This window comes from Pelophylax lessonae (assembly GCF_965119305.1).
Source record: "Pelophylax lessonae genome assembly, chromosome: 4".
Lineage (NCBI taxonomy): Eukaryota > Metazoa > Chordata > Amphibia > Anura > Ranidae > Pelophylax > Pelophylax lessonae.
The window spans coordinates 296,507,399-296,795,756 of NC_138771.1; the positions used below are offsets into that span (position 1 = coordinate 296,507,399).

At 41.1% G+C, this 288,358-nt stretch overlaps 1 long non-coding RNA gene across 1 annotated transcript; it reads right to left on the reverse strand.

The window, feature by feature from the left end:
- Window positions 1-3,174: 3,174 nt before the first annotated feature.
- LOC309553509 lies at window positions 3,175-138,317 on the reverse strand. The gene is made up of 3 exons (XR_014225175.1): window positions 138,198-138,317; window positions 98,526-98,617; window positions 3,175-3,249 (listed from the first exon to the last, which is right to left on the reverse strand). It is a non-coding gene; the product is annotated as an uncharacterized lncRNA (long non-coding RNA).
- Window positions 138,318-288,358: the final 150,041 nt, after the last annotated feature.

Genomic DNA, 288,358 nt, shown 5'->3' on the forward strand with positions numbered 1-288,358 from the left:
AGGTTTAGAGTAATATTTTAATACCCTTTCTGTATGCAAAAGCCAGCAAGGATCATTAAAGGAGTCTGTTTGGGAATACCTTTCGGGCATTAGAAACCATTAAGAAAAATGTGCTTGCAAGATCACAAGATTGTCAGGTTTGGAAGGAAACTGAAGTCCTGAGTAGCTAGGACATGTCCCCTAAATGCACCTCAGAGTTTAATTTCTGCATTGCAGTGTACCTTCAAATGTTTTCCATGCTACAATTTTAAGAACTTAAAAGATTATATGCATATTAATGTCCCACAATCTTTAAAAGACCAAAAATTGATGCAAAGAGTTTTTTTGTTTTCTCTGCAAGCCAAAACTCACTTCTCTGCAGTAAAAAATTCTGTGATCATAACAGGCAGCACAGGTTAGAGGAGCTGTTGTTAAATTAGGCTGGCATGGAATACCCTACCCGTGTAGCAATACTCATTAAATTGGCCATGGGAGAAATGGAAAAAATGGATCTGACTTTAGATTAACTTCTGGAAATGTTGATTATACTTCAATGCTGACTGTGTCCAGGAACAAGTTTGTAAATAAGGAAAGTCAGAACTCTATTTCGCATTATTTTTCCAGGTGGGTGACTTAAAGCATTAAAACAGGAGAGTAAGCAGAACTGCCAGGTAAGTAGGACTTTTTAAAGGAGAGGTAAGGAATGAGAAAAAGGAAATAAAAACCAGACGGAGCTCAACCCCAATGTAAAAAATATATATACAGTTTTATTCTTAGATAGATGTGTTAGTAGTGAAATAGCCTGACGCATTTAACAATATAGAAAACAACTTTAACACCAATAACTTAAGCAATACAAAACCCACTATCCAAAAATAAAACCATATCTGGCCAATTATTAAAAACACAAATACGGCAGCTGCAGGGTAGTTATGTAAACCTCCACCACCCCTTCCCATAAAAAAGAGGGAGAAAAAATTGAGTATTAATGCGTATTCATAAGTGTATGGTCCACAATGGGGGGCACAGTCCACATAGACCAGATCAAAAACAAAGTCATCTCCTCTCCATTGTGATATTATTATTTGTAGCTTATGCCTATAACTTGATGCTTTGGGGGTTTCTTAGAAAGAGATCCTTTGGTAGAATATATTCCAAGACTGGTTTAAAGTTGAATTTTCATCCATTAGAAGATCTTCCCATGTGTGTACAGAGATCTAAACGCCATATGGAAAAATCGCCCCCATATGGCCAGTAGTAGTATAATTCTTTTGGGTTGTAGGATGAAATCAACACACATATATGTGGGCAACTACATTTGGTTAATACTTCTTCTAATGGACTTGGATTAACATTCAACTTTAAACCAGTCCTGGAATATATTTTACCAAAAGATCCCTTTCTAGAAATCCCCAAAAACATCAAAGTTATAAGTTACAAATTAGAATTTTGCAATAACGAGGAGATAACTTTGTTTTTGATCTGGTCTATGTAGACTGTGCCCCCCCCCCCCCCCATTGGGGCTCATACACTTATGAATACATATTAATACTCCATTTTTTTCTCCCTCTTTTATTTTTTTATTTTTTTTTGGGGGGGGGGGGGGTGTTTACTGAACATCCCTGCAGCTGCCATAGTTTTGTTTTTAATAATTGGCCAATTATGATTTTATTTTTTGGTAGTAGGTTTTGTATTGCTTAGATTATTGGTGTTAAATAAAGTTGTTTTCTATATTGTTACATGTGTCAAACTACTTCACCGAGTCCCCTTATAACACATCTATCTAAAGACACATTGCTTATATATTTTTTTACAATGAGGATGAGTTCAGTCTGTTTTCTCATATTTGAATGCATGACAATTCCCTTACAATATAATTAAATTTAAGTTCGCCCTTAAATTGTTTCCTCCCCCCTCCCTTTTCTGTCCCGAGGACATTTTATCCCTTTTTTTTTCTTAATAAGTAGTCAGGAATGGCTGCCCTCGTATTTTTCTAAAAAAAAAAAAGAAGATTTCTATAATAATCCAATGATGAAACTGAAAGCTGTGAGGTGACACAGAAAGTTGCAAAGCTGCAGGTTGTGAAAATGGCAAAATCTGCCATTATAATCAACTACAGGCAACTTTTTTCAAAATGCACAGCGCAATGAACAGAATTGCAAATATCTTGCCAGGTAAAACAGTACAAATATGTGTAGATGTTGGTTGAAGTTCTGCTTTAACCTCTTATATCAAATAGATATTGACATCCATTTCTGGTATTTTGTTTTTTCATTGACATTAAATATCCAGTTATACCTTGTTAACCATACAACTAGTAACAATCTGAGAGGTCAGTTGAGAAACTAGCTTCTATTTGATTATGTTCGTAGCTAAATAAAACAGTATAATTTCCTAAGACTTTCATTTGAGGAGTTAAAATAATTGTACATGGTAGGAACATTTCTAGATCTGATATACACAATAGAATTACTATGCAGGCTTCAAACTTGTGTGTTGCAGTAATGCAATCTAAAACTTACATTTTGACCTCACCTTACTGGAACACTTATTAAGGCATGGAACTAGGTTTGCTGCGGGGCCATTCATTTAGAAAGGTACCTTAAAGTGGAAGTAAACCCATCAATTTAATAGTTTCAAAAAACAGTTACATTCCTGACATGCCGGAAATGCTAACTGTCACATTGGTTGTGCTCTCAACCAAACTGTCAAACCATCCAATGACTGGTGCTATAACATGTGTAGCATCATGGCAGTTGAAGATTAAACAGAGGCCAAGATGGCAGCTTCCTTGGCTAAAAAAGAGAGGGGGGTTTACTTCCACTTTAATACACACATACGGCAGCTGCCAACATACCCTTGCTACAGCACACAAAAAAACATGTATACTGTGAATTATGATGCACTGCATTGCCAAAAATACAACAGGTGTGTTTTTGTGCATTGAGCCATGGTTAGCCTATTCAAAATTAATTGACAAAGTGCTTCTCAAAAGTTATCTGCAACAAAGCAACTTTTTCAGTGTTATCTACAAGGTTGGGATGTCAGTTTGAAGGGAAGTTTCTGCACAGTGCTGGAGACTGCTAGAGTGATTCAGAGGAAGGATTTGTTCCCGCTTCAACCTTATTTAAAGTCAAACCAAAAGCATGCATCTATATGAATGAAATATATCAACAGATAGAAAATGGTATACCATTGTTTCGATGCTTGTACACTGATTGAGTCGAGAAGTCTCTGGCTGCGGGACTGTAGTTGTTCGCAATGGAATCACTGCAACAAATGAACAAAAAATAAACATATATATATCTGTTAAGCAGTGTTTGTCTGAAAAACATTGTATCTGGGCACTTGTTTTTATTCTTTTAGCCCAGGTTTTAAAGAATGAAGAATTAAACCTTCTTGGATTTGTAATGTATACATTATGTTCTGGTAAAGCTGAATTACACACAGACAAAATATATACAATGTGATGCAGCTCTGCTTTCTTTATTTTAGGCTTAAATATATGTGTTTTAAATGAAAGCACTATAAATACCTGAAACCTTGCACAGCAGAGCTCATACTGGGAGAGAATGCTATGCTGTGTGTGCTATGCAGATAGTAGGATAGGGTGGAGTGGCAGAGAGATGTGCTCATTCTGCTGGTTCTACTTTTACAGCCATTAAGAGTTTATAAATCTCAGGGCTGGGTGGTCAGCAATACAAATGATTTGGCAGATAAATTAGCTCCTGTATGAGTAATAAATCTACATAGGTTTGCTATTGCTTGGAGTTCAGCTTCAAACACAATTTCTAGGGGGGGAAAAAAAACCTGAAAATTGTTCTTCATTTTTACAGCAGTTTTCCTTTCCTGATGAGCTCCAAGGCAGCACACACCTGGGGGTAGACTCCGCCACCCCCTGCACTAATTAGGACCATAAATCATAAAAAATCACCCCACTCCAGCCTGGTGTTCTGTAACTAGTTCCTTCCATTCTGGGTGGCAATTTGTACTGCTATGGAGCTTGTCAGGAAAGGAAAATTGTGTATGAAGAACAATTTTCTATTTTCCCTGATGGCTCCATGTCAGCACACACCTGGAAAATACCTAGCTATACCAATGTCAGATAATGCAGAAAAAATATTATTCATGGACAGAATTCATGGCAATAATCTTTCTACCAAATTTAGCCTTTGTCATTGCTGCCGATTCTACACAATAATGAGAAATAAATGTTTGTATGTTTCAGCCCTGCATATCATCTCTGGCGAGATTTGACAAGCTGCCACCAATAAAGTTGAAATACTACTTGTAGAGTGTGCCGTTATTCAAACAGGGACTGCCAGCCCATTGGATTTTTAAGCTATTGTGATGACCTTTACTAGCCAGGACACTATGGGGGAAATGTACTAAAACTGGTGGTTCTAACTTCAGTTTGCTCAATTAAGCTTTGACACAAAAGCTGATTAGTTTCTTTGCAGAGCTGGACAAGATTTTGCACCATGCATTTTTAGGAAATAACCCCCTATGGTTCTGCTCGAAGCTTTGCCTTGTTTGCTTGCTCCAAATGGGATCACAAATAGATGATCAGATGATCTGATACTGGATGCAGCATTAATGTAAGCATGCAGAGTCTTCCCCATGTCTAGTGGACTGACTGTGGGAAGATTTATCTTTTGTCTCATATGAAACATCGAGGCTATCTTTAGAATGAGATTAAACACACTGGCACAAGGATTACCCAGTATGCCAGAAAGGTTGTAAACGGTTCTTTAAAACCCAAGGAAAGTCAGCTTTCAAAGTGATATCACATAGAAAAAGCTCTTGATGATACTTAGGCTTAGCAAGAAACTAAGACTATTGGACAATCTCATTTGGGGAACAAAATTACTTTTTGAGGCATTAGCTTTACCACAGCCTTGAAAAACTGGATTACTAGACTGCTAGCTGCCCAGTGAACTCATGTGAAGGCTGATATTGCTGATACTTGCATTAAGCCCATGTCCAGATCCTGAAATTCAAAAATATTTTCCAGAAATGTCTGTCTCCATCCTATCCACTATTCTTGTGAGATTGTACGAGGGTACTTTGGCTGAACAACCAAGATCGTAAAATCTCTGCCTCTCAAGACCCATGCCATCAGATTGAGATTATCTGGTGCTGGATGAAATATGGGCTCCTGAAAGGGTAAAAAAATAGATCCAGCCTCCCTAGTAAAGGCAGAGGGGCTTGCATGCTCAGCTGAAGGAGGAGCATGGCTACTTCAGCCAATTGGGGAGCACTGCCAAGGCCAACTTATATTTTCCTTTGACAGTCTCTTCAAGAAGCTGAGGTTCAGCGGGATCGGATGGAAGGCATAAGTTGTCTGAAAGGGCCATTTCAAGCTCAGCACAATAGTTTGGACTGCCTATCAGTGATGGTAAAACTTGGGAAGTTTCTTATTGCATAGGTGCATAGGGAAGTTAACAGGTCCACCTCTGGGAGGAAGACCCAAGCTGTCAGATCTTGAAAAATTTGAGGTAGAATGGACATTTTCTTGTTGTTGTTGCTGAAAGATGAGGAAGATTGTTTTGATCCAATTCCATTATCGACATTACTTTTCTCAATGGGGAACAAGTCTGAGTGCCCCGCTGTTACTTGACATAGGTCACTGCCATTGTATTGTCCATTCTTAAAAGAATCAAGCCACCCCAAATATGATGACTGAAGACCAGAAGGGCTTGGAGGGCTGCTCTCAATTCCAAAATGTTAGCAACAATCTCCGTCGGCTGGAACGGTCCTGACTCCTGAGCCTAATGTGCATGAAACACATCTCCCTAGTCCATCTCGCTGGTATTGGACATGACTACCAGTCAAGTAATGAGCACAAGTGAATAGCAATGCCAAAGATTTCTGGTTTCAGCCCACAATTCCAGACTTTGCCTCATGGAAAGAGAGCATTTTCTTCTGACAGAGATTTTTCAAGCACTGTGACCTATGATTTGTTTAACGTGCAGCTCAGGCTCCATCACTATGGGGAGTGGTGTGGGTGATGCTGCATCCACTGCAGGAGTGCCAGCAAGGGATGGAGCTCATCCCAACTCCTGTAGTCACTGGAAGGAAGAGAGGAGAGATCCCAGGTGCCGCACATCCATGGAGTCCTATAGTGGTATGAGAGAGACAACCTCAGCCTGGGCTCCTGCCAGGCCACGCCCCAAAGAGTTTCACTCCGTCTCCCGGAGCTTAGTCATGGGGATCTTTCAAGCACCGCTGGGCTAGAAACCCGTACTGGAATAAAAAATAATTCAATTGGGCCTATTTCACTATTGGAATCCCTTTCGTCATGGAGCCCAAAAGCTGTAGATACAGCCACTTGGCTTTTTGCATGTCTTCTACTTTACTTATCGTGGGGGGGAAACTTCCCAGATAGTAAGGAGAGATGGTTTTCAGCTACATATTGAATTATACTCCCAGGTAGAAAAGACGTTGTGTGGGGGGGGGGGCTGACTTTTTTAAAAATTGATAATTCACTCAACCAAATCGCGATGTGCCAAGAGCTCTTTGTCATCTTGACTCAACAGCAGGATCACCTTGAACATAGTGATAGAAATGTGCTTTTGAAGAACAGCGATCACAGCAAGAAGCTCCTTGGTAAAGACTCTCAGGGATGTTGTCAGACCGAAGGAAAGGAAAACAAACTGTTCGTGTAACTGGCCAACTGCAAAGAGTAGGAATCTTTGGAAATGCAGGGTGATCGGTAAATTAAAATAGGCGTCTTTTAGATTGACAGATAGTATCCAGTTTTCTAGGTGGACCACTTTTAGGATTGTTTTCAAGGGCTCCATTTTAAATGGTCTTGATACACTGTACCTGTTCAGAACCTTCAGGTCTATTACAGGCCTGGAACAGAGGTAAATATATCCTGGAGAAACGCTCAAAATACAGCAACACCCCTATTGCCTTCTGCTACAGCAGAATGTTCACATATGTAAGAAGGACTTCTCTCCCTAGGCTGCAGAGAGTTATCCTTATCCTTTTAACCTGTACCTCATATGACCATTAGAACCAGCAATGGGGATCTTGATGTCCACAGCATTTAATGGGTACTGCAGGGGCTGCATCCAGTAGCCATCAGCCTCCCCTGGACAGACTGACAGACTCTTAACCCAGCCAGGTAGGGAAACTATGTTTGATCCCGAGTACACTGAGGAAAGAGAAGGAACACCAGGCTGGAGTGGGAGTGAATTTTTATGAGTTATGGTCCTAATCAATGCAGGGGGGGGGAGCAGAGCCTGCCCCAGATGTGTGCCAACATGGAGCCATCAGGGAAAATATATACTTCTCTGATCCATGTAGCAGACACCCTCTAAGGTCTTTTGATACCTTCCCAGTTCCTGAATGACACACCAAACAATGATTTTGCCCTGCAGAAGAGAATCCCTATAAACCCAGTGTGTAGGGCACATATGCACACTACCACTGCCTTTGCATAATTTAGTGATCAGTGTTCAATGAATGAAACTTAGGGGAAACAGAGTGCTAGTACATACCCATATGGCACAGTTGGTATTCACATAGGTTCGTGGCAGAGATTGCACCAAGGGTTATGGAAACATGATAGTACAAAAACAAGGCATTTGTGCTCACAAAGATCTCTGGACTAACAATAAAATAAAATATCATTTATAAATAAGGAATTACTGAAAGCATGATATATAGCATACACTTAGCATATTTTGCCTCTCCAAAATACTGTAAGGGCCCTTTCACACGGGCGCTCCGTATGTCCTCAAATCATCTTATTTTTTTGCGGATGATTTGTGGACATAATGTAAGTCTATGGCATTGCGGATGTCAGCGGAATACCATCGGCTGACATCCGATTTTCTTCCTGTCAGTTCTGTTCCGTTTTTTGGAACTGAACAAAACCCTATTTTTGTTCCGTTCAAAAAACGGAAAGGAAGGAAAATCGGATGTCAGCGGTGTCATCCGCTGACATCCGCAAACCCCCATAGACTTACATTATGTCCGCATATCATCCGCAAACGGATGGGATGATATGCGGGCATACGGAGCGGATGACAGAAATGTCATCCGCTCCGTGAAAAAAAAAAAAAGGACTGCAGCGGAGCTCTCACACGGAGTGGCCGTGTGAAAGACCCCTAAGTAGGTATGTCTAGAACATGTTTATTTGTATTATATATTAAATGTCAGTTTCTATTTGTTGCCTTTAGCCAGGACAATGTAGCATTCCCTAACATTTTATCCTAAGAGAAAATAGCCTCAAGAACATTCAATTCGAAGAATTAAGGAACATTCAACCAATAGAGAAATTAGTATAACACTATAGGCTTAGAACATTTGACCACAGGAGGAAACAATGAGGGGAACCTTTGCACTGTAAGCTAAGTATGGAGATTCCTGTTCTCCCTCCTAACAGTGTCAATAAATCAGCTATTTCTGTTATACAGAATTGATACAATGTTGCAGAGACAGAACTCCACTTGTTTTTTTTTTATCTTAGGAGTTCTCTTGCTTTTTTTCTTCATCTCAATTCAGGACATGGGCATTCTGGTGCATTTTGTATGTAGTTTGCCGTATTCCAGATGTGCTCCATACAGAAAAAATGCAGCATGTTCTACTTTTGCTGAATACACTGGAATGCACTGAACTGGTGTGAGCTAGGGTCATTGGGATGCATGGAAAACACTGTGCATGTGTTTTTGACGCAGGTTAAAAATGCACTGGACTGCATCTAATGTAAACCGACCCTAATGCTGGCCATACACGTATAGATTTTTGGACGAGAATGTTTGTAGAACATTTGTACGAAAATTCTTTGAACATTCGATGTATGGACAAATGTCATTCGAAAATTGTCTTAAGCTTTTAACATTCAATTTTAAAATGAATGTAATTTTTGTTTAATTTGTTTACCGGGCGCTCGGGTTTGGCACATCGCGGATCGGGTGGACAGATTATTGGGTGGGGCTGGGGAACCCCAGCTGTCATGGTACACGTGGGTAACAATGACATAGGCAGAGGAAGATGGAGAGTCCTAAACGATTTCAGGGACTTAGGAGCTAAGTTGAGGAGTTGGATCTCCAAGGTAGTATTTTCAGAAATACTACCTGTACCTCGAGCCACACCAGAGAGGCAGCGGGAGACTAGGGAAGTTAACAAGTGGCTTAGGAGCTGGTGTAGTAAGGAGGGTTTCGGGTTCCTGAAGAACTGGGCCGACTTCTCAGTCGGCCACCGGCTATTTGGTAGGGACGGATTGCACCTAAATGGGGAGGGTGCAGCCGTACTGGGTGAGAAGATGGCCGAAAAGTTAGAGGGGCTTTTAAACTAGGTGACGGGGGGAGGGTACAGATGTAGAATTAGCCAATGGAAAGCAAGATTCAGAGGGCACAAATGGGGGCATTAGCAGTAGGGTGTTCGGAGCTCCTAAACCCAGGGTGCAGCCTAAAAACATCAAATGAGGATATATGTAACCGGTCAAAATTAAGAGGTTTGTATACCAATGCCAGAAGCCTGGCCAACAAGATGGGAGAGCTGGAGCTGCTGATGTTTGAGGAGGACTTAGATTTTGTGGGGATAGCAGAGACTTGGTTTGACAGCTCTCATGACTGGATGGCGACCATTTAGGGGTATTTCCTTTATCGCAGAGATAGAGAAGGTAAAAAAGGGGGAGGGGAGGGGGCGAAGCCGGCAGCCAGAGCGGATGGCCGTGTGATACCGTCGCTCTGTGTCAGCGGGCTGAATTAAGCAATCCACAGCGATCTATCAGCTCCTCCACCCTGCCAGATCCCTTCCCGAGACTCCGGTGAACAAGATGTCTCAGGCTGGCAAACGAAAACAAAGAGATCAGCCGAAAAAACTAACGGAATTCTTCTCCCCAGCCGCAGGCCGCAACACCAAAGATGGCGCCGGTGCTTGGTCCCGCGCTGCCTCATCGGCAAGTACAGCTGCCGACCGGACCTCGCTGACATCGGAGGAGGTAGGAGAGAACCACATCCTCACCCAGCAGGCTCAACCATCCCCTTTCACAAGCCCTGTGAAGCAGCGTAGAAAGCTGACAGGGGATGGGGACGAGCCAGATCAGGAGGATTCCTTTCATGAGGAGGGGGAGGCTATGGAGCAGACTGTGTCATACGGGCAGCAGCTTGACTCATATCCCACTACTGGCCAAGCCATCACAGACACAGCCATGAAGGAGATGATGAGGACACTCAGGGGGGCACTTCAGCAGGATATGTCTGCTTTCATGAAGAACACTAACAGACAAATGGATAAGCTGGGGGACAGAGTAGATTATACTGAGCGCAAAATGGGAGAATTTACAGGGGCGCATAACGATCTGGTGGATGCACACTTTGAGTTAGAGGAGGAACTTAAACAATTTAAATTGAAAGTAGCGGACATTGAGGACAGGTCCCGCAGAAACAACGTGAAATTCAGGGGGATCCCAGAATCGGTTAAGCCTGTGGAACTATCTTCCTACCTGCAGCAACTTATGCAAACGGTACTTCCCGCCCTGACTCCATCAGATCTCATCATCGACAGAGCACACAGACTGCCCAAACCGTCTTACATACCAGAAGCGGTCCCTAGAGATGTGATAGCCCGCATCCACTTTTTCCACGTGAAAGACCAGCTTATGCGCTTTTCAAGGCAACACCCAGCTCTCCCAGACCTGTTCGCGGGCATTTCCCTGTTCACGGATCTGTCTCAAGCTACCCTGGCGGCCAGACACACCTTAGTGCCTATCACAAAAATCCTCAGAAACCATAAAGTCCTTTATAAATGGCGCTTCCCAGCCAAGATCACAGTGACAATCGATAATGTATCTCACTCCATTTCCTCCCTCCCTAAAGGATTGGAACTCCTCCGACAATGGGGTTACCTTCCCCGAGAAGATGACCCACAAGCTCTACCTCAACGTAGCCCTTCAAGCAGACAAGCTACTTCCCGTGCTGCAGCCAAATAACAAGCCCCCATATGGGGTACCTAACCACTCATCTTTATCTTTCGGTGACACCCACTTGCTCTTACATCTTACTTCCGGATTCACCCACTGGCCCACACTCACTTTCTGGCAGGATCACTGCACGCCCGTTGTGCGGTTCATTGGCTTTGTTCCCTCCCTTGGAAATGGTGCGGGATGCCCCGCATATGTGTTGGAACTTTTCAGTTTTTGTTCCTTTTTGTTTTTCCTTTTGTTTGGCCCCCTTTTGGGCCCTTGCAGTCTCTCTACAATAGACCTCCCAGGCCCAGCACAGCTTCCTTAAGTATGCTTCATGACACTGGACCCGGTCTTGGTCTACTAATCCTCTTGGTTGCTTCCCCTTCCCTCACCTCCCCCTGCACTGCCACTACCTTGTACTCCAGCATCTTCTACCACCGCCATGTCCATTAGATTGATGTCTCTAAATGTTAGAGGACTCAACAGCGCCTTCAAGAGGAAGTCTCTCTGGAAAACGGCCTTGGAACACAAGTGTGACATCATTTGTGTTCAGGAAACCCACTTTGCGAAAGGCAAAGCTCCGAACTGCTCCCATCGGAAATTCCCACATGTGTTTTCTGGGAACCATACTGCTAAAAGAAACGGGGTTTTGATAGCAATTAGAGATACTGTTTCTTTTAAGCTGCTCGACTCAGCAGAGGACTCTGTGGGTAGAACGCTACTATTGATTGCTGAGGTGAATGGTAAAGTATATACTATAGTAAATATCTATGCTCCAAACAAACATCCCCTGAAATTTGTGCGGAAAACCATCACCTGGGCAAGGAAGCTAGCTAAAGGGAATTTGATGATTTGTGGGGATTTCAACGCTGTCATGAATGTTGATATGGATTGCTCCTCAGCGGGACGGAGATGTAGACCTAGCATGGGCCCCCTCTGTATTGAGGAGAGGCTGTATGATCCCTGGCGTTCTCTCCGCACCTCTGAAAGGGACTACTCCTTTTATTCTGCCATGCATAATAGTTATTCTAGGATTGATATGTTTCTGACTGACAAATTTCTCTTGCAAAAGATTCCCAGAGCGGACATCCACTCCATCACGTGGTCGGATCATGCTCCGGTCACGATTGATGTGGTGCATGGTCCGGTTAGAAGCTGTGCTCCGGTGTGGCGTAATGACACCTTTGTCCTGGCCCATCCGGAATATAGTGAGGAACTCAAGGTGAAAATTGCAGAGTATTTCAATCTTAATGCCAATGGTTCTACATCCCCTGAAATCACATGGTGCGCTCATAAAGCGGTGGCAAGGGGTCTATTGATCCAGCAGAAGGCTAGAGATCGAAAGAGGAAAACTACTCACATAACCCACCTACAATCCCAAATAGCACAGCTGGAACAGCAGCATAAAAAAGATGTATCTCCACAAACAGATATCCTAAAGCGACTCACAGACCTTAGAAATGACTTAAAAACTACCCTTCTACGTGACTACGATACATATTTTAAAAGACTGAAAGTGTCTTGGTACTCACAAAGCAATAGAGCAGGCAAACTCTTAGCTTCTCAACTTAAAAAGCAACGTCTCAAGTCGCACATCCCAATCATTAAGCATCACAGAACGGGCGCAACTTTCTGTAACCCGAAAGATGTGGCCAATGTCTTTAAAGATTACTATAGCTCCTTATATAATCTGAGCGACGACCCTGACACCTACAATCCGACACCTACTGATATTGACTCCTTTCTACAAGCCCTGAAACTCCCCTCCATTGACGAAGACTCTTTACAAAAACTGAACGCCCCCATTTCCCCAGAGGAAGTTCTGGAGGTCATAAAATCTCTTCCTCTACATAAATCCCCAGGCACAGATGGATTCTCCTCGGAATACTACCAGTTGCTGGCCCCCATCCTCACCCCTCACTTAGTTCAACTGTTCAATGACGCTCCCAAATTAGGTAAATTCCCAAAAGAAATGCTGCAGGCGACAGTGGTCACTATACCCAAACCTGGGAAAGCGACGGACTCCCCCCTAAATTTTAGGCCTATCTCTCTACTTAATGTAGATTTAAAGATATATGCAAAAATATTGGCAAATAGGCTCCTGTACTGCACATCCTATCTCTTGGGTCTGGATCAAGTCGGGTTCGTGAAGGGCCGACAAGCCCCTGACGGAACCCGTCGTATGATAAATCTACTGACTGCTGCTGAAGTGACAGGAACCCCAACGGTTTTCTTAGCTTTGGACGCTGAGAAGGCCTTTGACAGGGTCCATTGGGGATACCTTGATAAGACCCTGACTACATTTGGATTTAGAGGCTTTATCCACTCTGCAATTATGGCACTATATTCTAATCCCTCGGCGAAAGTACTAACAGATGGTATTCTATCTGACTCTTTCGACCTCTCAAACGGCACTCGCCAAGGTTGCCCGTTATCCCCGATCATTTTCTTCCTTGTAATTGAACCGCTGGCAGAGGCAATTAGGAGTAACCCTATCCTCCAAGGCCTAAAAGTAAGCCCAACTGAGCATAAACTAGGATTATTAGCAGACGACATAATTATCACTATGACGAATCCCTTTGCATCTCTGAAAGAGCTTCAGTCCCTTATTCAATGGTTTGGATGTGTATCCTATTATAAGGTCAACACAAGCAAATGTTTTGCTCTTCCGATCTCGATCCTGGCTTCCGAGGTGTTTAAGCTTAAATCTGTTTTTCCGTGTAATTGGGAAGCACCTTCTATCATGTATTTGGGTATTCAATTTACCTCTCCGGTATCTAGGCTGTATGAATGCAATATGCTACCCCTCTTGTCTAAGATAGAAGAAGAGTTCTCCCACATTAGGAAAGTGCACCTCTCCTGGTTAGGGAGAATCGCTGCATATAGAATGCAGATTCTCCTGAAGCTTTTGTATTATTTCAGAACCCTTCCAATCCCACAAATCTTTTTCAATAAACTAGCCTCCTCACTACGAAAGTTCATTTGGAATGGCAAACCACCTAGAACAGCCCTGTCTACGTTATATAAACCTCGACAACTTGGTGGAGTAGGTCTTCCAAACGCTCAAGCCTACTACAATGCAGCATTAATATCCCAGACACGCTACTGGCTGACGGCACAAGAGGATAATTTATGGAACCACATAGAGCGTAAATTCACCCCAGGTCATGATCTATACGCCTTACTGTGCGCAGCTGCCATGCGCAACAATGTAAAAGTTCCTGCCTCCCCTACTGTTCAGGCTACCATCTTGGCATGGACAGGACTTCTAAAAACTAATTTTACTGAAGAAGATTGTGCGAATATTACCACTCCTCTAGCAGCATATGATCTCCTGATACCAGGAGTTTCGACCCTCAATTGGAGAAAGCGTGGCTTCCACTTTAACAGCAGCTCCATCCACCCCAAGTCAGCTATTGACCTATAGACCGAGTACCAAATAGCTGCTTTTGACCGCTCCCGCAAATCTCTGAGTATCCTTATCCCGAAAAAACTATGGCATTTTCTCTTAAATAAAGGGAGTTGCAGAGCGAGAGGGATCTCGATCTGATACCGCTTTTGCAACTACCAACAACCTTTCCGTAAATCCCCTACTGTTCTGAAATGGGAGGATGCCCTGCAACAATCCTTCTCGGCGGCACAGTAGCTGAGGGCTTTTAAAACCAATTATGCATCCTCGGCATGTGTGGATCACTGGGACAACTCGCAGAAACTTCTACATAGGTACTATATGACACCTACTAGGCTACATGCCATCGACCCAAAGTGCTCTCCCCTTTGCTGGCGTGCATGCCAGAACAGGGGAAACCTAATGCATATTTTCTGGAGCTGCCCAGTGGTCCAACCATTTTGGAATGAGGTCTTCCGTTGGACATCTCAGCTGTTGGGAGTTACCCTCTCTCCCTCCCCGGCCCTCGCACTTTTCAGCCTTGGTTGAGAGGGCTATCCTCCCAGCTCCAGAAAAGTTCTGGCGCATATCTTATTTGCAACTAGAATTGTAATTGCTGCTAACTGGCGCTCTACTACCCCTCCTCATTTAACAGCAATTAAAAACAGAGTGTCCACCCAATGTGAGATGGAAAAATTGTTGGCGTTTAAGAACGGCAAAGCGGTCACCTTCCTGAAACACTGGCAGGTCTGGTTAAATCAATCCTCTAACATATTATAGCTACCCTGGAAACCTTGACAACTGTAATGATATGCCCAAAACAGTGATTTTTACCTAAGCGTATTGGCAGTGCCCCCCCCTCCCACCTGTTCCTTCCCCTACCCTCCCCTACCCTCCCCCCCTCGGCCCCCACCTATGCTCCACTTCTTAACTCCTTGGCCCTGGGTCTCTTGTATAGGTAGTGGCGACACCTGTACTACTGTACAATATAAGTCTGGTCTAATCCCTCACAGTTTGCACCCGTTAGGGGTGAGGGCTTTGGACGTTTAAATGCACTCAGCTAGACCCTCTCTGAGGAAGTCATTATGAGCTGTAGTTCCTATATATGGAATACGGGTTATATGTTTTACTATCTTCTAATCGCAGGGCAACATTTAGTGCCTTTACTACATGTCCATGTTATGTGTTTACATGAAGTCGCATTGTACCCATCTATGGTATCCAAGTTACTGCTGGAATCTTCTTGCATAATTGATGGTGTTCTGTATGGACGTCCTGCTATACCTGTTATGCCTGCAGCGACTTACTGTTATCCTATGTACATTGTTATCCTATGTATATGGATCTACTGTTGTATGTTTATACATGCCTTTTTTTAACTTCAATAAAAAATCTATTGAAACAAAAAAAAAAAAAGGGGGGAGGGGTATGTCTGTATATTAAGAACAGTGTACAGGTAAATATGAGGGATGATATTAATAATGGAGCTATGGACGAGGCAGAATCCCTATGGGTAGAGCTTCAAAGGGAAGGCACGGTGGGGAAGGTAATATTGGGCGTATGCTATAGGCCCCCCAACCAGAGGGAGGAGGGGGAGGCAGACCTCATTTTACAGATAGGATTGGCAGCAAGGATGGGAAATGTCATTATAATGGGGGACTTTAATTATCCAAATATAGACTGGGCAGAAGGAACCGCACACTCAGCCAAGGCTCGGCAGTTCCTAAATGTTCTGCAGAACAATTTCATGGGTCAGATGGTGAATGCACCGACAAGAAACAATGTGGTACTTGACCCACTGATTACCAACAATACAGACCTGCTCACGGATATAGAAATACGGGGGAACTTAGGAAACAGTGACCATAGGTCAATAAGTTTCAGTATTAATTACAGTAATAGGAAACACAGGGGTAATATAAGGACACTGAATTTCAAAAGAGCCAATTTCCCAAAACTGCACTCGCTGCTGGAAAATATCAAATGGGATAGAACCCTGGGAACAAAGAACACGAAGGAAAAATGGGAGTGCTTCAAGAGCATACTTAACAAGGGGATTGGCCAGTGCATTCCAAAGGGAAATAAATTTAAAAGAGCTAAACTAAACCCTGGGTGGCTAAACTCCAACATAAAAATGCATATTAGTGCTAAAGAAAAGGCCTTCAAAAAATACAAGACTGAGGGGTCATTGGCAGCATTCAAGCATTACAAAGAGTGCAATAAGAAATGTAAAGACGAAATCAGGGCGGCTAAAATAGAACACGAGAGACATATAGCGGAGGAGAGTAAAAAGAACCCCAAGAAATTCTTTAAGTATATAAACAGTAAAAAAGCGAGGCCAGAACACATTGGCCCCATAAAAGATGACAAAGGAAATATGGCCACTGAGGACAGAGAAAAAGCAGAAGTGTTAAATAATTTCTTCTCTTCAGTCTTTACAAAAGAATCGGGGGGGCTACACTAACCCAGCTTGTAAGGCCAAACTAAACAACACACCTCAGGAAGTGCCGCCATGGCTAACAGAAGATAGACTTAGAACTAAACTAGAGAAACTTAACATAAATAAATCACCGGGACCGGATGGCTTGCACCAGAGGGTTCTTAAAGAGCTCAGCCAGGTGATTGCCAGACCATATTCTTGATCTTTAAGGATAGTTTACAGATGGGTATGGTGCCAGCTGATTGGAAAAAAGCCAACGTGGTACCAATATTTAAAAAGGGGCCGAGATATATCCCGGGTAACTATAGGCCGGTCAGCCTAACATCTGTAGTCTGCAAGATTTTGGAGGGGATGTTAAGGGACCACATACAAGACTTTAGTAATGAAAATTTTATTATTAGTAGTAATCAGCATGAATTCATGAAAAATCGTTCTTGCCAAACCAATCTATTAACCTTCTACGATGAAGTGAGCTGCCACCTAGATAAAGGAAAGCCTGTGGATGTGGTGTATCTGGACTTTGCAAAGGCCTTTGACACTCTTCTCCACAAACACATACTGTTCAAACTAAGGAAGGTAGGTATGGACCATAACGTTGAGTACCTGGATAGAGAACTAGCTCCAGGGGAGAGTCCAGAGGGTGATGATTAATGGGGAGTACTCATATTGGGCGGGTATGGAAAGTGGGGTCCCCCAGGGTTCTGTCCTTGGACCAATCCTGTTTAATTTACTCATAAATGATCTAGAGAAGGGGATATCTAGTACAATCTCAGTATTTGCAGATGATACTAAACTAAGCATGCCAATATCTTCTATGCAGGATGTGGAAACCTTACAAGCGGACCTGAACAAAATAATGGGGTGGGCAACTACATGGCAGATGAGGTTTAATGTTGAAAAATGTAAAGTAATGCACTTGGGTGCCAGAAACCAGAAAGCAAGCTACTCACTAGGGGGGGGGGGGACCTCTGGGTGAGTCTAGGATGGAAAAGGACCTGGGGGTACTGGTAGACAACAGGCTTGGCAGTGGCATGCAATGCCAAGCCGCTGCAAGCAAAGCCAACAGAATACTGGGATGCATAAAAAAGGGGATTCACTCCAGAAATAAAGAGATTATTCTCCCACTCTACAAGACTCTGGTCCGGCCACATCTGTCCAGTTCTGGGCACCGGTCCTCAGGAAGGATGTGCTGGAACTGGAAAGAGTCCAGAGAAGGGCAACAAAAATAATTAGGGGAATGGAGGACATCAGCTATGAGGAAAGACTACAAGCACTGAACTTATTCTCTCTGGAGAAGAGACGATTGAGGGGGGATATGATATCAATGTACAAATATTGTACTGGCGACCCTAGCATAAGGAACAAACTATTCAGAGAAAGGGAATACAATAAGACACGTGGCCACTCACTAAATCTAGAGGAAAGGCAGTTTAACCTTAAAGTACGTAAGGGGTTCTTCACTGTAAGAGCGGTAAGGATGTGGAATTCTGTTCCACAAGCAGTGGTATCAGCAGGGAGCATCGATAGTTTCAAAAAACTATTAGATGGGCACCTTAAAGACCACAACATACAGGGGTATACAATGTACGGTTAACAGCAAACACACACACACATCATAGGTTGAACTGGATGGACTGATGTCTTTTTTCAACCTCACTATGTAACTATACAAAGAAGTTGCTAGGAATTTCTGAGCGATAACCACATACACTGCCTGAAAATATTTTGATTGAGAAAAGTTTTTCTTCCTGCCCCTTTGAATTTTCCCATCACTGCAGTCAAAAACAGACATCGATTTGACCCCACTAACGATTAGAAAATCAAACAAATTTTCCTAAAACGAAAATTTCCAAATGAAAATCTATACATGTATGGTCAGCATTAGTCTAGTTGAATATAGCAATTTACTCACTGCCATGGCCAATTAATTTCACTGTTGGTGGTGAGCAATGGACTCTTCATACACTGAAATGTAGCTCTATCTAGTGGCCAAATGAAATATGTTATGTTTTATATTGATAATTTATATTTGAACAGCACTAAATATAGACTATTTACATTCGATCTATTTATGCAGAACAAAAGTACATGAAGCTAACGGAGCAAATAGCTATGTGAATTGTTTATAAAATCAGCCCTTTAGTTGCAGTGCAGAGGCCTCCTTCATATTTTCCGCATTGGTCAAGTTTTTTTAAAGCAATTTCTTTCTTAGGATCAAATGTTCGAGAATGTTACATTTGCCCCCGCAAGGACCACAAAAAGAAACTGACATTTTACACATACAGTATAACAAACATTATGGATATTATCTGTGACCTTTGCGTAAATGCTGAGATAGTCGGGCAACATTTTTTTTTATAAAAAAAATCCCCCATGTCATATGTTATTAGATCCAGGCAATCAACAAAGCTCAGGCACCTAGAACTTAGTTTTTGCCTAATTCAAGTCATCCAGTTTTTACTCTGTATAAACAAGCCAAGTGCACGTTTGCCTTGGTGCTTCAGAACACATAATTATCCAGGATCTAAGGAAGAATTTTCATTTCATTCATCAAACCAGCTATCTAATGCAGCTGATATTGCACAACAGTGATTTTCAAGACAACAAAATGCAAAAGCTTTGCTTTTCTTAATAGCTAAACCTACCCAAAAGTTACATTTTCCATTTTGGGTAGAAGACAGGGGTGAAATTAACCAGCAGATTGTATCTCCCTCTGAGCATCCAGCTATAAGATCTGTCAGTTATAATTATTATCATCCACTTGCTCCCTTACCCTTACTGCATGCCTCACTATCTCAGCTTGGCTTGAGGTTGACCAAGCTCTTCACACTCTTCCTTGCCATTAACTCCATAGCCATTATAAAAACATAATTCCACCACATATCTACAGTAACTCAGGGATGCCAGTTCTGCAGCTTTAACATATTTTAATGTATTACCTACATGTGACTTAGTAACTACCAAAAAGGAAAATCAGAATTTAATCCTCTGCTAAATATGATAAACAATTACAACAAAACATAGTACAAAAGTCTATTTTAATCAAGCGCTCCACAGAAAAGAGAACTTAAAAAGCCAAGTCCTTGAACAGTAATTTGTAACTGTGGAGTGGCAAAATGTGCTTGGTGGTTAAATAAGGGTGTCATATTCATGCTATAATTTCACATCCAACAGATCATTTTCTGTGTCCGCATCCTTGCAAATGAAGCAAATAATATGGAATGTGAAAGAATGATTTGTGCTATCAATGACATCTGGAGCTTTGGTGCTGCAGTTATTAGCTGATATTTTTTCACCCGGCAGCAGAGACTAAAATCAATCATTGTGATAACGAAGCATGGCATAAGTCGTCTGCACTGTCATTTCAATCTGATTAATCACACATCCACAGACCTTTACCTTAAAGAAGCAATTGTTCCCATTTAATCAAAAAGAAACATTCATGCTAATATGATACATTAATAAATGTAATTGAAACTTTAAATGTTAAATGAAATATGGGATTGCAGACACCTGCCAACCATATTGTGTTCTTCAGTATACAATGTGGAAGAAAAAAATTAACACATTTTGTTTTTGGTATTTTTATGTTATTTTTACTAACTCACAATGGAAACCTTTGCCAGTTTTCAAATGATAATTGCATTCTAAATACAACATATGTTATCTAGGGTATATTATATTTGAAAGTGAGTTTTCTAATACTGTAAATTACATTGTGGGATTCTTTTCAAAAAGAGTTACCTTTTCCAAGAGTTTCATTATTAGTCACTGAAATGAAGGCCCACATATATGGCTCAAAGTTGGGCTGTTTGTTGTTGAAATTAATGTGGAAGAAATATGAATTTTTAGGCACATCTATCTATGTGACCAAATGACTAATGAAGCATATGGTTACAACTCAATTTATAAAGCATACAGATAGAAGTTACAGATGTTGCTCAGCCAAAAATAGTCAAGATGATGTGTAATCTATGAAACTGCCCTTGGAATTATCTTTATAGGGAAATGTTGTGTTTGCATTCATATATTTTTACCCTTGTACTTACTCCTTTAAAGTCCTCCTTCCATGAAGTGAGGACTCGAAGGTAACATTGTGAAAGTACAGAAATCTTTAAAGCAGTACAGGTTCTTTAGTAAGGTTATTGTTACTTTCAAAAACATACATTGGATACAAAGTGCACCTACAGTAGTATACTTAGTTTGAAACATCTGTTTCGCTTTCTAATAACGCCGCTCTGAATGCAAATGCATTTAATGTCTTCCTGTCTAACTTACTAATTCAGACAGATCCATCTCTGCAAGCAGAAAGAAGAGTTTTTTTCCTCCTGCGAGTCATTTAGCTTTATGTTTGTAAACTGATCATTTGTAATAAAGGTCCATTGACTACATCAGCTATCAAGACTATTTACAACATAGCAGTAAACTAGCCTTTAAGCTCACATCTATTGGCTGCAAGTGATACATATATAATATTTATATTTACCTGACTAAAAAAGTTAACATTTAAAAAAAATGTATTTCTAAATGTAAACATAGTGCAGAAATAAATAAAACAATATATAAAAATTCCTTTTGTTTGGGAAATCCACAGAAATTCAAGTAAAATCTCCCTTCAACAATGGTGTAAAATACATCAAACATTAAATAGAATGTGCTGTAGCAGGAGACACAGTATGCCACTCCTACAGGTAAAATGAAACTATGTTGGTTGTGAGATCACAAACATTGAATGAATGGAGGCTGCTATGTGCAGATGATGGGGTCAGACTTTGGCATGCACAGAATGAATGAGTGGGCTTAAAGTGGTTGTAACCCTAAAACCAAAACAAAGTTCCTTTAAGCCATGCTGTATAGCACAGTGCTCATGCTATGTCATTTTTACCTTCCTATCCTGTAAAAAACCTCGTTGATCCTGCCATTTCCTGTGTCCCCTGTCTTTGCTGCCCATGGTAATCATGGCTGCTGATCCATGATTACCGCGGTCAGTTTATGTGACTCTGTCATCCTCTGCTCTCCACTGACAGTTCTTCCTTCTCCCCCTCCCTAGACAAGTATCCCTTCCTGATTATCCTGCCAATAACTACTGTCTATTTGTTTTTGTTTTTATGAAAAGGCTAAATACATTTTCTCACACTGCAGCTATGTGGTCATGCAATCCCCCTGTGCCTGGGGGCCCCAATCTATGGAGAGAAGTGTGATCCTCCTGTGCTGGCCAGCTGATGTCACAGGGGAATCGTGGCCCCTCCTGCTTCTCTCCATTGATCTGGGCCCGCCAGCACAGGGGGATCACGTGACAGAGCAGCTATGGTGTTAGAAAAGGTATTTAACCTTTTTATTAAAAAAAATAAATAGACAGTAGTTAATGGCAGAATAACTGGAGGGGATACATGTAAAGTCACATAGTGACTTTACAATCACTTTAACCTGGAGGTTTACAACATGTACAGTATGTGTGACCAACAACTCTACAGGACCTTCAGAATCCTTCAAGTCAGCATGAACCAAAATCTTCAAAGTACGGTATGTATCACCTTGCTAAACTGATCACAAAAAATAAAATGTAGACTGCCCTAAATATGAAAGGAAGCCCAACCGAATACTAAAGAGGTGACTTTGAAAAAGTGCAAATTTAATAGATTTGGAATAAATGTACGGTGCATTTATTTTACATAGTTACATAGTTAGTGAGGTTGAAAAAAGACATCAGTCCATCCAGTTCAACCTATGATGGGTGTGTGTGTTTGCTGTTCACCGTACATTGTATACCCCTGTATGTTGTGGTCTTTAAGGTGCCCAGCTAATAGTTTTTTGAAACTATCAATGCTCCCTGCTGATACGACTGTTTGCGGAAGAGAATTCCACATCCTTACTGCTCTGACAGTGAAGAACCACCTGCGTATTTTAAGGTTAAACCGCCTTTCCTCTAGTTTTAGTGAGTGGCCACGTGTCTTATTGTATTTCCTTTCTCTGAATAGGTTTTTCCATATGCTAGGGTTGCCAGTACAGTATTTGTACATTGATATCATATCCCCCCTCAATCGTCTCTTCTCCAGAGAGAATAGGTTCAGTGCTTGTAGTCTTTCCTCATAGCTGATGTCCTCCATTCCCCTAATTATTTTTGTTGCCCTTCTCTGGACTTTCTCCAGTTCCAGAACATCCTTCCTGAGGACCGGTGCCCAGAACTGGACAGCATTTTAATTATCGTTCCCACCAAGTTTTATCCCTATCCTTATTTTTCTGAGGTCATCCTTCCGAGGAGCAAGAATAGGTAAATGTAACACTTAAAGGGTTGCTGAGGGAGAAGGTCATTTTAAGGATAACTTTTCTAAAGGTACAGCTATCCTTTGATGCAAATAGGTATACTGTACTTTTATGTACTTATACATTCATATTTTAAAATATCAACATTTTTTCCTGCTTTAAATGTACTGAATAAGGGCACTTTACTGGATTTTCATAGAATCATAGACCATGGCAAGCATTGCTTTCTAAACAAAAGAAAAATAGGGAACAATCCTCTAATTTACATTTTGAATACTAGAAAAGGTTATGTTGAATGTTCCCTTGGATGGTGAGAATAGCACTAAGGGATTTATATATAAATGTTTTCACACAAGAATACTGCAACTTTCACCCATGATTTAAATATCATTTTACAAATTGGATGCAGTTGGGAAATTTGTGAATGCTGGGTAAATGTGTAAAAAAATAATATCAGGCCCCTAAGTAGGGTGGTTGAAAGAGCACATTATATATTTTAACAGCAGACACTTGTAAAATAACATTTTCAAATCAGATTTTTTTTGGATGGATTGGATTGAAGGTTAACAACAGAGACTCCTTAGCTGTTAGCACCTGTGCAGCATATTACAAAAAGAGCTGAGGACAATGATGTGGGCTTTTCTTTCGCAATGATGTTGTTGAATTTTTAAAGCTATAAGAATGGATAGGATGTACCCAGAATATACAGTGTACAATGTATGGATTGCAAGTTCCCATTTGTGCTACAAGAAGAGGAAGGAAAGGAAGAGGCTGGGATACTGATTGAGTTCAGATGTGAAAAGCAAGGGAGAAATCTCTGGTTAGTTGCATTTCACTCCACCCTATTTAATCAAAGGGAGAGTGAAGAGTGGTTAGGGTCAAGATTTTAACTGTTTTTGAACCAAGGAGACCATATTTTCATGAATTTTGAGTGGGTATCATTTAGCATAGCAGAACGTTTTACATGAACCATGGGACCCATAACCTGCTGCTTCACCTCTATGAAGTTCAAAGTCAGCTGTCTCCAGGCTCTGGCAATAGTTTGACTTGTGGCTAAGAAAAAGATGTTTATTTCTGCTTAAACTTGGTGAGATTAGACATGGGCCTGTGAAGTAACGTTTCACATGGGTAGCAAAATGCATTTTAATGAGGATTGTTAGCATCAAATTGTATACTTATCTACAGTTTATAGACCTTGGGGCACTGCCACCAAATATGGTACAGAATTGCTGGGGCCCCACACCCATTAAAGCAGAGACAAGAGATTAAAGGAGTAAATTTTGCTATTCCCTCTGGGGTCACAAAGGGGGAATTTCAATCATTTTAAAATGTATCCAAACAACTAAACTTTTTTTTAATACTAAAGCCTGCTAGCACTTACATTGGGTGGATGCATTTTTTTTTCAGGTTTTTTTCCCCTTTAATTGCACTTGGTAATCCTGCAAACACATGTTCTCCTCCCTGGGTAGCTACTCACTGCTCACTCTTTCACTGTATCTATTAAAGTACCATGGATGTTACCCAGGCTGGGCTTTAAACATTATATGAAGGATCATGGGATTAGTAGCTTAACCACATTAAGACCGGAGGATTTTCCTGCTTAACGTCCAGACCCCTTTTTTCAACTTGGCACTGCACTGACAATTGCGCAGTCATGCAACGCTGTACCCAAGCAAAATTTACTTCCTTTTTTTCCCACAAACAGAGCTTTCTTTTGGTGGTATTTGATCACCTCTGCGCTTTCTTTTTTTGCAAAAATTTTGCGAAATATATATATATATATATATATTTTTTTTTAAATTGTCGCTCTTTTTTTTAAAAAATAAAAATCACACAGGTGATCAAATACCACAAAAAGAAAGCTCTATTTGTGGGGAAAAAAAGGACATAAATTTAATTTGGGTACAGCGTCACATGACCACGCAATTGTCCGTTAAAGTAACGCAGTGCTGAATCGCAAAATATGGCCTGGTCAGGAATGGGGTAAAATATTCTGGTCTTAAAGTGGTTAAAAATACACTAATTGAGAATTTTTTTGTCAAAGACATGTAGCTAAATACATTTTGGCCTAAATATATGACAACAATTGAATATATTGGATATTTTTTAACTGTCAAAGTGGAAAATGTAAATTTTTCACATTCTGATATACAAGATTCCCCCAAAAAAATTTACAAATCAAAATTTTTTAACATTTGAGGCTTATTTGTTTTCTGCTACATATTTTTGGTAAAAAAAAACACGATAAGCGTATTTTCATTGGTTTGCGCAAAAGTTATCGCGTTTACTAACTATGGGAAAGATTTGTCTTTTTTATTGTTTATTTTTTTTTACTAGTAATGGAGGCGATCTGCAATTTTTTTGCGGGACTGCGACATTGTGGCCGACAGATCGGACCCCTAACTGACATTTTTGACACTTTTGGGGGGACCAGTGGCATTACTACAGTAATCAGTGCTATAACTATGCACTGTTACTGTAATAATGACACTGGCAGGGAATGGGGTTAACACTGTTGGTGATCAAGGGGTTAAATGTGTGCCTCATGCTTACTTGCGGGGGAGGGGGTTGTGTGACACAGACACATATCGCCGGTTCAGCAATGCTGAATCCTGTGATCTGTCCCTGCCTGTCACAGAGGAGATCCGCCCGCTTGTGTAAACTCAGTCTTTCCCAGACGATCGGGGAAGAGAGGCGGTGATCACGCCTCTCCTCCCCTGTCCCTACTCCTGCTGTGTCTAAACACAGTGGGAGCTAGCCTCCGGCGGCGCTGAGAGAGGGAGGTTTCTGGCGACGTAGGTTTACGTCGTCAGACCCAGGGTGGCCGCTCTGCTGCAGTAGCAGCAATGTGAGCGGTCGGCAAGTGGTTAAAGAACAAAAAGATAGAGTTGTTTTGCTTTCTTAACAACTCACAGGAAGTGACAAAAACACTGCATTTTTAGATCAACAGGTACATTTCTGTACTTGCTGAAAATGGTCTTAGCCTAAAAACAAAAATGAATGCAGCCACCACATCTAAGAACTGGTAAACTGCAATATATTACATTTTTGTTCTTGGTTTTTATTATCCTATAATGCCTTTCCTGCCCCTTCCCTTAATTTGCTCCTGAAAGCAAAGAATTCCTTAGCACAAGCTGCAATATAATGGATGCATCTTTTTAAAAAGGTACCAACATCTATTTAAATTTTTTGGACTGGCTGCAGAGATAACAAAAACTGAAGAATCGGTCCTGAAAGTACAGCTATCCTGTAAAGAGGAACTCTGGGAAGCCCTGGTTTTATCTAATTTGTTCCTTTTTCAAATCCCTTTTCAATTTCCAAAAGCAACCACCCACTCCAGAAACACTTCCCCCACAACTAATGACATAGAGAAAGATTACAAACTCAAGCGTTTATGTGTATCATGTCTGCCAATCTGATTCTTACAGGAAACAAAATGAAATATGCATTCTAGTCTAAATAAAATGACTGTGCTTGTCCATTTTAGCCACAAGATGGTGCTATGTCTAACTACCTTCCTTACTCTCCCATGGTCTGCTGTGAAATGCAAGTTCCAATTGTTGAGGTCATCAGAATTTCCAGGGGAATACACTCTATTCAGTTCATAGATAGATCCTAGGTCCAAAAAAAGTATTTCTGCTGTATATTTGCACATATTTGTAGCGAGGTCACACAAATGTCTATCAGGCTTTTGACTTAATTGGAAATATTTATTTAAATGAAATAAATAATAGAACATTATTGGCAGTTTTAGGCTTCATTCACACTGGCATTGACAAGACCATGAATATATGTGTTTTAGAATATTTCTAAATTGGTATAAATGCATGTATTAATTTTCAAAGGGATCATGTGCACTGAAGGTCAAGTCAGATTCAAGCTCAGATAGCAATAATATTTTGAATCGTGTTGTAAATTATAATCATGGCACTATTCAGGAGTGTTTGGGCATAATCTTTTAAACTTGTTATGAATTGTTGCACAAAACATGACAAACAGCTCCAGATGGTCCAAGGGTTGGTCTGGGACAGGAACATTCTGCCACCAAGTACAAGGAGGTCTGTTCAAAGACAGGCTCTATAGGGAGCAAGTACCAATGGCAGAATCCTGGTTATATTGGAGAGTCGGGTGCTTAAAATACCTGTCTTAGTTAGTTTGAAGGCTCTGGAGAGAGCTGTATGGATGGCCGCATTGCTGATCATTCCACTTGTTCTGCTGGACTCGCCTCTGCTTTGGAAAAACTTCTGTTTTGTTAAGTTCTGTTTTTTGGAATAAATAACTGTGGATGGACAGCCCTAAAACTAACAATTTGTGAGTGGGCAATGTAATACTAAACCTTCACGTTAAATAAATATATATCTTATATGGTAAATGTTAATCATGTAAGATTTTTTTTTTTTTTTTACTTTTACATAAGTATAATCTATACAGGAATAGTATAAAAAAAATGAAAAAAAAAAGAACAAAACTATTTTCTCAGACAAAACATTTTTGTGATAACTTTAATCTGTAGACAGGAAGAAATTGAAAATGCATTTTTAGATGCAGTCCTAAGTGAGCCGGAAACCAACTTATAATTGACATATGTGTCACTGGAACAGCTGCTTTTTAGATTGACCATTCTTCCTTTATTAACTGTTGCTTTCAGAGGTTACCATCCTGCACACATGCCTTTTTTTGTTGTGCAAGGCAATAACATTTGAAAGACAAGTTCCAATATTGAATCAGAAACATGACAAAACTTTGCAGAAAGCCAAGCAGAAAGCACATCAAGGTGACTGACTAGTATCAAAACATGCATCTCCAGAGATGTTCGCATCAGATGACAAGTGGTGTCAAACAGAAATCAGAGAATGTGGTAGAATAATTCATATGAATTATGTTGGTGTTATATGAAGCAAATAAGGAGTTTTATACAGAAAATGCTAGATTACAAAGTGAAAAAACACCAAACTAAATGGACTCATTCATCATACGTGGCAAAACCACTTACATGTGCCCTGTTTTTACCTAATTGGGCAAAATGGAAATAATATCAAAGACAGACAAGTAAAGAGGGGGTTATTGTGAAGCCATCTCTGAAAACTGATAGAAGTTAGTAAAATCTCAAGTCATAGACTACATTCAAGTTCAACCATTTCCATGTCCACCATTTCCATGTCCACTCATATCAAAGAACTACAAGTTCTTACTGAACATTTTGTGTATGTGTGGGTAGATTGTTGGTATTTTAGTATACGTTCGGACAGTGGAGACACTAACCAGATGTGTTAGAAATGGGTCCAAAATCAAAAGACAGCGAGCTTTTAAAATGCGGTGTATAAAGGTTATTACATAACTTCAGCAATAATAAAAGTTCTCATAGTAGCACTACAGCAATGCTACCACTTACAGAAACAGAGTCATGCTAACAATCTAAGTTCAAAATAGGATAAATGTCTTGTTACATAAAATAGTATTTGTACATGCTAATTGTCAAAACTAGAGAGGAGTGAATTTGTCTACGTTCAGTTCAAAACTTGCAAACAAAAATCTGGACCCCATTGAAGTCTATGACAGACAAAACTTGAAAATCTAATAAAATATAATAATCCCCATGCTACTCCCAATGCACTGGATAATGAAACTAAAAAAAAAAAAAAAAAAAAAAACGTGAATCAAAAATAATGTGTAGATCTAATATAGAAACCTGTGTAGGAATCTATACTAAGTTGCCGCTACTCACTGACTTGCGTTTCGGCACCAAAAATAAGCGTTAAACAACAAAGTGTAGCACACAACAATTCAAAATATATATATGAAAAATATTAATACTATCAACACATAAAATGTAAACATAAAACTTTCTGTGTCATAAATGTGATAATTCCCCTCAAAACATTGATGGAACATAAAAATATGGTCACAAATACTCACAATTTACACACACATAATGACAAGTCCACAATCTCCTTCTTATAGAAGTATATTCATTTATATCATGCGTTAAATTGCATGTGTGCTCCAAATATGATGTGCCAAACCAATTAAATTAAAAAAGGTGCTCCACCGCTGAGTGCCAACCACTAGGGATGGGCCGAACGACTTCCTGTTCGGTTTGCATCCGAACATTGAAAATTTCGTTAACCGAATAATGAACCCTATTAAAGTTTATGGGATCCGAACTGTAAAAATCAAAAGTTCCCATTTTGAACGCTTATATGCAATTAACTGGGCATACAATGGTTATGGGGGTCCGGGTACTGCCCTCATCAATGAAAAAAAGTTTGTAAAAACCTTCATTTTTAAATAAGCAGTGGTTTACTGATGCTTAAAGTGAAAGCATAAAAATGAGAAATCACAAAAATTCTAAATTCCTTTCAATATAGTGCCTGGAGGGTCCCCTTAGTCTCCCTGCACAGTGGTACATCTGTACTGAGTATAGAAGCTGCTGCAGTAATAATTAAAATTAAAAAAGCAAAAAAATTACATTTTCCCTGCAAGCTTTCTTTATTTTGTAAACAGCAGCTTGGGAAACTAATCTTTATGATGAGGCCACAATGTAGTGCACTGGGAACAAGATTAGAGATTTTGTGGATACATTCTGGTGTCTCTTCCACAGATTTTGGATAGGTGTGGAAAAATCAGTCTTTGGGTGTCGGAGGTGCCGTCACTCCATGACCCTATAGAGGTACTCTTGATGAAAGCAAGCATTGTCCTTGCTGTCAAAAATTTAAATGATATGCACCTGTCAAACAGGTGCGAAAAAAATGGTCTTTGGGTGCTAATTGTGCCCATGAAACTAACACCCAAAAATTTCTTCCAGATGAAAACACCTACAATGCTAGGCAGCCTAGATGTCTTGCAGAGATTCCACATCCCAAAAACACTTAATCAGCGACATCAGCATCAGGGGCTTCAAAGATGAAGAAAGGAAAGACACTGCTCCAGGTGTATAGTGTGTGGTGATTGCCAGGAGATAGGATATCCAGTAGAGTGCTGGCCCCGGCCCGCCTCCGTGGGAACACTTGTAGGAAAAGAATAGCTGCACATCCAGGGATTCCAATAGGTTTCAAATACCTTTATTTCCAAAAGTTGCAAATGATGACACCAAAGACACCAGCATGAAGTCTCGTAGATGCGTTTCACACATACATCTTGTGCTTAATCATTATCAGTAATGATTAAGCACAAGATGTATGTGTGAAACGCATCTACGAGACTTCATGCTGGTGTCTTTGGTGTCATCATTTGCAACTTTTGGAAATAAAGGTATTTGAAACCTATTGGAATCCCTGGATGTGCGGCTATTCTTTTCCTACAGGGGCTTCAAAGCTGCTGGTAATCCAGGACTGATTCATTTTGATAAATGTCAGCCACATCACGGAGTCTGTGGACAGACGCCCTTTATTATCAGTAACAAAACCTCCGGTAGTACTGAATGTCGTTCAGAAAGCACACTGGATGCAGGGCAGCCCAGCAGCTCAATTGCATACTGGGCAAGTTCTGGCCAGTGGTCTATTCTCAGGACCCAGTATCCCAGTGGATCGTCAACTGGAAAGCTCTCTATGTCTGTTTTCGTCCCTGAGTAATTGTCCACCATATTTTTCAGATGCTGCCAATGGGATATGGAAGCTGACAGCCCTGGGCGCTGAGGACTAAAAAATTGTGAAATGCATCACTTAGGCAGCTCCCTTCTCCACCACTCCTCTCTTGACCAACAGAAGCCTCAAAATGATGTTTTCCATGGCACTGTAACCTACCAGAGTCGGGAAAAGCATTAGATAAACTCCTCTTTAAGGCGTCCTCAAGAGATTTCATCTTCTGCTACCTTTGTGGGGATGGGATGAGTTCTGAAACTTTTCCCTTGTAAATGTTGTTAAAGAGGGTTGCCAATCAATCGTGATTCTTCTTGGGTCCTTTCACAGGCTTTGAGCAAGAGAGCCCATGCATCGTAAGTTTGCGGAGGCATTATAAGCAGATTCTTCAGGGTCACCGAGGATTACAGTATCTGAAACGGCCTCCTCTCAGCCATGTACTATTCCCCAGAGTCCTGGGGATGGAAAACCATTTCTTAAGGTTTAACGTATGTCTTTCTCTGCTTCAATGCCTCAAACTGACAGAATCCTCCTCCCCCCCCCCCCCCTCTCCTCTTGTGTACTCTCTGGGGCAAAGGAAGAATGGTGTCTGCAGGTCTTTATAGGAAAGGAAGTCCTCCTCTTCCACCCACTGCTTTGCCATAAGTTCTCTGTCCAGAATGCCACGCAGAGTCTGCTCCAGCAGGAACACAACAGGGATTGTTTCACTGATGCACGCATTGTCATGGCTTACCATCTTTGTGGCCTCCTCAAATAGTGACAGTACAGTGCATGAATCCTTTATCAGCAGCCATTGGCATGGGGAAAAAAAGCAGAGCCAGCTGAAGCATGTCGTTGTGTCATACTCACATAGGTACTCGTTAACGGCCCCCTGCTGCATGTGCAGCCACTGCAGCACTGCCAAAGTTGAGTTCCGCCTGGTGGGCATATCATTGAATTTCAGCCAGCCGAGCACTGGCTGTGTATGACTGCCTGAAATGGCTACAGTCTCTTCTGGCCTGCTTTAGCAGATCTTCCAACCCATGGTACCTATTTAGGTAAGGCACATGTGTCAAATTTACCTGTCTAAGGGCAGATAGGAGGTCTGTGCCATTATCCCACACCACCATTCCTGGCTCCAGCTGGCGTGGCATGAACTAACTCTGAGCCTGCCCCTGCAGAGCAGCAAGAATCTCTTCTCCGGTGTGGTTCCTGTCCCCTAGACACACCAGCTAAAGCACTGCATGGCACCTTTTAGCCTGACTCAATGAATAGCTCCTTGAACGCTTAGGGGGTACTTGTGGTGCAAAGGACAATTCAGCAAAGAAGAGAGAGGAGGAGGGGGTAGAGCTGACAAATCTTGCATCCTTACTGTATGGAGATGTGGTGGCATAACAAGCTGCAGCACTGAGCCCTATCCTGCATCCTTCTGAGTTACAAGCAGAGTTACCCAGTGTGCTGTGAACTAAATATATCATCCCTGACCATCCTGGCTGGATCACGTGTCAGCAGTAATGTGGACTTTGCGGCTGACTGCCTTGCCCAATGAAGCCACAACATTGCCTTCCATGTGATGGTACAGGTCCTGAAATAACCTTACATGAAAAGAAAAAGTGCCTTAAACATGCAGTAACCCACAGAAATATACTGCGTTAAATGGCACGTAATGCACAAAAATATACTGCGTTAAATGGCACCTAACGTACAGCAATATACTGCGTTAAACGTGCAGTAACGCATGGAAATTTACAGCATTAAACGTGCAGCGATGCACAGAAATTCCTTGTGTTAAACAAGCACGTTAATGCATTGCGTTAAACGCAATAAAATATACTGTGGTAAATGGCACCTAATGCACTAAAATATACTGCAAAAAAAAAAAAACCGCACTTACGCATTGAAATATATTGCATTAAACATGCAGTAATGCAAAGAAATATACTGCGTTAAATGAGTAGTAATGCACTGAACTATACTGCAGTAAACCTGCCCTGACAAAATAAACTGACACTAATGTAAAAATGAATGGCCACTAGACTTTTAATGACTGAACTATCACTATATTCACACTAAACTGATACTCTACACTGACAATAGAACCACACTATAGCACACTAACTCTCTAGTAGAACTGAACAGAGCCCTGTTCTATCTCTCCACACCAATATCACACTGCACATTGCCGCTTTTGATAGAATACTTTTATAGCGTGGGGTGTGACTAAGAGCAATGAGCTATGATTGGATAGAGTCATCATGACCGCATCCAATTATGGCTCTGACAGTGCTATGTGCCCTAATTGGGCAAAGCTTTCATTGCTTCAGCCAATCAGGGCTTCCAATGCACTGTGGTCATTTGTCGGCCCAAACAAAGGGTCGAACGCCCCAATAATTCGGGTGTTTGTCGAATGGGCGAACAGCCAATGTTTGGCCTGAACTCATGCTCAGGCCGAACCATTCGCCCATCCCTACCCACCAACTATATCTGCTGCCTCTTACCTCAATCAACTTACACTATAGTAAGGTCATCTGAAGCTGTCCCAGACACTTGGGTGTATATTACTGCAGTAGTGCCTCAGGAAGGGTTCCACTCAGCAGGAAAAATAAAGCAAAAAGCCCTCCATATTGTTGTGTGAACCAATAAAAAAAATGTATTCAGCAAAAGCTAAAAATGTACTGTTAAATCAAGTGCACAAGATGTAATTGCCTCTATCATTACATATTTATTGCCCCCTTAAACATGGGCATCACGGATCATGTATAAATGGCCACTTCGCAACTTCTGGGTGTGATGACATCTTGTGGCTCCACCCCTGAAAAATGACTTCCTCATAGGCAAACTGCCCAGTAGGCAAAGGACCCTACTGGCCCCTCAACAGCAGGAAGTCCTCCTTTTCCTGCAGGTGCTGTGCTTCCAAGGGACTAGTCCATTTTACAATACAGGGTGTTTCTCTACTGTAACACAATAGGGATAATGTCACTAATCTCCATCTTACCATTTATAATATTGCGATGAAAAAGACCCCAGCTTCCCAGGGCCCCTCTTAGTCCCATAGTTGCACAGATACTCGTTGATGGTCCACAGTTGATGCAGCTACTTTTTTAAGGCCAACATCAAGTTTCAGCATGTGGGGGAATATCAAGCAGATAGCAGACAGCTTGTGTTTCTTGCATTTCATCCAGGTGAAAACTTACTCGGTATGACCTCCTAAAGTTCCCCTACATTCTTCTGGCCTGCTATAGAAAGCCAGGTTACCTAGCTAGGAATTGCTGCACCAGCAGGTTTAAGATTTGTGCAATGCAAGGAAAGTGTGTGAACTTTCTCTGCCAAAAGAGGGCTATAAGGATGCCATACACAGCCATGCTTGGCACAAGATGATGTAGGGTCAGCCATCTTTTTATTTTCCCTATAAAGAGCTGACAGAATGCTTGGTCCTTCTCAGCGTGTTCCTATGATGACCCTCTTCCCTGCTTGTGCCATATAGATGCAGATGGAGAATGTTGGGAAGTGGGGGAGAAGTGAAAATTGAGGAACAAGGAAGATGAGGAGTGTGGACCTTTTTTTCAGACTAATATCATTGAGGTGCTACTCCCATCAATCTTGTGGTGCAGACTCACGTGTCTCTTTACGCATGTGGTGCTCAAATCACTGGTATACTTACTGTAACTGATACTCAGCAAAATCAGGATGCAAACACTAATGCACCTGTTGGCAGATGTGTAAAAAAGCCCCAGGCTGCTAAACTGTGTGGGGTGGCCCTAGGAATAGCAGTGGTCTGTGCACATAGAGGTAGTGGCAGCTGGTTGAATAGGACAGCTGCTTTCGCCCCAAATGAAATTCGACCTTACTGTTTTTCTGCCTCTCCCTCACTTTATTCCTCTACTGTTACTTGCACCCAGGTATAGGCTGCTACCTAATCACCCCCTCCCTCCTGATCACTTAAGCTGCAGAAACATCACAGCTCTCTATGCTCCTGGTGCCCCCTTCCTCAATATTTATTAATATTCTGCTTCAACAAGTTATTAGGTGTGCTGGAATAATACAGCCAGCTCCTCCATGCCAGTTAGTGAGGGTACAACTGTTTAGCAGTAGAGTAGGGTGAAGAAGAGGGTGCATTTGCAGCTGTTTAAAAAACTTGGCTTTACTGTGCCTGAGAGGAGGAAGCTGAGGAAGACTTGGTGCCCTGTAGCAGGAATGGGGGAGCAGCAGCTAAACAGCAACTGAAGTTGTTGCTGACACACACAAATAGGCAGTCCTAAAAGGACTGAGCCAAAGCACAGTGAATACAGGAGGGTACACAGTGATATTTAGCCCACCACGCTGAAAATAACAGTAACATAGCACAATACAGTGCTGTTTGTAGCACTGTAAAAGTACTGTGCATCATGGTACATACTGTATCATTAAATAGCAATGTATAGCAAAAGCTACACTGTATTACCTAAAGTATTGGGATACCTGCCTTTACACGCATATTAACTTTAATGGCATCTCAGTCTTAGTTCGTAGGGTTCCATATTGAGTTGTCCCACCCTTTGCAGCTAAACCAACTTCAATTCTTCTGGGTTCACAAGGTTTAGGAGTGTGTCTATGGGAATATTTGATCAATTTTCCAAAAGCACATTTGTAAGGTGAGGCACCGATGTTGGAGAAAAGGCCTAGCTAGCAGTCTGCGCTCGAATTCATCCAAAAAGGTGTTCTATTGGGTTGAGGTCAGGATTCTGTGCAGGCCAGTCAAGTTTCTCCACCCCAAACTTGCTCATTTATTGTCTTTGCTTTGTGCACTGGTGTGCAGTCTTGTTGAAAAGGAGCCAAGCCCAACCCCTGAAAAACAACCCCACACTTGGAACCTTAGTTCAAGTGAAGGGAATTCCTAAGGCGGAAGCATAGCAAGACATTTTTGACAATTCCATGCTCCCCACTTTGTGGGAACAGTTTAAGGATGGCCTCTTCTTGTTCCAACATGACTGCGCACCACTTTAAAAAAACAAGGTCCATAAAGACATGGATGAGCGAGTTTGGTGTGGAAGAACTTGACTGGCCTGCACAGAGTCCTGACCTCAACCCAATAGAACACCTTTGGGATGAATTAGAGCGCAGACTGTGCACTAAGCATTCTCTCCAAAAGAAGGCCTGACCTCACAAATGCGCTTCTGGTCAAACATTATCATAAACACACTCAAACCTTGTAGACAGCCTTCCGAGAAGATTTGAAGCTGTTATAGCTGCAAAGAGTGGGCCAACTCAATATTGAACCCCATAGGCTAAGACTTGGATGCCATTAAAGTTCATGTGCATGTAAAGACAGGCGTCCCATTACTTTTGGTAATAAAGTGCTATTTCTCTGCAGATACACTGTCAGCTACACCTCCAGGTCTACAGGACACACTGATAAGAGACTGCTAATAACCCTGATTTTTATAGCAATTTTGTTGACACATAAGAAAATCTACATTATTGACCCTTCTAAGCGAGCTGACCACAGTTTAGGGCCCAGGAAGTACATAATTTATAATTGGTTGCTTTACCAGAGTATGACTGCATTAGCTCAACATTTTTCTGCACTATGAATGAGTTGGGTTCAATTTGAACTCATGCTTGACCAGAACTCAAAGTTCATACTTAGCCAAAGCATTCGCTATTGCCTGTATACTCTTATTGTGTTGAGGCGCATGTCCCATGCTGTCAAAACATCCCTATTGCCTTTGCACCCCTACTGTGTGAGAGAACATGCTGGCTGTTCAGTGCTGAATGGAGACCTGTTTTACCTAAAGTCAGCCCTGCTGCCTCTTCATAGGATGGTTGATCTCCTCTTTCCTTCATATACAACTGTTACAACCAGATACAGCCAAAATGTTTCGACATACCCCTCTTCAGGGTTTGAAAAATTAACTATGATAAAATGATACAGGGAACCTGAAACTGAGGTTTTCTTGAAGCCAGTGTGTCTTATTAGCAATGTAAATAGATCCAGCTGGCCATCTACATTATAGTTGAGACAGGCCAGCTTCTATCTTGCCTAATTTTGCCTAATTTTCAGGTTCCCTATTAAATTTCATCCTGATGGTTTTACCAATCATTGTTGAAGTCCCCAGAATGAGAAATCCTAATCCCAGCCTCCCCCACCCCCCTCAAAAAAAAAAAAAAACTGTTGGCTGTATATGATGCTCTTAACATAAATATTTTAAATAAATGAGCACTGTGCAAGTTTGTACCAGGCACTCCTAGCCAATCAAAAATGTTTTGTGTGTTGTGCGATTTGATTATTGTGATAAGAGAGGCAGCAACCTAGTCCCAGAACTGACATGAATATACTGTATCACTAGCACACCATTTATGCCTAAAGTTAAATTATATTTTTGTTGTAAAAAAAATCCCCTATGGGTGCTCTATGCCAATTGTAAGGATTTTAACAGGTTCCTGTGTTTTTCAACTCCCGAAGAAATAGCTGTTTGTTTCATCATGTCCTTTGCAAACCAATTTTAAATGGGAGAATATGATTCATTATAATCACCTAGTGCAGTGTCCTAATGAGAAAAGCTACAGTATTTGCATCTTTTTATTAGTATTTAACTCTTGGAGAGTATTCTACCAAAATGGAGGCTCCTATTGCAGGAGGTGTCTAAAATGCTACTTGTACCTTAATGCAGACTTGACAGAAAATCAGTAAGCCAATCACACAAGCAGTAAATTACATTTCTGGAAATGTTCCGTACACCATTGACGTACAGAATTCCTCCAGGTGGCCATATTGCATTACATTTTACAGAAAATTACAACGGCGGCAGATTGAAAAGGAAAGGAAATTTTTAATAACATTAAAAATAACATTATGACTTTTCTACCAATTGTGTATGCTATATTTTTTATTTGCTGTCAGTGCAACATTTCAAGGCCACACAGAACTTCTTCATCAGGTATGTAATATCATAATCACAAGCCTGATGAATGGGGTCTTGCACAGCCTCAAAGCCTTTTATTAACAACGTTTGTGAGGTGATCACTTCAATAAATGTTGTACAATATGTTACAGATCCAAGGTGTGCTGGCTACATAAGTTCACATCTATGTTAATGCTGGTTAACCAGCTGGAGGCACCCCACCCCAGGGTTCTTCAAGGAATGTGTGCAGTGTGCATATATTACGTGATGGGCCCTCAACTGGGTGCTTACTTTTACCAGAAGCTTAACCACCACCGACCTTAATCTTAAAGTTTTTTCCTGGGCATAGAAGGAGATAGTGGATTTATGGGTGAAATGAAAAGAGGTGCGCCAATCTATCCAGATGTGCAGACCATCGCCCAGTATAGGTAGGAGGGTGGGGGTGCAGTAATGCCTGCAACAATTTGTAGATGTGAGAGAGTAGATGTCTAGGCATTTCGGAGAGGGAGCACAGTCATTTATACTCGGTTAGGGGTCTATTAACATGAGATGAGGCAAACAAAGAGCCGCAGAAGGAGGAGAGATGTAGCGAGGTAAGCCAATTGCCACCACCCACAGGGACAATGGGCCTACCATCAATAGGATGGACACAAGTACTGTATATGCCATAGGCCAGGAGCTGCGAGAAAAGGACCCTACCAAGGCAGAATCCATACCCTAGAGGGAAAAGAGGATTATCAAACAAGGTTGTAAGGGGGGATGGGTCAGACGATAGTAAAGAGCCTAAGCCTTTTCTGTACCATAAATGTAATGCAGCATGGGTCAGGGGGGATGAAGAAGTGACCTTATGAAAAAATCATGACCATGACCCCATAGAAGAGCTTGGAGATCCAGCGGCGAGATGCCCTGCTCAGCAATGGTGGATGCCTTCGAGAAAGGACAAGGAAACCACTCTAGTATACGGGCCGCCGTCGTAGCTTTAGGGTATAATTCATAATCGGGTAAGCCCACACCACCTTGTAGCTTAGGTTGTGCATCATCTTTTGAACAGGCTTCCTTCTGAGATTGCAGCCATGCAGATGAATTTGATGCAGTGTATTGTCTGAGCACTGACAGCTGTCACCCCCCCCCCCCCCCCCCTTTAACCTCAGCAGTCATGCTGGCAGCACTCAGACATCTATTTCCCAAAGACAACCTCTGGATATGACGCTGAGCATGTGCACTCAGCTTCTTTGGTCGACCATGGGGAGGCCTGTTCTGAGTGGAACCTGTCCTGTTAAACCACTGTATGGTCTTGGCCATCGTGCTGCAGCTCAGTTTTAGGGTCCTGGCAATCTTATTATAACATTTGACCATCTTTATGTAGAGCAACAATTATTTTTTTCAGATACTCAGAGAATTCTTTGCCATGAGGTGCCATGTTTAACTTTCAGTGACCAGTATGAGAGAGTGAGAGCGATAACACCAAATTTAACACACCTGCCCCCCATTCCCACCTGAGTCCTTGTAACACTAACCAGTCACATGACACCAGTGAGGGAAAATTTCTAGTTGGGCCCAATTTGGACATTTTCAATTAGGGGTGTACTCACTTTTGTTGCCAATGGTTTAGACGTTAATGGCTGTGTGTTAAGTTATTTTGAGGGCACAGCAAATGTACACTGTTATACAAGCTGTACACTCACTACTTTATATTGTAGCAAAGTGTCATTACAAAAATGTGAGGATTGTACTCACTTTTGTGAGATACTGTATAGATTTAAAAAACAAATTGTATTATATTGTGTTAATTATTTTTAGTGTATTCTTTTTTTTTTTACTGAAAATATCTGTCTGATATACAGCTGCCAAAATATCGAGCAATATACTACAGTTTTATTCCACCACTTCTGCTTTCAGAAAATAAATGTTTGTGGGGGGTGTTTGAGAAAGTAATTTCTATAAAAAAAATACTGATTTGCAAAGAATAAAATTACCCCAGTAGGGAAGTCGTTAACTTTAGCAAGGAAAACACATTTAATTCTATATTCATTAAAATCATTTTATACTCTCATGGGTCCAGTACTAACACACATCTACCAGACCATTAATTAAAGAAGGGAAGAACACTGCCTCCAGAAGGCCAGCACCTTTAACTTTACTCCCTCATCCTCCCATTACTGTAAGCTCACAATAGAGTCAGCTGCCATTACAATTAGCATTAGTAAGAACATAGCAGTTCTTGTAGATTTTATCCAGATAAGAATTTTATCAGTGATAAGCCTGTACTGAATCTGACAGAAATAACTAACAAACTAAACAAAATACAGACAAAAAGGTTTTGCAAAAAGACTGATATACGAGTTTGTCTTGAAGTTTTTCAGTGTTGCAGCACTAGGAATGGGAATCCATATTCATCAAATATCATAGTTACATACACAGTCAGGTTGAAACAAAGACAAGTCCATATGGCTCATCCAATTAGAAACAAAAAAACAGTAAAGAAAACTCAACCATACAATCCCATATACACAATCCTATACCCGCAGTTGATCCAGAGGAAGGAGAGAAAAACCCCAGCAAAGCATGATCCAATTTGTTACAGCAGGGGAAAAAATCCTTCCTGATCACCAGAGAGGCAATCAGATATTCCCTGGATCAACTTTACCTATAAATATTAGTACCCATTTATAATATGTACACCCAGGAAAGAATCCAGGCCTTTTTTAAAGCAATCTAGTGAGCTAGCCAGAACCACCTCTGGAGGGAGTCTATTCCACGTTTTCATATCTCTTACGGTGAAGAAACTTTTCCATATTTGGAGACAAAATCTGTTTTCCTCTAGATATAAAGAGTGAGCCCTTGTGCTCCGTGTTAACCTAAAAGTGAACAACTCAACACCAAGTTCACTATATGGACCCCTTATGTATTTATACATGTTTATCATATCCCCCTTAATCTTCTCTTCTCAGGAGAGAATAAATTCAGTTCCTCTAATCTTTCCTTATAGCTGGGCTCCTCCATGCCTCTTATCAGTTTGGTTGCCCTTCTCTGCACTTTCTCCAGTTCCCCAATATCCTTTTTGAGAACTGGTACTCAAAACTGAACTGCATATTCCAGATGTGTTCTTACTAATTTGTATAGGGGCAAAATGATATTGTTCTCTGGAGTCTATGCCTCTGTTAATACAAGAAAGGACTTTGCTTGCTTTGGAAACCGCAGCTTGGTATTGCAAGCTATTATTAAGCTTAGGATCTAAAAGAACACCCAGATCCTTCTCCGCTATGGATTCCTCCAGTTCTACTCCCCTAGTATGTATGATGCATACATATTCTTAGCCCCCAAGTGCATAACTTTACATAGTGTTATACAAGTATCCACTTCAGCTCAAGAGAAAAGGGGAACTCACTAAACCAACAGTGTGTGAGAGTAATCCAAATAGCTGTAATGCTTCAGAAGAAGTGAAATTTCACCGAGATGTGAGTCAAGTCACTACCAACAAAAATGAATGGCCACTCACCATATGGAAGGAACCTAGATGATTAGAGGTCAATACACTGTAAGCTTTTATCTAATAAATACAATCTCAGGTTATCCAAAAAGTATGATAAACAAATTAATAGTTGTCATCCATCGGATTTTCTATTTGGACCAAATGCAAAGGATAACCCTCAGATGTCACCAGAAGAAAACAATATGAAAATCAAATCGTACAGATAGTACCAAACATTGTTTATTTATTTTTTTAAATGGAGACTTGACATAAAACGAAATGCTACAATTCACATGGACACAGGTGAAGTGACAATGTCAGCGCCCAGAAGCTCTGGCTTACATGTTTCATCTACACAGACATCCTCAGGGGATATGGACACTAACAATGGATTATTTTAACTATAATGGAGGAATAAGTTCCTCCCTTCAGGATGTTCAACCACTTGCCCGTTTGGTGGAAATCATCTGGGAAACCTAGCAGGGGACTTCTTTTCTTAAAAACCTATATGCTAATTTATATACAGGAGTATGAGGAAATGGGCCCTTAAATCCAGTAATATTGCTTCCAGGTTCGCTTATAAATATACTGGTTATTATTAGGCATGTGTGCACCAATTACCAAAATATTACCCTGGTGGCATGGTTATTGTTTCTCAATTGCCTTCCTCCATTGCCATTTTTCCCCTTGAGGTGTTCTAAGTAAAAATGAAATGTTGTTATTCCCACCCTATTTTTGGGAGGGGTGAGAAAAAATGTGCAGTGTTATTTAAATGTATTTTCCTGTTTATAGGGCTAGAGGACATTAGGTAATTTTCAACAATTAATCAAAAATATTACTTATATAAACATTTAAAAAGATTACATAAACATTTATTTGAAATAGGTTTTGATTAACAGATGGCCCAGATTTATGCTCCATAACAACGTTCCCATCAGACAAATGCCCCACCTGCAAGACAGCCAGTTAGGGACTCCTCCCTATAGTACAGGATCTCAACATAACACATGCCAGGTTGAGTTGTGTCTTTGCTGTTTTATTTGCCAAGTACACATTGACTTAATTCATGTTTGTAATGCCCTTCAAATGCCTAGCATTTCTGGACAAAATTCAATGGTTAATTGTAATCATTGTAATAACTGTAAACATGAAAAGTGCAAAAGGTTAGTCCAACCTATCTTGATACCAAAATTCTTGTTAGACAAGTAGCAAGTGGTTGTCATGTGGAGCATGAGAAGGCTTCTCATTGCCAAAACTACACTGGGATGGTTATGGATATTCATAGAGCTAATTGGAAGCATATGTATGTCAGCATTTAACACACAGGGACTTCAAGTGTATGCATAATGACATCAGTGAATTATTTAAAGAAAAATATATTTTTTACAGTAGAGGTAGTCAGCTGGGTATTTTCAAGAGTAGATCATTCAAACCTGGATCTGTCTTTTGAAGCCTGGGAGATGTGGCAGCTATATCAAAGTCTACACAATTTTAACTGAATATTTGTTTTTAAATATTACTGTACTACTTCATCTAATGACTATACTTTAATGATATATAAAAGACTATACTTTTTTAAATTTCTATTTTTAAATTTTTATTTTTAGCACTTTTTACACATACAAACTTATACAGGAACACAAGGTAAAAAGAAGTCACAGACATGCATGCTCATAAGAGATAAACTCAGATGGGGGAAACCTATTAGGTAGGTAAACTCTCTACAGAATATATCCATAAAAGAAGGGAACAATTGAATTCTGAACCTCAAAACAAACTAGAACCTCTTGTAACATTATCAAATACCTCACTCACCTTAAAAACAGTATTCATTTGGTCATGTACTAGTAAAGAGCATTAACACAGTATAAGTAAAACATCAGGGTATCAATCAATCTCAGATCATAGCCATTTGCAGTGGAGGCCACTGAAAGGGCAATGGAGGGGAGGGGGCACTGATTTTAAAGGGAAGGGTGACACCCTAAAAGGAGAGGACTAGGAACCCCCACGTTTGGATGTGATGGTGATGATGGCAGTTCAGCAGGCACAGGTTTAAAAACCAAAGGTGAGGTGGGGATGGGCAGCACAAGTGATGGTGATGGCACCAGGAGGTGGGTAGTTACTTGATGACCCCAGATCCTAGCCCCCAACATGAGCCCCATGGAGCAGTGTCACAGGGTGCCCAGGGATCAGGTGAGTGAGTGAGGCGCTGGGTTCTGAGAAGTCATAGGAAAAGTTTGGGGCAGCATTGTCTCTACTGCAAACAGCCAGTGCCTGAGTCTTCTCCTCCTTCCATCCCAGGCCTCAAGCAGCAGCAAGCCAGCACTCTACATCAGTGGGGTCCCAGCCTGTCCCAGATCCTCCTCACTGCAGGCCCTGCCTCTGCTAAGCCATTATCCCCCACTCAGAATCACATCACAGTGGGCAGCACTTACTTGCGGAAATGCCTGAAATGTCTGCCAGTGCTATGCTAAATGTGGCATCTCTGACATTCCCCAGACATGTCAGGGATGCTGGGTTTGCATAGCACCAGCGGTAATGGCATCAGGAGAGCTTATGCCGGCGCCAGCCCTGATGGTGTCGCCCCTCTGACCACTGCAAGTGTATTCAACCACTTTGGCCACATTTTCTTGAATTTGTTGTGAAACCCCACTGTTGGCAAATAAGCTTTTCTAGTATAAAATAAGTACTTACCTCTTCTATCCATATTTCAATAATAGAGGGATGAGGATGATAACTATTGAAGTTTCCTGGCTAAGAATAAAAGTTGGCTTACCTTTAAAATAAATAGAGTACTATCATCTGGTACCTTACAAAGTCCCAAATCACAGGTTAGGGAATGTTATGAATGTGTGTACTGTAGACATTATTAATGAGGTCCAGAAAATAATGACATTATTTAAAAAAAGGTTGGGGGGGAGTGTAATAACATGAGTTGCAGATCACCTGTATCCCTATTACATCTAGGGCACTAGGCGGATCCTCTGTGCCCAAATTATTGACACACCCCTTGAGGGATCCTGTAAGCCTAATGCAGATTATCTAATTGCATGAGCCTCCTGAAAGTAGAAATGAAGACTAGATGGATTTGTGTCTTTTTTTAACCTGACTATGTAACTATGTAACAAGGGGAGAATTTTGAAGAGTAGTATTCCATTGTTCTGAGGATTTTTGACCCACATCTTGTTCCCATTTAGGTTTACAGATAAGAGTAGCAGATGCCACTTGTGAGTTAAGTAAACAGAGATACATATTTAATACAATTCTCCTCCTAGCTTTACAATTACCCAAAGTTTTTACTAATTCAGCTTTATGAAAACAAGGGGGCTGCTTTTTTGCTGGTAAAAAAATATTTCAGGAATTTGGAAGTCTTTATGCAGTTGTTGAAAAGAATAAAGTGTTGTTGCTAAAGATTTTGGTGAACATGAGTAATCCTCATGGTCCATTGTTCAAACTCTCCCGGCTTGAAGATTTCTACCAGACTGGCATTTCCCCATATGGAGGTGTATATGGTATATCCTGTACTATAGTAAAGTTTTTAACTGTGTTTCAAATTTTTTGTAATAGTACTAGGGTAGAGAAAGATTGTAGGTTCAATAGACGATCTCCCTCAATATTCACTATTGGCTAGTCCTGTTAAATGCAGTAGCTGGGCTGCAGTAAAAAAAAACTCATATTGGGAAGTGACAAACTCCCTACCTCATCAAGAGGCCATTGCAGAATGTGGAGCCTAATTCTAGTGTGACCACTCTTTCACACAAGTTAACAAAACAGGATATCAATGGTTTTAAACCAAAGTTCAGGTACACAAATTGAGGCAATATGTAATATATACAGTATTTGTGTTAGCTAGATCATGTATTTAAATTAACTCAACCCACCATTGATAGTGGAAAGCACCAGCACTTATCCATACATAGTCTGCCAATTAAAAGGTAATACATTCAAATCAATTTAGTCTTTGGGTCAAGATGATCCAGTAACCCCCCAAGGAATGAATGGTATGGTAGTAAGCACTTAGGAGGCTGCAATTCAGGTAGCAGATCAAAGAGAGCAAATTAGATTTGTCCCAAAAAATCTCCAGACCTAAAAATAGAGAATGAAATTAAAGTATTAACTTTTGGAAAGTGAGGTAGTAGCACCCCTTTTAAATAGCAAATTGTCCTCAGCATATGGAATATCTTCTTCATTTTTCCCCTCCTAAATACAACAATCCCAGGGGATTCCATAATCAAAATTACCATTGGTTTCACAGCAAGTTTCGTAGAGGTGACAGGGGGCTCCCCTATCAGATACCTCTGGTAGAATATGTTGGGGGCTATCTTTCCCCATTTAAATTCAGCTGTTTATTTTCTATTATGCAATACCCACATTTAATAGGATTCCACTCTTTATAGAATGGAGGGTGATTAAGATAATGATAGATGAAGTGATTGTTTGGGGTCGGGAATCAATAACGCCCCAATCTTAAGACAAAGAGGTTCATATTTTTTCTTTTTTTATGTATTGATTGTAAATTATATTGCTAGTAACATGCAGGTTTATATCTTTTCACGTATGGGTGTCATGTTATGGTTTGATCTATCCATGTGCACTTTAAGAGTTGTGATGACTCCAACTTATCTTGATAATAATATCTTTGTTGGACAAGTAGCAAGTGGTTGTCATGTGGTGCATGAGAAGGCTTTTTATTACCAAAACTACACTGGGATGGGTATAGATATTGATAAGAGCTTATTGCAAGCAGCAATGTGAAAAGTCTACTAGGATTTAAAGTGAAATAATGTTGATGCACTTTTGTCCCGTTGGAAAGGTGTGTTCTAGAGCTGCAGAATCGCATCAGTGTGAAAGGGCCCTAAAGCTGGATAACAGCTATGAAAGTCTTTCAAGCTGTCCATGGTGGCATGACAGCTTTCACTTGTACGGACTTATAATGACCCATATGGGTTAAGATTGGACAAATTTGTGTCTTTCTGCTTAAGTGACTGCCTGCAGGAGTTCAGTTTATCACTGCCTAGTATTTGTTTTGATGGAAGACAATTCTCTAATAAGCAGTTCTCACAGGAAGACTTTAAGAGCATCCCAGACAACATTTAGTGGATCACTAGTAGTCATAGTTCAGTTTTCTATTGCAATATTGAGACAGAAGTGTAAGCCAGAAGAGATTAGGGCACAAGCATATATTTTAAGCTAAATTATCAAATATAGTTAGCACAAACAAGAGGGAATAATTAGAGAGGATCCTATACAGTAGAGTAAAATTGTGAACAGTCAAAGAAAATCTGTTAACCAACGCAAGGTCAGTACTGGACAGGTGCGTCTTAAAAATGCATGAGTACTGGTACTCTGCAGGGTGATACAACCTCCGCTGCTCTATCATTTGCAGCTCAGTAACTAATTTGACCAAGATGGTAGTGTGATTGGGCTTTGTAGCTTCATTGCTAGAGAATTTACCATCATCAGTCAGAAATGTAGGAAGATGTTTATCTAGTCAGAATTGAATAAAACAGTTAAATACATCAGGAAAATATGGTGGAGGTACATAAACATTTGGAATAGTACAAAGAATATTTTTAATTGAGGAATACAGGAATATGAATTTGCTTTGAGATGATGCTTGCAGGAGAAGATGCTAACATTCCCGGAATGAGACGTGTGGGAAGAGTGATATGTATGTTTATATTAGAAACTGTTTATAAGATGAAAGGTTTCTTTAGTCAGGTAAGACTCTTGCAAACATATCACTGTAGCAGTGTACCTAGCCAGAGAATAGAAAAGTACCTTGTGTTTATCCAAACCCCAGTGGGGACTAAACCCCTGCAGGTCTCAAATTGTCACAAGAAATTACTGAGGGGTATTCCCAGTGGCCATAAATCCCTCTGGGGTGAAGCGCAAAAAACGGTCAGCAGAAACCAAGAAATTCCCATTGTAAATTATAATTATATAATAGCTGTCCCATTGTTAGATGTGAATCATGACAGCTTAATTTGACTGCACAATAGGAGTAGGAGATCTCAGAAAAATTGGCAATTATGTGTAGAATTAGAAGATTTAACTTTTTTATCTAAAATCTAAACACACAGTGGCCAATGCTGCATCAAGGAAGTTTTTTGAAGGAATCAAGGAATTTTCACAGTTCATCCCAGCATCCCAGTCACAGAGGAGGAATTATTGGTTGTGTGCAGATTTACTGCTCATGAGATTTCAGCAGGGGGATTACTGTTTGATTTAGGCTGGTTCTTTTTTGCTGGGACAGGAGTAAAGTGATTCAAGTTTTATCAGTTTCATCTTGGGCCTTGCCGTGTATTCCTGCTGTGTCCTACTTATTCAAGGTTAACCAGGTGATTTGAGGTACAGGTGGTTGCAGGAGGATAAACCATAATTGGTCATAATTTGGTCATTTTATATGATGCTGCTTAGGTAACCGTGTTTAAAGCTGAACATTAGGCAGATACAGACACAAATAAATGCAACTCTGTGTTTGTTAATCATCAGATTTATGTTAATACAAGTAGAGCAAGTACCTGAGTTTGATTTGCCACAAGTCTCTTGCAATCTTTGTTCAACAGGACAGGAGTGCGAGAGGAAGAAGCAGTACAAGGAGTCAATCCGTTCATGTGCTAACAAGAAGGAAAGCATGACAGAGATGAGCACATCACTGTACTATAACCCTGCTCAAAGGAAGTAGGTGGAATGATGCTGACTATGAGATTGAGGGCAACTTCTAGCATAAAAGTAATACTGTGGAAGTGCCCTGGATTGAAATTTAATATGGTAACAAAAGCTTCTTTTATAGGTTGTTTTGTCCCAAAGAATAATTACTCACAGAGCAAAATTTTGATCCAGGAAACTCAGTCAACTGATATTGGAATGTCATGAAAGAGTTGTGCTTTCCACCCCTGTAGCAAACTGGCAACAGTTGCACAAATTAATTTGTTTTGTCTTCATCTGAGCCAGAGCTGCAAAGGTTAAAAATGTCCATGGTAGACCCAACATGAAGACTGCAGAGCATGTGTCCAGCAATGTCCAGGCTCACAGGAAGAGAGGTAGCACCTAATTATCAAGCAGGCCGAGAAGAGGAACAGAGTGGTGTGAAATAGTAAATATTGACTACCAAGCTTCCGATATGGTGACATTAGGTAAAAAATATAACATATTGTGGCAGGTCGAGGCCATGCCACTGTGTGATAAAGCAATTTAGGCAAGATTTTGAAGGAAACAAGTACAGTAATGATGCAAGTGTGTGCTGCCTTCATATTAGAGCCAGGAACAGAGCTCAGTGGCCCCATCCTTTCAAGGGGGTCAGTGTGTGTTGGGATCAGAGAGAAAGATGCACATCTGCACCTTGCTTTTCAGATCAGGGCAGACAAACACTGGAGCCTGAGTGAGAAAGACAGTCTATGAGAGACAAATTATCTAGAAGGCTGCAGGAGAGACACAGAGGTGAGGCAAAGCATATGTGCACAAGCATGAGGATGTGCTTGATGGCCATGCGGACTAGAAGGTACTAATCTGAACAGTAAAGCTGCCAAGAAAGCCAGAAGGCTCAGCATTATGTTTTGTTGTATTGGTGGTGGAAACCCCTTGCATGGGAAGCTCTTCATTTTGTGAACTTTTACTTTCTTTTAAATAAAAGTTGGCAGGAAAAGCCCAGAAAACAACTTCTGGCGTAGAGTAAAACTCACTGTTTTGGCACTACCAATGAACTATAAAACCCCAGCTTGACACAGTATATTAAATATATTGAAGCTCATGTTGAGCTTCATTCTTGTTGGAAAATATTAGTTTAACTACCACCATCAACTACACTATAGATCACAATTTAGAAAATGCATTCCTTATGACTATACCTGCAGAAAGATGCATTCCTGATACAATGTTAGCCCACCCTGACAAGAGAGTAACAGGTATGCTTCCCATCAAAACTGAGGCTGTAAAAGGAAGGTAATAAGCCAAATGATCAGACACAGAATAACTGTAAAGTGTAGTTTTCTAAACAAGTCCAAAGTTAGAATCAATAATGCAAAACAGGGTCAAAAAGGCAGAGTATGCATACACTGCAGAATAATACAAAACAGATTATGAAATTTGCACAAACAGGTAAGATTCACAGCAGTGTCTCTTTGGCACATTCTTAAAACTCTAAGCAATATAGAGTCTATTAAGAATCCCTACTTTATTAAAATAGTTCAGAACATAAACAATTACCTGCACATATCCTCATGAACTGCATTCCTCTCAAAGCAGTCTAGGGTAACTCTGGTAACAAAAGCAAACAGCTGGGGGGATCCAGGGCCTATTGACATAAGGAAGCCCCCTCTCAGCAGAGTACTCTGGCAGCAATTGGGGGGATACTCTCCACAGTAGCTGTATCATCCAAAAACGCTTCATGCTATTAGGCTTTTTTCTTGGTGCCCATATAGTGGACCTGACAGTGGAGGCCTTTCTGACCCGAAGGAGGGAAACAGAGAAACGTATGTTCCCTTGGCGTATTGAGGAACACATAAAGCTCTGGGGAAAAGAGTTAAATGGGGCCTGCACTTGCATTTGCAAGTAAATGGGCACTCACCTACAAAGCTTCAGAGTGACTATCTATCCAGAAGAGCAACATGCAGGTCCACCTCAAACAAACTAGGATAATCTAACTAGTTACAGCCCCCTTTTTTTTTTTTTTTTTTGCTGCATGTTCGTACAAGTATTGTCTGAGAGATCCACATAATTTTGCCATCATCTACTGGTAAAATATATATTTGGCAGGCCATAAAACACAAAGGCTGGAATTAAAGCTGAACATTTTTTGGTCTTGCATCATGCCCAAACTATGTTCAGGAAGTAGATAATAGTTAAATTTTATTTCAAGATAAGGACATTTGCTTCCTTATATAATGTAAATTGTGCAAAGCTGACAGATTAACTTGCTGTGCAGAATAGGGGATAGCAGCTGGAGCCATAATGAAATTGCAAGCCTCAACCAAGTCTACCTATTGCAAGGAGCAGCCCCGCTAAATGATATCAGCAGATGAGTCATAATAGAATAATTTCATGTTTGAAATGTCATATTTATGTTAGAAAATGTTCTTTAATTGCACCTTGGCAAAGTACACACAAAAAAACACATTGATTTTCGAAGTTGTATGTCTATGTCTATCTCTTAACATAAAGAAAAAAAAAAAAATCTGAAGTCACAGTTCCAGGCAAACATGTTTTTTCATTTGCAGAAAAAAAAATACACTAAAATTCTAATTTCCTACTTGCCTAGTGGAAAAATGTAACCACTTGATTACTGGGCACTTTTCAGCTTTCAGAGCTGTTTCACTTTGAATGACAATTGCGCGGTCATGTAACACTGCACCCAAATGAAATTTTGTCCATTTTTTCACACAAATAGAGCTTTCTTTGGGTGGTATTTAATTACTGCTTGTTTTTTTTATTTTTTTGCTAAAGAAACAAAACAAGACTGAAAATGTTGAAAAAAAAAAAACAAAACATTTTTAATAGTTTGTTATAAAATGTGGCAAAAATGTTTCTCCTTTACTGATGTACACAGATGAGGCTGCACTGATGGGCACTGATGAGGTGGCACTGGTGCGCACTGATGAGGCGGCACTGGTGGGCGCTGATAGATGGCACTAATAGGTGTCACTGACGGGCACTGATAGGCGGCACTAATAGGCACTGGTAGGTGGCACTGATGGGCACTGACAGCTTGCACTAGTGGGCACTGATTGGCAGCATTGATGGGCATTGATAGGTGGCACTGGTGGGCACTGATAGGTGGCAACAGTTGGCACTGATTAGCAGCACTGGCTGGCACAGATCGGGACTGATGTCATGTAACAGAAGCGGGTTACCAGCTTTCTTCTATTCTCACGCTGATTGTGAGGAGAAAAACAAAGCAGATAACAGGCTTCTGTTTACTTCCGTGATCAGCTGTCATTGGATGACAGCTGATGTGGTAAAGGGCCGCTGTGATTGGCCTTTACCCTGTTCTGTGATCAGCTGATTCTACCCCCTGCAGAGCATTTTTAATGAGAGAATTAGCCAAAATGTACCAGAGAGGCAGAGACAGATGCCTGTACAGAGGCCTATACTGTACAGGCAGGTGTTTAACTAAAACAATCAATAGAGAATCAAGGTACTGCAGTGGATTCAGCAGTGTGAAATTGTCAAGCAGTAGGACAGTTTTAATAAGGGATTATAGGCTTAACTTATACAGTATCTTACAAAAGTGAGTACACCCCCCCCCCCCCATTTTTGTAAATCTTTTAATATATCTTTTCATGTGACAACACTGAAGAAATGACACTTTGCTACAATGTAAAGTAGTGAGTGTACAGCTTGTATAATAGTGTAAATTTGCTGTCCCCTCAAAATAACTCAACACACAGCAATTATTGTCAAAACCTCTGGCAACAAAAGTGAGTACACCCCCTAAGTTGAATTGTCCAAATTGGGCCCAAAGTGTCAATATTTTGTGTGGCCACCATTATTTTCCAACACCCCCTTAATCCTCCTGGGCTTGAAGTTCACCAGAGCTTCACAGTTTGCCACTGGAGTCCTCTTCCACTCCTCTAGGACGACATCACAGAGCTGGTGGATGTTGGAGACCTTGTGGTCGTCCACCTTCCATTTGAGGATGCCCCACAGATGCTCAATAGGGTTTAGGTCTGGAGACATGCTTTGCCAGTCCTTCACCTTTACCCTTAGCTTCTTTAGCAAGACAGTGGTTGTGTTAGAGGTCGTTATGTTAGAATATTGCCCTGCAGCCCAGTCTCCAAAGGGAGGGGATCATGCTCTGCTTCAGTATGTCACAGTACATGTTGGCATCCATGGTTCTCTCAATGAACTGTAGCTCCACAGTGCCAACAGCACTCATGCAGCCCCAGACCATGACACTCCCACCACCATGCTTGACTGTAAGCAAGACACACTTGTCTTTGTTCTCCTCACCTCGTTGCCGCCACACATGCTTGACACCATCTGAACCAAATAGGTTTATATTGGTCTCATCAGACCCCAGGACATGGTTCCAGTAATTCAGTAATTCGTGTCCTTAGTCTGCTTGTCTTCAGCAAACTGTTTGCGAGCTTTCTTGTGCCTCATCTTTAGAAGAGGCTTCCTTCTGGGACGACAGCCATGCAGACCAATTTGATGCAGTGTATGTACTAAGCACTGACAGGCTGGCAGCAATACTTGCTGTACTCAGACGTCTATTTCCCAAAGACAACCTCTGAATATGACCCTGAGCACGTGCACTCAATTTCTTTGGTTGACCATGGCGAGGCCTGTTCTGAGTGGAACCTGTCCTGTTACCGCTGTATGGTCTTGGCCACCATGATGCAGCCCAGTTTCTGGGTCTTTGCAACCTTCCTGTAGCCTAGGCCATTTTTATGTAGAGCAACAATTCTTTTTTTCAGATCCTCAGAGAGTTTTTTGCCATGAGGTGCCATGGTAAACTTCCAGTGACCAGTATGAGAGAGTGAGAGCGATAACACCAAATTTAACACACCTGCTCCCCATTCACACCTGAGACCTTGCAACACTAATGAGTCACATGACACCGGGGAGGGAAAATGGCTAATTGGGCTCAATTTGACATTGTCACTTAGGGGTGTACTCACTTTTATTGCCAGCAGTTTAGACATTAATGGCTGTGTGTTGAGTTATTTTGAGGGGGGACATCAAATGTACACTGTTATACAAGCTGTACACTCACTACTTTACATTGTAGTAAAGTGTCATTTTTTCAGTGTGGACACATGAAAATATATAATAAAATATTTACAAAAAAGTGAGGGGTGTACTCACTTTTGTGAGATACTGTATGTGTATGACAAACTTTTATTTTTTACTAATAGGATGGTGGGAAGGTTGTTTTACTTTTATTTCAAACTATGGAGCTGCATGCTGCAAACTAAACCAAGCTCCAAGAACACGTGAGTGCTACACCTGAGCTCCCCAAACTTTTAAAAATGCCCTATCAATATAAAATAAAAATCATTAAACTCCAAAAGAAATGAAAACACCAGATATATCAACCATTGTAACAGCTGCCTCAAGAAAGCTTGAAACATCACTGCAACAATCATAATCCATAAACACAGTAGCATCAAATTTAGTTGGAGCCAATTTACCTACTAGTATGTTTTTTTCCTGTGATAGAAAACGGAAAGAAAGACCCGTCTACAGGGATTTCACATCCTCTCCATAGATAATAGTTTTGTATTTTTTACTGCATATAAACCAGGGGAGGGGGAAGAAGGATAACCCCCATTAGCTGTTTAAGGATCCCAGCACAAGGTGGTATCAATGGATCTTCATGACAAAATTGACAGTTTCTTAAGGTAAGCTGCTAAATTCTACAGTGTACACTAAAAGCAAAATCATAGTTTAACATGGTAAACTGTTTTCCGCACTGAAATTTATGTATACGTATGACAATTATCCAAAGTCAAAGAAAACAGGAGGGGAAATGTCAGTGTACAATGGCTGAGAGGAAGCACATATTCATATCAGGAACTATAGGAATTGGTGTTTAAAATTTTAAGAATCTCTAGCCTGGAAATAATAAAGTTGAAGATCCAGAAAAGTAGTTTCTCTGCAGTGGCCATAAACTGAAGTACAAATTGCTCTATCAGCATTTTTTAAGTAGCATTTATTGTTAGAAATAAATATAAGCAGGCATAAATGTTAAATTAAACAGATTAAACCATATAAAATTTTCTTAGCCATGCAGTGTATGGATTCATCTCCTCACAGCAAATTTAAGACATTATATGAATAAGAAGCCATTGGATTTTCTTATTTTAGATTTCCTAACTAGGGTTGAGCGGACACCTAGATGTCCGTGTTCGACGGGTTCGGCCGAACTTTAAAAAAAAGTCCGGGTCCGTGTCCCGGACTTTTACCGAACTTTTCCCGGACACCGAACCCCATTGAAGTCAATGGGGACCCGAACTTTAAGGCACTAAAATGGCTCTAAAACACCAAAGGAAAGGGCTAGAGTGCTGCAAATGGCAGCAAAACGTAATTAAGAGCATGGCAAGTGCTCTGCAAACAAATGTGGATAGGGAAATAACTTAAAACAACAAAAAAAAACAGAAAAATAAAACAATGTTCTTCTTCATCTCTGAAGGACGAGGCCCATATGGAGTAGGAGGGAGGTTGAGGTGGTGGTGGATGTGGCGGTGACATAGGCGTGCGCACAGGGTGTGCTGGGTGTGCCTGGGCACACCCTAATCACCTAGGGCACATAGCATTGCCAGTGAGGAGATGGGAAAGATCTCCCTGGGACCTGCTCTGCTCTATTTCTCCTTGCCTACAGGTACATGGCCCCGATACATTACTCTCCCTGCTGGCAAACACATGCATGTGTATTTCAACTTTGGGGTGCACACCTTAATGCAATAGGCTGCGCACACCTATGGGCGGTGTAGGTGGAAGCGGCGGTGGAGGAGGACCAGGGCCGGATTAACAGCATCATGGGCTTGGTGCTGAGGATTTTGAAGGGCCTTAAGGGCCGTGCCTTGCCATGCACCCAGAGGAGGAAGGGTGCAGCCATGCATGCCTAATTCAACATGGGATGCTGTCTCTGAAGCCCATAAACACATCCATGCATCGCCAACTGTCCCTCCTTGTCCGGCCTTCACGCTGTGTGGGGAGGTTCTGAGGGTGCTGCCTGGGGAAGCGAGCATAGAAGCCAGACTTCTGTGTTTACAAGTGACAGAAGAGCGGTAACAGTGAATATGGCCAACCCGGGGCCTATATAAAAGGTAGGGGCCTGGAGCTGCAGCTCCAATAGCCCCTACATTAATCTGGCCCTGAGGAGGAGGACGAGGTAGCCAACACTGCTTCTTTTCAAAAATTTTAAATGAGGGTACACCCCAAAAGAGTGAGAAAGAGCAAAAATGGAACAATGGGTGGGTAAGGTCGGTATCCATTGCTATTCTGCATAAGGTACGGAAAAGTCCCGTGGGATCCATGCCTGGTTCATTTTAATGAACGTGAGCTTGTCCACATTGTCTCTGGACAGGCGGCTGCGCTTGTCTGTTATAACGCCCCCAGCCGTGCTAAATACCCGTTCAGATAATACACTGGCTGCAGGGCACGCCAGCACCTCCAAGGCGTAAAGGGCAAGCTCAGGCCATGTGCCCAATTTGGAGACCCAGAAGTTGAAGGGGGCAGACCCGTCATTCACTACATGTAGGCGTGTGCACACATACTGCTCCACCATGTTGGTAAAATGCTGCCTCCTGCTAAGACGTTCCATCTGAGCTGCTGGTGCTGCTGTTTGTTGTGGCGTGCTGACAAAGCTTTTCCACATTTCGGCCATGCTAACCCTGCCTTCTGAGGTGCTGGCGGTGCCCTGGTTGCGTTGGCGACCTCCTCCTCCTCCTCCTCTGCCTTGTGCTTCCACTGTGGCCCCGCTGTCAGATGGGAATGCCAGCAGCATGGCGTCTACCAGCGTGCGCTTGTACTCGCGCATCTTGCGATCGCGCTCCAGTGAGTGAATTAAGGACGGTACGTTGTCCTTGTAACGGGGATCCAGCAGCGTGGCCACCCAGTAATCAGCACAAGTTAGAATGTGGGCAACTCGGCGGTCGTTGTGGAGACACTGCAGCATGTAATCGCTCATGTGTGCCAGGCTGCCCAGAGGCAACGAAAGGCTGTCCTCTGTGGGAGGTGTATCGTCCGTGTCCTCTGTATCCCCCCAGCCACGCACCAGTGATGGCCATGAGCTGGCCTGGGTGCCACCCTGCTGTGAACATGGTTCCATCTCCTCCTCCAGCTCCTCCTCCTCCTCATCCTCCTCATCCTCCAGAACTGTGCCCCTGCTGGACAATTGCGTCCCTGGCGTTTGCGTGTGCAGGAACCCACCCTCGGAGCCCCTTGCGAATGACTGCCCTGAAAGCCTTGGAAATGTTACCTCTTCATCCTCCTCCTCCTCCTCATCCTGTGCCACATCCTCTTCCATCATCGCCCGAATTGTTTTTTCAAGGAGGCATAGAAGTGGGATAGTTAAGCTGAGAACGGCGTCATTGCCACTGGCCATGTTGGTGGAGTACTCAAAACAGCGCAACAAGGCACACAGGTCTCGCATGGAGGCCCAGTTATTGGTGGTGAAGTGGTGCTGTTCCGCAGAGCGACTCACGCGTGCGTGCTGCAGCTGAAACTCCACTATGGCCTGCTGCTGCTCGCACAGTCTTTCCAGCATGTGCAAGGTGGAGTTCCACCTTGTGGGCACGTCACATATGAGGCGGTGAGCGGGAAGGCCGAAGTTACGCTGCAGCGCTGCCAGGCGAGCAGCAGCAGGGTGAGAACGCCGAAAGTGCGCACAAACGGCCCGCACTTTCTGCAGCAGCTCTGACATATCGGGGTAGTTTTTAAGGAACCTCTGCACCACCAAATTCAGCACATGCGCCAGGCAAGGGATGTGCGTCAAACCGGCTAGGCCCAGAGCTGCTATGAGATTTCGCCCGTTATCGCACACCACCAGGCCGGGCTTGAGGCTCGCTGGCAGCAACCACTCATTTGTCTGCTGTTCCATGCTCCTCCACAACTCCTGTGCGGTGTGTGGTTTGTCCCCCAAACAGGCAAGTTGTAAAACTGCCTGCTGTCGTTTACCCCTGGCCGTGCTGAAGTTGGTGGTGAAGGTGTTACGCTGTCCGAAAGAGGAGGCGGTAGAGGATGAGGAAGCGGAGTAGGAGGAGTTAGGAACAGGAGGCAAACTGAAGCGCCCTGCAATCCTCGGTGGTGGAAGGACATGCGCCAAATTGCTATCCGCCTCAGGCCCATCCGCCACTGCATTTACCCAGTGTGCCGTTAGGGAGATATAACGCCCCTGACCGTGCTTACTGGTCCACGTATCCGTAGTTAGGTGGACCTTGGCACAGATGGCGTTGCGCAGTGCACACCTGATATTTTCCCCCACTTGGTTGTGCAGGGAAGGGATGGCTTGCCTGGAAAAGTAGTGGCGGCTGGGCACGACGTACTGTGGGACAGCCACCGACATAAGGTTTTTAAAACTGTGCGTCTCCACCAGACGGAATGACAGCATTTCAAAGGCCAATAATTTTGAAATGCTGGCATTCAGGGCCAGGGATCGCGGGTGGGTAGGGGGGTACTTCCTCTTCCTCTCAAGTGTTTGGGAGATGGAAAGCTGAACGCTTCCACGGGACATTGTGGAGATGGTTGTTGGTGACCCAGGTGGTGGTGTTGCTGACAGATCGTCTGTTTGCGGGGTGGCAGGTGCCGGTATCACTACAGATGTGGCTGGAGCGGCCGAGACTGCAGCAGAAGAGGAAGCAGGATGAGCCAGAGACGTTTCTTGGTTTTGAAGGTGTGTACTCCACTGCAGCTCGTGCTTTGCACTTAGATGCCTGATCATGCAGGTTGTGCTCAGGTTGAGAAGGTTTATGCCTCGCTTCAAGCTCTGATTGCACAGGGTGCAAACCACTCGTGTCCTGTCATCAGCACATTTTCTAAAGAACTTCCACGCTAGAGAACTCCTTTGAGCTGACTTTGGTGCGCTCGTTCCCTTGCTGCGTTGGGCAGTAGCGGGCGTAGTGTCTAGGGCACGGCCGCTCCGCTTCTGCACCCTGCTCCCTCTTCTGCTGTGCTGGTGGCTCTGTGCGACCACCGCCTCTTCCTCCAAACTACTCAGGTCACCTGCATGACGTTCATTCCATGTGGGGTCGAGGACCTCATCGTCCTCCACATCATCTTCCACCCAGTCTTCACCCCTGCCCTCCTTGTCGGTCTCCACAATGCTGAACGCCGCAGCAGTTGGCACCTGCGTTTCGTCATCATCGGAGACGTGCTGCGATGATCCTTGCATGTACTCATCTTGAGAAATAAGTGGTTGGGCATCGCTGCACTCAATCTCTTCCACTTCTGGGGCAGGGCTAGGTGGATGGCCCTGGGAAACCCTGCTGACAGAGTCCTCAAAAAGAATAAGAGACTGCTGTATGGCTTGGGGCTCAGACTGCTGGCCTGATTTGCAAGGGGGTGAGGTGAAAGACGGTTGGACATTGGCTGCAGGTGCCAACTCTGACCTTTCTGCAGTAGACTGGGTGGGAGACAATGTGAAGGAACTGGAGGCACTGTCAGCAGCAAACCAATCTACTATCGCCTCAACTTGTTCTGGCCTCATCACTTCTAGGGGCGTTTGATGCCCTACCAAATACTGATGCAGGTTCTGTCGCCTACTCACACTTGAGGAAGGTGTTTCACTTGTGCGTGTAGCTGGCACAGATCGACCACGTCCTCTCCTTGCAACAGGAGCTCTACCAGCAGCACCACGACCCAGGCCACGGCCCTTATTTGACGGTCTCCTCATATTTCTGTAATTTAAGATCTTGCCCTAGAAAGGTTTTTATTGAATAGCGGAATAGGAAATATGATCCAAAAAAGTGTATGTATCTCGCACGTACAAAACCACACTAGGCCCCAATTACTATTGTTTCTACCCCTAAAAGGATGGATGAGGAGTAGGAGGAGTATGGAACAGACAGCACCCTCAAATCTTCAGAAGTATGAGATGAACCCCAAAAACTTGGAAAGGTGGATCTCACACGTACCGACACAGACTATCCCGCAATTCAATTGATCCTCAAAGGTTTTTATTGAATAGCGGAATAGGAAATATGATCAAAAAAAGTGTATGTATCTCGCACGTACACAACCACACTAGGCCCCAATTACTATTGTTTGTACCCCTAAAAGGATGGATGAGGAGTAGGAGGAGTATGGAACAGGCAGCACCCTCAAACCTTCAGAAGTATGAGATGAACCCCAACAACTTGGAAAGGTGGATCTCTCTCACACGTACCAACACAGACTATCCCCCAATTTAACTGATCCCCAAAGGTTTTTGATTAAATAGCGGAATAGAAAATATGATCCAAAAAAAGTGTATGTATATCACACGTACACAACCACACTGGGCCCCAATTACTATTGTTTGTACCCCTAAAAGGCTAGATGAGGAGTAGGGGGAGTATGGAACAGGCAGCACCCTCAAACCTTCAGAAGTATGAGATGAACCCCAACAACTTGGAAAGGTGGATCTCTCTCACACGTACCAACACAGACTATCCCCCAATTTAACTGATCCCCAAAGGTTTTTGATTAAATAGCGGAATAGAAAATATGATCCAAAAAAAGTGTATGTATATCACACGTACACAACCACACTAGGCCCCAATTACTATTGTTTGTACCCCTAAAAGGCTAGGAGTAGGGGGAGTATGGAACAGGCAGCACCCTCAAACCTTCAGAAGTATGAGATGAACCCCAACAACTTGGAAAGGTGGATCTCTCTCACACGTACCAACACAGACTATACCCCAATTTAACTGATCCCCAAAGGTTTTTGATTAAATAGCGGAATAGAAAATATGATCCAAAAAAAGTGTATGTATATCACACGTACACAACCACACTAGGCCCCAATTACTATTGTTTGTACCCCTAAAAGGCTAGATGAGGAGTAGGGGGGGTATGGAACAGGCAGCACCCTCAAACCTTCAGAAGTATGAGATGAACCCCAACAACTTGGAAAGGTGGATCTCTCTCACACGTACCAACACAGACTATCCCCCAATTTAACTGATCCCCAAAGGTTTTTGATTAAATAGCGGAATAGAAAATATGATCCAAAAAAAGTGTATGTATATCACACGTACACAACCACACTAGGCCCCAATTACTATTGTTTGTACCCCTAAAAGGCTAGATGAGGAGTAGGGGGGGTATGGAACAGGCAGCACCCTCAAACCTTCAGAAGTATGAGATGAACCCCAACAACTTGGAAAGGTGGATCTCTCTCACACGTACCAACACAGACTATCCCCCAATTTAACTGATCCCCAAAGGTTTTTGATTAAATAGCGGAATAGAAAATATGATCCAAAAAAAGTGTATGTATATCACACGTACACAACCACACTAGGCCCCAATTACTATTGTTTGTACCCCTAAAAGGCTAGGAGTAGGGGGAGTATGGAACAGGCAGCACCCTCAAACCTTCAGAAGTATGAGATGAACCCCAACAACTTGGAAAGGTGGATCTCTCTCACACGTACCAACACAGACTATCCCCCAATTTAACTGATCCCCAAAGGTTTTTGATTAAATAGCGGAATAGAAAATATGATCCAAAAAAAGTGTATGTATATCACACGTACACAACCACACTAGGCCCCAATTACTATTGTTTGTACCCCTAAAAGGCTAGGAGTAGGGGGAGTATGGAACAGGCAGCACCCTCAAACCTTCAGAAGTATGAGATGAACCCCAACAACTTGGAAAGGTGGATCTCTCTCACACGTACCAACACAGACTATCCCCCAATTTAACTGATCCCCAAAGGTTTTTGATTAAATAGCGGAATAGAAAATATGATCCAAAAAAAGTGTATGTATATCACACGTACACAACCACACTAGGCCCCAATTACTATTGTTTGTACCCCTAAAAGGCTAGATGAGGAGTAGGGGGAGTATGGAACAGGCAGCACCCTCAAATCTTCAGAAGTATGAGATTGTGTTCACTGTACCCCACAAAGATTGAGTTCACTGCACCCCACAATGATTGTGTTCACTGCACCCCACAAAGATTGTGTTCACTGCACCTCACAAAGATTGTGTTCACTGTACCCCCCAAAGATTGTGTTCACTGCACCCCACAAAGATTCTGTTCACTGTACCCCACAAAGATTGTGTTCACTGCACCCTAAAAGGATGTTGTTCACTGCACCCCACAAAGATTGTGTTCACTGCACCCTAAAAGGATGTTGTTCACTGCACCCCAAAAAGATTGTGTTCACTGTACCCCCCCAAAGATTGTGTTCACTGCACCCCACAAAGATTGTGTTCACTGCACCCCAAAAAGATTGTGTTCACTGTACCCCCCAAAGATTGTGTTCACTGCACCCCAAAAAGATTGTGTTCACTGTACCCCCCAAAGATTGTGTTCACTGCACCCCACAAAGATTCTGTTCACTGTACCCCACAAAGATTGTGTTCACTGCACCCCAAAAAGATTGTGTTCACTGTACCCCCCCAAAGATTGTGTTCACTGCACCCCACAAAGATTCTGTTCACTGCACCCCACAAAGGATTTTGTTCACTGCACCCCAAAAAGATTGTGTTCACTGCACCCCAAAAAGGATTTTGATCACTGCACCCCAAAAAGGATGTTGTTCACTGCACCCCAAAAATGATTTTGTTCACTCCACCCCAAAAAGATTGTGTTCACTGCACCCCACAAAGATTGTGTTCACTGCACCCCAAAAAGATTGTGTTCACTGTACCCCCCAAAGATTGTGTTCACTGCACCCCACAAAGATTCTGTTCACTGTACCCCACAAAGATTGTGTTCACTGCACCCCAAAAAGATTGTGTTCACTGCACCCCAAAAAGGATGTTGTTCACTGCACCCCAAAAAGGATGTTGTTCACTCCACCCCACAAAGATTGTGTTCACTGCACCCCAAAAAGATTGTGTTCACTGCACCCCAAAAATGATTTTGTTCACTGCACCCCAAAAAGGATTTTGTTCACTGCACCCCAAAAAGGATGTTGTTCACTCCACCCCAAAAAGATTGTGTTCACTGCACCCCAAAAAGATTGTGTTCACTGCACCCCACAAAGGATTTTGTTCACTGCACCCCAAAAAGATTGTGTTCACTGCACCCCAAAAAGGATGTTGTTCACTGCACCCCAAAAAGGATTTTGTTCACTGCACCCCAAAAAGATTGTGTTCACTGCACCCCACAAAGGATTTTGTTCACTGCACCCCACAAAGATTGTGTTCACTGCACACCAAAAAGGATTGTGTTCACTGCACCCCAAAAAGATTTTGTTCACTGCACCCCAAAAAGATTGTGTTCACTGCAGCCCAAAAAGATTGTGTTCACTGCAGCCCAAAAAGATTGTGTTCACTGCAGCTCACACACAGAAAAATGGATGTGGATCACTGACACCTGCCTATCTCCAATCCCACACCACACAGCAATATCGATTGTAGTTTGTAGAACACAGTTTCCCTAAAATTCAGCAGACTCTGTCCCTAACAGGATTGAGAAGAGATCGTAGATCAGGATTGAGTGCAGATTCACCCCACCCCCCACACAGCAATATCGATTGTAGTTTGTAGAAGACACTGACCCTATAATTCAGCAGACTCTATCCCTAAAATGCCTACAACTCGCCCTGCCTAAACACTCCGACCTGTCCCTCAATTCTATCCGGACACAAATGGTTTTTTCCTGCCTATCTTTCCCTAATCAGCAGCCAGCACATTGATGTGTGCTCTGTCCCTTAGCTAAGCAGCAGAATGACGCTGCTGCGGCGGCTGCCTCGAACTTATAAAGACTTGGTCACATGCTTCAGACGGCCAATCACAGCTACTAAGACATTTGCAGGCATGGCTGGGATGGCTTAAGGCACACCAGTTAAACGATTGTTGATTGGCTGTTGAAAGCCCGCCATGAAAAGAGCGCCAAAGCATGCAAAACCCGGAAATAAAACGACCGAACACGGATTTTTACCCGAACATACAGTAAAGTGTCCGTGTCCGTGTTCGGGTAAAAAAAAAATCCAATTATTCGGTACGAACACGAATAATACAGTCCGTGTTCGCTCAACACTATTCCTAACCAATTTAAATTTGGAAGCTGCTCCAGATCCCAGCATGAAGAGATCTCCCCTGATAGCATACTGTATGTCAAGGGAAAATAAAATAACATATGCAGTACATCTTTTGCATACATTTCCCATTTTTTAATCCTTTAAAGACCCTGCAAGTACAGCTTAATATTCGTTGAACTGCCAGAAACCACTAAGCTTCTTATTTCCTTCCAAAACCTGACAACACAAAACTATATACTGAAATGGCAAGAAATACTGTCAGGCCTGCTCAGTTGTCTCTTAAACTACTAAATCCTTTCCACTCTTCTCATCTCCACAATATAGATGCTAAGGCAGGCAGGTTGCAGGAAAGAAAATCTCTTGTTTCCCCCATCACCACAGTCAGTGTTGATGGGAACATCCCTCCCGCAGTACTATTGTGTTCTGCCAGTCAGGAGAACACAATGATTTCTGCTTGTCAGGAGAACACAATGATTACTGCCAGTAGCTATAGCCGCTGGCAGTAATCGCATGCCAAAAATCGAACAGGCTGGTTGTATTGAAGTTGATTGGTGGATCTACTTCTGTACAACTAGCCTGTCCATACATAGATCGAATCCCTGGATAGTCCCTGCTAAACTGGACAAAATTTGATCCCCCTATGGCCGGCTTAATTCTTCTGTAGTCTTTGAGGGCTCCTTTAGGTAACACAGGAAGTGTGCACAAGATAGCTCTAAATTTCTGACACAATCATTGGGTATTTTTTGCATTTCTTGAACCAATACAAGAACATGCTTTCAATGGTATACAGAATCTAACAGACGTAAAGGAGGCAAAGAAGACTACTAAAAACCACACCCACAAAATTAAGACATTTGAACAGCAATCATTTTGCACTTTTAGGTGGAGCTATAGGGGAAGTGTTAACACAGTTATTGATTTTAGGGTCAATTCAGTAAGATGTAGGAGTTATTTAGTTGTGTTCTTTATCTTCCCTAAACATGCATGAATATTGCATAGGTGGTTAATGCTAATTTTTTCACAATAAAAGAATATATAAATCAAGATATATAATTATTACAAGATTGCCTTTTCATAAAATTGTTGGGTGGGTAGTGGTATTTTTATCACAATAAATGGATATATATTTCTATATACTGTACAAGCCCTTTTTCATCACAATGAAGGAAAATAAAGAAAAGAAAACAAATGTAACCACCACATCTAAAACACTAGAAAGCTGAAATATAGAATATTGTTCCTAGGTTTAGATTTGATACAGAATCTCCAACCTCTCAGAACGGCCAGAATAAAGCTCACTGCACACAAAAATGAGCACGATGCTCTTTAGATCTATTATGTAGCATATGTGATGTGTAGCAAGCACTTTCCTGCTGTGCTCAGAAAATAGTAAATCCCAATGAAGAGTTATACTACAAGCTAAGAAATAGGTGCAGCGTTTTGTAAGTATTACTAGAAACCAACAACAGTGCCTCTATGTACTGTATATTACCCATCACCAAGGAGTGGGGTCCATATAACACATTAGATTGATACTTTCTCTCACATCCTAGGTAGAGCATTTATACATACATAAAACATAGACACCTAATAGAATAAAACACAATATATACATGTGCAAACTAATATATATAAAATAAACATCTTAAACAGAAGTTCAAGGAAATGATGCATGAATTGAATAATTAAACCAGTTTGCCACTGCTTAAACCCTAAGTTTAGGTAAAACTTAAAGCATAATGTTATAATTGAAATCCTCTGTCCTCTGGCACCTCCCATACCCAGCACCTGTAATCTTTTGGTGGTGTAGGGGTTATTAGAGCCAAGGGAGCTGTCACAGTCACAAGTTAAAGTGCTACTAAACCCACAACAGTAAAATCAGTGTGTATATGCAGCAAACCATGCTTGTTATACTCTAAGGGGTTAATCCTCTGCATTGTGTAAAAAGGCTGTTTGAATCTGTATGCACAGATCCTCCTCTTCTTGCATTGTCCCCATAACATGTCCAGATAAGACAGGGTTACTCCAATCAGGCTGCACATGCTCAGTTTTCTTCTTGGGGCGGTGCATATGATCAGCACAGAGGGTCAGGGGTCTTGCATCCTGATAGGACAGCCAGCGCAGTATGAAAACTCCTACAAGCTTTAAAGATGCACTGATAGAAGTCACAAGACTGCTATACACTGCTGATGAGAAAATGTATTTTGCAGTTTAGTTTCACTAAAATGATTGCATTTCCATGTTCTGTGTACTATGGGAGACCAGATTTAGTAAATGCAGGGTCCTGGGTTTAGTAACACTTTAAGAGTTCTGGCTTTATCTGCCCTTTCTGCCCCATTCTCTCTTTAGAAGCTGTACTATAGCTTTCATGAATGAAAAGCCATAAATGTAGGGTGGGTGAATAAAAGGTTGGTCCTCCTCCTCCATTCATAAAGCTCTTATCATTCATGCCCAACAGTGACAGTTTAACTTGGAATTTATGTAATCCACATCTCTTCTGGGCACTTGGTAGATGGAGGGTCCCCCTCCCCTCTTCTGCATCAGCCACAATGCACCTCCCAGGCCCAGAGGTGGCATCACGTAGCTTGGAAAACATAGTGGAGGTGCACACAGGGACAGGGTGAATGTACTGGCGTGCGTGGAAGTGATTGAGCCAGCTATTCAATCATCTGAACACTTCCATCTGACAGCCAACAACCATAAAACCCCCAATTGCTGACAATCTATGGCATATGTCGATGGTAATGAAAGGGTTAAACTGGGTTTATGACACATATTCTGTTCCTTAAGAGAAAGGTAACATATCAAGCATTACTAATCAGAAACATTTTACTCAATGCCAACTCCATGACAAAACAGAACAGCATTCTTATATTCTTTACCAGGTTTATGTTGGATAGTAAATTCACAGGGATGGAGTGCTAAACACCACTTGGTTACTTTAGCATTTTTATCTGTCATTGAGGTAAACCACAGACGTAGACCGTGATCTGTTACCAGTACAAACTTCTGTCTCAAAAGGTAGGATCTTAGAGACTTCAAGGCCCACTTTATAGCCAGACATTCTTTTTGTAAGACAGCATATCTAGTCTCTCCGGGAAACAATTTACTGCTTATATAGAGCACTGGGTGCTTGTTCCCATCAAATTCCTGGCTTAGAATGACTCCTAAACCAATTTCAGAAGCATCTGTTTGGACAATAAAAGGCTAAGAAAAAGTGGACTTTTAAAAATTGAATCCCCACAGAGAATGTCTTTAAATTTAGTTAAAGATTGTTCACATTCTGTACTGCACAATACTAGATTGCTTTTCGCTTTTTTGGTTAACTAAGTAAGTGGTGCTTCAATTTTGGAAAAATCAGGAATAATCCTTCTGTAGTATCTGACTAGACCTAGAAAATAAACTTATTTTTTGTGGCAGGTTTAAAGAACTTTAATCAAGATACTATCCCAATAATATAAATTTAAGTAAAGGCAAATGCACACTTTGAGGAGTTGAAAGTGTACCCTAAGGATTTAACAAAGGACAGCGATGACATCCAGATGTTTCATGTGTTCTTCCTAAGTGGAACTCAACACTACCACATCATCAAGATATACAGCAGCATACTCTGTATACCCCTCCAAAAGATCATTCACTAGGTGCTGAAATTCTGCTGGTGTCCCATAAAGTCCTATTGATATAATAACACAATGCTTTCCCTGTACTGAAACAGTCTCTTCTTTGGACTTGAATGTGTTAAACATTTGTTAAATTCAAAGCACAAATGAAATTTCCTACTCAATCAATTATATCATCATTGATGGGCATCCTGTATGCATCAGACTTAGAAATTGAGCTGAACTTACAGAAATCTGAAAGAGCGTACTCGTTTTGATTTTTTTTTTTTTTTTTTTTTAGGAACTAGTTCAATTGTTGAACACTTTTCACTGTGTAAAGATTCTTTAAAACCATGTTCTAACATTTTAGTGACCTCTTGGTCAACTATGCATTTCAGAAATTTGGTAAACAGTTTTTTTGCATCTATCTGGCATTCCAACCTCGTAATTGACAGTGTCTACCTGACAAGTAATTTCAAAAAGACCCTGCCACTTTTTTTTGCCACTATTAGTTTGCTTTTCTTAGTAAGCGACAACACCACCACAAACACTATCTTCTCACCTAGGTGAAAGCTATGTTGCTTTGACTTACAGTCATACTATCATTATTGTTTATGTTCTGCTTTCTGTATGTACATTTGCCTAGATGTCATCGCTTATTCTTAACAATTTATGATGCATATACATAAGTTATCACATATTGTCTCTCTCAATTACGATCAATCTAATACCTCCAGACATGGTTGCCTACCATACAGTATTTCAAAAGCTGAAACCCCCGTTGACATCTTTGAAACTTCTCTGTAGGCAAAGTATGGCAGCCATTATTCCAGTTATGTTTCATCTGCAACAAGCATCTGAAGCATCCACTTCAAAGTTTGATTCCTCCTTTTAACAACTATCTGTCTGGGTTTGATATGGGCTTGTTTTCACTGTTTCAACTGCAAAATAATTGTACAGCTCTTTTAGCAAAGCAGAAGTGAAGTTAGTGCCTTCTTCAGTCACACAGTTTAGGAATGCACACTTTATTAAATATTTTACTTCTTCTTCTGCCACTCTTCTTGCAGTAATTCTGTGCAAAGGAATAGCTTCTGGGTACCAAAAAAAGTAGTCACATGCAACCAAAATATATTTAATATCTTCACTGCATTTTTTTTTAAAGGTTCCACAACATCCATGGCAACTTTCGTTACCATGAAATTGATATTGCCAACCATAGGGGTAGCTTTCAGCGGCGCTCTGGGGCCTTATTTAATGGGTATAGTCATTTGGCAAGTGGCAGCATCATATAATTTAACATCTTTATGTACCACAGGCCAAAAAAAATAAAAAATTCTGTGAATGATTTGGAATAGGGGTTTATCTCTACCCATATGACCTGCCAAATGATTCAAATGCACCAACTTAAGAATTGGGACTTTCTTGGCACCACAGGTTGCTCAACTTTAACACCAAGTTTTTAGAACTTGCATACTCTTTCCAGTATTCTCTGTTTACAAAATAAACTCTGGTACATGTACATTCACAAAATCGTTGTCAGACACTTTTCTAAAGTACGAGTGTTTAATTTTTAGACAATATTAGCATTCCAATTAAGGGAAGGTGCCCTTTTTACAAGGTGCTGTGTCTGCTTTCTTCTTTTAACCAGTTGCAGACTCTGGGTGTAGACATGCCCAATAAAATGTAATCATTGTACACAGGGCATGTCCAATACATCCAGTCCTTCTGCCCTGCTGCCAGAATCCCCCGTAACAGTACACGGCAGTTCAGTTCTGATTTATCACAGCTGCATTGCCGAGTACACAGAGAAGATCAGGGCAGCAGGAGCTGTAAAAAAAAAAAGCAGTCTGGCAAGGTTTATCTCAGCCGTGAACACAGAATGCTTTGTTTCATTTTGTAACTGTTTTTTTCATCTACAGACCAAATGGGATGTACTTCGATCTGCAGATGAAGTCAGTTAAAGCAACCAAAAGTATTTTATTTAATAAATGTTCCTCTATTGAACCCCTTAATAACACTTAGTTTACTCTAATCAGTCCTAATTATTTACTTATTCTCCTTCTCCATTCAAATATAATTTTCCTGGTGACTTTTTTTCTATTTTATTACCTAATATTTAAACTTTTTTCTGTTTTTTGTTTGCTTTGTTCATTAAAATTTTTACACCTTTTACATAGATTTACACATATTATGCTAAAAAAAAAGTGCAAAATTAAAAAAAAACTACTTGTAAATATAGTTGCAATGTTTTGTACTAAAATTATAATTTTAGTGTTCTTTTAAACAGGACAAATGACAGAATAAAATGCACACTTTTTATGTGCAGTAACACTATTTTTAAACTAACACTGCTCAAAAAAAGAATAAGTCCCTTCTGTTTAGTTTTATTACGTTTAATTGTCTAAGAGTTGCTAAAAAAATGATTGTTGCAGGACCATATTCACAAAAAGAAAGCCTTGATTGTCTTTTAAAAAAAAAAAACACAATATGTATAGTACATTATCTTAAGTAATGACAAAATTATCGCTGAATAAATGGGTATATAGCAGACATTTGAAAATTGGTCTGGTCCATAAAGAGTTAACAGGTTTGAGAGCCTAAGTGGTTAATCTCCTTTTTTACTTTTGGTCTTTTTGCATTTAACACCACCTTGAAAAGTTTTTTTCAAAAGGAAAGAGCTGACGTAGTGACTCATTCGTTTTTGGTTTCAGAGTGTGCGCTCTGTTGGTAACTACAACAATTTTTCCTGTTGCTTCAACAAGCAACAATCTAAAAAAACATTTCTACCCAATATAACTAAATAAGGAAGTTTATTAACAATAGTAACTCTAACTGTTTCTGATTAGTATCTGAAACCAATGGTGACCTGTGTTTTAGTGCAACATTTTGAATAACCATGGACAAATTTTTTGACCATTTGGCCCACATGTTTCACATAAAAGTTCTTATTCAATACAGTCTGTTGATGATCAGTGTCTATCAGAGTAAGAACAGTTTGTCCTTTCATTTTACAGTCCATCCCCAGTGTCTGATTTAACAACAGTACTGAGATCGGAAAATTTGTTGTTTTTGTGCTCTTTGCATGTAAAGTTATAATAAAAAGGTGGTACCTACATCCTAAATTACAATTTTGAATACAGAAAAAAGGGGCAAGAGGGGCTAAAGGATTTTCTTGGTACCAATAGACACATATCAGACCATAAAAAAACCAATATAGTTGTATTACAATTAGGACAATATAACAAAAAAGTGTTTGTACAAAAAAGGAATGTACATTAAAAAGTTACACCCATTTCAATGACTCAACGGTGCTTATTCTATTGTGTCCAATCAGTATAAGGTCGTAGTATATACCAATAGGAGCACAGCTGGTCAATGCTTGACATGTTTTGCGGTTGCCCGCTTCTTCAGGAGTTTCAAGGGTGAAACAAAAGACATTTTTCTAGAATAAGAAATATATAGTCATCAGTATGGGAACAAGTAAACATTTGCAAAAAGATATACAATTGAAGGTAAGCTGCAAAAAAAAAAAAAGAAAAAGACACTTGGGCACTTACCCCTGGGTGTGTGAGCCAGACAGTGTATGGGCCAGAAGCAAAGGGTGCCAGTACCACTCCCCCGAGCGGGTGTGAAAGCAGACAGGGGCTACAACTACAAATCTTTATGTGTATAATCCATATATTTCCCATATATTTACAGCTTACCTTCAACTGTATTACTTTTTGCATATATTTACTTGTTCCAATACTGAGGACTATATATTTCTTATTATATAAAAATGTCTTTTGTCTCACCCTTGAAACTCCTGAAGAAGCGGGTGACTGCAAAACATGTCAAGTATTGACCAGCTGTGCTCCTATTGGTATATAATACCACCTTTTACTGACTGGAAATAATAGACTAAGCACAGTTGAGTCGTTGTAATGGGTGTAACTTTTTAATATACATTCTTATTTTGTACAAACACTTTTTTTATGGTGCTATTTTTGTAGTAAAACTATATTGATTTCATGTGGTCTGATATGGGTCTATTGGTACCAAGAAAATCCTTCAGCCCCTCGTCCCCTTTTTTCAGTACTGAGATTTGGACTTGCTGGCAAAAATGGAAAATATGGACAATTTTCCCAAATTCAAGCAATCTTTCTGGTCTATGCAGGTCTTCTACACTCTTGAAAAATTTAGCCTAGTAGAAACAGGTTTAACAGACCTTACCACTTGTCTTGCCCCTGGTTTAATCCATTTAACCACTTGCCGACCGCCGCACGACTATCTACGTCGGCGGTCAGCCCCTCACAGGCAAAGTGACGTAGGGCTACGTCACTAGCATGTGAGGGTCTAGGGAGCGAGCGCGCGCCGCCAGAGGCGCGCTCCCGCCGGAGGCGCGCTCCCGCGTGGTCACGTACCCCCCCCCGCGCGTGTGACCGGCGGACCCGATGTCCGCCGGTCACTCTGCGATCGGCGGGGGAGAGGGAGAAAGTCAGGCGGCTTGTGTAAACAAGCTGCCTGTCATTCTCCCCTGTGTATGAAGAATGATCATCCGGTTCTACTATGTAGAACCGTTGATCACTCTTCATACATCTGAAGCCACAGCCAATCACAGTAGAAAGCATGCCCCTAGGGACACACATAGCCCCTCCCAAAAAAGTTAACCCCTTCACTGCCAGTGTATTTTTACTGTAACAGTGCATATGTATAGCACTGATTACTGTAGAAATGTCACTGGTAACCCCAAAAGTGGCAAAAATGTCAGTCAAGGGTCCGATCTGTCTGCCGCAATGTCGCAGTACCGCAAAAAAATCGCAGATCGCCGCCATTACACGTTAAAAAAAAACAACAAAAATTACAAAAATCTTTCCCTTTGTTAGTAAACGCGATAACTTTTGCGCAAACCAATCAAAATACGCTTTTTGCGATTTTTTTACCAAACATAGGTAGCATAAAACAAATTGGCCGAAAATGTTAAAAAATTTGGATTTTTACATTTTTTTTGGGGGGGGGGGGTTCATATAAAAAAATGTGAAAAATATTGCTATTTTTGCAAAATTTACGCTCTTTTTTTGTTTATAGCGCGTGATCAAAAAATCGCACAGGTGATCAAATAACACCAAAAGAAAGCTCTGTTTGTGGGAAAAAAAGGACGCCAAATTCGTTTAGATACAGCGTCGCACGACCGCGCAATTGTCCGTTAAAATCACGCAGTGCCGAATCGCAAAATACCCCCTGGTCAGGAAGGGGGTAAAATCTTTCGGGGCTTAAGTGGTTAAGGTGCAGCTCCTTCAGATTTTGATAGGCTTCATGGGGTCAATCTGCATTGCTATATCAATAACAAAGGAATCTTGTTCAAAATATCTGAGTTGATGGCATACTGCCTCTTTTACAGCATCATGAATGGGAGCATCTGCAATATTCAGGAAGCTAAATACTTTTTGTGCCTTTCCAGTCAAATTTGGAGTCAAGCATATTACCTATTGACCTTGTTGTCAATTACTGGAATTAGTCACATGCTCAAAAGTAGTGAAGTAGGATTCAATATCTTCATGGCCATTGTCTATTATTAGCATTAACTTGGATATTTCTCACCAAGAGAAGTTTCATTGGTTGTAAATGTGTTGTTAATGTTTTAAGCAAGGATTCCAGTTGCTTTTTTGTTGCTCATGAATCATAGCCCTCTCTGCCTGATGTTGGCAACTTTAGTCATGCTCTCCTTTCCAGTTCAAGGTGGAGATCTCTCTTCTAAGCAAGTTGGTATTCCTCAAGTTTTTTCTTCCTCTTTTATTTTGGAATCAGCATTGATTATTGCAAAACTATTCATTTATTCAAAGTTGCAATATTAGGTGGTTCAGCAGATACAGGTTTTATCTCCAGTTTAGAAGTTCCATTAAGCAGATAAGGCCTCACGTCAGGTTAACAGGCAATACTTCTTTTAGCAGAGAGGGTGCAGTAACAGTCTCACTGTCAGGAACTTTGCTAGTTAAACATAGCTGAAGCCTCATCTAGCTTTGCTACCTCAGCAGACATTGTTCCTGGTTACCTCTGTCTCTAGCAGATTATTTTTTTGTACAACAAAGTTCTGTGAGGTATGGCAAAATCCTTTACTTGGAGGTGCTTTTACTGCATACTCCAGAATCAGTATTCACTCATGCTTGAATCAGCCATGATGGATCCCACTTCTGACACCATATGTGATAAGGTTATTTAAATGGATGCAAGCTGAAGCACTAACATCAAATTTGTTAGTTTTGAAAAGCACACATCAAACCACCATAGTTCACCTCCACATCATAAGAGGAGCATTTATACATTGATTATTGCAAAACTATTCATTTATTCAAAGTTGCAATATTAGGTGGTTCAGCAGATACATGTTTTATCTCCAGTTTAGAAGTTCCAGGAAGCAGATCAGGCCTCACGTCAGGTTAACAGGCAATACTTCTTTTAGCAGGGAGGGTGCAGTAACAGTCTCACTATCAGGAACTTTGCTAGTTAAACATAGCTGAAGCCTCATCTAGCTTTGCTACCTCAGCAGACATTGTTCCTGGTTACCTCTGTCTCTAACAGATTATTTTTTTGTACAGCAAAGTTCTGTGAGGTATGGCAAAATCTTTTAGTTGGAGGTGCTTTTACTGCATACTCCAGAATCAGTATTCACTCATGCTTAAATCAGCCATGATAGATCCCACTTCTGACACCATATGTGATAAGGGTATTTAAATGGATGCAAGCTGAAGCACTAACATCAAGTTTGTTAGTTTTGAAAAGCACACATCAAACCACCATGGTTCCCCTCCACATCCTAAGAGGAGCATTTATACATTCATATATAGCAACATAAAATATGAACTCCTAATAGAATGCAACACTAAATGTATAATATAGCTGTCAGTTTAGACATGCTGCTGGGGGGGGGGGGGGTGAGATGGGGGGGGGGTGAGATGAGATCAACACAGCAGCTACAAAGTAACCACTTTGGATGGCATGCCTGATTCAAGCCTCCATTTGGGAGTGTAACTTTTCACATTGTTTTAATTTGTTTTGTTAAATTAGGTAACTACACTATAAGCCTGTGTGCTCTCTCTATTTTGTTCTATTTGAAGTTGATTGGCTACCATGCATAGCTGCACCAGATTCAGAGTTCACCAGTTTTAGTAAATCTCGCCCTATGTTACTTAACATATTTTTTTTTTAATTAAAAGGAGTGCTATGCCATACATTCTGGATAGAGCTACCTCGGGACTTAATGGGAAGCAAAAATTACAGGAGGGCTAGAATTGAAAAAACTAATAAGGATATAAAAATGTCCATCCAACTATACAATCACAGAGCTTAATTTAAACTCTGGGCAGATTTAAAAGAAACACGATTTATGTAATGGTGTTGTGTAGTCATTTTAAAAGATGTACAGCAAAACATTGTTTTTCCTATTTAGAGCAAAGCAATAGGTTTGATATAATCTCCAATCCCAAGCAACATACTTCCCTGGCTTTCACTTTCCACTGCTCTGTTGAGCAAATGACTAACTTCATGTGACAATGCTGGGCCAATCAGCACTGTCAATCAGGAAGTCCATAGCCATCTACCACTTGGTGACTCTTAGCTTACATAGGGCTGCCCTTTTACTCCTTCCTTTAGCCAGTGAATACATAAAACAGCAAGGGAGCAAGGTAAGCAAGATGCCTCTGAGGAAATCTGCATCAATGTGAAGGGGTGGCCGGCTCAGGCCCTCTGCTGGCCCTCTGCTGCTCGCTGAGAGACTGAGCTGGGTGTCGGTCCAGGCACCTGGCAGATCCTGACTCCATGGTTGCGATGACGTGGTGTCTGGACCGACATCTGTGACATCAGCAGAGAGCCAACTTCAGACCATTCTGCTGAAAATGGGTCACAGGAGTGTAGAACAAACTGCACTCCTGTGATCCATAGGAGATATACAGTCAAACGAGCTTTGGCTGTATATCTCCCTTAGAGCACTCCCATTTTTCCTCAGTGTTTTTTGTTCCTTGGAGTCTATCACATTTAATATTGTCTAGCAAAGAGCGCAGTTTAGGGAAGTTGGCTCTTTTGAAATTCAGTGTCCTTGTATTACCCTTGTGTTTCCTATTTTTGTGCTTTATACTGAAACTATTTGAACTACGGTCACTGTTTCCTAAGTTGCCCTGTATTTCTACATCCGTGATCAGGTCTGAATTGTTAGTAATCAGTAGATCTAGTAACGCATTGTTTCTCGTTGGTGCCTTCACCATCTGACCCATGAAGTGTCCTGCAAAACATTAAGGAAATGGCGAGCCTTAGACAAATGCACGGTTCTTTCTGCCCAGTCTATATTTGGATAATTAAAATCCCCCTTAATGACGACATTTCCCATCCTTGTTGCCATTCTAAGCTGTGATAGGAGGTCCACCTCCCTCTGGTTGGGGGGGCCTATAGCATTCCCCATAGTACCTTCCCTTTGAAGCCCTACCCATAAGGATTCCACCTCCTCCCTAGCTCCATTTTTGATATTGTCCCTCATATTCACTTGCACATCTTTCTTGATATACAGGCATACCCCTCCCCCTTTTTTACCTCCCATTTCTCTGCGATAAAGGGAATACCCCTGAATGGTTCCCAGCCAATCATGAGAGCAGTCAAACCAAGTCTCTGAAATTCCCACAAAATCCTCCTCATACTAACAGCTTCAGTTCTCCCATCTTGTTGGCCAGACTTCTAGCATTGGCATACAAACCTCGTAATTTTGTCTGATTGCATACTATATCCTTGTTAGCTGTTATGACTTACCTACCTTGGGTTTTGGATCTCTGGTCACCCTACCGCTAATGCCCCTGATATTGACCGCTGAACCTTGCTCCCTGCTGGCTAGCTCTACGTCCGAACCCCCCCCCCCCCATCACCTAGTTTAAAAGCTCCTCTAACTTTTTGGCCATCTTCTCTCCCAGTAGGGCTGCACCCTCCCCATTTAGGTGCAGTGCAGTCCGTGCCTACTAAAGAGCAGGTAGCTGACTGAGAAATCGGTCCAGTGCTCCAGGAACCCAAACCCCTCCTTTCTACACCAGCTCCTCAGCCTCATGTTAATTTCCCTAATCTCCCGCTCGAGGTACAGGTAGTATTTCTTAGAATACTGCCTTGGAGGTCCTACTCTTCAATTTAGCTCCTAAGTCCCTGAAATAGTTCAGAGGACTCCACCAGATCCATGATGTGCTGAACCCAGGAGCCTAGTATACAACATACAGTTCGGCGCTTACGGTCTTTGTGACAGATTGCCCTCTCTGTCCTTCTAATAGAGTCCCCTAACACCAGAATCTGTCTATCCTTACCCTTGGCCTCGCTCCCGCCCTCACTGGAGGAGTTCATCCCCTGGCAGCTAGGTGCATTGCTCTGCTCTAGCAATGCTGGTACCTGACTGGTTTCTCCAACATCACGCAACAGGGCGTATTTATTGGGATTTTCCAGCCCAGGACCGGCCTCCTTGACACTTTCCCCTCTATCCTTCCTAACTATCACCCAACTATTCTGTTCTGGTGCCTGCACCCTTGTATCTCCACCCGCCTCTGTGCTGACTTTTCACTTTGCAAGAGAAGTTAAACTGTGTGTGTGTGTGTATGTGAGTTTGCCCCAGGGCTTAGTGAATACATTGAAGTAGCATTCACTAAGCACTGGGAAAAATTCCTTTGCAAAGTGTAATGTCCCTTGCAAAGTGAAAAGCCTATTTGCCTTTGTAAATCAACCCTTATGTGTTGCTGCTAGCCAATGCTCCAATCAACAACCTGGGGGCTGGGAAGCACTATATTTTTTTAATTCTAACACTGAAATAATCTTCCTGGCTCTGCTGACTACCAAAGGTATGTGAATCACAAATGTAACTGACCAGAATTATAAATAGTTTGGCAGCCAAGACTAATCACATATGTGTATTTTAAGTGTGTATTAAGACCGATTATGTTTAATTCAACTATTTATTAAACTGTTTAACTACACTTCATCTTTACTTGTATCTAAACCAAAGAACAAAATGTAATATAGTGCACATTTTTTCAGGCTTTATTTATTTTTTATTATCACTTGGTGATCCAGCCACATGTTCTGCTTTTAGGTAGCTATGTTCATTCTTTTGATATATCTATGAAGTAGCAGTGGGTACCCTTGAATAGCAAGCATTGTCAATCTGTGAAAAGGGTTGTGTTAGAACAACTAGTAGACCTATGGATTTTACATAGGTGATCAATAAGTCAAAGTCCAACTTAAGCTAACTCGTTTTAACTACTTTTCGGCTGCTCCATAGCACATTTACTGCTACAGTGCAGCTGTGCTGCGCAGAAGAACGCATGTATATGCGATTATCCACTTCCGGGTATTGAGCTTGGGTGTGTGTTGCTGGTGGCTTGCTCCCACTGATTTTACACAGTGGGTCCCACAGATCTGATGTCTGCCTGGACCTGCCGATCGTTTGGTACACTGACAGAATGGCAGTCTACCTATGTAAACAAGGCAGATTGCCATTCTGTCAATACAAGGTATAGAGCCTGTGTTTCTGTAAAGCAGAAACACTGATCCATGCCTTCCACTAGTAAAAACACCTCCCCCACAACGCTAAAACAATAACAAGGCATGCCATTAACCCTTTAATTGCCCCAATGTTAACCCTTTCCCTGCCAGTGTCATTAGTACAATGATGGGGCATATTTTTAGCACATATCACTGCATTAGTGTCACTGGTTCCCGCAAATTCGATTGGAAAGCAGACTGATTGGTAAGTTGAGCTGGAAATTTTCTTTGGTTTAGTCTTGCCTCAGATGACCCTGCACACAGGCAGTGCACATCCAGGATAGGCACTTCTGTGTAGTTTTTGCTGCACACAAACTGGGCGCAGCTATTTAGCTAAACTGCCATGTGAATGTAGGTGTTTGTTTTTTTTTAGAAAGCAGGCACACCAAGTTGAAAAGTTTGACATCAACTAACATGCTGCAGAGAAAAAGCCTCGGTTCGTATGGAAGAAGGGTTCTCTGTGTGAAGGTCTAAAATGGTTCCTTCTGGTATGAGAGCTAAAGCTAATCAAAGATCATATTTCCTTGCTGTTTGAAAGCTCTAGCTCTGACTTAAAGCAGTACTAGATCCATCAATTTTAACAGCTTAAAAAAAAACTGTTACTTTTGTGTGGGGAATGCTAATTGTCACATTTGCTGCGGTTCTCAATCTGTGCAGTACCACAGAAGTTGCAGATCAAACTTAGGTGAAGATGACAGATTCATTGGCTAAAAAGGATAGGAGGGTTTAGTTCCACTTTAACAGGAGGGGTCTTGGTCCTCTGCACAGAGATCACTGCTTCTACACAGAAAGCTAGAATCATTTTTGCAGCTTTTTGGTAGGGAACAAGCTTTTCTACTCAGAGTGTGGCTGCTTTCTTAACTAAAGGAACTTTATGACTTTGAATACCTTTTATTTTGATGGACCCAAATGCTTTGAGCTGATATAAAACTAAAAGTACAAATGGGCTTTAAACCCATAGGACAATGCCAGTGCCCCTAATGAGATCAAAAAACACTTTTATTTTGATTTTAAATTACATTTTAAAAGTGTTCTGTGTAGCAGTGAAAATGTAATGACTGATTCTACAAGGACGTAGAAAACGATATTATGTCTAAACCTGCATAAAAGTACAATTTAACAGATACATCTTAGGCAGCAGGATTTTATGTTCTTCTGCTAATAGATATATTATTTAAAGCAATGGCAACCGTTTCAAAGATTCTTAACGAGTGATAGGCCAGCGGGAAAAATCTCAGCAATATCAAAATGTAATTGTTTTGTAACTATGCATGTATCACTTACCAGGAGAAAGGATGCAGAAATTTGCATTTTAACCAACTTAAGTTGTGATAAATAACTAAAATTTAGCTGTTTGTCTCCATTAGTAATTAAGAAAGCCCTGAAACAATGTTCTCTGCTGGCGTTTTTTTCATCAGATTTTAGTGTAGCCTCCAGTCTGTTTGTAATTGCACTGTACTGTAGGCAGCTCGCCTCAAAGCACAGAGCATATGGCATCCTCACAGGACTGGATATCATTTTTTTCAACGATGTGCAAGTCAGTTGGTCACTGTCTGTCTCTTCGGAATAATTGAAACAGCTGATCTAATCCATTTTGGAGGTGAGAAATTCTCTTTTGTCTTTGTCCTGAACCTTTTGCTGAATATTGTGGAGGAATGTGAATGTAGAGAATATCAAGTGGAAACAAATGAGACGTTTGTTTTGCCTTTAAACACGTATTGTACAACATACAATGCAAAAGTAAACTGGAGTGTGGTTTCTTCTAATTAAAATATCCCAAATGACTCAGTTAATGGCGTTCAAGGAGCCCTAAGTATTAATGCCACACAGATGCTTATCTAAAACATTTGAAGTTTCACTTAGAAAGCGCATTTGATCTTTTTATATACAATTTTAGCCTTCAATGCTCCGAGACCGTACATTTTTAATGAAGAAAAATTAAAGATTCAGGTAATATTCACATAAGAGATTATCTGGATTAGGGAGGAAGGAAAAAGTTTAAGTACAATTTATTTATTAAAAATAAATAAGTTACATACTGAAACCTAGCCCAGGGCATTTGGTGCATTTTGCAAGGACTTTTTTTTTTTAAGAGAATTTATTTGCCAATTGAATTTAACCAAAGGCATTCTTATTTATGAAACCCGCCACTTAGCAGAGATTCTATTTTTGGGTTCATTGTCTTAACTTACAGATGTGAACCTGCTAAACAATATGACTTGGCTATGTTGCATTAATTTGGTTGAAATTAAAACCCAATTTAGAATTCTCCTCTACTGTAGCAAAGACTTTTGTCCAGTCTGCACAAATAATCTCTATGGCAACTGTTCCTGTGGCACAGGAATTGTTTCATTAGGTATGTATTGCCTTTCTTTTTCATAAAATCAATAAGGAGAGTATCCCACAACATTCCAAGAGAAATGAGAACATCGTCAGCATTGTCTCACAGTATAAGTTTTAATTAAGGTCTAATTAAGAATATGAAGGAATGGCAAAATTAATTGCAAATGTAGATTTATGTAAAGTAATAGGAATAAAGTTAGATTTTAAACCGCTTGGTTATGCCATCTCAGGTCATACACTGCAAAATAGAAGCATATTCATTTGTCTTGTGGCTTTGTTTGTTTCTTCTAAAGCGAGAATTATTAATCTTCTGGAGCTATGTCACAACCTTTTGATCGCATACCGAGTTTATGAGCTTGGAGAAAAGCCAAACCGCTACTGCAGCTTGTGTTGAAAGAAACTTTCAATTCATGGTACACTAGACACTTGGATTTAGTTTCTAACACAAAACATTGTGTGAACGTACTAATACAATCATGCAGGACCCTAAAGGAAATCTAGACAGTAATTTCTCAAACCTCTCTTCCAGTCTCAGGTTTCTTAGCTAATTGCCCTAAACTATTCTTATGAAAATGTGGTGGCATTCACTGGGCAACCAAGAATCCTAGTATGTGGTTTGTCAGTAGAGACCTGCTAACCATTGATACGGGTTAATTCTCTCAGGTATGTTAACCTCTTTGTCAGTCTAAACAAGTCAACAAACCTCAAACCTTTACACTTTATCTGAACTGTAACAGTAGATCAATATTAACATCTGTCACCCACAGTTACAAATTTATCACAGTGCATTAAATGAATAATCACATGTGGAAGTAGAAACTAAACTAAAAAAAAAAAAAAAAAATCTTTGTTTGCCATTAATGCTAATAAAGAAAATATATTAAAGCTGTATGGCTAACTCTTTAAATTGCCAGAAAAATTAGTCTGGCACAAATACATTTGACACCACTGTACATCTAACATCTGATGCTTTTACAATACAAAGTTTTGTAATCCTCCAATTAGATTGTTACACAATCAAAAAAGCTTTGGTACAGTTAAAGCTGAAAATACAAAATTCAGCCAAGCGCTCACTCCGAAGGGGAAGACTGGCGTGCTGCTCTCCTCAGGCAGGGAACTCCAACATGGGTACATAGAAAAAGAGAGAAAGGAGGCGCAAACACCTAGTGCATTACCCGTGGTCACTGTTTGCAAAATTTTAATAAAATGCCAAATGCATACTCACAGACATGAAGATAATAAAATCGTGTTACAAGAATCCACCATGTATGAACTGGAACATGTCCTTCAAATCAGGACCGCTAACGCGTTTCGTGGGGTCAAGCCCCCTTCCTCAGAGCTCGGAGGAAGGGGGATTGACCCCCGAAACACATTAGCGGTCCTGATTTGAAGGACATGTTACAGTTAAAGCTGAACTCCAGGCACCTAGAAAGCACAGACTTAATGCAACTTTGTCATCATTAATACATCATTAAAAGCTCAACTCCAGGAAAAAAAAAATAAATGTAAATAGCGCATTGTTCATTAATTACCTTACACCTCAATTTTGATCCAAACACCTCTTTCTAAGCCATCCTGCAGCGGCATGAATCAAAGTTACAGTTTCTGATATCAGTCAAGTTAACTTCCTGCCTGGGGGACCAGGCATTTTTCTCTGCTTGCAGTTGCTTTGAGCACTGGACCCCATACCACCATTATAAGTTCTCCTGCCTCTGGAGAGAGGACCCAGACAATAAAAGTGTCACCTCCACCAATAGCAAATGTCCAAATCTTCTTTGGACACCCAAAGAAGACCCCCAGAGAGTAAAGAGAAGAGAGAAGGATCATCATGTGACCATGACTTTAGAGAAGTAAAATGGACTTTTGCAAATTCATTGATAGATAATCTGTATGCATATTACCCAACAGACAGCATCATTATATCAGCATTCTCAGTATGCAGAAATGTCCTTGTAATTGTTTTTATGTAGGAAAGACCAAACAAACATTCTGGGAGCGCATACACGATCATGTCAATGATATTCAAGGTGGTGATTTAGTAAGTCTGGTGGCAAGACATTTTGCCAGGTTTCACTATTCTAGTTCGAAGGGGCTAAGTTTTTTAGCCTTGGAGAGAATTCACCCCCATCCCCATAGGGGAGAATTTGATAAAATGATTCTACAGAGGGAACGTCGTTGGATATTGCCATTGTGTTATACATTCCCTGGTTGGAGGTGTTTCTGTAAGTCTTTGTATGGTTTTTGTTTTTCTTCCCTTTCTAGAGGTCTGTCCGGAAGCGGCGGGTTCTAGCTTCCTTTTTCCATCATAGCAAACCCAGTCTCTTCCGGCTTTAGGTCACATCCACTGCAGGATGTGTCGCCGTCCTTGCAGAAGGCCCCCCCCCCCTCCAAAGTCCCCATGACTTGCTTTGTTTATATGATTTGTTAATATGGCTGGGATATATTGTTTATTAATTGTATCCTAATATATACAGCTCACTTGCTTCTGTTTGCTGGCGCAGATTCTGATAAAGCAATATTAGCCAAGTGCTTTGATCCTGTACGCCTGCCTTCCATTACATCTTAACAGAAGCAAACAATATGGTTTATATTGTAACATCTCTTTAAACTGTCAGATGATATATTACATATGGCTCCACACATGATGTTTTTGGATGTTTCTATGCTTTCACTGATCTTAGTAATAAAGACGTACCATAGATTTTTGTTATCATTTGTTTTTTCCTTTGGTTACAGCACAGTTAAAGTCCCTCTTATTCCCTTTTTCTATTCTTGATGGGGGGGGGGGGGGAGTGTTTTTTTTTGCTTCTGTGTATTCTTTCAGGGATGGTGCCTGAATTCTACTCCATCCCGATTAGTAATTCAAAAATGGGCATTTGACTATTTTTTTCTTCATACCAGTGGTAAAAGGGGTGTGAGGGGGTGGAGTGTGGTTTTAATTAATCACATTTTATAAGTGCAAGTATGTGAATTTCCCCTGGCATGTACCTCTTTCAGCCTACTGCATAGTTTGTACAGCTAAATTCAGAGATGGAGAAGCATCACAAGGAACCAATCATGTGTGCTTCAAGATGATAGGAGAAAAGAGAAAAGTGCGAGAGCTTCTTCTTTAACTGTCCATTCACAGGGTGGGGAGGAGACCTGTATGTAAAACTGCAACAGAGAAAGATTAGGACTGTTCTACTGCTAGACAGATCTGTGCTGAGGGGGAAGATCTGTGTAGATTTCAGGACTGGACAGAAATACAAATCTTTTGGCGAGCACAACATCTCTCTTATGGTATACAGTGGTGTACAATGGGAAAGAAATGAGAGCATGCAAAATCTGGCGAAACTCTGTATAGAAACCAGTCAGCTTCCAGATTTTTATTGTCACAGCTTAACTGAACAAGCTGAAGTTAGAAGCTGATTTTACTATATAAATCATTAAAAATTAAATATTTTTGTGTTTTCCATAGCTCTTGCTACAGTGCCTTGCGAAAGTATTCGGCCCCCTTGAACTTTTCTATCTTTTGCCACATTTCAGGCTTCAAACATAAAGATATAAAACTGTAATTTTTTGTGAAGAATCAACAACAAGTGGGACACAATCATGAAGTGGAACAAAATTTATTGGATATTTCAAACTTTGTTAACAAATAAAAAACTGAAAAATTGGGCGTGCAAAATTATTCAGCCCCTTTGCTTTCAGTGCAGCAAACTCTCTCCAGAAGTTCATTGAGGATCTCTGAATGATCCAATGTTGACCTAAATGACTAATGATGATAAATAGAATCCACCTGTGTGTAATCAAGTCTCCGTATAAATGCACCTGCACTGTGATAGTCTCAGAAGTTTGTTTAAAGCTCGGAGAGCATCATGAAGAGCAAGGAATACACCAGGCAGGTCCGAGATACTGTTGTGGAGAAGTTTAAAGCCGGATTTGGATACAAAAAGATTTCCCAAGCTTTAAACATCCCAAGGAGCACTGTGCAAGCGATAATATTGAAATGGAAGGAGTATCAGACCACTGCAAATCTACGAAGACCTGGCCGTCCCACTAAACTTTCAGCTCATACAAGAGAAGACTGATCAGAGATGCAGCCAAGAGGCCCATGATCACTCTGGATGAACTGCAGAGATCTACAGCTGAGGTGGGAGACTCTGTCCATAGGACAACAATCAGTCGTATACTGCACAAATCTGGCCTTTATGGAAGAGTGGCAAGAAGATAGCCATTTCTTAAAGATATCCATAAAAAGTGTCATTTAAAGTTTGCCATAAGCCACGTGGGAGACACCAAACATGTGGAAGAAGGTGCTCTGCTCAGATGAAACCAAAATCTAACTTTTTGGCAACAATGCAAAACGTTATGTTTGGCGTGAAAGCAATACAGCTCATCACCCTGAACACACCATCCCCACTGTAAAACATGGTGGTGGCAGTATCATGGTTTGGGCCTGATTTTCTTCAGCAGGGACAGGGAAGATGGTTAAAATTGATGGGAAGATGGATGGAGCAAAATACAGGACCATTCTGGAAGAAAACCTGATGGAGTCTGCAAAAGACCTGAGACTGGGATGGAGATTTGTCTTCCAACAAGACAATGATCCAAAACATATAGCAAAATCTACACTGGAATGGTTCACAAATAAACATATCCAGGTGTTAGAATGGCCAAGTCAAAGTCCAGACCTGAATCCAATCGAGAATCTGTGGAAAGAACTGAAAACTGCTGTTCACAAACGCTCTCCATCCAACCTCACTGAGCTCAAGCTGTTTTGCAAGGAGGAATGGGTAAAAAATTCAGTCTCTCGATGTGCAAAACTGATAGAGACATACACCAAGCGACTTACAGCTGTAATCGCAGCAAAAGGTGGCGCTACAAAGTATTAACTTAAGAGGGCTGAATAATTTTGCAATTATTCAGTTTTTTATTTGTTAAAAAAGTTTAAAATATCCAATAAATTTCGTTCCACTTCATGATTGTGTCCCACTTGTTGTTGATTCTTCACAAAAAATTACAGTTTTATATCTTTATGTTTGAAGCCTGAAATGTGGCAAAAGGTCAAAAAGTTCAAGGGGGCTGAATACTTTCGCAAGGCACTGTATGTCTCTCAGTATCTTTTATGTGTTTAAATAAGTTTCTATTGTTTTAAAAGTGTGTTTAAAGACCTTAAAATGCTTTTACATGTACAGTGACAGTAAAAAAAAACATGCCTACAATGCATTTTAATAGGGTTTTTCTATTTCGCAGGTTTTCACTTTTCGCGGCTGGGTCCGGAATGTAACCCCCGCAATGGAGGGGGGTTTACTGTACTTCTGGAAACAGAGGGTTCTTTTTTGTAAAAGCTGTAAATATGTGGAATAGACTTCCCCAGTAACTGCTTCCAAGTGCTTTTCTAAGTACACAAAGTTTAAATCACTACAAATATTTGTAAGAAACAACATTATGGTATGATTCGGGAAGGTAAATAATTGCTTTTAGGGATTAAGAAGGTTTTTTGCATGTTTAAACTAACTGGACCATGCATTATAAGTTTTTTTCACATTCCACTGGATCAACTGCAGAGTTTTTCAAACTCAATCATTAAAGTGTTTTTAAACTGCCCAATTTTTTTTTTTAATCCAAAAATGTAATTTCTTGCCATTTACCAATCCTTAAATATCATGCTGCATTAGTTTCCTTTCTTAGGTTTTTTTTTTTTCACCTGGTGATCCAGTCAGTATCCTTCAGGAGAGATTTAAAGCCTATTGCTCCCTTAGAAGGCATCTAAAGTCACGGGCTTTAGTGCATTTCACCAAAATGGCTAGATTTCACCAAAATATTTTGATTTCCACCAAACATTTTGCAGAAAAGAAAACTCAATTTGGCTAATCTCTATTTTCAACATAAATTATTCTTTTAACAGTGAGATTAATTTTAAATGAAGTATTAAAGTGTAACTCTACTTTTGTTGAGAAAAAAAAAAAAAAAGCATTCCCCTCTGGGTGATCTATGTACATTGCAGGAATTTTAACAAACTTTGATGCAGATTCCTATTATTTGTTATTCTGAAGAAATCCCTGTGTGTTTGTGTCCATGTGGGAAAGTGGGTCTAATGGGAGTGGTTTCATAATTGTTAACCAGCTGCTAATGAGGAAAGCTGCTGAGCCCACATCCCTTTAGATGTGATTTCTTATTATTGGGAATATCTCAACAAAAATTACATCTTTGTTGCAGGGGACGCCTAAAATCTGACTTGGATCTTAGTGTAGACTTCTGGGAAAAAAGTGTGCCAATTACACAAGCAGGAATTTATATTTCTGGGGGGGGGGGGGGGGTTCTGTACACAGAACACCTTCAGGTAGCCATATAGCCAGCATTGCACTTTCAGAAAATTACAGAACTGCAGATTGAAAAAGAAAGGTAATTTTTAATAACATTTAATTAGAATATGAGCAGTTGTATACACTATACTGTTTTTTCTTTATTTGCTATTTTCTCCCCCCAAAAGTGGAGTTACCTTTTAAAGTTTTGGACTCAAATAGTGTGGATGCAGTAAAAAAAAAAATAAAAAAAAATAAAAATATATATATATATATATATATATATATATATATATATAGCTTTTTAAGTCATACTTCCCTGTAAAATCAATTTCTTGAAGTACATCACAGGACACAGAGCCATAATCATAGCATATGGGTTATATAGGCCACCTATAGGTGGGTGAAGGACACTAGCAACCAATCAGAATTGATGACCCCCTATATAACCCCTCCCACACAGTACCTACATTTTGTAGCAAGCAATAAAAGACCCCATAGAAGAGGGGAGGGACCTCTGTGTTCCGTTAAGTAATTCAAGAAATTGATTTTACAGGTAAGTATGTATTAAAAATCAATTTTTCTTTTCATATGTAGCAGGGTTTCCAGGCATCGGGCCTGATGTGGGTCTGCCATTGTTACCGGTTACCTATCCAGCCCCATGTGAGCTGCGACCCAGGGTGTGAGAACTGACACATTGACAACTCCGGCATCTTTGTTTGGTTGTTTTATGTAATTTTAGGGGATGGGAGAAGGGAATGAGTGGGATACTCTTTTGGCTCGACTATATACAATTCTGGGACTGTTGAAGAAAAATGCCCTTTAGCCCTGTCTTGACACCAGCTGAAGCTAGCCAACACTGACTGACACTTGAAACACACTGTAACTTGGAAAGCTGTGCTGGAACTTCGGCTTAAGTCCAAAAGATCCAGGACTGTAGCATAAGGGACTTCTGACACTGCTTGCACTCAAAAGTCACTGACTACCCCCTCCTGCCTTGCACTGGCTTGAGGTAGCTTGTTGTGAAATCCTGTATGGCTGCAACTCTCAATAGGTGCACTCACACTCTGCACTTTCTCTTCAGGGCCCAAACTGCAGGCGCCCCCTTTAACCCTTCAGGGTCCTCAACCTAGGTACCCCCTCTATCACTTCAGGGTCCTCTGACTAGGTACCCCCTTTATCACTAGCTGACACTTGGATCCTAGAACCTCCTCCGGAGTGGTCCCCATTGACACAAGGCAGACCCCCAGGGGCAATCCTCAGTACTCACGACCTGTGTAGGCTTTCCTGGGACTGAACCCCTCTCGCTCTCCACTGGTTCTCGGCACACCAGATCCCCCTCAGCTCGACTCAGCACTCTCTGGATTCTCAGGCAGCCCCCGAGACATCAGCTTCCTCTCACAGGACTCTGCTTCCCGCCAAAGACAATGAGTCATGTACCCCCCTCAGACTTATACCCACTCACAGAATCCTTTGCTGTAGAATCTGCCTTCTGGGGAAGTTACAAGCCTGAATGAGTCCCTGATTGGGTTTCCTCCACTGCCGTGTGAGAAGCCTCTCACAGAGCCAGTGGGGAGACTCCCCTCTCAGCAAACACACATGGAAACCATGACACCCTACCAAAAATAAATCATGGCCCTGCTGTTAGGCAGACAAGGCCCACTATGCTTTACCTAGCACCTACCTGTAGGGTGCTACACATACATCATGGGAAACAGAGTCATAATCATAACATATGGGACGTCCCAAAGCAATGCATTTGAGGGGAGGGGGGACACCAAAAAAATTCCGCCATCTGACCCTTAACAGAAGGATTACACCGCTGCCTGCAGTACACTGTGGCCAAAAGCAGACTCCTCCTGGGTCCCAACATCCACTCTATTGAAACAAGTGAACGTATACACCGACGACCAGGTCGCAGCCTTGCAAATCTGAGCCATAGAGGCTTGATGGCGATGTGCCCAAGAGGCACCTACTCCTCTGGTAGAATGTGCCTTTACAGGAAAAGGTGGAACCTTTCCTACTAAACCATGTGCCTGGGTAATAAGCTGGCAAATCCAACAGGAAATCATAGATTTAGATGCTGCCAACCCCTTTCTGGGGCCTTCTGGCAGCACAAACAAGCTCTCGGTCTTACGAATATGCGCTATTTCCTGTACATAAAATTTAAGTGCACGCATTACATCAAGGGAATACAATAACTTTTCCTCCTCCGAGTGAGGATCTGGAAAAAAATTAGGTAGTATAATGTCCCGATTTAAATGAAAGGCGTACACTACCTTGGGCAAAAAATCTGGGTGAGGACCTAAAATCAACCTATCTTGATAAAATATCAAGAATGGCTCTTCACAAGAAAGAGCAGCTAGTTCTGATACTCTTCTAGCCAAAGTGATCGCAATCAAAAAGACCAGTTTCTTGGTCAAAAGAACCAGGGGAACCTGCCCCAGAGGTTCAAAAGGCTGTTTTTTCAAAGCTGCCAACACAAAATTTAAGTCACAAGGACACAAGGGTGGCTTCACTTGAGGAAGCAAATGCAATATTCCCCTGGACGAAGGTTTGAACAAATGAATGGGAAGCGATCGGTTCCTGGGAAAAAAAACGATAAAGCTGAAATCTGCCCTTTAATTGTGCTCAGGGCTAGTTTCATATCTACCCCTGCTTGCAGGAAGGATAGAATTCTCCCGATGACATATGTGCGGGGATGCCATTTCCTGGCTTCCCACCAGGCAAAGTAAGATTTCCAGACCCTGTAATAAATATTTCTAGAGACTGGCTTCCTGGCATTTATCAGTGTATGAACTGCTGGGCCAGACAAACCCTTCTCTTCTAGAATAAGGGTCAAATTTAGAGACTGTATAGCAGGGTGGAATATTGGACCTTGAGAGAGCAATTCCGGACGCAGTGGAAGGACCCAGGGCCTCGTCACTGCCAACCTCTGGATTTGTGCATACTAAATCCTCCTCGACCAAGCCGGAGCTACCAGAATTACTGGGTTCCCCCCTAGCTGGATCCTTTGGACTGGCTTGGTTGCCTCTTAACAAAACTGGAGTTCAACACATCTATGATTTTCATCTCAAGAACATTTCTTTGCTGATTTCACTTATGGATTTTTTTTTATTTTAATTCCCATTCACTGATTAATGTGCATATTCAAATGATCGTGTTATTCTTTTATACACACATTTTTTCAATATTGTAATTCTGATATAAGTCACTTAATACCACTAAATGCAGGGTGGCACATTCTAACCTTTTCTGAAGTTAGATTGTTTTTGGAACCACCCAAAGTAGAGTGAAAAACCAGCCTCAGCCTACATGTCTCCATCAAACCACACACTCTGATGCATTTAGCCCTACCCACCGGAGCATCAGGGTGTGTGGTTTGGTGGAGACATGTAAGCTGAGGCCGATCTTTATCGTTCATTCACCTGGGCTAGTCGGGAGTAGCGGTGATCCTTTCCTCTTTACCAACTGAAGTTAGAATCTGATTTGCTACCATGCACAGATTCTGAGATTCTATTTTTAGTAAATCTCAACTTACAGTATTCTATTGACAATTATCTAAGGGGGTAATTTACCATTACTGTAGAGAGGTTTATCTTTTTACTTCATGTTGTATTTATAAGGCTGAAGTAAAATCCATCCAGTGGGACCCCAACAAAAACTTGACAGGGGGTTTTACATTCCCAAGTGGATTTATATACTGTATACAAATAATTTTTCTGCTCATGAAAGCTTTTTTTGCCCTGAACAAATTAGGGAATAATTGAAAGTAATTTTTGCCTTTTTTTATTTAACTGCCTGTGTCTCTTTGGGGAATTGTTTTCCTTCACTTCCTTGTATTCCAATTTTGTTTTCCAAAATTCTAGTTTAAGTTCTAGTGACACCAGTCATCATAAAAATAGTGAAATCATAACTCCCTAGCAGAAATACAGACAACAATAAAAGCCTGACAGAGGTCCAAATTTTCCGTACTTTATCCAAAGTGAAAATTTTAATGTTCAACTTTAGAGAATTTTAGAAGTCGCTAAGATGTTCAGAACGTATAAAGGGTAGGTCTACAGAGGGTCAAGTTTCTCTTTGAGTTCAGTAATTTACACAACTACATGTAAGATTTATTGAAGCGTATGAAGAGTGTTTTGGCAGTTTATGCAAGTGATCATCAGTCTTTGCTTTTTCATTGTGAACGCTTCACGCACACTGCCAGCATGTTATCCTTGGATTTCAACAATATGCAATGCTGTGGTGAATAGCCATCAACACAAACGCATAATAAGGCACAGCTTGATAGTTCACAAGGCCATAGGTCACATCTTTTATTTTTTTCAGGTCTTTACATGAAATGATTAGCGAAACACTGTCCTTGTAATGACAGTTGTAGTTTTCACATTATGACAAGACTGCTCATAAAAATCACATTAGTCTATCACATTTTTTTGTCAAAAAGCTTTAGTTAGTGAATATGCAGTTGTCAGGTCACAGTGTAATGTAACTTAGACTATTGAAAGTGCGTGCTTCAACTGGTTTACACATCTGTATTTTGTGTTAAAGGGCAACTCTAGGCAACAAGTAAAATCAGTTACTGAACTTCTATCCAGAAAGAATGACAACAGAGCTTAAAAGGAACAAATCAAAAGAGAAATATGGGAGCTGCCATTGCTGGGACAACTAGAGGAACAGAGGTCATCTGAAGTCTGTTGCTGGGACAATAAGAGGAACAGAGGTCACCTAAAGTCTGGTAGTTGCTGCTTACTAGAGATGGGACGAACACCCACCTGTTTGGTTCACACCAGAACTCCCGAACAAGGAAAAAGTTCAGCCCTGTGTTGCAAACTCTTTTAAGGTCTATGGGACCGCAACGTGAAAAATCTAAAGTCCCCATTTTGAAGGGTTATATGCAAGTTATTGACCATAAAAAGGGTATGGGGGCCCTGGGGGAACATGTATCAATGCAATTCAAAAATAAAAAACACAATCGTTTTTAAAAGAGAAGTGATTTTATTGATGTTTAAAGTGAAACAATTAAAATGAAAAATTCCTTTAAATATAGTGCCTGGGGGGGTCCCATTAGTCTGCCTGTAAAGTGGCTTTTATGCAAAAAAAAAAAAAAAAAAAACAATGCCCGTGATGTAGATTCATCATCCAGCATGACAGCCACCGCACTTCCGAAAAGAAAAAAAAAAAACACTCCACCTGCAAGGAAGGCTGACCACTAAATGCCATCTCTGCTGGGTGAAAAAAAAAAAACACCACGCCAAAGTTTTTATAAAAACAGCATGGGGTTCCCCTTAAAATCCATACCAGAAACAAAAGGGCTGTTTTTTTGCCACCAATTATTTTTGTTACTTTCAGCTGTCAGCGAGGAAGCCTGCTGACAGCTGATAAAACATTTGTTGTTTAGGCCAGCTTCCCAACCCCACTCCTTAAACACATATTGACTGTGGGCTCTGTAGGCACACATGCCACTGAGCACACAGAAAACAGGTTATGTTCTGGCAGAACTTTTGCTCGAAGTGTTCGCCCAATACTACTGCTTACATTGTCTGATCATAAACATATAATCTCATGTTCTAAGTTTGCAGCTTATAGGATTCATTAAACACAGAAGAGTAAGGACAGAAAAAAAGATTCAAAGAGTAACTCTACTAAGTTACTCTACTTTAATAAGAGAAAAACAATCCTCTCTAGGTGATGTGCATTGCAAGATTTTTTACAAACTTTGTAGCTTTGTAACTTTAGGAGTAACTTTAAGCAGCTTGTTCTACTATGTCCTAGGGCTAGGATATCTGGTTCCAGAGTGTCTGTCCAATCGAATCAACTGTTGCACATGCATTCTTCTAGTGAGGAAAATTGCAGTGTCTGAATCCCTTTAGAATTAAATAATCCTAAAAGAGTATCTGACCAAAATATAACTCCTATTGCAGAGAATGACTAAAATTTGACTCACATTTTAGTGCAGGCTTCTGGGAAAATCAGTGGGCTAATCACCACAATCAGGAACTGATATTTCTGGGGAAGTTAAGTACATCAGCTGTCTACATAAGGCCTGCAGGTTGCCATATTGCATTGGATTTTACAGAAAATTGCAGTGACTGCAGATTGAAAAATAAATGCAATTCTTCAAGCGTAACTTCTCATTTCCCCCTGGGTGATCTATGTACATTGCAAGGATTATAACACATTTTGTTGCAGATTCCTACCTTTTGTTATTCTAAAGACATCCCTGTTTGTTCCTCTGTGCCGAGTGAGTCTAATGGGAGTGGTTTCATAATTATTAACCAGCTGTGGCAGCTGCAGAGCACGAATGAGGAAATCTGCTGGGCCTGCATCCCTTCAGGCCCCTTTTACACTAACTGTGACCTAAAAGCCGTGTAATTTTACCGCAATTTTGACTGGACTTGAAGCAATGCCTATGTCTATGGACCTCAAAACGCATTCAAATCAGCACAAAGTTGTGCAGGGACTACTTTGAAGTCATACAGATATGAACGGAAATCATGAAGTACAACTTGTCATGCAACTTTGCAGTCCCAAATCGCAGGACAAGTCGCACAAGTGTGAAAGGGGCCTTAGACGTGATCCTATTGGGAGTATCTCACCAAAAAATACATTTTTGTTCCAGGGGATACCTGAAATCTGACTTGTATCTTAGGCAGACTTCTGAGAAAATTGGTAAGCCAATCACACAAGCAGGAAATTATGTTTCTGGGGTGTGGTCAGTACACGTTCTGTGTACAGAACATCTCCAGGTAGCCATATTGCATTGCATTTTCAGAGAATTATAGCAGCTGTAGATTGAAAAGGAAAGGTCATTTTAATAACATTCAATTACAATATATCTGGTGTCACAATTCTATACGCTATATTAGTTTTTCTTTATTTGCTATTTTTTCCCTCATGAAGGTAGAGTTACCCTTTAATAACATCAAATTACAATATGGTTTGTATACCAATTATATATGCATTATTTTTCTTTTTTTTTTTTTGCTATTTTTTTTTTTTTCATGAAATTGGAGTTAGCCTTTAAGCTCACATGTACAACCTCTTTTAGAGCTACCAACAGCTATGTAGTGCAAGGTCCTACCTGACTCAATACAGATTTGGGTAGTTTAGGCAGGTCCCCATACTACATTGTTTTGGTAAACCGATTTTACAGTCATGTTTTAATAGAGCAGTGTTTCAGAACCTTTTTTCAGTCAAGGCATTCTTTAAAATTATAAACAATCTCAAGGCACCCTTTAAAACTATAGACAGTCTTGAGGCACCCTATTCTAAAATGTAAAAAACTATTCTAAAAGCTTTACACAATGCAGCAACATCCACACATAGGACACCCAATGTTAGAGGTGATTTATTCTTCCAAAGAAAACACACTTTTGCACACTGGTACTGACTAGCATTCCAATGTTTCTCTTCTCCCTCAATTTTGCTCCATCAGTCAGCTAAAGCCAACCTAGTGCTGATAGAGGGGAACAGGAGGGTCAAACAGGGAAGGTAACAGACATCCTCCTTATTAACTGATGACATCATTGGTTGTAAGGATGTCAGTGTCTAGAAAGTCGTAATCGTGCATAATAAAAACTCGTAGCTTTGTGTAACTAGATGGCAGGCTTGATCCACCTGCTGGCTTTTCCACAATTTTTGATCGATTTTTAGGCATTTTGTCAAGGCACCCCTTGACCAGGCATTCTGGTTGATAAAGGCTGCACTTTAGGACCGCTCACTGTGCTGCTACTACGGCACAACCGCTCCCCTGGGTCACCAGACTCCTAGTGGTTTCAGCGGCGCGTGCGCACCGCCGGAGGCTCGCTCCCGCTGTGTTTAGACAAAGTGTGTATAAAGAAAGCAGGTGGATCTTCTCTGTGACAGACAGGGAGAGATCACAGGATTCAGCATAGCTAAACCTGCGATCTGTGTCTGTGTCACAGAACCCCCTCTCCCCACACAAGTCAGTAAGCATGAGGCATACATTTAACCCCTTGATCACCAACAGTGTTAACTCCTTCTCTGCCAGTGTCATTATTACAGTGAATATTTATAGCACTGATTACTGTAGTAATGTCACTGGTCCCCCCAAAAGTGTAAAAAATGTCAGTTAGGGGTCCAATCTGTCCACCGCAATGTCACAGTCCCGCAAAAAAATCACAAATCGCCGCCATTACTAGTAAAAAACAATAAAAATGACAAATCTTTCCCGTAGTTAGTAAACACGATATTAGTAAACACGAAACCAATCGAGATATGCTTATTGCATTTTTTTTACCAAAAATATGTAGCAGAAAATAAATTGGCCTAAAATGTTAAAAATTTAGATTTTTTTTGGGGAATGTTATATAGCAAAATGTGAAAAAAACATTTTTTTCAAAATTGTTGCTCTGTTCTTCAAAAATTAAAAAAAAAAAAAAAAAAAAAAAAAATCGCACAGGTGATCAAATACCACCAAAAGAAAGCTCTATTTGTGGGGGGGGGGGAAGGACGTAAATTTCATTTGGCTACAACGTTGCGCGACCGTGCAATTGTCCGTTAAAGTAACACAGTGCCGAATCTCAAAATATGGCCTGGTCAGGAAGGGGGTAAAATCTTCCGGTCTTAAAGTGGATAAAAATACGCTCATTGAGAATTTTTTTGTCAAAGACATGTAGCTAAATACATTTTGGCCTAAATATATGACAAAAATGTAATATATTGGATATTTTTTAACAGTCAAATTAGAAAATGTAAATTTTTCGCAGAATTTTTGCTCTTTTTTTATTAATATCGCAAAAAATAAAAAGCACAGAGGTAATCAAATACCACCAAAAGAAAGCTCTGTTTGTAGGAAAAAAAGGACATAAATTTTGTTTAGATACAGCATTGCATGACCGCGCAATTGTCAGTTAAAGTCACGCAATGCCAAATTGAAAAAAAGTGGCCTGGTCATTGAGCAGCAAAATCTTCCGGGGCTAAAGTGGTTAAACAAAAGGGATATCTACCTATATGTCACTATTCCCATACAGTCACCCAGTGACCTGCAATAAATAGGAAATACATTGTTCCCTATCAATCCATGTTATCAATCCTTGTTAAAAAACATGAGGCCTTTTATTGCGACATACATTCTAATTCTTATGCTTTTGTTTCTAACATAACATTAAAAAGGCTGTAAGTACTACAGGCCTAAAGACAATAAGTCTTGATTGTAATGCATTAATATATGTTTTACCTGTCTTAAAATTGCAGACATAATTATTGTGTTTATGTTGACTAGAAGAAAGGAAACCTTGCCAAACCTAAACCACTGTTCCGAAACACAACACCAGCTTAAGACATGAAATACTGTGTCGTAGCCAGGGCTATCAAGAAGAACAAAAAAATATCCTTTTGCAGGAAATTTTGATTACAGCAAGACTTAAAAATAAAATTGCTTTGGTAAACATCCAACTTCATATGCCAGACCCTGTATAACAGCAGTTACATATGCTGCTAAAATGTATTCATAATGTATATAAATGTATATACAGTAGTTCGATATATACAGGGGTGTGAATAGAAATCACAGGGCCCCAGAGGTATATTTCTATGGAGTACCCTCACCAAAGAAAAAAAAAAAACTTTGACAACTACTAAATGCATATGGCACATGCCTTGAGCTTAAATATGAACATTTCTACCAGAACACATTTGTTTTTAATGACTTCTCCTAGAAACTATATGGCCAGTAGGCTGAATAAAAAAAGAGGAAGAATGCTCTCTAAGTCATCAGTGGATGGGAGAATGCCCCCTTATCATAGTGTTCAGAATGAAGCATTACCCCTTACATTGGTGGTTAGAAGGCAGAAGAATGCCCTCTTACGTTAGTGGTCAATAGGAGGAAGATTGTTCCCTTATGTTGGTGATCAGTAAAGGGGAGAATGTCCCATTATGTTTGTGGTCAACAGTGTAGGCTGAGGAAAGCCCCTTAAGTTGGTGGAGTGTGAAAAGAGGAATGTCCTCTTAAGTTGGTGGTCAGTTGGAGAAATAATGCCCCTTATCTTGGTGATCAGTGGGTAAAAGAATACCGCTACTCTAGTGGTCAGTGGGAAGAAGTATGTCCCTTTATATAGGTGGTCAGTGGGGTAGAAGAATGTCCATGTACATTTTATTCAGTTAAAGTGATTGTATAGTCTTACAAACATGTTCTACTTATTTCCTCTGTGCAATGGTTTTGCACAGGGCAGCCTGGATCCTACTCTTCTCGGGTACCCGGCTGGAGCTCCTGGCCCCTCCCTCCTGTCGAGTGCCCCCACAGCAAAAAGCTTGCTATGGGGGGCACCTGAGCCGAGCTGCAGCTCTGTGTGTCCATTCAGACACTGAGCTGCTGTTCGGCCCCACCCCCTCTCTCTCTCCAGATTGGCTAACTGATGCCAGAGGGAGCCAATGGTGCTGCTGCTGTGTCTCAGCCAATTGGGAGAGAGAGCCCCGGACGGCCGAGGGACTCAAGGACATTGCTGGATAGGGATGGGGCTCAGGAAAGTATTTGGTGGTGCTGGGGCAGCTGCTACACACAGAAGGCTTTTTATTGTACTGCATGGAATGCATTAAAGCGGAGTTCCACCCAGGATTTGTTTTTTTTTTTTTAATACCCCCGGGACAGTCAGGGCTAGTGCATTCCACAATGGCTAGCCTCTGATCTGTCCCGGGTTGCACTTACCTGCAAGACGAAATACTTACCTTGCAAACGTCTTGTCCAGCGCTGCCATCTCAGATGTGGGCAGCTTGAAGCCAGCGCGTCCTCTTCGGCGTCTTCTTCCGCCTTCTGTGGTCCCACGATGCTCTGCGCCGGCCCCGACGTCACTTCCGGGTCGCGCGCGTCACCCCTCCACAGCTTCTGGGCATGCCCAGAAGCTGTTTAGAAGGGGATGACGCGCGCGACCCGGAACTGACGTCGGGGCCGGTGCAGGCGCAATGATTCCTGGGAGCTATGACGTTCAGCTCCCAGGAATCATTGCAGAGCCAGGAAGTGACGACGGGCCGCGGCCGAGGAAGGAGGAAGAAGGAAGTAAGGTAAGTATATTTTCTTCGCTACGAGGTAAGTAAAAAAAAAAAAAATATGCGATTATCCATTTATTTTTCAGGTGACCCGGAGCGAGAAGATGAAGGTAAGTATAAAAATAGGGTGGAACTCCACTTTAAGATAAAAAAAAAACCTTCTGCCTTTACAGCTCCTTTAAGTAAAAAATTATTTTTCTTTCTGTTAATCACTATATTAGAGGAGCATTTCCTGCACTGACTCCTGATGCGAGGAAGTATTCTTCTCTCTACTTACTAACAACTTAAGGAGGTTGGTGATAAGTGGGATTAAAAATCACACATTGCTTGTTAGGGGGCTTCAGGATAAAAGCCCCTGCTTGTACTGGTAGTTGTGGGAGTCATGTTGTATTATTGTCAATGGGACTTAAGTGGGGTACACACTAAGAAAATCATGCGAACGATCGTCCGATTTTCCTCGTTCTTTCCCAGCAAATCGAAACTGATAAACAAAAATTAGTACGAAAATTCTCATACGACAAAGGTATTTTTTTGTTATTTATGGTTTCTGTTTTTTCTTGTATGAAAATCGTACGAAAATGGTACACATTAAACAAAAATAGTTTGTTCTGTTCCAGTACGAGAAAAATTTTGGAGTTTTTCTCTTCGGGAATTTTCTTACGAAAAGTTGGAATCGGCTGTCGAAAATTGTGTACGCCCTATAGGAAAATCGCACGAAAATTCTCGCCTGATTTTCTTATAGCGTGTACAAGCCTTAAGAAAGATAGTTCTCTTCAGAGTTACAATCAGTATCACTAACGCACATGCACAAATACACTGTTTACTCTAGTAATCCCACAGGATCAACGGGTAAAGCTGAGTAAATACTCACCTGTCTCCATGCATTATTGCATCATCAGCCAGATTAGTGACAAGTGACATTTTTCATTGCTTCACTCAGTTACTAAGCAGCAAAGAATGATGCATGGACACAGGTAAGTATTCTCCTGATTTGTATAGAGGTCCTGTCCCTGGCAGATTCTGTCAGTGACTAAATCACTACTGTGATAAGTCCCTAGCATACATAATTTGCAGCAAACACATGTATATCTTAAAACAAAAGGGAATCGTTTACACAACTATGCTCCCTGAAGAGCAATTAGTATCCAGAATTCTCTTCAGAGAGCATTTAAATGGCTGTGAGAAGGTGTTTTATTGCCTACTCAACACATGCCTTAACCTCTTGAACCTCACGGTAGCATGTCATAACCGGGTGCATTGCATACCGCTGTGGGGCACCTGACAAGGGGGCCCATTCAATTGAATAGGTCACAATCAGTGGGTGCTATGCACACTAAAAACATCAGGGGGTAGATATCCTGCCACACCCCTGAAGCAAGGTGTAGGGTAATGGGTTTCACCACCCAACAACTGCTAATGCAAATAAGCCCTAACACTCCACAGACTATCTGCATCCAGGGCCAATCATTTGCTGGGTCTCCCACATGTAGTCACTAATGGCCCCATTTGCAAGTATGAATAGAGCTCCACATACTCAAGAGCAGGGCAAGTTTACTTTTTGCCATGAGATACTTTGCACATTATTTTCCATATTAACTATCTACACATAATTGCAAAAACAATAAATACAGTTATGACCTTAAAGTGCAGCTATGCAAGTTCCATTTTAGGAATATTAAACACAGATGTAAATGAGTGTGTTGACTATCACTAACATGTTGCTGGCAGGCTTTATCAGTCTATCAACACGCTTCAACCAGTTTTTGACATCCTCAAACTGGATCTAAAGGTTCCTCTAAAAGCTTTAACAAAGCTGCCCAAATCTTCTGCAAGGGTTTTAAATACTTTGTAAAAACTTGCCTTAAACACTGCTCACAAGCAGAGTAGACTCCTAATAGAGCTTGGCATCCTACAGTACAACGCATGCAACTGGTCACTGAGGCACATGCATTGTGATATTAGAATGCCAGAGTGTTTGACCGATCTTGATTTGAAGCTCAAAGGAGTATGCCAAGTCAGGGGCTAGCAAACTACTAAAAAAGCACTAGTTCCCGCTAGAGGTACATGAAATTTCACTTAGACAGCAGCAGACGGTGCTACTAGCTGTTTTTTTTTTTTAACCAATAGGTGGTCCTTTAATAAAATATATTAATATTGAAAAGTTCTTGAAGTACGTGTTTATGAGGTTCGCCCCTACCTCACGTGCCGGTGGAATTTCTTCTCCTTGATTGGTACAGCTTGAGTGAAGGCTCCATGTTGTAAAAGTTTTGGTTTTCCATGGTGTCCCGTCTAAAATTAAAAGGAAATGTATTTGAAAACGAACAGATACCTCACGGCTGTAAATTAAAAGGACTTAAAAATTGCCTCAAGAATCTGTCCAAATAGATACAACCATCAAAATGAACTCATTTGAAAAAAGGAACACTTTACTTACACTAAGACACTGATCTTTTTTAAACAGACTCCATAGATTAATGACCAAAGAGAAAAAATCTGCATTGATTGCAGAAAGAAATGGGTTCAAAAGGGATAGGGGTAAAAGTACGTAAACTACTAGCATTTAAAATAATACAATACATATATACAAATAAATTATATATATATATATATATATATATATATATATGTATATATATATATATACATACACACAATAATAATATTATATACAATACAATATTTATATATATATATATATATATACATATATATATATATTGTAAGGGATTAGCTCGGTGGTAGGCGTGGATAACCCCTTGGGGGGTGCGTTTTCACAGGGAAACAACCGATAAGTGCTTGAAAACAACAGTTTTATTTATTAGGTCAATTTTCTTCATACCAGTGCCAGCATCAAAAACAGCAAAATAAAATAAAAGACAAAATAAATCCTTGCCTCTGTGGGCGGCTACCTTCTCACAGCTGGAACCTGCCTAATAAGTCTTTCCAACCTACTGTTGGGCCGACACTGCTGATCCTACAGCAGACACTCAAATGTCCATTTGTTTGCTTTTCACACAGCACAAACATTGTCCATTGAACATGTCCCTTTGTTTTCTTTCACACAGCACATGTTCATTTATAACAGGATCCTTTACTCTTCAGATTCTTCACATTGAACATAGTTCATTTAACAGGTCCCTTTACTCTTCACACTCTTCACATGGAACACTTCTCTTCACACTCTTCACATGGAACACTTTGTCTTCTCACCTTTGAGACGTCTTCACTCGTGGTTACCCTCCTTAGCTTCACATCGCTGTAGGGGGTCTTCTCCCATGCTCACCAGCTTGTCGGGAGGCACACATCCGACTGTCCCCCTCTCCCAGCCCACACGGCGACAGGAGGCAGCAGTCCTTCTCCCATGCCCACACGGCGTCGGGAGGTACACGTATGTCTGCCTTCCTCTCCCAGCCCACACGGCGACAGGAGGCAGCACTCAATAGATTTTCTCTGGACAAATTATAGAGTCCTTGATCTCCTCATTCTGAACAGCTGAATGGTTTTCAACTTCCTGCTGGCTCTCTCTGCAGCCAACACCCTATAGTATCAGTGAACTTTCAAAGCAGGTGGGAATGTGTCTCCTCTCAGTGACTACATTCCCAGATTTACCTGACTTCCTGTCACATACCCCCCCCTCTTGTTTCAACCCTAGGGTTGGGACACATATTTCCAGGCACGCATGTGTCAGGCACTGCTGACTCACTGATAAGCCTCCTATTATCCTCAAGCTTCCGGATGAAACTGTTTTGTCATCTTCATTGACAGATTTCTCATAAATGCCACACAGTTTGTCTCTCATCTCATATACACATTCTTCAACTGCATTTTTGGCATCATTTTGCTCCTTCTCGTTTCTGTCATCTTCATTGACAGCTTTCTCATAAATGTCAGACAGCTTGTCCCTCATAACCGTCTGTCCAATCCACCATGGAGGTCCGTGATCCATAGGCAACTCAATTTTGCTAGTCTTAAAGTCTTCAACATTCTTAAGACGCCTCTCTCTGCAATCAACAAATGATTTCCACAACACTTTGAGAACCTCTGCTTCACTTAGCTTTGTTCCAGGAAACGTCTGTACTTTATCAACTTTCCTTCCATCATCATATGGGTCAAAGGCAACAACACAGTTGAACCCAGCGATCTGGGTGGTATCCATTATAGACCTCCTCTCTGCATCAGTGAAGAAGCATGGAACTGCAACACATTCTTTTACCAGTTCCATTTTGGAAACACTCCCTGAAAGGCACTTATTCATTTGCTTCACGTTTTCACCAACAGCCTTAGTTTTCCCCACTAGGTTTTCAGCCTGAACTGAGAAATCATCACATTTCTTACTCAGCTCCTTTGTTTGCTGAAGTTCTAATGATACATTTTCCAATGCTTGAAGTTTTTGAAGGAACGGTTTATTCCAAAGGGGTGATTCAAGCCACATGTCATCACATTTCTGAGGCTCACTCAGGACAGACCCCAAAACACTGATCCTTTTAAAAACTGCATCAGGCACACTATCCCCTCTTTGGGACAGATCCTCTGTTGCCTGGAATTCCTCTTCCAGTTCCTGCAACGGAATCTTCATCTCTTCTACTTGCTGTTCTAAAGCTCGTTTAGACTTTTCTAGCTCCTGAACGCTTTTCACAACATCATCCTTGGAGCTGACCAATTCTTCAATTTCTGTACACAGCTGTTTGTTAACACTTTCTAGTTCAGCCTTACACTCTAGAGCTTCCTCCAAAGAGCGAGCCAAGAACAGGGCTTTGCTCTCGTTATCACGCACCTCCGTTTCTGCACGGGCGCGTTCTTCTGCATATTTTGCAGACACAGTCTTCTCTTCACCAAGCATCTGATCAAACTTCTTTTTCACATCTTCAACACACTGTAATGAACCAACGCTTTCTTCCATGCGTTTTTTCATATCCGCTATCTGAGCTTGCAATGTTGCGACTTGCTCTGATAGGTTTTTCTTTGCTTCCGCCTCCTCTTTTAATTGTTCCAGGAAGCCATTTTTCTCATCTTCCATTTGTTTGAGCTTTGTGCTAAAACTCAGCCTTTGACACCTCTCTTCCTGTAAGAGTTCCTGCGTGTCTTGCAGCTGCGATTCCAAGATAGAAAAATCTTCCGCAATTTCTCTAGATTTTCTGTCTGCTTGAGAAAGCCGATTTGTGACACTGTCCAACTCAACCTGCAATCGGTTTGCCTTCTCTGACAGCTTAGCACACAATCGGTCACCTTCTGACACCTTGACTTGCGATTCCAGAAGCTGTGCCTCTACTTTTTCCCTCTTATGTTCACAATCTCCTTTTCCCTGCATAAGAGCCTTCACCTCATTGGCTAGTTTCTGGGAATGAGACTGTAATTCTGCCACACAGGCTTCTTTCTCCTTTAACTGCTGCTGGAAACGTTGGGCTTCATCTTTCCAACTTTCACAGTCTGCACGTAATTCATCTACCACATTGCTCAAAGTGGTGAGCTCATACACAGTACTCAGTAATTTAGCCTCTCTTTCACTTTTCTCGTTGTCGCTGAGAGACAATGTCGTTTTCAGAGCGACATTCTGTTCCTGCGACTCCTGCAGGTCTATTTTTGTAACTTCCAAACACTGAAGACTTTTTTCCAGCTGATTACGCAACTCCAACATTTCACACATGCTTTGCTTCTGCAAAGTCTGAATTTCAATGTCCTTTTCCATGAGGATGGTATCTTTCTCCATTATAGTCTCTCTGCGTTTTTGCAACTCGACCAAAAGAAAAGCAGTGGATTCTTCCCACTGTAACACATGAGACTTGAGTAGTTCATTCGTTTCCTGCAAGTTTCTATGCTCCATTTTAAGCAATTCCAAGGCTTGTTCCTTTTCTTCCATTTTCCGTTGCAAGGCATCCAACTCAGCCCTGCACACATACTCGGTTTCTTCCAAACCGATGGCCTCCATTGGCTGCTGGCGTCTCTGTTTCCAGCCTGCCATGCTCTCTTGGTGATCCTTTTGTTGAGCTGCAAAGCTCCGTTGTTTCAGCATCTCCCCCATTTTGAGCTTACTTTTCATCTGAGCACACTGCGTCTCCATAGCAGTTTCATCAGTGTTGCTAGGGACAACAACCTTCCTCTTTAGTAGACTCTCTTTAGGCATGGATGGGGCTGGTTCAAATGGTAGCATCCCCTCCATCCATAGAATTCGGTCTCTCATTTCACCTATCTTTGCATTTTTCAGGCGTTTGGATCGCCCCATCTTCAATAACTCCACAAACAAATTTTTCACAGTCCAGCAAAAAAATTTTCAGACCACTGTCTCTTTAACACATGTAGTTGTTCTCTCTCTTGCAAGATCTCTTTTCCTGCGCACACAGTTTGTGCAGTCACTTGCACCAGACACAACAAAGTTCATCAAATAATTTTGAGACCGCTGTCTCTTTAAAACACTTTTTTTTTTTTTCTGTCAGGATCTTCTCTCCTGCACACATAGATTGTGCAATCTCATGCACCAGATAAAGTTCATCAAACATTTGCACTTCCTTGCAGGGATCTCTGCTTATGCCCACTGCATACCTCCACCATATGTAAGGGATTAGCTCGGTGGTAGGCGTGGATGACCCCTTGGGGGGTGCGTTTTCACAGGGAAACAACCGATAAGTGCTTGAAAACAACAGTTTTATTTATTAGGTCAATTTTCTTCATACCAGTGCCAGCATCAAAAACAGCAAAATAAAATAAAAGACAAAATAAATCCTTGCCTCTGTGGGCGGCTACCTTCTCACAGCTGGAACTTGCCTAATAAGTCTTTCCAACCTACTGTTGGGCCGACACTGCTGATCCTACAGCAGACACTCAAATGTCCATTTGTTTGCTTTTCACACAGCACAAACATTGTCCATTGAACATGTCCCTTTGTTTTCTTTCACACAGCACATGTTCATTTATAACAGGATCCTTTACTCTTCAGATTCTTCACATTGAACATAGTTCATTTAACAGGTCCCTTTACTCTTCACACTCTTCACATGGAACACTTCTCTTCACACTCTTCACATGGAACACTTTGTCTTCTCACCTTTGAGACGTCTTCACTCGTGGTTACCCTCCTTAGCTTCACATCGCTGTAGGGGGTCTTCTCCCATGCTCACCAGCTTGTCGGGAGGCACACATCCGACTGTCCCCCTCTCCCAGCCCACACGGCGACAGGAGGCAGCAGTCCTTCTCCCATGCCCACACGGCGTCGGGAGGTACACGTATGTCTGCCTTCCTCTCCCAGCCCACACGGCGACAGGAGGCAGCACTCAATAGATTTTCTCTGGACAAATTATAGAGTCCTTGATCTCCTCATTCTGAACAGCTGAATGGTTTTCAACTTCCTGCTGGCTCTCTCTGCAGCCAACACCCTATAGTATCAGTGAACTTTCAAAGCAGGTGGGAATGTGTCTCCTCTCAGTGACTACATTCCCAGATTTACCTGACTTCCTGTCACAATATATATAAAATAGTATATTATTATTGAATATATATATATATATATATATATATTATATTATATTATATTATATTATATTATATTTGATTCACTTACCTGGAACAAGTATGAAGGACTTCTGATTTTTCTCTGACTTACTTTTTTTATGCATACTTGTTCTAGGTCAGTAACTCAAAAAGCAGTAGGTCAGCATAACAGCTAGGTAAAACAGGCAACAGCAGATCCTACATTTCTACTATGAAAGGTTTACTTAAAAATGGACGAACAATTTAACAAACACTGCTTGCCAGTTCTATGCAACAAAGACCAGCATTGATCACAAATGCAAAGGTCTTCAAGGATCTTTTTATACTGGCCTTCAACTATGTTGCCAGTCTTCAGGCTTAGCACACTGTGGTACAATACAAGAGGATGTGATTTTACCCAAGCGCAAAAACCCTTAAAGCAAAACTCCAGCCCAAACTGTTTTCCAGTTTATTATAGGGTGGGAAGGGGTTAAAATTTCAGTTAGGTTTTTATTAATGTCTATAACTCTGTTGGAGATTTCTCTTCACTTGTTTCCCTAATGAAAACGTTGTCCCTTGGATATGAATTAAAGGGAACACTTCTCAGAAGTGCCACAGACCTTTATAAAATCCAAGAGAGGTTTAAGCTTTTCCCATGCTGTCCAAACCTAAAAAAAAAAAAAAATTAAAAGGTTTTTGCTAGAAGTAACAGAACTCCATAGAGTATTGCTCAATAGTACTTAGTTCACCCCACTGACTAATTGCCTTCTGTAGGAAAAATGGCCAAAAAAAGCAATTTGTGCAGGTAACCATTTTCAAATCTGCAAACAAGAATGCCATCATTTGAGTTACATGTGAGGGATACCGTTACAGTCAAGCTTATATCAGCTACCAGTTATATCATACATGAGAATATTATAAACTATATATTTTAAACTGGGAGGCATAGAAAAAACATTTTATTTAGTTGGTATGTTTGGAACAGAAACACTCCAGCTGGTTAGACTAGCAGCTCAGTGTGGAATGGAGAACACTCATATAGTGTAGGCTAAGGGGAATAGACATGTAAATATCTGGGGATATGAGACTTATCCAACTTTGAAGAGCAGACTGAGGAGCAGGCATTTAGGGAATGTTTCTTTGCTGATTAAACGTGTAAGCTCTGGAGAACGAGATGCTCCATATACACCAAAGGCTGAGAAGTACACAGCGACTGAGCAGGATTATGAAATTTATACTGAACTGTATAGGGATTCAAGCTGCAGAAACCAGCCAAGACTAATTCTCCTTGGATAGATTCACTATCCATTCCATTCTTTTTACATATGTATACTGACACAATAGGTGAATGCATCATTTCTCTAGATGTTTCTAACTATTATGAAGCCTTCAAAAAGAACTGCGTACACTAAAGAACACTTTTCTCTGAAAAAAACATTGTCAATAATGCAAAGGCTCTGGGTGATCTGCTCACTACATAGGTCTAAGCCCAGCAATTTGCTGTTAAATTTCGCTGGATAAGGTATTTTGCTTATAAAAAATATCATATTCACTTTTATGTCTCGCTGACCTTTGTGTGTAACCAAAGATTTGCGCTCTTTGGAACTGCAGCAGAGTTATAGCACTTAAATCCCTAGTGCTTTCAAAAGGGACTTTCATGTACAGTGCCATCAGCTCTGGCGCATATAGAATATGCCTAGAAATCAAAACAATACTTGTGCTCTGTAGTTTGCTTATGCCTTCAGAAAATCCACCACAGGGCAAAATAGGTCATGTGGTGTGTTGAAAATAATAATTTTAGAGTCATTTTAATGCTTCCAAGTTTCATGAAACATAAAATCACAAGGTATATCAAAATGTGGCTTAAAACTTATCGGACAAAAAATTCAGCTTTGCTGTTAGATTTTACATAAAGTCAACTTAAAATAGTTCCCTTTCAATAGTTATTTTGAGATGAAATTGTTCTTTATAAAATATTCAGGTGATATGCCAGTGCCAAGTGTTATGTTCACTTTACAGTGATGCTTTAAACTGGGCTATAGATGTTTTTAGACTTACCAGGTAAATGAAGTAGAATTTTAATACATTTAGTTAAATTATATTTTAACAAAATATTGTTCATCATGTGTTTTTTTCTACAAACTTATAAAGCATTGAATAGCTTCCTGGCATAATGGAAAAAATGGACAAATAGGTCATATTTTCATGCAAAAAATGCAATACTTTTGGATAAAAAAAAAATGCAAACAAAAATACTAAGCTAGAATGAGCCTTTGCAGGCATTGTTCATCATGTGCATTACACCACATTTATTAGGAATTTAATGGCTTCCTTGCATAATGGAAAAACTGGACAAATAGACCATATTTTCAAACAAAAATGCCATACTTTTGGTAAAAAAAATAAAAAAAAAATAGGCCAAACAAAAATACCGAGCTAGAATAAGCTTTTACAGACATACTAAAGACAGAGGAAAAGCGGGTATTATTAGTAATTATTTTTACTTTCCTTAAAAAACACACACACTTTGTTCTCACAGTTCTCAAAGGGCATAAGGGCACTTTTAGGTGTGTGAAAGAAAAAAGATTTTAATGTTCACATAGGAAATGTTTTTTTTTTTTTTTACAATAAGAGCTTTAAAACTAAAGCAAGTGAGTGCCTGCTTTATGCAGGTTTTTCTTCCCTTTTCTCACTGGAACAACAGCATTTTTAAAGGTTCTGAATTTTTTTCTTTTTTTTTTTGATTAAACAAAGAACAATTGAACACGGTCAACTATGTAGCTATTTAACATATTTCAATAAGAGAAGGTCTAAAATCATTGGAACCCAGCAAATGTTGACCTGGAAAAGGAAAATCTATTATATTTGCCTGGTGAAGAATTTTTTATAGGACAAAAAAAAAAAAGGCATACAAGAATAAATGTTAACTTAAAAATGGTGTAAACAGCTATTTAAATCAGTTATAAATAAGCTTGACTTGGAAAATATCCAACCAAATTTCAGTGACTCAGAGCAGGTAGAGTACTGATGATGTCCATTAAAATATTTAGGTTTTTGTAACAAGTTGTAAATAACCTAAAACCTATCTCTATAGAGCGAAACATGCTCCCTTGAAGTGGGGCTACCCACCGCAAGGGTTAATTGCTCAATGGACTATCCCCTAGTGTACTAATGTCCAGTGCAAGGATACGGGCCCTGCATTGTACTTGAAGATGTCAGAGTACTTGCAACTGCTGCAGGGACCAATCTAGAAACATGGAGTGTTTACAGGAGCAGATAATAGGGGAAGTAATGCTGCGTGTGTTCATACCCTGAACCTATATGTGCAAGTGAGGATTTTTGTTTTTTCTTGAGTATAAGTTTAAAATAAGCCCCTACTGACCCCTGTACCTGCAGGTACTGTGGCGCAATTTATCCTCAAAATTTGCAGCCAGAACTTTTTAATTTTACTTTAGTTTTGTCTCAGTAGCTCAGCTTCCCTATGCTAGCAATGAGTTGGCAGCCTGCCACCCTTTTAATTCTTAACTACTTGCCGACCGCTGCACGACTATTTACCGGCAGTCAGCCCCTACTGGGCAAAGTGACGTAGTACTACGTCGCTCGCCCACGAGCCTCTAGGGGGCGAGCGCCCGCTCGGTCACTAACATCCCCGCGTGAGTGACCGGCGGCTCCGATGTCCACCGGCCACTCGTGATCTCCCGAGTGGCTATGTAGGATTGTAGGTCTCTGTGGTTACATCACAAGCCACGCCCCCCCCCCCACCGTTAGAATCATGCCCCTAGGGATACATGTAACCCACCGATCACCAATAAAGTTAACCCCTTCCCTGCCAGTGTCATTTTTACAGTAACAGTACATATTTATAGCATTGATTACTGTAGTAATGTCACTGGTACCCCCAAAAGTGTCAAAAATGTCAGTCAAGGGTCCGATCTGTCCACCGCAATGTCGCATTCCCGCAAAAAAAAAAATTTGCAGATCGCTGCCATTACTAGTTAAAAAAACAAACAAACAATAAAAATGATATAAATCTTTCCTGTAGTTAGTAAACGCAATATCTTTTGCGCAAACCAATCAAAATACGCTTATTGCTAATTTTTTTACCAAAAGTATGTAGCAGAAAACAAATTGGCCTAAAATGTTAAAAAATTTGGATTTTTACATTTTTTTGGGGGGAATTTCATATAAAAAAATGTAAAAAAATGTTGTTATTTTTTTTAAATTGTTGATCTTCTTTTGTTTATAGCGCAAAAAGTAAAAATCGCACAGGTGATCAATTACCACCAAAAGAAAGCTCTGTTTGTGGGAAAAAAAGGACGTCAATTTAATTTGGGTACCGCATCGCACGACCGCGCAATTGTCCGTTGAAATCACGCAGTGCCGAATCACAAAATAGGCCCTGGTCTTTGAGCAGCCAAATCTTCCGGGGCTTAAGTGGTTAATGTTAGCACTAAGCAGATGCACTGAAATAGGGGGAGAGAGAAAAGTGTCGAAAACCAGCAAAAGTTAACTGTCTCAATTAACGTTAACTATTTTTCATGCAAACAAAAATACTAAAACTGTTAGCATTAGTAAATACTGTATATAATATTTACTTAATTTAAGCTTCTTCTTTTTTTTTTTTACTACATTTCTTCAGTTGCTTTCTGGTTTCTGGCCTAGGCTAAATAGATGTCATACATTTCAGGAGTCTTCATGGGCAATTTTTCCTTTCATCTGGTAGAGGGTTTTTTAACTAAGCACACCCTTCTGATGAATGAGCTAAGGACAGATGGATTCCAGGAGGTAAATGCTTCATTAATCATTTGCCCTTACTCAAGATGGTCACAGCTAGAAATGCTAGGGGTGTGTTTTTCAAAGTGATTTCTCAACAAAATAAAGCATGGAGGTATGGATGGATAGGTGAGTTTTCTCTAAAGTATAAAGCTGAATTAAACATTTTCAGTTTGTGGTGCAGATACAGTTAAGTTCTGTTTTAAAGGAATACTTACTCTACAGTGGCTGCAGGTACATTGGTCGGTTAACCACTTGCTGAGCAGCTGCCATAGTTTTACTGCGGCAGGTCGGCTCTGTTACGCGAAATGACGTACACGTATGTCGTTTAGTGTAACAGTGTGGTCAGGTGCGCTGCCAAAGGCATGCATATGCGCATGTGCCAGAAAGCTAGAAGGGGAGCCAATCAGCAGATCCAATGGGCGTGATGTCTGCCGGGCACTCACAATCGCTCCCCATGGAGACAGAACGACAATATGCCTATGTAAATGCAGCAGAGCGCTGTTCTGTGAGTGATGAACATAGGGATCATGTGTTCCTCCTATTTAGGAACACTGGTCTATATTCATCCAATTAGCCCATCCCCCACACAGTTAGAAAGCCCCCCCTAGACACACATTTAACCCTTTGATTGCCCCTGGTGTTAACTCCTTCCCTGCCAGTGTCATTAGTACAGTAACAGTGCAAATTTTTAGCACTGATCACTGTAGTAATGTCACTGTTTCCCCAAAAGTGCCAAAAATGTCAGTTAGGTGTCCAATCTGTCCGCCGCAATGTCGCAGTCCCACTGAAAATTGCTGATCGCCGCCATTACTAGTAAAAATAAAAATGACAAATCTTTCCCCTAGTTTGTAGATGGGATAACTTTTGCGCAAATCAATCAATATACACTTATTGGGATTTTTTTACCAAAAATATGTAACAGAATACATATTGGTCTAAAATTATGAAAAATTAGATTTTTAATTGTTTTTATTGGGAATGTTTTTATTGGGAATGTTTTATAGCAGAAAGTAAAAAAAAAATATATATATTTTTTTTTTCAGAAATGTCGCTTTTTTTATAGCGCAAAAAAAAAAAAAAAAATTACAGAGGTGATCAAATACTACTAAAAGAAAGCTCTATTTGTGGGAAAAAAAGGGACATCAATTTTATTTGGGTACAGCGTTGCACGACCGCGCAATTCTCAGTAAACAGTAACGCAGTGCCGTATCACAAAAAATGGCCTGGTTATTAAGTGGTTAAGCACAGCTTATTCTAAGCTTATTAACTGCTTAAGGAAATGAAAATATGTAAATGTCTATAGCCATTACACAGTCATACTTTAAGCTGGATAGATATAACTTAGCTTACTTCATCCAAATTGTGTGGCATATTTATCTGTTTTATTAGCAATATCCTGCATGGATATCTGAAGAAGGACCTCTTTCTCTGCTGGAAAGACAACAGAAGACTCAGAAGCCCCAGCATCACATTACCCAACCAAGAGAGATGCTGTTTGGAGCCACAGCCATCTTGCTACACCTAGAAGTAGCTGTTGCCTATGTTCCAGCCTATAGCCTGACAACTGTACTTCCACCAAGAACTCAGCGAGCCGCTTACCTGCAGAGCTCTGCAGCCTCACAATGATCCTGTTGAGGTCTATATGGTTTTATGACAAGCCTTGATCTACTTTCAACTAGTGAGTGCATTTTTACTGTCTTTTATTCTTTTTAATAAATCGCTACACCTGTACCTAGATGGAGTCGCCCTCTTGGGTTTGTTTTATATATGTGCATTAGGATCTCAAAACCTAACCTTAGAGGAGCTGCATCCACTTCACCTGGTGTTCCCTACCACTCTCCGGGCCCTATTATGTGCCCTGATAAATGCCGGTTAGAGAGTCTAGTCAGCACAAAAACTTATTAAATTTCTCTGGAGCCCAAGCATCATATAACCATGTATTTAAGTTCATTTTAAGAATTCAAAACAGTAGTAGAGAGTTAAAACAAACAAAAAAAAAATAGTCAAGATGGGAAAATGGCTCAACATTTGGCTAAAACTATAGTCAGAACCCCCTGATGGTTTATTCAGCACCTACACGATAAGTCTCCACCCAGTCTGCCAGTCAAGCTGTGCTGAGACCAACATTTGTTGCCTTACTATTAGGTTTATTTCCTAGCCCCAGTCCAGGTCATTTCCTGCATTCTTGTTTCTCCATTTAACAACTTCATGTATCTGCCTATGGTTGTTCACCTCCTGCCCAGATCTTTTGCCTGTACCTGTTTCTCATATTGCTTTTCGACTATGTACCACAATAAGGTTCTATTCCTGTTAAGCTGCAATCTGTCCAAGCATGTTTAAGAGACGCAACCTGCTACATCCACCACTAAAATCCATCACACCTTTCAGGGTGCTGATATGAACTCTTGAGGAGGAGGAAAATGGCACATTAGCAGGCCACATAACAATGCACCTACTCTAGTGCTCGCATACTGTCCTTGTGCCAGTCAATTTCTATCAAACACCTGAAGTCTATATTTTGATTTTTGAAGAATAACTGGGATACAGGGAATTTGGTGTTGTGACTTGGAATTATGTTTGTGCATTCTGCTTTGACATTTATATTAAACCTGTTACACAATGTAGTGGGGTACTATGAAAAAAATATAAAAACTATACTTATAAACTGTTGTGCCATTGGCCAACGTGTACAATTTAGAAGGCTATAGCTTTATTTTTTAAGAGTACACTTTCCTATAGCTTTTAAATCTGTTGTGGCTGTTACTTTCACCAGTCAATTCAAGTCTATTACCACTGGATATAAAAAGAAAGAAAAATAAGATGTTGCATCCGAAACTACCTAAAAAGCTTTGTTATTACATTAAATCAGTTTGTAGTGGTGCTGCTCCATTTAAGTTAGCTAATAAATTAAAACAGATGTTTCCAAAATATGGTGTCACTAGCACTGTCCATGACAATGGTACTGTTACCTAACACCACATACAGCATCTCCTAAGCATGTAATGCAAAGGATGTGTGTTTTCCCATGTCACATTAAAAGCAGGACCTTCTACCTACTATACATTTTGTTTTTTTTGCATTGGTACATATCCCTCATGACCATACCCAGCTCCCCATGCCCTTTGTTTCACAAACCCTGGTCAATTAACCTTGAAAATGCTCAGACTTTATTTTCAAGTTTCCACCCCCATTGATTTTGAATTGAGGTTTGCAATTTTCAGACTTTACAATGGGTTTAATGCCCCATGAACCAAACCCAAACACTCTCACCCATCCCTAACTGGGTAGAGTGAAAATAGGAGAAGCACCCAGAGTTCAGCTTTAAGGGTTTTAGGGAGACCATGGGGAGAGCCCTGCACCATGATTCAAACCTTACGGACCCAAATATACAAATTAGTTATACCTTTTAAGGATGCAATGGACAATTAAATAGGTCTGTGATGGTTTAGAATTTTGATAGTTAAATTAATCACCAGCCCTACTGTAAATGGCTTTTTTTGTAGAAAATTTTATTACATTATACATATATGCAAAAATTATAAACACCAAAAACTGTATGTATATTTTGGATTTTTGCCCACATTAGTATCATTTTGGTTTGGGTAAATGGGTGTCGAAACACAAGGAAATCAAACACAGCAATATATGCACTTACAAGAAAAATGGCTTGTGTTTTAGATCAGTTTTGATTTGCTTTGGAGTTTCTTCGGACCTGTTCACTTTAAAGTGTTAAGATGAGCAAATATAGCATGCTTTCAGGTCCATTTAGAATCAGTTTACGACTATTCTGAATTCTTTCACAATTCTTCTGACTTGTAGCTGACCTCCTAAGCGGCATCAAGCTGCTTAAGGCAGCCCTTATATCCCAATTGACTTGCATGGGGATAAAATAAGTTCTGTTGCAGGCAAAAGGCTTTGTACACGTCTGCTTTGCATGGTGGGGGAAGAAATTCACATCCAGCAGAACAGAATATGTGTCAACCTTCAAACATGTTACCAAACTGATTTTAAAACACGTTTCCAAAGCAATAAAATGGGAGAACATACAAGCTCCAACATACATTTCCTAGACAGCAATGCCTAAAGTCCCCTCTTTGCCATACAACTAATGTTTTGTACATTTTTCTACAACATTGCTTTCGTAAATCATAATAGTTATGATTTTTGACAGGGAGGAGACTTTCGCTAATTTCCTGTCCCTGTGACAGGGGTTGTCACAGGGCAGGAAGGTATAGGTAGCAAATTAGCATTACTGTTTAAAAAAAGCTATATCAATGTAAGTATGCACAAAATATAATTCCTGGAGTTATGTATTAACCATTTTTATGTTTTCATCTGTAGCACCCTCCTAGGTAGGTGCTAGTGAGAAAGTATAGTTTTGAGCCTTGTCTGCTTACCAGAGGGGCTACAGGTAAATCTATATTGTTCTGTGCTTACCAGAGAGCAGGATCTGGGAGTGAGATCTGCTCATTGTGGTTAATATTCAATTCATTGTGTCTAGAGAGTTTTACACTGGTCCAATAGGAAGGCATATTGGACAGTGGGAGGGAATCTGATAAATGGATGCATAGGCTTTGATACAGTCCTGGTGATTGGCAGAGGGCAGGTCACCTCAGTGCATTCTGGGATACTGTAAAAAAAAGCCAGAAGCACAAGTGCTGTGGGGTCTTTGGCTGGAGAGAGGAGTCCCGGAGGGGGGGGGGCGGCTGCCTCCTCCTCTGTAGCAGTGGCATGTGGTTGCAGGAGGTCGTCCTGAGGACTGGAGGAAAGAATGACAGGAGCTGAACCCAGAAGGCCAGGAGAACTGACTGTGGGTGAGAAACTGGAGACTCTGGGACCACAGTATCGTGAGTACAGGGACTCGTGTTTAGGGGCCTGAACCTGAAGGGGGCCACCCTACTTGTAGGATAGTCAGTGGATGGGTGTAGGCGGTGGATAGAAAGAGGATGCTAGAGAAAGTATCCTGAAGATAATTACAAGCTCACCAAGTCATCTTAGTAAAGAGACAATTACCAAATTCACCTATAGTGGCAGGGTGAATTAACAGAGGTCCTCTAATATTGTGCATAGTTAATTTGGAGTATCCCACTATTCCCTTCTCCCATCCCTAATTTATAATAAAACACAAAACAACCAAATACCCCTGGACTGGTTATTGGAGTGGGCCAAAGAGGAGAAGCGGAAAACTGTTCATGTCAAGGTTGCTGCTGGTAACTCAGGAGGACCCCAATAGTGTGAAATCTGGCAGTCCTTACGGGGGCAGTCTTACACATTCCAATTTTTTTTTTTTTGGGAGCTGTTAAAAATAATATACAAAAATAGAAAATTATTTCCTTTGTGAGAACATATTTCTGCTTTTTTAGAAGCATAATGTTAGCATTTTGTAAAATGGCATAAATCACAGAATAAAATTTTATGTTGTACCTACACTTTGTTTTACCTATAAGAAAAAAAATATAAAAAGATGCTTTCTTCGCCCTAAAACATAGGTAGCAAAATATTTTGGGGGAAATCCTCATGGCAGCAGAAAACTGTATAACATAAGCAAAAACACAATGGAAAGTAAATACAGGACAGAGAGGATAGAGCAGGGCTGTGAATGACGGAGACACGTACCATGACCACAGTGTCAGGGCTCAGTAGCCATGATACACCATGGTGGTCAGTGTACAGGGGGAGGGTAGAAACTAGCAGGATCAGCCAGGTTTTAAAGGTGTTACAGGGGGCCAAATGACACAGCACAAGCACTGTGCTGTATAACATGCTTTAGGGGAACAGGATCTTTTTTTTTTTTGTTTAGGGTAACAAACTCCTTAATGGGCTGAAACGTACAGAAATATATGTGAAAATGGAGCAGGCTGCGTTTTATTGCAGTGCAACACACAGGATATCATGCATGTTACAAAGTACATGAATTTTGAAGGTGCGTTGGGAGTCCAATTCCCAATAAATGGCACCACAGCACACCGATGGATTTAAAGTGCTTTGCCATGCACATGTTATAGCTAGGCAATAGTGAGAATGAGCCTTTAGCCTTAAAATCCTAGTTTGCAGCAGATGATGGTGGGGGCCCTTTAAAGGAAGGGAGGGGCAGATCACTGAATCATTTATTAATTCACTCTCTTTAATCACTTAAGCTCCAGAAAGTTTATCCCCTTAATGACCAGGTCATTCTTTGCGATTCAGCACTGCGTTATTTTAACGGACAATTGCGCAGTCGTGCGATGCTGTACTCACATACAATTAATGTGCTTTTTTCCCCATAAATATGGCTTTTTTTTGGTGGTATTTGATCACCTCTGTAGTTTTTAGATTTTGCGCTATAAACTAAAAAAGAGCGACGATTTTGAAAAAAAACACAATTTTTTTTATTTTCTGCTATAAAACATTCCCAATAAAAAAAAATTAAAAATACATTTTTTTTTTATCAGTTTAGGCCAATTTGTATTCTGCTACACATTTTTGGTACAAAAAAATTCTAAAAAATGGATTTTTGTAAAATCTTACCGTAAAATCCTTTTCTCTTAAGCTCATTGACAGACGTAGTCCTCCTTGATTAATATCAACTTGGGTTATACTGCCCTCTACAGGAGTAGGACTAGACAGGAAAGAAAACATTCTGGCCACACCCTAGGGGCAGTCCCAGAGGGTATATCCTCTCACTTCCTGCTACAGCAAATCAGTTATGTCACAAAGCAGTGTTTAGAGAATTTAACCCAACCCAACTCAAAAACAGAGGGGCGGGTACTACATCTGTCAATGAGCTTAAGAGAAAAGGATTTTACGGTAAGATTTTACAAAAATCCATTTTTCTCTGTCGCTCATTGACAGACGTAGTCCTCCTTGATTAATATCAACTCGGGACGTCCCAAAGCAGTGCCACAAATGAGGGGTGGGAAAATGGAAATCAAAATCCAATCTAGAAGGCCCGGTGCCAACTAGAAGTTTAAAAGGCTCATCAATCAAAAGATGAGACTCAACAGAAATTCCAACGGAAAAAAACCCTCGAGGTAGACCACCGGTCTCCTCAAATTGCGGTCTGCAAAACCTTGCGGCCAAATGAGGCATCCACTGATGCCATCACATCAACTTTATAAAATTTTGTAAAGGTATGCACCGACTACTAGGTAGCCGCCTTGCACACCTGGACCACTGACGCCTGATGGCGGTAGGCCCAGGAAGTACTGAGCGCTCGAGTGGAGTGCGCCTTAACAGGGAACAGAGGATTCTGACCCTTAATAGAATAAGCCTGTACCACCGTCTGTCTAATCCATCTGGAGATAGTCGCGGCAGATGCAGGCTACCCCTTTCTGGGGCCATCCGTGATCACAAAAAGTGAATCCGTCTTACGGAATGATTCCGTAGTCTTCAGGTATACCCTGATTGCCCACACCACATCCAAGGAATGCAACGCACATTCCCGAGGATGACTGGGCTTAGGACACAAGGAAGGTAGCACAATATCTTCATTCAGATGAAAATCTGAAACCACCTTAGAAAGAAAGGATGGCTTCGGATGAAGAACTACCTTATCCCTATGAACCACTAGATATGGGGAATGGCATGATAATGCAGCCAGTTCTGGGATAACGTAAGCAAGGGAATCTCCCTGATATTTTCAAAGGGAGGTTTCTGAAGAACCGACAACACCAAATTAAGATCCCAGGGTGGTAAGGGCGCGCGCACTGGCGAAGCCAAGTGCTGCACCCCCTGGATGAAATTCCGCCCCAAGGAATGAGTAGCCAGAGGCTTCTGGAAGAAGATTGCTAACGCTGAAACCTGACCCTTGATAGTACTCAAGGATAGTTTCTGCTCAACCCCCTTTTGGAGAAAAAAACAAGATTCGGGTCACCGAAAAGGTACGTGGGGAAAAACTCCTACGATTCACACCACGCAATATAAGCCTTCCATGTGCGATAATAGACTTTGCTGGAAGTCGCTTTCCTTGCTTTAATTCGAGTAGGAATAACTGAAGCTGACAATTCCTTGTCCTTCAGTACCTGGGTCTCAATGGCCAGGCCATTAAAGCCAGCGACTGTAAAGCACGATGAAAGATCGGTCCTTGAGACCGCAGATCCTCCCTGAGAAGAAGTCTCCAAGGAGCGTCCGCGACTAGTCTTGCCCAAGTCGGCGTACCCGGCTTGACGAGGCTAGCCCGCAATACCAGGATAACTGGAGTTCCCTCCACCTCTATCCTGCGGAGAAATCTCAGCAGTAACTTGAGAAGGGGGAAGACATACAGTAGCTGATACTTCCCCTACGGGGCACTCAGCGCGTCTGCTGCGTCCGCTAGAGGATCGCGGGCGCGAGCCCTGTTGAGCCAACCTGCCAACAGATCCATATCCGGGGTGCCCCAATGAAGGGACAGATGGTGAAATACCTCTGGATGAAGAGACTATTCCTCTTGATCCAGAATCTGACGGCTGAAATAATCTGCCTGTCCACCCCCGTGATAAATATCGCGGAGAGAACTGGAACAACTGTTCCCCCATTAGGAATGTTTGCCACTTCTATGGCCTCCAGGGCACTCTTGGTGCCCCTTGGTGATCGACATAAGTCATGACCGAGGCATAGTCCGATTGGATCCGAACCGGGCTGCCCTGGAGCTGCTCGGTCCAGTAAATCAGACAAAGTCTGATCGCTCTCAGTTCAAACACATTTATCGGTAACCTGGAATTTATCAGAAGAAATGACTTCCCCTGGCTGAGCATCGGAGACCGAAGCCACCAGATCAGAGCCTCCCTGGTCCGCTCGCTCAATCGGATCCGATTGTCCAGGGAATCGGGATTCCGATTCCATATGAGAAGAATCTCCTCTTTGGAAAATTCGGGTATGAGACTGGGCAAACGGTACTGCCTCTAAAGAGGCGACCATCAATCCCAGCCAGTTGATGGACAGCAACATCCGAATCATTGACTGAATCTTCTGGAGTTTCTCCACATGGAGAAACACTCTTGCCAAGGATGTATCCAAAATTAGGCCCAGATAGTTCAGTCTCCTGGTGGGAACCAGGGATGATCTTTGGGAAAAGCAACAAAACGCTGATGTCCTGCGAAGATGGGGATATGAAGATAGGCATCCTAAATGTCTATGGACGCCAGGAAATCCCCCTGATGCAGGGAGGCCACCACTGTATGGATGGACTCCATCTCTTCCAAGACCAGAATTGGACGCACCTAGCCCTTTTTCCTGGGCATTGTGAACAGGTTCGACTAGAACTCCTCCAAGGAATGGGAACTACCACTGCTTGTTGCTTCAAGCTGTCCCCCGCCAAGCTTTTTAAGCGACCCGGGGATGTCGAATATTGGAAGGGAAGAATCGCACCGGTGGAAGTGATCGAAACTCGATCTTGTATCCCGACCATATGACCTTGCGAACCCCTTTATCCGGGATTCTGGAAAGCCCTGGATCCGGAAACCGGTGAAGACGTCCCCCCACCCTAGAGATGGGTGGGGCCCATTCTGTCAATCCAACGGGATAACAGTGGCTTTATTTAGTCTGGAAATCGGTGAGTCCACTATTGGTGGTACCGTCCATCTTTGTAATGAGGGATTCCTCAAAATGATAGCGCCTAGCAATGCGTTTGAAAATAGCAGGGGCTCGTTTGAGCAAGGGAAACCTTCATCATTTTGGTAGGCTTGCTAGTACCAAAAAAAAAGGAATATGAGTCTCCGCTACCTCTGCCGGTGTAACCTCAAGATTTAAGGTTTCCCGGACAGACACAACTAGTGTGGTGTCGCGGGAGTTGCGGGCGATGTGCGCACCGCCGCCGGGGCGGGAGGCTGTGGGCGCGGGGCCGGGACCCCCTCGGGCGACCTTCCACCAACGCTTCTTGTGCTATGGCGGAGGCAGAAGTGTCCTCCTCACTGTCTGAGGAGACCGTACCTGAGACAACAACCCCAGAAAAGGGGCTGCAATGACCAGCTCAGAATCCGTATCTGAATTATCAGATGACATAGGGGTAGGCGGGGGTCGCTCTTCTTGACCCCCGTCCCTGACAGGCTACCTCCACCCGGGATACCAAAGACTCCAAAACTGCTGATAATGCATCATCACAAATGGGGTACTGGAGGGTCCTGCGGCCACCCCGAGGGGATCAGGTGGGGATACATGTGTGGCAGGGTTCATGTAACAAGAAACTGGCCAGCAAACACAAAAAAATTAATTGCAAGAAAAAAAAAAACATTTTTCTTTTTTTTTTTTTTTTTAACTTAGTCCCCCAGCGCAATAGCGCCCCTCAGTCTACCTGCTTGGACCCCTCAGAAAGAGAGAGAGAGAGAGAGAGAGACCCCAAGGCTCACCTGATGCACAGAAGTTTCTTATCAACTTGCTTCCAGCACTGTCTGTTACAGACAGGAAGTCTTTGGCTTGCTTTCCCTGGGCCAAGGAGGCGGCTCCGCCCCTTTACACGCCTTCCGGCGCCTCCCAATTACTCCACGAGGTGTTTGGTCACCTCAAACATGGTCGCCCCCATGCTGGAGACACGAGGCTACGCAAATATGGCGGCCTCGTGCGATCTTCAAGAAAAAATGGCGGCGGTCTGTATAGGATAACGGCGGCTTGCAAGCTAGCAGCGGCCTGCGGGAGGTGTGCATTCGGCCTGTGCAGCCTACGGGAATGCCTCGGCCTGCGGGAGGTGTCCTCGGCCTGCGGGAGGCTGTGCGGCCTGTGGAAGTGACCGGCTTTCTGGAGGGATAGCGATCTGTGGCTGCAGTACTCAGGCATAGGCATCGGCCTGTGTACACACTATGACAGGTAGGATACCTCTATCTTCATGGTAATGCCTTTTAGTAGTCTGCCACTGACTTCAGTCACCCTTACAGTCATATAGTGACTTTAGATCGTCAGCTCCCAAACCAAGCCTCCTGGTTTCTATTCACAAAATCACACTCAAAATTGGGGGATCTGTGACCTGTTATAGTATAGAGGGGAGACCCAGAAACTGAGTGTCCGACCATCCCAGAGAGGGGCCCGCGTCCACCAACAAACCCGACAGGGGGAGAGGGGGAACATTCTACTCACCATACCGGAACCAGGCGGGCGCCAACTCCTGACAGAACCCCTCTCCACTGGGGTGGGGGGGCTGTCGACCAATACGGACGCCGTGACTCTGCTGGTCATTGGCGTCCAGGCGAGACGTTTAACTCGCAGGGTCAGTCCCCGTCCAGTGGGACTATGTCGCGGCCGACCCAGCGGTGGAGCTATGGCCTGCACGCGCTCGTAGGCTGAACTGGGGTGACCACTGGATCTCAACATCCAGCCCGTCGCCCAGTTTCAGCGTACTTGCTTGAAGATCTCACAGGAACACTGGAGAAAAAAAGCTGTCTAAAAAAAGTATTTCTAAACAAATCCTGCCAGGGCCGAAGATCCTAGCAAGGGATCTAGGTCCTTACTCCTAACTAGACAGAAAAAAACTGATTTGCTGTAGCAGGAAGTGAGAGGATATACCCTCTGGGACTGCCCCTAGGGTGTGGCCAGAATGTTTTCTTTCCTGTCTAGTCCTACTCCTGTAGAGGGCAGTATAACCCGGGTTGATATTAATCAAGGAGGACTACGTCTGTCAATGAGCGACAGAGAAAAAGCATATTTTAATTGGTTTGAGCAAAAGTTATCGCGTTTACAAACTATGGGATAGATTTTTGGGCTTTTTTTTTTTTTTATTAGTAATGGCGGCGATCAGTGGTTTTTAGCGGGACTGCAACATTGCTGTGGACAGATCCGACCTCTGACATTTTTGACACTTTTTGGGGACCAGTGACATTAATAGAGTAATCAGTGCTAAATAATATGACCTGTTACTGTATAAATGACACTGGCAGGGAAGGGGTTAATACTGGGGGTAATCAAAGGGTTAAATGTATGCCCAATTGTGCTTACTAACTGTGGGGGGACAGGCTCCCGCTGTGTCCAATCACAGCAGGAGCGTGCCGTCGAGGCTGCATGCACATAATCATGTAAATCTACTTGATTATGCGCAGCCAAGCCGCCCTGCCACAGTAAATCTGCGTGGGGCGGTCGGCAAGTGGTTAAGCTGTGAATACTGAGCTGAGCTGGTGGTGAATGTTTTTATAACTATTTCAAATGATCTAATAGTTAAATGGGGAGCAAACAATGTTCCTTAACCTCTACCTGCTCGCTCTGACATCCCTTTAAACAATTATGTTTAGCACACACTAAGAAGTTGTCTTTGACAGCTCAGTCTTTTTGGACCTTGCTTCGTGCACTGGTGCACAATCATGTTGGGACAGGAAGGTACCATCCCCAAACTGTTCTCACAAAGTTGGGAGCATGAAATTGTTCAAAATATCTTGGTATGCTGACGCCTTAAGAATTCCCTTCACTGGAAATAGGGGGCCAAGCCCAACACCTGAAAGACAACCCCACACCATAATCCCCCCCTCCACCAAATGATTTGGACCAGTGCACAAAGCAAGGTCCATAAAGACATGGATGCGTGAGTTTGGGTTGGAGGAACTTGACTGGCCTACACAGAGTCCTGACTTTAACTCGATAGAACACCTTTGGGATGAATTAGAGTGCATACTGCAAGCTAGGCCTTCTCTCCAAAATCAGTGCCTAACCCCCCAAATCTGCTTCTGGAAGAATGGTCAAACATTCCCATAGAAACTCCTAATCCTTGTGGACAGCCTTCCCAGAAGAGTTGAATTTAGTATAGCTGTAAAGGGTGAGCCAACTCAATATTAAACCCTACGGACTAAGACTAGGATACCATTAAAGTTCATGTGCGTGTACAAGCAGGCATCCCAATACTTTTGGTAATATAGTGTATGTGTGCCGTGTGGTTGTTAAAGTGCAACCTTTTGCCCCCACACGTATGTGTTGGCCGTAAAGGGGTTAGGTTTGGCTATTGTTTTTATTTTTTTGCTCCAAAGCTTTACAAAGGTAACTTACCTGTAATGAAGTATGCCCCCACATCATTCAGGCTGCTGGATCCAGGAGAAATCTTTACTGCCAAGATGCCTCTTTTTTCCTGTCTCTGAACTTCTAGTGCTGCAGGGGTTAACCGATTTAGGCTCTGGGCTGAACTGATGTATAAAAAGGCCACAAATTGGGCCCGTCCCCTCCTACCTCCTCAAATGAGTGCCACCTAAAGATTAACAGTTATGCTACCTAAACTTCAGCTTTAAACAAGCTTTCTAAGCAACGTGGATTACTTATCTCCACTTCCCTACAATTGGGTGAAAGAGACCCTAAAGTGGTTGTAAAGTCTTGTTTGTTAAAAAAAAATGTTATACTTACCTCCTCTTCTCGGGTCCCTCTTCACTGCTCCTGGCCCCTCCACCCTGTTGAGTGCCCCCAGAGCAAGCAGCTTGCTTTGGGGGCACCCGAGCCAAGTCACAGCTCCTTGTGTCCATTGAGACATGAAGCCAAGACCCGGCCATGCCCCCTCTCTCTCCTGATAGGCTGACTGACTTTGATTGACAACAGTGGCAACTGTCTCAGCCAATGAGGAGGGGAGTACAGTGCAGCTGAGAAACTCCCGCAACATTGTTGCATAAATATGGGCTCAGGTAAGTATTAGGGGGGTTGAGGAGGGCTGCTGTACACAGGTGTTTTTTTCTATCTTAAAATGTTACCAAACCCACCACAGTAAAATCTGTCTGTAGATGCAGAATGCCATGCTTGTTATACTCACTGTGTAACTTAAGTGATTAATCCTCTGCATTGTGTAAAAAGGCCGAGTGATCCTGTATGCACAGATGCTCACTCTCCTGCACGTTCTTTCTGGACAAGTCCAGATAAGCACAGTAAATGTAGTTCAGCTGCACATGCTCAGTTTGGTCTCTCTTTGGTTTTGGTGGAGAATACATTTCCTCCTGGTTTAAGCTGAATTATTCTGGTCACATGGTATTAACATCACACATGGTGGGATATCACATCTTGATCGATGGATGCTCCGCCTCCCATAAAATCATAAGGACACAGGCTATAGGATTTCAAGAGGCAGTGATTCCAGTTCTTTTTTGACTACTCAATAGCATCAGTTACAGCCTGCAGATGTGCATATTGAGGTCATATATATTTCTAAACTTTTAAGAATACATTTCCCAATTTCTAAATTATAAATAATACAGATCATGGCAAAAATGTGTTACGTTTTGCTTTTTTCATATTTGTGATCCTTCCTTCTCTATTTCTGTGCCTTTCTTTTTTTTCTCTCACTCTCTCCTGTCATCCTCATCCCACCTGCCACCTAACACCCCACCCCCTGTCAGACTCATCTTCATTACACCTGGTAACCCACTAATACCTTGCTAACACCCCACCCCCTGTCATCCTCATCTTTATTGGCAACCCATTGGTACCTCAATAATACCCTACCCCCTGTCTTCATCCTCCTCATCTTCAACACACCTGGCAACCCACTGCAACCTTGAAAACATTCCACCCCCTGTCATCCTCATCACACCTGGCACCCCACTGCAACCCTTCTAAAACCCCAACCACTGTCATCCTCATGTTCATGTTCATGTTCCTCATGTTCATCATAGCTGGACCCCCACTGATACCTTACTAACACCCCACCCCCTGTCATCCTCATCTTCATCCCACCTGGCAACCCACTGATACCTTACTAACAACCCACCCCCTGTCATCCTCATCTTCATCACACCTGGCCACCCACTGATACCTCACTAACACCAACCCCCTGCCATCACCCTCCTCATCACACCTGGCACCCCACTGCAAACTTGCAATCCCCCCACCCCTGTCATCCTCACCCCACCTGGAACCCAACTGCAACCTTGCTAAAACCCCAACCACTGCCATACTTATGGTAATCACACCTGGCACCCCACTGCATCCTTCCTAATACCCCACCCCTGTCATCCTCATCTTCAGCACACCTGGTACCCCACTGCAACCTAACACCCCACCCCCTATCATCCTGATCTTCATGACACCCAACAACCCACTGATGCCTTACTAACATCCCCTGTCATCCTCACCCTACCTGGCAACCCACTGATACCTTCCTAATACACTACCCCCTGTCATCCTCATCCCCCCCTATAACCCACTGCCAGCTTCAAAACACCTGCATTGAGAAAGCAGCTTATCCAAATATTGAGAGGACAAGGATCTCTTTCCCACAAATGTGTGGTGGTGGGTAATGTGGTCTGTAGGTGGGTAATGGGGTCTGTGGGTGGGGGCATATTGAAATATGGAACACTATGTTAACAATAAAGATGCCACCCCAGGTGAATGATTATGTGTTACTAAACCGACAACAGTAAAAGCATGCTTGTTACACCCCTTAGTGTGGATCCTAAGGGGTTATTTATCTGCATTGTGTAAAAATGTTGTTCGATTATGTATGCTCTGATCATCTCCTCCTGCCACAGACTCAAAAAAAACTAATATTTACAGAGTCTATAGAGTCAGGCTGCTCAGTTTTCTTTGTTTCTTTTTTTGTGTATTGCTAGACAGTTTTTTTTTTCTTTGGAGGATACATGTGATCAGCACAGGGCCAATCAGCACCGTCCAGACATGTTGAGACAGAGAATCAAGGGTCTTGAAGCCTGATAGGACAATCATGGGAGAAATGAAAACTCCTCCTACAAGCTATCAGCACCCACTGATACAAGTCACAAGATTCCTCTAATTGCTATATACAGCTGATGAGAAAATTTATTTATTGGTTTATATTTACTAAAATAATTACATTTCCATGTTCTGTGTACTGTGGGAGACAAGATATAGTGAATTCAGGATCTGGGTTTAGTAACACTTTAATGCAAAGAATGAATTAAGATAAAAAAAAACCTTCTGCCATTACAATTCCTTTAAGCTGTGTACACACAGGCCAAATATCGGGAGACTTTTGCCTGTTAAAAAAAAAAAAAAAAAACGTCCAACATTTGGTTAGTGTGTATGCCAGTCTGTTCAACAGAAGCCAGACGTTTGGCATGCTTCTGTTGGACAAGCATGCTGGAAAACCAGCAGCTGACCGACTTCTGATCAGTGCTCTTAGCCAATGGCAGAGAGTAGATTGGAGTGTTTTGGGGGAGGGTGCCCCCCTGTCAGAACACAACAGCTTACCAGGGTAGATCGCTGTACTTACTTGGCATAGTGAGTACAGTGGCTCCAACCGGAGCGGACATTTTTTTTTTGTTCAACCTACTGGGTTGAACAGAAAAAAACATATAGTGTGTACCAGGCTTTAGTGACGTCAGCAATCAGTTAATGCCAATGGACAGGGTTTATGTTGCTCATCTATCAATGCATGTATAAGTTTCATTGCAGACGTATGAGTATTTAGTTAAGGAACAAAACTACTGTACGTTATTTCCAGCACCTTTAAAACATCACCTCTATAAGTAAGTTATATTCAAGAAGATCGAACATGAAGATTCCTCACAACAAAAATTAAGGAAGATAAAAGGATGGGAGGTGCAAAATAGACAGATGTTTTGTGCCACTTTACATTTTGTCAAGATTAAATTCCTCTGCTTCCGATCGGTTAGATAGGAACAAGCAGACCTTTGGAATCTACCACTCTAGGTCCCCACCTAGTGGCTTATGTGGCTTTTTTCTTTGATGTGGCTCCCAGCAGCTTCCCAGCAGGTGCTCAGTACCCGCCTGTTTCAACACCTGCTACAGACTTTTCATTCCACTTGGCACTTTATCAAAACTGATAAGGGCTGTCAGCTTCTAAGAACCTGCGTCCTTCATCTTCCCCATTTGCGGTTGTGAGTAATCCTTCAAATTTTGTTTCATTGCCTATAAGTCTGTAGACTTTCAGCTTTGCAAACAGCAGTTTCTAAGGATTTCGAAATAACGTTTGATAATTGAAGGCGAATCACCAAGGAAAAAAATAAAAAAATCTTTAGACAAATGGCAATTTACGAATTAGATAAAGTAACATACTACTGAGTTTATCTGTGTACAGATGTTAGAACAAAATAAAAAAGCCACTAAATGAAAAAGTTTTGTAAATGTAAACTCTACAGTTCATTTTGAATTATTTTCAGTGCCCATAGCTCTCAACTCTATCCAGCTTTCTTTTCAAAAGGAATTCAATTTAAATAAAAGGAGCTGCTATTGATAAATTCTCACTGCTCGTCAATGGCATCATGGCTTAAAATAGAAAACGTGATCTCTACACTGTTTTAATGTGTTCTACAAAACTGCAGTCTTGCTTCACATGTGACAGACCTGTTTTTTTAAGCAAATTACATTGATTGACCAACAATTTCTTCTTATGCTTGAGTTACATGGGTGATTTTAAATACCGGTAGCTTAATCAGTATACTAACATTGCTACTGATTAATCACTAGCAATAAAGACCGATTTCTAAACAAATGGGGCAAATAGTTCTCTATTGTGTAGACTACATATAGTAGTGATTATTCTTGTATGGTGACACAGTGCTCTAATTATTGTGTGTGATATCTACATAGATGTTACTTGTGTAATTTACATTATAGGAAACCATTTGTAGTGACAGGTTGCTACAATTAGTGGTAAATCAATATTGGTTTCAGTAGCATGATCAACATTTAAAAAATTGCCTTTGTAATTCTAAAGTTGAGTAGTTCTCAAGCCCTATACCTTTACATTCACATTTATATATGCCATCAGTAGTTTTCATATTGTGTAGTGTGTAGGCTTCTTAGTAAAGAAAAAAAAAAAAAAACATTATGCTGAGCAAATATAAACTGAATTAAAAAAAAAAAAAAAGAAAAAAAGTCCCCAGTTAGGACTGAGGAAGATGTAAGTTGAACTCATTGTTCAGCAAAACAGCAGTCTATTTTATTTAGCATTCTTCTTCTTTTTTTTCATTTGTCATCTGAAAATAAGACTGACTGGCTTAGCAAAGCATGCTCTTGTAAAGCAAATGCTAAGAACACTGTGTGATAGTAAAACTTTGTTATTGCTCTGAAACCATTGTTTCCCAGTTCTTACAGAGAATCGTGACCTTTTTGACTGTACCTCTCGGCAAGATTATCTGGACACATACAACAGAAGAACAGCAGGAATCAAGTTCTTATATGTCTATACTTCCATTATTGCTTAAATGACAGTCTTTGTTGTCCCTCTCCCCTTCTATCATCCCTCATTCTTAGATTTTTCTTTACTCTAGTCCCCTTACTTTTATGGCAGCCTGTGAGTGGTCACCTTTTATGCTTGTGTTATTACAGAACAATTAGGATGACACAAGAGGAAAGTGTCTTTCTTAAATGCACATTTTATTTCAAAGACATACATTTGTATAAACACAAAAGCATTCTTTGCTCTCAGGTCATGCTCTCCATAGCTACAGTAAATACATCAAATTAGTGGCCCAAGGCCATGTCTATGTGCTTTCGGCCACTGAGTTTTCATATTTGCTATGTGTATACATGTAATTAATATATCTGTATATGCTCATGTAACACCAAAGCTTTGGATTGATCATGTAAGAACATTCAAACCCTAGGTAGATACCATTTTTTTTCCCCAACATGCAGTCATTGATCTGTAGGTATTAGTTTACCTAAAATTGTTGCCAATAGGGATTTGAGGCCACCTGTGGCTTTTGATGTGGGTTGCTGCAGTTACTCCATACCAACATTTAAAACATAGATGTGTTAATTTAACCACTTTACCACTAGAGGATTTTGCTGTCTTACGTCTGGGCCACTTTTTGCAATTTGGCGCTGTGCGACATTAACTGACAATTGCGCGGTCGTGCGACGCCATACCCAAACGAAATTTACGTACTTTTTTTCCCACAAACAGAGATTTCTTTTGGAGGTATTTGATCACCTGTGCGATTTTTACTTTTTGCGCTATAAACAAAAAAAGAGCGTAAATTTTGAAAAAACAACAATATTTTTCACATTTTTTTTATATGAAATTCCCCCCAAAAAAATGTAAAAATCTAATTTTTTTTAAATTTTTGGCCAATTTGTTTTCTGCTACCTATGTTTGGTAAAAAAAATCACAATAAGCTTATTTTGATTGGTTTGTGCAAAAGTTATTGCGTTTACTAACTAAGGGAAAGATTTCTGTCATTTTTGGTGGGTTTTTTTTTAATGAGTAATGGCGGCGATCTGCGATTTTTTTTGCGGGACTGCGACATTGCGGCGGACAGATCGGACCCTTGACTGACATTTTTGACACTTTTGGGGGTACCAGTGACATTACTGCAGTAATCAGTGCTATATATATGCACTGTAACTGTAAAAATGACACTGGCAGGGAAGGGGTTAATTTTATTGGAGAGGGAGGGGTTAATGTATGCCTGGTGCTTACTGACGTGTGTGGGGGGAGGTGACTGTGTGACACAAGGACAGATCCAGGGTTCAGCTATGCTGAACCCTGCAATCTGACCCTGTCTGTCACTTAGGAGATCCGCCCGCTTGTGTTTACACAAGCACGCGGATCTCCACACTAGATCCCCGACGATCGGGGAAGAGCAGCGGCGATCGCCGCTGCTCCTCCCCTGGCCCGGCTCCCGCTGTGACTGAATAAAGGGGAGTGTGACGACGTAGTGTGACGACTTTGCCGCAGTAGTGTCAACGTAAGCAGACGGCAAGTAGTTAAACTTGTCCTAAAAGATACAGGGCTGCTATTAAAGTGGTTCTAAAATCTAAGCATTTTTTACCTTAATGCATTCTATTAAAAAAACCCACTACCTGTCTCCCCTACCTGTTCTCAAACACTTACTGGATTTCTCCACCAATCTATCTGCTGTCAGTCATATCCTGTGAGGAGGGAGCAAGGGTGTGGCTTAGCTGCGCTGTGTATCCATTGATGGACACAGCCTGGCTCTGGAGCAAGCCCACATGACTGCCCCCTCAGCACAGCCCCTTAGCTTGCTAACAGTGCACTCTAAGGTAGAAGCAGAGAACATCCGCAAAGGATTCCAGATGAGGATGAAAGGGACCATTCTGTGCAATACAATTGAATAGAGTTTTCCTATAAGCCTGGTACACACTATTTTTTTTCCCATATAATAATACCACAGAACAACCACTCAAATAGGCTAATGTGATCCTCTGCACTTACGGGATGTTAAAATAGAAATCAATGTAGTGCTGCTACTTCAAAATGAAATCATACTTAATATAAAATTCATCACAGAAAAGCATCAAAATATTTCTATAGAATTTCAGTAGCGCAAGGATGGCGTTACCCTCCTGTCATAAAGTGCAAAAAAAGTGTAAAAAAGTGCATAAATAGCATACACATAAATACAATAATATATAATATGTATCAATACAGCAATTAAAAGGTCCTTCAAACAAGTCCTTTGTTAAGTGCCAGAGTAATGCAAAGTCTCTCAATGAGGGGTCTTTTTGGTGCCAATTACAGGAATCACCATAAGATGTCACCACCACCAGTGCTGGGAGAATTAGCCACAACGCAGACTCACCAGAGATCCATGCCTAACCACTCTCATGGAATAGGCACAACCAGCATGAATAAATCACAAGCTTCCTCCCGGTATCTGCGGCTGCTGCACACTTTCTCCTCTCATACATAGTATGTGGGCGACAAAACAAAGAACACCTCCATACCGTGATACCGTTTCAACACAAATTTATTTGAAGAAAACAATACACATCACATTCACTTGTTAAACTTGTAAAGCATATATCAATGGACTGGATCCGGATCCGATAGCCCAAATGTGCGGTTCGCGGCTCGCGCTGCTTACATAGGACTCCAGAGCACCTTCACCGTCATCAAACACTCTCTAGAGAACGCCGTATAGGGGCGTGGCTATACAGCATCCACTAAAGAGTGTTTGATGAAAAACTGTCAGCTCCTGTCGGAGCCCCTGCACTAATGATCTGACATTAGTACAGCGATCTCCCGAACTGAGCTTTTGTATTCTGACAGAGGGATGGCCCGTCCACCAGAGTACCCTGATCAGGGCTCTTAGCCAATGGCTGGGAGCGCTGATCAGGAGCCAGTTGGCTGCTGATTTTTATTGAACCGGCCTGTGTTAGCCAGCATTCGGCCCGTGTGTACGGTGCTATAGTCTGTTTCAATGGGAGGGATTTCATATCACTTCCTGTTCCTACAGAAATAATGGAGACATATCATGTGGAAACAGACTGCAAATAAAAGTGGTTTTCAGCATTCCCCACTCTGTATGAAGCTTATAAACATTTGGCTTGAGCTAAGCTCTAAAGCCTAAAAGTTTAGTCACAAGAGATGGTACTTACAATAAATATTAAGAGTCCCTTGTGCTGTTGGGTAAGGCTCTAGTTTAAGCCCTTTGTCCTCTGATGCCCCCCTACCCATGTAGCTGTAAACCTCTGTAAACCAAGAGACCTTGCATTTTTACTTGTCAAGAGTGCTGACTAGGTCTACGCCCCCCTCATATTAGCATTCGTAGAAGCCATAATCTTGCTTCTGTTAATCAAAAGATCTCTATGAAGGGAGGACGGGTAGATGAATAAAAGGTCCACCTCCTCATAGGTTATTTCTTATTCATGGATGCTATAGTAAGACTTCCAGGAGTGGAAGAAGGGGGTGGAAAGGAAGGACATACTCTTGACTACTGCATATGACTGGTACCTTGGCTCTTTTAACCCCCAAAAAACTGGTAGGGGATCAGGAGACAGACAATGTTAACTGCAACTGCACTGTGCATTGAATGTAGTTATTCCTTGCACTAATTATTTTTTTATATTTTTTACTAAACTTTTTTTTTTTTTTTTTTTAGAGGACATAGCACATGCAAGAATTCCAGCACAGGTTGCCTTATTTCTTATTGTTTGCCGAGTGCTATTTTTTAATACCAAACTCCTTTAAATGTTTTTATACTAAACATTGCTCTCCATTACTTGTCTGATGTAAATTTGGTTTCCATGCTGGTAAAAAACAGCGATCTCTGCCATAGATACTGTCATATTTCTGCACACTCAGGAAAGGACTTTAGGGAATTGAACTGCACTTTCCAAATAGCTCAGGTGATGTTCTGACCTTATCTTTAGCAGGAACTGTCACAATGTACAGCTGTGCTGAAATCTTCCTTGTGTAATAATTGAACACTGTTTAAGGGTAGGTTTAAAAAGAAATCCCAGATGCAGAGCTCATCTGGACCACAGTAGGCATGCTAAACATGCAGTCACCATAGAGATTTATTTAGACGCAGAAAATATCCTTCACAGTATCCTCCTTAACTGAAAAAATGCAGACGTATAGGGATAAGCATGTTATTAGCTTTTTTTGATAAATAGCTTTTGTTGACCTGCTATATATTTATACAACACTATGACCCTCTTTAAACGAATAGGCTTATTTTTAATACACATTTCCCATATGGAAAGCTATAAGTCACACTGTGTTAATAGTATGATCAGGATTTATAAGGCTCTCTTGTGGAAAGAATAGCATTCATCCTCATTTTGTTAGCAGGACTGGCATATTGTGGATCTACTTTACTGAACGCTGTGACTAGCAACAATGAATTGGCCTGCTTCAGTCAGCCATTGTGCTGTGTAGATTTTAGCAACCAAGCACACCATGTTATATCAAAATAAATTACTGCGGCGCAGGTGATGGCAAGGGGCACATCTGTAAAAGATCAGCCAATCTGAAAACCTGATTATGGTGTGTACTAGGCTGTATTATTCCCAGGCCACTTGCAGCACAAAATAGAAGGATGATCTTTTTTTTTTTTTCCTGCAGCCATTGTTAGATTTTATATGTGAAGGAGACCATATGAATACTGATAAATGTAGCCACACAGACGTACACTTTACACATACTTTTTATATATTCTTACATGTATACCATGTGAACTTTTATATGTTTATGTATATAATGATGGATAGATACACAGAACCTGTCTACAGGGTTTACTTTCAAATGGCAAACAGAGATCCTTATATAAATAGCCCAGTCACATGAACAAACAGATAGGTCCAAACAAATTTGGGATCAGTTTCTTTTTTCTTACCCAGGCAGAAAGTCCTAGCATTAACCACATAAGCCCCGGAAGATTTTACCCCCTTCCTGACCAGGGCCTATTTTGCGATTCGGCACTGCGTGACTTTAACGGACAATTGCGCGGTTGTGCGACGCTGTACCTAAACAAATTTGACGTCCTTTTTTTCCCACAAACAGAGCTTTATTTTGGTGGTATTTGATCACCTGTGCGATTTTTTGATCATGCGCTATAAACAAAAAAAGAGCGTCAATTTTGCAAAAATAACAATATTTTTTCACATTTTTTTATATGAAATTCCCCCCAAAAAAATGTACAAATCAAACTTTTTTAACATTTCCGGCCAATTTGTTTTATGCTACATATGTTTGGTAAAAAAAAAAAAAAAATCGCAAAAGGCATATTTTGATTGGTTTGCACAAAAGTTATTGCGTTTACTAACAAATGGAAAGATTTTTGTCATTTTTGTTGTTTTTTTTTTTAACGTGCAATGGTGGCGATCTGCGATTTTTTTTGCGGTACTGCGACATTGCGGCGGACAGATCGGACCCTTGACTGACATTTTTGGCACTTTTGGGGTTACCAGTGACATTACTACAGTGATCAGTGCTATAAATATGCACTGTTACTGTAAAATTACACCGGCAGTGAAGGGGTTAACTTTATTTGAGAAGGAGGGGGTTATGTGTGTCCCTAGGGGCGTGATTCTAACTGAGATTGGCTATGGCTTGAGGTGTAGGAACAGTGATCAACGGTCCTACATAGTAGAACTGTATGATCACTATTCCTACACAGGGGAGAATAACAGGCGGCGTGTTTACATTAGCCACCTGCCTTTCTCCCTCTCCACCGATGATCGCGAGTGACCGGCGGACGATCAGGTCCGCCGGTCACACGCGCGGGGGGGTCCATGACCACGCGGGAGCGTGCCTCCGGCGGCTCCGGCTCGCTCCCGAGACCCTCACAGGCTAGCGACGTAGTACTACGTCGCTTTGCCTGTGAGGGGCTGACCGCCGCAGTAAATAGTCGTGCGGCGGTCAGCAAGTGGTTAAAGTGTAAATCCACTTTTGTTGAGAAAAAAAAACATTCCCCTCTGGGTGATCTCTGTACATTTCAAGGATTATAACAACCTTTGTTGCAGATTCCTACCTTTTGTTTGTTCCTCTGTGCGAAGTGGGTCTAATGGGAAGGTTTTCATAATGATCAGCCAGCTGTGAAGCTGCAGAGCACTAATAAGGTAAATCTGCTGGGCCCTGCATCCCTTTAGACGTGTTCCTATTGGTGGGAGTATCTCAGCAAAAATTCAATTTTTGTTCCAGGGGATGCCTTAAATTGGACTTGTATTTTAGGCAGACTTCTGGGAAAATCAGTGAGCCAATCACACACGCAGGAAATTATGTTTCTGGGGTGTGGTCAGTACACATTCTGTGTACAGAACACCTCTAGGTAGCCATATTGTGTTGCATTTAAAAAAAAATTACAGCAGCTGCAGATTGAAAAGGAAAGGTAATTTTTAAATAACATTCAATTACAATATGACTTGTATACGCTATATTATTTTTTCTTAATTTGCTATTTTTTCCCCCAGGAAAGTGGAGTTGCCCTTTAAGTCTTCCAACACATAGGTACATAAGACAGAAGATAAAAACTTACTGTTTCCTGGCCAACAGTTCCAAAATTTTTTTTTTGAATTTCACAAAGCCGTTTATAAACCACCCATGGCTTTAACCTGCTGGAAAACCAGGTTTGGCATAGTGTTTGATACTTGGGGAATCTCCCCAAGCGATCCTTTAGGCTGATTTCAAAAAGACAAGGTGTGAATGACAAAATCGCATAATGCACATTTGAGATGCCATTCATTTGAATAGCACCTAATATTGCAGTGCGGTTCTGCCATGACTGGTGCGCGATAAATTGTGCTGCAAATGCGACAAATCACATCGTGAAGCTTGTTGCCCAAAAAAGTTCCGAAACTTCTTTTGGGAGACAAGCTTCTCGCGATGCAGGTTGCCACGATTGCAGCTTAATTTATCGCTTGACAATCACTGCAGAACCGCATCGTGATTTTAGGTGCCATTCAAATGAATGGCATCTCAAGTGTGTGTTCTGCGATTCAACATTCACACCTGGGCGTTTTGAAATAGCGGGCCAAATCGCGGCAAATCTGTCCACAATTTAAAACGCTGAGGTGTAAATGCAGTTTTAGCCAGAATCTAGAGCCTTAATAAACAAGATTGTAGTTTTCTGTCACACTGACTGTCTCCATCCCGACTAGTGATGAGCTTTGGCATGTGCAGACTAGGATCCAAACCCAAGTGTGTGAGCCTGACAGGAATCTGTCACCTGTGGCCAGGGCATTGCCCAACCCTGCAGCTGCACTTGCTCAAATGGCATGTATAGGTGTGGCTGTGGTTTGGGTAATGTCCTAGCCCACAGAATATTGGCCTATACAGGTGACAGATTCCTGGTGGTCTCACACACATGGGTTCAGATGCTAATCTGAACATACCCGAGCTCATCACTGTTCCAGACCCTTAGGTTAGAGTGACTACATTTCTTTTGCGTCTAGGAGATTTAACATGTCTGTCTGGGCACAAATCAGCAGAACGCTGCAATAAATGCATAATTCCCAATGTTTTATTTTTTTTAAAAACAAAGCAGCTACAGAAAAATACCTGCTGATCTGTCAGAAATCCAGCGGGTCCCTATTGCCCTGTTAACAACACTGTGAGGGTTTATTCACTAAAGGCAAATAGACTGTGCACCTCACAAGTGCAGTTGCACTGATTTTCCCAAGAGCTTAGCAAATGTGGCAAAGCTGTGCTGATTTGCATTATCTAGTCATGTGCAAGCAAAAATGCTGTTTTTTTCCCCCTTGCATCTTGATGCATATTCTTTACAAAGTGATGCTTTACCACATTTATTAAGCTCTGGGAAAAATGAGTGCAACTGCATTTGCAAAGACTGTACTGTCTTTAGTAAATCAACCCCAGTGCTCCTGCTGCACTAATGATAAATGGGGATGATCGAACTTTTGAAAAGTTCGGTTCGACCAGAACACCCGAACTTCCCAAAAGTTTGGGTTCAGATTCCAGAACCCCATTGAAATCAATGGCCCCGAACTTCGGTAATCAAAAAACACCATTTGAAGCCCTAAAACCCAATAAATGCCCCTAAAAAGTGCCTAGGGTTCTGGGTCATGCCCCAGGGACTATTAATCACACACAAAAAAGTTCTTAAAAATTGTCGTTTTTAAAGGAGAGACAATTATTGAAAAAATTATTGAAAAAAAAAATGAGATTTCTTTGGATTTAGTGTCTGGGGGGTCTAAAAAGTGTACCTGTGAAGTTTCAGCTCTGTAGCATGTCCAGAACCAGAAAACAAAAAAAGATTGTTTGTCACAAAAAAAGTTCTTAAAAATTGTCGTTTTTGATAGAGAGCCAATTATTGAAAAAATTATTGAAAAAAAAAATTAGATTTCTTTGGATTTAGTGTCTGGGGGGTCTAAAAAGTGTACCTGTGAAGTTTCAGCTCTGTAGCATGTCCAGAACCAGAAAACAAAAAAAAGATTGTTTGTCTTAGAATTGCAGTAGAGCAGGGATAGGGCTCCGTTACTTTCACACCTGGCCGTTTTTGTTGCAGGCGTTTATTGGGCTTTTTTGTGGACGTCTTTGGAGGCAGGCATAACATCTGAACTTCTGTGTAGGGGTATATACACACACACACACATGTATGTATATATACACATACACACATAGGTGTGAAAGTAGCGGAACCCTATGCCTGCGCTAATGAAATTATTTGCAGGCATGTGGCTCCGCTCCTATCACACCTATATGTGTGTATGTGTATATATACATATATGTGTGTGTGTATATATATATATATATATATATATACCCCTATACAGAAGTTCAGATGTTATGCCTGCCTCCAAAGACGCCCAAAAATGCCCAAAAAAACACCTGCAACAAAAACGCCCAGTTGTGTTTTTAAATGACACTTTTGAAGCAGGAGTAACAGAACTGCTTCCACTCTCTCCCACAGCCCCTGTATTACAGTGCTAGAGATTTGGCGGGGCTATGTTATATACTGGGGGGCATATTCACTACTGATTGGCCTCTGGACCCCCTAGTCACTCCAATCACATTCCTAGCATCCTCCTGCCCCCTCAATTGGCTTTTACTAATGTTTCTGGTCCAATCAAGGGCTTTTAAAGCCCAGTTCCTGTCCCATTGCATTTTGGTCTGTTCTGGTTGCCGAATTCCGAACTTTTTCCGCAAGTTCAGTCAATGTTCGGGTCGAACCGATGGTCGACCCGAACCGTTCGATCATCTCTAATGATAAAATGATCAGAAACAAATAACAAAAATGCCTTTATCGTACGGGAATTGTCATACATTATTTCCTTACTCAGTTCCGACTTGCAGTGAAACAAGGAAAATCAAACAATCGTTCGGATAAGTTTCTTAAAGTGTGTACCCCACTTTAAGCTGGAGTTGATCTTTAAAGACGAATAGACTTGGGGGTTTGTGCTTTGAATCTGACCTGCGTTCTGCATTGGGTTAACTCTTAAATGGATCATATCAGATAGTGCAAAGTTGTGTTTATGGTCATCTTGTATTACATTTCTTTTATTCAATGGATTTTAAAAATGTATTTGATTAAAAAAAAAAGGAAACAAAAACTGAGTTTTTTGATAATAGTCAGAATTAGTGTTGGGTGAATGGTCTGGCCCGAATGTTGGCTGTTCGCTCTGTTCGGCACCTAAATTTGCAGGGTATTCCCTGCGTGGAATGCCCTGCAATGCACTATGTATCCTGCACCCTGACTGGGCAAAGTAAAAGCTGGTTATTAAGGAGCAGGGCCAGGACGTTCACCAGTGTCCTTAACAACTAATGAGTTGTCAGCTGTCAATGGGCTTACCCGCTGACAGCTAAATAAAAAAATAAAAAAACAACATTTGCCGATAAAAATTGTTTGGTATAGAATAAAGTTTTCATTTTTTGTTTCACTTCATCATTAAAATCACTGCTCCTGAAAAAATTATAGTTTTTTTGCATTACTACATGCCCCCAGGGCAGTACAGGAACCCCCATATTCCTTTTATGGCCAATTACTTGCATATAAGCCTTCAAAATGGGCACTTTTAATTCATGTTTGGCAGCCATAGACTTCAATGGAATTCGTGGTTCAGGGCATACATTTTCCCCTGTTCAGGAGTTCTGCTGCAAACCGAACAGAGGGGGTTGTTCGGCCCATCTCTAGTCAGAATTTACTTTTTATTCTTTTGCAAATTGAAACAAGGAACCTAATTGATCAGTTTGCGCAAGAACTCCTTTTTGTACCAATTCAACCCCAAAACTGACCTTAAATTGATCCCAAATGTAATTTTAATCTTAACCCTATAAACAAATTAGCTGTATACTTTGCAAGGAAAATTGAACTTGGCAAGTAAACCTTACTCAGAGCCTCGTGCATGTGGTGTAATTTCATTTTGGGAAAACTACCCAGTCACATGCAAATAAAATAAAAAAAAAACACATATTTGCTTGCCCATGATTAAATAAACCCCATAGATTCAAACATAAATCTAATTTTTATCAATTGTAAATAACTATCCCTCGAGTGTAAGCAATGCCGTAACTATATAGTTTGCATCACTCACATTTTACTCAATTGATATATACAAATAATGCCACACCTATAGAATATCTAAGCTGACTGATAAAGGAGTGACGTACACAAAGACATTTGACAGAAAGTCATACAAAGAAAAAAAAAAAAAGAGTAATATTTCGGTGATAGGGTTTTTTTTTTTTTTTCTTGTAACCATGCAAAAAAGAAGTGTTTTATACATAATCACATTCATTTGGCTCAATGAGGATTAGTTATTCAATTAGAATTAACTTTGTTACTAGGAAATGGACCTATCGAGTATACAATTATTGAATGTGGGCTCATTTTTCCAGTCACCTGGAAACTAATTAGCACGACATAATCACATACTTGCTGTCTGGTAAACATACAAGTCCCAAAGGACCAAATGACTTGAATCGTGAATCACTAGCCACTGCTTATATGTAATTATCATATAAATGAGGTGCTTTGCATTGGCCTTTGATACCCAAATTCTCATCAGAGGCAGAGGATATGATACAGTTTATGCAGAACTGTAAGAATGTGAGATTTTGAATGTCAAATAAATGCAAAACAGAATTTACCTAAATGCAAAAGTTGCAGGGTTAAAAAGCAAAAAGTCAAATGGGTTCTGTTAATGTCATTCAAGATCATTTATACATGTGACGTTACTTCAAGCGGGTACAGTTACTCCTATTGGCAGCTGGCAAGAGGTATGTATGGAAGTAAACAAAATTCTAATAGGGAAATGTTCTATGCATTTGTGGTAAGAATGAAATAAAAGATGCCCGATTACATTTTTTATAAGAATAATAACTTCAGCTGTCAACAGGCTTACTCTCGATTCACCAAGCTGTATACAGATTATAGTAACTGCCTTGGCATTGCACAGAATGTAGCATCTTATCTTACCAATAAAAGAATTGAACTGACACCTTTTACTGTTTAACAGGCAATTAAAACTGCAAGCTTGAACATAGGCCCCTTCTGTTAGACAAAGTATAACAGCATCTTCAGTTTCTCATGATTTATGTATATCAATATAAAAAAATACATCCTAAATAAAATACACATACCTTGCTCGATTCACGGAACTCATCCATCTCCGCTAAAGTTTCATCTGAAGCTTGTAGAACAAAAGCACTAGAGTCCCAATCTAAACTATCAGCTGAATGCACGTACTGCAAACAACTGAGCAGCAAACTACTGGGCAGTAAACCTAACAACCCAATTTATACACTGTTATTTGTTACACAGGAGCTTGCTCAACCGTAACAGTGCACTATTTTGCCAAGGTGTGGCTGCTTTACAAGTACATTACAGCACAAACTTTGAAAAGTAATATCCTTTATTTAACAAGAGTTAAATCTTTATATAAAGGGTTTTTATTAGATTTGACAGGCTAAAACGTTGCATTTATTTGTATCCATTTTACAATGCACAACAACATTTTAAGTAGTATTTTTAATGCAAGCCATCTGAAGCAAAAAAAATATATAAAATCAGGTCATGTAACTATTGCTTTCACAGATGCCAGTTAGTTTACTTAGACGCAGTACACAAGTTAAGGAAAAGGAAATATAGTAATGCAGTTTTCTCTTAAAGCCTTCTTCCTTAATTGTTAATAAAATCAAGCTTTACCAAAATTAGAATAAAGTAACCGGTAAAAAAAATATATAAAACCTTCGTTTTGTAGATCATTTATTTAAAATGTGATTTAGTGTTTTATATTTAATTTGCTTAGTTATGTTATCATTTAATTGTGTGTATCACAAAACTGCAGACCTTTCTGAAACATTTTGCCTGTTGGCTATTCCTAGGATACATGACTCCTGCAAGAAATCACTATTTCAATATTTAAAATTAACAATTAGAGAAGTATAGAGATTGTGTGTGTTGCCAAGAGCAGAGCCTTCCATGGTAACCAGTCTGTCAAGGGACCAGCTGAAGATGTCCTGTGCTGAATTGTTTCATAAGCCACCCATGGCGGTAATTTCTGCATAGAAAGCATTTTAAAAGTAGATCATTTAATAACAGAGCAAAGAGCAGTGGACCGTTGTAAGCTATAGATACCAACAAAATGTATTACATTACGAATCATATTAGCTAATTGATTATTGTCTATGGATTACATAATATTTTTCTCAAGATTATTTAACAGTTTGAAATCATTTTTGAAATTGTGTTTAACCACTTGCCGACCAGCCTCCGCAGATATACGGCGGCAGGTCCCCTTGAATCGCTGTACCTGTACAGTGTTTTGCGGGAGCAATAGTGCGCGCTCCAATTCATCAGCTAAGAAGCTGATCCGGCGGCCACGATTCACTGAAGGTGACTCCAGGTGAGGACAATCCAACCCTCAGGCAACTAAGTGCAAGTCCATTCCGTGGTCTGGATCCACTCAATATAAACTAAAAGAGGTTTGACTAGGAATGAGCTTCGAGTTCGAGTCGAAGAGGAACGTGTTTGGGGCAGGGAGAGAATAGTTTTTTCGCAGTCCGTCAGACAGTGCAGTGAGACATTGCTAGCAGTTAGGCAGGGAGAGAGATTTGTGCTTTTTTACAAGTTAAGAGATCAGATAGTGAAGTATACTCCAGTAGTGCATACTATAGACCATATACCATACATAGATCTAAATCTATATATAGGGCTTTTGATTAGATCATATCAGGTCATTGAGTATCTATCGGTCGGTTGCGTATACCCTATATCGATCTCTATCCACATCATGTCCGAAAGGCTGTCAAGGAGAGGCAGACGCTCACAGGCCACAAAAAGAGGGCAAGCAACCTCTGTGTCCACAGTGAAAAGTGGTGGTCACAGTCGACATGGTGCATCCTCTACAGGTGGGGCACGCCAATCCTTTATTTCTGGTGCTGCCCATCTTATTCAGCTACAACATGTAGAAGAGTTGGTGGAGTGGATAAATAAGCCGTCCTCATCCTCCTTGTCCTCTGACACCGACGCTCACAGTAGTTTGCCTTCCATCACAGCTGCCAAAGCGGCCCATTCCACAGGCTCCTTCTCCATAGCTACTCCTTCTGTCGCCCCACCATCATGCACCGAGGAGTCACCTGAACTATTCGATCATAATGTCAGTGACATGCTGCTGGAGGATGCGCAGCAATTTGAAAGCTGTGATGTTGGTTCCCAGGTTGATGAAGTGAATAACATGAGCCTAGAGAGAGGGGGTGACAATGACGGACAGGAAACCAGCAGTCATGTTCCCACAGCTGCAGCATACTGCCAAGTTTGCTCCAGTGATGGGGAGGGAGGGGATGATGAGGTCACTGACTGTACTTGGGTGCCTGACCGGATAGGAGGAGGAAAGTAAAGGGGAGGAGGAGGAGGCACAACAACAAAAGAGGTAGGGTGTGCTCCAGAGGCCGCCATAGGAGTAGCCAACCTATTGCATCACAGTACAGAGCTCCACAGGTGCAGGGTGCTGCAAACTTCCTGCGGACTCCCAAAAGTTTATTAGTGTGGGCTTTTTCAGCAACAGTGTAGTAGACCGCAGCGTTGCTGTATGCAACATCTGTCTGAAGTGGATCAAGCATGGCCAGAACACCAGCCACTTGGGCACCACATGCTTGACAAGGCATATGACGACCTGCCATGCAGTCCATTGGCAACTGCACCTGAAAGAGCCACAAGATCAAAACAAGCATACTGCACCTTGCTCCTCATCTGGGATCTCTAACCCTATACCTCATGTCTTCTCAAATACCTGCATTGAGAGGGATGATGGTATAGCAATGAGCGCCACAGAGACTTGCACTCAATCTGCTAGCAGTACACCACCACTTGATTTGAGCAGCAGTATGCCCTGATGATGCGGGACACAATCTAGCCATACCAGTGAAAGATGTGCTTTATGTTCCTAATCTAGAAGGAGGACTCCTATCTGTGAAGCGTCTGACAGCCAGAGGACTCACTGTAACATTCCAAGGTGACAAGTGTTCAATCCTAAACGGCAACCAGACAGTAGCAAGTGCCAAGCTGGATGATCATCTATATCACCTCGACACAGTGAAGGAAAAGGTGAGACTATGTACACACAAGCACAATGACTGTATACATATATGGCACAGACGTCTAGGTCACAGACACCCAGAATGCATACAGGAACTACAGAGGAGGAATCTGACAAGGGATCTAACAATATCCCCTTGTCCAGTTACTGTTAAGTGTATATGTTGCATTAAATCCAAAGCTACAAGAGCAACACTTCCCAAAGTCAGTCAGAAGAAAGCTTCAAGACTTGACTTAGTTCACAGTGACGTGTGTGGTCCCCTAAACCCACCCACACCTGGAGGCAAAAGGTACATAGTGACTTTCATAGACGACTATTCAAGATACACAGTCACCTACCTAATACAACACAAGAGTGAAGTTTTTGACAAATTACAAGACTATACAATAAAGACCAGTAACAAGTTTCAGAGGAAGCCTCTCATACTACTACGGAGTGACAATGGAGGTGAATTCACAGGATATAAGATACAAGAGTACTTAAAACAGAATGGAATAGAACATCAAAAGACAGTCCCATATACACCAGAACAAAATGGAGTAGCTGAAAGAAAGAACAGAACTCTGACTGAAATGATCAGATGTATGCTGACAGACTCTGGACTACCACAAAAATACTGGGGTGAAGCAGCTATGACAGCTACATATTTGCAGAACAGACTTCTTTCCAGAACAATAGAGAAAACTCCATATGAACTTTGGCACAATGAGAAGCCAAATGTAAAACACCTAAGAGTTTTTGGATGCAAAGCATTCATCTACATACCTAAAGAAAAACGCACCAAACTCAAAAACAGAGCTTTTGAAGGTATCTTCGTTGGATACAGTGACAATGTCAAAGGTTACAGAATCTTAAATCCCAAAACAGACAAGGTTACCATTAGCAACAGCATAACTTTTGTTGAAGATTTCAGAGACAATGTAATGACTACAGTAGAAGGAAAAATAGAAGAGAAAACTGACATTGACCATGACCAGCCCATCTCTGTAACTTCTGAACAAACAGTTGAAGTGAATGCAGATTCTACCAGTACTGAAGAGCAGACACAAGAAGGCTCAGACACAAAACTGAGACGTTCAACAAGAGAAAACAGAGGTAAACCACCTGTACGTCTCTCATACAAAGCAAGTACTGCCAGTATCAACGAACCTGCAACCTGGGAAGAAATATCTCAGCTTTCAGAACAAGAAGCAAGTAAATGGATAAAGGCTGCTGATGAAGAGATAAAATCCATGCATGACACTAAAACATGGACACTTACAGAGCTACCACCCGGAAGGAAAGCCATAGTCTGTAAATGGACTTTTAAAGTGAAATACAATGCAGATGGCACAATTGAGCGATACAAAGCAAGACTAGTAGCCAAGGGCTATTCTCAAAAATATGGAGAGGACTATGATGAGACATTTGCACCAGTAGTCAAGCACACTACAATACGGACTTTACTAACAGTAGCCATCACAAGGAAAATGCAAGTGAAACATTTTGATGTGAAAACCGCTTTTTTACATGGCGAGCTAACAGAAGAAATTTACATGGAACAGCCGCCAGGGTTCAAAGATGAACAAAGGGCACACCTAGTATGCAAACTTCGCAGGAGTATATATGGATTAAAGCAAGCAGCCAGAGCGTGGAATATAAAAATAAATGAAGTGCTTACACATCAAAACTTTCTGAGGAGTAAAGCAGACCCCTGCTTATAAACAAAGAAATTGGCAGACAGATGGGTCTATATGCTTATTTATGTGGATGATATCCTGATCAGAACTTCAACACCAAAGATCTTGGCAGCATAAAGAATTACCTCTGCATCCAGATCGAAAGAGAGGAAGATGGCAGCTTTCTTCTGAACCAAAGACACAAAATACAAGAAATAATTGAAACATTTGGAATGGAAGACGCCAAACCAGTAAAGTCTCCTATGGAAACCAACTACCTAAAGGAGATGAATTGCCAAGATATCCCATTACCTATTAATACTCAATACAGGAAGGCAATAGGGAAATTGCTGTATCTTACCACTGCTACAAGGCTGGACATTGCAGCAACTGTTGGAATCCTATGCAGAAAGGTTTCAATGCCAAGTCAAAAGGACTGGAATGCTGTAAAGCGAATCATTTGCTATCTTAAAGGGACTTTGCCCTACAAGCTAAAGTTACCAGCAAGTGATGAAAGCACCTTAACAGGATATGTGGATGCTGATTGGGCAGGAGACACCCGCGACAGGAAATCTACCAGTGGATACTTCTTTTTTCTGTCAGGAGGTGCCATCAGTTGGAATGGTAAAAAGCAACTCTCTGTTTCACTGTCATCTACTGAAGCAGAATACGTTGCTGCAGCGCAAGCAAGCCAAGAAGTTATATGGCTGAGACAGCTATTATTAGATTTGGGTCTACCACAGTTGGGACCAACAGAAATCTATGAGGACAATCGAGGATGCCTCGCACTTGCGCGCATGGAAGGAGTTAATTCAAGAACCAAGCACATTGATGTGAAGTTCCACTTTCTAAGGGATCTTCAAGAGCAAGGTCTTCTTGAGTTACTTTATTGCCCAATTGAGGATATGACAGCAGATATACTTGCAAAGCCTCTGACCGCTGAAAGACACTCAAGGCTTACGAAGAAGATGGGTTTAATAGACTAAGCCTTAGCTGTTGAGAAGGGCTGTTGGAGATACAACAGCTTTTAGCTTATCCGATAAACTGCAGTTCACAAATAGGACAGTAGATGTCGCTAATGCTAAGTGATATGCTATGCATTTTCTATGATGTGTATTTCCTGTACACTGCACTGTACTTGTTGGTTATCTCTTCCTGTCTGTGTTTTATTACAAGAAAGTGACATCTTTGCTATCTGTGGTTATGTTCCAATAAAGAAGCCAGTTCCTGTTTACTCCACAATGTCTGATCTGAATGGACTCCGCTGCACCCAGTGATCGCACTCTGCAACACTTTTGGGCCTCTCTATGGGCTAGGCTGTGAAAAAGTCTCATGCAGACTAAATAATACACACTGATTTGGGATATTTTCACCCAAAAAAAAATATAGCAGTATAAAATGTAGTCAAAATTAATGAAGAACATTTACTTATTTGCAGAATTTTAGAACAGAAAGAAAGCCATGTTTTTTTTTGTTTTTTTTTTTTTTTATAAATTTGTCAGTCTTTGTTAAGTGTTTGGCACCACTAAAAGAAAGCTTTGTCTAAAAAAAAATTAGAAAGTGATAAAAATGTAATTTACGTGCAGGGTTTCATGACTGAGTAATTGTCATTCAATGTGTGACAGCACTGAAAACATAAAAATTTCCTGGGCAGAAAGGGGAGGAAATTGTCTGGTATTGAGGTGGGTAAATGGCTGTTGTGTATCATAAGTGAAGTATTATTTGTTGCTAGTTCACTATTCTAGTTTAATGTTATCTATTATTATTATTATACAGGATTTATATAGCGCCAACAGCTTGTGCAGCGCTTAACAAAATGAAGGCAGACATTACAGTTGCAATACAATTTGGAACAAGAGGAATCGGAGGGCCCTGCTCGTTAGAGCTTACAGTCTAAAAGGGAGGGTCAGTCAATACAAAAAGGTAATAGCTGTGGAGGATGAGCTGATGGAGAAAGTGAAACAGTGTATTAGTTAGTAGCCGGATAGGCTTCTTTAAGGAGAAGGGTTTTCAGGGTTCGTCTAAAGATGGATAGATTAGGGGACAGTCGGACAGATTGGGGGTAGAGAGTTCCTAAGAATGGGAGAAGCTCTGGAGAAATCCTGGAGGCGAGCATGGGAAGAGGTGACAAGGGAGCTAGAGAGGAGGAGGTCTTGGGAGGACCGAACAGAGCGGCTTGGTTGATATTTTGAGATCAGGTTAGTGATGTAGCTGGGGGCAGAGTTGTGGATGGCATTGTAAACTATTGTTAGCACTTTGAATTTTATTCCTTGGGTGAGTGGAATCCAGTGAAAGGATTGGCAGAGAGGGGTGGGGGACACTGAGTGGTTGGTAAGGTGGATAAGTCTTGCAGCAGCATTCATTATGGATTGAAGGGGGGATAATCTATGTAAAGGTAATCCAATGAGGAGGGAGTTGCAGTAGTCGAGGTGAGAGAACCAGGGCGTGAATTAAAAGCTTGGTGGTGTCGTTGGTTAAAAAGGGCCATATTCTAGCAATGTTGCGGAGGTTAAGGCGGCATGATTTGGACAGGGATTGGAGGTGAGCCTGAAAGGACATTGCAGAGTCCAGGGTTACCCCTAGCACCCTGGCATGTGTGGAAGGACTGATAGGTATTCCATTGATCTTGACAGAGAAATCAGGGGAAGGGGCACGTGGAGGAGGAAATATTATGAGCTTGTGTTTTAGATAGATTCAGTTTGAGGAAGTGGTGTGACATCCAGGCTTATATGTCTGTTTGTAGATCAATGATGAGGGAGGAGACTGAAGGGGTGAGCTGAGGGGTAGAGAGGTAGATTTGGTTGTCATCAGAATTGAAATGGTAGTGGAAGCCATGGGAGGCTATTAGCTGACCCAGGGAGGAGGTATAGATTGAGAATAGTAGCAGTCCAAGGACAGAACCTTGGGGGACCCCAACGGTAAGAGGAGTTGCAGGAGTACGTGGAATTGTAAGTGACACTGAAGGTGCAGGGAGATTCGCCCCAATGGAGAGCACAGTCACGGAGACCGAGCAAACTGGGTACTATGTATTGTACAGGTATGCCTAATTATTGTTTCTTAAATACATTTTTTTTAGCATGCAATATCTAATAAATGTATTTTATCTATTTTAGTTGTTTTTGATACATTCCTGATGACCTTTGCACCCTAAAAGTCCCAAAATGCTTTTATTTTTGTGTCTTTTCAGATTTCCTTTTAAACTTACACAACTCACTTTCAGAGTACACAGGTCAGCCTAATCGGTCCATTATACTTTTCTTCTTCTGCACATACTTTGACTACACATAAATAAGTGTACAGCGTCACAAAGGATAGTGTTTTACAGTTTACATTTTGAACATACTTTTATCTAGTAAAAAACTAAACATACAACCCTAGCTTTCAAGGCAAATAGGTCCACATAATGGATTAATGTTTAATCTGGTAAGCAAATAGGGACAGCAATGTATCACAGAGTAGCTGTCATCTTTGACAAGTAGATATTTTCAGATATATAATTTCAAACAACTAAGACCCCAGAAGTATTGTGTTTTATTAGCATTAGGTAACAGAATTATAGGCGTATCAGATTAAGAATCTAGAACAGTCATTAAACCATTCAGTACAATGCTTGGGCAGTATGAACTTAAGAAGGAAGCAGCACAGTATACCGAGTTTTACATTGCTTTAAAGCTGAGCTCCAGAGAAACAGCTACATAAACAATTAACTAAAAAAGAAAAAAAAGAAAAAAAAATATATATATATATATATATATATATATATATATATATATATATATATATATATACACACACATACACTGTATAGTGGCTGTTTTACCTGCCAAAGCATCTGAATTTCTGCCTGACAAGTCCCAAAATTTACACAGCCACCTAGTAGAGCCAGTCAGATGCAGTTTTCTCTACTGCAGTTAAGCAGCTTTCATTGATCTTTCCCAATATGAAGATTCAGATAATAAGAAAAAAGTTTGGTTTACTCAACTATCATTGACCATAAAAAAAATGTCTATTCATCAGAGGAGCCTGTAGAAAATTGCATCCATGATCAGTAGATCTCAGGTTCAACATCCAGTTCCTGCAAACACTGCCTCCAGCTTTCCTGTCTGTACCTCCAAACAGGCAGATAGTTACTAAGCTAGAGGAGATGTCAATGAAGTATAAGGGTGCTAATCAGCGCCCTCAGAGTTCATTGAGAACTTAAAGCTGTCTGTAGCAGTAGAAGGTGGGACTTGTAGTTTTATCATTTACAGACTGCACATCCATGCCCTTTTAAAAATGTGACAGCAAGTATGGGGAGAAGAGCCTTGCCCGCTGTCACAGGTTTAGGAAAATGAAGAGTGCGAGGGGCAGACCCGGAGCATGTTACATGTTATACCCTAAACATGATTGTAACATGCTCATAACTGTATACTTAGCCTTTAAGTATGAGGCTACATTGGTCTTATACCTGTGAACCAGTTGCTGCTGGAGCTACGCATAAATGCAGTCTCTTGATGAGTGGACTTTAACCATTCGCCCAGGCCAAAATGTCGTTACCAAAATTCATAGGGTAACACCACTATTCTACACTCCCACACCAATTTTCAAAAATCTTTGCTTGCATTTGTTAGAAATTGGGATTGGGGGGGGGGGGATAGAGATAATGTGCATAATGACTGACCCACACCCCACTAAGGCTGTGGTTTGAAAAATTGTTTGCAGGAAAAGTCTTGCATTTTGACCCTCAAAAGGTTATATATCTTCTTCTAGCTCCTTATAAACCTCACGTTAGACTTATGATTCCTAATGTTAATCTAGGTATTGTTATGATTTAGATGGAAAGGAAGCTTCCTGCTAACCCTTACCATAAATGTATGTGTATTTTTTTCCGTTGCTGCCTTTTTGGATTTAGTATTAATTTTGTCTGTTTTGCTTATCCTGCATTCAAACTTTTGATGGTGTTTTCCTAAAATGTTTGTCATGGTTCTTCTTAGCCTTATTTTCATTCCTGTTTTATAATGTGAATGTTAAGATGTGTGCAATTATTTGTGTCTTACCCTTGTAGTTTGTAAGCGCTTTTGAGTTGGACCCTTCTAACCATATTGTAAAATGCTGTTACATAATTTCCATGTTTTTTTTTTGGCCAAGTACATTAATGTACCAAATGTTGATATTAATGTTCTAATAAATTGTTATTTTATTGCATTATGTTTGATGTTTGCAGACTAGAAATGAATGTTGGAGAAGTGTAAACTATTTACACCCCTTCAAAGTGGTAAAAAATCGAATTGCATACCTAATCAATTTATTTTTCCCATGTGCAAGTCATTTTAATAAAAGTAGAGCGAATGTAATATGTGGGTGGGGTATAAATGCAAATATTTACAAAAAACAAAACAAAAAAGCACTGCTACAGTGCTGGATTCATGCATGGCTCAATTACTTTTTTGTTGGCCTAGGTAAACCATGAAAGATGTCAATTAAGGCCTCATGTACACTGCTACTTGTAAACGGACGTTTAGGAGCAGTTGGGGATTTTTTTCAGAAGTCCCTGAACCCTCCTCTATGTTATCTTATCTGTCCATGTACACTGAGTCGTTTACAGTCATTTAGAGGCAGTTGAGTTCAGTGTCGTTTTTTGGAAAGCAATTATTTGCGTTCAGGATGTTCAGAATGTGTGTTTACCGGCGTTTCAAATGCAAAACGTGACCGAACGCGACCACCCGCGTTTAGTGCTTGTGTTTTTACTGTTTAAAAGGGGAATGATTTTTTGACCTCTAAAAACAGGTCTGAGCGCAAACGCCCGCTAAACGCGGCTGCAAACACGACACAACGGATGTTTTAAACATCCTTTACATAGCTGTTAAATTCCAGCGTTCAAAGAACTTTTTAAAATATCCCATGTACATGTAGCCTAAGTCTTAATTCTCTCTGAAAAGCAACAAAAAAAAAAGACAAAAAGATTTTTGCTATAACATAATCGCGCACTTGCGAACATATGTTCACTATGGCGCATATACATTCTTCTGGGCCGACCCAGAAATTCATTACCATGAAATTGGGTGCACATGCCCCCGGAAGTGTACTGCTGCTCGGCGCCGTAAGCTTGATTTTGTATTTGAGGAGAATATAGATTCTTTTGATCTATGTTCAAGTCTGCCATATATATAATAGAGATAAGTCTTCCATTAATTAGAAACATAAATATTAGCAAAACAAGTCACAGCTACAAATTGTTTACAATTTTACACTGATCTTTCATTTGAGGAAAATATATTTTTGACATTTAAATTACTCAAGCATGGTACTACTTACTAACTATTCTAAGTATAATTGTGCTCAGCTCAATGGTTTAGTGGTTAGCACTCCTATCTATAGACACTCAAACCATGGGTTCAAATCCCAGGCATGCCATCATCTACTTAAATTTTAGTCAGCTGCTAATGCTAAAACTAGGCGCATGCCAATTTGCCACAGCCACATCAGCATGATTGTGAACAGAATTTGAATGCTTCAAATGTATGCAATGGTATTTTATGTGACAAGAATGTCATAATCTGTAAAATTTAAACAATCACACAGTATTGAATACACTTTACTGTGCAGTGTGTTGATTTGCAATCACTGTGTTGATTTGTACAATCGCTCCTGCGCTGCAACATTCACCAGAGCTACATTTAGATGGCTGGTAGCATGAATGGGATTTTAACTTATGACATAAGTGCTACTAACTAACAGTGAGTGCACACCATTGTCACTGTGCGGAATACAATTAGACCTATAATATAAAGAAGTACCAGGATTACAAAATGAACAGATAAAACTCAACATTTTCCAAAAATAGAAATTAGACATTCCCAGAGTCTGCCATATATATATAATAGAGATATAACTCTTACAATAAACGAGAAACAAATGCATATCAGCAAAACAAGTCACAGCTAAAAATTGTTGACAATTTAGCACTAATCTTGCATGTGAGCACAGTGCTTTAGTGGTTAGCACTCCATTCTATCCATAAACACTCACACCACGAGTTCAAATCCCAGGTATACCATTTACCTACTTACAGCATAACTCCACTTTTGTTGAGAAAAAAACATTCCCCTCTGGGTGATCTATGTACATTACAAGGATTTTAAACTTTGTTGCAGATTCTTACCTTTTGTTATTCTGAAGAAAACCTTGTTTGTTCCTCTGTGCTGATGGGTTTAATGGGAATGGTTTCTTAATTATCTGTCAGCTGTGGCAGCTGCAGGGCTCTAATGAGGAAAACTGCTGGGCCTGCGTCCCTTTAGATGTGTTCCTATTGGAAGTATCTCACCAAAAATGACATTTTTGTTGCAGGGGATGCCAGAAATCTGACTTGTATCTTATGGGCCATACACACTATACAATTGTCTTTAGATTTTTTCCTTTAGATTTACCAAAACCATATAATATGAGGTCAAATCTAAACACTTTCAATTTGTATGAATGTAAAGCTGGATACACACTATCCAACTTTTGTGGTTAGATTTCCTTCAGATTTACCTTTTCTATGTAGTGCAAGGGCCTGCCAGATTGCATACAAATTGAAAGTGTTTAGGTTTGACCTCATATTATATAGTTTTGGTAAAGCTAAAGGAAAAAGTCTTCAGAAAATCTTATAGTGTGTATGGCCCTTTAATCTAAAGGAAATCTAACAACAAAAGTTGTATAGTGTGTATACAGCTTTAGGCAGACTTCTGGGAAAATTGGTGAGCCAATCACACAAGCAGGAAATTATGTTTCTGGGGTGTGGTCAGTAAACATTCTGTGTACAGAATACATCTAGGTAGCCATATTGCATTTCCAGAAAATTACAGCTGCAGATTGAAAAGGAAAGGCAATTTTCATAATATTCAATTACAATATGATTTGTGTCAAAATTGTATATGCTATATTGTTTTTTCTTTATTTGCCATTTTTTTCCCCACAAAAGTGGAGTTACTCTTTTAATTTTAGTCAGCTGTGAATGCTGAAACTAGGTGAATGCCTAATTGCCACTGTCATATCTGCAGGGATGTTTCCCTAATATGCATGCTCATGTGCATGCAAGTGTATGTGATTTAGCAAAAGTATTACTATGTGGAAATAAAATAATCACACACCAGCAAACACGCAGGGTGTTAGCATGGTTGGGTTTAGAACTCATGACCCAAGTAGTCTTTGTCCACGAGAGCAGACTACTACGCCAATGAGCTGAGTACAATTAGTTTAGTATGATTAAAGAATGACATTGATAATTAGAGTCTAATAGGAAATCTAAAAGTTAAAACACATAACAGATACATAACTATACATAAAAAATACATGTAAATACATGTAACCTTATGGAATAGCTGACACTACACTAATAATCAGAAGAGCATGTGTTAGCAAAAGAAGAAAAACTATACACAATAATTTTAATAAAAACAAATAGCCACAAACGAGATAGAGTGCATTCCATATAACAATGGTTTTTTGGCATACATATACACAAATAATTATAGCTGAATAGGAATTGCTAGTTATGAAACCGTGACTCAAGACTATGCCGATTTGGAATTCACAATTGTATCTGAACGTACTTCTACGTCCTTTCTCCATTCACACATTTGCCTAGTTGAGGTCCTAATTACTCTACATGGGAGTAATTAAATTGAGAGCGATAATTTCTTCTCCTTCTTAGTGAAATAGGCCCCTAGTCTCAATCCTATGCATATCCAACATAATGAAAACCATGAATGTCTGCTAATAGTGAATCTATAATTGGGTTTCTAAGTCCAACTTTTCTCATGGAAAATACAATTGGCTGTAATTTGTGAAATGTAAACAATGCCTCATTCTTAAAAAAGGTGCGTATAAGAGCCACAGCCCACATAAACACTAGCAGCACTAAAAAACAGCCTCTAACGAGGTTAAGTGTATATGGCAAAATATAATGAGTCTATCAAAACAGTGGATGTTATAAAGCCAAAAGTTCATAAGTCCATGGTACTCTCAGGGTGAAGTCACACGAAAGATTGGGTGCATAGGAAACTTGTTGTGTAGTAAAAAAACAAGACTTCTTTGCTGGTCACTCTGCATCCACCATATCCTTCACCTCACCACTGTGCTCCCCCCCTTGAGAGTGAACACGTACCCTTAACGCTAGGGTATAGCGCTTTATTTAACAGGTGATCCTCCACTCCCGGATGGCGATCCCCTCAGGATTCCACTCCAACTGGTAGAGATATGAACAGCACCTCCTCCTCTCCTCTAACATAAAAGGGGAACAATAGGGACCCATAGCGTAATATGTACATACAAGGCTTTATTAAAAAGTTAAAATCACACTCACATGGAATCGGATGTAGTTAAGCAAACAACATATCCAAGGCACAAGACCCGGTCCTCCCGCTGCTAACATTGTCCCCACTGAGCCACACGGTACGGGTGATCCAGCCACCTGATCGCGTTGTTGCCCGGACTCAATTGGCGTTATAGCTAGGGATCCTCTGGGATGTCCCTGGTGTAAACAGAATGGCCGCGTGCTCACGCCCTGAAGCGTTTCGTCGGCAATGAACTTCTACTGAGGGCGTGAGCATGCGGCATCATCACCTCATTTTTATACCCTTTTGGGAGGGGGGGTGGTGTTAAACACTAGGGGGGGTCCTCCCCCACGTGGGCGGCCAGAAGCTAATCCGCCGCCAATAAGCGTACCACCTGCGTTGGCGGCCGGAAGCTACTCCGCCGCTGGTCTCCAAGTCCGCTCATCCGGACATTGAAGACACCGGAAACGACGTTGCAAACTCCGCCTTTCCCTGTGTCCGCCTATCCGGAAATCAGAGAAACCAGAAATGGCGTCACGCATCCCGCCCTGCCCTCGAGGCAGGAAACAGGAAGTGGAGCTTGCAGCCACCTTGTTCTCGAGGCCGGAAACTGGAAGTGGAGCTCGCAGCCACCCCGTCCGACCCCACACACACACCGGAACGACGTCACACCCCAAATGTATACAATGCGAACACCTAAATGAATTAGGCCACATCTAGGTCCCGCCTCCGCCACAACCAAAACACTCGATAAGGCCGGCTTCATGACCGTCCCTGCGGCCAGTGGGGACATCGCCTCTATACATATATTCCCTCATTCAATCCCCAACATTGAATATAATTAACACATGCTTATATTGCACACATCAGATATCACATAACAGATACCAAACTAAAAGAATATGAATATAATTAACACATGCTTAAAATACACACATCAGATATCCCATAACAGATACGTAACTAAAAGAATGGTTACACCCACTGATTCCCACCAAGAACCTGCTATTACCCGTCAGGCTTTACCACATGGGTGTTATATATAAATCAGTGTAGGGATAGTATATAGATAGAACTGGTCCTAAAATTCCCTTTGTTACTTCTCTCAATAGTTTCCTAATAACTGATCAATGCATGAAACGATATTATATACTATACCCCATATAATGGGGATATCGCCTCAGCTATCGCCTTATATAGGTGCTCCCCTAGGGAGCACCAATCAGACCGCATGTGCCAATATCAAAAACAGGGCTCACTGACTAAAGTTACAAAATTTGAGTAATTGATGTATCAGACCAACTAGGTCCTATTGTCACCTATCATTCTCGATTTATAAGACTCCACATGTGGTGGCGCACTATAAATAAACGAACTAAAAACAGCCATCCAAGTGGCCAGACTGACCAATGTTTAAAACTTCATAACCAGATAAAATGGATAAAACCATATAGAACAACTGGCAGCAACTTGATAAAGGCGTATATCGTTCAATGCTACAACTATAGAAGCTCAAATGGGACCTACCCTTCAGGTACCCATGAGCTATTGGACATACAGTACTGATAAAACCAAGAGATAATAATACCAGGAGATAATAATAATACTTTTAGGGACAAAAAAAGTTCTGATTACAAGATGTCTAGTACTGATCCTTCTGGGCTAGTAATCGCTGATGAAGCAGTTGATATCCAACTCCACGTTCATACCATTAGGGGCTAATGCGTTGGTTTGGTAGATCCAGAAGGCTTCTCTTTTAGAGAGCTCCTTGACTCTATTGGAGCCCCTCCATACCTGTTCCACCTTCTCGATTCCCCAAAAACGCAACCCCAAAGGGTCCTAATTATGATGGTACTTGAAATGTAGGGGAACACTGTGGTATTTGTAACCCTTTCGAATGTTCCCTATATGTTCTGAGACCCTTTTGCCCAGAGTTCTCTTTGTCCGACCGATATAGATCAGCCCGCAAGGACACTGCAGGCCATATACCACATGCGTGGATCTGCAGGTGATCAGGTCTTGAATCTCAAAGGAACGTCAGTTAGTAGATGATGTAAAGGACGTATACCCCCTCAGATGAACATTGACCTGCCTACAGGCCTTACAATGTCTACAGGCATAAAACCCAACTCTGTTATCCCAAAAAAACTTTGGTTTTACAGGTGGGTCGAGAACTTTTTTAACCAGTCTATCACCGAAACTTGGAGCCTTCCGGTAGATGAAGAATGGTTTCTCGGGGATCATTCTACCTATAAACTTATCCATTTACAAGATGTTCCAATTTTTTCGGAAAATTTGCTCCACCTCTTTATGCTGGATGTTGAAATCTGTTATAAACTCCCACTGATGTCTCTCATTGGGCATTTTTGTTTTGTCACTTAAACACTCGCTTTGTGGAATTTTGCCGATCTCGTTCATTGTTTGTTTGAGATCTTTTGTTTGATAACCCTTTTCACAAAAGCGTTTCTTGATCACTATTGCTTGTTGTTGGTAATCTGAGTCAGCAGTACAGTTCCTTCTCACACGAAGGAACTGTCCTTTGGGGATATTCCTTAACCATGTGCTATGATGTCCACTGTGCACAGGTAAATAACCATTCCGGTCCGTTGGCTTAAAATTAGCCAACGATACTAGACTGGAGCCCTGAATCATGATTTCATCATCTAGATAATGGATCTTTATCCTACTCCAGTTAAACTCTAGCTTAATATTGTTCTCATTGGTATTGAGATCATTCGCAAACGATATCAAGGAGGCTTCGCTACCCGCCCATACAAAAAACAGATCATCGATGTATCTCTTGTATAGGACGAGCTCGTCCCTAGCGGCGGCATAAATGTAGCGATCCTCCCATTCCCCCATAAAGAGATTCGCTAGGCTCGGGGCATACTTAGCCCCCATGGCAACACCCTTCCGCTGAGAGAAGAACGTGCCCCCATACCAGAAATAGTTATGGGACACGCAGAATTGCAGTATCGAGCCTAGGAATCTCCTCTGGGGGAATGGGATATCCGGTCGTTTGCACAGGGCCCAATTTAAGGCTAGCAGGGCGTCATCATGTTGAATGACCGTATAGAGCGAGGCCACGTCCGCCGTGACCACGTACACCTCTCCCTGCGGTAATTCAACCCTTCTGATCATAGTAAGAAAATCTTTTGTATCTCTCAGATAAGATCTGAGAGATTGGACGCTGTCCTGCAAAAAATGATCGAGGTACTGCCCAATTCTGGAGGTGACCGAATTAATGCTGTTCACTATCGGTCTAGGTGGAGGATTTGTATCACTTTTAGCCTCCAGAATTGGGCAGTACCTCGATCATTTTTTGCAGGACAGCATCCAATCTCTCAGATCTTATCTGAGAGATACAAAAGATTTTCTTACTATGATCAGAGGGGTTGAATTACCGCAGGGAGAGGTGTACGTGGTCACGGCGGACGTGGCCTCGCTCTTTACGGTCATTCAACATGATGACGCCCTGCTAGCGTTAAATTGGGCCCTGTGCAAACGACCGGATATCTCATTCCCCCAGAGGAGATTCCTAGGCTCGATACTGCAATTCTGCATGTCCCATAACTATTTCTGGTATGGGGGCACGTTCTTCTCTCAGCGGAAGGGCGTTGCCATGGGGGCTAAGTATGCCCCGAGCCTAGCGAATCTCTTTATGGGGGAATGGGAGGATCGCTACATTTATGCCGCCGCTAGGGACGAGCTCGTCCTATACAAGAGAGACATCAATGATCTCTTTTTTGTATGGGCGGGTAGCGAAGCCTCCTTGATATCGTTTGCGAATTATCTCAATACCAATGAGAACAATATTAAGCTAAAGTTTAACTGGAGTAGGATAAAGATCCATTATCTAGATGTTGAAATCATGATTCAGGGCTCCAGTCTAGTATCGTTGGCTTATTTTAAGCCAACGGACTGGAATGGTTATTTACCTGTGCACAGTGGACATCATAGCACATGGTTAAGGAATATCCCCAAAGGACAGTTCCTTCGTGTGAGAAGGAACTGTACTGCTGACTCAAATTACCAACAACAAGCAATAGTGATCAAGAAACGCTTTTTTGAAAAGGGTTATCAAACAAAAGATCTCGAACAAACAATGAACGAGATCGGCAAAATTCCACAAAGCGAGTGTTTAAGTGACAAAACAAAAACGCCCAATGAGAGACATCAGTGGGGGTTTATAACAGATTTCAACATCCAGCATAAAGAGGTGGAGCAAATTTTCCGAAAAAATTGGAACATCTTGCAAATGGATAAGTTTATAGGTAGAATGATCCCCGAGAAACCATTCTTCATCTACCGGAAGGCTCCAAGTTTCGGTGATAGACTGGTTAAAAAAGTTCTCGACCCACCTGTAAAACCAAAGTTTTTTTGGGATAACAGAGTTGGATTTTATGCCTGTAGACATTGTAAGGCCTGTAGGCAGGTCAATGTTCATCTGAGGGGGTATACGTCCTTTACATCATCTGCTAACGGACGTTCCTTTGAGATTCAAGACCTGATCACCTGCAGATCCACGCATGTGGTATATGGCCTGCAGTGTCCTTGCGGGCTGATCTATATCGGTCGGACAAAGAGAACTCTGGGCAAAAGGGTCTCAGAACATATAAGGAACATTCAAAAGGGTTACAAATACCACAGTGTTCCCCTACATTTCAAGTACCATCATAATAAGGACCCTTCGGGGTTGCGTTTTTGGGGAATCGAGAAGGTGGAACAGGTATGGAGGGGCTCCAATAGAGTCAGTGAGCTCTCTAAAAGAGAAACCTTCTGGATCTACCAAACCAACGCATTAGCCCCTAATGGTATGAACGTGGAGTTGGATATCAACTGCTTCATCAGTGATTACTAGCCCAGAAGGATCAGTACTAGACATCTTGTAATCAGAACTTTTTTTGTCCCTAAAAGTATTATTTTTATCTCCTGGTATTATTATCTCCTGGTTTTATCAGTACTGTATGTCCAATAGCTCATGGGTACCTGAAGGGTAGGTCCCATTTGAGCTTCTATAGTTGTAGCATTGAACAATATACGCCTTTATCAAGTTGCTGCCAGTTGTTCTATATGGTTTTATCCATTTTATCTGGTTATGAAGTTTTAAACATTTTTTCAGTCTGGCCACTTGGATGGCCGTTTTTAGTTTGTTTATTTATAGTGCGCCACCACATGTGGAGTCTTATAAATCGAGAATGATAGGTGACAATAGGACCTAGTTGGTCTGATACATCAATTACTCAAATTTTGTAACTTTAGTCAGTGAGCCCTGTTTTTGATATTGGAACATGCGGTCTGATTGGTGCTCCCTAGGGGAGCACCTATATAAGGTGATAGCTGAGGCGATATCCCCAGTATATGGGGTATAGTATATAATATCGTTTCATGCATTGATCAGTTATTAGGAAACTATTGAGAGAAGTAACAAAGGGAATTTTAGGACCAGTTCTATCTATATACTATCCCTACACTGATTTATATATAACACCCATGTGGTAAAGCCTGATGGGTAATAGCAGGTTCTTGGTGGGAATCAGTGGGTGTAACCATTCTTTTAGTTTCGTATCTGTTATGGGATATCTGATGTGTGTATTTTAAGCATGTGTTAAATATATTCTTTTAGTTTCGTATCTGTTATGGGATATCTGATGTGTGTATTTTAAGCATGTGTTAATTATATTCATATTCTTTTAGTTTGGTATCTGTTATGTGATATCTGATGTGTGCAATATAAGCATGTGTTAATTATATTCAATGTTGGGGATTGAATGAGGGAATATATGTATACAGGCGATGTCCCCACTGGCCGCAGGGACGGTCATGAAGCCAGCCTTATCGAGTGTTTTGGTTGTGGCGGAGGCGGGACCTAGATGTGGCCTAATTCATTTAGGTGTTCGCATTGTAAACATGCGGGGTGTGACGTCGTTCCAGTGTGTGTGTGGGGTCAGACGGGGTGGCTGCGAGCTCCACTTCCGGTTTCCGGCCTCGAGAACAAGGTGGCTGCAAGCTCCACTTCCTGTTTCCTGCCTCGAGGGCAGGATGGGATGCGTGACGCCATTTCTGGTTTCTCTGATGTCCGGATAGGCGGACACAGGGAAAGGCGGAGTTTGCAACGTCGTTTCCGGTGTCTCCAATGTCCGGATGAGCGGACTTGGAGACCAGCGGCGGAGTAGCTTCCGCCCGCCAACGCAGGTGGTACGCTTATTGGCGGCGGATTAGCTTCCGGCCGCCCACGTGGGGGAGGACCCCCCTAGTGTTTAACACCACCCCCCCTCCCAAAAGGGTATAAAAATGAGGTGATGATGCCGCGTGCTCACGCCCTCAGTAGAAGTCCATTGCAGACGAAACGCATCAGGGCGTGAGCACGCAGCCATTCTGTTTACACCAGGGACATCCCAGAGGATCCCTAGCTATAACGCCAATTGAATCCGGGCAACAACGCGATCAGGTGGCTGGATCACCCGTACCGTGTGGCTCAGTGGGGACAACGTTAGCAGCGGGAGGACCGGGTGTTGTGCCTTGGATATGTTGTTTGCTTAACTACATCCGATTCCATGTGAGTGTGATTTTAACTTTTTAATAAAGCCTTGTATGTACATATTACGCTATGGGTCCCTATTGTTCCCCTTTTATGTGAGAGGAGAGGAGGAGGTGCTGTTCATATCTCTACCAGTTGGAGTGGAATCCTGAGGGGATCGCCATCCGGGAGTGGAGGATCACCTGTTGAATAAAGCGCTATACCCTAGCGTTAAGGGTACGTGTTCACTCTCAAGGGGGGGAGCACAGTGGTGAGGTGAAGGATATGGTGGTTGCAGAGTGACCAGCAAAGAAGTCTTGTTTTTTTACTACACAACAAGTTTCCTATGCACCCAATCTTTAGTGTGACTTCACCCTGAGAGTACCATGGACTTATGAACTTTTGGCTTTATAACATCCACTGTTTTGATAGACTCATTATATTTTGCTATATACCCTTAACCTCGTTAGAGGCTGTTTTTTAGCACTGCTAGTGTTTATGTGGGCTGTGGCTCTTATACGCACCTTTTTTATGTTATGACCTGAGTTATAGCGGCTGCTTTATTGGGAATATAGGCATATGAGAATTTACATCTTGCTGATTTGCTAGTTGTATACGTTTGATCCTTTGAGCATTGCATATACATAAGCGCTGAGTGGGTGGGATAAGGAAATATCGTTTCTTTCTTGCTCCTTTTGTGAATGCCTCATTCTTAAAATAAAAAATAATTAGGCGAGTCCTTACAGAAGACCCTTTTTCATATAACCTTTTTGAATAGGATAGGTTGGTTCCCTGTATAATGGGAACTTAATTCACTACCTGTATTATTTATCCCCTCCCAATTTACAGCAAGTTTTCTATGTAAATTGTAAGTTCACCTTTTGAGAAAAAGGAAAAAGGTATACTAACACTGTTCCTCCACCCCACCCTACCAAGGAGGCATGCCAATAACCAATAAGTAAAATTCAGTGCCTTGTAAAAATATCACCCTACCTGTAATCAAAAATAGTTTTTAGGGCTTTGTATAATGGGATGCACACAAAATGCCTACGAATTTGAAAGTGCAAAATATTTTTAGTGTGACACAAATAATAATAATCAAGACAAAAAAAACTGAAATCTTGATTGTGCATAAGTATTCACACACTTTGCTATGAAAACTCTAAAAATAATGTGGTCTAATCAAGAAACTAAAGAAGTCCAATAATTAGAGGATTACATTAGGTCCACCGGTATGTCACATGATGTCAATACAAATGCAACACCTGTGCAAACCACTTCTGTTAGAAGATGGTCCTGCACATGGCACACAGCCAAAAGGAAGAGTTTGTTCAGTCAGGGAAGACAAAAAATGTTTGATTAGTATAGGAGGTTGTGTTTAGGCTGTCATACAGGAGTAGATGTACTTATACAAAAATAAATATGCAATGAATGCGCTTGGCTAAAGCAGAGCCATAGAACACTACAGATGATATTCTACTCTCCAATTAGCCAGGTGCCCTGGGAAGAGGAAGCATGTTCTTACGCATACCTGCTTTAGGCTGATGGAAATGATTGGCAAAATAAAGGTTACGTCAATATACAAACAGATTTTGATAGATTATTTTCAAAATGTGTATTTTACCCTAAAAACAGGCCATGATATCTCTAAGGGAACAAGCAAAAAGTACTGGAAGACTGATTCCTCTACATAATAATTTAGTTTTTTTGGCAACAGATCACCATAATAGAAAGCTATGCATACTAGGCAAAAATCCCACTTAGACAACAGCTATGCAGATTAATTTATAGTGGAGGCGAGTCTACCCTTGGTATTTTTGACAAATTTGAAATAGGTCATTTATAAAAAAATGTGGAAACTCAGTTATAGGAACAAAAACTTAGACTCCCCCTAATATTCAATCCCAGCATCAAATCCCTTTAATATTAGCCTTTTCTTATAATGGAATATTATCTGGCAGCCAATATAAAATCTATATCAATTTCTCCCGTCCATTTATGACAGGTTTCTGCCTATTGTTTCCAGAACAGATGTTATTTACTTGGTAATGCCCTCTATTTTGTCGCCCTTCTGCTTGAATGATTCCAACTGTTCAGGGAGATGTGCGGAGGTATCCAAGCATATGTGCTAGCATCTGATAACCTGTTAGAGCTTGATGGCTAAGTGTAAGAGTTAAAAGTTTGTGGTCCACTGGGCTTATTTAATAAGGTATTGCAAATAAGAGTGGTGATGTACAAAGTGCAAGAACCCACAGCAATCAGATTACTTACTTTTAGGAGTTAGATCAGAGAAAGGCAACTGGTTGCTCCAGGTTATAACATATTTTTCTGTGTCTAATTACATAGGGATGATTGTATAAGCATTTTTTTTCTCTCTCATGTTATTTGACTTTTCTTTACTAAGAATGACTAATATGCAGAATATAATAACCCACTACAGCAGAGATCTTTTTTTTTTTATGGTTTCACAAAAGTTCTAATAACTAATCTGTGATTGGTTGCTATAAACTATTTATACCTAAAATAAGAAAATATGTACAGTTTGACCATATTCAATTAAACAGCACAAATTGAAAAGTGTTTAGCAAAAATCACATTACCTATGGTAACCAATTATAACCATATTGGAAATATTCTGAATTTTCCCTGCCCTTAGCCTAGGTCCTAACGGGTGGTGACACTACCTTAAAGACATGGCACTTATGGCACAAGTGTCATGATTGTGCTAAATTACTCTGCACAATTTATCCAGCTCAGTTTCATCCAAATTAGCTTTTTAATTTGATATGTGTATCTCAATGCAGAGCTCATTTTCATGTTGTGATTTTCAAAATCAGGCAGATTAAAAAGAAATCCAGACTAATCTACAGGAGGGAATTTTCCTGGGGCAGTGGTAATGGCTGGATGACTCTTTCCATGAATTAAATTACATAATTTGAACTATAATAAATATATCAGTGACATATTGGGAGGCTGTTCTAATAGAACACATTAATAATAAATGAACATAAGTGCTGTTACTGCATATAAAATAGGGTCTCAAGGATATACCAGTGTCAGAGAGAGGGCCAGCTCTAGAATTTGTTACTTACTTCTTTTTAGATTACTAATTTGTATGTCTACTGCATAATTTCCAGTGTTTTTGCACTGAGAACATTGAACTATTTGCATTAGTGCAATTTAAGGGGCTATCACAAATTTACACATGCACAAATACCATGGGGCCAAGTTGGTGGAAGCAAATTAAAGTATCATTATGCTTTTGGGTTGTAGGAGAAAACAGGAGCAAGTGGAAGAAATGCACGGAAGGACATATAAAACACCATACAGATAACATATTGGGGTTATAACCAGAGCCCTGGAGCTCTAGGGCAAAAAAGTTGACCGTTTTTTTCACCATACTGCTTAGTTGAAGCATTTAGGGTTTTCGTAACATATCCTAACCTGGCTTATAGTTCTACAAGGAGTATATTGCAGAGAGTATTTAGACCATTTTTCTAGCACTTGAGGCTGCAGTAAGGAAGATCACATGTTACTGCTGTTATATTTTAGTAGTTTGTTCAAACTACCTTTTTTTTTTACTCAATGCTTATATCAATAAATCAATCACTAGCACTATGTTCCTTCTTTTATGCTTGAGAAATATGTAAGCACCATTGCTGATTATCTGACAGGTATAGTTGATTAGCTGTTATGCTGACCCTATTTCAGTTCTGAACCAAAAATCTATATAAGGAAAAATCAAAGAAGAATCGGAAGTTTTAACCAACATACTTGTATATGTAATGCAATAAGGCTATATAAGGGATACAATGTTACTAGTACCAAAAAAGTAAATCTTGTGCAAATTAGCAAAATAAGGTGCATACAAAATATAAACAAAATAAGGTGCAAAGAGTGAACAGCTTTAAGCATGGGATGGTAATCTACGGGGGTGACTTCAATTGTGTGGTGGACTCCCATATGGACTGCTCCCCTAAACATCAATGCCTTAGATCAGAGCTCCGTCCACTTCTCCATGCTTCTGGACTGTATGACCTGTGGCCCTGTTTCAATCCCACAGGCCGGGATATTATTCTGCACCCCACAGGTCATACTCCAGGATAGATTTTTTTCTGTCTGATGTTCACCTTGTTCCGCATGTGCTTTCTTTTATGATACATTCTGTAACTTGGTATGACCATGCACCGGTCTCTCTGCAATTAGATGAAAGTGTTAATACTATACCAGTCCATCTTTGGCATAATAACACGTCTATTCTACAAATCTGAGTTGAAGGACCGTCTGCATCACCAGCTAGAGGAATATTTTTCTCTTAATAATTTACCTGACACAGATATATTCTCCTTGTAGAATGCCCACAAAGCTTATAGCTGGGGGCTATTGCTCCAGATGGCTGCTAGGGAAAAGAGGTGCAAGCTCCAAACCCTGAAAGCATTGCTGATCAAACTCAGAGAACTAGAACAGCAACATAAATTGGACCCAACCCTTGCTAACACGTCTGCGCTTTTGAAATGCAGACAGGACCTTAGGTTACATTTGACCTCTGAACACCTACACCACCTTAAAAAGACCAAAGCTACTAACTACTCACAAGGAAATAAAGCCGCTAATAACCTTCGCAAAAGACAAGTGAGCTTGAGCCTGGCCAATATTAAAGACCCTTCCACGAACGTTTCAGTGTGCCATCCTAAAGAAATTGGTAATGTATTTAGTAAATATTACCAAGGACTGTACAACTTGCAATCCGACCCTAACACTATCCAACCCACTGACTGTTCCATCTCAGAGTTTCTGGGTCCCTTACATTTACCCACTGTCAAGGAAGAGGTTTTGCAGGGATTGAATGAGCCTGTCACTGTGGAGGAGATTTCCGCAGTGATTCGCTCATTGCCTATGCACAAGTCACCAGGAGCAGACGGATTTTCTGCTGAATATTACAAAACGTTTGAACCTATTTTAGTTCCACACATGCTCACTATGTTTAATAAGGCTCTTTCTTCAATCACATTTCCTGATGAGATGCGTGAGGCAGTTATAGTTGCCCTACCGAAGCCGGGTAAGAAACCAGACTCCCCCCTCAAACTTCCATCCCATCTCGTTGCTTAACAGTGACATAAAAATATACGCTAAAATCCTCGCCAATAGACTAGCTCTTATTACCCCTAGTTTGATCAACCCGGACCAAGTTGGCTTTGTGAAGGGATGTCAGGCACCTAACGGAACCCATAGAATGTATCATTTTCTCAGAATTGCCAAACAGAAGAGGACGCCGACTGCCTTTTTGACGTTAGACGCCGAAAAGGCTTTTGATCGCATCCACTGGGGTTATCTTCAGGCGACGCTCAGGAAGTTTGGATTCTCGGGTCCTATACTTTCGGCGGTCTTGGCTCTTTATACTGCACCCTCGGCATATGTCTACACATCTAGTGCCATGTCACAGAAATTTTATATCACGAATGGCACCTGCCAGGGGTGTCCTCTTTCTCCTATCATCTTTACTTTGATAAAGGAACCCCTGGCGGAGGCCATCAGACAACAACGGGACATCATAGGCATTAAGGTGGGAGAAAGGGAGCACAAGCTAGGTCTATTTGCTGATGATATCATTCTCACACTCACTTCACCCGCCACCTCTCTCAGGGCCACCTGCAAACTTTTAGACTCCTTTGGACGCATATCTTTTTACAAACTGAACGTGTCAAAATCCTCATGCTTGCCCATACACATATCACCCCCTACCTTAGTAGACTTAAGAGCTCAGTTAACGTTTAACTGGGTAAAGAGAACATTACTGTACCTAGGGATCACTCTTACTTTCCCTTCGAAAAATACCTTTAAATATACCTACCTTACACTACTCGCAACAATTAAACAAGACTTAGACCACATTGCCACCCATAAAATCAGCTGGCTAGGAAAAGTAGCGGCCTTTAAAATGAATGTTCTCTCTAAACTTCTTTACTACTTCCGCACAGTCCCTATCCAAGTCCCGCACTCTTACTTCACTACGATTGATAGCATGCTCCGGCGCCTCCGGTGGGGAGGGAAGATGGCCCAATTGCCATTCTCTGTGCTACTCAGACCAAAGACCGGGGGGGCCCTGGACTCCCCAATTTATGTAATTACTATTATGTAGCACTTCTAGACCAAATACAAGCATGGTTTGACCCCCACACGGATAAATTGTGGGTTTCTATTGATTAAACTGTTCTATCCATCCTTTCCGTCTATAGATGCCACATTGGAGGCATGGGGGCCATCTCATCTACCCTCCCTCGTCACATTCCCACACACCAAGAGGAACTATCCTTGGCCACATATGAATTCCTTATACTATGTCTAAAACTACCTCCTGGAGTAAGTGCTAGGGATTCTACCTACAAACTATACCTTACCCACTACAAGTTGCATAATTACTATACCACTGCCCTTCGATACTTCAACCTCAGATTCCCAGACAATACTTGCACCTTACCATCTGACGTATGGACTTACTTGACTAAAAAGACTCGGAAACGGAAAGGTATATCATGGTTTTATTCATATCTGCATTCTAATATTGTACATACCAAAACTACGTGTATGTTAAATTGGGAAAAGGATCTCCAAACTACTTATTCCCTTAAAGAGTGAGGGTCAGCTACACTTTTGATCCTTTAATTTTCTTATTGTACAAACCATTGGGATCTGGCTATGATACTTCTTCATAGGAGCCATTGGACACCTGTGCGCATAGCACACCTCTTCAGACAGCCCTCTGGACTGTGCTGGAGGGCCTGCGAATCTTTAGGTACCTTGCTACATGGCATGTGGGGGTGAAGATGCCTCCGTAGTTTTTGGAATTCCATATCCTACCTGATAGCAAAGATTACAGGTATGATATTTTCCCTTAAAGCAGACCTGGCGATATTGGGTCTGGGTATCGACCAATTCCCTAAACAATATAGAGTGATTATTACTCATATTTTGATAGCTGCATGGTTGGCTATTACTTCTGAATAGAAATCATTAGACACGCCAAATATTACAGATGTTGTCCACAGAGTGAATTCTCATTGCTCCTGTAAGAAATTTTTTGCTTTCCATATAGGCTCCTTTACACGATTCTCTAATATGTGGTCTGTATGGCTCACACACTTTCCAGGATCGGTACCCTAAATAGGACATAGCTAAGGATGCTAATTTCTTGATGACAAATTGTTTCCGCTCTTCTGGTGGTCACTTAGTTTTGTTTAAGTTCCTTTAATTATGTTATTATACGGTTTTGTTTTTCTTTTAGTTCATCCTCTACATGACTAACTCTTTGGCCTATACCAACACACGGCAGTCACCATTAGTGGCTCCTTTTCCCCTCGAGCACTACTTTATGGTCAATGGGTGAGTGGCTGTTTCGGACACAGTTATAGTTCCCATTTGGGGTGTCTGGGTCCGGGGTGCGCCCTGAGTCGAGTACAGGGGAGATTCCAGTATAGTGATATATACTATATATATATACTGTATAGTGATATAGCGTAATTTCAAGGCTTTATGACTGTATCACATTATGTTGTTATTAGAGATTTTGTGCTGTCTATATTGTTGGTGCTAAACTTTTATCCCTACCAGTACCCATACATTGTCATGCTTGTAACTTTTTTGTTATTGTCCTACCCATGGACCCTTTGACTGTCTTGTATACCTTTTTTTGAAAACTCAATAAAAACGAATAAAACAGAAACATCGTTAAAAAGTACATTCCTGTTTTACATGGTGACAAGGACTTGAATATGGTACTCGCTAAAGGATGCAGGTTTTCTAGCAATCGTGCTAGAACCCTGGGCAGCTATTTATCTCTTAGCTTGTGCCAGTTACTGACTAGAACAGGAAACTGGCTCAGCACTTCTGGCTCCTATGCCTGTTGGCTTAGCACATGCCGCTACTGCGACAAACATAATAAAGAACACGCACTTGTTACCTCTTATGAGAATGGTAAAAAATGTCCTATCAGAGATTTCATTAATTGCAGTACCAGGAATGTGGTTTATGTGATTGAATGTAGCATCTGTAAGTTAAAGTATGTGCTGCACTACTAAACCTCAACGTACTAGGATTAGTGAGCATTACAATGGGGCATCACTAATAAAAATAATTTGTCAAATGTATTTAAACATTTTAAAATGATACATAGTGGAAATAATTATTTTTCTTTCTCTGCAGCCCAGAGAGTGAAACAATCTATACCTTGTGGGGACTTGTGCCGAAAATTACTGGAACATAAAGTCTGGTGGATTTTCTCCTTGGGGACTAGGATTCCAACTGGCCTTAACTTTAGGTGGGATATGGACCTTTTCCTCAAATGATTAAATGACATAGTGCAAAACAACAATATAAACCAATTTATTTCTAATGATATCTCTGCACAGACATTTTCCCCAGACATGTACCAATTTATGCTGTATTTTTACTCGAATATATATATATTTGTATGTATTCAAACACTTGTTTTTATATATATTTTTTTTTTTTTTTTTGTTAAGCAACCATCTTGATGGCACTATCAATTACCTTAACACCTTTAGGAACCAGTGTTTTGTATCTGTTTCTATATAAATATTTTTAATATTTCATTGTGCACTTGCTATAACTCACACTGAAACGCGTCAGTTATTTGCTTTTGATGCTCAAATTTAGCCAATACATTTTTGCATTAAGGACTTTGGAGTTGCTGCCTCTTCTCTCTAATATATAAGTAGAGTTTGTAGCATTTGTTTATTTTGTCAGGTTGTAACAAACAAGAAGTTGTATACATTTTTTTAGGTCATACAGGTATTGTTTACTGGGACTTTAGTAAAATTGCTGACATTAACAATTGTTTTCAGCCTATTTGGCCAAATATACAATAGTCTGACCATTATTTAGTATTTATTTTCATCACCTATCTAGCAAGAAAGAGAACTTAGGAGGCTATGAATTATACAATTTGAAATTGTGTTTCTTTGGTTTTTGAATGCTTATAAACCATCTGGCTATGAAATATAAAAATGTATTGTTAGCTGTGTTAATAGTCACTCTCATTCTAATTAGATCAATGATTAAGATAAAACCACCATTTGTTAACTAGCATTAACAGGACAAAGTCTGGAATACATGCAAAACAAAAAACGTACAACACAGCACCTTGGGTTACTTGTGGTTTAATACTGTTGTGACTTATACTACTTCATGCTGAAAACCCATTTTTGTGAAAGTCACAGTAGATGCAAGTACCTACCGGTAGCCTATATTGTCCACTGTTTGAATATAATATAATTTTGGTGACTTTTAGTGCCTGTATGGAACGTGGTATGTAAGTAACATTACTCACAATGAAAGCCCACATAATAGTGATCAGAAAAGTGTCATCTGTATCCTCTAGTCACAGGTAACTCCTATGGAGCTGGATACCATGGGTCACAGATTCAGTTAAATGTACAATGTAGCAAACAGGATTGGTTTGACTGATTCAAGCATTGGATTTATTTTTTTTGTCCTGCTGAATGCTCCTGCTCCTAAAGATACCCAAGTATAGGATGGCAGCTAGCCTGGAAAGTTTTTTTGTGTGTCCGTGCCTTCCCATTTTTAGTTGATACAGTCAACTGTGTTTTTAAATCCAATTTGGGTTTGGAAATTCCAAGCAATCCTTTGTTTATATTTAAAATGGAGCAAAAACAATTATCCACTATTTATAGGTTAGTGCCCATATAACAAGAAAGCAGTGAACATATTGCCCCACCTGCTATTCTAATATTGATCAATATGAGCTGTAGCACCAAGCAAACACTTATAAAGAAAAAGAAAAGATGGCCCACTCTCAAAATATCGGTTAAATATGGATAGGAAGTTCCTCCACCATTTATATAAGTTGCTAGGCCTCTTCTCCAGTAAACTGGTAAAAGTGTCCTACTGAATCCTTACTTATTTTCCATGATACATTTGTAGAAAAAAAAAGAAGTGCATAAAACAATCCACTTCTTAAAATAGTTAAAAATCAAGTGGTCATTTTGTATTGCGATTACCTATTGCAGAGTTCTTCATTGAAACTATTTATTTAGTTTTAAAATTGCTCACTGACATCTTTACTCTGAGGCTTTTACTGATTATGTTCTTTCATCTTTCTTGTGTTTGAACAGATGAGGGACCCAAAGAACCAGATTCATGAAAGAGAATAAAGCCAAACAGAGCATTTACTCCTTTTACTTTTTATGTCAAGTCTGTTTAACTGCATTTGGTTTGTGTGTTATTATATAGTTATGTGAATTTTAGAATGTTTTGTATAATGTTTTTGTCCTACTTTTTATATTTTCTCGGTACACCTCTCTGTATGTTTTTTTGTAACGCTAACCTTATTTGCAAAGCAGAACTTTAGATGTTCAACTTTTCATCTTATTATATCTGATGTGCTTTGGTAAAGCACATTTTTAGTATTCCCCCTAGCCTTTTTTCTGCAGCTCTTGTTTTGTTGTTGTGCAGCTTTTGATTTTTATTTATATGTTTCTTCCCTGCTGTTGACCTGATGTTATAGAATGTTCTCTTCCAACAAAATACTGACAGTAGAAAAGTGCATGAGTGGAAATACACCTGAAGATTTAGCAGACCATTTAGATCTCAGAATGATGTACCCCAGGAAAGTTGCCTTTTGAGTCTGGTTTCCAAGCTAGTTTACAATTCAGCCTTTGTGCAGTTAAGATACCTGTTAAAAACCTATTGGAACATTATAATCTGTATTACATGAAGGTTTGCCATATTAGTACATGTTAGAAAAAGGATCAAAGTTACATTTGTGCACAAATAAAATAGTGGATAGAAGCCAAAAGTTGAAAACCCTTTAAAAAAAAAAAAAAGAAAACTTTGCCAAGCTGTGTATTTTATATTTTATGAATTTATTACATTTATTCTGTACATTATATTATACATAATCTATTGTGTAATTGAATTGTTCATTTTTGCTATAAATATTTGTATTGTAATGTACAGTGTAGTGTAATGTACAGTGGCTTTAGTTCTCCAAAAGTTGACAACCACAAGGCAGTGCATAGGAGTCCAAAGCCTCGTACACACGATCGGATTCGTTTTCGTCCATTTTTTGTTGCATGCTAGTCCAAAGCCTCGTACACACGATCGGATTCGTTTTCGTCCATTTTTTGTTGCATGCTAGTCCAAAGCCTCGTACACATGATCGGATTCGTTTTCGTCCATTTTTTGTTGCATGCTAGTCCAAAGCCTCGTACACACGATCGGATTCGTTTTCGTCCATTTTTTGTTGCATGCTAGTCTCATATCGAAAGTTAAGATGTCACTTTCATACGAAAATTCTCATATGACAGAATTGAACTACAGAAGTGATTTAATGTGTTGAATTGTTTTGTGTGTATAGTTTAGTTTCCGAGCATGTGTAGTCTTGCTCTTACGTTTTTTTTTTCGGATGAAAACTGTACCAATTAAACGAAAATCGGAAGTTGTGTTCACGTACAATAAAAATTCATAAGGCGAAACGCGTTGAATAAATGGGCACCTGTCTAATATTCATCTAATGTGATATGTATTGTACATGTGCACACATATGTTTCTATTATTTTAACATGGTATTTTTGTAATAAATTATTGAATTTTATCTCTGTGCTTACCTTATTACTAACGTATGTATCCATTCCTACAAAGTCCCATATCTTAACCAAACCTAGACTGGATGCTGTGACCAGTCGGTCTGTTCTCTAAACTTTACAATTCGTAACCAGTTGTCGAAAGCACTATACTAAGGATCCGAAAATCGGCAGATCGTTTATCGGAAGAAGTTTTACTACCGATTCACGCAGACTTTGTATCTGATAGCAGCTAAACACCAGTAATCTGCGCTTGAAAAAATTGAAATATTTTCTACAGATAGTGGTGGTTTGTAAATTTATTTAGCTGCATTTGTTTGTGTTTCAGGTGTGTCAGCATTTTCAGGCTTTTTTTTTTCTCAATAACCCATTCTTAGGATGTTATACACCAGGCACCTCCTCTTCTACATTGTTGATAGTTTTCTGAACAAGGAGATAGAGCTGTGTACTTTAAATTGAGCGGAAAGCAAAGCTGGTGAATACCATTGTATGCCTGCTTGAGAGGAGAAGATTGATGGCTGGTTTACACACAGGGCACCACTTTTAAAAAGGCACTACTATAAATTGCGCAGTGCCTGCAAATGCACTGTGTTGAGATCTCCATTTCAATTAATTAGCAGCCGTATGCAGATCGTAAGGGCAGTGTAAGAAAAAAGGAGGAGAAGTGGTTGGCGCTGCCTGGTGGGGTATTGGGAATACAATTTATGGTTGCTAGCCTCCCGAATTAAGTTATGTATAAAAATTCTATGTACTGTGATTTAGGGTGTATAAAACAACATGGACAAAATAGTAAAACTGGGTCAATCTATGCATAGAATCAATAGTGTTCCATGTGTAAATCAAAACATCAAAAAATCTTAAAAATTATAAAAATTAGATCAGCATATACATACAATGTGTGCAATCGGTGGGTATAAAGTGCAAAAAAGGGGTGCAATAGTGAATATCAGGAGTGGAATGATAATAAATTAGTTAAAATATCCAATCATAAATAAGCAACCATATCATCACAATCAATAAATATAACAATAAAAATTCTAATAAATATAAGTGCAAAAAAAAGTGCATATATATATAGCTGCCAGAAAAATACGTGCAAAAGTGCAAAAAAAGTGAAAATGATCCAAAAGATCTTTCTGCTATACAGCTGTGCAAAAGAGACGGCAGCACAGAAAATTGAAGTGTCCTTATAAATTATGAAGCAAATAGATCACAACACATGTGCAATCTCGGTGATTTGACAGATCCAGAGAAGTCCTAAATTGTGTAGTCCATATATAGTGATTATGGTGCTCTTTTCTCTATGCCCAGAGTGTGGTGAATGGGCAGAAGGAAGAAGTGTTCCCCTGAGCCTGGGGTCCTGCGCTTACCAGATTCCCTTACCCCTACAGGGGTAAACAGCGGGTCGATAATAAGGGATCGCTCCCATACACTGGCAATCAGGATGTCCCCAGACCTCGATCTCTCTCCTTTAATAGTGTTCAGGTGTCAGCTCAGTAGGTATAATGAACTCCAATTCAGTACCCGGGTATGTAGAAGAAAAGGGAAGGAGCCTCCGATAGTGTAATATCGTTTTTAAAAAGACACTTTATTGTTAAAAAAGGACATGTACTCACATAAAAGTGTAACCTATCGTGTGCCCGTCTGGCATAGGAACCGCAACCTCCTCACTTGCGGTGCACGCTAGGGGATGGCGTGCGCGTTAACCGCTGGACCACGTCATTTCCATTTTCCGAACCCGAGGCCTGGAACGCACATCCGGCGGTTGACGCGCACGCCATCCCCTAGCGTGCACCGCAAGTGAGGAGGTTGCGGTTCCTATGCCAGATGGGCACACGATAGGTTACACTTTTATGTGAGTACATGTCCTTTTTTAACAATAAAGTGTCTTTTTAAAAACGATATTACACTATCGGAGGCTCCTTCCCTTTTCTTCTACATACCCGGGTACTGAATTGGAGTTCATTATACCTACTGAGCTGACACCTGAACACTATTAAAGGAGAGAGATCGAGGTCTGGGGACATCCTGATTGCCAGTGTATGGGAGCGATCCCTTATTATCGACCCGCTGTTTACCCCTGTAGGGGTAAGGGAATCTGGTAAGCGCAGGACCCCAGGCTCAGGGGAACACTTCTTCCTTCTGCCCATTCACCACACTCTGGGCATAGAGAAAAGAGCACCATAATCACTATATATGGACTACACAATTTAGGACTTCTCTGGATCTGTCAAATCACCGAGATTGCACATGTGTTGTGATCTATTTGCTTCATAATTTATAAGGACACTTCAATTTTCTGTGCTGCCTTCTCTTTTGCACAGCTGTATAGCAGAAAGATCTTTTGGATCATTTTCACTTTTTTTGCACTTTTGCACGTATTTTTCTGGCAGCTATATATATATGCACTTTTTTTTGCACTTATATTTATTAGAATTTTTATGGTTATATTTATTGATTGTGATGATATGGTTGCTTATTTATGATTGGATATTTTAACTAATTTATTATCATTCCACTCCTGATATTCACTATTGCACCCCTTTTTTGCACTTTATACCCACCGATTGCACACATTGTATGTATATGCTGATCTAATTTTTATAATTTTTAAGATTTTTTGATGTTTTGATTTACACATGGAACACTATTGATTCTACGCATAGATTGACCCAGTTTTACTATTTTGTGCATGTTGTTTTATACACCGTAAATCACAGTACATAGAATTTTTATACATAACTTAATTCGGGAGGCTAGCAACCATAAATTGTATTCCCAATACCCCACCAGGCAGCGCCAACCACTTCTCCTCCTTTTTTCTTATTCATTCAAATGCCCCCCTTTCAGGGTTGCATTTTTTGAAGTGGGCAGCAGCCAGGTGTGGTGTCATATTTTTCCATATATACCCCCTATCCTAAGCGCGGAACCACATAAATCCTTTCGTAAGGGCAGTGTGGTCACCTGCAGCGTGGGAAACTCACATAGAACATTCCTTTCCCAGACCATGTTTTGGTGAGAACTGACCCTGAGGCAGAGAGAGAGAGAGAGAGAGACTAATGAAGCAAAATAGCTACATCCACAATGCCCCAGCATTGAAATAGAGGGGGCTATTTTGTCCTGATGTATGAGGAAATCAGAACCAATACCAAATTATTTTACAACTTTACAAGAATGTCAGTGCCCACCTTTGATAGACTAATAACTATTGTTAGACCATGTCTGCTAAGCATGAATGCCAACATAAGGATGTTTGAGAACTCACATGAGAAACAATACCAACATTTTAGGAACAAAAGGGGAATTGTGCCATTTTTTGCTGCTAAAAGCTCTGCAATGCAATGCAATGCACCTTTAGCTGCAGATAGACGACCCTGAACACAGTACTTTCCTTTTCCTAAGTGCAGCTGAACTGTCTGCAACTAAATGCTGCTAATTGTTATGTATGAATAACACAATTACTTTGCATTATGCAAGTTCAACTGCTTTTAGAAAAGTTATCTAAACGCAGCTAGACTCTGAAATTTAGAAATCTGGGATAGTTGGGAGCTATGGTCTGAGGCTCCTACAATTGGAAAAATATTTCAAGCACAATATGAAATGATACAGTACCAGACCTTGCATTATTTGGGACAGTCTCAGCACAGATACAAAGAGTGAGCTCACTGACTCAGATTCTTGGACAACAGGCTAAAGGGCATATAACTGGGCACTGGAAGTTGAGATAGATAGGTGTAGTTAACCACTTGCTGACCGTGCTATAGCTGAATGATGGCTACAGCATGGCAGGCTGGTTCTGGGAGGCCATCATACGATGGCCTCCCATGCTCTGGTTTCTCGTGCGCCCCCTGGGGCAGCCATGATTGTTGTCCATGGTTCGGAATACAGGGCCAATCACAGCTTCACTTTGTAAATGAATCAGGGTCATGCCGGTTCAGCTCTCTCCTCATCTTATACCGATACAGCGTGTGAGAAGAGGAGACAAACATTGCAGCAGCTTGAGTTTGCAGATTGATTCTGTGCGCCTTACAATGCTCATCAGTGTCACTACAGTGACAGTACAGTGCCAATCGGTGCCCTACTGTGCCACTACAGTGCTCATCAGTGCTCTACAGTCCCATCAGTGAAAGTATTAGCGCTCATCAATGTTCATTAGTGGCACTACAGTGCCTTATCAGTGCTCATCAGTGCTCATCAGTGCCACTACAATGCCCTATGAGTGCTCATCAGTGCCCAATGGTCCACATCGGTGCCCACCAGTGAGTGCTCATCAGTGCCACCTTATCGGTGGATTTTCATCAGCGCCCGTCAGTGCTGCATCATCAGTGCACATTAGCACCAGCTAATCAGCGCAGCCTCAGTGCAGTGCATTAGTACACATCAGTGCAACCTCATCAGTGCACAGTACACCTCGGTGCAACCTCATCAGTGCACAGAAGTGCACCCTCATTTCGAAATGCGGTCATTTTGTTGGCATTTTTCATTGTCCTGGTGCTCCAGGCCCTTCAAACGTGTGATAGGTAGTCAGGAAATTAGATGTGTAATTTATGCCCCTAGAACACCTGACAGTGCTCCCTGAATGTTGGGCCTCTGTATGTGGCCAGGCTGTGTAAAAGTCTCACACATGTGGTATAGCCATACTCAGGAGGAGTAGCAGAATGTATTTTGGTATGTACATGCTGTCTGTTAGAAATAAACTTCTAAATGGACAACTTTATGTAAAACAAAAAAAATATGTTTTCATTTTCTTTCCACATTTTTCAAAAACTTGTGGAAAAAAATGACATGCTCAAAAGACTCATTATGCCTCATAGAATGTACATTGACGTTTTGCTTTTCAAAATGGAGTCATTTTGTGAATGGTAGTCAAGAAATTAGATGTGCAATTTATGTCCCTAGAACACCTGACAGTGCTCCCTGCATTAAACAATAAATTGTAGTACATGTACAAGATTTCCCCACAGGGGTTTATTTAATACAACTGAAGAGTGCAAAATTTGGTGCAACTCTGCATAGAAGCCAATCAGCTTCAAGTTTATTTGGTCAAAGCTAAATTGAACATGCTGAAGTTAGAAGCTGATTGACTATCATGCACAGCTGCACCAGATTTTGTAATCTCCAGTTTTAGTAAATGAACCCCACAGTTCCTCTATTTAGGCAAACTCTCAGCTACAAACACCATATACATATATATTAGAAATGGGAGGAGATCCAGACTAAAGTACAGTATTTAACAAATATTAATACACATGGATACATACCAGGAAAAAAATTGTCTTCATGCCGACTGAACCTCAGGATCAGGTAGAGGTGGTATTCACAATGTTTCAAAGTAAAAACACCTTTGTCAAATGAGATCAAAGTGAGGTGGATCTCTTAGAACTTGAACTTTAGAACTCTAATGTTACTTGAACTTTTCTCCTGCTAGTTTGAATCATCAATAATGTCACTTATTGATACATTTAGGTCTTTAGTTGCACTAATAATTAACGGGGATACAATATATCCACCTTGTTATCTAATGACTCACTAACTTAAAACCTACCTTAATGTGCGTGCTACATTAAAGAAGTAGATATAAATGCCTAAGTATCACATACTTAGGCATCCATACCACTACAGACTCTAAAAGATATTTAAAATTGAATCTCACTCCACTATTTTCAAAAAGGTAGATCCTACATAGCTCTACCTTCTATTGATCCTACATAAATCTCCTATCTGAATCTCAGGTAAATGGTTACCCAAAATCAATTCTCTTTTTTAGAGATCCTTTTTAGAACTGTGAATGGTTTTAAATTATTTGTACTTGCATTTTTATTTGTCCTTGGTTTGATTGCCCAACAAATTTGCAGTCAGTGGGCATTTGGAAAATGTTTTTCTTTTATCTGTAATGATAAATTACCTAATAACACTTTGAACAAAAATATTTTTTTGGAAAGTTCAACAGTTAAAAGAGAAAACTTCAAAACAGGTTGCTTGCAGATAGAATGCATTTGTGATTTACTACACGAAACTCAGAATGTCAGGTTTTATACAATAAACATTCCCATTCCCCCCACCAATAAAAAAGTGCCATTCCTTAAAGAGGAGCGAGGGAGGAAGCCCTAAAGCAGAACCTCCCCTTTTGGGTGAAACTCCGCTTTAAGGACTTCTGACTTTACTCCAACTTTCCTGATCTGCATGCTAGTGTTTGACTCATGGCATGATAGCCAAGGAACTCGCACTTTCAAAAGGTGGACAGCATTGGCAGCTTCACAGTTTTTCTCAGGAATGTTTTACTTTGTGTCTTGCCTACTGATGTGAGGCCAATGCTGTGGTAACCACCAACTATAGTGAGCTACTAAATTTCTGTTTTAACCACTTAAGCCCCGGAAGATTTTACCCCCTTCCTGACCAGGGGGTATTTTGCGATTCGGCACTGCGTGACTTTAACGGACAATTGCATGGTCGTGCGACGCTGTACCTAAACAAATTTGACGTCCTTTTTTTCCCACAAACAGAGCTTTCTTTTGGTGGTATTTGATCACCTGTGCGATTTTTTGATCACGCGCTATAAACAAAAAAAGAGCGTCAATTTTGCAAAAATAACAATATTTTTCACATTTTTTTATATGAAATTCCCCCCAAAAAAAAAGTAAAAATCAAAATTTTTTAAAATTTTCGGCCAATTTGTTTTATGCTACATATGTTTGGTAAAAAAAATCGCAAAAAGCGTATTTTGATTGGTTTGCGCAAAAGTTATCGCGTTTACTATCAAAGGGAAAGATTTTTGTCATTTTTGTTGTTTTTTTTTTTAACGCATAATGGCGGCAATCTGCGATTTTTTTTGCGGTACTGCGACAGTGGGGCGGACAGATCGGACCCTTGACTGACATTTGTGACACTTTTGGGGTTACCAGTGACATTTCTACAGTAATCAGTGCTATACATATGCACTGTTACTGTAAAAATACACTGGTTGTGAAGGGGTTAACTTTATTTGGGAGGGAGGGGCTGTGTGTATCCCTAGGGGCGTGCTTTCTACTGTGATTGGCTGTGGCTTGAGCTGTAAGGACACTGATCAACGGATCTACATACTAGATCCGTTTGATCAGTGTCTTTACAGCGAGGAGAATGACAGGTGGCTTGTTTACACAAGCTGCCTGACATTCTCCCTCTCCCCCGCCGATCGCCGAGTGACCGGCGGACATCGGGTCCGCTGGTCACACGCGCGGGGGGGTCCGTGACCACGCGGGAGCGCGCCTCCGGGGGCGCGCGCTCGCTCCCTAGACCCTCACAAGCTAGTGACGTAGCCCTACGTCACTTTGCCTGTGAGGAGCTGACTGCCGACGTAGATCGGCGTTAGGCAGTCGGCAAGTGGTTAAGTCACTGGTACACATTACACTACTGTCAGTATTTTTTATACTGTACCAAACATCAATACTTTCTTTTTTATTTTAAGAGCTATTATTTTTAAAATACTCAATATTAACACATCAGCCCAAAATCTCTCCTGTAGGAGAAAATTAATTGTCACACCAAAATTTACTGCATAAATGTCAACATTATTTGAAGTCTGGCAATATCATAATGAATAGTAAAACAGAAAAAGTAGTCATCTGAAAAGTTTGGAAAAATGTAACACTCATTAATAATTGGGAGGTTTTTCCATTTACACAGACAAGTGGTAACAATTTGAGTGTCAAATATAATATTTTTTGCATCTCATTTTAAGTTTCCAGGGAATACGTCTGTCAAAACAAAGAATAGATGTTGTCAGACTAATGCAGAGAGGCTTGACTGACAAAGTTTTCTTGAGTTATACGTGTATTTTATTCACTGTATTCCCATTGCCATCAAATGATGAAGTATAAGAACAGGAAAAGGGAGTTTTATGGTTGTGACTCAATCAGATTTTTCATCAAAACACATTTTAAGCAGTTCCTGTGATGTAGATAGTAAACCTGAATAACTGTTCTATATAAAGACATAATAATTAAGCAAATATTTTTACTTTTTTCTGTTTTTTTTTTTTTTTTAAGTTTGACATCACTCAAAAGCAAACTGCTTCTTTGAGAAGAAAAGAGCCTGGTTCAATTCCCCCTACCAAATTGTTAAAGCATATGTATATTGAAATCGTATGTTTTAGTTTTAGGTTAGGAAAGAGTTAAAATCCTCAACAGGAAGAAAGAGGAAATCTCTCCAAAGTTTACAGGTGCCCCCAGTGGAGGATTTCACCTCTTTCTCTACAATTTTGAATTTCCCATCACTTTCTGTTTCTGCGATAGTGGTAACAAGGACTAATAGGGAAGGTAAATCTCCCCAGCGCATATATAGACCAGTGTTTCTCAACTCTGGTCCTCAGGGCACACTAACAGGCCAGGTTTGCAAGAAAACTGAAATACATCACAGGTGATATCATTTGCTGCTCAGTGATTGCAGTATTCTTGTCTGCATCTCCCGAAGGTAATACTTAAAATCTGGCCTGTTAGTATGCCCTGAGGACCGGAGTTGAGAAACACTGATATAGACAATAAAATCTTGACAAGGGTTCTAATCCTTCTACAGTCTAAAGAAAACAAAAAATAAAGTTTTTTTGACAAAGTCGGATGTGACGAAATACGTGTCAGGGCGCGGCTACACGACATACCAGAAGATATTGATCAGGTGAGCAGAAGTACTTTCCGAAGGTCCGTTGCGCCATCGTGGAGGTGGTAAGGACTGAAGGAATACCTGGGACCCTCTAGATAACTATATGCACTAATATTGTTTTATCCTATGTGAGTGCAATTATATTGGGATTGATTTTAATTAATAAAAGGTCAAACTGTATTGCACTAGTGGACTGTTTTTCTCCTTACATATACATCTGAGAGAGGAAGAGGTGACATGCAGGAACAGTCTGAGGAGGATTCCTTGATTTTGCTACATTGATTTATTATGCGCATTGGGCCCTAACCATGAAGATGGTGGGCATTAGTATGGGGTGAGTTGCCTAGTTGAAGGGTGTGGATTCACAACTGTGGATTTTGAGGTGACCCATTACTCAGCACGGGACTCTAACACCAAAGATCTCTTAATTCCCTGATTACACTGTGGACTTTTTGGCACTAAGTAATTGATTTATTGTAGTGCACGTTTTTGGACTTTTGTTCATTTATACATAGTTATACGTTTATGACACTGATTAATTTATATTTTAATGTGTTTGTTTTGGCTTAATGCACAGCTTGGGGGAATATAATTTCACTTTAATTACCGGTAACTGTTGATCTGGTTTAAAGTAGCAGCACTGTATGTGTGTTTAGAATATTTGAGCACCATTTTTTGGAGTACATTTTTTTCTCACTGTGGTGTACTCATAATTATTAGAGCTAGAGTTTTCCTTTATATTTAAAAATAAAGTTTTGACTATGCAAACACTGTTAGTCTTTTTCCTTCCCCAGCTCTAGATAACCTATCATAGACATATTAATTGTGTATATATACTGGATGCATGTACGTATCAGGCATGGATGTGTCTCAGTCCCTGCATAAATGCTCAAATACAATCCAAAAGTGCCCACGGGACTTTAGGGGACACAAACCACAAACCATAGTTGTTTAAAAAAAAGTTAGCTTATTATTCAAATACAAAATATGAAAACATTTTTGCAGTCACATTGAGAGGTCTAAGGGCATATTTGCCACATAGATACACATAAAAATAAAGTAACCATATTTACAGAAATCATGATGAGACTGGTGATCCAAGAAACAGGTGTTTGTAAATCGAATCTCAATGCGATTCGTGAAATAGCCCTCTCTTCCCCAGGAGAAATATAGCTAAATAACTGAAAGCAGACACTAGGTGGTTAGACAGAAAAAAAAAAATAAACACCCACACGTGTTTTAAACATGGTAAAAAGATACTTACAATTGAGATACAATATTTAATTTGAATCCATACTAGGTCAAAAGGATTTCTTCTGCATGGGGTATTTTTTGTAGCATAACCCTTACAGATGTGTGTGTAAACACAGCAAGAACAGGGCCATTGGGCAATACTTCCTGTTCTTGCTGTGTTTGCACCCACATCTGTGAGGCTTATACTACAAAAATACCCCATGCAGAAGAAATCCTTTTGACCTAGTATGGATTCAAATTAAATATTGTGTCTCAATTGTAAGTATCTTTATACCATGTTTGCCTAATTGTCTAACACATTTGTGGGTGTTTTTTTTTTTTTCTGTCTTCTAAAAACCTGGTCTCTGCTTTCAGTTATTTAGCTATATTTCTCCTGAGTAAGCGAGTGTTATCTCGCGAAACGCATCACAATTCAATTTACAAACCCCTGTTTCTTGGATCACCAGTCAGTTCATGATTTCTGTAACTATGGTTACTTTATTTATATGTGTATCTATGTGAAAAATATGTCCTTAGACCTCTCGATGTGACAGAAAAAATGTTTTTTGATTTTGTCTTTGAATAATAAACTAACTTTTTTTAAAACAAATATGGTTTGTTTCTCCTAAAGTTCCGTGGGCACTTTTGGATTGTATTTTAACAGACATATTGCCTCCAATAATTACTATGGGGTTGATTTACTAAAGGCAAATGGGCTGTGCACTTTTGCAAGTGCAGTTGCTCCAGAGCTTAGTAAATAAGGTCACTTCACAAAGAACATGCAATCAAATGCAAGGAAAATAAATGAAAAAAAATAAAAAAAAAAAATAAAAAAAACAGCATTTTTGCTTGTACGGGATTGGATGATGAAAGTCAGCAGAGCTTTGCCTCATTTACTAAGCTCTGGAACAACTGCACTTGCAAAATTGTACAGTCTATTATATTAGCCTTTAGTAAATCCACCCCTATATCTTAATAAGCCATAAACTCCAGCTGACTCGATCTCCAAGCTTTCTGTGAAAAACCTCAAAAGGGCCCTTTCACAAGGGCTTTCCGATCAGGTCCACCTGTCAGTTTTTCAGGCGGACCGGATCAGATGCTCCATGCACCTCTATGGAGCAGCGGATGTCAGCTGTGACATCTCCGCTGACACCCACTGCTATCCAATCCAATCCTATCCGTAAAAACTCCAGATGGATGGAAACCCTATTTTCCATCTATCTAGAGGATCGGTTTGGATAAAAAACGGACATGGAACCTGGAGTTACTGTTTTCTACCACTTATTTCCCAAGGAAGAGTTTTCTCTATTGCTACAGGTTTTCCCTAACAGGAAACAAGCTGACAGGCAGTCGCAGTAACATTTGAATTGTGAGGCAAAAGCAACGTCTATAAAGAGATAGGGGTCAAAGTAGGTGTTCTGCACACTGTCAGGGCAACTGATAAAAAATATGCTACGTTTGGAACCAGAATAGCAGCCTAGGCTACTATGTATGTATGTATGTAGGTATGTATGCATGTATGCATGTATGTATGAGCATCGTGATAGATGATGGATTTACATCGAGGGAGACTTTTTTTTTTTCTTTTTAATAAAGTGGTTTTTATTTTTTACATTTTTTTGGTGAATGGGTATGGGTATGATTTACCCAATACCCATTCTCAAAAGGGGGGGCAGGATCAGGGGGTGCTTTTCAAGGGGGGCTTCCAGATTCCTATAAACCCCCCTGCCCAAAGACCCCTATAACCACCGGCCAGGGTTGTGGGGAAGAGGCCCTTGTCCCCATCAACATGGGAACAAGGTGCTTTGGGGTTGGTTAGTAGAGCCCTCCCTGCCCCAAAACATCCCCCATGTTGAGAGCATGTGGCCTGGTATGGTTCTGGAGGGGGGGTACTCGCTCCTCCCTTCCCTTCCCTGACTTTCCAGGCTGCATGCTTGGATAAGGGTCTGGTATGGATTTTGGAGTGGACTTCATGCCATTTTTCAAAAAATTTTGGCGTGGGGTTCCCCTCAAAATCCATATCAGGCCTGAGGGCACCCCATGCCATTTTTTCCAGTTTTTTTTTTATTGCTGGCAATTCTTTTTTTAAATTCAGCTGACAGCTGATGACTCTTCAGTTGTTAAGAACGAGATGGCTGGCTTCCCAGCCCAGTTCCTAACAACCAGCTATTCAGTTTGTTAAAGAGAAAAAAAAATAAAAAAAAACGCATGAAAACTACATACAAAAACGCATAAAAAACACAGACTTAAAAATGAAAACACAGCAGTAAAACACATTCGCATAGATGTGAACCCAGGGTCAGTCAATACCCCAGTGCATTTATTCAGCTTTAAAGAGGAAACATGTATTGTGGAACTGTAGAGCCCACCATTGCTGACCTTCTTTTGAAAATATAGTAGCCATTTTTTTCTGCTGGCTCATGGCTTCAGTCAGTGACTGGGGATAATTTATGAAATTAGTTCTGATTTCACCTTTACCTTTCTGATATGCATTCTTGTTCCAGGCCAGCGTTTTAAATGTTAAAAGTCATAATATAGCCAGGCAATCAACATGTTCATAAGACGTTCAGCAAGGACTTTGCATCTCTTTTAGTAAAGATATCCTTTAAGTTTACAGTTTTAATTATATTGCTTATACACTATATCCTGCCTTTATTCATTATATTCATTAGTATCTATTATATATCTATAAGTATCTCTCTCTATTATATACAGTGGGGATCGAAAGTTTGGGCACCCCAGGTAAAAATTTGTATTAAAATGTTCATAAAGGAAAGAAGGAAAAATAGAAAAATCTCCAAAAAGGCATAAAATTACAGATTAGACATTCTTATAATATGTCAACAAAAGTTAGATTTTATTTCCATCATTTACACTTTCAAAATAACAGAAAACAAAAAAATGGCATCTGCAAAAGTTTGGGCACCCTGCAGAGTTAATATCTTGTACTGCCCCCTTTGGTGAGTATCACAGCTTGTAAATGCTTTTTGTAGCCAGCCAAGAGTCTTTCAATTCTTGTTTGAGGTATCTTTGCCCATTCTTCCTTACAAAAGTTTTCCAGTTCTTTGAGATTTCTGGGCTGTCTGTCACGCACTGCTCTTTTAAGGTCTATCCATAGATTTTCAATTATGTTGAGGTCAGAAGATTGTGAAGGCCATGGCAAAACCTTCAGTTTACGCCTCTTGATGTAATCCCCCGTGGATTTCGAGGTGTGTTTAGGATCATTATCCATTTGTAGAAGCCATCCTCTCTTTAACTTCAGATTTTTCACAGATGGCATCAAGTTACCATCCAAAATTTGTTGAAATTTTATTGAATTCATTTCTCCTTCTACTCGTGAGATGTTCCCTGTGCCACTGGCTGCAATACAACCCCAAAGCAGGATTGATCCACCCCCATGCTTAACAGTTGGGACAGAAGTTCTTTTCATTAAATTCTGTGCCCCTTCTTCTCCAAAACATACCTTTGCTCATTCTGGCCAAAAAGTTAAATTTTAACCTCATCGGTCCACAGAACTTGTTTCCAAAATGCATCAGGCTTGTCTATATGTTCATTTGCAAAGTTCAAGTGCTGATTTTTGTGGTGCGGACATAGAAGAGGTTTTCTTCTGATGACTCTTCCATGAATACCATATTTGTACAAGTATCTCTTTATAGTGGAATAGTGTACCACAACTCCAGTGTCTGCCAGATCTTTCTGGAGGGATCGTGCATTCAAACGTGGGTTTTGAATTGTTTTTCTCACAATCCTGCGAGCTGTTCTGTCTGATATTTTTCTTGGTCTTCCAGATCTTGCTTTAACTTCCACTGTTCCTGATGACTGCCATTTCTTAATTACATTCCGAACAGAGGATATTGACATCTGAAAAAGCTTTGCTATCTTCTTATAGCCTTCTCCAGCTTTGTGAGCGTCAACTATTTTCAGTTTCAGTTTTCTAGACAACTGCTTAGAAGATCCCATGGTGCTGATTGTTGGGGCAAAATCAGATGAGTCTGGGCATTTAAAACCTTTGAGATTGACATCACCTGGTCTTCCCAGACAATGATTGAGAACAATCCATGACACTATCAGGTCTCAGCCTTGCAAAGGGGGCAGTGCATGCTAAAAATTCTGTAGGGTGCCCAAACTTTTGCAGACACCATATTTTCGTTTTTTGTAATTTTGAAAGTGTCAATGATGGAAATAAAATCTAACTTTTGTTGACATATTATAAGAATGTCTAATCTGTAATTCAATGCAGTTTGGAGATTTTTCCATCTTTCCTTGGCTTCTTTATGCACATTAATACAAATTTTTACCTGGGGTGCCCAAACTTTCGATCCCCACTGTAACAGATGGCTCAGGCACAAGCCTAGTAGCAGCACAGCCTTATTAGGGGAGAGAATGTCAACATGGGATCCAGCCATTTCGACAGTTTGCGAAAGGAAAGGACTAGGAGCTGTCCCAGGGGGAAAATGGCCATTGTAACTACCCCCTGCTGAATTCCTGTAATATATATATATATATTTATTAGAAATACAAAGTAACTGCTGCTCAGCCTAAATGCTGTGCAGCAGCTGACTGAGAGGTTTTCATACAAAGCAATCAAAGCCGGACCCAGGCAATCCACAATTAAATGATTTGTTTTCTGAAGAGTTTCCCATTAACTAGCAAAATATAAAAATTATACAAGTCAGTAGGTAGTAGAAAATGTGTTTGTTTTGTCCTATTTTGCAAAGAAAATAAAAAAAAAAAATTACAGAATGTAGATACATTAGGTGCAATGATCAAAGCACAGCTCATTATAACAGATACAGGTATGTATGAGCCAAAAATTTTTTTTAAAATGTAATGTAAAGCAGTTTTATGCCAAGTGCTTCCATTTTCTGAATATTTTAAATTTCCATACTAAATTCTAAAATATGAATAGTCTAAACAAAGTGACAAATGCTTTATGTTGTGGCCTTGGCTACTGCTGGAATACTTGGTATTGCAATTGAAAAAGAATACAGGGAACCAACAATTATACATTTATCAGATAATGCACACAGTTGACAAATGTAATAGCACTCACACACAGTAGTTATATAGTTCGCCAGGTTTAAAAAAAAAAAAAATGTATTAAATTCAATCAATATTTTAAAGAAAACCTGAACTGAGAGAGTTATGCAAGTTAACATTGCTGATTTTCTTCAGAAAATTCTGGTTGATTGTCATATGGAACAATTCAATCTTACCACTTGTTGGGTCACTTTCTGTGTCAGTACAGGAGAAGTATAGCCAAAGCTCATTTGGCTGTACTTCTCCTATGGAACACAGGAGTGCAATGCGTTTTGCACTCCTGTGACCCATTTTCAGCAGAGAGCGGGGTTAAGTCCGCTCTCTGCTGACGTCACAGAAGTCGAACCAGGCTCCGCGTCATTCTGACAATGGAGTCAGGATCCACCAGGTGCCTGGACCGACACCCGCCTCAGCCTCTCAGCATACTGCTGGGAGGCTGAGCCAGCCACTCCACACTCCCTCCACAGCCCTGCTCTCCAATGAGCAAGGAGGGGGCAGAGCAGAGAGCTGATGAATAACAGTCAGCCGCTCTCATTTCGGGGAGCTGTCAGAACCAAGCGATCGGCGTTGTTCAATTGCTCGGTTCTCAGTGTAGCAGTACCAGGGGACCGATGCTGCATTTAACCAAGGTAAGTATAATAATCTAAGAAAAAAAGGCCAAACCTATACTTCTCTTTTAATTGAGTTGAAATCACGCAACTGGAATTTTCAGGACTCATTCAGCAATAGCAGAAAAGTGTATAAAATAAAGTAATTTAGCAGTTAGGCAGCTATTTGAATTTTATTGTAGTAAACTGTATTTATTGCTTTTTCTATGACTGTTTTTGAATAACGCCGGTATTAGATTTGCTGTGATTTTAGAGGTTGCTCTGCAAACATTTAGATTAGTTAGAGAAATATTGGATCATTAGTTACAATGGGGCCTTTAGCTGCAACAATAGATTTGGGACGCTTTGGGTCCATGTACGCTGGCTTCAAAAACAAATAGTTTTATAGAACTTTTGTGTTTTGACTGTAGAAGCAGCCTAATGTTATCCTATGTGTCCATGCACATTAGGACGTTTAGAGGCATGTTTCAAGTTTAGCGTTTAGAGGCAGAAAAAAAAAGCCTTCTAGCAAACATTTTGTAGCAGAAAAAAAACACACATTTTGTAGCAGAAAAAAAACACACATTTTGTAGCAGAAAAAAAAAATGCTAAACACTCCTATGTGAGCCTAAAACATGTGTACAAGGGAACTGGCATTTTTTTGGCCCTGTATGATTGGAGCATTTAATGCACACCTAAACTCAGATTATAAACATTCAAACATTTTCATGTTCCTAACCAGCAGTAAAGTTTGCTTTAAAATGAATACTCAATCACATGTAAAGAAGATTTTTTTTACCAAGTGCTTTTTCTTGCACATGATTGGAAGATGGAAGTCAGCAAAGCTTCATTTCATTCACTATGGTTAGGCAAAGTGAAAATTCCTAGTGCAAAATGAACAGTCTACTTGCTGTTAGTAACTCAACCTCATAGTGCCCAATAGAAGTCCATGTTATAGGGCAGCAACCTGTTTTTTATATCACAGGTTGTTATAAAAAGCAAATTACATATATAATGGCTACACATGCCATTTTTATATAATGTTATTTTAAAAATACATTTTTATTTTACTCTACACAAACTATGTTTTTTTTTCTGTAGATGAATAGAGTATACCTGATCAACTTTGTCTGTCTTCTCATTCACAGCTGGTGTTCAAAAGGTCTCCTATCTGTCTTTATATCCAGGCAAAATACTAAATTGGCCCTGTGCACTGCCTTGATTTCCAAAACCTTATTCTAATGAAGGCATAATAGCTAAAAAGGACAGTCTTTAAAATGTGTCCTTTTTACCAGTTTACTTATTAAGACCATAGAATTTAAGGCTGTGTGCAGGAGCAATTTACTACTATGCTTTCTGTAGCTGCAAAAATGTATTTTGCTTGCATCCATTACAACTGTAATGTTTGAAGACAGGATTCTTGAACTCCACCACCCTGCTCTTGTAATTTGCCCACTGCTTTCCCTTTATTACATGCAATCTTTTGCATGGAATACAGTATCCCAGTGACATACACTAGTCACTGACATATGTTTGAAGATTAACATCTCAATGAGATCCCTGGGCTGATTGCAAGTACAGAATCCTTGCAATACACAGTTGATCTGGTGGATATACAGGTGCATCTCATAAAATTAGAAGATCAAAAGTTAATTTTAGTAATTTGATTCAAAACGTGAAACTCATATTTTATATAGATGTGTTACACATGGCATGGAGGCAATCAGCCTGTGGCACTGCTGAGGTGTTTTTGAAGCCCAGGTTGCTTTGATAGTGGCCTTCAGCTCTTCTGCATTGTTGGGTCAGTGTGGGCAAGTGCCAAGTCCTGCTGGAAAATGAAATCAGCATCTCAATAAAGCTGGTCAGCAGAAGGGAAGTATGAAGTGCTCTAGAATTTTCTGGTGGAGGACTGTGCTGACTTAAAAACTTGATAAAACAAAGTGGACAAACATCAGCAGATGACATGGCTCCTTAAATCATCACTGACTGTGGAAACTTCATATTGGGCCTCATGCAACTGGGATTCTTTGCCTCTTCCCCCACACTCTGGGACCTTGATTTCCAAATGAAATGCAACATTTACCACAGTCTGTGATGATTTGGGGAGTCATGTCATCGGCTGGTGTTTGTCTACAGTTTTTTTATCAAGTCCAAAGTCAGAGCAGCCCTCTAGCAGGGGAGCACTTCATGCTTCCCTCTGCTGACCAACTTTATGGAGATGCCGATTTCCTTTTCCAGCAGGACTTGGCACTTGTGGCCACACTGCCAAAAGTACCAATACCTGGTTTAATGATCATGTAGCACTGTATTGACCAGCAGACTCGCCTGCCATAAACACTATAGATAATCTTTAGGGTATTGTCAAGAGGAAGATGACAGACACCAGGCCCAGCATTGCAGGTGAGCTTAAGGCCACTATCAAAGCAACCTGGGCTTCCACAGCACCTCAGCAGTGCCACAGGCTGATCGCCTCCATGCCACGCCGTATTGATGCAGTAATTCATGCAAAATGAGCTCCGACCAAGTATTGAGTGTATACTAAACTGTATGTGGTCATACTTTTTAGTAAGCCAACATTTCTGTCTTAAAAATCTTTTTTTTTTTTTTTAATTGGTCTTGTAATATTCTAATTTTCTTAGATGCTGAATTTTGGGTTTTTACTAGCTGTAAGCCATAATCATCAAAATTAAAAGAAAGAAATGCTTGAAATATATCGCTCTGTGTGTAACACTTATATAAAAAATATAGGAGTTTTACTTTTTGAATTGAATTACTGAAATAAATTAACTTTTTTGATGATATATACCTGAAGGTTTCTTTTAAAATAGTTTTAAATATTTCAAAGTCATTGTGTGTTTACAGAACAGAAAGGAGGAAATTGTCTTTGTTGTCTAAGGCCTCATTCTCATCATTCTCATCAAAAATGGTGTCTGTTTAGCATGAACATGCTGTTTTTTGCAGCATCTGTAATTTCCAGGCATCATATTGAAGTCTATTAGGAAGCACAACTGCAAAGACACAGCCTCTCACCCTAATTCAGGGCAACTCCCCCACATCTACATGACTGTCATGCTAAGATGAGTGGCTGTGTCCATGCAGCTGAGTGCCCTAATAGACTTTAATGGGCTGCCTACACACAACAGCTGGGAGAAACAGATTCTGCAAAAAGCTCCCTATTCATGATATACACTCAGCACCTGTGTGCTGTGTGAACAAAGCCTAAATGGAAAGTCAGTAAATGCTTGTGAACGAAAACACTTCCTGCAATTATATATCATTTGACAACCTACCCTGGCAGCAAATTTTCTAATGTCAACAAAGCAGGGACTTCCAGGACCCAAAAGAGATATCATGCAAAATCGCCTGTAGAAACCTTTAGAACATTTTTTTCTTAAATATATAGGCTGTTAAAATACATTTTTCATGCAGTAACCTTTATTTTCAGAGTGTATCTAAAAAGCTATTTTTTGCGTAGTATGTGGAAAGGTAAGGTAGGGACCCCTGAGGATGTCACATGACGAAACGCGTCATGTCTAGCTACGCACACATGCTACTACGCATGCCCGGTTGAGGTCGGCCATTTTAATTATTGGAAAGATGGATATATCTATTACATGCTTCTCCACAGGCCAATTATGGTTCAATAGGGGGGGTGCAGTAGGGGAGGTGCTCGCTAGTTCCTCCTCCTTCCCTGACCTGCCAGGCTGCATGCCCAGATAAGGGTCTGGTATGGATTTTGAAAAAGTGGCCCCAACGGCTTTTTTTTTTTTTTAATTTTTGATGTGGGCTTTCCCTCCAAATTCATACCATGCCATTTTTTTCTTTACTGGCTTTTTTTTTTTTTTTTATTGTTCAGCTCTTAGCAAGGAAACCTATTGACAGCTCATGACTCATTCGGTTGTCACGGACGTTGCGGCCGGCTTCCCACCCCCTCTCCTTAACAACCAGCTTACACTGCGCCCTGATTGGGCAAAGTTTTTTGTCAGGTCTAGCACCTGGCAAACATCCTGAAAATTTGGCTGAACAGGCAAATGTTCGGCCTGAATTCATGCTCGATCTAAAACGTTTGCCATCCCTAGTCCACTAAACAAAAAAAAGATAGATATTTTCATGTTTCTTATCCACTTGCCTACTTGGCACTTTCATCCGTTTCCTACCCAGGATAATTTTCAACTTTCAGCGCTGTTACACTTTGAATGCTGTAGTATCCAAATGAATTTTTTTTTTTTCCCACAAATAGAGTTTTCTTTTGGTGGTATTTATTCACCACTGTTTTTTTTTTTTTGTTTTTTTTTTTAGCAAAAAATTGAAAAAATCCCAAAAAAAAAGGAAAAAGGAAAAAAAAGACTGAAAATTTTGAAGAGAAACAATTATTTTTCTTAGTTTCTCAGAAAATTATGTTAATAAGTAATTTTTCTTCTTCATTGATGTGCGCTGATGAGGCTGCACTGATAGGCACTGATAGGCGGCACTGATATGCAGCATTGATGAGCATTGATAGGCGGCACTGATGTGCAGTGATAGGTGGCACTGATGGGCAGTGATAGGCGGCACTGATGGGCAGCACTAACCCGCATCACTGATGGGTACAGAATGGTCTCACTGATGGTCACAAATTGGTGCCACTGATGGGCACAGATTGGTGCCACTTATGGGCACAGATTTGTGTCACTGATGGGCACTGTTGGGGCTGCACTGATAATCAGGGTACTGAAAATCAGTGCCCTGAGAAGTAAAGGTCTCCCCTGTGAGGAAGTACCGCTGATCGTCTCTCCTCTCCTCACACAGTCAGTGTAAGGCCAGGAGAGCTGTTTAACGGCACTTCCATGTTTACATGTGATTGACTATGATTGGACACAGACGATCACATAGGTAAAGAGCCATGTCATTGGCTGTTTTCTGAGATCAATATCCTGATGTGTCCCAGGGATACATTCTGCGCACCCCTGGGGGCACACGATCGCGGTGAGACTGGGCAATGTCATATGATGTTGGCCCAGAATGAGAGTGCATCCCACCCCCCTTTATTTGTTTATATGGAGGGCGGGAGGTAGGTAAACAATAAAGAGCCTATAAAAATCCTCAGCACCTTCTTCCCCTACATTCTTTTGATGAATGTAGGCGGAAGTGTCTACAGGTGGAAAAAAAGAGCAAATCACATCAGACCACATCAAAAATTATTACAATGTGTACATTTGTACATTTTAAGAATGCTGCAGGCAACCCTAAGCTTGTGGCTCTAGGCACTAACCCATGTATGTGTGTCATTATGGATAATACAGCTCTGGTGACACTGCTGTTGTCAGTGGCATGATTGTGAATAAAATGCGAGTAACTGAAATGGAGGTAAATGTTAGTGCAATTAGTCTTCTGTTATTCTTCCTAATGTGAGTGGTCTGCAAGGAGTGACAGAAGATCTAATGAATTAAGTGGTGAAGCACTAAGAATGACCATAAAGCCGTTCTCCCAGCCTATCTAGGGGATCTAAGAAATATTCAAAAATCTGATCAATGAATTGGTAAAAGACCAATTATTTACAGCACAAGCTTGCAAAACAAGTGATGGTAGATGAAACCTTTTATGTTTACTTTTTAGTACAGTGTAAGACTAAAGGGTGGTAGTCTCAAGTTGACAGAAGGTTGGTTTCTAAATGAAGAGTAAGGATTCATCTATGCACTGATTGATGTTTAGAGTGTGGAGCTAGTTACTAGTGATAAGCAACATACTGTAGTCAGCACAAAGCATAAAAACTGGTACAGACTGATACAGGCCTGGGAACCCAGGTGAGCGTTTGAATACCAGCTCTGTACTGGCCAACACAGCACACTTCGAGGATGTGTGACTGCCTGTAATTTAGTATGTTACAAAGTAATCTTGCTTTTATACTTGCTCTTTATTAGGAGAGCTAAAGAGCTGGATCTTAGTTTATGTTTTCATTGGTACATGTTTTTTCTATGTGAGATATCTACTGAAATTAAAAGACATGTCAAATGTCAGTTAAATTTCTTCTACGATTTGATATTTTCATTTAAACTGGCTGGATTGAGGAAAGCCTGAGATCGGAGAAATATGTAGGTTGCCATTGCTGACTTCTGGAAATGCTAGCTGTCTGGCTTCAGTAGTTTCTGGACCACTGGCCAAGAACAGGCATGCAGATTGAAAAGTCAAAGTGAAGTCAGTCATCAGTGAGGATGTACTGAAACCATTGGAAAAGCAAGAGAGATCAATATTATTGTTATAAGAAGTGGGACAATAACGGCTTCAATTTTTTTCTCAACACAGGCTTTGTTTAACCACTTCTGGACTGGAAGGTTTTCCCCCTTAATGACCAGGCCATTTTTTGTGATTCGGCACTGCGTTATTTTAACTGACAATTCTGCAGTCGTGTGACGCTGTACCCGTATAAAATGTATGTCCTTGTTTTCCCACAAATAAAGATTGCTTTTGGTGGTATTTGTATACTTCTGCAATTTTTATTTTTTGAGCTGTAAACAAAATGAGAGCGACAATTAAAAAAACAAAAAAAAACAATATATATATATTTTTTTTATCATTTTAGGCCAATATGTATTTAGCTACATAAAATCCCAATAAGTGTATATTGATTGGTTTGTGCAAAAGTTATTGCATCTACAAACTAGGAAAGATTTGTGACATTTTTATTACATTTTTTTTTAACTAGCAATGGCGGCGTTTAGCCATTTTTAGCGGGACTGCAACATTGTGGCGAACAGATGGGACCCCTGACATTTTTTACACTTTTGGGGGTACCAGTGACATTACTACAGTAGTCACTGCTAAAAATATGCACTGTTACTGTTATAACAACACTGGCAGGGAAGGGGTTAACACCAGAAGAGATAAAAGGGTTAAATGTGTCCCTAGGGGGTGCTTTCTAACTGTGGGGGGATGGGCTTGCAGAATGAACACAGAGACCTGTGTTTCTAAATAAGAGGAACACAGGATCCCTGTGTTCATTACTGACAGAACATCGGCCTGCCTTGTTTACAACGGCAGACCGCCATTCGGTCTCCTCGGGGAGCAATCGCAGGTGCCCGGTGGCAACCGCAGCCACCGGACCCACTGATTGGTTCAATCTGTAGCCAATCAGCATGTGTGCACGTCTCCAGCAGTGCGTGCGAGCCCCCACTAGCGGTTCCATGAAACCACGAACAGTTATGTCGTTTCGAGGGACAGAGCCGACTTGCCGCAGTATATGTACTGCTGGCAGTCGGCAAGTGGTTAAGGTCATATTGTAGTTTGATTGCAGATATAAACCAAATACAATGAACTAAAAACTTTGAAGAGTATTCCCAATATGTGTATGCTGTGCCAAGTACTTGTGTTCAGAAGTATCACTCTCTTAGTATTGCTTGCTTTGTGTGAAATACCAGGTGATCCTGGCAGCCCCCCTGCTTTCCTATTTAAAACTGATCACGCTAGAAATGAAAGCACATCCATCCCAGCATGGTCAGTTTGCAGGCTGTGCTGAGAGCAGACTGCCTGTCCTCCAATGGTCAGACTTGTTCTGACACGCCCCCTTCACTGAGAAGATCACTATGCTGCTGTTTCTCTGACCCTTGCTGACATGCCCCACTGTAGTTTCCATCCCCAGGTTCCTTATGTAGCTGAGAACAGGGATTATGTTATTACGTATTTTTTAAAAAAAAAAAAGGTATTTTAAGAGTTTGTGTGCGGCCAGGAGTGAATGCTAGAGAGAATCAGTAGAATCTTGCAGGTAGTTGTAAATGCTATTACACATACTGTGTGTACACAGCTGCAGGCATGAGGTTTGTACTCTATATAACTCAATGGCAGGTGTCATTGCTGTGTGGAGGTAACACCGCATTCAAGTGGTTACATGCAAATACAGACGCTGGCACAGGACAGCTGGTTGACATTTCTCCTGCAGGTAATTGGCCAGTTTGTATGTAGTCATAGCACAGAGTGCTGCTGCCTCTAGAGGCGCCATTAAGCTGTCTCTAAATGCAGAAAACTATCTTCACATGTGAACTCCCATGTAAATGTAGCCTAAGAGAAGCCTGACGTTGGCAAAATGGACTGTTGGGCCCCGAAAGCCTGCATAACTTTCACGGATATAACCAAAGGTGGCCCATGTTATTGATTGGTGCATATCCACTGTGGAGATCCGCAACTCAGTTATTGAAAATAAAATATTGAAAAAACACCACAACCACAAAAGGTTCCTATACATGTAATCATTTAGTTTCACAGAGAAATCCCTGAATTGAACTCTTCCTTTGCTGTCATACAGCTATGGATTTGTGCTCCCTTATACCATTCACCACTTCTTGAATTATCATACTAAACTGTTACTTGCTGGGTCACCTCTCCTAGTAGACCCTAGTCAAACACTCCTTTAAGGAAAACCGCCTGGACCTTTGCCTCCCTTAGTGTAAATTCACAATACGAATATTCAAAAGGTAATCTTTTTACTTAAAATATCTAGTCTCTAACCATTGCCTGTAGATATATTTGAGGTTTTTGAGAGGTCTGTTGAGGAGCACAGGAAATTGAGCCTTTTGAGTTTAAGATAAAGTCCAGATTCATAAGAAGCAGAGGCTTCAATAGTTAACAGTTTTTCCAAAGAAAATACTAATTCCACACTCAAAAAGCAAATCATGTTTTTAAATTAAACATTGTAATGAGAAAATTAGTAAAGTAAAAAAAATGCAGTTAAAATATACTCATGCAACTTAGTGATTGTGTATTTTTAAATTAATACCTTATTCTGAATTTTAACCTGTCTGTAAACCCTAATTTAAGAGTAACAACTGTGGGTATGGAAGGTGCCAGCTAAAAACTAAGTAGGCTCTGTTAATGTGTCTGGTAATGATAATGAGCGTCTGACAGATGTAATCTAGCCTCATAACCACCTAATATAAAAACTGTTGAACTTTAAAATATTGATGACTGGGACCCACCACTATGTATTAAAATATCACACTAACATTTACATATATTTTTGCATTTATGGTTTGTGCATATTACAGCTAACCATATGGTGACATTTCTTCTTATTATTGATATCCTCCTGTTCCTTCATTGTACACATTAGAAAATGATTATCGTATTTCACAGGTGCTTGCTTTGTGCACTTATCATCATTAGCAATAAAACACACTTATTTTTAGATTCTACATCCGTTTTTTTTTTTGTGTGAATTTTACAGGTAATAAAAAAAAAAATCCCTTGACATAAGATAAGACTCCATACCAATATAACATCAAACTTTTCACTTCAGTGGGTGAACACTTTGACATTATGAACTGGACGGTGAATATTTTATACTTTTTGTTTAAATGACAAAAACTAAATGGAAAGCAGAAAAGTTGAAGTATAAACATAATAAAACCCACAGAGCATGAGACAAGGACAAGCCATAATTTTTATAAAATGCCAGATACAGCTGTTAAGCTATCCTCTACGAGAACAGAAGGACGCGTCTGCAGAAGCATAAAAATCATATTAACAGTTCCAGACATAGCCAAGATTTTCCTCTTAAATTATCGACCTTACAGTTTTTATGCAGAAAGGTCTTCAAATGAGCCAACAAAAGGTTGCTTGCTGTTCATTTGCTTGCAATGTTTTTCCTCCTCAACGAGTTGTTTGTGTAAAATATAATTTTAAAGAATTAAGTATATACAAGCTTCAGGAGTTAAAAAAATAGATAAATGTAAACAGTTGCTTTCTTGTAATTAAAATCATTTTTAAGTAAAAATATTTTAGAACTGATTAGAACACTTGTACTGGTTTTTGCTTTCTGTATCCCTGCTCTAAGCATGTGGTGCAATTGCCACATTATCAGCATCTGTGAGAAGCTGGAGCGAGGATTTGTATGGCTGTTGTGATGTTGCATCTGTAAACTCCCAGAAACTATCATTACACAGATCATAGTACAAGATTTCATTAACCACTTAAGCCCCGGAAGATTTTACCCCCTTCCTGACCAGGGGGTATTTTGTGATTCGGCACTGCGTGACTTTAACGGACAATTGCGCGGTCGTGCGACGCTGTACCCAAATTAATTTGACGTCCTTTTTTTCCCACAAACAGAGCTTTCTTTTGGTGGTATTTGATCACCTGTGCGATTTTTTGATCATGCGCTATAAACAAAAAAAGAGCGACAATTTTGCAAAAATAACAATATTTTTCACATTTTTTTTATATGAAATCCCCCCCAAAAAATATAAAAATCAAACTTTTTTAACATTTTAGGGCAATTTGTTTTCTGCTACATATGTTTGGTAAAAAAAAAAAAAAAAAAAAAAAATCGCAAAAAGCGCATTTTGATTGGTTTGCGCAAAAGATATTGCGTTTACTAACTAAGGGAAAGATTTTTGTCATTTTTATTGTTTTTTTTTTTTTTAACGAGTAATGGCGGCGATCTGCGATTTTTTTTTGCGGGACTGCGACATTGTAGCAGACAGATTGGACCCTTGACTGACATTTTTGACACTTTTGGGGGTACCAGTGACATTACTACAGTAATCAGTGCTATACATATGCACTTTTACTGTAAAAATGACACTGGGAGGGAAGGGGTAAACTTTATTGGAGAGGGAGGGGTTAAGTCTGTCCATAGGGGCGTGTTTCTTACTGTCATTGGATGTGGCTGTGTGTTTAACAGCACAGTTCAACGGTCCTACATAGCAGGACCGAGTGATCTGTGCTTTTACACAGGGGAGAGTGACAGGCGGCTTTGTTTACATTACATTTGTACCGGTACATCACTTTGTCTGGGAGGGGCTGACCACCGCTGTATATATATTAAAAAAGAATAGCGCGCAAATGCAAAAGAAATAACTACCAAATCTGAAGACAATCCATAAATAAAAATGGGGGTTTGGTCCCACCATATGGCCATATCGTGCTCAAGCCCACTACTGCATCAAAGTACCCCATTATCAGTGGGTCCTACACTATCCATGAAAAAGAGATGAATCCAGCCTTTCTAACCCTTGGAGATAATACTCCTTGCTGGGAAGGATGTGCAAATGCACTACAGGGGACTCCTCCTATATCCACTTGATGGTGGACACTGATTGAGTACAGGTGTGTGTGGGGGGGTGGGGAGGGTTGCTCAACCTCGATAGTCTGGTCAGACTGAATACACCATCAAGTGGATATAGGAGGAGTCCCCTGTAGTGCATTTGCACATCCTTCCCAGCAAGGAGTATTATCTCCAAGGGTTAGAAAGGCTGGATTCATCTCTTTTTCATGGATAGTGTAGGACCCACTGATAATGGGGTACTTTGACGCAGTAGTGGGCTTGAGCACGATATGGCCATATGGTGGGACCAAATCCCCATTTTTATTTATGGATTGTCTTCAGATTTGGTAGTTATTTCTTTTGCATTTGCGCGCTATTCTTTTTTAATATACATGTCTTTTGGTTCATAGCTGCAGCAGCTTTAGAAATACATGGGTATGCTCCCCCAAATTTTTTGCCTGTTTATTATGTATTCAGTCTGACCAGACTATCGAGGTTGAGCAACCCTCCCCACCCCCCCACACACACCTGTACTCAATCAGTGTCCACCATCAAGTGGATATAGGAGGAGTCCCCTGTAGTGCATTTGCACATCCTTCCCAGCAAGGAGTATTATCTCCAAGGGTTAGAAAGGCTGGATTCATCTCTTTTTCATGGATAGTGTAGGACCCACTGATAATGGGGTACTTTGACGCAGTAGTGGGCTTGAGCACGATATGGCCATATGGTGGGACCAAATCCCCATTTTTATTTATGGATTGTCTTCAGATTTGGTAGTTATTTCTTTTGCATTTGCGCGCTATTCTTTTTTAATATACATGTCTTTTGGTTCATAGCTGCAGCAGCTTTAGAAATACATGGGTATGCTCCCCCAAATTTTTTGCCTGTTTATTATGTATTCAGTCTGACCAGACTATCGAGGTTGAGCAACCCTCCCCACCCCCCCACACACACCTGTACTCAATCAGTGTCCACCATCAAGTGGATATAGGAGGAGTCCCCTGTAGTGCATTTGCACATCCTTCCCAGCAAGGAGTATTATCTCCAAGGGTTAGAAAGGCTGGATTCATCTCTTTTTCATGGATAGTGTAGGACCCACTGATAATGGGGTACTTTGACGCAGTAGTGGGCTTGAGCACGATATGGCCATATGGTGGGACCAAACCCCCATTTTTATTTATGGATTGTCTTCAGATTTGGTAGTTATTTCTTTTGCATTTGCGCGCTATTCTTTTTTAATATACATGTCTTTTGGTTCATAGCTGCAGCAGCTTTAGAAATACATGGGTATGCTCCCCCAAATTTTTTGCCACCGCTGTATATAGTCGGGCGGCGGTCGGCAAGTGGTTAAAGGTTTGCTTTGGGCTTCCAGTCCTATGACTTCTTCCCAGACGAGGACCCAGATAAGTACTCTACAAGATCCAAGATGTTTCTATCTTCTAGTGTAGAAATAGCTTGAATAGCTTGTAGAAATAGATTCTAGTGAAGAAACAGCTTAAACAAAAGGAGTGGCTGTGGACGTAGTATATTTGGATTTTGCAAAAGTGTTGGACACAGTTCCCACACATAGCCAATGTGGAAGGTCAAGTCTACAGGCCTGAAAAAATCAGTTTGTAAATGAATAGAAAACTGGCTAAAAGACCATTTTCAGAGAATAGTGGTTAATGATTCACACTCACAATGGTATAGGGCAGTGATGGCGAACCTTGGAACCCCAGATGTTTTGGAACTACATTTCCCACGATTCTCAACTCCACTGCAGAGTGCAGGACCATCATGGAAAATGTATTTCCAAAACATCTAAGGGTGCCAAGGTTCACCATCACAGGTCTAGGGTAATTAGTGGTGTACCCCAAGGTTCAGTGTTGGGACCCTTACTTTTTAATATATTTATAACTGATATAGGGTCTGGGATTTAACCATTTCAGTCTTTGCAGACGACACCAAGGTATGCAGTGGAATAAGATTCTTATAGGATGTCTCCAACTTACAAGCTGACCTCAATGCATTGTTTCATTGGACAACTATTTGGCAAATGAGGTTTATTGTTAAGAAAATGTAAAGTTATGCACTTGAGGGCTAAGAATATGCATGCATCATACAAACTGGGGGGGGGGGGAGTACAACTGGGGTAATTAATGGTGGAGAAGGCATTCTGGTAGATAATAAGCTTAATAATGACACAAAATGCCAAGCAGCAGCTTCCAAAGTGAGCAAAATCCTTTCTTGTATTGAGAGGCATGGACTGCAGAGAGATATATAATATTGCATTATACAAAATACAAAAAACGATAAACACACCCTATTGAGTTGCCTCTACAACAGTTTATTAGCATGTATAATGCAAAAAATGATATTCATCAGAACCCAAACCACCCCCCCCCCCTCCCCCAACACTTAGATATCTTTTTGCCCCTGTACAAACCATTAGAAAGACCTCATCCGGAATATGCAGTTCAGTTTTGGGCACCAGTTCACAAAAACGATAAAATCAGGGGAACTGGAGAAAGTGCAGAGAAGGTCAACCAAACCAATAGGAGGCATGGGTGAGCTCAGCTATGAGTAAAGATTAGATGGACATAATTTATTCCCTCTTAAGAGGAGATTATGGAGGGATATGATCAACATGTATAAATACAGTGGTTCATATAGTGAACTTGGTGTTGAGTGTTTCCTTTGAAGGTCATCATAGAGAACAAGGGGGCACTCTTTATTACTGCAACATGTATGGACAAGTTATCTCATGCCAGAATAAAAGGTGGTAAGAGATCTGCAATAATGATAATCTTCAAGAAAGAACACATGTTCTCTTATTACCTAAATAATTAGTCAGAGTTTTAATGGCGAATTAAGGAATCTCAGTGTCACATCATAAAAACAATGCTTATGCATGAAAATGTTCATTAGGATTACCCCCCACATAACACGATCTTTTCAAGAGATGCTCGATCTCTTCCCCCACCTGCTATTGTTGTATTGCATGGCCATCCAATGTCCACCCTTGTCAGGATGACTGGCATTGATAATAGATATGGAAGCCATGCAATTATTGAGAGTAGGGATCACGGTAATATGAAATGTTTCATTTAGAATACCACCACCCTGCTGTTTGACCTGCTAAGCCGTAATACTATTCAAGAGGCAACATATCACCAGATAGAAACATCAATTGTGATTGACCAGCAAGGTTATGAAATTCACAACAACAATGAAAGATATTAAACGTAAGAAAAATGTATTTCTTGTTCTAGCTTTTGTTATTTTGAAGTGGTTTCTGTAGTGTTTGCTGGTTACATTATGTTTACTCTCCACAAACCAACATGGCAGAGAAGCTACTTGTTGCTCTTTTGTAAAAATCAATGAGAACTATTTACAGCCAGTGACAGGTAAGCAGCCTGCGAAGGGTTGAATTTGACACGGTCTGCTTATTCCAGATCATTGTTAATGGCTCTTAAAGACAAAATAACTATACCTTGTCAAATTACTGTTCACATAAGCTTTTAGAGATCTGTACTTCAACTGAAGTGAAGCCATGGTCATACATTACCTGAAAGTGCACAGGAAGGAGCTTTCTTTAGTATGCATATTCATAACATTTTCAAAGATTGTTTTTTCAAATCAATAAATACCTCACGTTTTACTGCAGAGTGTGTGGTGGCTTGTTTACCTAAAGCCCAAGTCTAAAAAGATTTTATTGGATAGATATGAAAAGAACAGTCATGGACCAATCAATCTGTAAAAAGGAGGCTAGTCCGTTCATCTTCAACTGACCAGATAGTATATATGGAAAATATATACAAAGTCCTGTCCAACTCTTATGATTATATGGCCCACCTCTCTTTGTTCAATGTACGATATGGTGGAGGGTCTTTTGCCATAGACTTTTCTTATGTTTTTATGAGGTGAATTGCCAGATCTTTTCTCAACCATCCTGGTTGTTTGGGACTTGAGACCAGCACATAGAATGTGATAATATACACTATATTGTCAAAAGTATTGGGACACCTGCCTTTACACACACATGAACTTTAATGGCATCCCAGTCTTAGTCCGTAGGGTTCAAGATTGAATTGGCCCATCTTTTGCAGCTATAACAACCTCAACTCTTATGGGAAGGCTGTCCACAAGGTTTATGAGTGTGTCTATGGGAATGTTTAACCATTATTTCAGAAGTGCATTTGTGAGGTCAGACGATGTTGGAGAGAAGGACTGGCTCGCAGTCTCCGCTCTAAATCATCCCAATTGTGTTCTATCAGGTTGAAGTCAAGACTCTGTGCAGGCCAGTCAAGTTTCTTCACCTCAAACTGGCTAATCTATGTCTTTAGGGGCCTTGCTTTGTGCACTGGTGCGCAGTCATGTTGAAACAGAAAGGGTCCATCCCTTAACTGTTCCCACAAAGTTGGGAGCATGGAATTGTCCAAAATGTCTTGTCATGCTTCCACCTTAGGAGTTCCCTTCACTTGAACCAAGGGGCCAAGCCCAACCCCTGAAAAACAACCCGATACCATAATCCCCCCTCCACCAAATGATTTGGACCAGTACACAAAACAAGGTCCATAAAGACATTGATGAGCGAGTTTGGGGTGGAGGAACTTGTCTGGCCTGCACAGTCTTGAACTCAACCCGACAGAACACCTTTGGGGTGAATTAGAGCCGAGACTTCGAGCCAAGACTTCACGTGCAACATCAGTGTCTGACCTCACAAAAGTGCTTCTGAATGGTTAAACGTTACCATAGACACACATTTATAACCCTTGTGGACAGCCTTCCTAGAAAAGTTAAAGCTGTTAATGCTGCAAAGGGTGGGCCAACTCAATATTGAACCCTACAAAGACTGGAATGCCATTAAAGTTTGTGTGCGTGTAAAGGCAGGCATCCCAATACTTTTGACAATATAGTGTATGTTACTGTATTTGTACACACATAACAGGGCCAATTTAGATAGGAGCCATTTGACCTATCAGCATATTTTCTTTTGGGATGAAACAGAACACCCAGTTGCAACTCACACAAGCACAAGGAACATGCAAACTTCATGCACTATTCTGGCAACGATTCAAACCAAGGATCCCATTGCTGCAAGGCATACATCCTGACCACCAAACCACTGTTCTGCCTAATCAGATGGTATGGAACATAGCAAATATTAATGAGTATTTGAGATTTATAATGTCACTTTTAGAATTTGTATATCTCAAAATCTGATCTAAGCTGCTACCATAAGCATTTGTGAGTATTTCAAATAAAGATTCATTAGAAGTTACCTGATTTCTGGTGATTTTTTCATAGAGAAGGGGAGGAGTAATACAATATTTCAGGTTTGTTAGTTGTTTACATGAATTATAGGGATATAGAAAGGTAGTAAAGTCAGGAAGGAGAGAGCAGAATACCTGTGGAATGGGAAAGTTTAGGAAGATAAGGGTAAAAAGGGAAAAGGAGGAGGAAACGGATATCATTATAGGGGGCTGGGAGGATGTGTGCCCCTTCTTTAATATTGTAGACATTCGATCCTAAGGGTCTTGTGAAGTGAAAAGACTCATAATGGGGGTAAACATAAAGTGAATCATCATTTGGTGGTCTTATTTGTATCTAATAGTACTGAGATTTCCTGGATTGTTCATGTCTGTTCCTAAAGATGTGGTTATTTATTCCATATAAATTATATTAACTTAAGCAAACAGCTGAAAGGACCATTAGATCTGTAAACTATCATCAAGTTTATTTCTGTTCTTGAGTTTGTTAGGGTTATATTTTGCTTATTTCCTGAACTAGAAAGACTAAATATTTTTTTATTTTCCTTTCATTCTGCTCAAAATTATTTGAAGTTGAAAAGAGGGTAAACCATGTTTTCACCTGTCCCTATACCATTAGGACTGTGAACAGGTAACACACTTGTTGATCCAGGTATCATCTGAATGCCCCTTGTCTTGAGGGATCAGGAAGGATTTTTTCCCCCTGCTGGAGCAAATTGGATAATGCTTTGCTGGGGTTTTTTGCCTTCCTCCGGATCAACTGTGGGTATGGGATTGTGTATACAAGATTGTAAAAAAAAAAAAAAAAATTATCATTGTGTACGTATATATATATATATATATATATATATATATATATATATACATATACATACACACACTATATATATATATATATATATATATATATATATATATATATATATATATATATATATATATTTATTTGTTTTTTTCCCTCTTCTATTGGTTGAACTAGATGGATTTTTTTCAACCAGACTAACTATGTAACAATGACCTCTCCACTTTTTAAAATTCTTTAACATAATGCTATTGGGCCCCATAAACAGTTTTTTCCCATTTAAAGGGTTATTTTTAATTTCTTTTGTGCAGTGTTATATGGCTAGATTAATTGCAGAAATCAAAATAAAAATGATTATTTTACTTTCCTTAACTATGACTTGATTAATTATATCCAAAACAGGTTATTTGCACCTGAATAAAGCTGGCAGGCAAAGCTTGTACCTGCATGGCAAATGACCATATAAAGACACTTGTTAAGGACAGCTACAAACAAGGTTTTACGATTTTCTCAAGATTCTCATGTATTTTCAGTCATTTCATAATATATCACAGGTACTAAAGTACTAAAGATTTTTACACAGAAGTATGAGAAAGGATATCTGAGACAAAAAATTGTAGGAAATATATTAGTGTAGCTTAACTGTCAAGTAAAACCAAGAACAGTAAAAAAAATAAAAAATAAAAAGTGCAAAAAAACGGCAAAACTGACTCCCCATATAATAGTTAAACAAGTAACCATAGCAAATACTTTCTAAACTTTTACTACAGAAAATGATTTTCACAGTAACTAACTCAATGACTCATTTAAATACAAGATTGACAGTCTTGTGAAAAATATATTTCAACAACTGTACTCTTGAATAACACTTCTCATACCCAAAAAAATAATAACGAATAATTCCATTCCAAAGAGCTTGTGTGACTTCGATAAAAAATTAGATTCCTTCTGAGCAAAGCAAGCAACTTCCTCAGGGTATCGTATGACTTCTTTTCCAAATTGTTTTCCAATTCTAAAAGCGATTTAGAGTCACCGCACTAAAAAGTCGTTCCTTCAAGAACAATAAAGAAGTTTCTTTGAACAAGCTACTGGGACCCCCATAAGCCTGTGCATCCATAAAACACAGAAAAGGAATAAAAGGCAAGGCGTCCCTACTCTGCATTAACCCAGATCAAAAAGACAAACCTAGGCTGTTTACACTTCTGCTCCAAGCCTTTCAACCCGGCTACATTCACATCAATAATATTAATGTGCAGCGTCGGAAAATAAAGGCACGCATGCGAAAAAGATAAGTGATTCACATTTCACTCTCGTTCCCAGCTGTGGAAAACACCAGTTGGACACCTGAATGGCAACATTTAGGAAAAAGAACTTGTTCCAGACGTACTGGCATTAAAACTAATTCAAAACTTTTTATTTAGCTCAACTTAACGGCACCTGGTGGAATACTATGCATCTGAGTGATTATGCTCTACCCAAGACTCGTTCAATTAACATTACAACAATATGCGCCTTTCCGCTCCCTCTCCCACCACATATTAAAAATGCAAGCCAATAATACCACCTGAAGCTAGAACGAAAGGTTAAACAGAGATGGTATTGCCATAAAATTGCCTGCAGATGATTACTGCATCTTTTCAAATGAACTAAACAATCTGTCATGCTCCCTTGCTGATATAAATGTGCTAAGCATCGTTACATTAATGATAATAGCAGCAAAAAAAAAAAAAAAAAAAAAAAGTGTATATATATAGGTACATAAAAGATTTCTTGCCTGCAAAGTGACCTTTTCAAGTCTATCCCAGCAGCAGATAAAGTGGATCCTAATTACTGTTCAATATCCTTTGCCTCCAAGAACATTAATAATAATAAAAAGGACGTGGAGAGTCGTCAACACATCTGATTTACAGACTGAGATTTTTTTGAATCTAGTCATGTGTAGATGGTTTTAAAAAGGCAAAATGCCAGTCAGGAGATCCTATCAGACTACTGGTAAAATACTGACAGCAGCACTACTGATCAATAAACAATGCAAAGAGCTGACAAAGAAAGATAAAAATAAAGGCTTTTCACTAGTTTGCAGTTTGAAGCCTTTTGTTGGGGAATTGTGCTGTTCAACTGAATTGCACTTAGTATTGTTCCACGAACATTCTAGCTGCTCTTTACAACACTTTCACAGCAAGGTTGTAGCTGGTTACACTGTGATGAATTATTATTTCCCTAAACAGCGTGTAATAAATAGTTTAACGTGCGGGACTATGTACCCCTGTGCACAAAAAGGGAGGAAAAAACGATAAAAATGAACTCGCGTGACAAAGTTACGTTATTAGTTCAACTGCAGTTTTATCATCTATAATAATGTTTTGTTAAAGAGAGGATTGCTTTATTTTCAAACCCTTTTTTTGAAGTTGTCAAGTTCTAATAAAAAGGAAAGTAATGTGTTTTTGCAGCTTATGCCCAGGGTATTATCACATTTTATCCACGTGCCGACCAGCCGCCGTACATATACTGCTGCAGGTTGGTTCGTTCCCGAGAAACGAGGTACCTGTACGTTGCTTTACGGGACCGCAGGTGGGGGCGCACGCCCATTCGCCACAGGGGAAGCTGATCTGCGGGTCCGGCGGCCTCGATTGCACCCGATTAAAAACGTGGCAGACCGCTGTTCTGTCAGCAATGAACACAGGGCTCTTGTATTCTTCCTATTGAGGAACACAGGTCCCTGTGTTCATTCCATAATCCCATCCCCCACACAGTTAGAAAGCACCCCCTAGGGACACATTTAACCCTTTGATCACCCCTGGTGTTAACCCCTTCTCTGCCAGTGCCATTAGTACAGTAACAGTTCCTTTAAGCACTGTATACTGTAGTAATGTCACTGTTCCCCCCCAAAAGTGTCAGTTAGGTATCCAATCTGTCCGCCACAATATCGCAGTCCAGAAAAAAACAAAAAACAAAATAATAATAAAATTGCAGATCGCCTCCATTACTAATAGAAAAAAAAAAAATCTTTCCCCTACTTTGTAGACGCAATAACTTTCGCACAAACCAATCAATATACACTTATTGGGATTTTTTTTTTACCAAAATAATGTGGCAGAATACAAATCGGCCTAAAATTATGAAATTTTTTTTCTATTGGGAATGTTATATAGCAGAAAGTAAATATGTTTTTTTTTTTTCAGAATTTTCTTGTTTATAGCGCAAAAAATAAAAATTGCAGGGGTGATCAAATACCACCAAAAGAAAGCTCTATTTGTGGGAAAAGACATTGATTATATTTGGGTACAGTGTCGCACAACCGCACAATTGTCAGTTAAAGTAATGCAGTGCTGAATCGCAAAAAAATGTCCTGGTAAAAAATTAGGGGGGGGTAAATCCTTTCGGTCCAGAAGTGGTTAAACGACTCCAGCTGCTATTATATTCTCTGCAATGTCCAGGCAGTAACTTTGTATTTGTTTAGCCTAAAGTATAGCATACAGTATATGCAATCTGTTAGACCCCCAGGGCCGGTACAAGGGGGGGGCAGAAGGGGCGGGTGCCCTGGGCGGAACAAATTGCTGGAGGAAGGGGGGCGCAGTGATAGGTGAAGTGGTGGCAGTGTTCTGCTACAATCTGGCTGGGCAGAAGAGTGATTGGTGGGCAATCTGAGGCAGGAGAGGGATTGGTGGCCGATCTGAGGCAGGAGAGGGATTGGTGGGCGATGGGGGCAGGAGAGTGAGTGAAGCTGTCAGAATTAAGCATTGATGTCGGGTGTGGGCGGGGCCGTTATGCGGGACTCCGCCCCTTTCTTCCCTGCATAGACGGAGAGGCTCCTTGCAGAGAGAAGAGCCTGCCTAGCAGACACACGCTGGTGGCTGGCTGTGATTTGAGTCTGGCAGACAGCACAGCACAGCTCCCCCTCACTTGCCATGTACAGTATATGAAAGAGGAGGGAGGTTGCTCCACCCCCGTCCATATCCCTCTGTCCGCCCACCCTGCAACCTATGCTGCTATGCCTGTGAAGAAGACTTTGTGGGCGGGCTATTTGAAAAGCAGGAAGTGCATGGAGGATCCAGAGAGCAGTCTGTCTTGCCAGTGAGAACTGTGACTGGGGCTGGGCTGTGGATGTTGCTGAGTTTGGGACCACCTTCTGCCTACAGGACATGGTACAAAGGTTAGTCCTTATTACAGTGCTAGAGGGGAGCACATAAGCAAAACTTTACACAACTGTAGAGAGGTGACAGTGCAGGGGGTACCAGGCATAGAGAGGTGGCAGTGCAGGGGTACCAGGGGTAGAGAGGTGACAGTGCAGGCAGGGGGTACCAGGGGTAGAGAGGTGACAGTGCAGGGGTACCAGGGGTAGAGAGGTGACAGTGCAGGGGTACCAGGGTTAGAGAGGTGACAGTGCAGGGGTACCAGGGGTAGAGAGGTGACAGTGAAGGGGGTACCAGGCATAGAGAGGTGACAGTGCAGGAGTACCAGGGTTAGAGAGGTGACAGTGCAGGGGTACCAGGGGTAGAGAGGTGACAGTGAAGGGGGTACCAGGCATAGAGAGGTGACAGTGCAGGAGTACCAGGGTTAGAGAGGTGACAGTGCAGGGGTACCAGGCATAGAGAGGTGACAGTGCAGGAGTACCAGGGTTAGAGAGGTGGCAGTGCAGGGGTACCAGGGGTAGAGAGGTGACAGTGCAGGGGTACCAGGGGTAGAGAGGTGACAGTGCAGGGGGTACCAGGGGTAGAGAGGTGACAGTGCAGGGGTACCAGGGATAGAGAGGTGGCAGTGCAGGGGGTACCAGGCATAGAGAGGTGACAGTGCAGGGGTAGAGAGGTGACAGTGCAGGGGGTACCTGGGGTAGAGAGGTGGCAGTGAAGGGGGTACCAGGGGTAGAGAGGTGACAGTGCAGGGGGTACCAGGGGTAGAGAGGTGACAGTGCAGGGGTACCAGGGATAGAGAGGTGGCAGTGCAGGGGGTACCAGGCATAGAGAGGTGACAGTGCAGGGGTACCAGGGGTAGAGAGGTGACAGTGCAGGGGGTACCTGGGGTAGAGAGGTGGCAGTGAAGGGGGTACCAGGGGTAGAGAGGTGGCAGTGAAGGGGGTACCAGGGGTAGAGAGGTGACAGTGCTGGGGGTACCAGGGGTAGAGAGGTGACAGTGCAGGGGGTACCAGGGGTAGAGAGGTGACAGTGCAGGGGTACCAGGGATAGAGAGGTGGCAGTGCAGGGGGTACCAGGCATAGAGAGGTGACAGTGCAGGGGTAGAGAGGTGACAGTGCAGGGGGTACCTGGGGTAGAGAGGTGGCAGTGAAGGGGGTACCAGGGGTAGAGAGGTGACAGTGCAGGGGGTACCAGGGGTAGAGAGGTGACAGTGCAGGGGTACCAGGGATAGAGAGGTGGCAGTGCAGGGGGTACCAGGCATAGAGAGGTGACAGTGCAGGGGTACCAGGGGTAGAGAGGTGACAGTGCAGGGGGTACCTGGGGTAGAGAGGTGGCAGTGAAGGGGGTACCAGGGGTAGAGAGGTGGCAGTGAAGGGGGTACCAGGGGTAGAGAGGTGACAGTGCAGGGGGTACCAGGGGTAGAGAGGTGACAGTGCAGGGGGTACCTGGGGTAGAGAGGTGGCAGTGAAGGGGGTACCAGGGGTAGAGAGGTGACAGTGCAGGGGGTACCAGGGGTAGAGAGGTGACAGTGCAGGGGTACCAGGGATAGAGAGGTGGCAGTGCAGGGGGTACCAGGCATAGAGAGGTGACAGTGCAGGGGTACCAGGGGTAGAGAGGTGACAGTGCAGGGGGTACCTGGGGTAGAGAGGTGGCAGTGAAGGGGGTACCAGGGGTAGAGAGGTGACAGTGCAGGGGTACCAGGGGTAGAGAGGTGACAGTGCAGGGGGTACCAGGGGTAGAGAGGTGACAGTGCAGGGGGTACCAGGGGTAGAGAGGTGACAGTGCAGGGGGTACCAGGGGTAGAGAGGTGACAGTGCAGGGGGTATCAGGGGTAGAGAGGTGACAGTGCAGGGGTAGAGAGGTGACAGTGCAGGGGTAGAGAGGTGAAAGTGCAGGGGGTATCAGGGGTAGAGAGGTGACAGTGCAGGGGTAGAGAGGTGACAGTGCAGGGGGTATCAGGGGTAGAGAGGTGACAGTGCAGGGGGTACCTGAGGTAGAGAGGTTACAGTGCAGGGGGTATCTGGGGTTAGTGTTACTCAGTCCCACTATAGATTGCTAATCTCCGCCATTATTAGTATAAGAAAAAGAAAAAAAAATCCTGTACATATCCCATTGTTTGTAGGCACCATAGCATTCACACAAACCAATTGATATACACTTATTTTATTTTTTTTACCAAAGACAGCAGAAAAACATTTTTTCTTATTTGATGTTTTTTTAGCAGAAAGTAAAAAGTGGTGTGCAAATACCACCAACAGAAAGCTTTATTTGTGTGTAAAAAAAATGATATAAAATTTGTTTGGGTACAGTGTTGCATGACCACGCAAATACCAGTTAAAGTAACGCAGTTCTAATTAGCAAAGAATGGACTGGTCAGGAAGGGGTAAAATCTTCCAGAGCTCAAGTGGTTAATAAGGCCCCCCCACCCCACATTTGCTGCATTATGTTTTCAAAGCACTCTAATTGCCTCTAATAAAAATACATATAATTAAAACTCAGTTTCTATTGAATTAGACCTAATTTAATTTGTTTTAAGTATTTACTTGTTTTGAAATGACACTGAGACCCCATTCACACTAGCGTGACTTGTCAGGCGACTTGGTCGCCTGACAAGTCGCGGTCGGTCGCCTGCCATTGATTAGCACAGGACCCGTTCTAATAGGAGCGACACAAGTCGCTCCGACTTAGAAAAAGTGTCCTGTACTACTTTGGGGCGACCTGGAGGCGACTTGCATTGACTTCAATTATATGAAGTCCGTGCAAGTCGCGCCGAGGTCGCGGTGTCACAGGTTGCCCCAGCAAGTCGGGTCGCCCCTGTGTGAACGGGGTCTGACTCTCTTTACATTGGGGGGGGCGCAGTTTGCCATCTTCGCCCTGGGCACCGAATGACCTTGTCCCAGCACTGTAGACCCCATTCTACAAAAGGTTTTCCACGTTTAAATAGAATTGAGTAAACAAATACTAATTTTTCCACCGCTGAATACTCAGCAAAAGCATTCTAAATAACATTTTTTTTTTTAAAATAGGGAGTTAGCCCTGGTTCAGAAGATGTGGTGCGAAGTCACAGGGAATTTGCTGCGGATTCTGCACCACATCGAGATTGCAACCTGTTTACGATAAGTGTATGTTAAGTAACCGACACCCAGCAATCAGTTTGCAAATCGCAGTTCGATTCTGGTGTGGGCAAAAAAAAAAAAAAAGGGTCCTGCATGAGTTTGGTGCAAACGTGGTGAGGTTTCAGCCATACAAATCCATGGCTCAAATCGTACCCCAGAGACAATGCATGTAATTCGCACAGGAATGTGCTGCGATTCCCATGCCAACTACATGCGATGTCCTGCACTGTATAAGTGTGAACCAGGGCTTGGACTTCTCTGCAAAACTGTCAGCTTGCCTCGTGTGTTACAGATAAACTTTATTGGACACACAGTTAGTCATCTTTAACAGCATTAGCAACAAAAAAATTAAACCTAGTTTTTTGCTATGAGTAAATATACTTACTAAATATTTTGCCTTAGATATTTCTACATTCTGAAAATGTTATCAAGCAACAGGCATTTTAAACCTTTTATTTGTATCTGCTTTATACTAGAGGTTTTGCTAGTGATAGAAAAGTCCCAAGTCAACCAATATTGGAAAATTGCCATAAGGCAAAGGCAAAAAGCATTGGGTTTAAAAGTATACAGTTACGAACACTCCTCCACTCATGTCAAACAGATATATTGTATACACTAGGCATACATGGAATAGAGCTCCATCTTATTGGTATAGTGATATCATTTATATACAGTACTGTATATGTATTTTATTAATATCAGTGCACTGCAAATACTATATATAGATATAAAAACAATTTTTTTTATTACATTAGTGGTAACATTAACTCCTTTACGACCACCCCCTGCAGATGTTCTGCGGCAGGCAGCTGCTCCTGGGAGAATCGCCGTACATGTACAGCACTCGCTCTCGGGAGTCTCGGGGGTGAGCGCATGCCGCCGCCACCGCGCTCCTGCCCCCCGCTCCTCAGGGGGGAAGTCGATGCATGTGTCAGACGGCTCCGATTGCCGCCTGACACCCGCTATCATTCCCCGCTGAGAGAGAATAACAGTCGGCTGTTGTAAACACAGCTGACTGTTCTTCTCCCTGAAATGATCACAGAGCTCATGTGATCCTGCTATATAGGATCACGTCTTTATGATCATCTCAGAAGCCCAACCCCCCACAGTTAGAATCACTCCCCTAGGGTCACATTTAACCCCTTGATCACCCACAGGGTTAACCCCTTCCATGCCCATGGCATTATTACAGTTGCATATTTTTAGCACTGATTACTGTAGTAATGTCACTGGTCCCCCCAAAAGTGTAAAAAATGTCAGTTAGGGATCCAATCTGTCCGCCGCAATGTTACAGTCCAGCAAATCGCCATTACTAGTAAAAAAAAATTAAAAATTACATAAAATCTTTTCCGCAGTTAGTAGACGCGATAGACGCGATAACTTTTGCGCAAACCAATCAAAATACGCTTATTGCGGGTTTTTTTTTACCAAATCTATGTAGCAGAAAACAAATTGGCCTAAAATGTTAAACATTTTGATTTTTAATTCTTTTTTTGGGGGGAATGTCATAGCAGAATGTGAATAATATTGTTTTTTTTTTTTCAAAATTTTCGCTATTTTTTTTGTTTTCAGAATACAATAGACCAGCGGTACAGATACCTGCAGCAATAATTTTGATACAGGGATCTGTCAGGTTTTTGTTTCAAACTGCTGGTTGGAAAAAAAGAAAAACTGTGTGTGCATCAAGCTTTCCTTGGGATGTGTGCAGTTTTACCTCAAGCTCTGTGCACCCTTTTAGGAAAGAGTGCAAATTATAGCAGAATGGGCATGAGCGATAAATCAATCACACACACACACACACACACACACACAAAAATGGCACACACGAAAATTCCAAGTATTACAAAAGCTTGTCTCTCATTTAATTTTCTTTAATTGTATTAGGCTAGACTAACTAGGCAGCTGCCTAGGGTGCACTGCTGCCTAGGGGTGCAGTCATGGCCGCTGACTTACCCACTGGCCTGGTTGGGGAACAGGAGGGAATGCTACCCTAGTGCTGAGGCGCTGACTGACTCTCCACAAAAAGCAGCAGCCACGGAGGACATCCATAACGTCTGCTGCAGAGGAGGTCAGTAGTAGCTCAGCCTGTAAGGAGGGCGACAGCTAAGGAGCCAGACAAGGTGGAAACAGCTGGGGAGGCGGAGAGGGACAGTGGGGAGGGGACACTAGGAAGCCGCACAAGGCGGGAACAAGGACAGCTAGGGAGCCAAACGAGGTGGGCACAGCAGGGGAGGTGGAGGAGAGTGGGAAGGGGACACTGGGAAGCCAGATGAGGCGGGCACGAGGACAGCTGGGGAGCCGGATGAGGCGGGCACAGTTGGGAAGGCAGGAGGATAGTGGGGAGCTGGATGAGGCAGGCACAAGGATAGCTGAGGGGGGGGGCGGGCACCACCAGGTCTCCCAACATAGGCAAAATTATCCTGCCCCAGTGCGTCTGCTCTGACCCTGTTCCCTGTTGTATTCACCCATGCCCTAGGCAAGACTAGCAACCCCCCCCCCCCCCCGCAGGGGCGGCGGGCAGTGTTAGGGGAGGGGTGGATAGGTTTTAGTCTTGCCTAGGGCGTGAAATAGTCAAGTACCAGCCCTGGGTCTGCCATACACATTGTAGATGACATCTAATTCCAGAACCAGTAATTAATTAGGGGGCAATTACTTTTCACATAGGGACATATATGTGATAATTAACTTTGTTAAAATAAAAAAAATGATATAACATCACTTGAGGTACCCCCTTCCCTCAAAAAAATAAAAATAAATTAAAACTGAACTTCAGCTTTTTCTTCAGTCTTACACAGTTGCACAGGCTTCCTTCCTTTACTGAAAATGCTTATTTATCTGCAAACTGTGAGCTTAAAGCTGAAATTGAATAATTTTTTTTTTTTTTGCATATTGCTCCAGGGACATAACTTACCTCTAATAGTGCCCTACACCCTGTTGGATGCTTTCTAATGTTGAAATATCAGATACTCCTCACAGCTGTAAACTTGTGGCCCTTCATGGATTAAGGGCAGCCGAGGCAGTGAAAGTTTCCCTATGCCCACCCTCACTATCCTCCCTCCTCCGTTCAGAAAATACTTTGTATTGTTTTCACAAAATGCAATACATTTTATGAGTGGAGGAAGGGATCCCATCATTCATCTAACCATCCCCGAATTGCAGAATGTGTTGCATTCTTTGCGGGGGGGGGGGGGGGGGGCAAAGAAGCTGCGGGCACAGAGGGACTTGTATAGCTATGGAAGCTGCTCTAAATCCATGCAGTGCAGGGAGGGGGTGTAACAGCTGTGAGGAGGATATAACATTAGTGAAGGGGGGGGGGGTTTCTGCAATAAGAATGCGGCTTCGATCGGGTCTCCAATGATTTAACCCGGAGGCGGTATTCATGACGTCACATCCGGGTTACTCGGCTGCTAAAGGCGACAGTTTCAAAAAGTGAGTGTATTCAAAAATGCAGTTTTCGTAGTTTTGAATACATGGAAGTGCAGTTGAGGGATCGAGGGTCTGTTTACATTGCTTGTGACAGCAATAAAAGTGATCAGATTTTTTTTTTTTTTTTAAAAACTGGTGTTAAAATGAAAAAAAAAAATAAATAGGAAAAAAAAAATTTTTTAGCCGCCCGCGTCGCCGTGAGCTCACGCACGAAAGAAAATGTATACTGAAGTCGCGCCGCAAATGAAATCGCTCTTCAAACCGCACATGTGAGGTATTGCCGCGATCTCCAGAGCGTGAGCAATAATTTAAAAGAAAGAGCTACACTCTAACTCTAAACTGGTAACCGTTAAAAAATTTTTAATCTTCCTAGCGGTATTCCCGAGCGTGGCTCGGGGTTAAATTTCAGGGCCAAAAGCGGTAACCCCGAGCCACACTCGGGGTACCGCTAGGAAGATCGCTGGATCCTGAAAGCGGGTCTACTTACCTTGTCACCGGGATCCAGCAATGTATCCCGGCGGTGTCTGGTGGCGTATCTTCCTCCTGATCCTCTCCGTGCCCCGGCTTCCGTCTCCTGCGACGTGACGTTCGCAGGGGGGTGGAACCGGCAGCAAATTCAAATGTAAAACACACCAAAAACACACTGATACATTGCAAAATAAAAAAAAATCACATTAGTTTGCCCCCCAGTGCCCTTTCCTGCAGTTTATATATATATACACACACACACACACACAGTGCCTTGCGAAAGTATTCGGCCCCCTTGAACTTTGCGACCTTTTGCCACATTTCAGGCTTCAAACATAAAGATATAAAACTGTAATTTTTTGTGAAGAATCAACAACAAGTGGGACACAATCATGAAGTGGAATGAAATGTATTGGATATTTCAAACTTTGTTAAATAAAAAACTGAAAAATTGGGCGTGCAAAATTATTCAGCCCCTTTACTTTCAGTGCAGCAAACTCTCTCCAGAAGTTCAGTGAGGATCTCTGAATGATCCAATGTTGACCTAAATGACTAATGATGATAAATAGAATCCACCTGTGTGTAATCAAGTCTCCGTATAAATGCACCTGCACTGTGATAGTCTCAGAGGTCAGTTTAAAGCGCAGAGAGCATCATGAAGAACAAGGAACACACCAGGCAGGTCTGAGATACTGTTGTGGAAAATTTTAAAGCCGGATTTGGATACAAAAAGATTTCCCAAGCTTTAAACATCCCAAGGAGCACTGTGCAAGCTATAATATTGAAATGGAAGGAGTATCAGACCACTGCAAATCTACGAAGACCTGGCCATCCCTCTAAACTTTCAGCTCATACAAGGAGAAGACTGATCAGAGATGCAGCCAAGAGGCCCATGAACTGCAGAGATCTACAGCTGAGGTGGGAGACTCTGTCCATAGGACAACAATCAGTATACTGCACAAATCTGGCCTTTATGGAAGAGTGGCAAGAAGAAAGCCATTTCTTAAAGATATCCATAAAAAGTGTTGTTTAAAGTTTGCCACAAGCCACCTGGTAGACACACCAAACATGTGGAAGAAGGTGCTCTGGTCAGATGAAACCAAAATCTAACATTTTGGCAACAATGCAAAACGTTATGTTTGGCGTAAAAGGAACACAGCTCATCACCCTGAACACCACATCCCCACTGTCAAACATGGTGGTGGCAGGATCATGGTTTGGGCCTGCTTTTCTTCAGCAGGGACAGGGAAGATGGTTAAAATTGATGGGAAGATGGATGGAGCCAAATACAGGACCATTCTGGAAGACAACCTGATGGAGTCTGCAAAAGACCTGAGACTGGGATGGAGATTTGTCTTCCAACAAGACAATGATCCAAAACATAAAGCAAAATCTACAATGGAATGGTTCACAAATAAACATATCCAGGTGTTAGAATGGCCAAGTCAAAGTCCAGACCTGAATCCAATCGAGAATCTGTGGAAAGAACTGAAAACTGCTATTCACAAACGCTCTCCATCCAACCTCACTGAGCTTGAGCTGTTTTGCAAGGAGGAATGGGCAAAAATGGCAGTCTCTCGATGTGCAAAACTGATAGAGACATACCCCAAGCGACTTACAGCTGTAATCGTAGCAAAAGGTGGCGCTACAAAGTATTAACTTAAGGGGCTTCCTGTTAAGGTGGACCACCGTCACCACACCTCAAAGTACGTGCCCCCCTAGGTAGTAAAAACTCACCACAGGATGGCAAAAGGGACGCCTTATATGGGATATATTCCACAATGTGGTGAACGAATTCCAGGTAGTACCTCTCCGGATTGACCAAAATCTGATATATAATCAGGACTTCCGTTCAGCATAAACTGCACTAGACACCTCAGATCATGTATGGGAAAAGAAAGGGGGAAGACCCATAGTGTAATTCCATAAAACAACACTTTATTAGAATTCCCAATCCCCCATACAAGATACACTCACAATGTTCAAACTCAAATAGTAGCATGTAGAAAATATGTGGAGCCCGTCGTGTGCCGGTAGACTCACCGCTGCCTATTAAGGAAAGCCAGAGCTCCCGCACACCGACTCTGCGTGACAGCTGATGGATGCGTGCTCACGCCCTTACATGTTTCGTCACACGGACTTCTATGGAGACGAACATGAACGGAAGTCCTGATTATATATCAGATTTTGGTCAATCCGGAGAGGTATTACCTGGAATTCGTTCACCACATTGTGGAATATATCCCATATAAGGCGTCCCTTTTGCCATCCTGTGGTGAGTTTTTACTACCTAGGGGGGCACGTACTTTGAGGTGTGGTGACGGTGGTCCACCTTAACAGGAAGCACCATTGGGTGTTCATGGGCTTGCACTCCAGGACCTCATTCAGTATATGAACTGTATCACCTAGCATTTATGGACATTACTCACTTTGCATGGACATCATTTACAGAGAATAATTTTTTTGATGTATAATTTTATAATTTTTTGATGTATTGTTTACATAAGTTGATATAATTAGCGCTGCTAGTGTATGTGAGCTTTCTCCATTTCTCATTATACACCTTTTTGATATTATTTGATTTTATAGCGGCTGCTTTGTTTTTAGAATTTCTATTATATTAGCGCTGGGTTGAGTGGGTTTTTTATATTCTTACTCCTATTATTTATATTAACTTAAGGGGGCTGAATAATTTTGCACGCCCAATTTTTCAGTTTTTTATTTGTTAAAAAAGTTTGAAATATCCAATAAATTTCGTTCCACTTCATGATTGTGTCCCACTTGTTGTTGATTCTTCACAAAAAAATTACAGTTTTATATCTTTATGTTTGAAGCCCGAAATGTGGCAAAAGGTCGCAAAGTTCAAGGGGGCCGAATACTTTCGCAAAGGCACTATATATATATATAAATACACACACACACACATAAATATATACATACCACACATAAATATTATATATATATATATATATATATATACATACACATACATACACACATAAATATATATATATATATATATACACATACACACACACACACACACACATATATATATATATATATATATATATATACACACACACACATACATACATACACACATATATATATACACACACACATACATACATTATATATATATATATATATACATATACATACATACATTATATATATATATATATATATATATATATATATATATATATATATATATATATATATACACATACATATATATATATATACATACATACATACATACTTTAACTTATTTATAGTTTTTTTTTATTATATTATAATTTATGATTTTGTGTTTCAAACTTTATCATACCCCAGATGTTATAAAAAAGTAAAAAAAAAATCATATGTAAATAGTTGGTTTGGGCTGCTTCTTAAGGATTAAATGCACAATAATGGTACCGATTTCAGCACCTAAAATCCGAAAGAATCATACCCCCAGGGAGGTTAAGCGTCGCCTATGGAGATTTTTATTGACCGTAGTTTGTCGCCATTCCGCGGGTGTGCGCAATTTTAAACCGTAACATGTTGGGTGTCTATTTACTTGGCATGACATCATCTTTCACAATATACAAAAAAATGGGCTAACTTTACTGCTTCATTTTTTTTAAATGCAGTGAAATGTGATTTTTTGTAATTTTTCCAAAAAAATGGTGTTTGAAAGACCCCTGCACAAATACCGCGTGACAAACAATTTTGCAATTATCGCCATTTTATTTTCCAGAGTCTTTGCTAAAAAAATATATATAATGTTTGGGGGTTCTAAGTAGTTTTCTAGCAAAAAATATTGATTTTAACTTGTAAACAAAAAGTGTCAAAAATAGGCTCAGTTTTAAAGTGGTTAATGGCTGTGTGTTATTTTGAGGGGACAGCAAATTTACATTGTTATACAAGCTGTACACTCACTACTTTACATTGTAGCAAAGTGTCATTTCTGCAGTGTTGTCACATGAAAAGATATAATAAAATATTTACAAAAATGTAAGGGATGTACTTACTTTTGTAAGATAAATTTAAATGGGACTGCAAGCAATCTATGGTGATGTAAATTTTAGGATGCCGGTAGCACTAATCACTCCCTTGTGAGTGTGTTGTGAATGAAAAAATATAAATATGTGCTGCGCAAACTTGTGTAGCTTATATTAATAATAAATTAATTACAACAAATAATGAATTTGTGGTGAAAGATTTGTATCACTCTGTGTAGAAAAAAAAAATATATATATGTGTATAGATCAACAATTGTGCACTGATTAACCACTTTCAGACTGGAGGATTTGGCTGCTCAATGAGTAAAACTGCGGTGGGCGGTCGCTAAGTGGTTAAATCCAATTTAAACACAATTAATAATTCCAGTAGCGGAACTATCAGGGTCGCAGCGGTCGCGCTTGCGACCGGGCCCTGGAGTTCCGCCACCTGAGGGGGGGCCCGCCAGCCCCCGTTCTCTTATCGCGGCCGCGGCGTGAGGGGGCCCGTCCGTCCGCCTGACTGTTCGCTAGTGGCTGAGTCTGTAACTGGATGCCGGCTTCGGCACTCCCCGATCGTTGTGCGGGGGGGGGAGATGTCTACAGCTGCCAGTTTTCTAAAGCAATCTGCTGCTGCTGCCTGCACCTGCCCGCCCTCAGCCCTGCCGATCCTCCAATCAGAGAAGGCTGATGCAGTGAGGCAGGGGTGGACAGTCACCGAAAGAAAGTCAGCTGACCAGCTGACACCAATAGAGTGCAGGGGGAGGAGGAGTTCTCCCCTCTGCGAGTGCGAAGAGACACCAAATGCTTCCTGTTCCTGCTAGAAGAAGCGTGCCTGCCTGCCTGGAGTTGCTGAGTGAGGGGGATTCATAATAATCGTCTGACTGCTAATTGTAAGTGAACTTGCCTTGAATTTTGATCCCAAACTCCACCCTTGCTGGCTTGCTGCCTTAATGATCCCATGCCTGCCACAGAACAGATCTCATCCCTATCTACAACAGAGGTGTTGGGGGGGGGGGGGGTGTAGGGATGAGATCTGCAGTGGTGGGGGGATAGGATCAGTGAGACAGAGGTGGTGGTGGTTGGGGAGGATGACACCACATAAAACCCCTCCTCCACTCCCCCACCATCGCCCCCACTGATCCCTCTCCACCATCACCCCTTCACCACCATTGATCCCACCCCCCTCCCAACCATAACCCCCCCTCACTACCACCATTGATCCCACCCCACCATCCACCCCCTCCTCACCACCGCCACTGATCCCACCGCCCTCACCATCGCCGCCACTAATCTCACCCCCCCTTCACCATCTCTGATCACACGCCCCTCCCCACCACCGCTGCCACTGATCCCTTGCCTCTCCCCACCATTGCCGCCACTGATCCCAGCCCCCTTCCCACCATCACCGCCTCTGATCCCACTTCCCTCCCCACCACCGCCGCCACTGATTCCACCCCACCACCGCCACTGATTTCTTGCACCGGGGCCATGAGAAATCTAGTTACGCCTCTGAATAATTCTCTATATGCAATATAACCATACAATGAATATTCAAACACATATAAATCATGCAAAGTGACGTAGGGAATTAGTGTCCAATTCCTTATGCCTGGTATCCAAATTATAAGTGTCCAAACAATGCATGCTCCTCTGTATGGAGATTAAATCCCAATCACCAGTGCTCAAATATGGTCGTGAGCAAACTTGATTTCACCTCCAATTTCTGTGCCCACCCCCTTCAGGTGGGTGCCTCACCTTTATGCCTGTGACCTCGCACTTAAGCTTGGTCAGTAATGGCCTTGTGCTCAATCCAATAGATATTGATGCAGGGTTGCTTTTTCTTAAATGCTGTCAGGGTGCTCCTATTCGTGAGGGATAGGAGCACCCTGACACTGCTTATGAAATTAGGTACCTCTGGCTGCAGTCAAATGGTCAAGGGCCTACATTTTTTAAAAAGAGAAGATCCTTGGTAACTGAAGAGATCATGGATGCTTTATAGAGTCATAGATCTGAACCTAAACTGTTAACATTAAACAAATTTGCCTGGTCTTATAAGGCCAACTACTACTAAGAAATCTGAGAACAGCCAACACAAGCTACACTAAATCGGGGTTTGGAAACTGATATTTACCCTGCAGCCTGTGTGAGCCATATTTTCTGCCATTTTTTTCGGGTATCTTGTATTACTAACCCTTTCTACCAAAATGTACAGTATTTTAGGAAATAAAATTACAAAATGACTAAAGTGGCTGGCACCCTATTGATTCACCCTACCATATGCAAAGGATCCCACCCTGACAGTGGGTGCACCCAGGAGAGTAAGTACTAGGGCATTCAAAGATGTTAGACTGCTAAACTACTTTTGGGGTAATTTCACACCACCCTGAGAGGAACAGTACTAAGCAAGTAAGTATATTTTGTAACACCCAAGTGGTGGCAACTATATTAACGGATGTTAAAAGAACCCATATCAGCTTCTACTATGTCCCAGCAATCGTGAGAGTTCATTATATAGGGTGGCAAAGTAGTGTAGTGGTTAGCACTTTCACTTAGCAGCAAAAGGGTCGCTGGTTTGAACCTGCCTGGAGTTAGCATGTACTCCCTGTGTCTGTGTGGTTTCCTCCCACACTCCAAAGACATGCTCGAAGGTTAATTGGATCCAGTCTAAATTGGCTCTTCTATGTGTATATATGAATGTGAGTTAGGGACCTTAGATTGCAAGCTCCTTGAGGGTAGGGACTGATGTGATTGTACAAAGTATATGAAAAGCACTATATAACTAGAGACATATTGCAATTATAGGGAACAGCTCAGGGTACCTAGAACATAGCCTACAGCAGTGGTTCTCAATCTCAAGCTGGGCCCTAGTTTCCTAGAGTCCTTAATGGTTTGCTCAGAGTACCCGACAGTTCCAGCAAAGTGATGCACACTGGAGTTCAGCTTCCATACTAGTACAAAGCAGCAGAGAGAGAACCTTAGCCTGTGTTCCAGGGGAGCACTGGACAGCCTGGATCTTGGTAGCATAGTAGATCTAATTGAATATGCTGCAGCCATCAGGTTCTGCAGAAGTGTGTGTTTGCGTGGGGGGGGGGGGGGGTGAGGGTGGCTAGCTCCTGGGCTCCCATTATCTTTTGCTGGAGCTGTACACTGCACTTTTCTCTTCTGTCTTTCAGGCTCATTGCTGCTCCAGTGATTGTTCTTTTATTAAAGCCCAGTTTAAAATTGTTTTTCACAAGTTTGTATCCATTCTGATTGGTGTGTGCATTCATGTTACATAGTTACATAGTTTGTGAGGTTGAAAAAAGACATCAGTCCATCCAGTTCAACCTATGATGTGTGTGTGTGAGTGTGTGTTTGCTGCTAACCGTACATTGTATACCCCTGTATGTTGTGGTCTTTAAGGTGCCCATCTAATAGTCTTTTGAAACTATCGACGCTCCCTGCTGACACCACTGCCTGTGGAAGAGAATTCCACATCCTTACTGCTCTGACAGTGAAGAACCTCTTACGTAGTTTAAGGTTTAACCGTTTTTCCTCTAGTTTTAGTGAGTGGCCATATGTCTTATTGTATTCCCTTTCTCTGAAAAGTTTGTTCCTTATGCTAGGGTCTCCAGTACACTATTTGTACATTGATATCATATCCCCCCTCAATCGTCTCTTCTCCAGGGAGAATAAGTTCAGTGCTTGTAGTATTTCCTCATATTCAATGCCCTCCATTCCCCTAATCATTTTTGTTGCTCTTCTCTGGACTCTCTCCAGTTCCAGCACGTCCTTCCTGAGGACCGGTGCCCAGAACTGGACAGCATACTCCAGATGTGGCCGGACCAGAGTCTTGTAGAGTGGTAGAATAATTTCTTTATTTCTGGAGTGAATCCCCTTTTTTATACAAGCCAGTATTCTGTTGGCTTTGCTTGCAGCGGCTTGGCATTGCATGCCACTGCCAAGCCTGTTGTCTACCAGTACCCCCAGGTCCTTTTCCATCCTAGATTCACCCAGAGGTCCCCCCCCAGTGAGTAGCTTGCTTTCGTGTTTCTGGCGCCCAAGTGCATTACTTTACATTTCTCAACATTAAATCTCATCTGCCATGTAGTTGCCCACCCCATTATTTTGTTCAGGTCCGCTTGTAAGGTTTCCACATCCTGTATAGAAGATATTGGCATGCTTAGTTTAGTATCATACTGAGATTGTACTAGATATCCCCTCCTCTAGATCATTTATGAATAAATTAAACAGGATTGGTCCCAGGACAGATCCTTGGGGGACCCCACTTTCCACACCCGCCCAATCCGAGTACTCCCCATTAATCACCACCCTCTGGACTCTCCCCTGGAGCCAGTTCTCTATCCAGGTACTCACCCTGTGGTCCATACCTACATTCCTTAGTTTGTAAATAACACCAAAGCAGCTAAAACAGATTAACAACACCCTCTTGTGCTTTACTGACCATATCAATATCCCAGGAGTTTAATTGAATTGATGCTATACTCTGTTTAAAAAGTGTATAATGCACAATACTGGTAAAAGTTTACTTTAAATGTAATTTTAATGCCTTATATTGTCTCCAGTCTTATCAGCCTCCACATCCTCTGTGTTCAGATGCTAATCTTCCCTGCACAGTCTTTAGAGTGATTTTTTTTTTTTTAACAACAAACATGTTATACTTACCTGCTTCTGTCTAATGGTTTTTCACAGAGCCACCCTGATTCTTCTCTTCTGGGGTCCCCCACCAACACGTCTGTGTAACGCTCCTGCGTTTTTGTAGTAGGCTGGATATGCAACTGCAAAATCTCCACTCAGTAGTCATGTAGAGATGTGTTGAATAACCAGATCCAACTCTCCAGACTCATCACTGTGGGCCTGTCAGCTTCAACATACAGATATATACACACTCAATAAGATGTTCCTGGAGTGGTAGAATGTATATGACAGTATGAAGGTGATGTGCTGAAGGGACAGGTGTGAACAGTGATAGAGATGGTAAGCACTTGATAGGTTTGTTCAGGAGAGTACTAGATGGTATTAGTTAGAGTGCAGATAGGTTAGTAATCGAGTATGGTAACAGGTGGTAAGGACAGCAGATGACAATTACAGGATAGACTAACCCAGTGCAAGGATAGATGGTAGTAGACTCAAGAGCTAGCAATCTATGTAGCAGTGCAGATGATAGATGGTAGTAGACTTAAGAGCAAGCAATCTATGTAACAGTGCAGATGATAGATGGTAGTAGACTCAAGAGCTAGCAATCTATGTAACAGTGCAGATGGTAGATGGTAGTAGACTCAAGAGCTAGCAATCTATGCAACAGTGCAGATGATAGATAGTGTATGTAAGGTTATGGAGGATTCCCCTGTGGGGTACTTATCACTAGTAAATGTTAGTAGTAGAGGGGTCCAGTAGAGAGGGAAAGATCCGGTAGCGAGATATAGGGATCAGTAGCGAGGTTCCGGTCTGCTCCAGGTAGAAGTAACTAGCTGGAGGTTCCGACAGCAAGACAGGCTTGAAAGCATGTGGATACACAAGGCAGGTTGAACGAACGATGTGAGTGAGAATGCCGGCGGTTGAAATAGCCGCTCTGCGGCGCTCAGCGATGACATCATCTGTCTTAAAGGTGTATGCGTACCACCTAGTAAGAAAGGTGGGACGCATATTTGGAAGGAAATAAATTATTAAGGGTACCAGAGGTACCAGAATCTTACAGTACCCCCCCCCTTAAGGCCGGCTCCGGAAGGCCTATAGCACTGGTTTCTCTGGGTATTTCGAGTGAAACCTTCGTATAAGCCTAGGTGCATGAACATCAGAGGTATCCAACCAGGTGTCGTCTTGGGGTCCATAGTTCTTCCATCTTATGAGATACTGGAGTCTTCCTCTATGGATGCGAGAATCCAAAATCTCTTTGATCTCATATTCTTCTCCGCCTTCAACTTGTATTGGAGGTGGAGGCAAGATGGTAGGCCTTATTCCTTGGTTAGGAACATGGGGCTTCAGTAGCGACACATGGAAGATGGGATGGATCTTAAAGCGGAGTTCCGGGCACAAAATTGGTATTTTTTTTGTGCCCCTCCGCTAGCTACACATAACCTGAAAAGGAATTGGATAGTTATTTTTTTTTTTGTACACTCACCTTGTAATCGAAGATCGTAAATACTCACCTCAGGGTACTTCCTCCTCCAGCGCCGCGGCTCACCCCGTCACTTCCTGCCTCGCGATGATTCCTGGGAGCTGAACGTCATCGCATTCCCCTGCTAAAAAGCTTCTGGGCATGCCCAGAAGCTGTTAAGGAATGCGGCGCCGCACCGGAAGTGACGAGAGGGGCCGGTGAGGTGCATTCTGGGAGAAGAAGACGCGGAAGAAGACACCGAAGAAGACCGCGCCGGCTTCAGCTGCCCACAAGAGAGATAGAAACGCTGTGGAAGAAATTTTCAAAGTAAGTATTTCTTCTTGCAGGTAAGTGCGAACCGGGACAGATCAGAGGCTAGCCATTGTGGAATGTGCTAGCCCTGACTGTCCCGGGGGTATGTTCATCAAAAAATGAGATCTGTGCCCGGAACTCCGCTTTAAGATCTACTGGTAAGGTGAGCTGTACTGCAGCTTTTCCAATAAGTTTCTTAATTGGGAAGGGTCCCAAAAATAGAGGTCCAAGTTTTTTGCTAGGGATCTTTAATCTTAAGTTTCTTGTTGATAGCCAAACAAGGTCCCCAATAGCATACTGAGGAGAAGGTCTTCTACGAAGGTCGTAGTACCTTTTTTGTTGACTATGAGCGTTGGATATAGTGGTATTGAGTAAACCCAAAGAGTCTTTTATTTGGGTAAGATAATCCGAGGCTACTGGGTTACTTGATGGCAGGATGCGTGGTGGAAGAAGAGTGGGATGAAACCCATAATTCAAGTAGAACGGACTTTGCTTAGTAGTACTGTGGGTTGCATTGTTGTAAGCAAATTCCGCCAGAGGGAGGAGATCCACCCAATCATCCTGTAGGTATGATGTATAGCAACGTAGATATTGCTCAATGCACTGGTTGACTCTTTCAGTCTGTCCGTTGGTCTGAGGATGGTAGGGAGAAGTGAGCTTTCGCTCAATCAGTAATATTTGACAAAGTGCTTGCCAAAATTTAGAGATGAACTGTGAACCACGGTCGGACAAAAGAGTCTTTGGAATTCCATGCAACTTGAACACATGTTTCATCAGTAGTTCCGCTGTTTGTTTAGACGAAGGTAGACTACGGATAGCAATGAAATGTGCCATCTTTGTCAAGTGGTCCACTGACACTAGAATGGTATTAAATCCTTTAGAAGGTGGTAGTTCTACTATAAAGTCTAAGGACACAACTTCCCATGGAACCTGGGGTATTGGTAGACTGCAGAGTAGACCAGATGGTTTTGTAGTGTCAATCTTGGACCTTGCACAGATGTCACATGAAGAAACAAATTTTTGTACAGACGTCTTCATATCAGGCCACCAAAACTGCCTGGTAAGCAAATTAAGGGTTTTCGTCATACCCATATGTCCTGCCATGGGCACATCATGTGACAACTCCAAGATCTTGGTGCGCATAGTAGGGGGTATGTAAAGTTTGTCGTTGTAATAGAGGAAGCCTTCTGCATCAGTACTCAGTTGTGGTGGAGATGAATCCAATCCTATACTGTGCAAAATCTCTTCCTTCAAGGAACGGACAACACCAATAATACATTCATAGGGTATTATGGGAATGGAAGGGATTTCGGCGCAGTTATCTTCGATTAATCGTGATAGCGCATCCGCTTTTTTATTTTTGTCTGCAGGCGTGTAGGTCACTAGGAAGTTGAATCTTAGGAAGAATAATGACCATCGTACCTGTCGGTGGGAGAGAGTTTTGTTAGTCTGGAGGTATTGAAGGTTTTTATGATCTGTATATATGAGTATTGGTAACTGGGTACCTTCGAGTAGATGTCGCCAATTCTCCAGTGCCAGTTTTATGGCAAGCAACTCCTTTTCACCCACTGGGTAGTTCACCTCTGGGCTGCTTAGTGATTTTGAAAAGAAAGCAACTGGGTGGAGTGGTGAAGTATTTGTTGGTCGTTGGGAGAGAACTGCTCCTACTGCCATATTTGACGCATCTACCTCCAGAATATATTGGAGGGATGGGTCTGGATGGCGTAGTATGGGAGCAGAAGTAAAGCTTGATTTTAACAAGCAGAAAGCTTGATTCACTTCTTCTGACCATTTGAATGGTTTCTTTATACTTGTCAGTTGTGTGAGAGGTCTCACAATAGCGGAAAAGTTCTTGATGAACTTCCTATAGAAGTTTGAGAATCCAAGGAATCGCTGTAATGCCTTACGAGTTGTTGGTATAGGCCAGTCCAGAATACAGGATATCTTGCTCATATCCATCTTAATTCCAGTTTTGGATATGATGTATCCTAGAAATAATATTTCTTCCTTATGAAATAAGCATTTTTTTTAATTTCACGTATAGATTGTGTGAGAGTAATCTGGATAACACAAGTCTTACATGTTTTATATGTTCAGACATAGACCGCGAATAGATAAGTATATCGTCCAGGTATACTACGACACAGACATCAAGTAAGTCTCTAAAGATGTCGTTTATGAACCTTTGGAAGGCTGCGTGAGCATTACACAACCCGAATGGCATCACAAGATATTCGAATAATCCGTATCTGGTTCTGAATGCTGTTTTCCACTCATCTCCGTCACGGATTCGGATTAGGTTGTATGCCCCTTTCAGGTCTAATTTAGAGAAGTAAGTAGCCCCACGCACTTGTTCAATGAGTTCAGGGATGAGCGGCAAGGGATAGCGATCCTTTATCGTAATCGTGTTTAATTGCCTATAATCGATAATAGGCCTAAGACTGGAATCCTTATTGCGGACAAAGAAAAGTCCTGCAGCTGTGGAAGAAGTAGAGGGTCTGATGAACCCTTTTTTCAAATTCTCATCCAAGTATTCCTTGAGATGAGAAAGTTCATCCTGTGAAAGGGGATAAACATGACCGAAAGGCAATTTGCTGTTAGGGAGTAGATCGATAGTGCAATCATAATCCCAACAGGCAACACTTGAGCATTTTTCTCAAGGAATACTTCGGACAGATCCTGATAGCATAGTGGTGCAATCTCATCTGACACCACAGACAGGATCTTACCATAAGATGGGAGGTTACACGTAATCTCACAATAGTGAGAAGGGAAAGCCAAAGTCCGTCTTTTCCAATCTATGATTGGTTGGTGTGTGTGTGTAACCAGGGAAGTCCCAAAATAATGGAAAAATGGGGTGAGGATAGTATATCAAAGGTGATGGTCTCCACATGAGACTCGTTGGCAGTGGCAAGGAGTGCCTGTGTCTGGTTGGTGATTGGACCAGAAGACAATGGAATACCGTTAATGAAACTAACAGAAACAGGTTTAAGTTTTGAAATAATAGGTATTTTATTTAAGGTAACAAAACGTGTATCAATATAGTTTCCACAAGATCCAGTATCGATCATAGCCTTGGTGGTGATCCTAGTCTGGTCCCACTGTAATGTTAAATGAACAAAAAGATAGGGGTTAGAAAAGGAAGTCGTTAATCCTCCTAGCAAGACATGTGAACACTCACCCTCTTTTTTGCGGACAAGGGGACAGACGCTTATCAAATGATCCGGGGATGCGCAGTACATGCAGAGATTTCTGGATCTCCTTCTGGCTCGTTCAGTAGTTGATAAAGGTGGGCGTATAGTTCCTACCTCCATGGGAGTAGGGTCAACGGCCGCAATCCGAGAAGGACTAGATAATGGCATTCCCATTTTTTCAGCCCTTCTTTCTCATAGTCGTCTGTCGATGTTGATACTAAGTTGTATCAAGGCATCCAAGGTGCCAGGTAAGTCCGCTCGGGCGAGCTCGTCTTTAACAGCTTCTGATAACCCGAGTCTGAATTGAGTTCGCAGAGATGTATCATTCCACCCTGAATCAAGGGTCCATCTTTTGAACTCTGCTACAAAGTCTTCTACAGGTCTCCTTCCTTGTTTTAAAGCCCTCAATTGAATATCAGCAGTACTCTGCCTATTGGGGTCTTCATATAAACTAGCGAGTTCTGCTAGAAATAAGGAATAGGAGTTGAGAATCTGATCATTTTTCTCAAAGAGAGAGTCTGCCCAGGCCCGGGGATCACCCGTTAAGTATGAAATAACGGTACAGACTTTAATCTGATCAGTAGAGTATGTACAAGGTTTTAACAAAAAAAGCAGTTGACATGCGTTTTTGAATTCACGAAATTTTTTCCGATCACCTGTAAACACTAGGGGAGGGTTTATTTTAGGTTCAGGGGGCTGAACAGTAGTAAGCCGTGAGAGACGGGTTACCTGCTGCGTCAGAGTCTGATTCTCTTCTTTTACTTCAGTAAGAGCAAGTATTAACGCATTTACTTGTTGTGTTAATTGTGTCACTTGAGTGGGTAATTCTGCTGAATCCATTTTTTTTTTCTGGTTCGTTCAATCTGTAACGCTCCTGCGTTTTTGTAGTAGGCTGGATATGCAGCTGCAAAATCTCCACTCAGTAGTCATGTAGAGATGTGTTGAATAACCAGATCCAACTCTCCAGACTCATCACTGTGGGCCTGTCAGCTTCAACATACAGATATATACACACTCAATAAGATGTTCCTGGAGTGGTAGAATGTATATGACAGTATGAAGGTGATGTGCTGAAGGGACAGGTGTGAACAGTGATAGAGATGGTAAGCACTTGATAGGTTTGTTCAGGAGAGTACTAGATGGTATTAGGTAGAGTGCAGATAGGTTAGTAATCGAGTATGGTAACAGGTGGTAAGGACAGCAGATGACAATTACAGGATAGACTAACCCAGTGCAAGGATAGATGGTAGTAGACTCAAGAGCTAGCAATCTATGTAGCAGTGCAGATGATAGATGGTAGTAGACTTAAGAGCAAGCAATCTATGTAACAGTGCAGATGATAGATGGTAGTAGACTCAAGAGCTAGCAATCTATGTAACAGTGCAGATGGTAGATGGTAGTAGACTCAAGAGCTAGCAATCTATGCAACAGTGCAGATGATAGATAGTGTAAGTAAGGTTATGGAGGATTCCCCTGTGGGGTACTTATCACTAGTAAATGTTAGTAGTAGAGGGGTCCAGTAGAGAGGGAAAGATCCGGTAGCGAGATACAGGGATCAGTAGCGAGGTTCCGGTCTGCTCCAGGTAGAAGTAACTAGCTGGAGGTTCCGACAGCAAGACAGGCTTGAAAGCATGTGGATACACAAGGCAGGTTGAACGAACGATGTGAGTGAGAACGCCGGCGGTTGAAATAGCCGCTCTGCGGCGCTCAGCGATGACATCATCTGTCTTAAAGGTGTATGCGTACCACCTAGTAAGAAAGGTGGGATGCATATTTGGAAGGAAATAAATTATTAAGGGTACCAGAGGTACCAGAATCTTACAGTCTGGCTCCTCCTGCCTTCAGAGTGCCTGTATAGAAAGCTGCAAAGTATAGTATAGAGTGCCCTATAGCAAGGTAAAAAAAACCTTCTGTCTTAAGAACCACTCACTTTCTGCCCAGGACTACATGTCCCTTGAGGCATTGCTCCTCACACATTCATATACTGACATGTAGGGACTGTGTAAAGAGCTGTATGTGTGCTTCACTGTATTTCCTGATATGTAAACAAAAAATGCATTCTATATGCAGGCCAACTAATCGGCTGACCAAAATGGATTATGAAACTAGTTGAAAACTAGTTTCATAATCAATTAATGGATTAGTATTTTCGACCCTACACCAAGCTGGCCAATATAGGTTTAAAGGCCAGATTCTTGAAGGGGTTCACAAGCAGGAAAAAGCTAGAAAAAGAAGGAGCTGTAAAGGTAGCATTTTTGACAAGTTGGCATTGAGCTGCTAGGCATGGGGGTGACTGGGAGGCATACTACCTCTGCTCATCAGTTGTGGAAAAGAAAATGATCTGCTGAATACTACACTTGGAGATGGCAGGGTGAGATTAATTTGAGAAAGCTCATAGGCTATGCTTGCCCCTACTCTGTGGCACTGTACTGACGCTCTTCTCCACTGGAAGAGTCATAAGGTAAACCTCTGACACCCCTCAAAAACTTTCATCCCTATTGCTGGAGACTGCTGAAGGTGAATCAAAGTGGAAATTATAGGGCTGCTGGATGAAAGAGGAGTGTGGTATTTATCCTAAAAATGACTAGCATTCCTGATGATGTGCCCCTCCCTAACTTTTCTCCTTAGCTATATCTGGCATCGGAATATGGTCAGAAACCTCATCTTTACCCCCTTCCTCCTCATTACTGGAGCCAACTTGGCAGTAAGCTGTGGATTGCAGGAACATCTGCGTCATTTGGTTCTCCCTGCCTGTTGTCACTTCTCTCTATACTCCCATCGCTCTTATCTTCAGCCTCAGATGCAATTAATTGCTTTGCATCTTCTTGCAACATGTGGCTGATACTGTGGTCAAATAAATCCTTTGTGCAAATTGATAAGGCATCAGCAGGACTAAGTCCTGGGTTCACACTGGGGCAACTTGTCAGGCGACTTAGCCGCCTGACAAGTTGCGCTCAATTCAGTGCAATGGAACCGTTTTAATTGGAGCAACTCAAGTCGCTCCGACTTAGAAAAAGATTCCAGAGCGACTTTGGGGTTGACTTGCATTTACTTCTATTAGAGAAGTAGTTTGCAAGCCCCGCTGAAGTCGCGCTGCATGGGGTAGCTTCAGAGTCGGGCGACTTTGAAGCCGCCCCAATGTGAACTGAGCCTAACTTTGATTAAGGAGACAGAACACTGCTTTAACAGCTAATAACTCAAAAGCTACTGCCTGGAAGTCAGAGGAGGAGGCTGATGATAATGAAAGCAAAATAAAAACGCATGTTTTATTGAAAAAAAAAATAAAAGTAAATACTAGATACAATTAAAGACGAAAAAAAAAAAAACACCTTCCAAAAAACAAATAAAGTGAGGCAACAGCTGCTCAAAAGGCATATTTTTGTGGCCAGGCCCTTTTCCAAGTATGCAACTGGGTAGCCAAGAAAGGCAGTGAACACCATGTACCCCCCATTCTTGAAAAAAAGTATATATATATATATATATATATATATATATATATATATATATATATAGTAGGGGATCAGACTCAATGCAGGGACACGCTCACAGTTTCTTTAGGGGAAAAAAAAAAACTTCATATTTAATCCACAGGAAAATTTATAACAAAAGAAACAGGCTCCTTGCCATAAAACAAACAAAAGTAAATTACTGCTCTGCTGAGCCTTACTGTGTCTGTAGTCCGATAAAGTCCTTGTTCTAAGCCGGTAAGTGTCCTTTACACAGCATACCTTTGTATCCAAGTTTCAGGGACAAGCAGCCATGCTCCCAGTTGCTTCCTCACATGGAGACATCCTCACTCTCGCAAAGATCTAGGACCAGCTGCCTTAATCAAGACCCTAGACAGAGACCATTAATGCCCCGTACACACGTGCAGATTATCTGAAGACTTTTGTCTGTAGACTTACCAAAACCATATAATATGAGGTCAAACCTAAACACTTTCAATTTGTATGCAATCCGGCAGGCCCTTGCACTACATAGAAAAGGTAAATCTGAAGACAAAAGGCTTCAGATAATCTGCACGTGTGTACGGGGCATTAGACTTCATGCACACAGGGCATTTGAAAAAAAAACAGCTGCAGAGCCACTACCAATGCCAGGAAAAAGCAGCTGCAAAAACATGCTTTTAGTAGCTTTTTCCATTGGCGTTAATGCACGTTTAGCCGCCTTAGCTTTTAGCAGGGTTTTTCTGCCCCTATTCAAAAATTTGATACGGCTTTAAGTCCATTGATTTGAATGGACGTTGCATCCAAGTTGGATCATGATGATCCGATTTGTGGTGTGACTTGCACTCTGAGGATCTTGAGGAGGAACTCCATGCCAAAATGGAAAAAAAAATGGCGTGGGGTCCCCCCCCCTCCCCAGGTTCCACACCAGGCCCTTTGGGTCTGGTGCGGATTTTGAAGGGAAACCTATGCAAAAATACAGCATGGGGTCCCCCCCAAAATCTATACCAGACCCTTTATCCGAGCATGCAGCCCAGCAGGTCAGGAAAGGGGAGGGGATGAGCACGTGGCCCCACACCCCTCCTGGACCATACCAGGCCACACACCCTCAACATGGGGAGGTGGGTGCTTTGGGGCAGGTGGGTCTCTTCACTCCCCACCCCAAAGCACCTTGCCCCCATGTTGATGGGGACAAGGGCCTCTTCCTGACAACCCTGGGCAGTGGTTGTGGGGGTCTGCAGGCAGGGGACTTATCAGAATCTGGATGCCTCCTGTAACAAATGGGCCCCCCCAGATCCTAGCCCCCCATGTGAATGAATATGGGGTACATTATACCTTTACCCATTCACCGCAAAAAAAGTCAGTGTAGTGTAAATAATGACAAGAGATGGTTTGGAGAATTCCTTTATTAAAAATCTTCCTCCGATTTTCTCCCTTCAGTCTTCTCCCTCTGACCTTCTCCCTCTGGTCTTCTCCCTCTGGTCTTCTTCTGGGTCAGGTGACGACACAAGGGGGCGGGATCTCCAGGTGATATCACCGGGTTGCCACACCCCACGGCTATATGGGAAGCCGCAAAGAGCGGAGCCGGCATAATCACGGAAGACATTGTCAGTAGAGGACTGGGTTGGCAGTGGAGAAGACAAGAGGGAGAAGATCTGAGGAAGAAGACCAGAGGAAGAAGACCGTAGGGAGAAGATCAGAGGGAGAATACCAGAGGGAGAAGATCAGAGGAAGATTTTTAAGAAAGGACTTATCAAAATAATTTTTTGTCATTATTTACTGTACACTGCTTTTTTTAATCTTATCGCTGTATAAGCGGCGTTAAGCAACATTTAGCAGCCTTAAGCAGCATCAGATGTTTTTACAGCTGTAACGCTATACTAAGAATGCACTGGCCCTTGTTTTTTTTTTTGCAACTTGAAAACGCTTATGCCACTTACAGCTTCAAAACGTCTGTGTGTGCATGAGGCCATAAAATAACATGGAGGGGCGTTTTTAAGCTGCAAAAAAAAAAACGTCTGACGCTCCTAAAAGCAGCTGAAAAAAACGCCCTGTGTGCATGAAGCCTAAACTGTGGTCCACGGAATTGGGAATCTGTCCCACCCAGAGCTCTATCAGACTCCCAGTAAAACCAGTCCCCAGAACGGTCTTTACAAATAAAGGGTTAAGTACTATCTCTCTTTACAATAAAGGCTTTGCTGGTATTACCTTAGATTGCAAATCTAAAAATCTGTGGAGTAACATATATCCCATCAATCACTTTTCCTGCAATTTTAACCTGTTTCACAGGCACTCCTCTACAATATATACAGTATCTCACAAAAGTGAGTACACCCCTCACATTTTTGTAAATATTTTATTATAGCTTTTCATGTGACATCACTGAAGAAATTATACTTTGCTACAATGTAAAGTAGTGAGTGTACAGCTTGTATAACAGTGTAAATTTGCTATCCCCTCAAAATAACTCAACACACAGCCATTAATGTCTAAACCACAGCCAACAAAAGTGAGTACACTCCTAAGTGGAAAATGTCCAAATTGGGCCCAAAGTGTCAATATTAGCAATGCAGACCAATTTGATGCAGTTTGCGGAGTATGGCCTGAGCATTGGCAGGCTGACCCACCACCCCTTCAACCTCTGCAGCAATGCTGGCAGCACATATGTCTATTTTCCAAAGACAACCTATGGATATGACGCTGAGGATGTGCACACAACTTCTTTGGTCGACCATGGCGAGGCCTATTCTGAGTGGAACATGTCCTGTTAAACCACTGTATGGTCTTGGCCACCATTCTGCAGCTCAGTTTCATGGTCTTGGCAATCTTCTTATAGCCTAGGCAATCTTTATGTAGAGCAACGATTCTTTTTTTTTTCAGATCCTCAGAGAGTTCTTTGCCATGAGGTGCCATGTTGAACTTCCAGTGACCAGTAGGAGAGAGTGAGAGCGATAACACCAAATTTAACATACCTGCTCCCCATTCAAACCTGAGAACTTGTAACACTAACAAATCACATAACACCTGGGAGGGAAAATGGCTAATTGGACACAATTTGGACATGTTCACTTAGGGGTGTACTCACTTTTGTTGCCAGCAGTTTAGACCTTAATGACTGTGTGTTGAGTAATTTTGAGGGGGCAGCAAATTTACACTGTTATACAAGCTGTACACTCACTACTTTAGATTGTAGCAAAGTGTAATTTCTTCAGTGTTGTCACATATTTACAAAAATGGGGGGGACTTGCAAGAGGGGGTGGCTAATCCCACCCCCCCCCCCTCAAAAAAATGGCACCTTGTTGGCACCTGTGGAAGGACATCATCCCCACATCCTATCCATCCTGTAGCCAAAAAAAAAGTGGTGTACTTATCAGAATCTGGAAGCCCCTTTAGAATAGGGGGTTTCTTAAATCTCAACACATCTAGGGAAACGATCACAAGATACACAAGTACCCCTTATTACTCATTTCAAGAAGGCGTTTAATGTAAAAAAAAGCATAGACATATTTAAAAAGGCCTTTAATTGAAAAAAACAACAAATAAAAAGAATAATGATGCCCCCCTTGTAATCCAGGGAAAGTTACTATGTTCAGTGTTGTAAGCAACATTGGTAACAGAGTTCTGCTGCATGCCATTCTGTACTCAACTCATTACTGCTGATAAATGCCACATTCCTGGCACTGCAGAATTATAAACACAGCATGGGGCATCCAGGGTGATATAATGACACTGAGCATTATTTAGAGTTAGACTCCAATGGGGATAATGTTGGGGTAAATGGCTTCAATGGCAGCTAATTTGCACGCACCAGAAAGGGGGCAAATTACTTGAAATACCAGTCACACGATGTGTGAAAATCTTTTAACAAACTCTATACTAATCATGCACTGCCACTGGAAGAAAAATTGTAAAAGTGTATGACAGGGGTGTAAAACTCAATTTCATTGCGGGCAGCATCAGCATTATGGTTGCCCTCAAAGGGCCAGTTGTATCTGTAAGACTAGATGTCCAGAGCATCCCCCATCCCTTATATCAGATGTCAAGAGCCCCACCATCAGAAGACAAGAGTCCTCCCTCATATCACATGTGCTGCTGCCAGGAAGTAGCTGGTGGGTGGAGCTGGAAAGCAGAAAGGAGGAGGGCTGGAGTCAGCTGCCGAAGTCTGCTGAATGGTGAGACCAGGGAAGGTGGAGAGAAGGGGGTGCTGTGGCTGCACAGAAAGGTGCAGGATCTGGAGGAGTTCAGTCCTCCTCTCTGCTGCTGACTGCTGAGACAAGGTGGGGCAGAGATGAGGGGGGTGCCACATATGCTGAAGAAGTGCGAGGGCCACATGAAATGGCCTGGCGTTTGACACATGTGGAGTATGTCATAAGCAGTGAAAACGCAACATAACATTTCCATTCAGCAGCTCGTGTCTTGCCAGCAGATTTGCATAAAAGCATGCCACAGGTGCATATACGTTAGCTTCCGCATATCAAAAACATATTGACCTGTCTCTCTCTATTGTGCTATTGCATGCACATGCTTCTTTGCACCACTTACAAAGTGTTTTTTTTTTTTTTTTTTACAGGCAGTACTTACTTGTCAGTCTGATAGTAAATCAGACTGATTAAATCAAATAGATTTCCAGCATCTGATCTGATCACTCAATACAATTTGCTCATCAATATATTCTAAGACTTTTAAATAACTTTAAAGTATATACAACCATTCTAGTAGGTAGGCCTATTTACAAGATGTAAATAAAAAAAAGTTCATCAGTGTTTAAGAGCTATCACCTTCAAATATTTTAATGAATAGCATTTTATTTATTTCAGGCACAGGGGAAAATCTGGAGAAAGAGCAATCTGTAACCTGTGCATCATCTGTGCAAGATTACTGAAAGCAAAGGCATTCAGTAAATGATCCTTTCATCCAAAGCAGCAAACTTAAGAATGATAAAGGATTTTATTTTTAATCAGGAGTTGGCATAACATAATGGGCAATTTGGTAAATCACCACAAAAGGCTTTAACATACATCTTTAGCTCTGATTAAGTGAAAACAAAAATCCATGCTGGGGTAGATAGAATACTATTGGAATTTATTAGGTTTTGCATATGCACCAAAGCCAAATGAGCTTCTTTAATTTCCATAATGAAATTGTTTTTGTAAAGTTAAAAATACAGTAATGAGGCCAAAACGGTGTGCTTTCGGAGGCCCCCACGGTGAAACAAATGAGATTTTAGCTTCTCTAATTGGGCATACTGCAAGCTGGGCTGTGCGCTGTCCTCGGTGCAAAATGTTTGTTATGCCTAACAAAAAGGGGTCTACAGCTGTCAGCATCCTACTATGTAAGCTTTTCAGAAGCCAAGCCATCAGAAAGACTGCTGCTCTCTGGCTGAGACCACCCAAGGGGGGAGATCAAGAGGAACAGCTACACTCTTCCCTGATTAAGAAGTTCCTCAGAAGGTAATTTTGTTTATGGGTTCACAAAAGACACTTTTGAAGCAAAGGCTGAGAATTCCATGCAACCTTCCAAAAGCTTTTATTTCATGCTGCAATAAACATGAATATATTTTATTTCCCCTATAACATAAAACATTACCTGTCAAGGAAAAAAGTCCCTAGCCTGACTGTTTCCACAGACAACAAAAGTTAAGGCTCAGTTTTACTTCATCCACAGTGCCAAACTCAGCTGGCTATCTGCCAGCGTCTACACCATGGTGACAGCTTGTAAATCCCAAGCAGATTTAGAGCCATTCACATGAATCATTGGTTCCTACTTGTTTCGTACCTTATGCTTTTAACTGCAGGATGCAAAATAATAAGGCCAAATAGAACTACTTGATATTGGATAGCATGACATTCTCTTCACATGTGCTGGTCATTTAATCTTCGAAATTTAATTTTATTGCAAACTTGTGCAAAGGTTTTTTGGGTATAAGTCCAATTATAGTGAAAGTGATACCATGAATAGAAACTGTATTAGCTAGAAATAAGAAAATATATCTTCCCAAACCAAGATTCACCCGAACTTTGATTCCTCTATTGGCAACCCCACTAATCCCAAAAGGGGACTTTTTTTCCTTTATGGGTTTACTTGAATGCTCTAAAAGCCCACCTGTTTACTATATTGTGTACATGTAGATTGCCAATATAATTCCAACATTTCTTACCCATCAATCTAGTGGCGACATTTTCTGAATCAATGATTTCCTCATTAATACAAGAATGGGAGATGGGCAGGTGGGCATTTAGGGTGCACCAGCAAACTGGTACGGGTGCCTTAATGACCCGTGAGCAGTGTCCATCAAGTTTAACTGTACTGTATCATACTATGCACAGTATTATACAAGCCCTTACCACAATATATATTCCTTGTTCAGGAGCTCCAAGCAAACGGCCTATATACAGACTGGGCACCTTAGTGACATTTTGACACTAGAACATTTAGGCATGTGTACACCCTATAGACAATATTTCAAGCACTGGCACAAAGCTCAAGATTAAACATTTTCTGCTACAGCACTCTTCCTCTCTGAAGGAGAACCTTTTGTTTTACATTGTAAAAATAGCCCAAACCAAATCTTTGGAAAGAAAAGAAAACACAGGGGAAACACTTGAAAAATATCAGCAATGCGAAAGACAATTTGTCAAATTCTGCATTTTCACTCTCTTCTGCAACTTGTGGACATCAGGTGACAGTTATCTACCAGCTAAAGCATAACCCATCAAAATATATTATATATATGCTTTGTGGATGATCACATTACCATTGTGTATCAACCTCTATTATGTATCAAAGAATTCATGGTTAAACGCATATTAATTAGAGCCACAATTCATAAATAAGAATAAAACATTAATACGTAATTTTTCACAATCACTATTGTTTGTCACTTGACAGGTCTATGAGTGGGAGTGGCAACGCATGGAGTCTAATATTTATTTTTTTCTTTCACTTGTACATTAGTTTTAGAACTAATGGAACCTCATAAACACAAAGGGGTTTATTTACTAAAACTGGAGAGTGTAAAATCTGGTGTGGATGGTAACCAAACAGCTGCTAACTTCATCTTGTTCATTTAAGCATTGACAAAAAAAAAAAAAAAAAAAACTGGAAGTCGATTGGTTTTTATGCAGAGATGAATCAGATTGTGCATTCTTAAGTTTTAGTTTATGAACCCCAAAATGTTAAGATAGTGTTTTTAGTGGACCTTTTGCTTGAGTTCATTTGTCGTTGCACAGTACTGCCAGAACCTAAACCTGCAGATCCAGAGGAAGGTCAAAAAATGTATAAAAGGTTTTCCAACTTGCATTACTAAGGAAAAACATTCTTACTTGTTTTTATGTTCACTAAACAGAAATAAATGCCATGGTTTGTGCCACTCGAGGTAAAGGTAAATGGGGACTATTGACAGTAGTGTTGGCCTCATGCAGTCAGCTTTCGTTTTAAATTTGATCTGAAAGATCCAGAAAGATTACCAGGAGCTGTGAGGATTTACCTGGTTGGATATCATTTTAAAGGATACGATTATTGGTATTGGTAAATTACGATTATTGGTAATTTGTTGATCTGAAACATAATCTGTGAATGGCCAGTTTAAGAGGACTTTTATTGCATTTGTTCCTATTGCTGTAAGTTATGGTAAAGATTGTAGTATATGACTATGTGCCTGCTGACAAGGCTTAAGATAAGTTATTTATCAATATAATAAAATTGCAATAATTGAGTCAGGAAAATTTTAATACTATTGTTTTACAAACCAAGCCTTCACCATAATTTAGAAGCCACACACGTAGTGGGGCCCTCAGTTTTAATGTTAGCCATGCCAACTGCTGTTCCGTAGTCAAAAGAGAATTCCTAGGTAGGGGGATTTTATTGCAAAGGCCAATGGCAGTTGGTGAAGCAGAGCCATGATGTAAAAAAAGGTATGTCTCATTAAAATAGTAAACCAAAAACAGAAAGGGGCAGATAAGAGGCTCTGGCTAACAATGGCATTATTAGGCATTTGTGGCATCTGCTCCTAGATAGGAGCTTTAGTTTTAATATTGTAAAATAGAGTTCCTCACCTTTTTAAAAAAAACTCACCTCTTTTGAATCCCATTTATAAATCAGCAGTATGGAGATCCAGCCAAGGTGCAATGAATATATTGGAAGTCTGTTGCATATTTGGTGGCACCTATGTTGCCTTATTCATGAGAACAGCTTCTTAATCTTAAAAAAACATAATTTATGCCTTTTTCTTAACAGATTTTCTATTTCCTTCAGCCTACCACCTGTACACAGGGGAATTAAAAAAGCCCTACTTTGGAGCGGGTCATTTGCCTGCATGTTACTGGTTGAAAATAAAGTATTACTTTCAGTCTGTTTATCTGTTGATTTTTTTACACTATAAAAATAAATCTCTCAAAATACATTTTTTAAAGCAGCCAAATTCTCTCATACCACATCACTGAAAATAATCTTCTGTTCCAACAATAGCCACCTGAACTATATTGAGAAAATTAAAAAATTGGTTCTTACTAAAAAAAAAAGTCAGAATTGTGTATATGTGCTTGATTTACTTGGCTAAAAAGATGTAAAAAATAACTATACTTTCAAATGACTTAGTAACTGACCCTACTCCCCCTCTCAGTGCTATGTATACCCTCTTGTAGGTATAGTTTTTTAGATCAGAACATGACTTGATCCAGGAGCTGTAGCCTATGCTGGACAGTGGCCTGGACAGCTTTTCAGTAGGCTTATTGGTAGTTTTTTTATTAGGCCCTTATGAAAAATACTATACAGGAGCAGTACTATGTAGCCCCAAAGATTGAGAAGAGAACCAGATCACTGCCTGGTTCAGCATAGTAAGTACAGGGGGATACAGTAAAGAGTGCATTAAAGTGATACAATGTTTAATTGTTATCATCCCTTCTATTTATATATAAATCCATGTCTGCACAGCAGTGATTGGTGACTGCTGTGCTGGTCACATGACATTAATAAAATCTTTCAGAATAGATAATTAAAATAAATAATAGCAACAAAGTGTTTTATTTTTTTCTTGCAGTAATATGGTGTAGGTGGAGTTTAAGTTGACTGACAATAACTTTAACTTTTTTTACAGTGTAAAGATATCTGGAGGAGGTTCTGCCAATCACAGGCTGTGCTGGGACTAATAGGGAGGTGAAGCCTCCCTCAATCACTATCTTATATCCCGCCCCCATAGTGTTTGGCAAAAAGCATAAGGAGGAGGGAGGGAGGGAGGGGAGTATCATTCTGTACTGTTTATACACCCACATGTCTGACTATATAGTCACATTAACTGCACAGATAAGAAAAAGGAAGAAATTAAGAGCTTAGAAGGGAACTGAAACTGGAGCAAGCTCAGTAGATTTCAATGGCTGGTCTACACAATGTCTGGCTGCAGCAGGGACACAGACAAGGAGGGAGGGAAATCAAACAGGAGGATCAACCAGGATTCTTGTCCTCTACAGAAAACAATTGCTCTAGTTGATGAATGAATATGAGCACAATGTAATATAGCATGTATTGACAGTTTCTGATGATTTGGGTTTAATGACACTTTAGGAGGTAAGTCAGTTATAGATACATTTACATGTAAAGTTACTACACATTAGGAAACCTGAAACTGAAACTGAAAAACTAAAGCCATATTTCTATTTGGCTATATTTTTAGATCCTCCATGTTTTATTAATTGCCAAGGCAGTTTTATTCAACTACATTTATCTCCCTTTACCCACCCATTTTCCAATCTTTCTCATTTGATTTACACATAGACATCAAAAAACATTTAAATGCACAGAAACAACCTTACCATCAGAGCTCATCTTTTGGACTTGCTTTACCCAAATTCAGGATCTCTGTTATCAAAAATATTCCAGGTTAGACACACGTACCACGGAGGAGCATCACAAATAAGACACTCCTGGTAGAAGCAGAGATAACAACAGTCATTGCAAGTGTTCTAAACATGCTATATTGATTTCTTCTTTAAGAGCACCCAGTCCTTGGTAAAGTGTTTAAAGTTGCTCAATTCATATGCGTTTATTACCTAATTTAGGTCATTTTTTGCAAGATCTCGGCAACAATGTCATGTCTATTGGCACTATTGCACATTTTTAATTTTCTGCTTCCCTCCCTAATATTTATGTTAATACTGCTTCCATTTTTATCTTGACTTTTTTTCTCTGTTTCAGTTAAAGAATGGTAATTTGGTAAAGGGGTTATAAAACCTTGTTTTTTTTTTAAATAATAAACATGTCTATACTTACCTGCTCTGTGCAATAATTTTGCATAGAGCAGCCCTGATCCTCTTCTTTTGGGGTGCCCTGCTGGTGCTCCAGGCCCTTCGTCTTCATCTGGTGCCTCCATGGAAAGCGGTTTTCCCTGGGGAAACGCGTGCGGGTTTGCTCCAGAGTCCTGCTGCTGCATCCATTGACACAGACAGCGGGACTCGGCCCCGCTCCCGTGTCACTGCCTTTGATTGAAAGCAGTGGGAGTCAATTGCTCCTGCTGCTGTCAATCTGTCCATTGAGGAGAAAGACAGCGGCTGGAGCCACTGCGCTTGTGCACAATGCTGGATCATATCAGGCTTAGGTCAGAAAAAGAGGGGCTGGAGGGAAGGGCTGCAGCACAGAAGGTTTTATAACTTAATGCATAGAATGTATTAGGATGAAAAACTTTGAGGCTTTACAACCACTTTAAGGTGACCATGCACAGGGCTGCTGATAGGGGGGGACCACCAGCCCTCATGTAGGGGGCCCGTGCACACAGGGGGGCCCACACAGAGAGGGGGATTAGTGATGGACAACAAATACAGAAATCTTCCTCCAGCACCTGAACCTGATCTGTCCCTCTCCCTGCTATCAGCTTTTATCTGCTGAGAAAGAGACAGTCGTCCCTCACTAATCCCCCTCCCTTGTGTGGGCCCCCTCCCAGCACTTATCTCTGCTCAGGAGTTTATTTGTAACTTTGTTTCTCTCTCTCTGATCACTGAGCTCCAACTGCCCAGCCTGTATATTTTTCTCATCTCATCTTTTTTATTTAACATTGTTTTTTTTTAGATTTAGCAGGAATTATGCGAGTTATGTTATATTTGTGTCTGATAATAGTGATTTTGTTGTAATTTTAGCTAAATATATCTTTAATATTTTCTTGGGGGGGGCCCTGCCAGGTAGTCTGTACGGGGCCCCGCGATTTCTAACAGCAGCCCTGACCATGCAACCGCTCAGGGTCACATAATAACTCATATCATGATGTATGAATGAAGTAGTATAAAAACCTTTAGCCAACCCTATGGCATAGTAAAAAAAAAAACAGTAACATAATACTGTGCTTATTTGTGGTTATCTATGATAAGCAGTGATCAAAATGTCCCTTACAAAGTTGTACAGCACTGGGGAAATATAAACTTCAGAGTACATAACTCTATTACTCCTTCACTTAGAAGAACTGAATCCAAAAGTTCAAACAAGTGCTATGAAAACATAGCTCTATTTACCTGTATACTAAAAACTTCCATTCCCCCACTTTTGTGGACAAGTATTTGACACTGTTGATGCCAGTACTTAAGTGAATAATTCACTTCCAAAGAAATCACAGGAATAGAAGTTTCAACTGTGCTTACTCCACACAGTCCACCATCTTACTCTGGAGTGCTAAAAAGGTGAGGTCTCTGACATTCATATGCTCTTTCCTAATCAAATGATCCTCTTTACCTCCCACTGTTACAACTGCTCTTAGTAATAATAATAGCAGCTGTAAAGCTTACCATAAACTGAGAGATTTTATTTTCTTCAACAACGGGTTGGTCGTTTAGCTCCCTTGACTACCTACGTATGCAGAAGGACGCCTTGAGATGTGAGTTTTATCGCTATTTGCAAATTAGACACTTTTATTCTTCCCACTATGGTCTTTCCCCCACTTATTCAAACACACTCTTGGAAATCAATCTGTTACTGGTACTTCACTTCCCAACTCCCTTTCTAACATGTCTAAGTGGGAGATTGATTGTGCCACCCAATTTTCTTCCAAAGAATGGGACACTGTGTTGGATAATTTGCACAAATGTACAAAATCACTGACAGTCAGGGAGACTGCCTTTAAGTTACTTACCAGATGGTATTTCACTCCCCCCAAACCTCACGCTATCTACACAGGAGTCTCGGAATTATGCTTTCTTGGATGTTCACTTAGTGGATCTCTAAAACATATATTTTGGGACTGTGAGATATTATCCCTAATTTGGCGTAAAAAAAAAAACACTATAGCTTCTGTAATTTCTAGCCATCCCCTTAGTCTAACTATACTGATGTGCCTTCTATCCCAGGATTTCATGTAGAGAAGAGAGACTCATCCATATTATTTGTCTTTGGTAAAGGACAGGATTGATGCAATTATGCTAATGGAAGGGATACTTTACAAGATAGAATGCACCTGCTACCTCTTAAGTGGGATGCTTGGACTACCCACCATCATATGCTTATAACCTGAATTCAGGTTTTACCTTTGTATAAGTACCTTCTATTATGGTATGCTGGAGTGGAGTCTTTATTGCTCTTCTACCTGTTGCACCTTACTTTTTTTCTGACCTTTTGTTACCAGCTTGTATTACAGTGCAGTTTTGCTGCTCACATTGTGCTTCTTGGTTGTTCTTGCCTTTTCATAAAGATTTGCATTGGATTTGTATAGTCTTCCAGCAAATAGTTTAAACAAAAATTCAAAATAAATATAAGGTCCATCTAGTAAGGTGAGGATCCACCTGAGGGGGGGGGGGTCACAGAGGTGAAGAGAGCATAGTGGAAAGAGTTTAGAAGGTGCACTGGTGTTTACATTTTGGAAAGAGCTGTGTGGAGTGGTAACAAGTAAAATTCCATGGAGTGGTGGAGTGTGTGGAGCGGTTTTACTTGTGAAACTAGAGTTTGGAGCACTAATAATGGTTGTGGAACTTTAATTAGTTGATTTAAAAAGCTTTTATGCACAAGGACACTTTAAACAGATTATAAGAACAAAGAAAGTATTGAGGTACTTTATTATCTATGAAATAAATATCTATGTATTTATTTTTTAATAATTAACAGTACCTTTAATTTGTTTCGATTCACAAGTATAAAGTAGGTGGCAATGTAAGCATATGAATTCACATGAGATATTTATGTATGAGTTTTTATGAATTATGTAATTTTTGGTTGGGGAAACGCTACACTATTTTCATTGATTGATATTTACACTGTGTTTCAGTGATTTCACAGGGGTGTTTTAGCAGCTTCCAAAACTATTATCATATATAGAAATTAGAGCAGTGCAGGTGTACTTATTCCTTTTTAGAAACAACCAGCAGATGGAAAGGGGTTACACAGTAATCACCTTAATGCTTATTCTTAAGAGCCTGACCCCTTTTTTCTACTGTTATTATACTAAATATAGAGGTTTGTAGAGCAGCTAAAAGAGGAAGCAAACATTCACTTAGCAATCACGATGTTATCCACTAAGGGAAATAATTTTTAAATGAGTTGGAACATTCTGAGAAGGAGCGGTAAAGCAGAACTGCTGTGTAGTACTACAAAGCGGGCAAACAGAGCCTGCATAAGTAATGAGTAGTAATGGCTGCACATATTTAAATTTATAGTATACAAAAAACTGACATTTTGTAAAACATTACAATTCCTTGATGTAGTAACATTTTATTCAATCTGATATCTTCAAAATGTATATATAAACAATGATTGAAGGGGTTGCACATTACCTTTAAAATAGCTGCATTAATTATGCATTTGAAATCTCTGATCTCCTTTCTTTTTTCTTTTTTTATATGTTTCTCAGTTGTTATCACGCATTATAATTAAGTACTTATTATTCATTTATGTAGGAGACTTTATCTTCTTTTTATTTATCTGCTTGTTATTTGAAAACCTATCTTAATAAAGTTGGAAAAAAATCAGCGAATAGAAGAATATTTTAATTTCTAAATTAGAAATTATTTAATAGACTAGTGCATAAAATTTTTTTAAAACTGAAAATGTATTTTAGAGGCTTCTGTTTTCCAAATATAGAGCGTTTTGTGGGAGCAATTTGTTGAGGTGATATGTCAATATGATTTAAAATACATCTCTCAACCCATATGTTATTTTAGATCTGCCATATGTTAGTTAAATTATTTTTCATGTTTAAAATTAAACTATTACATTAACTGCATAGCACTATTTAAATAGTGTCTCTTCTTTATGCACAGAATAATGCTTTGTCCTTGAAATTCAAAGACGTGTTAGTTGAACAAAGCCTTCAAAAACTTTTTTCTCATACCGTTTTAATGATTATTGAAACCAGCTCGCTAACAAACTGTTGCAAGAATGAAGGTTACATTGCGATTGTTCAGGCAAAATGCTAGGGATTTGAGGATTGGCAACACCTAAAGTAATTCTGAGTGAAGGGATCTGCTGCCTTCTACTGTTAGAATTTGTAAATTCGTAAATGCATGTAAATGTATTGTGTATTCATTTTCTGCCCCTGAGTTGTTGGCTTTGAAACCCTAGAAGGAGGAGAGAAAGAGAAAGTCTCAGACATATGTCACATGTAAGTGCTAATCTACAAGTTATAAGAGACTATTATGCAAGCATTCCTATGATTTAATAGTTTAAGCACAGCTGCTTAGTGCATATCTAAGTCCTTGTGACAGACAGAGTATCTCTGCTCTGTCTTTGCTATTATTTCACATGCACAGTGCCAGAAAGCTAGGTCTGAGCTACAATATGTATATAGTGTTCACCTTGCTGTATATTAGAAAGCGAACCTATTTATAACAATAGAGTTTATATACCACTCTTGTTATTTAGACGCAACGAGAAAGTGACTGAATCACAGAGTAGATAGGTTGACTGAGTTCCTGTCATGGTCAGGGGTCAGGCCTGGAGGCCAGTAGCTATAGCAGCAGAGAGGCTCCAACCAACCAGGTTATGTGCAACAGTAGTTTACTCTGGTGATTGCAGAGTGTAAGCACAAACTGGTGTTCACCAGAGCTCCTGATGGTGGAGATGGGTTTTCCCACATGCTAGTACCAGGTCTTGGCCCTCAGGATTGCCTCGCCAGGGTCCAGTAGCAAATATAGCAAGTAGGGATCAAGCAAAAGCCTAGTCCCTAGACAAACCAAAGATTGGTTATAAATGGTCAAAGGTTGGAATTAGGCAGAAGCATAGTAGAAGAACAAGCCAAAAGTCAGTAACGTGTGGTAGCGGAGATACAGGTGGCAGTAGGAGTGACAAGAGTGAGATAATGGCTGAAGAGAGCACAAAAATCTGGCAAACAGGAAGTGCAAAGGCATGGCCTTAATAGGAAGTTCATGGCAGGAGAAATGAGTTCAAGGTTCAGCAGAAACAATGCACAAGGCAGGATTGTCCAATAGAATTGTTCAGCATTTCAGGTGGCTCAGCAAAAAGAGACATTACCAGGCCTAGCAGAGGTCGCAGGTTCAGACCCAGGTCCTGACAGTTCCAGTGTCATGCCAAAGTTCCATTCCATTATGGTCGGACAACAGTTGGAGGATACCCCCATGATCGCTGATCTTGTCTTCAGGTCACTGACATAAAAGACAGGGGCCGCTGCAACATTCATCGGGAGGTATCTTTGTTAATAACTATATAGAATATGTGCACAATTCTACCAGGACACCTAGAAGGCCCTTTTGCCAATAATCTAGCGCATTATCCTCAGCGGGCTTTTTAATAATAGAAGTTAAAATCGACTACTCACAAACATGCGTGGTAAAACAGCATATCAATTCCAAAAAGCAGCATCAAATGGAAAAGTCCAATGTTTCATGTAGCCCTCCGTCTACATGAGACATTGGACTTTTCCATTTGATGCTGCTTTTTGGAATTGATATGCTGTTTTACCACGCATGTTTGTGAGTAGTTGATTTCAACTTCTATTATTAAAAAGCCCGCTGAGGATAATGCGCTAGGCTGGTGCGCCCTTTCTTTGTGTTTGTTTTTACAGTGTGTTCGACCACCCCGGTCATAGAGGGCAGCAAGGCTTAGCCATTTGGGATGCCAAGTGTGGGTTCCAAGATTGAAACAGCCCGAGGACCTGGTTCTGAGCGCAGGAGCAGGGTGCTCAGCTTCACTCTTTTTGTTTCTGGACCTTTTGCCAATAATACCTGTTTGTACATTGTATGCATTGTTATTATTCTCTTCCTATATAAAGCTTGTATTATTTCTATACTGGTGTAAATCTATGTACTTTTTGTAAATGTTATATGCTGGTTGCAGTCGTTCTTCTGTTCTTACTGATTCATTTCCCAGAAAGGAAATGTCCACTGCTCATAGAGGCCCTGTCCTGGGAGGAGGCACTGCCAACTTTATTATCAAATCCACTCTTCCACTTAGTAAAGGTTATATATATATATATATATATATATATATATATATATATATATATATATATATATATATATTATCCAGTATCCACAGCAGTGAGAGATTAATTTGAATTTCAGATGGGAAAGTCAAGCCACCCTCCCAATCTTCACTATGAGTTTACTCATAATAGTGATGGGCCAATGGCAAAGCTCAAGAGGCCTTTGTAAGCCAAGGTCTGGAACACATAGTGTTGATATTCAAAAAAATAGCATGTTTAAATAGTCTATATAAATTTTTTGATATGTTTCATTTAGAAATGATAGATACATGGCCTAAAATTAGATAATTAAGTTAAATAAATGTTAACTTTTTAGCCTGACTATTTTGGTTACATGAGCTCTGTAAAGAGAGGACTATATAATGTATCCTAATGTATTCTTTGTTTTTTCATGGTCCAGTGTTTAATTTTCTTCCTGAGTGACATCTCTAATTTAATTCAATCAAACAAACAGTAGGATGTTATGCCTATTGTCTTACAGCAACTCTCAATATGGGGGAATTTTTTGCAAAATTTAATTTAACGAAATTCACTAAGCACTTGGAAACCATTTCTTGCAAAGTACAACTTCCATTGCAAAGTGAACATTGTTGTTGCCTTTAGTGCTTCCACCCCTGTGCCTCTGTAAAGAAGTGGCCAAATTGGTTAAGGCAGCTTTTGCTTCCTCATATCAGAGTCTGCAGCAAGAACAGCAGTGAGCAGCACGGTGGTCATCAAATCTCACTCCAATTCTTCAGAAGTTGGTAGTCAAAGGCAGCAGTGCCTTACCATCACACTGAAGATATGCACTTCAAGCTAAAGGCACAGAAATGTTTAGGCACCCTCATATGCCAATTGGTGCACTGAAATATTTCAGGAGGAATTCTAGACAAAAGGGACTGCTTAGGCACAATTATCATTTCTAAATGTCCTTTATAACACATGAGATCTTTATATTTAGAGCTCAATTCCAGTTTAGGAGTAAATAAGGTACATTATAATTTTGCCAATATTAAAAAAATTTCAATTTCTTAAATTTTTTTTCCAGAGAACATTGACATAAATTAAACAGATATTACAAATAGCAATGGGCCGATTGACCCCCTGTTTGGTTCACACCAGAACTTTTGAACATCGAGAAAGTTCGGAACTGGAAAATGAACCCCATTAAAGTCTATGGGACCAGAACTAGAAAAATCAAAAGTGCCCATTTTGAAGCCTTATATGCAAGTAATTGGACATACAATGAATATGGAGGCCCAGGTACTGCCCTGGGGGACATGTATCAGTGAAAAAAGTTGTTTTTAAATTTTTAAATGAGCAGTGATTTTATTGATGCTTAAAGTGAAAGCATCAAAATGAGAAATAACATTGAAAATTGAAAATTCCTTTCAAAATAGTGCCTGGGGGGTCCCCTTAGTCTACCTGTAAAGTGGCACATCTGTACTGTGTATAGAAGCTGCTGCAGAAATAATTGTATTTATAAAGCCAAAAAAATGACAATTTTCCCTGCAAGCTTTCTTTATTTTGTAAACAACAGTTTGGAGAGCCAATCTGTATGATGAGGCCACAATGTAGTGCACTGAGAACAAGATTAGAATTTTTTTGGATAAATTCTGGTGTCTCTTCTGCAGACTTTTGATAGAAGTAACAGGTGCGGAAAAATTGGTCTTTGGATGTCTGTGGCACCTTCACACTGTAACCCTATAGAGGTACTCTTGACAAAGTTTGAAAATTGCAACAGTGTGTTCGGCTGCACATGTGCTAAAAAAGGCCCAGACAGATGAGCTGTGGGAAGGGTGCAAGGAGATAACAGCTCCACAATGTGATTAAATAGGGTGGCTGCTCTCTACTCTTCCATGATGGCTGACTCATTGGGGATGTGCCTCACCCTCACTTTCCTTCTTCTGTTCTATCCGGCACCCAAGTTGTGTCAGTGACCTCATCATCATCATCTCCTTGATTCTCATTACCACGGAACGTGACTGCCAATTCGTGTACCAGTGTTCTCCCCTCTGTGTAAGCTCATGTTCCTACCTTCCTCAACCTCAGAACCAACATCTGAATCAAGTACTGGCTATGCATCGTCAAGGAGAGAGTGGCTGACGCTGTGTTCAAATAACTCAGCTGACACCTTCATGACTGATGCTGGGGCTATGGCAACAATACCTGTGGACAAGGAGGCAGATTTAGCCACTGTGGCAGCTTCAGTGGACTGTGCACTAGTCTCTGCTTGGGTTACGGAGGATGAGGATGGTTTAGTAAGCCAGTCCACCACCTCCTCTGCATGCTGTGGCTGGATAGCATGGGCAACATCACTAAACAGAGGAAACAATGCCCTTCCTGAGGACTGACCACATCCACCTTTGCCTGTGGACACATACGCTGCTGGCCCTCTCACAATGCCATGGGAACGTCTGCCTCTCTTTGTTGGCCTTCCAGACATAACGGGAAGGTGCTTATTAACAAAATGTAATAAGGATGTGGAAATATGTGCATGGATGCACTTTAATCAATGGAAAGTGGTGTTTGGTGCACGTTAACCTGAGTACTTGCTACACAGACACACCCCACCAACACACTACAATATACTGCAGTAAAACTGCATTAACACACAGAAATATACTGCGGTACATGGTACGTAACGCAGTGAAGTATACTGCGGTAAACGTGCAATAACACACAGAAATATACTGCGTTAAATGTGCATTATTGCACAGAAATATACTGTGTTAAACAGCATGTAATGCACTGGAATATACTGTGTTAAACGTGCAATAACGCACAGAAATGTATTGCATTAAACATGCACTAACGCACTATAATATACTGCGGTAAATGGCGCATAATGCACTGAAATAAACTGCGTTAAACGTGCAATAACGCACAGAAATATACTATATTAAATGTGCATTAATGCACAGAAATATACTGTATTAAACGTGCAGTAATGCACTGAAATACACTGCGTTAAACATGCAATAATGCACAGAAATATACTGTGCTAAATGTGCACTAACGCACAGAAATATACTGCATTAAACGTGCAATAACGCACAGAAATATACTGTGCTAAATGGCATGTAAAGCACTGAAATATTCTGCGTTACACGTCATATAAAGCACAGAAATATACTGTGTTAAATGGCACACAACACACAGAAATATACTGCTTTAAACGTGCAATAATGCACTGAACTATATGCACTAAACCTGCCCTGACAAAACAAACTGACACTAAAGTAAAAATGAATGGTCACTCACTATACTCACTGAACTACTGCTCACATTAAAATAAAAATGAACGTTTACTACACTGACACTGACTGAACTATCACTAGATTCACACTAAAGTGACACTAAAGTAAAAATTAATGGTCCCTACACTCACATTGACTGAACTATCACTAGATTCACACTAAACTGATATTCTACACTGACAATAGAATCAAAATAGCACCCTATAGCACACTAACTCTCTAGTAGCACTGAACAGAGGCCTGTTCTCCCTCTCTCCACACCGATATCAAACTACAAATGGCCACTATTAAAAGAATACTTTTATAGTGTGGGGTGGGACTAAGAGCAATGAGCCATGATTAGATAGAGTCATCATTACTTTCTCGAATCAGGGCTCTGATAGTGCTCTGTGTCCATATTGGGCAAAGTTTTCATTGTTTTAGCCAATCAGGGCTTCCAATGCACTGTGCGGCGGTGCAGTGCATTATGGTCATTCGGCAGGCGAACAAACGGTCGAATCCCCCTAAAATTTTGGGTGTTTGTCGAACGAGCGAACAGCCAATGTTCGGCCCGAGTTCATGCTAGGGCCGAACCGTTCACCCATTCTTAATTACAAATAACTGGATCAGCTGCTGGACTTTCAGTCTTGCTGCAGAATGCTTTGAGAGTGCTCTGTAGCAGAGTTGCCAATGGCGGTTACATGCAGAATTCTAGTGATACCATTTCTGACATCTTTAGGATTTCCTGAGAGCTCTAGTGTCCATCTTGTAGAAGGGTCTTGCCTCTTGCTGTAGTAACAGCTTATTATAATAATAGTTCATTGCTTGCAGATAACAAGGACTACAATAAAAGATCTGTAGTTTTAGAGGTGCATGGGTCCATGAAAAAAAATAAAATAAAAATAGGTTGTGCAAATACATTCCAGTATGAGTCACCCCTTACAATAGTATTGTTATATTAATTGTTGTACTATGGTCCAGCAATTTTCTGTAATGTTAGCCACATCTATAGTGCCAAGAATTTGCTCTTACACAATGATTGTTTCAACAAGGTGCTTTGCATGCTGATTCATCTATTGTACACCTTAAAGATTACCACTTTCTTAAAACCCATCTGTTCAATGGTTTTGGCAATATCGGAATCCACCCTCCTAGCACCGAGGATAAAGCTATTTGAAAGTTTATTAGGTTATACTTTAAGGCCTTTGCAATCTCCACACGCAAAGCAATGGTGGAAATGGGCTATATGTAGCATTTGTCTATTTTTTTTTAATTTTTATTTTTAATTTTTGTTCTTTATTGAATGTATTTGTAGCACCCTCCTAGGTAGGTGCTAGGAAAAATAATAGTTTGCTCTGCCTTCTTCACAGGGGAGCCTGATCTGTAGCTATGCCTGTTGCAAGTGTCCAGTGGGTGATTCATGTGGGCTGAGAGAGTGTCCCCACTGTATCCAATAGGGGAGTCTGTTTGGCCATGTTGGAAACCCAGCCAGTGACACACAGGCTTTTGTGGCTGTCCCAGTGGGTTGGCACAAGAGTGGTGCATCTTGGGATACATCATAAAAGCCAGGGGCACATGTGACAGGGCATTTTTAGGTGGGAAGCCAGGTCCCAGGAGGAGGGTGACGGCTGTCTCTCCTCCTGTTTGCATGGAAGGTGGTCATAGGCAGTAGGCCTAGTGAGTCAGAGTGTGGTGCTGAGCCAAGAGGTCCAGGAAGCTGACAAGTGGAGTTGAAAGGAGAGCAACCTTAGGGAAAAACAGTGTCTGTGAGTACCAGGGAGCTTGCCAGGGGTCTGCCTAGGAAGGGGACCACTCCAGTAGGGTGTCAGTGGACACAAGGTCAGTGCACATAATCAGTGAGAAAGGGGGTGCCAATTTAGACCCTGAAGAGTAGCCTAAACGAGAGTACATATTCTTTATCTTCACTTCAGTGGCAAGGTGAAGCAGTGGCCTTGCTGCATTCTACAGTCAGTTGTCCTCAGGAATTGTGCATAGTTCAATGTTGGAGTATCCCACTCATCCCTTCTCCCATCCAAGTTCCAAAAAAACACAAAAAAAAAAATCCCCTGGGCTGTTCATTGTCTGAGCCAAGTATTTAAAGAGATAGGTTTCTACAAACTGTTGCTACGGGGAACCCAGGGAAATCCAAGAAGTGTAATTCTCAGCAGCTCCCTAGGGGGCAGTGCTACATATTTATTATACAAATAACAGTCGAGACATATCTCCGAACATATAATGCCAGCGGTTATCAATAGGATGTAGCAAGGAGAGACATTACAGTAACAACATATGGAATAGGGGGTAGGGTGGAAAAGATGAGGAGGAAGGGAGAGGGAGGTTAGGGGGGTTGAAATAAGTGTAGAGGGAAGAAGCACATATATAATAACATCATGTATAAACAGTACTGTGTAGGTTTGCATTATGTCTGCATCTTGGTCATGGACAAAGGCATTTGTCAATAAATTCTATATATGCAAGTGGCAAGACTGGGCATACTTTTTGAAAGGGCAAGATTTCTGTATGTATATACTATGAATGTCCCATAAGTTGCAGCTCATTGGACAATGTTTGAATCTTTGTACTGAATGTTAGTGTGCTACTGACAATGAACAATTATCACCTACAGTTTTATCAAGACATGGTAATGCAGAATAAATTGTTTGATGTGCAAGACGTAATCCCATGTACCTATTATTAGTATATAAAACACATTCAGCATAATAAACAATAAGTTATAGCTCATAAGAGCCCTTGAATTCGCTGTGAGAGTGCATGCCATGGTAATTTATTGGCTTTCAACATTTCCTGATTTACGAATGAATTAAGAATGCACAGCAACCAACTTTAACTAAGAGTCTAATAAAAGAGAGAGAATAGAAATTGCTGGTACTAAGGACTAGCCGGCAGGTACTTTGGGCGTAGTAAAAGCATGTGTTCATTTTGGAATGTAGGCACAGTGGGGAAGCATCATTAAGAAGCAGCACCTGTTTAGTTTGTTTTTTTTTTACAAGATTCTCACACATTTAGAATGTCCTGTTAAGATTTTATATCCTAGATGCTTGGAACATTTGTCTTTTGAGGGCATCATCTGCTCTGCAGCAGGATTATGAAAAAAAAAAATCATAAATTCACCATTTAAATTCTGCTTCTCTGTTGACTTATCACAAACAATATGTCATTTCCCTATGTTTCATTTCCGTGCAGTATGCTGTTCCTTCACTTCTAGCTGACTCAGTGTTTGCTGACATATGAATATTACAAAGTTTTTATGTCATAATAATGCAATTCTATGAGTTTTCAAAATACAGATTCTTTATAATTGTCTGCTCTACTCCCAGAGTCAGAGTTATAGTTTAAAACTGAAAACGAGAAACTCTAAAACTGGCAAATGTTTCAAATTTTTTAAGTCTATAAATATTCATTGGGAAATGGGAAACTTATTTTGTCACTACCTGTTATAAATTCTGTATTAAATTATAAGACAAAGAAACAGGATGCATGAATACTGTAAATCAGTAGAAACTCCCATGCATTAAAATGTTTGTATAAAAAATAGCAAACTGTACCATTAAATCATCATCCGCTCACATGATTTGGGTGTCTGTTTCCTATTTGAAAAATTGCACCCCGTTAGTAGCAGTTACTGCAAATGCTTAGCTTTATAGTATGTAATGTAGTACAATACATGGAAGAGATTTGCTTGACATGATTACATAAAGTAGCACTATATTGTCAACCAGCTTTCAGAAAGAGAGGTCTTACTATCACTGAAGATATTAGGGCATTAATACATGGTGGTGTATAAAGGGGTAAGTACCATCACTATAGACTATAATTCTCCATACACATATAGGCGTCTCGAATAGAGTTGAGCGGACACCTGGATGTCCATGTTCGGCGGGTTCGGCCGAACTTGAAAAAAAAGTCCGGGTCCGTGTCCCGGACTTTATCCGAACTTTACCCGGACACCAAACCCCATTGAAGTCAATGGGGACCCGAACTTTCAGGCACTAAAATGGCTCTAAAACACCAATGGAAAGGGCTAGAGTGCTGCAAATGGCAGCAAAATGTAGTTAAGAGCATGGCAAGTGCTCTTAAAAAGAATCCCCCTTTAAATACATTTTTTAATAGCAGACTAGAACAGCAATCTGTAGTGAAATATAGCTGAACGCTGCACACAACAGACTGATAAAAATAGATTTTTTTCTCCCTCCTCTTCCTCCTCCTCAGTGGGCTCAAGTGAGGGCAAAAAGATTGTGTTCACTGCACCACCCCCCACACAGCAAAATCGATGTATACTGTCCCTGCCTAATCTCTGCAGCCTGGCCCTAATATGCTGGATAAGATCGTTCACTGCACCACCCCCCACACAGCAAAATCGATGTAGAACACTGACCCTGCCTAATCTTCAGCCTCGCCCTAATATGCTCAATAAGATTGTTTACTGCACAACCCCCCACACAGCAAAATCAATGTAGAACACTGACCCTGCCTAATCTCCAGCCTCGCCCTAAAATGCTCTAATAACTCTCCCTGCCTGCACTCCGACCTGTCCCTGCATTCTTTTCGGAAACAATTTTTCACAGAATCACTGTCTGTCCCTAATCAGCAGCCAGCACGTATGATGTGTGCTCTGTCCCTAAACTACAGCAGAATGACGCAGCGCGCTGGGGCTCTCGAACTTATAAAAACATGGTCACATGCTTCAGATGGCCAATCACAGCTACTAATACATTAGTAGGCATGGCTGGGATGGCTTAAGGCACACCAGTTAAACGCTTGTTGATTGGCTGTTGAAAGCCCGCCATTAAAAGCGCGCCATTACATACAAAACAGGAAATAAAATGATCGAACACGGATTTTAAACCCGAACATACAGTAAAGTTTTCGGGTCCGTGTTCGGGTAACAAAAATCCAATTATTCGGTACGAACACGAATAATACAGTCCGTGTTCGCTCAACACTAGTCTCGAATCTTGGGCAGAATCGTCGCTATTCTGCTTGCGATCCCGATTCATTGCAAATCACGGAACACCCATGTGATTCCCGTGACTTCCAATAGCACCCCAAATGTGGCAGGATTTTGCAGCGATTGTCACCTGATGAACCGCAGTAAAATTGTGCAAACAGAATCGCGGGGCGAGTGCCGCCCAAAAGAAGTTCTTGTACTCTTTTTGGGTGACAGGCGTCCTGCAATTCTGTTTGTACATTTTTCCCGCGATTCATTGGGCGACAATCGTGGCAAAATCGCACTGTGTTTGGTGTGATATTGCAAGTCATTGGAATCACCGTCCCGCGATTTGCAATGATTCTGAATCGCGGGCAGGATCGTGGTGATTCTGCCCGCGATCCGAGATGCCTATATGTGAATGGAGCCTAAAAACTGCTATCCAGATTCAAACTGCACTTTTGTGCACCTGATCACAATCTATTCTTTTAATCTGTTGTCAGATTTGGAACTGAGATTAAAGGGTCATTCACAATTAGTGGTTGCGTCAAGGCAATTGTACAGTACATTAGGTAGGGCCATTTATTTTGAATGTTAGGATAGGATAAAAAGTACATGAAACATTTTTTTTTCCCTGTAGCAACTCATCCCAATGCACTGTAGTGCCTTACCTTGTGTTCTGATGCGCTGCAACACATGTGCATCAAAACTGCACTAAAAAGAAAAAATACAGAGGGCGCGCCAGCCTAGCGCAATACCTTTGCGACATTTGTTTATTAAAAGTATATGTACATTGTGATGGTGTTCACCATCACTGGAATTTAAGGACAGATGGGTGATGGGTTGAATTGCTTCATATTTGTCAGCAAGGTCAATTGTTCCCTTTGCCATGAGGTTTCTGAGCAGGAAGTCCACTCCTAATATGGTCATCCCAGGAAGTTCTGAGGAGACGGACTGTCTAAGGTGGCTCCCCATTCACCTATTGGCAGGTGTGCTAATGACCTCACCTGTTGTCTGCTAAGGGAGGTATTGACACTCAGAGTAATGTGTATTGAGGGCTCGTTAGGGAACCATTGTTCTGTGTCTGACTATGGTGTACATTGATTGCCCCCTGGGGCTTCTGTCTCCTTGCATTGGTCAAAGCTATCTGACCAATCCCTGTTGACTCATTTTCAAGTCCTCATTTGCATGTCTGGAGAGGACCTGAATGGGAACTGCAGGTACTTTACAATTGACCAATAGGAATGCGGTTGTTGGGGGCAGGATGTTCCAAATTCTGTATAAAAGTGTGCTGTGTTCTTCCAATAAATTGTTTTCCTGTTTGAACTTACATACAGCTTGCTTGGTGTTTGTTCTAATGGATTCCGGATGGCACATAGCTGTATTTCGGATCCCGGATCCTTGGTTGACCGAACCATCAGACGTTGTGATCTGCAAGCTGACTTACTAGAAACAGAGGAGTGTCGGGAGAGCGGACAGAGCGAGCAAGGGTCTCGTCACATACATCATACTCACAAAAAAGAAGAACTATCAAGCGAAATATAAGTGTAAGTCTACCAGATTTTCCACTGTGCCTAGTCTGCTGGTCAGTAACAGTTGAGGAATGGAAACCTCCAAATAAAGCTGATGTCAGATTTATTTGGAGGTTTCCATTCCACAACTGTTACTGACCAGCAGACTATGCTGAATAGAGAATCTGGTGGACTTACACTTATATTTCGCTTGATATTTCATCTTATTTGTAAGTATGATGTGCATATACTTTTAATAAACAATTGTCGCAAAGGTAATGTGCAAGGCTGGTGCGCCCTCTGTATCTTTTCTTTTTAGAGCTTTACTTGCGTTTCTCCTGACTTGTTGAGAGTGGCAGCACAGCCAATGTGGCAGCTGAACCAGTGGAGACTTATGTTTTCAATCAGCCGCACAACTTATAAGCGCAGGAGCAATTACATCCTTCTTTTCAGCATCAGAACTGCATTGGGGTGCATAACACACTGCAACACAAAAAGTGGGATTTGCACTTTGTGCCTTATATGTATAAAAAGCTGGCTACAGAGCAATGACGTCAAAGATAAAGCACGCTGAATAAGGGTAAGGATTTCTATAGAGGAAAAGAAAATTGTTTTGATTTCCACATCTTTTTTGACCCAACTAAAATTTTAGGTTGGGCTGATATGAGTCTGTTTTTTTTTTAATATATACATTTAGCTATCCCAACTTAAAAAGTGAAATTAAATTAACTAAAATGTAGTAAATTTACTTAAGAAGTAAAATAACTGGTGTCTCCAGGTGCCTTCAGGTTTTTATTAGGCATTTGAAAACCCTGAATGCAATACTATTTGTAAATTTGTTGAAAGCCTCACCTTTACCCCTCCTGCCCCCTTTTCACACTGTTGGCCAGGGAGGCCACCCATTACATCAATGAGCCAATAATGAGGTAAACGGAAGGGGTGAAGCCAGAATAGCTGAAATTGTGCATACAAGGGTGACCTGCAATTTAGGGCTTCCAGGTGCTCAGTAAAAGCACTATATTCACTCTTGTCAATTGCTCCTGCAGTAATAAAATCCAGACAGGCAATGTGAGGGGGGGGGGGGGGGGGTTGCTCCTTCTCTGGCTAATTCAGTTTTATATGTATTTACTGGTCTACAACACAGACTATCCACGGCATAGTAGTGCTAGATGCCTAGATTGCTCACCACTTTCTGTCTGCGGCTAAATAATATGAAATATCCATGTGCAAAATTTCATTTTTACCACCCCCCCCCCCCTTCACCCAAGATTTTTTTCTGAACATATAGAGAAAATAATTCAAAACCATTGTACTTTTCCTTTATGCTAAATTGAATTCATGTACTGTACATTTAAATTTCTATGAATATGACCACCACAGGCAGCTTAAAAATAAAGCATTATTAGATAAATCAAATTCTGAATTGACCTTTGAAAGGAATTTGAGTTGAGATGATCAGGATACAATATGCTTGTAAATTCTAGTTGCAATGTTTGAGCCATTGAAAGCAATAGCCTGGATACCTGTCCATACTGCAATTTATGTTTAACTTACTTACAGAAAGACCTTCAACTGCAGTATATTATTCTTTTATTTTTAGGAGGATATATTTCTTCAGTCTATTCATGTTTTTTATTCCAAATGAAAGGCTCATTGAGAGTGGACTATAATTAATCGTCACATGAAACATGACCAGTAAAAACTATCAGCAGAGTGATGACCAGTATTATTAAATAAATTAAATCAAATAAAAGAAGCACATGTCAAAAGTCAAAAGATCAGGGCAAGATTTTACACTAGACACCCTTTCACTGCCAGGTCTGTACGTCCCTGATGGGGGGGGGGGATTCACACATAATCCGGTGTGAGAGTTTGTGTGTAAAACTGACAGGCAGACTCCTGCCTGTCAGGGGGAAGCATTTGGGGAGCTGCGTTACCGCCTAATTGCTTCCACACAACCTCCATACTGGCACCCCCCACGTGCATGCCCTCGCCATGTATTCCGTGCTCCACTTGCCCATCTGCAAGCCCGGGACTGACATGGCAGGTGCTGGCGGGTGGAGGGGAGGGAGAACAGTGGACACACATCTGCTCTCCTCTGCTTCTTGTTGATGACCTGGAAATTGACGTGTATGACACCCAGAGGAGACATGCAGGGCCTTTTAGACCCTGCATGTCTCATTAAAGAGAACCTGTCACCTAAAAATCATCACTTGAAAATAGTTTCAAAAAAATAAAGTTACACCCAAGCACATAAAATCACTCCAAAAAAAGACCCCCACCTCCACTTATACGCAAATACGAAAGATCTGCTCCATAACACTAAACTGATAGAGGTCTTTTGAAGCCTATAGAAAATATAGGGGACTGAAGTTTGTCGCCATTTCATGAGTGCAGGCAAATTTAAGGTTTGACATGCTAGGTATTGATTTACTCACTTTAATCCTGTTTTTCATATTTTACAAAAAAGGTAGCATTTTTTTTGTGTGTGTCTGCCATAAGATTCACTTTAGAGTGTTTTTTAACTGAAATTTTGTGGTAATTCATCAACAAAAAAAAAATGTGGTCTTACTGTCTTTTTTTTTAGGGGGTGGGGGGGAGGGCACTTCAGAATTTCCCTTACTATAGGCTCCTAAAATGTAAATCCGGCCCTGCAAAAGATCATTAATAAAAAACGAAGTAAACAATCAAACCAATTTTAATTTGTCTTTCACATTTCTACAGTACACCTGTAGTTCTGAAAAAGTATCAACCTGATAGCATGACATTACAAAATAATATACTAAGACAGCTCATAAATTTGTCTTTTTTTTTTTTCAACCAGTAGGTTGAGTGAAAAAAAACAGACACAATTTCCCCATCCACACATCCTCCCTGCTGGGCTATTGTATTCTGACAGTTGGACTTCCCTGCCGTGAGAATATACTGATCAGCGCTGGAGGCTGTATAGAAGACAATCGGTAGATCGACTTCTTTACAACCTCCCTGCCTATACATGGCTCGGAATTCAGCTGGTCCCTGCTGATCTGGCTAAATTTCAAACCATGTATGGCAAGCTTAAAATAATGTATCAAAGGCTATATCATTGCACCTTAAATCCTGCTTCCTTAAAAACTGACCTATGATCAAAATCTGTACCAGTCTATGGATTCACCACTCCATAAAAGCTTACAGTATGTCCAGTTAAAATCCTTTATTGCTTTAATTTGGTTTTTGAATGGTGGGGATGATTCAAAGCTAATTTTACTGCTAACTAGGACTCCCTCGCTGCCTGTTGCAGAGAAAACAGTTTTACAACACAAAGGGACACAGACAGCCATTAAATAGCTTATAGGCTTATAGGGTTCTAACCTTCTCCATGATTTTATGATGTTGCTGTTAAATAATTTCTCATGTTTCCTGTCTGGTGGAACTGTTGTCACTGGGACAGAAATGGAAGGAGAAATATCCCTAATGAAGCCACAGATTGCAGGGAAAAAAAAGAAGGGCTCTAAACATTTCCCGCTCTATTTTAAACTTTAACAATGCTTAACCAACTATAGATGCTTTTCTGTGTGACAACTTAAAGAGAAATTCAAGATATGGATATTTTTACATAATTACACTGGTCCAAGTTACAGACTCCAGTGATCTCCACTTGCTTTCAGATCCTGTGCCAAGCAGTTGCCATGCTACATTGGGAACACAAGGAGGTCAGCTGCTCGGCATGGTCGCCAGTCAGAGAATGCCTTGTCTTGCAACCAATGTAGCTGAGTAAAAATATCTAAAGCTGGAATTCTTCTTTCAATGTAACCCATAGAAACATAGAAAAGTGATGGCAGAAGAAGACTGAGTTTTCCATCGAGTCTGACCATTTTGCTTTGTTTTTTTGTTGTTTTTTTTTAGGGGGGGGGGGGAGACGTTGGGTACCTTTATTGTCTGACTATAGATCTATGTTGACTGTCTCACTACCTCTGCTGGTAGTTTATTCCAATAATCAACTACTCTTTCAGTAAAATAATACTTTCTAAGATTAGTTTTAAACTTTCCTCCAGTTAGTTTGAGGTCATGTCTCTGTGTTCTTGATTTGGTTTCATATTGAAAAATCTGCCCTCCTTAACCTTTTTCACACCATTGATGTATTTAACCTCCCTAGCGGTACGATTGTTTCCGATTTTCGGAAAGCGGTAACATTATTTTGCTAGTAATTCTTAAGGACGAGCAGCCCAAACCAACTAGTTACTTATGATTTTTTTTTTTACTGTGCGTTCTTCTTTATAACATCTTGGGTATGATAAAGTTTGAAACACAAAATCATAAATTATAATATAATAATATAATAAATAACTATAAATTAGTTAAAGTATATATATATACATATATATATATATATATATATATATATATATGTGTGTGTGTGTGTGTATGTATACGTATACATATATTATTTATATATAAGTGTGTATCTATCTATATATATATATATATATATATATATATATATATATATATATATATATAAAGTTCAGTAAAACTGCAGGAAAGGGCACTGGGGGGCAAACTAATGTCAATTTATTTTATTTTGTAATGTAATCCAATAGGATTACATTATATCAGTGTGTTTTACTTTTCAAATTTGCCACTGGTTCCATCCCCCTGCGAGCATCATGTCGCAGGAGATGGAAGCCGGGGCTCACAGCATGGGGCGGAAGATCCGGCCGCCGTATGCAGCAGGGACACATCGCGGGATCCCGGGGACAAGGTAAGTACCCTCTACCAGAATCTAGCGATGCTCCCTGGTGGTACCCAGAGTGTGGCTCGGGGTTACCGCTTTTGGCATTGAAATTCAACCCCGAGCCACACTCGGGAATACCGCTAAGGAGGTTAAAGGTTTCAGTCATGTCTCCCCTTTCCCTCTACTCCTGCAGACTGTATATATTAAGTTCCTGAAGTCCCTCTCAATATGTTTTATCCCCAAACCTTTCACCATTTTTTGTTACCCGTCTCTGGGCCCGTTCTATCTTATCAATATATTTTTGGAAGTGAGGTCTCCAGAACCCGGACACAGTATTTTGAAGTATTTTGAAGGGCAACTCCACTTTTGTGGAGGAAAAAATTAGCAAATAAAGAAAAAACAATATAGCATATACAACTGCGAAACACCCCAGAAACATAATTTCCTGCTTGTGTGATTGGCTCACTAATTTTCCCAGAAGTCTGCCTAAGATACAAGTCAGATTTCTGGCATCCCCTGAAACAAAAATGTCATTTTTGGTGAGATACTCCCAATAGGAACACTTCTAAAGGGATGCAGGCCTAGCAGATTTTCTCATTAGAGCCCTGCAGCTGCCACAGCTGATAGATAATTATGAAACCACTCCCATTTGACCAACTCAGCACAGAGGCACAGAGGAACAAACAATGATTTCTTCATAATAACAAAAGGTAGGAATCTGCAACAATGTTTGTTAAAACCCTTGCAATGTACATAGATCACCCAGAGGGGAATGTTTTTTTTCTCAACAAAAGTGGAGTTACGCTTTAAATGAGGTCTCACTAAAGATTTATATAGGTGAATCAGGACCTCCTTCTACCTGCTGGTGATCCCTCTAGTGATGCATCCTAGAATTCTGTTTGCTTTCCCCACTGCCTGGTCACACTCTCTGCTCAGTTTGCAACCATCTGAAATATGTACCCCCAAATCTTTTTCTTCTGTAGTGCTGGCTAACACTGTACCCCCAATGTTGTACTCTCTCATTGGATTATTTTTCTCTAGGTGCATTATTTTACATTTAAGCACTCCTAGGTGCCCCTAGGCAGACAGTAATGTGTATAGCCTTTATGTATGCTTTTTTTGTAAGGTTGTTATATATCACACAATGCTCACATAAACTAAATAGTTTGATACATAGTGATCTGAAAACTACTGACAAAAGCATCATCTTCACATATAGCTGGAAAATGAAATGTGCTATTAAATTAATAATATAGCATCTGTGTGAATGAACCTAATAACCCAAAAGTGATTGGTCTACAGAAAAAGAGCTGGCATTGCGGTTGAAGCAGATTTATCCTGACAGCAGCCAGAGATTTTTTTTTTCTGAGTAAAACCAACCCTAATTTCTAATCATTTTACTCTCACATTATTGTATTGTAAAGATTGATCAATCTCTTCCACACTCTTGGGCTGAGCCATTTCTTGGAATTCACATTATTTTGCAGATGGCGTGTCACCTTTGTTTAAGTTACACAGGAAATGGTCGCCTTTTATTATCCAAAGCAGCTAATTTATTTTCATTGACCAGCTACCCATATAATATATCACCATGTTACTGCTTTCTTTTTTTGCATGTAAGAGGAAGACTTTTAGACTAAACATTGCTTACAACTAGTGTAGTGTAAATAGCATAATTGTCTCCAAGGCATAACATTGTTTGTACTTTGTGTTACTGAATTACAGAACATTTCCCAAGAGGGTCCAGATGCAGTGAATAAACATCTGGCCCCCACTAAGGTTGGTATCTTCATTGAAAATAAGGATTTTTTATGCTTTTAAAGCCTGTAAATTCAATACATGCATTCATTAGAAGAAAATGTTGTACCAGTATTATATAAATAAATAAAAGTTCAATATAGAAATGAAACAGAGGAGTTTCTAAAGAACTCTTAGTAGCGCAATAAAAGGATAATAAACCTAATATGAAAAAAGTGTGTAAGAAGTGCTTCAAATGTCCATTGATAAATAATATATCAACACAGTCTCTAATTAGCCACAAGCTGTGAGGGATCCTTCAAAGGTGCTGATAATGGGACCACCTTAGGGTAACACCACCACCAGTGCTGGGATATGGCCAGAAAACTCACTCACCAGAACTCAATGCCTGACCACTCTCATGGACTAGGCAAAGGCAGCAAAGGTTTAAATGAGGATAAGGTCAACTCTCTCCTGGCAATCCCGATACTTGTACGGATACCTCCTCTCATTGGCAATATATAAATAAAGAGATAGAAAGCACTCCCATAGCGTGATACCGTTTATAAAATTTTATTGAAAGAAAACCATAACCATCACACTCACATTCACGTTGATCAAAATAGGCAGAAAGCTGATGGTTCCAGAGTCTGGTGCGTTGTGACCGCTATCCGAAAGCTCCTTCACCCTCAGTATGCAATAGTCTAGTGGACGCCGTATAGCCACGCCCCGACGCGGCGTTTCGTCATTTCCGACTTCCTCACGGGGGCATGGCCATACGGCACGGCAGTCCTATTAAATAGGGAGCTCCGTCACCCGCCCACTTCCGGAAGGACCGGAAGGTGCGCGCGTACCGGAAATAGTCATCGGCTCGTATCCTTCTACACACCGAGAACTGTCAGCAGAGGCAGACCATAAGCGTCCATACTCTCCAATCTATATAAAACACGGTATCGGTCACATAACATGTACCGATCGCTTCCAACCATATTGAACCTTAATATGGGTATTAATACATAAGACAAAATGCAATATAAAACGTTTTATCTGGGTACTCAATCCCCATGATAAACCATTTCACAATACACACTATATTTAAAACTGTTAATAACTTTACCAGCAAACAATGTTGCCAGCAGGAAATGAACTCACCCGACCTAATCCCAGTGTGTAGGAGGTCGAGCCAGTATACAAACCCCAGTTCACATCATAATGAAATGTGTCGCTATGGCATATAAATGTGTAGATAGGGACAAAATTGTATAGATCAGGACAAAATAGTAGGAATCAAATTGAAAATAACAAATATGCATATAAAAATAATGATACACCAATATATGCCTACTTCAAATAAATCTAGAAATGCGCCTTAAGTAAAATAGTAAATAATAAAATACAATAATAAAACCCACTAAAAAACAATGGGTACCTGGAGCCCAGACACATATATATAAATCTATTAAAAAATCAACACATATATGTCTAAAAGGAGAAATGTATATAAAAACAGCATACTAAAAACGCACATGAATAGAAATTAAGAGCATACACTATATATATATATAAAAAAATATATATATAAATATATATAAAAGCGAGAAGAGGTAATAATAGGGGGAGACCAAGAACACGGGGCCAAGTTAATAACAACTCGAGGAGTATGAGACAACACCCAACAGAAATCCCTATACGGAATTACTTCCAACCTTTAGAAAATATCAGGAATCCAGATGATTATCAGGATTCAGGTTTTAGGAATGGTCCTGCTCCTTTTTTAGGGAGAGGTCGGGGGAGGGGACGTCGCCGTCCCTACGCCCAGGGACACCATGGAGACCGAGGGAATCATATGATAGACCCGAGCAATACAGGGGATGCAGAGCAGGGAGACGCATCCAACTCAAGAAAAAGGCCGAGAGTAAATTAAATGACGGTATTTTTAACCTTAGTCAAGTTAAGCTGGAAAAGAATGAGTTGCATATTCTGAATCAAGGATTAAAATGTGCCCCTAAAAAGGCCATGAATAAGTTTAGTGTCTACATAGACACACATAAATATATCAGGAAATTAAATCTAAAAAAAATATTTTCTTAATAACCCCATTTCATCTATCAGTAACAGTGGAAGGAATGGTATGTTGAATAGCGGTTTGCGCAACAAATCCATTTTCAACCCCCCCGCAAGGAATAATCAATGCGTTGATGTTTTCAAGAAACTTGTGTTGCGGGATCTACAAGATCTTAAACCCAATCACAATATTGAGAACAGGTATAGACATATCCAAGAAGGTCTAGACGCATTAGAAAAACGGAAAGAAATTATAATAAGACCCGCTGACAAAGGGGGAGGAGTGGTCATTATGGATAAATCATTCTACATCAATCAGTTGACTGATATGTTGGGGGATAATGATACCTACCAACTACTGACCAAAGATCCCACTAATAAATTCGAGACGGAATTAAAATATCTGATAAATGAAGGCTATTGTAAAGGAGTATTAACTAAAAAAGAAAAACAATACTTTGTACCGAGTGTGTGTCGGATACCAATTATATACACCCTCCCCAAAATACATAAAAACTCCACATGCCCACCAGGGCGTCCCATCGTGAATGGAATAGGGTCAGTGTGTGCGAGATTGGGACAATATCTCGACACCTTCTTACAGCCTAGTGTGTCATCCACCAAAGCCTTTTTAAAAGACACCAAGGATTTGTTGTGCTCTTTGGATGGTGTGTTGTTGAGGGACGGCTCGTCCGCCTTCTTGGTAACGGCGGACGTGTCGTCCCTCTACACCATCATCCAACACGATGATGCTCTACTCGCCTTGAATTGGGCGAAGAGTAGCAGAGACGAAGTGCCTTATGACCAAAAAGTTTTTATACGTAAGGCACTGGACTTCTGTCTCGGCCATAATTATTTTTGGTTTCAAAATAAATTTTACAGTCAGAAGACAGGAGTTGCCATGGGCGCGAAATTCGCGCCCAGTTTAGCGAATTTGTTCATGGCTGAGTGGGAGGACAAATTTGTTTTTAATATGGCCAGACCTTCTCTGAGATTTTATCGTAGATTTATTGACGATATTATCTTTATTTGGGAAGGTTCTGAAGCTTCTTTATCTGATTTTATGCGCCATCTTAACAATAATTTTAATAATATTAAGCTTGATTTTACTTGGAGTACTAAGGAGGTTCACTTTTTAGACGTATGGATACAGAGAAATGGCCTTGGTTTTACTATGAAAGTATATTTTAAAGAAACTGATAGGAACAGTTATCTAGCTATTCAAAGTGGGCACCACCCTACATGGCTCAAAAATATCCCGAGAGGTCAGCTCATGCGTATAAGGCGGAATTGCACATTTGACAATGACTACCTCATTCAAGCTGATGTCATTAAAGAAAAATTTATAGACAAAGGCTATAGGGAGGAAGTTCTGGATAAGGAAATCCAGAATGTTCTAGCCACCTCAAGGGATTCTTTACTTGACCGTGGAGATATGATGGCTCGGATAACAAATAATAACACACATGAATGGAGCTTTCTATCTAATTTCTCAAGTGACTATCGCCATGTTGAATCCATCTTCAAGAAACACTGGCATGTTTTGACGATGGATAAAACATTGGGGAGAGTACTACCGGAGGAACCCTCATTTATTTATAGGAGGGCACCTAATTTTGGGAATCAGGTGGTGAAAAGAATTTTGGATCCACCAAATGTGTCCTTTTTCCCTGGTAGGACGGGTTTTGTTGCATGTGGCAGGTGTAGAGCTTGTTACACTGCCCGCACGAATCCAAAGAAAAGAAATCAATTTAGGGTCCCAGCCATTAATAAAGAATTTAAAATTAAAAACTAGATCACCTGCAATACTACTCATGTAGTATATGCATTGATGTGCCCTTGCAATATGATATATATTGGACGCACGAAACGCACTTTAAAAAAACGAGTAGGTGAGCATATCACAAATATTTTAAAAGGTGTCAAGGAACACAATGTATCTGCACATTTCAGACAGTTTCACCAAAGAGACCCTAGGAGCTTGCACTTCTGGGGGATCGAAAGAGTTACTCCATCGTGGAGAGGTGCTAATTGGGTGAGAGAGCTTTCTAAACGGGAAACGAAGTGGATCTTTTTAACTCAAGCTTTGGATCCAAAAGGGTTAAACATTGAATTGGATCTCAACTGTTTTATCAGTGACTCTTAAATTGAGATCCATTCCCCTTTCTTTTATAAAAGCTCTTAAGAATTTATACTCACCTAGTTTTATACTATTATTATGTGCTTTTATATATATTTATATATATATTTTTTTATATATATATATAGTGTATGCTCTTAATTTCTATTCATGTGCGTTTTTAGTATGCTGTTTTTATATACATTTCTCCTTTTAGACATATATGTGTTGATTTTTTAATAGATTTATATATATGTGTCTGGGCTCCAGGTACCCATTGTTTTTTAGTGGGTTTTATTATTGTATTTTATTATTTACTATTTTACTTAAGGCGCATTTCTAGATTTATTTGAAGTAGGCATATATTGGTGTATCATTATTTTTATATGCATATTTGTTATTTTCAATTTGATTCCTACTATTTTGTCCTGATCTATACAATTTTGTCCCTATCTACACATTTATATGCCATAGCGACACATTTCATTATGATGTGAACTGGGGTTTGTATACTGGCTCGACCTCCTACACACTGGGATTAGGTCGGGTGAGTTCATTTCCTGCTGGCAACATTGTTTGCTGGTAAAGTTATTAACAGTTTTAAATATAGTGTGTATTGCGAAATGGTTTATCATGGGGATTGAGTACCCAGATAAAACGTTTTATATTGCATTTTGTCTTATGTATTAATACCCATATTAAGGTTCAATATGGTTGGAAGCGATCGGTACATGTTATGTGACCGATACCGTGTTTTATATAGATTGGAGAGTATGGACGCTTATGGTCTGCCTCTGCTGACAGTTCTCGGTGTGTAGAAGGATACGAGCCGATGACTATTTCCGGTACGCGCGCACCTTCCGGTCCTTCCGGAAGTGGGCGGGTGACGGAGCTCCCTATTTAATAGGACTGCCGTGCCGTATGGCCATGCCCCCGTGAGGAAGTCGGAAATGACGAAACGCCGCGTCGGGGCGTGGCTATACGGCGTCCACTAGACTATTGCATACTGAGGGTGAAGGAGCTTTCGGATAGCGGTCACAACGCACCAGACTCTGGAACCATCAGCTTTCTGCCTATTTTGATCAACGTGAATGTGAGTGTGATGGTTATGGTTTTCTTTCAATAAAATTTTATAAACGGTATCACGCTATGGGAGTGCTTTCTATCTCTTTATTTATATATTGCCAATGAGAGGAGGTATCCGTACAAGTATCGGGATTGCCAGGAGAGAGTTGACCTTATCCTCATTTAAACCTTTGCTGCCTTTGCCTAGTCCATGAGAGTGGTCAGGCATTGAGTTCTGGTGAGTGAGTTTTCTGGCCATATCCCAGCACTGGTGGTGGTGTTACCCTAAGGTGGTCCCATTATCAGCACCTTTGAAGGATCCCTCACAGCTTGTGGCTAATTAGAGACTGTGTTGATATATTATTTATCAATGGACATTTGAAGCACTTCTTACACACTTTTTTCATATTAGGTTTATTATCCTTTTATTGCGCTACTAAGAGTTCTTTAGAAACTCCTCTGTTTCATTTCTATATTGAACTTTTATTTATTTATATTTTACACTTGAAGTAGCAGCAACTTTGTTTTATTGTATTTTATCTACATCCGGTCAGCGCAGAGGATCACATTCATCCATTTTAGAGTTTTTATTTTGTGGTATTTATTGATCTTTGTTGTACCAGTATTGCTAGAACTAGGGTAAAAAAATATAAGGGCTCATTCACACCAGCAAGCTGCGCTGAATTCCTAGCCCCTGGTGTGTGACATGAGACACAGTGAAAATACACCAATCCTGGTGCATTGTGCTATTTATTTATTTTTTTTTCTTCATAGAACTTTGTTTTTTACTAATGACAATTCAATACAAACCTATTGACTGCAGTGGGGTTGCAATGCAATAGTTTGCATCTCAGCCTGCTGTTGATGCAATCTCAGCTGGCAGATTGCTGAGATGCTGAGCCAGGTGCCAGTCCATATGGTTGGGATCTTTTTAGAGCCTGAATCGGTTCTGTGAGGTCAGCCAACAGCGGGCTAGAGCCGGCTGTCAGCTGACAACAGGTCACAGGAGTGCAGAAAGAACTGCACTCCTGTGATCCATAGGAGAAGTACAGTCAAAAAAACTTTGGCTATACTTATTAAAATAACTACTCCTGAAGGGGTTACTTTTAATTCTATCAGTGGAGCTTATTATTTATTGAAACTTTTGTCTTTAGTCTATGGGTACATCAGGTATAAATAGGGGACCTAGTAATGACAATGTGTTACAAGATATATTTTTTAAGGATAACTGCAATAGGAGAAATCAGTGGTCTACCATTGTTAAATAACATTTAAAAATTCTACATGCCATCTTCCATAGTACTCTTATGACTTCAACACTTTGGAGTTGATTTACTAATGGCAAATAGGCTGTTTGTTTTGTAAGGCAATTCCCCCTAATTTAGTGAATGTGGTGAAAATTCACTTGGCAAAGATTATCAAGTTATATGCAAATAAAATATATACCAAAAACAGTATTTTTTCTTGAGCATGGTTGGATGATGGACATCAGCAGAACTTCATCTTATTCACTAAGCTAAGGCAATAGCCCTTGCAAAGTGAACGGCCGATTTGCTTTTAGTAAATCAACTCTTTTGAGTCATGGAAATAAAGCATATATGCAGCCAGAAAGTAATCCTCATGGGTCTTCTGTCCTAATTACTTAAAGTATTGATGCCAGAGCTTCAGCATTACAGCCAGAAAACTAAACTTTCCTAGTAGGTTTTCCTAAAAGACATATAGTTAACCAAGACAACAGTGGTCAGTTTTACACTGAAAGAAAAAGATGTCTGCTCTTTTTTAACCATGGTGTGAACAGTAGTAAATCTTCCTGATAATGTTCTAAGAATGGCCCTTTGGTACAATAGGCAATAGGGATATTCTATGTTGGCTTACCAGAAGAAAGGACCATCAAGAGCTCATGTCAACAGTAAAAGGAATAATAAAAAAAAAAAAAAACAGGTCCCAAGATGACATACTCTTTAGAGGAATGTCTCTGAAATAAACTTGTTTGGTGAGAAAATAAAAACTAGCTGAAAAAACCTAACTGAAGGAGCCTAAAGCCTCATACACAGAACACTGCTAGCAGAGCTCTCGGCCATCAGCTGAGAACGCCAACCAGGAGCCAGTCAGCAGACCTTTTTCTGTCATGAGCCATTCGGCCTGCTTCTGTTGGAACGCCTGCAATACACGCGTGCTGAAGGTTGGCCGTCATTCAGCCCGTGTGTACTAGGCTTTGCATTGGGTCATGCCCATAATTAAATTTATACATTCTATCTGTTGTCTGTCTTCTATCTTGTGTTATCCCAACTAGCAGTACCCTGTGTATATTTTAACAAAAGTTAGATATCCACATCTTTAGAATGTGAATGTTCAGTAGGCCTTTTTGTTTTTGGCCGACAGTTTACTGTCATAGCATATTGAGCTGTCAACCAATTTACTAAAGAAAGAATGCAACCAATTGAGGTAGAATAGATTATGTCATTGAATTTGGGTATATAAATAAGGAGCTGAGTGGGATTTAGTGCATTTCTGCCAACATTCTACAAGTATAAATGGCAAAATACGTACATACGTGCAAGAAAAACACCCCTCAGGGATTCTTAAGGCTGAATGCAAACAAGGTCTAGAGGTCAAAAGGCAAATGTCAGTTTATTAGTATAAAGTTCAAAATGGGACATTAGTCCATAAAGAAATCACACTACAACATGTGTAAAACACCTAAATACTTGCAAACATATACAGAATAGTATCCTATGCATTAAGATACAACCTAGGAAAGTACTGCCGAAAACTAGTAGGTCAGCTGGGAAGATCTTAGATGTGTCCCGAAATGTTATATGAATATCTCCTTCTTCAAAATGAGCATATACACAAATAATACATACAGAGTAGTGTGAGTATAAACAAACGGTATATATATAGTATACTACTGGCTAAAGTTATACAGGCTCCTAAGAAAGGCAAATCAAATTTCTGATTTGCCTTTCTCAGGAGCCTGTATATTTTTAGCCAATATCATACCATATTTACCATCTGTTTATACTCACTCTAGGTTGTATGCATTTGTGTATATGCAAATTTTTGCTCATTGTATTTTAGATCCTCTGTACCCAATAAATCTCTTGAAGAAGGAAATATTCCGAAACATGTTGGGACGCATCTAAGATCTTCCCAGCTGACCTACTAGTTTAGAGCAGTATCTTCCAGGGGTGTATCTTAACGCATAGGGTACAGTTCTGTATATGTTTGCAAGTATTTATGTGTTTTACACATATTATAGTGTGATTTAGTAATACCTTGATGCAGTCCTGATGCTTTCCAAAAGCCTACACGTTAAAGCTTTGCTTTGATTTGAAGATAATGCTACAGTACTGACTGGACAAGAGTCAGAAAAGTCAAAAGATTTTAAATTTTTTATCATTAGGTTCCGTTTACATGTAGGCGTCCCAGATCGCAGGCGGAATCGCAGTGATTCTGCCCGCGATCCTGCATCGCCATAAATTGTGGGACGCACTTGCATTTCCCTTCACTTCCAATGGCACCCAAATTGCGGCGCGATTTTGCCCACAAACAGAATTTTCGCCCAACGAATGACGGGAAAATTGTGCAAACAGAACCGCGGGATGCCTGTCCCCCAAAAGAAGTCCTGGAATTTATTTTGCACCCAAAAGAAGTTCTGGAACTTCTCTTGGGCGACAGACATCCCGCAGCTCTGTTTGCACAATTTTCCCATGGTTCATTGGGTGAATATCATGGGAAGACAGGGAATGCAAGCGTGTCCCGCAATTTGTGCCGATTCAGGTTTACGGGCAGAATTGCGGCAATTCCCCGTGATCCGGAATGCGTACATGTGAACGGAGCCTTACGACTGTAATTGATGCAGAAGCTGTGTATACGTGCTTTGTTTTTGTTTGTTTTTTTCATTCGGCCAGTGGACTGAATGAAAAAAAAAATGAAAGGAGTCCCCCATCCACACAAACAAGGTGAATGGAGGGATACTGCCCGCTGTGCTAAAGTATTTAGACAAAAATTGGCTGCTGTCACTGATCAAATTAAAGTTTTCCAAAAGCCCTGTTTAACAGAAGTCAATCTACCAATCGACTTCTGTCAAACAGGGAGGACCAAACACAGATCTAAATTCTGTCAGTCCCTGCTGAATTGGCCAAAATTCATTCCGTGTGTACTCAGCTTAAACCTACATCCAGATGTTAATTGATTTACTTAGTATTTTGGAGGATATTATATATATAAAAAAAAAAAAGCTGAATTGTTGCCCAAAGCAATCATTCAAACTCCAGATATATTTTTTTTAAGATCTATTTGTGGGGAAAAAAAAAACATAAATTTTATTTATTTGGGTACAGCATCGCACAATAATGATTACCGAAAGAAGAATTTCTTTGCCAATGGAAAAACAGTGTTTCCAGACATGGACTTATGCGGCCTATTGCATTAATGCTTTTACATGCACACATGAACTTTAATGGCATTCAAGTCTTAGCCCGTAGGGTTCACTATTAAGTTGGCCCACCCTTTGCAGCTATAATAGCTTCAACTTTTCTGGGAAGACTGTCCACAAAGTTTAGGAGTGTGTCTATGAGAATGTTTGACCATTCTTCCAGAAGCACATTTGTGAGGTCAGGCAATGATGTTGGTTGGGAAGACCTGCCTTGTAGTTCCTGCTCAAATTCATCCCAAAGGTGTTCTGTCAGAATGAGGTCAGGACTCTGCGCAGGCCAATCAAGTTCTTCCGAGTCTTTATGGACCTTGCTTTGTGCACTGGTCCAAATAATTTGGTTGAAGGGGGATTATGGTGTGGGATTGTTTTTCAGGGGTTGGGCTTGGCCCCTTAGTTCCAGTGAAGGGAACTCTTAAGATGTCAGCATACGAAGACATTTTCAACAATTTCATGCTTCCAACTTTGTGGGAACGGTTTGGGATGGCCCCTTCCTGTTCCAACATGACTGTGCACCAGTGCACAAAGCGGGGTCTATACAGAAATGGATAAGCGGGTTTGGGGTGGAAGAAGAGTCCTGACCTCATCCTGATAGAACACCTTTGGGATAAATTAGAGCGGAGACTGCAAGGCAGGTTCATAGACACACTCCTAAACCTTGTGGACAGCCTTCCCAGAAGAGCTAAAGCTGTCATAGTTGCAAAGGGTGGGCCAACTCAATATTTACCCCTATGGACTAAGACTGGGATGCCATTAACCTCCCTGGCGGTATGATTCTTTCCGATTTTAGGTGCTGAAAGCAGTACCATTATTTTGCATGTAATTCCTAAGAACGAGCAGGCCAAACCAACTATTTACATATGATTTTTTTTTTTTACTGTGCGTTATTCTTTATAACATCTCGGGTATGATAAAGTTTGAAATACAAAATCATAAATTATAATATAATAAATAACTATAAATAAGGTAAAGTATGTATGCATGTATGTATGTATATATATATATATATATATATATATATACTGTATGTATATATATATATATATATATATATATATATATACAAACCCAATTCCAAAAAAGTTGGGACACTGTACAAATTGTGCGTAAAAAAGGAATGGACTAATTTACAAATCTCATAAACTTATATTTTATTCACAATGTAATATAGATAACATATCAAATGTTGAAAGTGAGACATTTTGAAATGTCATGCCAAATATTGTCTCATTTTGGATTTCATGAGAGCTACACATTCCAAAATAGTTGGGACAGGTAGCAAAAAGAGGCCGAAAAAGTTAAATGTACATATAAGGAACAGTTGGAGGACCAATTTGCAACTTATTAGGTCAATTGGCAAAATGATTGGGTATAAAAAGAGCCTCTGAGCCCCGGTTCACACTTATGCGAGTGCGGGAAGGCAGCCTGTTCCCGCATCGCACACGCACCCCCGGCAGTTCACACTGCCATATGCGATACGCTGGGGGATCGCAGTGCGATCATGCAGTTCGCACAGGATCGGATCGCACAAGTGTGAACCGCTGTGCGATCCGATCCTGATGCAGCTTCCAAAAAGGGTCCCTGTGTGTGTTTGCTGCGGCTGCGGTGCGAATTTAGCCATACAAAGTGTATGGCTAAACTTGCACCGCACAGCCGATCGCATGTAATGAAGGAGCAGTGCGCTCCGACATTACATGCGAACGCCGGAGCCGCACAAATGTGAACCGGCTCTCAGAGTGGCAGTGTCTCTCAGAAGTCAAGATGGGCAGAGGATCACCAATTCCGCCAATGCTGCGGCGAAAAATAAGGGAGCAATACCCCCCCCCCCCCAATATCAGAAAGGAGTTTCTAAGAGAAAAATTGCAAAGAGTTTGAAGTTATCATCATCTACAGTGCATAATATCATCCAAAGATTTAGAGAATCTGGAACAATCTCTGTGCGTAAGGGTCAACTCCGGAAAACCATACTGGATGCCCGTGATTTTCGGGCCCTTGGACGGCACTGCATCACATACAGGAATGCTACTGTAATGGAAATCACAACATGGGCTCAGGAATACTTCCAGAAAACATTATCGGTGAACACAATCCACCGTGCCATTCGCCGTTGCCGACTAACACTCTATAGGCCAAAAAAGAAGCCATATCTAAACATGATCCAGAAGTGCAGGCCTTTTCTCTGGGCCAAGGCTGATTTAAAATGGACTGTGGTAAAGTGGAAAACAGTTCTGTGGTCAGACAAATCAAAATTTGAAGTTCTTTTTGGAAAACTGGGACGCCATGTCATCCGGACTAAAGAGGACAAGGACAACCTGAGTTGTTATCAGCGCTCAGTTCAGAAGCCTGCATCTCTGATGGTATGGGGTGTGCGTGTGGCATGGGCAGCTTACACATCTGGAAAGGCACCATCAATACTGAAAGGTATATCCAAGTTCTAGAACAACATGTGCTCCCATCCAGACGTCGTCTCTTTCAGGGAAGACCTTGCATTTTCCAACATGACAAAGCCAGACCACATACTGCATCAATTACAACATCATGGCTGCGTAGAAGAAGGATCTGGGTACTGAAATGGCCAGCCTGCAGTCCAGATCTTTCACCATAGAAAAAACATTTGGTGCATCATTAAGCAGAAGATGCAACAAAGAAGACCTAAGACAGTTGAGCAACTAGAAGCCTGTATTAGACAAGAATGGGAGAACATTCCTATTCCTAAACTTGAGCAACTTGTCTCCTCAGTCCCCAGACGTTTGCAGACTGTTATAAAAAGAAGAGTGGTAAACATGGCCTTGTCCCAACTTTTTTGAGATGTGTTGATGCCACGAAATTTAAAATCAACTTATTTTTCCCTTAAAATGATACATTTTCTCAGTTTAAACATTTGATATGTCATCTATGTTGTATTCTGAAATTTGAAACTTCCACATCATTGCTTTCTGTTTTTATTCACAATTTGTACAATGACCCAACTTTTTTGGAATCGGGTTTGTATATATATATATATATATATATATATATATATATATATATATATATTTATATATACATACATAAAAAGTACAGTAAAACTGCAGGAAAGGGCACTGGGGGGCAAACTAATGTGAATTTATTTTATTTTGTAATGTATCAGTGTGTTTGGTGTGTTTTACTGTTTGAATTTGCCGCCGGTTCCAACCCCCTGTGAGCGTTTCGTCGCAGGAGACGGAAGCCGGGGCACAGAGCATCGGGAGGAAGATCCGGCTGCCGCATACTGCCGGGATATCCAGCGATCTTCCTAGCGGTATCCCGAGTGTGGCTTGGGGGTTACCGCTTTTGGCACTGAAATTTAACCCCTAGCCACACTCGGGAATACCGCTAGGAAGGTTAATCTATATTTTGCAAATACCATGACAATTGTCCATAATCGCCTACACTGGTGGTCAGTGTGCCCCTTGTATACTGGTGGTCATTGTGTTCCCTTATACTGGTGGTCTGTGTGCCTCCCTCCATCAACTGGATGAAATTTAATGTGGAAATTAATGTGATTTTACAGTTTGACCAGGCACTGATACGCTTGCAAGCTTAAGTTCATTTTTTAAAATCAGTGCAAGGGACAGTACTTTTTTGGATGTGAAGTGAAGTGCCCCTTGGGCTAATGGATGCTATTTTCATTGGAATCTTCATTCCTCTGCCCCCCATACCTCCACAGTTATAATCTTGTGTTGCAGGGGTTAATACAAGCCACTACATCAGTCACTGGCCCTTGTCAAGAGTGCCAATTATACCCGCCCCTTTCCCCCCACCCCCTCTTCCATTTATAGAAGATGTACTATCCACTCCGTACATTGTGGAAAGCTACAGTACAACTTCTATGAATGGAGGAGGGAGGCAGAAAGGGCAGACATAGTTGGCACTTTCGACGACTACTCGTAACAGATCTAGCGGCTTATATAAACTCCTGCAACACAAAAAAATACAGCTGTGGGGGTAAGGAGGCAGAGGAATTAAGATTTCAATGAACATAGCAGCCACCACAAGGGACACTTCTCATTCAATGTAAGTACTGTTCCTAATATTAATTTAGAAAAATATCTTAACTTAAAGTGATATTAAAGCTTCAACTTTTTTTTTTTTAATACCATGTCATACACACCTGCTCTGTTCAATAGTTTTGCAAAGAGCAGCCTGATCCTTATCTTCTTGGGTCCCCTGCCGGTTCTCCTTGTTCCTCCACCTTGACCAGTGCTCCCATTAGCAAGCAATGCTATCACTGGTGGTCTGTGTTCCTCCCTCCAATAACTGGATTACATTTATTGTGGAAATGAATGTCATTTTACAGTATGACCAGGCACTGATACGCTTTAAAGCTTCAGTTCCTTTTTTAAATCAGTGCAAGGTGCATGCGTGCTCCTGAGCCCTGCTCTATGTGTCCATAAGACACATAGAGCTGCAGCTCGGCCCGACCCCTGCTCTCTCCTCATTGGCTCACTGGCTGTTATTAACAGCAGTGGGAGCCAATGGCTCCCCTGCTGTGTCAGCCAATGAGGAAAGAGAGACCTGAGACAGGTCACATGTACTATCTGGTTTATATCAGTCTGACCACTGACCTCACTTGATCATCATCTGAATGATCTACAAAACCTCCATCGGAAGCTTCTTCTACCCCCAATCTCTTGCTCCCAAACACAATCCTGCCACTGCTCTGCTTCTTATGTGACCATAAAAGGATATTGATCTGGCGAACGAGGGGGCAACACTGAACCCTGCTGTTGGAGCTATGAAAACACTATCAGCTTCTGCGGCTCTGAGCCACTGTATCTCTCCACAAATGGGAAAAAAGTCCTCTGCCTTACATATACCACATTGATTATTTTTGGACAAGTGAATAGGGTTGAGCGAACATGGACTGTTATGTTCTGGATCGTACCCGACTTTTGGGTATTCGGTACCCGGACACGGACTTGAACATTTCACTGTATGTTCGGGATACAGTCCGTTGTTTGGTAATGTTATTTCATGTTTTGGCGCGGTTTTAATGGCATGGTTTTAAAAGCTGCAAGGCAGCTATTAAGCAAGCGTTTAACTAGTGTGCTCTTAGAAGCCATCACAACCATGCATGTGACCAAGACTCTATATAAGCTGGAGTCACATAGCGCAGCACGTCACTCTGTTCTAACTATACTAAGGACAGGTTTCTGCTGCTGCTGAGGGAGAGATAGGAGATTATTGTAGGGGCAGGCTGGAGATTGCTTTCAGCGAAAGAATAGGAAGAATCTTCTTTAATCAGACAGCAATCTACATTTTATTGTGTGGGGGTGCAGTGCACAATCTTTTTGCCCTGACCTGAGCCCAGTGAGGAGGAGGGAGAAAAAAAACTTTTATCAGTCTGTTAGGTGGGCGGCGTGCGGCGTGTAGCAGGCATGTAATGCAAGCTCAGTGTATATGTGTCTGCTTAATCTGGGTTTAAAAAAGGAAAAACTTTTTTCCTTCATATTTTGCTTTGACATACAGTGTTTAGACACTGCTTTTCTAATCTGCTCTTCAGAAAGCACCAATGTAAGGGGAAAATAATTATTTTTCAGTTTTTAGGGAAATAAAATTATTTTTCAGTTTTTCATTCAAATGTTTTTTTTTTTTTTATTATTCAATAGCAGAAAAGAACAACAACAGTATCCAACCTGTTAGAAAGAAAAAAAAAACTTTTTTCCTTCATATTTTACAGTGACTTAAAGCGTTTAGACGCTGCAGATCAAATCTGCTATTCAACAAGCACCAATTAAGGGGACAATTATTTTTCAGTTTATCATTTATACGTTACAGTGAGATACACCCATTGGATACTGTTGTTGTATTCCGCTTTGCAATAAAAACCCATGTAGGGGTAAAAAATTAAACTGCAGCCTAGTCTGCATATGTTACAGTGAGATACACCCTTTGCATACTGTTGTATTCCGCTTATCAATAAAAACCCATTTAGGGGAAAAAAATTAATTGCGGCCTAGTCTGCATATGTTACAGCGAGATACACCCTTTCCATACTGTTGTTGTATTCTGCTTATCAATAAAAAACAATTTAGGGGGAAAAAATTGAATTGTAGCCTAGTCTGCATATGTTACAGTGAGATACACCCATTGGATACTGTTGTTGTATTCCGCTTATCAATAAAAACCCATTTAGGGGGAAAAAAAATAATTGCAGCCTAGTCTGCATATGTTACAGTGAGAAACACCCTTTGCATACTGTTGTTGTATTCCGCTTATCAATAAAAACCCATTTTGGGGAAAAAAAATTAATTGCAGCCTAGTCTGCATATGTTACAGTGAGATACACCCATTGGATACTGTTGTTGTATTCTGCTTATCAATAAAAACCCATTTAGGGGAAAAAAAAGTTTAATTGCAGCCTAGTCTGCATATGTTACAGTGAGATACACCCTTTGCATACTGTTGTTGTACTCCGCGTATCAATAAAAACCCATTTAGGGGGAAAAATTTAATTGCAGCCTAGTCTGCATATGTTACAGTGAGATACACCCATTGCATACTGTTGTTGTATTCCGCTTTGCAATAAAAATGAATTTAGGGGGAAAAAATTGTGGCCTAATCTGCATATGTTACAGTGAGATACATCTTTTGCATACTGTTGTTGTATTCCACTTATCAATAAACACCCATTTAGTGAAGATCCAAAATTAGATAAATATGAGGAGAAGGTCAAATAAGGGACGTGGCCTGGGTCGCGGTTCTGCTGGTAGAGCTCCTGTTGCAAGGAGAGGACGTGGTCGATCTGTACCAGCTACACGCACAAGTGAAACACCTATCTCAGCTGCGAGTAGGCGACACAACCTGCAGCAGTATTTGGCAGGGCCTAATAAGCCTCTACAAATGTTGAGGCCAGAACAAGTACAGGTGATAGTAGATTGGGTTGCTGACAGTGCCTCCAGTTCCTTCACATTGTCTCCCACCCAATCTTCTGCTAAAAGATCAGAGTTGGCACATGCAGCTGATGGCCATCAATCTTTCACCTCAACTCCTTGCAAATCAGCCAAGCAGTCTGAGCCCCAAGTCATGCAGCAGTCTCTTCTTCTTTTTGATGACTATGTTAGCATGGTTTCCCAGGGCCATCCACCTAGCCCTGCCCCAGAAGTGGAAGAGATTGAGTGCCCTGATGCCCAACCACTTATGTCTCCAGATGAGTACATGGGAGGACCATCGCAGCACGTCTCAGATGATGACGAAACACAGGTGCAAACTGCTGCAGAATTCTGAATTGTGGAGACCGACAACATAGAAACATAGAAACATAGAATGTGTCGGCAGATAAGAACCATTTGGCCCATCTAGTCTGCCCAATATATCTGAATCCTATGAATAGTCCCTGGCCCTATCTTGTATGAAGGATAGCCTTATGCCTATCCCATGCATGCTTAAACTCCTTCACTGTATTTGCAGCTACCACTTCTGCAGGAAGGTTATTCCATGCATCCACTACTCTCTCAGTAAAGTAATACTTCCTCATATTACTTTTAAACCTTTGCCTCTCTAATTTAAAACTGTGTCCTCTTGTGGTAGTTTTTCTTCTTTTAAAGAAAAAGGAGGGCAGGGGTGAAGACTGGGTGGAAGACGGTGTGGAGGACGATGAGGTCCTCAACCCCACATGTAATGAATGTCATGCAGGTGACCTGAGTAGTTTGGAGGAAGAGGCGGTGGTCACACAGAGCCACCAGTACAGCAGAAGAGGGAGCAGGGTGCAAAAGCGGAACGGCCGTGCCCTAGACACTACGCCTGCTACTGACCAACACAACAAGGGACCGAGCACATCAAAGCCACCTCAAAGGAGTTCCCTAGCGTGGCAGTTCTTCAGACAATGTGATGATGACAGGACACGAGTGGTTTGCACGCTGTGCAATCAGAGCCTGAAGTGAGGCATAAACCTTCTCAACCTGAGCACAACCTGCATGACCAGGCATCTAAGTGCAAAGCATGAGCTGCAGTGGAGTAGACACCTCAAAAACCAAGAAAGGTCTCTGGCTCCTCCTGCTTCCTCTTCTGCTGCAGTCTCAGCCTCTTCATCCACCTCTGTAGTGACAGTGGCACCTGCCACCCCGCAAACAGAGGATCTGCCAGCAACACCACCACCTGGGTCACCAACAACCATCTCCACAATGTCCAGTGGAAGCATTCAGCTTTCTATTTCCAAAACACTGGAGTGGAAGAGGAAGTACCCCCCTACCCACCCATGATCCCTGGCCCTAAATGCCAGCATTTAGAAATTCCTGGCCTTTGAAATGCTGTCATTCCGTCTGGTGGAGAGGCAGAGTTTTAAAAGCCTTATGGCGGTGGCTGTCCCACAGTATGTCCAGCAGCCACTACTTTTCCAGGCAAGCCATCCCTTCCCTGCACAACCAAGTGGGTGACAAAATAAGGTGTGCACTGCGCAACGCCATCTGTGGCAAGGTCCACTAACTACGGATACGTGGACCAGTAATCACGGTGAGGGACATTATATCTCCCTAACAGCACACTGGGTAAATGAAGTGGCGGCTGGGCCTGAGGGGGATAGCAGTTTGGTGCATGTCCTTCCACCACCTAGCATTGCAGGGCGCTTCAGTTTTCCTCCTGTTCCTAACTCCTCCTACTCCGCTTCCTCATCCTCTACCGCCTCCTCATCTGGTCAGCGTAACACCTTCACCACCAACTTCAGCAGTGAGCCGGCCTGGTGGTGTGCGATAACGTGCGAAATCTCGTAGCAGCTCTGGGTCTAAACGGTTTGACACACATCCCTTGCCTAGCGCATGTGCTGAATTTGGTGGTGCAGAGGTTCCTTAGAAATGACCCCGATATGTCAGAGCTGCTGCAGAAAGTGCGGGCCATCTGTGCGCACTTTCGGCGTTCTCACCCTGCTGCTGCTCACCTGTCAGCACTGCAGCGTAACTTCGGCCTTCCCGCTCACTGCCTCTTATGTGACGTGCCCACAAGGTGGAACTCCACCTTGCACATGCTGGCCAGATTGTGCGAGCAGCAGCAGACTATAGTGGAGTTTCAGCTGCAGCACGCACGCGTGAGTCGCTCTGCGGAACTGGGCCTCCATGCAAGGCCTGTGTGCCTTGTTGCGCTGTTTAGAGTACTCCACCAACATGGCCAGTGCCGATGACGCATTCTAAGCTTAACTATCCCACTTCTATGCCTTCTTGAGGCAATGATGGAAGAGGATGTGGCACAGGATGAACAGGAGGAGGAGGAGGAAGAGGTATCATTTCCAAGGCTTTCAGGGCAGTCATTCACAAGTGGCTCCGAGGGTGGGTTCCTGCACCCACAAACGCCAGGTACACAATTGTCCAGCAGGGGCACAGTTCTTGAGGATGACGAGGATGAGAAGATGGAGGAGGAGATGGAACCATGTTCACAGCAGGGTGGCACCCAGGCCAGCTCATTGCCATCACTGGTGCGTGGCTGGGGGGATACAGAGGACACAGAGGATACACCTCCCACAGAGGACAGCTTTTCGTTGCCTCTAGGCAGACTGGCACACATGAGCGATTACATGCTGCAGTGTCTCCGCAACGACCACCGAGCTTCCCACATTGTCACTTGTGCAGATTACTGGGTGACCATGCTGCTTGATCCCCATTACAAGGACAACATACCGTCCTTAATTCCCTCACTGGAGCGTGATCAGAAGATGCGCGAGTACAAGCGCACGCTGGTAGACGCACTGCTGGTGGCATTCCCACCTGACAGCGGGGGCACAGTTGAAGCACAAGGCCAAGGCAGAGGAGAAGGAAGAGGTTGCCAACGCAGCCAGGGCACCGCCAGCACCTCAGAAGGCAGGGTTAGCATGGCCAAAATGTGGAAAAGCTTTGTCAGCACGCCACAACAAGCAGCAGCACCACCAGCTGATATGGAACATCTTAGCAGGAGGCAGCATTTCCCTAACATGGTGGAGCAGTATGTGTGCACATGCCTAGACGTACTGAATGATGGGTCTGCCCCCTTCAACTTCTGGGTATCCAAGTTGGGCAAATGGCCTGAGCTTTCCCTTTACGCTTTGGAGGTGCTGGCCTACCCTGCAGCCAGTGTATTATCTGAACGTGTATTTTGCACGGCTGGGGGCGTTATCACAGACAAGTGCAGCCGCCTGTCCAGAGCCAATGTGGACAAGCTCACGTTCATTAAAATGAACCAGGCATGGATCCCACAGGACTTGTCCGTACCTTCTGCAGAATAGACATGTATACCGGCCTTACCCAGCTATTGTTGTATTTGATCTTTCTTACTCTTTTGGGGTGTACCCTAATTTAAAAAAAAAATTAAATTAAAAACCAAAACCAGTGTTGACTACCTTGTCCTCCTCCTCCACCGCCGCCGCTTCCACCTACACCGCTATATCCAACGCCACCTCAACCTCCTACTCCATATGGGCCTCGTCCTCCTCCTACATCATTCAAGATTATTATTTTTTATTTTTATGTATTTTATGTTATTTTAAGTTATTTCCCTATCCACATTTGTTTGCAAAGCACTTTTAAATGCTCTTAAGAAGATTTTGCTGCCATTTGCAGCCCTCTAGCCCTTTCCATGTTTGTTTCAGAGCCATTTTAGTGCTCAAAAGTTTGGGTCACCATTGACTTCAATGGGGTTCGGGATCGTGGTAAAGTTCAGGTTAAGTCACAAACCTGGACTTTTTTTTCAAGTTCAGCCCGGAACCCGGACATCCAGGTGTTCGATCAACTCTACAAGTGAATAAAAAATGTTTTTAGACATTCAAACATGGACTGAATTTGGGAGTGCTGAAAGAGCACCTGCACAGAGCCATATGCTTATGGGCACCAATGGTTAGGGTATGTCCAGGCACATCCTGAACACCCCCTGCGCATGCCTGTGCCCACAGATGTCATGATGTCTGAGATAGATGGTCTATGCCAGTGGTTTAGATCACTGTATATATCTAAGTACAAGGTCAGAGAAAGATAAATTAAAGTGTATAATGGAAACTACAACAACTGAAAAATTAAGTGTTTTTTACTGGATTTTTAGATATACTGTATGCAATGCTTCATCTCAAAAAGGCTGTTTTACTAAGTATAGAAGAACCAACATTGCTCAAACTTATACTAAAGGAGTATTGCTCTATCCATGTTATAATGCCTTTCTACAGTATACATGCAGTGAGACATCTTGCTGGGCTATAAATAGATTTCTAATGACTGTCTGACACTGCGCCTAGGAAATTTCCTGGTAGGATTCTCATTACAGAGACAACATCATTATTAAAGTTGCTAGGATTTTTTTTTTTTTTGTACCATTGCAGAATTATCTTGTTCATTAGTAGCTGCAAGGAAATATGCCTATTGTGTATAATTGGCGACTAATTTCTAAGACTGTTATTTATCATAATTATCTATATAATACAATGAAAGAACAGATTTAATTGCTTATGACTTCATGGATACGACGAGCAAATAAAATAATGGCAGATGGCCTGAATGTCAGGACACTATGGAACATACTGTCAAGGGACACAAACAGCAGTATTGCTGTTAAATTGACCATATGAGAAATCTGACACCTTTACCCCCCAATGTATCAAAGTGTCAGTATGCTGCATCAGTTTTGTATTTGAGTTTTTTTCAGTACAGAATTGAGGACCCATTAGGGAACAAACAGATTATAATATAATGTATTCAATTCTGCAACTGGGAGTTTTCCTGTTGCATTTGCCCAAGAAAAAAACAGTGTGTGCCAGGCTAAAGTTGGCACCAGCATTTCTAGCTAATGATCTGTGTCAAATGTGAGAAATGTGATTAACAATAGTCATTCATTTAAACACCCTGCTTCCTCTAGCTGGTATTTTTGTTCAAGACAAAAATACATTGCTTGCTTACATTCGATTTTAGTGTTTGTAAAATAGAGTCAGGTGTAATGAGCGAAGGGCAGCAGGGACAACTGACCAGGGCACTTGAAGAACCCGAGGAGCAATATCACACTAGAAAAACACATAATTAAAAATACCCATGAGGTCTTTGAATGTCAATAGCAGTAAAGTTTAATTGTCCAGTTATTATATTTTATTAGTATTGTGATGGTAAAACTATGTAAAAGGGATGTGGCATGAAAAGTTCCCCCTAAGGACTAGCACATTGTGAACATAAAAAAGTAGCATTTTTCCAATTTTTACTTTTTTTTTTAGCATAACATGGTTAGGAAAATAGAAAAAGAAACAAATTATAATTCCATTCACAGATTTAACATTTTACCTCCAACTTTTCTTAGATTTTACCTGTTTGTTTACTGTCACTACAACTACAAGCAGTGTCATTAAGTAGTATCACAAGTAGAGTTGAGCAAACACCTGAATGTCTGTGTTCAGCGGGTTCGGCCGAACTTGAAAAAAAAGTCCGGGTTCTTGACCCCAGCTTAACCCGAACTTTACCCCGATCTCGAACCCCATTGAAGTCAATGGTGACCCGAACTTTTGAGCACTAAAATGGCTCTAAAAAAAACATGGAAAGGGCTAGAGGGCTGCAAATGGCAAAAAAGATCTTAAATCTTAAGAGCGTGACAAGTGCTCTGCAAACAAATGTGGATAGGAAATAACTTAAAATAACATAAAAAACAGAGAAATAAAAAATAATCATCTTGATCTAGGAGGACGAGGCCCATATGGAGTAGGAGGTTGAGGTGGCGGTGGATGTGGCGGTGTAGGTTGAAACGGCGGCGGTGGAGGAGGAGGACGAGGTAGCCAACACTGGTTTTGGTTTTTAATTTAATTTTTTTTAAATTAGGGTACACCCCAAAAGAGTAAGAAAGATCAAATACAACAATGGCTGGGTAAGGCCGGTATACATGTTTATTCTGCAGAAGGTTCTGACAAGTCCTGTGGGATCCATTCCTGGTTCATTTTAATGAACGTGAGCTTGTCCACATTGGCTCTGGACAGGCAGCTGCTCTTGTCTGTGATAACGCCCCCAGCCGTGCTAAATACCCGTTCAGATAATACACTGGCTGCAGGGCAGGCCAGCACCTCCCAGGCGTAAAGGGCAAGCTCAGGCTATGTGCCCAACTTGAATACCCAGAAGTTGAAGGGGGCAGACCCGTCATTCAGTACGTCTAGGCGTGTGCACACATACTGCTCCAACATGTTAGTGAAATGCTGCCTCCTGCTAAGACGTTCCATATCAGCTGGTTGTGCTGCTGCTTGTTGCGGCATGCTGACAAAGCTTTTCCACATTTTGGCCATGCTAACCCTGCCTTCAGAGGTGCTGGCGGTGCCCTGGCTGCGTTGGCAACCTCTTCCTTCTCCTCTGCCTTGGCCTTGTGCTTCCACTGTGCTGTCAGGTGGGAATGCCACCAGCAGCGCGTCTACAAGCATGCGCTTGTACTCGTGCATTTTCCGATCACGCTCCAGTGAGGGAATTAAGGATGGTACGTTGTCCTTGTAATGGGGATCCAGCAGCGTGGCCACCCAGTAATTAGCACAAGTTACAATGTGAGAAACTTGGCGGTCGTAGTGGAGACACTGCAGCATGTAATCGCTCATGTGTGCCAGGCTGCCTAGAGGCAACAAAAAGCTGTCCTCTGTGGGAGGTGTATCCTCTGTGTCCTCTGTATCCTCCCAGCCACGCACCAGTGATGGCCATGAGCTGGCCTGGGTGCCACCCTGCTGTGAACATGGTTCTATCTCCTCCTCCATCTCCTCATCCTCGGCATCCTCCAGAACTGTGCCCCTGCTGGACAATTGTGTACCTGGCGTTTGTGGGTGCAGTAACCCACCCTCGGAGCCACTTGTGAATGACTGCCCTGAAAGCCTTGAAAATGATACCTCTTCCTCCTCCTCCTCCTCATCCTGTGCCACATCCTCTTCCATCATTGCCCGAAGCGTTTTTTCAAGAAGGCATAGAAGTGGGATAGTTAAGCTGAGAACGGCATCATCGGCACTGGCCATGTTGGTGGAGTACTCGAAACAGCGCAACAAGGCACACAGGCCTCTCATGGAGGCCCAATTATTGGTGGTGAAGTGGTGCTGTTCCGCAAAGCGACTCACGCGTGCGTGCTGCAGCTGAAACTCCACTATGGCCTGCTGCTGCTCGCACAGTCTGGCCAGCATGTGCAAGGTGGAGTTCCACCTTGTGGGCACGTCACATATGAGGTGGTGAGCGGGAAGGCCGAAGTTACGCTGCAGCGCTGACAGGCGAGCAGCAACAGGGTGAGAACGCCGAAAGTGCGCACAGACGGCCGCACTTGCTGCAGCAGCTCTGACATATCGGGGTCATTTCTAAGGAACCTCTGCACCACCAAATTCAGCACATGCGCCAGGCAAGGGATGTGTGTCAAACCGGCTAGGCCCAGAGCTGCTACGAGATTTCACCGTTATCGCACACCACCAGGCCGGCTCACTGGCAGCAACCACCCATCGGTCTGCTGTTGAATACCCCTCCACAACTCCTGCACGGTGCGGGGTTTTTCCCCCAAACAGGCAAGTTTTAAAACTGCCTGCTGTCGTTTACCCCTGGCTGTGCTGAAGTTGGTGGTGAAGGTGTTACACTGACCGGATGAGGAGGCGGTAGAGGATGAGGAAGCGGAGTAGGAGGAGTTAGGAACAGGATGCAAACTGAAGCGCCCTGCAATGCTCAGTGGTAGAAGGACATGCGCCAAACTGCTATCCGCCTCAGGCCCAGCCACCACTGCATTTACCCAGTGTGCTGTTAGGGAGATATAACGTCCCTGACCGTGCTTACTGGTCCACGTATCCGTAGTTAGGTGGACCTTGCCACAAATGGTGTTGAGCAGTGCACACCTAATTTTGTCACCCACTTGGCTGTGCGGGTAAAGGGTGGCTTGCCTGGAAAAGTAGTGGCGGCTGGGCACGACGTACTGTGGGACAGCCACCGCCATAAGGCTTTTAAATCTCTGCATTTCCACCAGACGGAATGACAGCATTTCAAAGGCCAGGAATTTTTAAATTCTAGCATTCAGGGCCAGGGGTCGCGGGTGGGTAGGGGGGTACTTCCTCTTCCACTCCAGTGTTTGGGAGATAGAAAGCTGAACGCTTCCACGGGACATTGTGGAGATGGTTGTTGGTGACCCAGGTGGTGGTGTTGCTGGCAGATCCTCTGTTTGCGGGGTGGCAGGTGCCACTGTCACTACAGAGGTGGATGAAGAGACGGA